The following is a 288,358-nucleotide window of genomic DNA, read 5'->3' as shown; positions in this document are numbered from 1 at the left end:
TGGTTTGGGTGGAAATTTAATTTGTAATATTTTTTGTGTTATTTGATGTATGTTGTTCCAGTACTTTTTGACATTCTTGCATTTCCACCATTGGTGGTAAAAGGTTCCTATCTCTTTGCCACATTTCCAGCATTTGTTAGATGACCATTTACTAAATTTGGCTATTTTAGCTGGGGTGTAGTGCCACCTGAATTGCATCTTATACCAATTCTCTCGTATCTCCGTAGCTGTAAATTTCAATTTTTTGTTCCAGATTTCTTCCCATTGATTTAGATTTATACTATATCCAAAGTCTTTAGCCCACTTCACTTGGCAGTCTTTAACCTGTTCTTCTTCTGTCGTCCATTGTAATAGTATTTGATATATTATCTTAATGATTTTTTTCCCTCTTTTGCATAATTATCTCCCAAGATCCCCTTTTTTGGCTGAAGCCTATTTCAGCATCTTCTTTATAACATTGGAGTATTTGAAAGTATTGGAACCAAGTTATCTTTTGGTGTTCCTGCTTAATTTAAATCTCTTTGAAGACATTTTAAAATACATTTGGAAAGTTATTGTAACCAAAACACCATTCCAGCACAAATATCAGTGTTAAATCACACCAAAAAAATGATTTCAAATGACCTCAAGTGAATGAAGCTAATGTCTCTCTTCCCACCATTGGCCTTTACAGATGCTCCCTTTGTTTACTTCTGTGGGTCTTTTCCTTATGTTATCTTCAAACCTAGAAAATATCAGAACACTTGTAGCCAGAGGGTACAAACAAAATGAATTAATTAACTCATTGGAATGAATTTGTGAGTGAGCTCTGAAATGTTCAGCGCTTGCCACAAGGGACTGCAACCCATTTCTGATGCAAGCGAGAGGATGAAGGTTTGCAACAGCTGCTTCCTCGTAGTTCAAAGATATTTGCTCTGTAAGCTAATACTTCGGTGCGATTGGCTGGTTTTGTTTAGCTAGCTAAACCACCATTCCTTCTGAGGCAAGTAGCAGTCCAGTACCGTGGGTTAAATTTAGGCACATCATGTATCTTTCTAAAACCGTTTTGTTCAGTCAAGGTAAAAATAAAATAAAATTGCAATTTAAAAAAACTGGCCAACTTCTGAGAATTTTTTTTTTAAGGACAGGATCTACTTCAGCAAAGGGAGGACAGTTATTACCTACTCTCTATTTTACCTTTCATCTCTTCATGCTTTGAAATTTCAATGTCATCAATGATTTCTGCCACTGAGTAGGACAATTGAGCATTACATGGGGGAAAGTGCAAAATACACGGACTCTAGTGAAAGTCCAAAAGCCAGCAAGTCCTTCAAGAAACAAACTACCAGTCTGGCAAATATCTGTTGTACAGAAAAACAAAATCCAAACAAATTTGAAAAGCAAAAACAACTATGGGCTTACCAGCAATCTTTAAATAAATTTCCTTAGCAGCAAAGCCTCTCCAACTGTCCTTCCTCCTGAGAAACGCTGGGCAAAAGCAGCTTTAGTCTGATGCACCAGCTCCTAAATTATCATGTGGTTGGAGGAGCCAATCAGGCTGGGCTTCGATCAAGTTTCAGATACTAAATATACATGGTGACCCTCTGGAAGACCACCTGTTCACAAAGAAATGTAAAGCCGCATATACAGCTTATTCGTCTACTTTCTGCCCCAAATCAAAACATAGCAAGGGCATCAACTTAATGAAATTATCATCTTTCTGTGAAATACTTAGTTTTTATAGCCTGCCATGACGTGTAGGATGAAATTCAATATGGTATCCTGGGGTTGGAAGAGTGGGATATGCACATTCTTTCTCTACAGAGCACAGCAGCTTCTCTGCTCTGGATGGTTTATATATGTTGCATGGTATGTAGAAGATTAATAGGATTAGCCAGTCAGGAGTGAGATACTTGGTGCATTGTTCTCCTTTTGGTCATTCAAGTTGGAGGGAACTAAAATAGGAAGGTGGGGTGTGGATACAGAATACAGAAGAGTGTTTGCTCTCATATGGCATCCCAGAAGGAATGCCAGATGTAGGCTGTTAACATGGAGAACCTAGACAGAGATGTTCTGTAACTGTGGCCACCGGTTGTTTACTTCCCTGTGCATGATGTTGACTTGGACAATTTAACAATCATCTTCTTAGAAATTCATAATGGATGTAATTATGGCTAAAAGCACCACAAAGACATTTTACAGACATACCTGACTGATCAGTTTTTCAATATTATTCTCAAGGAAGTGACCCAAGACAGTGGTTCCTAAGTGGATAAACAGATGTTGTTAGACTACAGTTCATAGAATCCCTTTCTATAGGCCAGTGGTTCTCAACCTGGGGTCCCTAGATGTTTTTGGCCTACAGCTCTCAGAAATTGCAGCCAGTTTACCAGCTGTTAGGATTTCTGGGAGTTGAAGGCCAAAAACATCTGGAGACCCCATGTTGAGAACCACTGCTATAGTGTCATGATCCCCTATCTCATGCCATCTCCAAACAGAGAGCTTCTTCTTATAAATTCATAATGGATGTAATTATGGCTAAAAGCACCACAAGGAAATTTTACAGACATACCTGACTGATCATTTTTTCAATATCATTCTCAGGGAAGTGACCTAAGACAGTGGTTCCTAAGTGGATAAACTCATGTTGTTAGACTACAGTTCCTAGAATCCCTTTCTATAGGCCAGTGGTTCTCAACCTGGGGTCCCCAGATGTTTTTGACCTACAACTCTCAGAAATTGCAGCCAGTTTACCAGCTGTTAGGATTTCTGGGAGTTGAAGGCCAAAAACATCTGGGGGACCCCATGTTGAGAACCACTGCTATAGTGTCATGATCCCCTATCTCATGCCATCTCCGAACACAGAGCGCTGACACAGAACATATGGCCAGCCATAAAACCTCAATTACCCTCAGATGGGGACACAAAGGGATGTGGTATGTGGGAGGGGCAACCTTCAGGCACCACATCCCTGAGAGTGATTTATAACATTGTAGCGAGCCCCTATACAGATGGGCTATAGAGTAGGCTTGGTATTCCGAACAAATTGTAAGGTTCTCGTCTCCAGTTGTGCTGTGGGTTAATCTTCTCCAGAAGAATACACCAAGACACACAATGAGGTAGATACCATACAGCTTTTATTGTTCGGAATACCAAGTTATAAAATATACAGTAGAGTCTTGCTTGTCCAACTTTCGCTTATCCAATGTTCTGTATTATCCAATGCAATGTGCCTCCCACCCAGATCCACAGCTGTTTCTCTAGGCAACAACGCACAGCAGGCCAACATGCCCAACAACACAAGTGCAGCCACACTCCCAAACAAGTAGCAGACTTGTTGTAAAACATGATGTTTTGGTGCTTAATTTGTAAAATCATAACTTAATTTGGCATTTAATAGACTTCTCCTTAATCCCTCCTTATTATCCAACATTTTAGCTTATCCAACGTTCTGCCAATCCATTTATGTTGGATAAGCGAGAGTGTATTGTAGTAGGTAGCAGGAAAAAGAAGAAGTCTGTATTACAATTGGATAGACTCAGTCATAACCCAGAGTATGCAAGACCTGACCGGGTAACTAGGGAGAACTTGTTCACATGTTCACCATGCATCAAAGTTGACTTGACAGCAGTTAAACAACAGCTGCAACAATTTTCCTTATAGTTATACTCAATATAACTATATTGGCTTTTCTTTTCTTTTTTCTCCCTGAGAACTGTTGCAGTGTGAACAGCAAGTTAGTAACTCTTCAGCTGAACTCACATTAGAGCCATGGCTGACCACCATCCCTCGAGCTACAGTGAAGCAACAGGAAACTTTGGTGCATGCCAATTTAACCTGAACATAATTGTCAAGGGGGATAACATTGCACAAGCTGCTTAAAATTATGTTCAGGGTTTTTGTTTGTTTGTTTGTTTTGAATAATGTCCTCCCCTGGTTGACCTCAGCTTTAAAAACAGTGCCTTACATACTGGCTAGTCTCTCAAGGCTTGGAATTAATTGGGGACATGAGACACACATTTGAGTGACACCACAGTCCTTGAAGATGCCTTAAGACAGATGCAGAATGATCTATCCCCATTTTAAAATTGAGCGTAAGCATGTGACTTTATACATGTCTTTTGAATGATGAATTTGTTTTCCAAAGATAAGACATAGATATAACATTTCTCAGTTACCCATTACCTTCAGTGCCACAGGTTTTCTTCAGGACACCTATAGACAAAGTGAAATTTCAGGAATCTAAGTAGTGGTGAAAAACTTTATCAAAGTATCTGTAAATTACCTCTTCTTCTAAGGAATTTACTTCTGCCACTTGTTGAGTGGTGACTCAACACATTACTAGTGATGAGTGACATATGAAAATGATGTGGCTGAGTGTCCCATATCATTGCACATTTCAGAGAATATGTCATCTCCTTGCTAGTACCCAATGTCATAAAAGTCTCATCCTTTGCTTTCTTGCTCTTTCTATCCAAAGAGACAAACCAATGAGACTTCTGTAGATCCATATCAATAGTTTGTCTAAATAGAGGATTAAACAGGTGGCATGATCTGCAGAGGTCTTTGTAACTACTGTTGTCTGAACATAGTTATGGAGTTCTCATGGTTTGCAAGATGACAAGGCAAGGTTGATAACACAGTAGCAGAGCTTTCATTTACAAGCACGGTATGCTAAGACTTCTAAGGTGAACAAAGTAGAACACATGGCTGTAAGGTAAAGGTAAAGGTTTCCCCTGACGTTAAGTCTAGTCGTGTCTGACTCTGGGGGTTGGTACTCATCTCCATATCTAAGCTGAAGAGCCAGAGTTGTCAGTAGACACCTCAAAAGTCATGTGGCTGGCATGGAGCGCCGTTACCTTCCCGCCAGAGCGGTACCTATTGATCTACTCACATTTGCATGTTTTCGAACTGCTAGGTTGGCAGAAGCTGGAGCTAACAACGGGTGCTCACTCCACTCCCCGGATTTGAACCTGCAACCTTTCAGTCTGCAAGTTCAGCAGCTCAGTGCTTTAACACACTGTGCCTAAATTTTGTTTCATGCAGTTTGAAATTATTTCTGGACTGACAAAACAAATTCTGCAAAAAGTGCATTGTTCCAGTCCTTAGAAGAAAGCTTTGGGGAATCCAAAATCCTAAAGGGGTATTTTGAAAAGTATTTTAGTTTACTTCTAATATAAGTATAATACACAAACACAAAATCATAAACATAAATATATCAACCATATAACAAAAAGATTATATTTAAAATAAATACTCTTAAAGCCAAATTTAGTTTTCCAGTATAGTATACCGTAGTATAGTACATATAGTACATAAACACGTTCTTACCCCCACTCTTTTCCAGTGAATAATCCTAAACCTTCATTTTACAAAAAACAAATTATCAAGAAACCCATAATAAATCTTTCCAATATTTATGCTATAACCAGGGTGGTCTTGGGATACCAAATGTTTTGTTTACAAAAGCAATGGATGAGTATCATATCTGAATAAACAATCTCTCTCTTCTTTTCCCTTCTAAGAATTTAACACCAGAAGTTGATTTCTGGCCAGTTCTTGGTTTGGTTTTAAAAATAACATTGTTGAAACATTTCCAGGCTTGGTAGAGCCTACAGTGTTCTCAGGGTAAAAAATGTGGTGTCCTCAAAATCCAAAATTGCTACTCTGGTTTTGAATATTTTTGTGTGTCAGGACTCAATCCTGTGCTTCTAACATCAAGGTCTTTTCTTATTTATTTATTTACCACTCTTATACCTCACACTTCTCACCCCGAAAGGCAACAATTTGATGCCACACATATATATATCTGTAAATAAACAATACATTAAAAACCTAACAGTTAAAAAGATATCAACATTAAAACATCAATTAAAATCACGCAATCCAAGTCATACATTTGTACCATTCCATTCATCGCCGTGTTATTTCATAATTTCTTATTGGTCTGTTCAAATTTACAGAACAAAGGCTTGGTCCCAAAGCCATGTTTTTAGCTTTTTCCTGAAGGCCAGGAGGGAGGCTGATCTAATCTCAAGATGGGCAACCATAGCCAAGTCAGACTTTTCAAGGTATGGGCGCAACTGGCGCACAAGGTTTAATTGTGCGAAAGTTCCCCTAACCACTGCCAAGACCTGGGTTTCCAGGCTCAATGATGAATCTAGGAGAATTCTCAAGCTGCGAACCTGTATCTCCAGAGGGAGTGTAACCCCGTATAACACAAAATCTTTATTCAATGGTTAATGTTTATGAATCTGGATGTATCGTAATATGCATATTTCAAGGTTGAGTATCATTGATTCTCCAAACAATTTGCATCTCAACTCTTGGTCTCATGGCAGTATGATCAATGCTAAAGATTTTAGGAGTTAAATATCCTACATAAAGTTTATTTATTTATTTATAGTATTTATATTCTGCCCTTCTCACCCCAAAGGGGACTTAGGGCGGATCACATTATATACAGTACATATAGGGCAACCATTCATTGCCCATATACACACAGAACTGAGACAGATGCAGAGGCAATTTAACCTTCTCCTGAGGGGATGTTTGATTCTGGCCACAGGGGGGAGCAGCTGCTTCATCATCCACTGTGATGGCACTTCCTCATTCCAACATTGTAAATTAGTTAAATTTGCCTCCCCACTTTATAAGTGGTACCTTATTTCCTACTTGATAGATGCAACTATCTTTCGGGTTGCTAGGTCAGCAACGAGCAGGGGCTATTTTTTATTTTTTAATTGATGGGTCCTCACCCTGCCATGAGCTGGCCTCGAACTCATGACCTTATGGTAGGTAAAGGTAAAGGTAAAGGTTTTCCCCTGATGTTAAGTCCAGTCGTGACCAACTCTGGGGGTTGGTGCTCATCTCCATTTCCAAGCCGAAGAGCCGGCGTTGTCCATAGACATCTCCAGGTCCTGTGGCCAGCATGACTGCATGGAGCGCCGTTACCTTCCCGCCGGAGCGGTACCTATTCATCTACTCACATTCGCATGTTTTCGAACTGCTAGGTTGGCAGGAGCTGGGGCTAACAGCAGGCGCTCATTCCACTCCCGGGATTTGAACCCGGCACCTTTTAGTCCGCAAGTTCAGCAGCTCAGCACTTTAACGCACTGTGCCACCAGGGGCCCCATGACCTCATGGTCAGAGTGATTTATTGCAGCAGGCTGCTCACCAGCTTGCGCCACAGCCCGGCCGTCTTTTAAAGTTAGTAAAAGGGGCCAAAAGTTTCCCCAAATAAATATTGTAGTGAGTATTGCGCTTCAAGCGGAATTCAATCTAGTCCAACAAAGACACAACAGCTTTGCACAGTTGCAAAAGGAAAAAAAACAGTTAAACTTTACTCTTTACAGCAGAGTCCAAACATAAATTTTCAGTGTTGAATCAAAACATAAGTCTTACAGTATAGCAAACTTACATAGTCCTTGTAAGCATTTCAAGATGCAAAAAGCATTGCAAGATACAAAGAGCATGGCTTCTTCAGCCTCTTCTTCCAAAGAAAGAGAGACGCAAAAACAAAATCAGGAGCAGAAGCTAATACACACACACAGCCACACCTGTGTGTGGTCCAAACCTAATTGTTTAACAGCTGACGTAGATTAGCTCCCGCATGTTATGATCAGCAGTATAGGTTTTTTTAACACATACATTCTTGGTATTGAGCTTCATTATACCCTAACAGTGAGCATATTTAATGGCCACAACATGTGGGCGGGGGGAGAAGTTTGGGGGTGTCATAGAATGGGGATGGAAACAAAGATGAATGAGTTTTTGCAGCTCCCATTTGTTGCCCTAATTCCCTTTTAGAATCCTCCTTTTTGCCTTGTTTATATTTGTGTTGTATTTTGAAATGGTCATATGACTGGTCAAATAAATAAAATTGTTGTTGTTGTTGTTATATGAACTGTAAGACATTAATAGTTCCCTATGTTTCTCCTGAAAATTATGGAAGTCATTTTTTATTGGATGACCTCAATTCCAAACACAAGGATAGGAAATGGGTGATATGGGACTGCAGCTCCAGTCATCCTTTGCCACTGGGTATGTTGGCTAGGATTGATGGGAGATGCAGTTCAATACTCTCTAGAAGAATGGTTCTCAATCTGTGGGTCCCCGGGTGTTTTGGCCTATAAATCCCAGAAATCCCAGCCAGTTTACCAGCTGTTAGGATTTCTCGGAGTTGAAGGTCAAAACATCTGGGGACCCACAGGTTGAGAACCACTGGTCTAGAAGGATATGCATTCTGCATCACTTTTCCATGATTACTAGATGAAAAGGAAACCTCTTTTTTCATGTTCTCTTTGAAAGCATATATACTGTTGAGTTAATGCTGTTTGACACCACTTTAACTACCATGGCTCAATGCTATGGAATCCTAGGAGTTTTGTTTTACAAGGTATTTAGTTCCCTCCGCCAAAGAGTGCTAGTGTGTCACAAAACTATAAACCCAAGGATTCCGTAACATTGAGCCATGGCTGTTAAAGTGGTGTTAAGGTAAGGTAAAGGTAAAGGTAAAGGTTTCCCCTGACGTTAAGTCCACTCATGATCGACTCTGTGGGTTGATGCTCATCTCTATTTCTAAGCCGAAGAGCCGGCGTTGTCCCTAGACACCTCCAAGGTGATGTGGCCAGCATGACTGCATGGAGCGCCCTTACCTTCCCGCCGGAGTAGTACCTATTCATCTACTCACATTTGCATGTTTTCGAACTGCTAGGTTGGCAGGAGCTGGGGCTAACAACAGGCGCTCATTCAGCTCTCAGGATTTGAACCTGGGACCTTTTGGTCCGCAAGTTCAGCAGCTCAGCGCTTTAACACACTGTGCCACCAGACAAACCTCTTTTTTCATGTTCTCTTTGAAAGCGTATATACTGTTGAATTAATGCTGTTTGACACCACTTTAACTACCATGGCTCAATGCTATGGAATCCTAGGAGTTTTGTTTTACAAGGTATTTAGTTTCCTCCGCCGAAGAGTGCTAGTGTGTCACCAAACTATAAACCCAAGGATTCCATAACATTGAGCCATGGTTGTTAAAGTGGTGTTAAACTGCATTAATTCCATAGTGCAAATGCACCCAATATAAATTAAAATCCTATCTTAGCCATCTCTTTTCCAAGCCATGAAAGATGATAAATACTTTTGTCCTTATTCCTTTGCATCCAGTGAAATTGATTTGCAGTGAGTTCAGGACATAGCAAAGAATGAACATCTTCATCATGACAACCTTCATGCTTCCTTAATTTTTATCTGGGTTTTTAGAGTGCCTGGATTGTAAATTCAGATGAAAAGGCAAGAGAATAAAAGTAAAAGTTTGTGCAAATCATGTTTACAGCTAACTTTTAAAAAGTAAGTTGCCTTGGATCCCACATTGGAAGAATGGTGAAACATAAATGGAATCAATTTTCTGGGCAAGGTTCTAAAGTGAATAGTGGCTTCAAACTCCAGAGTTTCTTGGATGAAACTGATTATCTTGATAGCTCATAGTCTGGTTTTAGGCCTGGTTACGGAACGGAGACCTTGGTGAATGACCTCCGCAGAGAGCTAGACCGGGGAATGTGTCCCTGCTGGTTCTCTTGGATTTCTTGGTGGCTTTCGATACCATCAACCATGGTATCTTTCTGGGTCGGCTCTCCGGAATGGGTCTTGGGTGTACTGCTCTTCAGTGGCTCCACTCCTTCCTGGAGGATTGTACCCAGTTGGTGATGCTAAGGGACACTTGCTCAGACCCCTGGCCCTTGAGCTTGACCAACTTATTTATTCTGTTCTTATGAGATTAAAGTGATTTTTTTTAAAAAAGTTCTTCATTGGCCAAGACATTAATTTGTTACCATTCATTGTGTTAGAAAGAGATATGGTATGACTGAGAAGCACATGGTATAAAACTTGAAAATTTCCATTAGAAATGCTTCTCGACATGCCCTTTAAAGGTCACTGTAAACATAATAAATAAATGTTATTTATATATAAGAATGGGAAGAATATTTGAAAAAACAACCAGATCAGAAGAGTGCTGGATCGACAAGAATTGTCAGCCCAAAATTCACATATGACTGATTTTTCACATAGGAAACAGTATTATGTCAGTATTGTTTGTTTACGGAGGCATTGAATGTTTGCCACTGTATGAGTCTCTTTGGGGAAATAGGGCGGAATACATATAAAGTTATTATTATTATTGTTGTTGTTATTATTATTATTATTAATAATAATAATAATAATAATAATAATTGCTTTTGTATTTGGAATCCGCCCTTAGTCCCCTTGGGGAGATAGGGTGGAATACAAATAAAGATTATTATTATTATTATTATTATTATTATTATTATTATTATTATTAATAATAATAATAATAATAATAATAATAATAATAATAATAATTGCTTTTGTATTTGGAACCCACCCTGAGTCCCTTCAGGGAAAAGTGCTGGTGAGAAATAATATTGTATTATTTATTTATTTCTACACAAAGTGCTGCTTTTTACACAAATTAGTGTAATTGGGGATTCATTTAATGAAAGTACAGTAGAGTCTCACTTATCCAACATAAACGGGCTGGATAAGCAAATAAGTTGGATAATAAGGAGGGATTAAGGAAAAGCCTATTAAATATCAAATTAGGTTATGATTTTACAAATTAAGCACCAAAACATCATGTTATACAACAAATTTGACAGAAAAAGTAGTTCAATAAGAAATAATGCTATGTAGTAATTAATTACTGTATTTACGAATTTAGCTCCAAAACATCACGATTTATTAAAACATCGACTACAAAAATACGTTGGATAATCCAGAACGTTGGATAAGTGAGACTCTACTGTATTACAAATGGTTGGTTTGCATAGGAAACAATATTTACTGGAAAGGAAATAGCATTGTGTGCATAGAGAATAATATGCATACTCCTACTGAAGTTTGGTGTAGTTTTAAATCTGTATTGTTTTAAAATGTTGCAAATTACCCTGAGTCCCATTATTGGGAAAAGGTGGGACATAAATGAATTTTTAAAAAATCACTATCAGCAGCCTGGTAAATTAAATACTGTAGTAATATACAGCAAAATTTAATTAACAAATTTCTGTCCACTACAGATAGTAGACATTAATCTCCTGGTATCCAAATGCAGCGTATTCAAGCTTCCATATTATGGTTTCACCATTATTTCACTGTACCTCTTAATGAAGCAATGAAGTTAAATGAAGCATACTATAAACCTCTTCCAAACCTCTGATCCTATGGGATATATATTCTATAACCCTTGCTCAGCCATAATTCCTGTTCCTCATATAATATTTATGCAACCAAGAGTAAACAGCTGAATAAGACTGTGTGGTTTATTGCTAAAGAATCTGACAAAGTAACATGATAGATCAAAGACTAATCTCCTCCTTGTAAATAATACGCTTGCTTTGTTCTTTTGCAGTTTGGAAAAGTGCAACTTAACTTTTCTTCCTGCACTGCCATGCTGTATTTTCCTATCATATTTCAAGAGAATCTCAGCTGAAACCATCAGCCCTCTCTCTCTCATAAAGGCAAATATGATATATTGATTTTGAGTGTTGGACTAGGACTCTGATAAACTACAGAAATCCACTGGGTGACCTTGGGAAAGTCACACTCTTTTAGCCTCAGAGGAAGGTTATACCAAACCCCTTTTGAATAAATCTTGGAGACAAAACCCCATGATAGGCCCATTTTCGGGTTAGAAATGACTTGAAGGCACACAACAACAACAACAACAACAACAACAACAACAACAACAACAACAACAACAACAACATATACATCAGGTCCTCCCCATTTGTGGGTTCAACTTTTGCAGATTGATGATTCACAGATTTAATTAGTAGAGTCTCACTTATCCAACGTTCTGGATTATCCAACGCATTTTTGTAGTCAGTGTTTTCAATACATCGTGATATTTTGGTGCTAAATTCGTAAATACAGCAATACAGCAATTTATATGAACTGTTGTTTTGTAGATTGTTTTATATGAATTGTTGTTTTTACATTGTTTTTAGGCATTGAATTTTTGCCTATTTACTGTAAGCCGCTTTGAGTCTCCTCGGAGAGAAAGGTGGGGTAAAAGTGATGTAAATAAAATAAATTACTACATAGCATTACTGGGTATTGAACTATTTTGTCTGTCAAATTTGTTATATAACATGATGTTTTGGTGCTTAATTTCTTAAATCATAACCTAATTTGATGTGTAATAGGCTTTTCCTTAATGCCTCCTTATTATCCAGCATATTCGCTTATCCAACATTCTGCTGGCCCGTTTATGTTGGATAAGTGAGACTCCACTGTATGTTTTCTCTAGGACTATTAAGGTCCTCCAAGGCAATTCTATGGTCAGTTTCCGCTTGGAGTTGTCCTGGTGGACCTAGAAATTCCTAGAGAAGTGTTCGCTATAGGTTTTTTTAAAAAAATCTTTATTTGCATTTCCTTCATTGTTGCAGGGATCTTGGGTCACTATATATCGCCTGTATGTCTATCTTTTGGGCACATTTGCGCCCTGCTTCTATTTGGAAATAATGTGAGAATGTTTAATTCCCACTTGCCCAATGTCACTCAAAAGGCCACATTCCTTGAGCAATTCCTTGGGCTCTCTTCTTTCCCACTTTTCAAGATGACTTAGCAACTTTTAACAGCACTCCATGGCATTGATAGACATCAGGACTGCCTTCCCTTTCATCTATACACATAATAAAAGTGAAAAATTTGTATATGTGTAAGTGGACACAGACAGCATCCTGCCTCCACAAACAGCTCCAGTTCCCACTGAGCAGGAGACACCCATGGCCCTCCCTCCACTGACATGCAGGTTAGAGTAAGCACCATGAACATGTATCCCAAACATGCCAGTGTCCTCCACAAACACCATCGTGCCCCCCACCCAAGTGAAGGCTTTCATGCAAGGACAATTTCATCCTAGATATTCTGTCTTTACTCCATGAAAGCCTTCGACAACAGAGATCTGGACCAAACTTGCCACGGATAATGGGACATGCAGTACCTTCACTGATACTGTGATTCCCACAGACCATGGACTGAGACCAAACTTAACACAGAGAAGCCCCATGACCAACTGAGCATACTGCAGGGGTTTGTGGGAACAGACCTAGAATTTGAGAGTTATAGTTCACCTGCATCCAGAAAACTCTGAACCAAGCTGACATCAGATCTGGACCAGACTTGGCATACAGACCCAACATGGCCAACTGTGCATGGTTTGGAGGTGATTGACCTTGGATCTGAGAGTTGTAGTTCACCCTTATCCAGAGAGCCCCGAACCCAGCTGACAACTTATCTGGACTAAACTTGGCACACAGACCCAACATGGCCAACTGCAAATACAGTAGATCCTCACTTATCCAACATTCACTTATCCAATGTTCTGGATTATCCAACACATTTTTGTAGTCAATGTTTTCAATACATCGTGATATTTTGGTGCTAAATGTGTAAATACAGTAATTACTACGTAGCATTACTGCATATTGAACTACTTTTTCTGCCAAATTTGTTGTATAACATGATATTTTGGTGCTTAATTTGTAAAATCATAACCTAATTTGATGTTTAATAGGCTTTTTCTTAATCTCTCCTTATTATCCAACATCTTCGCTTATCCAACGTTCTGCCGGCCCGTTTATGTTGGATAAGTGAGACTCTACTGTACTGGCAGTGTTTGGGGGTGATTACCCCAGGAATCTGGAGTTGTCGTTCACCCTTATCCAGAGAGCCCTGAACCCACGCAACGACGATCTGGACCAAACTTCAGTGATATTAGCTAACATCCCAAAACAAACAATGCCTTGTTCTAATAACCCGGGCACAGCCAGGTCCCTAAGCTAGTTTGGAATATATCCAACTATTTTATATGTACACATGCATTCTTGTAGTCTGTGCCATGTAGAGCATTCTGTGGGAATTCAGCAACCATCCCAGTTCACTCAACTCGAACCAGGGACATGCTTTATTCTGCTTCTTCATAATTATTGCACAGGCAGCGGGGGAGCCTTTGGATGACTCTTTCGTCTTTTTTTATAGCAGCAAACGGATAGGGCCAGGTGCAGAACTTCCCTGTCCATGGAAAAGACAGCATCATCAGCACTTGGCTAGCGACTGGGCTATCTGCCATCTCATGCATAGCAGCAGAAGGCTCCATGCTCGCTTTGTGCTGTGGCATGCAGAAAGTGACCTCCGAGCGACACGTAGGAAGCACTTGCATTTAATTACAAAGCAAGCTAAGCTTCAAAGCCAATAACACAATTTTGGAGGCTTTTTTTGAACTTACAGAATTTGGAAAAATCACTTTTTTGAACTCCAATTCCCAGCCTGCACTCCATTAAGACAAGCTGGATAAGGGATTCTGGAAGTTGTGGACTAAAAAGGTAATCTTATCAAATTTCGATTTTGAACATCTCCACGTCTGAGAAAGTTTTTATTTATTTATTTATTTATTTATTCGTCGTGTCAGAAGCGAACCGAGGGTCCAAGTTGCAATGTATTTGAAAACACACAAATTTAAAAAAACAACTTGGCATTATGCTAAATGTTCTTTGACTAGTAGCTGGCCACTTGGAGTGCCTCTGGTGTTGCTGTAAGAAGGTCCTTCATTGTGCATGTGGCAGGGCTCAGACTGCACTGTAGTACGTGGTCTGTGGTTTGCTCTTCTCCACATTCGCATGTCATGGACTCCACTTTGTAGCGCCATTTCTTAAGGTTGGCTCTGCATCTCATGGTGCCAGAGGGCAGTCTCTTCAGCTCTTTCTAAGTCACCCAGTCTTCTGTGTGCCCAGGAAGAAGTCTCTCATCAAGCATCAGCCACTGATCAAGATTTCGCATTTTAGCCTGCCACTTTTGGACTCTCGCTTGCTGGAGTGTTCCTGCGAGTATCTCTATAGCTCTTAGAAAACTATGTCTTGATTTTAGGTGTTGGTATGCTGGCTGATACCTGAATAGGGGATGGGCTGGAGTTGTCAATGTCTTGGTCCTTTCATTCCTGGCTTCTACTTCCCGGCGGATGTCAGGTGGTGCAATGCCAGCTAAATGGAGGGCATGAGAGAAGCCCCCCCCACAGGATCATGACACATCCAGGTGTCCCCTGGGCAACATCTTTGTAGACAGCTGATTCTCTCACAGCTAGAAGCGACTTGCAACATGAGAAACAGTTAAATGCATTTAATATTATTAATTATAAAGAGCACTGATATTAGGAGGAAAGTTGTGACAAAATGAAAAATCATGTGTAGTCCACGTTTGATCAGCCCTCACACTGCCTTGCCAGAGAAAGAAGATATGCCATGCAGAAAAATAAAGAAAAAGTACTTTACGTAGTTCAGAACAACATATTTACAGTCATGTGATCTGTGGCATCAACTCACATAATGTCCTAGCTAACCTGAAAAGACAATCGGGGGAAACAGCGTGGAGACAGGGCCGGCCCCACTATTGAGGCACCTGACGCCGCCGCCTCGGGCGCAGGCCCGGGGGGGCGCCGTCAGGCTGAGCGGGAGGCGGGGCACCGCCCTGACGGTGCCCCGCCTCCCGCCCAGTGCGCCCTGGCCCGTCTGGCCTGCTAGAAAAGGCCAGACAGGCGAGCGGGAGTAGCGTGGGAGGCGGGGCCAGCTCTGACGCCGCTCCCCCCCCCGCCCAGCGTGCCTTGGCCCTGCTTCCCACGCAGCGTGGGAGGCGGGGCCAAGGCACGCTGGGCGGGGGGGGGGGGGAGCGGCGTCAGAGCTGGCCCCGCCTCCCACGCTACCCCCGCTCGCCCGTCTGGCCTTTTCTAGCAGGCCAGAGTTCAGCGGAGGTCCCTCCAGGCCGCAATCGCGGCCTGGAGGAACCTCCGCTGAACTCTGGCCTGCTAGAAATGGCCAGACGGGCGAGCGGGGGTAGCGTGGGAGGCGGGGCCAGCTCTGGCCCCGCCCCCCCGCCCAGCGTGCCCTGGCCCCACCTCCCACGCTGCGTGGGAGGCGGGGCCAGGGCACGCTGGGCGGGGGGGGGGCGGGGCCAACTCTGGCCCCGCCCCCCTCACTATTCGCCCTGGCCCCGCCTCCCACGCAGCGTGGGAGCTGGGGCCAGGGCACGCTGGGCGGGGCCAGGGCGCCGGTGGCGGGGGCGCTTTTCAGCACCCCCGCTTCACATCAAAAAATATCTCTGGCCGGCCCTGCGTGGAGATACTCCTTGTTTCATGCACAGAAGAACGTCTTGCAAGCAGTTTCATTTATTCTTGTTTCTCTTGACATCTGATAAGATAACAAAAGGTCTGTAGAGCGTTTTTTTCATTGCTGTTGCCTATTAGACATCATAAATGTTTAGAACAACTGTTTAGAGAGAAAACGATGATTATGTTTTTACAAAGCATAACTGATCTTCCTCCATCCATAGTAAGATTTTCCAGTGTAACACATTCATATGGCATTAGTAGACTTGGATTAAATAATACAAGGGTTAGAACCTATTGGATGACAAATAATATGACTCTATCCCTATATTTTATAGAATCTTTCTGTTTCTTAAAATAGTATTTCTTCCTGTTGGAAAAGACAACATTCTTCAAGCCTTCTCTAGTAATGTTTATCTATGATCCTGTTGCTGTTTCCTGTATGTATGTTCAGGTATGCAGCTTCCTTTACTCTATGGTTCCTGAGAAGTTGTAGGAGGAGCTGCAGACCACATAACTTTTTCAGACTACTTCCAACCTCAGATAAAACGCTTGCTTGCTGTTTTGTTGTAAGAGATGTCCTGGCCAGAAGGAGAGAGAATTCTCTCAAACATATCTAAAACTGGACTGATAAGTTGTACCTGTGTATGCTGAACACATGAAGGTTGTGAGTAAACCAAATATGTTATTTTTATCAAAGTCTACTTCATTTTGTTTCTTGACTGCATGATATAAAACAAGTTTTTTTATGGGTGAGTATATATTTTTGGGCACTGAAGAACAGTTCTGAAGCATTGCTGTTTTTTTATGCGCTGACAAATCTGTTTTCCTAACAGATCAGAGATGGCAGGTTATTTGGTCTAACAACTGAAACATTGCCTTGCATAATTATATCTGGTTGTATACCACAAGAGAAGATTCTACTCTAAAAGGTTTTTGACTCGTCTCTAAAAGATCATGCTTTTCTAAAAGTTATGATTTCCAAAAGGTGTTTTGGAGTCCCTTTGGGGAAAGAAGGTGGGTTAGAAATAAAGTGTTGTTGTTGTTGTTATTCCAAAAGGTTATAAATGCCATTTCCCAAAACTTCCCGATATCAAAAATCCAACCATAGTATATAGAATCAAACACTGTTGTAACTACTCCCTTGTCACGCTGCAACACCATTTTATCTACCTTGGTGTATGTTAGTGGTTTTGTTTTTGTGAATTTCTTGAAGGTTGCATTGACTTCCATCGGCTCTACCTTTTTTTTTGAGTGTGTAATCATTTCGTTTTTAGCTCAGGGACTGTGAGCAAACCCAAGGGATTGTAAACAAAATATTTTCATTATATGGAATACAACAGCTGATGAATGTAGTAGACTGCAGTCAGACTCAAGTCTGCTGTGGCCTCCCCTCCCTCTTCTGTTGATATACCTTGAGCCTCTTTTTGCTTTATCAGTGAAGGGACAATACCAATTTGGGTTGCCAAAATTAAAATCAGCAAATGTTTCTCTACTTTTAATGGCTATGTAGAAGAGAGAATTTCAACACCTGTTGCTTGTTCTTGTCACAAGCAAAAGCTGCTATAAATTCCTTCTTCTACACATTAAAATATACAATTTTTCTCCAGTTTTCAATCTAGCATCCCTAAAAAGAAAAATGTCACAGGAATCCCTGTGTAACATTGCTGTTATTACAGCATTACTTCCACCCATCCCTATCTGTTATGTTCACACTGAACAAATTTCCAGCCTTCACCCAACTAATATGTAGTATGTTTGGGCTATCTCTAGAAACATGTTTGAATGAGTTTCATCCAGTATGAAACCATCCCTGCAGTTTTATCAAGGGACAAACTAAAATTCCCAGCTATGCAACAGATCACCTGAGTAGGTTCAACATTGAAGGAAGAAGCAAGTATTTTGCTATTGTGTATAAAAGCCCAAACGCTACTGTTTACAGCGAATAAAAAAATCCATAGGCTGTTTTCAGAGTACTAAGTATATTTACTTTCCTTTTGAACAGTCTGAAGATTTTGTAAAACATTACAGTGAATCAAATACCATTCTCCATTCTCCCTTATCGTTATACAACCAAATGATTATTATTTATAGCAAAAGTGTCACTCACAGTGCAAGCCAAGACAGCTGCTGTGACTGTTAACACAAAAGGTTTCCATACTCAAGCGCTTAACTGCATCAACAAGGCACCTGCTGTAATGCCCATTACGCAGCATATTCGTTTTATCTCGTGAGCTCATCCCACATTTACTAGGAAGTGTATGACCTCTGCTTTAATCTCTAGCAAAAAGATCCTAAATATCACAACTTCTGAAAACTTATTCTAACTGGCATAGTATGTGCTCCCCTGTAACTTTTGTTAAAGCCTCACAAAATGAGAACACTCATCTTCAAACAACTAAAACTGGTAGCAAAGCTTTCACAGCTTTACGGATGCAGTTACTTTTAACCTTTGGCTTCTATGATGTTTTGTCAACTTTTAATCACATGAAAATTGAAGAATTAATGAGGACATTCCCTTTAGAAACACCAACGTGCAAAACTGGCAACGGAGCATGTCTGCTTAAAATTTGGATGTGTGTAATGTGTGGTCGAAGGCTTTCATGGCCGGAATCACTGGTGTCCTGTTTTGTCTTTCAAGAACAGCCTTAAAACACTGTGGTAAGTAAATGAAAACTGCTTTACTTCAGCAAAACATAAAATACAGCACACTCAGTGGAATAATGCAAAAAGAAGCAAGGAAGTCTTAGGGTAAACACAGTTCTTAATCTGTGTTAAATTCCCAAATCAAATAGCAGTCTTACTTCAGACAAAGAAACAGCAATAAATCCTTAGGAGCAGTTTCCCAGTTGCAGACTTGAAGCAGGCACAAGTGGAGCGAAGAGTCAGTTTGTTACCAGCAAGAGCTGGCTGCACCTGCTTCTGCTTTATAGCCCCGAGTCCCCTCACAGCTGCTAGGGCAATTCCTAATTACTCAGCTGCATTTCTGACAGCTATTCTAGCTGAACATCTCTGCCCTGTTTCCTTTCACCTCTCCTGAAATGTGGGTACTTGCAAAATCTCCTCCTCAGATTCCAACTCACCCTCAGATTCGTGAACACTTTCCTGCTCCCCTTCCTCTTCTGAAGAAGAGGAATCCCTAACAACAGGGTTGTTGTGCATTTTCTGGGCTGTATGGCCATGTTCCAAAAGTGATTAATCAAAGTGATCAATTACAACATTCACACCGGCCTCCAACAGACAAGAGTTCTTTCTCCCACCCTGGACCTTCCACAGATATATAAATCTCCCTTGCTTAGTTTTCCAATATACCTCACAACCTCTGAGGATGCCTGCTATAGATGTGGGTGAAACGTCAGGAGAGAATGCTTCTGGAACATGGCCATACAACCCAGAAAATACACAACAACCCAAGATATATTTGGCCTGGCATCAGCGCAAATGGTTTGGTTGATTTAATGTATTTTTCACAGAACTAAGGAATAAGCAGGTTAGAGAACATGGACATCTAGAGCAGCAGTTCTGAAATTTTTTCAGTCACAGACCCCTTTCAAGAGGCTTTTTTAGCCTGTGGAATCCTAAATCTATCCTTGGTTTTTACTAAGTGTGAATCCACAAAGTTTTTCCTTCTTTCATCTACTCCTATTGCCTGAGTGTCTTGTATAATATAGAAGTTCTGGAAATAGCATGAAAATATTTTAAATATAACTGCAAACATTAGATTGCCCTGAACTGAACAAATGGAATAGTGGCACACTAGTATTTGTACAACAAAGGATCTTTTGGATGTTATTAGAAAAGCCAAGAGTGTGCTAGCGTGTGCACAAGAAACTTTATCTGAACTTCCATGTGCTTTCCCTGAAGAAGTCACTTGAGATGCCAGTTTGTGATAAAACAACTTCCATTGGTGAGAAGGTGTTTGGAGATAACTCAAAGTCTCCCTTCCTTTGCATTAGGGACAATCAAATAGTTGGATTCGTGTTAGTGTTTTTTAAATTATGATTTTAAAGATTTTTCATAGAACCTCTACGCTGCTTTTGTGGAATGCTAGCGTTCTTCGAAAGTTTGGGAAGCTGTTATTTAGAATAAATTATCTGAGTTCTGAGCTGAAATTAGGAGCTGCATCATATAGATTCAAATCATTTGACCATCTAATTCACCACTGACTACCCTAGCTAGTAAAAAATAGGACCTCCAACACCTCTTTTTTCGCCCATTTCACATTACTCGTAGGATATGCCAGAAATAAGACACTTATGATTGAAAAGTGTTTGTTTTATGACAGGGCTATTTTCCCCTTTCTAATTACAGTCTCCAAAACACAGGATTGATACAATCTCAGAACTAAATATAGCCAATCGTTTTTTTTAAAGTGATGCAAAGACACATGGGAATTCCCATTGAGACATGCTAGTTCTAATATTTATTTCCATTGGAGTTACCTTTACAAAGCCAGCAAACTAGTTCATACAATTTTAATTAGACTTGGACCACATATTGTAAACAATAGTTTTATAGAATGAAGATAATAGAGCACTATTCTTAAATCTCTTTGTAATAATCTGTTTATTTACAAATATACAGACTGAGTAAGCATTACATAGGCACAGAAGCAAGAGAACAGACAGGGCAAGTAAAAAAAACTTAACACTGAAGTCATTTCCCCTACCAGCCAACATTTAAAAATTGCTCACTTTCAGTTTCCCCTATATTCTCCAAACTAGTTTTAGGGCCCTATCATTCTGGAGATTGACATGAACCAAGATACGTTCCAAAGATGTCTTAGAACTATACATTAATACCAATGGTTCTCCTCGATGACATGACCAACAGAAAAGTGGAGCACACTACCCTTTCACTCAACAGAACAAAGCACAAAGAAGTATTTATCGCTTACACTTCATCGTATTACACACAACCAACAGAGATAGCAGCACATTTTGTCTTGCATCTGAGTGTGCAGATCAGCTGTTCTTCATCCATTCATATTTGTTCTATAGATACTATCTTTATCAAGAAAGCTTTGCCCACAGAGCTAGAGCGACACCTAAAGCCCTCCAGCTAGAGTTCAGAGGAAGGGCAGTAACAAGGCCATTTAAAATGAATGCACGTAACATAGTTTTTCTGCACAAAGGCTGCTTTGGACAAAAAGATACACATAACAACTCCAAATAGTTGATCAGTAACCTTACCACAAATTAGGTGTAAAGAACGGATCTTGTTAAGTTTCCCTCTAAATCCAACAAGGGACCCTGATATGCAAGAACTACAATCTTGCCTCATTATAATTGGAAGTACATAAATGTGTATAAAATATCTTTCCTGTTGTCAGTGTTGAGTCAGTCAAGGAATCTATAGCCATTGCCTTTGTATTTTTAATTTTTTTTGTTTTGTTTCTCGGAAGCTCCTGAAATAGATAATGAACCTTCTCTTCGATGGCTTATATTGCTCTCATTCCTTTCATCATCACATTGACTCTAACATGTTTGTCCACAAACTGGAAAGAGGTGCAAGAATGACACGGTTGGCAACAATAGCCCTCAATGTTCATCTAGCTATGTGTGATGGGAGTTGTAATAAAAAAATTTTCAGGAGGATCATATGCTTATCTTAGTAATATGAAAATCGGTTGATTTTTTAAAAGAGGTATTAATACAGAGCAAATCATGCTCAGGATTCCTGCCATTGCATTCATATAGACATTGAATTTGTGAAAGCATTGAGTAAGGTTGGAATACTGATACATTGCAAAAGTAGATGCACATTCGTTACATCTTACATATTTTTATTTTGTTCTGTCAAAAACCACAGATTTTTCAATATATGTTCAAGAAAGCATTTATTTGATTACACTCACAGATGTAAAAGAAAGATCTTAACCAGGATCCACACAACCACATAGTCAGGTCTAAGGAATTTTAGGTTTGGTTTTTCCCCTCCCACCAGCAATCATCTTCAAACCAAGGCAGACTGATGAGATTAAGGGGAGTTTCAAAAACAGTTGAGATATTACATTGGGAAAGAGGTAAATTGTTCACAGATACGTAAATACAAATTTTGTTTGGGCTAGTTATGCCCTTCACATTGAACTATTTCTTTGTATTCCTGCCTATAAATTTATTTTATCAGACACTGATCCACCAGTTTATTGGTACCACTGACACTGTGCACATATTTAATAAGTTACTTCTTAAAAATAGGGAATGAAGTAGACACTAGTCACTCTATGGTGATACCACTCCATCAGATTCCAAGAGTTAACAACTGTCGAATACATTCTAATTTCAAGCATTTTGATTCAATTACCACCATGTGTTTTTTAATTTAAGTGCAAGCTTTAATTAATGATCTTAGTTAAACCAAGTTAGTTTTTCCAGTTTATTGGGTGCAAATTATAGTCTTGCTTCTAAATATCAAAAAAGATGAACGATAGGCAGTGTTCAGAGATGCTAATACTATTGTTTTCCAAATAATCATACCCTTATAACTTAAGCAACTTTTCAAATTATTGCCCACTTCTGCTAGACAAAGATAATTAAAATGATTCATATATTTGGGCATTTTGAGACTTTCACTCGCAGTTGATGTGGATAGAAGCATCCTTGGAACAACTCAGAGAACAAATGCATAAACAGTATCAAGTGAGTTCAGACTTTACTGTTTTTGGGACACAACAAAGAAAGTTTTAAAAGCAGTTTGCTACAATGATCTGTTACTAATGGAGTTGTTTAAATCTTGTGGTCTGAAAAGAAATGGATTTGTTTCACAATTCAAAACCACATTGATTTAAGTGGGAGCTGAATCAAACTAGTTTGGTCTAGATCCCAAAATACGGATAGTTTTAATTGATCATGAATATGAATCCTTAGTTTCTAATTTGTCTGCTTCTGTAGGATATGAGTGGAGGATTTCTGAACTTTATAAAGTAACCTTTTAGCATACTGTTAAAATGGAAAGGTCTAGATATAAACACAGGGAAAGGGATTTTTGTTTTTTTGTTTGCTTGCCATGTTTTATATGTTTCTGTCTCAACTGACACAATTAAAATGTTAACTTTTAATATGTCCCCTCATAACTCATATACTCTTGATGTTTTATTTTCTGGTTCGGTACAGCTATATTTCAACTTTATGCCATGTAAAACCTATCATAACACCATCCTCTCTTATGTCTTTTTTGTAGTTACTTTTTAGTTGCAGACAAAAAACAGAAATAATCTTCAACAATTTTTCCATCACTGTTGGCATGAGAATAGTCTAGAAAACTAGAGAAAAATAGGCACAATATATCTCAGCCAGATTCTGTAGAATTACTGTTTCTTAACATTTCCGAACAGTTTGCTGCCAAGTTGCACAAAACATAAACAAATTGGGGACAAATGTTGGGCCACAAGGGAAATGATGTTCTATTAGTGGACAGACAATACGAAGCACATTCACCAGGAGTAAAGCAAAAGGAGCAAAACAGGAGAGGAACCCACATTCTGTAGTATCCCTGTTTGTGGATCTCTAGAGTACTGGCAAAGTCAGTGATATTTACTCTCTCTGTGTACAGATGTTAATTAATGTTAGCATGAGGTATAAATATACAAAATGTACAGTACACATACAGGAACATTTTTGCATTTCTGAATCACGTCAAAGTTTCAATACTGGAAAGTCAATACCTGTGCCACTGATTTTTCTTTTCTAATTTTCTGAAATAATAAAGTCAACATTTCCAACTGGAGTTAGATTGGAATAATAAAATGCAAAAGTTAAAATCCCTCCCCTTTCTTTCTCATCTCTCATTATTTATGAAATAGTCTCAAATAATTCCACTTTAAAATTAAGGTCAGCCGAAGTATGTAAACTCCACCTCAGAGGAAGTGCTGGGAAGTCAAGTCCAAACTTCTAACCATTTTCTTTCCAAAGGAGGCTTTAGTGTGTTAAAAGTAGTAAAAGAAGTAAACTTCAGTTTGGGTTTTATAAATACACATAGGCCATTGATTCACAGCTGTCAAGATGAGGAAACATCCAACACTTTTGTGCAATGTCTGTGCAGAGTGAGAATCATCTGATCTTAAGTCTTGACATCATCCATTCTAGTCCTTGGCACAATCTGTAAAATAAATGTTTAAATTAGCAAAGTATACTTTTATTTACCAACATTACATGTGAGAGATCTTAACCTTTGCTCATTCAAATATCATCTCAACAGGTGCTTAATTTAAGTCACCATCTTCCTCAGATTCTTAAGTAAAATATGAAGAAAACACTCAAATATTTTCGGGACATTTGGAAATTATATGATTATAATTATGCAAATTAAAAATATGGAATTACAAAATGACCAAAGAAGGAACAGAATTTTGGCTACAACTGCTAGAATCCCACAGTCAACTAAACAACTTTGGAACCTTTATATATTTTTTCTATACAGGGAAATAACTGTTTCTTAGCCAGTTATTTGGTTGCAACTCAGGCAGAAATCCAAGGAGGAACTTTAAGCACACCCAAAGGCTAGTGTCTCTTCCAGCAGGATTTGAGTTTTCTGATAGGTTTCTATGAGGCTTCTGAAGATCCCTTCAGTCTTTGGAGAATAATTACTAGACCCAACACCAGCATAGTAAATCAGATAAACACCATTCCTGGGCGATCTCTTCTCCAAATGCATTTTAGGTACAAGGCTTTGCTTATTTCATAATCATTTTGATTCCAAAATTTATTATCTGAGTTTCAGTTAACAGGAATTACCAGAGCAAATCATCAAAAATATAGGATGGTATCCTGCTAGTTAATTATGATGGTGTGAGGCAGACATACACAATTGCAACTTTTATTAGGAGGAGAGGTTCATTGTGGAGACTGTAATTTTAAACCAATTTCTACCAATTCTGATTTCAAAAGAAAAACTTACATTAAATCCATAGTTCGTTACAATTTACTTCCATGGGAATTTAGGAAAGTTGTTCTGAAATGTTAATCAATTTCTCTATTTTCTGGTTATTTACATGGTGGTGATGAAATGCCTCAGTGCATATTACTTTTCAGACTATTGGTTGCTGATGATGCTGTTTTTATGTTTTTATGTTATTGTCCGGTTTAAATGTTGTTGACTTTATTGAGATATGTTTTAATCTATGTTTGTTTTTAATCTCTGTTGGATTGGTCTTGTCCCCATATAAGCTACCCCGAGACCCTTCGGAGAGATGGAGGCGGGATATAAAAATAAAGTTGTTGTTGGTGTTGTTGTTGTTATTATTATGCTATCATTTTAATACAGTACATTTGCAATTAGTAATGAATGTCCATATGGCAGCACCAAGTTTAAGATGTAGGCACAAACTTTTGAATAATCAAAACAAATTTTAAGTGTGTGAAACCCACAAGAATGTAGAGACAATTGGACAAACAGTGAAGCCCTGAAAAGTTTCCAGTAGGTATAGAAGTGAGATTTAAAATGGTGTAAGAAGTACCTAGTTGGTTAACCAAAAGTACTAGCTGCTTTCCAAAAAAGAGCTACAATTTAATTTTCATGTATGATTAAATAAATGGAAAATGCAACTCAAAAGTTACTTACCCTTCTCCAGTAAGAGCACAGCATGCTTGGATGTGCCACTGGTGATCTTTAACTGAAGTTAGCTTCAGAAATTGAGAAATTTCAGCTACAGTCATGCAGTCTTTAACATCCTGCTTGTTAGCAAAAATGAGCAAACCTGCTTTCTTCAAGTCCTATAGGGTTAAAAGAAAGATATGTTTATCATGGTCTGACTTGTCTTCCTATTACGAGACAAATGTATCTTTTTCTCTGCATTCTTTTGTAATTCCAAAGACACAGGGAACATACAAAATTTAAAACAATTCAAAATTCTGTTAAACACCCATACTGTGTAAGGTGGAAATTGTGAAGCAGTGATGGGGAACATATGATCCCTTGAAGCTAAACTGCAAACACATACACTGTTATGATTGAGCCTCATGGCTCTGCTTCTGGCAGACGTGGACGTAAGACTCCTCGAGAGTCAGATACTCTCGAGGAGCGAGAAAGAAAGAGGCTGCGAGATATCTTTGCAGAACCATCTGACGAAGAATCTTTTAAGGGGTTCACGGAGAGAATGGAGGAAGAGCTGGTTAGCTCGGAAGAGGATGAGATGGATTGGACTCGGGTAAGGGAGGAGTTGGGTGCCACTGGCAATGATGGGATGGAGGATGATTGGGGATCTTCAGGATTAGACCCATGGACAAGCTGGAGGGATGGGACGGGATCCACAGCTGGGGATGCTGTGGGGCGTAGTCAGAGGTGTTCCAGCTCTGATGAGGAAAGTGATGAGGAAACGCCCGGGTTAAGGAGGGCAGCTGATAGTGATGAGGATTTGTAACTGGCATAAAATGAGGCTTGGGAGCAATTGCAAATTGCGTTGGGCAAGGTAATCTGGACGAACGCTTGGGATCTGTGTGGGACGCTTTCCTGAAGACTGGTGTGTTTTCGTGTGCTGATACCTTTGACCTTCCGTCGTCTTCTTGACGGACGCCATCTGCTACTCTGGATTTACGGACTGAAAACTGACTACGGGCTCGCTTTCTCCTATTGGACTTGGAAAACTGCAAACGTCTGATTCTGCCTCTCGACCTTCGGAACGAACTGGGACTACGCTACTGCTTCAATCCTTGGCTGCTGAGTTTGTATTGGAAATTTGCCTTGCTGTGTGAAGGAGTGACTCCTAGTTACTCAAAACATAGTGCTGGCAGCAGAGAGGCATCTGCTGCCAATTAGTTGCATTCTTTTGAACTCTTTGTTTCCCAGCTTCTGTTTGTTTATCCCCAGGCTGAAGCAAGCTGTTTTGATTTTACCCGGATTAAACTCCGGTTTAATCCGGTTTATCTTTTGAACGTTTTTCTTGCCCCTTTTTGTTTTTAAAGGCTAAAGTTGCCTTGCCCTTGTCTTTTACGGGCATTTTGAGTTCTGTAAATCCAATAAACTCTGTTATCTTTGATCTTGTGGCATTCTGTCCTTGACATACACAGAGGCTGTAGACACAGAGCTGTAATTCTGGCTCCTTGAAAGTGCCATGTCCTTTTAAATAAAACTTAAGCCTAACAGCTAAAATTCTTCAAGCTATACAAAACATTTCTACAATTACAATAATGCACATGAACAACTCAATTATAGAGCAACTTCTGAGAATCTTTATAAGTATTTCAGTCATGCTAAAAACATTCAAAAACCTAAGAGCATTTATCAAATTTATAGGCTGTCAGAGGAAATTCAATCTCCAGAAAGGCTTACTGCACAGTAGCAGAAACTGCAAGTAGACAGAGAATTGTATAATCAAAGAAAGGATAACATTTAAAAAAAAACTTGGCTAAGAACTCCCAACCAACTCACCTCATGTGCTAACATTTTATAAAGTTCTTCTTTAGTTACAGAAATTCTCTCTCTGTCTGTGCTATCCACAACAACTATCACAAACTAGAGGGAAAAGAATAATTATTAAAGGAAATGCTCACATATCAAGGACAAAGCACAAATATATTATTATTATTACTATTACTATTATTATGATTATGATGTTTGTTTATTGAAATTTTCCCCTATGAAAATTCAGTTTTAAACATTGATAGGTTGGCAATATTTCACAGTATTAAAGCTACTGTAGTAAAGTGAAAGCTTTTGTATACTGAGTCTACTTCTTCAAGATCTTCAGGTTAAGATGCATCTACACTGTAGCATTAATGCAGTTTCACATTGCTTTAACTGCCATGACTCAATGATAAAGAATCATGAGACTCCTAGTTTGACAAGGTCTTCAGCCTTCTCTGGCAGAGTGCTGGTGCCTTACCAAACAAAAACTCCCATAATTCTATCGCATTTAACAAAGGCAGTTAAAGTAATATCAAAATTATATCTACAGTATAGATCAGGCATGGGCAAACTTCGGCGCTCCAGGTATTTTGGACTTCAGCTCCCACAATTCCTAACAGCTGGTAAGCTGACTGGGATTTCCAGGAATTGACATCCAAAACATCTGGAGGGACAAAGTTTGCCCATGCCTGGTATAGATGCACTCTACATTTACGAAAACTTATCCTAACAACTTCCTTTCTAAGCCACTAAGGTGCTCCCTTTGAAGACTGATATTCCAGAGAAACATTGAATTCGACGAGCAAAATAAAAACCTTTCTAGTTTCAGGTAAATCAATCAGTAATGGCAATGCCAAGGTTTTAAGTGGCATCAGTACTATGGACTGTAATATTGTGTTATGGCTCAATATCGCCTTAATGCTTTTTAACATTTATAAGAAGCTACTGATGGCACTCCGCTCTCTCTGTTATAAATGAATTGTCTGTAGTCATGCAAAACCTGGATTCATGCCTAGAAGCAGCAGAGATCCAGGTGATAACTAATCAACTGATAACATTCAGAAAGATGGGAGCTACATAGATAGATGGGTTTCAATCTGGGCAATCTTCTTGAACGGGATAGCACTGGTACGGGAAGAGGTATGTAGCTTGAAGAGACTAAATGATTCACTAGATGCTTGAGTGGTCATCATCTACCTGCTCTGATCTGATGACTCAGTAAACAAGTCACATTTCTCTAAAGTAGTAATTATTTATTTAAAACAAAATGCACCAGTAATTGTAAAGCAAAACAGCAATGGTATGCAACATGGAGTGGCAATTGTCTAATATGGGTTCTGAAGCTCTAGTAAAAACCTGATACATCAATAACTAAGGACAATATATCACAAAAAAAACTTTCAGTCCTCCTTATTTAAGTCAGAGGGTTAAGGATATGCTTCTTTTAAGACAAAATGAAGTGGCTCAATAATACCAATGTCATATGAGATCACCGCAACAGTACCAAATAACTCAATTCTTACTTCTGTGTTTGTATAATATGTATTCCATGAAGATCGAAGCGATTCCTGGCCTCCAATATCCCACATAAGGAAACGTGTGTTATTTACTACAATTTCCTCTACGTTGCTTCCTATAGTTGGGGAGGTATGAACTACTTCATTCATAGAACTGCAAAAGAAGAGGAAGGAGTCATAAGAATTTCATTTTTGTCTCTCTGATAATTCATTCAAAGTATTCACTATAATTAACAATTTGGAAATTAACAAAATAATCTGGTAACAGTGTACCTCAAGTATTACTTCTAAAATTCACAGTATGGCAGCTGCATAATAAGGGCCTAAATACCAAATACACACTGAATTCCAGTTAAACAGAATCAGGACTTGGATGAAAAACCACCAATGAATACCAAATACTCTATTTCAAAGGAAGGAACTAGCAAAATCACCTCTGAGTCTTGCTTACCCCATGAATTTCATGGAATTGTGATACGTTAACAGGCAGATTGAAATCACAACTACACATAGAGAATCTGCATAATATAACTAGGTCTGAATTCTGCAGTGTGAAGTGAACTGCCCTGCATTTTGCCGTAGTTGTATTCTCAATTGTTCTGAAGTCCAAATATCACTTGATGTATTCCAAAATACAAACACAGCACTTTTAACTTCATTTTATCATGTTGCTGCTATGCAGAAATGCTGGTAGACTGCTTATAGCCACTAGTAAAAATCACACAACTAAGTGCTAACAGTTCATAGTAGAGACACATTATTTCCCCTCAATACAGCATCCAATTTTTCAGGCTGTTCCAAGAACAACAGGTAGCAAATGAATCTGTGTAGGGAGGGATGATGTTCCACAGTGAAGCAATATCTAAGGTGCACTTTATCATGTACATCAAAGTATTTTAAGTAGCTATATTAATATTGCTTATGCACAGAACGTAATTCATTCAGTAACAGTATCTTACTAAGTTACAGGTACTTCAAAGAAAGCAACAGCCAAAACATTTTTTAAAAACATGAAAAACTGTGTACAATATAGCCCTCACCAACTAATCATCAGGTAGCAGGATTTTTAAAAATAGTGCAGCAACCTTTCAAAACATATGAGTATTTAAACAATGTGTTTTAATAGCAAGGGAAGAAAACAGAGTACGTGTACAGAACTGCCCCTTACTCCATCACAACTGGGCATGTAATAGAGAGGACCCAAAATAGCAGCAAGACATGAAAAGAACATTCTTAACAACAAAATGTGGCAATTTCATAATTTCATGATTTTTTTAAAAAATCAAAAACATCCTTACTGAAAAATTTCATCAACAGTTATAATTGATCACAGCTAATAGAAAATCCAGAGATTAGAGGATAAGACTTTTGAGGAAGAAGTCTCAAACTTGTAGTCCAAAAAACAACTTTTGCAAGCTCGAGCAAGCCCCATGTATAAAGGTTCATCCTACTGAGTAATATTTACTCATAGGATTATCATAATCTTCATGGTTCCTTGGTAACATGCCCACTGGTTAGATATACAACAAGATTTACGTAGTTAACTCTGATCCAGAAAGATAATTCTACTCCCCTGTTCATAACATAGTATACTTACAATTGATAAAGAATGGTTGTTTTTCCTGCATTATCAAGGCCAACAATGATCACTTTGTGCTCTGGAGAGAGAAAAAAGGGATAAAAAAGAGTTAAATAAGCACTTATCCTATGCATCATGATAAATAAAGAGGCCTATGCATAACAGTTTCAATCATTTTTGTTTATATGCTTTTAAATATATATTTGTGGATGAAAAAGGCGGACTATCAATACTTTTAAGTAACACAATAACTATATTCTGTGTATTTTTCCTTTACAGCAGGTTACAATTCACTAAGGGTTACATGTGCTCTCTACTCCGTCCAACTACTATTGGGGGAGGGACTCTTTAAAACAAACTGTTCAGAGCATGTACAATTTTGAATGCTTTCCATGTGTTCACAGATTACCTATGCACCTAATTTTAAAGATAAAAGTATGTGTATCATGTGGAAGTTGCCACTGTAGAAGCACAACTGAGTGTGTAATGCCCTGAGTGAGGCCCTTCACAGGTTTAGGGAAGAACCAATCCCTCAACTCCTGGAAATTGTTCATCCCTCTTTTATCATTATATTACAGTTCTTGCCCACCCATTTTATTAATCACACAATGTCTCTGAGAGGAAATTTGTAAAATATGTTTATCATGCTCTCAAAGGTTAAAATCAAAGTGTTTCCTTTTATACACACCAGAGGCACTGTCACCAGATACCGTATTACTGAGCTTCTCAAGAAAGGGGGGGGGGGGGGAGAGAGAGACAAGTAAGCATCACATGGGATCAGTTCTGATTATCACCTCCCTCCATAGCTGATATTTCTTTCATCGTATACTTTGGCAAAAGATAATGGCATTTTATCACATGATGTTATTATTTGGTCTGATGCTACTTTGGATAAGCTATAAAACTAAAGATTTAATAAGATCAAAAAACACTCAACTAAGTATGTGATGGATCCACAATGATAAAATTGCCATATAAAAAGTGAGCACAAATGGGATTTAAGCATTTCTGCAAGTTAAGCAACAGATAGCAAAGAACTAGGACCATGACTTCTTGGGCCTTCTGCTCGTAATCAATTTACCACATATATGTATATGTCAACGGAAGGTTTTGGAGTCAAAATTACTGAGTTTGATATGACTCTTGGATAATCTGAGAATCGTTCTGTGGAGAAGGGCAATCCCAATGCCACTTCAGGGGAGCAGCCACCCCTGACTGGCCCTGCCATTTCCCCATCCATGCAGTAAAAAAGGCCAGAGATGGCATCATGGCTGAAAGAGTCACTGCTTCTTTTTAGGTTCTCCCAATGGGTTAAGCTCTTGCCTTTTGTCAGTTTACTCAGAGATTGCATTAAGCATGAAGCATGAAGGTACTGGCCCAGGTTTTGGGGGAATTAATGTTTTAAATAAAATTTCTAGACGTATGCATGAGTATACAGGGTAGTTCTTCAGATAAACAAAGACACCGATACATTTTAAAAAACTATTCATTTAAATAGTCAGCCTGTTTCCCTGAATTTCACATGGATGCTACCTGTCTGCTAAACCAAAGTTATATGTGTATATTCAGTGCAATGGCTTCTCCCTTGAAGACAAAGTGGCTAAAAGGTCAGGAAGATTTGAAGATAATACAGTTAAATCCCTGTCTTAGAGGTATAGCTCTCCTACAATAATAGAAAATGAAGATTCCAAAGGAAAACAATAGTAATCTGAGATACAAAAAATATAACGCTAGTTGCAACGGTGGAACTTACAGAACAATCATGAGAGACACAGACAGTAGGTTTGCACTGATGCGACCAGTAGCCTAATTGATATAAAGGCTGCAGTTATCACACTTCATCTAGATAGCCTTGTGTTGGAGAAGAATCAGAATTCATAGTGCATAAATAACATTAAATGTAGGTAAAATTAGCTGACTAGGTCAGTGGTTAAAAACAGAACCTTTCTTAAACTTACTCACCAATGCTATCACACAAATGTAGAAAGAGAAAGATATGCAAAGCTTATACAAGAAGGTCTGCTCCCTCTAAAACATTTGGAAGTTATAGAAAGATAATAACAGAAGCTCGGCATCAAGTTCACAAGGCCACCGGCTGAGTTCAAAAGCAGCATCAAGAAAGTTATTAAAGAAAATCCTTCAGAAAAAACAAGTCTTGCCTAAATGTCCACAAGAAATATGAAGCAGACAGCAAGATACAGAGCCATTATTTTGAAGAGCATATTTCTAATACGGTAGAATAGTAGAAAGGTGAATATATTTTTTTAAAAAAACTACATTAGAAAAAGGAAAGTAGGGTAAGGGTATATGGCTGGTGAAAAAATTGCCGACAAGCTGAATGAATTCTCTCTCTCTGTCTTACCTTTTGAGAAAGAATTTTGAGGAACTTGGGCAAATAGAGATAACAAGAAATACGTTCTATAGTTTACTGAAAATAAATAGATAGTACCAGATGGATCTTGGAGTTTTTAGAGGATGTGAATGTGTAATTGCTGATCTTCCTAAGAAAAATATGTATTATGTCCCTTAAATCAGTACATATGTCAGGAGACTAAAGAGTGCAATATTCTTTAAAAAAAAAAGAAGAAGAAAAAAGATGAGGATCCAGGAAATCGCATGCTGATTAGCCTATTATCTGTTGCAGATAAATTAAATTAGTGGAAAGGATTAAAGGTAAAACTTCTCGAGCATATAAAATACCAGGTCTTAATGAAGAAAAATCAAAATAACTTCTGCAATGATACGTTCTGTCTCACTAGCCTTTGGGAATGATGATAAATACAAAAATATAGATTTTGTATATCTGTACTTCCAAAAAGCTTTTCATTAAGTACGACAACAAAGTTTTCTATGTTTAAACATAGAAGTTATGGAATAAGAGGAATGGTTGTCTTAGACAGGACTGATTGAAGAACAAAAAAGCAATGAGAAAAATAATTAAAGTATTTTTGTCAATGCAAGGATAGAAACAGAGCAGTCTCCAAATATAAGCCCTATGATTGTTGTTCCATTTGTGTATACATGATCTAGAGTTAGGGATGAAGTGATCAGATTTGCTAAAGATATCAAATATTCATGGGTGATCAAAACAGAAAAGAAGCATGAAGAGAACCAAAAGGATTTTTCCCAAGTAAGGAAATGGGAATTCAATGGCAAATGTTGCCCTGTGCAAGAAGGTATGAAAAAATTAGTGCTGTGGTAAACAAAACAAAATAATTATTGTACATATTGTAGACATATACAATCTTCCCAAAGGCCTTGTATCAGTTGCTGAAGAACATGACAACAAAGTTACTTTGCCTCAAGTTTGCCTTGTAGGCTTCCCTCAGGCATTTGTTTAGTAACTGTGAGAAGTGAATGGATTAGCAAGACATTCTATTTCTTTTTTATATTCTTAGTATTGACATAGATGTTCTGACCAGCAGCAAAACACTGTTTCTTTAAAACCACATTTGTTGGCTATGTATTTTGCTCATATAATAGGAATTCATTATTGGTTTCCATGCAATAAGCTGCCACAGGTCTCCAGCTCACAAGTTACCTCTTCTTGAAGGCAATCAAAATAGAAAGTGGAAGTTTTTAGTTGATTTATGTTTCCTCAAGAGATCTGAGTTTAAAAATGGTGATTTGATGGATTAGTCAGAATAAGCCTGGATCAAACAATGATTTCAAATCCTGGCCTATGCTCTCTAACCATAGCCTGAACAATGAAGTCACAAGGAAGTATGGATTGCTTTCCATTTTCTACTTCAATTGCCTTCAAGAAAAGTGAAGAGAGTTTTGATTCAATTTGAGAGTCATGTCCCCCTTTTAACTTCCAGTTTATTAAGAATTTAAAAATTAACTACATTGTTATGTTCGTGATCCTGTCAATTGCATAATAAAAGTATACGAGAATGACACAAGCAAATACCAACAACTATGTTATACTCAAAAGTAACTGTTGGTATCACCCGATCTACAGAAAATGTGAAACAACCTCATAGTATCTACATTTCTTTCAAATGATCAGTTATTTCCATAGTAAATGAAATAATAGCTCCGTTTCTGATTTAGGATACTTTACCAACAAGCTTTAAATATATGTCTGATAATATTTTTGAGAAGGGGAATGAAAAGAGCAATCTGGAATCTTTGAAATGTCCAGTTGTTGAATGTCTGTATCCAGCTATGTTACTGGCAAACTGCCTGATGTACCTTGGTGCACAATGCTTATCAATGCCTGCTGCACATTGGTGCACACCCTATACGGGGTAACATGCGAGTTGGAGACCTGTGGCATCTTATCGCATGGAAACCAATAATAAATTCCTACATGTGCATAACTTCTAATTTTTAAAAACGGATGCTCACAATGTGGTTTCCTCTTTAAAATGTACATCAGTGCCCAATGCATCAGGCACTCATACCAATAACCTGTTATGCAGCTTTTCAATTTAGTAAAGGGGCTTCTTAATGCTGCTGTCATGGGTTTTTCTGGCAAGGATGGAACAAAAAGAGGGAAAGAAGGTGACATCCAGATCCTTCTGTCCACTCTCGAGAGCCAATCACCACCTGCCCAACCTTCTCGTACTCCCCCACCCCATCTCCTTCCCCTTCTCACACTCGGGTAGGTGAGTGAAGATGAGCATGTGGCCTGGCCCTAAAGATATTGGTAATCTATTCACCTTTGTGGGGCACTGAACTCCTAACTCAGCAAAAGTTGAGGGCTGACTGTATTATAAAAGTGGTTCTTTTGGACACACTTGACTGCCAAAATTTGTTCACCTTGGCCCCATCTACAACAACCATTTAATGCAATTCGAAACTAGCTTCAAACTGCAGCAGCCAAACAACAAAACAACAAACTCCCACAAAAGCACACGAAGGAAAGTTCTTAATGCACATCAGTGCTCTGTGGTTTGTGTAATCACCATCTGGGCCTCAAAATGATTCCAGGATTTCCCATGTAATTGTCTGCATAGCTAAACCAACTTCTTCGATACCAATGAAACAATGATCAGTGTAGATGGGGCCTTTGTATCTGAGTCTCAATGGATTCAACTAACTTTCTACATCTGCAGTACAAAATGTTAAGCTGTCTATTCACTAGTATACAGATATAAATTGAACTTGTACCTGCTCACACAGCCAATGTCAGCCCAGATCCTGTTACATATTTTCTATAATTGATGAGGCAGAAACAAGAGAGTTTGCTCTTTAACTCTCAAAATGGGTTTCAGGTGACACTCACATAGCAAAGCTCAAACTCTGCAATAAATGGGTATGACAAGTCTCTTTCTGAGAATATTAAGGATGAAACATGGAGCTGAGAAATGCCAGTATAAACTTCAACTCTTGCCAATAAATGATTCCACTATCTGAGAGCTATCATGCCCAGTCCTGCAGATTATCGATCTGGTCAGAAAAATGCTGTTCAAGTAACTTTAATTAGGTTCTCAAAGAAAGTTCTGCACTTGGCAATCTTTAAAGCTACTGTAGATTACTACAACAGCATAGAAACAATTTAAAAATATACTATTAAAATCATAAAATGCTGATATCATTTCTAAGCAATACTTATTTTTCTCAACATGAAGGGCTATAAGCTTATTCTCAGGTTGAGTGCCAAACTGTACAACTATATTCAATATAATCACCCAATTTATTAATCACTAGAGTCAGACCATCTGCTGATCATTTGGGCAGCCCTTTTTGAAATGTCTTTCAACTTTACAAATATCCTCATAGTACAGTGATCAGAACTATAGAGGATTTTCCTATTGTATGAACTGAGGTACTAAAAAATCAAATTTTGTTATTAACTGCTTTTTTATTATACCAAACATAATTTTTTTCTTAACAGGTGCACACTGAGTTGGTGTTTTCATCATAACCACAACAACTCCTTACTCTCTGTACTTTAGCTAGTTTCATAAGACATCTCCTTTTATTCGATTGCGTAAAGTTTATCCAGGAATTTTGAGTGAGTGACTTTGTTTACTTAAACTTTTAAATCACCTTTGACATTATAAACTTGAGTACACATACACTTATTAATCCTTTTCTATATTCTTGGACACTTCTTGTACATCACTATTTCAGTGTTAATAATAATGCATAACACTGAGACAATGTATTTTAAACATTCAAAAATCTTCTTTACAACCATCCTATATGATTAGGTCAGTGCCATTCAGCAAGTAAGTTCAGAGCACAGCAAGCATATGCTCGAAAAAATAGTAATACAGTACTTTGGATGAAACTATCTTCTTCGCTTTACACATATGCCCAACTTGTCTTTTCATTTACAGTCAGAACCGAAAGAAGCTAACTGAAAATATCTCCATCACTGTGGAAGCAACCTACTGGTTCATTTCATGCCCAATTGTTTTCTGCCACAAGGGTCAAGATCCTGAAAACAACAAGGTACCACCCCCACATTCGGGCCTGCTAAGTGTGATCTCAAGACTGCTGCATTATGTTCCTTCAGAATGCCCCCTTATTCCCACAGAGCCCAATATTTATTTTCTTGGAAACAGAACATGAATTTATACTTGGTCAGGTAAAACAGGATGATAGGCCACTGATCACAAGTCAATAGTGGCAACCTTGACTGGCAGACATTTTTTAGAGCAGACTCTAACTATTTTTCCTCCCCTAATTGAAGATGCCACCCTCTGGACCCTGGACTCTTAGTGTACTTCCTCCCCAAAGCTTCATGACTGTATGCCATCTTCCCCTGAATATGGGGACCAACATCAAAACCTGAATGCAGCAACACAGATGTATCCACACACATACATAGATATGCATACATAAAAACCACACACACAAACATATATATTAAGTATATAAACATATATATATATATATATATATATATATATATATATATATATATATATATATACATACACACACACACACACACATTTATATATACAACAGACTCTCCATTAACCTGCACCCATGGGTATTGGTAGATATCAGATAAACATAGCTTTAGGTTGCTTGAGAGTAGCTATTAAAAATAAACCGAACTAATATTATACCCCATACTATAGCATAAACTCTGTATTGATTTGATATTAATATTGACATACTGTAATTAAAAGCAAATAAAGACAAAATAGAAGCTTATTGTTTTACTGTATTATAAAAAAAATTGGGTTTTAAAAAATTATTTGGAAGGGGGATTCCAGTTGCCCGAACTCCAATTAACAGAGAGTTTACTGTATACATACACATATATACATATTTATATGTACATACATACATACATCTATAGGTATAAAAGTTAGAATATACTATATGATTGCTTGTTTGTACTCCAAAGGCTCCTGCATAGATTGATGAAACTGGACCAAACTTGGCACAGATACCCTTCATTACCCAATTTAAAATAATTGAGGGGTTTGGAGTGAAAAAACACCTCTTTGTGGCCCAGAGCTGAGGGAAAGAAGAGGAAAGAAGCTGATGCTTAGGGCCCTTCCACACAGACATATAAACCAGAATCTCAAGGCCGAAATTCCCACAATATCTGCTTTGAACTGAATTATTTGAGTCCACACTGCCATATATTCCAATTCAAAGCAGAAAATGTGGGATTTTATTCAGTCAGGCCCTATATTGAGTGGGAGGGAGCCAGTCTATCAACCAGGCACTCTCCAACAGCTGCTGAGAGGCCCTCCTGCCATCTTTAACTGCCATTCCATCCCAGTTTATCAACTCTACAACAGCTGCTGAGAGGCCCTCCTGCCATCTTTAAGGGGCCACAGCAAGCACAGGGGGTTAAACTGCCAGCTACTAAAAATCTTGTTAACTGGAAGGTCGGCAGTTTGAGCTACGAATTGCGGTGAGCTCCCACCATCAGCCCTAGCTTCTGCTTACCTAGCAGTTAGAAAACAGCATGTGAGTAAATAAATAAGTACTGCTTTGGCGGGGAGGTAAAGGCACCCCTGAAAAACATGATGGCAATTCAATCAGCAAGACATCCATTGACAATAGTGTGAAAAATGGAACACCATCTCCCCATGGCCAAATCGAGCACAGCCTTCAAATGCTGGAGATGAAAGAAAGTGGGAAGCCTTGCCTCTGTTTATACACTATCTGTCTTTGTTAATTGTGTAACAGCAATGAATGTTTGCCATGTATGTTTCTGTAATCCACTCTGATTACAGACTATCTCCCCCAGGGAGATAGAGCGGAATATAAATAAAGAATATTATTATTATTATATCCCAGGATCTGATCCCAGGTTTTCTGGTTTAAACTGTATTATATGAGTCCGCACATCCAGATAATCTGGGATAAACAGAAAACCTGGGATCAGATCCTGGGATATAGGACCTGTCTGGAAGGGGCCTTAGTGAAGTGGCCTTCTGTCACCTGACTAGGGAAGAAAGGGAGCAGAGCAGATTGGCTGCTGCAGTGCCAGGTGACATGTGTATGAGGGGAAGGGAGGGAGAGTGGGAGAAAAGAAAAAGAAGGGGAAGGAAGGAAGAGGGGGAGGGGAGAAAGAAAGGAGAGGGAGAGAAATTATAGAAAGGAAGGAAAAGGAAAAGAGGGAGTAAAGTGTAGGGGGAAAAGCAAGAGAAGAAGGAAAGGAAGGAAGAAACGAGAGAGGGACAAGGTGTATGAGAGAGGAAGATGAGAAAGAGCCACAAAGAAAGTGCAATCAGGGCCAGCTAACACTTCCCAAAAAAAGGATTCCCTCTGGCAGGAAGCTGCCAGGCTTTGAAGCTGTAAGGCTTTTCAATGCTAATCAAGTGGGCCAATTGCAAAATTCACACTTGCCTCAAACAGACCAGAATTTTTTTCTCCCACCCTAGAAATTATTCCACAATTACATAAACCTTACTTGCCTAGATTCCAACAGACCTCACAACCTCAGAGGATGCCTGCCATAGATGTGGGCGAAACATCAGGAAAGAATGCTTCTGGTATGTAGCCATACAGCCCGGAAAACTCACAGCAACCCAATGCATACATACATTTACACAGAAAGACATTTAGATATATATACACACAGTATGTATGTATTTATATGTGTGTGTGTATGTGCATATGCATGTGTGTGTGTGTATATACATACACACACAGACGAGCGACCCTCATCCTCCCTCCCTGCCTGCTCACCCTGGTGGTTAAACAGCCTCCATATGCGGGTGAAGAGGATTCCCATGCTCAGGCAGCGGGGGTGGGGGCTCCAGGGGGGCCCAGCCGAGGGCGGCTCAGTCTCGGGCCCAGCCCCGCAGCAGCCAAGCCCAGCGGCGAAGTGGGAGGAGAGGCGCCGCCGGCGAAGGCACTCGGCGTAGGCCCCGCGCCTCCGAGGCAGCGCTCGTCGTCGTCGTGGTCGCCCTCAGCAACGCCACCGCGCGCCCCTGCCCGTCCCTTACGGACATTGCCGCCGGCCTTGCCTCAATTTCTCTGTCTTTTCCTCCTTCCTTCCTTTCTTTTAAGGCCCTCTTTTCCCAAGCTTCACTGCCTTAGGCCTCAGGAAAGAGGGAGTGAAGGAAGGAGCCGAGTGAGCCTTCGCGGACACCGTCCGGGCCTGTCAAGAACGGTCGGCCCGGCCGGCGCGTGCGCACCTGCTCAGGCTACGGCGCGCGCTTCCTCATCTCCGCCTCTCCCTCCCTCCCTCCTTCCGGAAAATACAGGAGTTTGTCCAACTCGACGCCTTTCCCAGGGGGCAGGTGGAGTGGGCGGGGCCTACAGGCGGAGGAGGCGTGCCTGATTAGCATAGCCCCGCCCACGTGGACTCAGAGGCTAAGCCCACCGAGTGGCGTCACGTCACCCTGCATCCAGGCCTCTTTTTGATTGGAGGAACCGTGTTGCTGGGTAGAACTACATGAGGCGCCAGCCAGGCAAAGGCTGGGGAAGTTGCCCACTTTAACTTCTACAGCTTCAAGGCTGTTGGATTGGGTGATGCGACCGCTTTTGGTAAGGGAAAGCTGGAGACCTTTTAAAACTACAACTCCCACGATTCCATTGAGCCATGGCAGAGAAAGTGGTGTCAAACTGCATCAGTTCTACAGTGTAGCTGATGCACCCTTGGATTTGTTTTTCTTTTTCTTTTGCTGTTGTAGTGGAAGTCTCTCCATGCAGTCTGTCCTAAGAAGGAAATCTGTAGAAGGGAGGCAGCCAGGCTTTGAAGCTGCTGTGAGTTTTCCGGGTTGTATGGCCATGTTCCAGAAGTATTCTCTCCTGACATTCTCTCTGCATCTATGGCAGGCATCCTCAGAGATTGTGAGGTCTGTTGGAAGCTAGTCAAGGGAGGTTTACATATCTGTGGAAGGTCCAGGTTGGGAGAAAGAACTCTTGTCTGTTTGAGGCAAGTGGTCATCTTGATTAGCATTAAATGGCCTTTCAACTGCCACAGATATATAAATCACACTTAACTTGTTTCCAACATACCTCACAACCTCTGAGGATGCATGCCATAGATGCAGGCGAAACGTCAGGAGAGAATGCTTTTGGAACATGGCCATACAGCCCGGAAAGCTCACAGCAACCCAATCCTGGAACCCGTTTGAAGCCCGGATGGTGGCTATACAAACCAAAGAGCAACGATGCGCATTGAGGACTTACTTTTCTGCTTTTTTTGTGGGAAGCTGGCATTAAATGGCCAGTGTAGATGGAACCTTAGTGTTCAATCATTTACACTTCACAAGACATAACTAATTTAAAACACAATATAGATGAAGTGATATTTTGGATGAATGATAAGGGGACGATAGAGAGATAGATAGTCAAAGTTTGCCTGCCTGACTGTTTGTCTGCCTGTAGCACAAAAGCTGTTGCTAGCTGAGGGATTGGTTGTTGCTAGGTGAAGTGGCCATCTGTGATGTCACTGTTGGGTTATCTAAGCAATCATGCATGCATTTTCAATCCTTGGCCGTCTGCAAGGACGTTGCCCAGGGGACGCCCGGATGTTTTACCATCCTTGTGGGAGGCTTCTCTCATGTCCCCGCATGGAGCTGGAGCTGATAGAGGGAGCTCATCCGTACTCTCCCCGGGCGGGATTCGAACCTGGCAGCTTTCAAGTCAGCAACCTAACCTTCAAGTCACGAGGCTTTTATCCCCTTGGCCACTGGAGGTTCCTGTTCCAAAGTTGATGGCACCATTTTGGAGTTTTCCATGTGATGTGCGAAATGGGAGTATACTTCCTGGAGTATATGCCTTTAGAATTTGGGGCATAAAAAGGAGAGACTTTCTTTGTTCTCTCTCTTTGGCTCTTTTGTTTTCTTGATCCAGCCATGCCATGCTGATGTTACTATTTGTTAAGAGATATGTAGTATCCTGAACTATATTCTTTTGGAACTAAGATGTTTTACCTGTATGACCATCATCATACAAGATTGTGAGTAAACATATCTATATATATAAAAGAGTGATGGCATCAGGGCAGTGGACAAAACAACAAAACTACAGGCCCCCCAACCTCGAAATTTGACAACACAACCCATCATCCACGCCTCAAGGTTGATACAACAAAAAGAAAAGAAAAATAAAGTCCTAATTAGAGCGAGAGCAATAATTGTTTTTATCCAATTGCTGCCAGTTTAGAGGGCTAATCTCTGCCCACTTCGTTGCCTAGCAACCAAGGGACAGCCAGGTTTCAGTTAGGGGACAGGCCGATGTAGGCCTCACTTAGACTTCTTCCACAGATTATCTGATTTGAACTGGATTATATGGCAGTGTAGACTCAAGGTCCTTCCACACAGCTATATAACCCATTTATAATCTTATATTATCTGCTTTGAACTGGATTATCTTGACTCCACACTACCATATAATCCACTTCAGTGTGCATTTTATACAGCTGTGAAGAAGGGGCCTCATATAATCCAGTTCTAAGCAGATAATATAAGATTAGAAATATACAGTAGAGTCTCACTTATCCAACATAAACAGGCCGGCAGGATAAGTGAATATGTTGGATAATAAGAAGGGATTAAGGAAAAGCCTATTAAACATCAAATTAGGTAATCGTTATACAAATTAAGCACCAAAACATCATATTATACAACAAATTTGACAGAAAAAGTAGTTCCATGCGCAGTAATGCTATGTAGTAATTACAATAGAGTCTCACTTATCCAACACTCGCTTATCCAATGTTCTGGATTATCCAATGCATTTTTGTAGTCAATGTTTTCAATATATCGTGATATTTTGGTGCTAAATTCATAAATACAGTAATTTCTACATAGCATTACTGTGTATTGAACTACTTTTTCTGCCAAATTTGTTGTTTAACATGATATTTTTGTGCTTCATTTGTAAAATCATAACCTAATTTGATGTTTAATAGGCTTTTCCTTAATGCCTCCTTATTATCCAACATATTCGCTTATCCAATATTCTGCCGGCCCATTTATGTTGGATAAGTGAGACTCTACTGTACTGTATTTACAAATTTACCACTAAAATATCACAATGAATTTAAAACACTGACTACAAAAACATTGATTATGAAAAGGCAGACTGCGTTGGATAATCCAGAACATTGTATAAGCGAATGTTGGATAAGTGAGATTCTTCTTTAATATGAAATAATTACTGGGATAGAATAATGCAGAACAATATAATCTCTAAAACCAGGACAGTAAATAAACAGGGGAATTCCACACAGGAAACAATCAGGGCCAGCTAACACCTCCCAACAAAAAATTAACTCAGGGAGGAAACAGCCAGGCTTTAAAGCTGCAAGGCCATTACATCCTAATCATTTTTCCTAATTGCAGCATTCATACTTGCCTCCAACAGACAAAAAAAAACCCAATCAGAAATATTGTATATTCACAACCTTTAGGAAATAATATCCCCTGATGGCGCAGCGTGTTAAAGTGCTGAGCTGCTGAACTTCTGGACCAAAAGGCCACAGGTTTGAATTGGGGGAGCGGAGAGAGCCCCCACTGTTAGCCCCAGCTTCTGCCAACCCAGAAGTTCAAAAATATGCAAATGTGAGTGCATCAATAGGTACTGCTCCGGCGGGAAGGTAACACCTCTCCATGCAGTCATCCCACATGACCTTGGAGGAGTCTACGGACAACGCCGGCTCTTCGGCTTAGAAATGGAGATGAGCACCAACCCCCTGAGTCAGACATGACTGGACTTAACGTCAGGGGAAAACCTTGACCCTTGACCTTCACTACCACCAATTCCTCAATACTTTATTTCCCATACCACCATACTTCGCCACAGCAACGCGTGGCCGGGCACAGCTAGTTTTTACTATTTTACTTTTGATATCTCTGATGCTTATTTTATGTGCATGACTCTTTAAAGGGAAAGAGGCTGGCTATTTTGCTTTTTTCTCACCTCTGCTCACATAAACCCCTAGTCTTCTGCGTTTTTGCTACTCTGCACCAATATCTAATCATATTGGTATCATAATCCTAACAGGTTATGAATATATTCCTAATAGTCACTAGGAAGAAAGGTGGACCTAATCACATTGGGATATAATCTGTTTATATCGGTATGCATCCCATATCTTTTTAGGACTGGATGTATACTGTATTGAGACGGGGTGCATACTCTCCTCATCACACCTGTTTATTATAATTCTTATGATTTGCAAATACTGCGCTTTGACTCATCACACCAGGGCAGGCTGGCTCCTCCCAATCCATTCAAAACATCCCCTTCATTCCTCTATGCCCTTTTAAAAAGAATCATTGCTGATGGGATGCATACACATTTTCCTATCACACACAAAAACAGCCCTTCAGCAAAGGAAGAATCCGTAGTATTTTGAAAAACACATTTAGAATTCCATCTGCAAATAATCCATAGCCAACAAAATATTGTATGTTTTCTATAGGCATTTTTTAGATCCTCTAGCACAACTCTAACAATTGGAATGGCTTTGAATAATGATTATGGATTCTGTGATTTTAACATTTATACTAATATGTTTTAATTCCATGTTTGAATGTCTAAATGTTGCCTATGTTTTATGATTTAATATGGTTTTAATAGTTTTAATTTATAGTTATATGTTGTTGTTTGATTTTTATGTCCTGGCTTTTCACATGTATGTTCAGCATTGAATTTTGCCGGCTACATGACCTTGGAGGTGTCTATGGACAACACTGGCTCTTCGGCTTAGAAATGGAGATGAGCACCAACTCCCAGAGTTGGACACAACTTGACTTAATGTCAGGGGAAAACCTTTACCTTTTCCCTTGCTGTGTTTATGTATTTTAAGGAGGAAAGGCATGCTGCTTTAGAGAGTGGGTTTAGGCAGCCACAAAGACTAACCTGCTATAAAAAAAGGAACCAGCCAGCTGCCATGGAACAGGAGGATATAAAATTATGCTGTGCTTTATTTGTGTGTGCCTTTCTTTGTAAGCACCCTTTCTTGCAGGAATTGAGATAAAATATTTACTGCTTCACCATGGTTTCCAGACATGTTCTTTTGAGTGGCATTTTTTTCATGTCCAAGCACTCTAAGTGGAAAACAGTTGTTGAAAATGCACTTGACTGAATAAAAAGAAATACAATATGACCCTTGTATCCATGGAAACAGTATTCATGGTTTCATTTATCCACATCTGACAAAATATATCCAGTCTAGGTATTTTCTAGGTCCCCCCATGCTAATGTATAATATTCTTGGGTCAGAAGCCTTTCCTTTTAGTGATCACTGTGAGCCACAGTGTCACGTATCCACCTAAAGCAATGGTTCACAAGCTTCCTAATGCCACGGCGCCTTAACACAGTTCCTCGTGTCGTGGTGACCCCCAACCAGGACCGGCCCGAGGAAATTTAAAGGGGTACGCAAAAAAAATTTTTGCGCCCCCCCCCCCCGCGCCCCAGGAGGTGTGGCCGCGGCTTAAGCCGCAGCCTGGAAGGACTCCCGCCGGAGCCTGGCTGGGACAGGACGTGCGCAGAAGGAGGCGGGGCCGAGTCTAGCCCCGCCTCCCGTGCCCTGACCCCACCTCCCGCACCGGGCGGCCACGCCTCCTGTGGCACGGGCGGCGGGGCCAGGGCGCCCGGCGTGGGAGGCGGGACCAGACTTGGCCCCGCCTCCTGCTGTGCACGTCCTGTCCCAGCCAGGCTCCGGCGGGAGTCCTTCCAGGCTGCGGCTTAAGCCCAGCCTGGCTGGGTCTTCGCCGTCTCCTGCAAGGACTCCCGTCGCAGCGGGCACGCCCCGTGGGAGGCATGGCCGGTCCCGCCTCCCGTGGCGTGCGTCCTGGCCCAGCTAGGCTGTGTGCGGCGGGAGTCCTTCCAGGCCGTGGTGAAGACCCAGCCTGGAAGGACTGCTGCCACACGCAGCCTGGTTGTACCAGGGCGCGCCCCACGGGAAGCGGAGCCAGACCTGGCCACGCCTCCAGCGGCACGCGACCACGCCTCCCAGGGGCTCAATAGCTCAATAGATTTTAACCAAACTTGGCACACAGAACTCCCATGACCAACAGAAAATACTGGAAGGGTTTCCTGGGCATTGACCTTGAGTTTTGGAGTTGTAGTTCACCTACATCCAGAGAGTACTGTGGACTCAAACAATGATGGATCTGGACCAAACTTGGCACAAATACCCAATATGCTCAAATTTAAACACTGGTGGAGTTTCAGGAAAATAGACCTTGACATTTGGGAGTTGTAGTTGCTGGGATTTATAGTTCACTTAAGAGTCATAGAGCCCCTTGAATCTCAACCATGATAGAACTGGGCCAAACTTCCCACAGAGAACTCCCATGACCAACAGAAAATAATGGTCTTTGGCGACCCCTCTAAATCTTCCTCCCGATCCCTGGGATGAGAAACGCTGACTTAAAGTCTGGGAGCATATACCCTAGACTTTAGGTCAGACTTTAGCAGATACAGAAATCTTACTGTATTTTACTTCAGAAGTTATGACGTCAATTCAAAGTTTGTGTTTACTCCTTTTCCTTCACAGTAGTTTGTCTTAGATACTGGAAGCCCAACAAATCCTGCACATCCCTGATCATTCCTTCACAATACTAGGGTGGGACCCTGGGTCAACAGTAACTGTATATGCACATTGTATTGCAAAAAAAAAAAAAAAAAAAAGCTTTTGGCACTTTCTTACCTGCATCCTATTGTTTCTTCTAAATGGACTGGGCCATTGGGTCAATGAAATTTATCTAAATGTTGACTCACATTCAACAATTGAGTCAGTAGATCTATTCTAGATGGGACTAACCAATAGAGTTCAGGTCAATGTGTGATGATAGATTTTCTTCATATTTTTCAGGCATCGTTACCCTTACATAACAGTCATAGAAACTCAAGAGTCATGGACACAGAGAGCATAATTTTTGTTTCATTTATTGTATAAAAATTGTTGGTAATGCAGTTTTAATACATCTAAATTCCATAAAACAAATCCATAGAAATCAGGATACTGTAAGCATGCAGTCTGCATTTTCTTCTGTTAGATGTTTTGGGCTCACAAAAATAACAACACTTTTGTTTTCCTTGAAAGCCACTAAAAGCAGAGAGATAGCAAAACATGCAACACTGTACACATTTGCATAGTATATTTTTTTTACCCAGCATGCCTGTAGAATGCTACACATACGGTATCTATAGAAGTAAAAAGAGGAAGGGGGCAAATCAGCAAAAATGAAAAAAAGACTAAATAGAAAACATCCATTGTTTTGGTTTTGCAAAGGCAATCATGCCCAAAATGGGTCTTGCTGACGGGAGAGTCCCATGTCCATGGAAGTATGTTGGAAATAAACTTGGGGCTATCTGGTAACAGACTAATTTGTGGAGCTTATGATTTGTATACTGGATTATTCATATCACATTATTCTGCAACAACAGATTCCCATTTCAGATGCTTCAGGTATGTGACCAGCAGTCCAGGCACAGTTTCAGATCCAATTCCAATAGTGGCAGGCAAACTGGTAGTCTACTGTGTTGTCGATAGTCTACTATTTTAATCGGCCATGAGCATTGGCTGAAGTATCTTAAGGTTTTCATAGTTTGCATCTACACTATAGAATAAATACAGTTTGATGTCAATTTAACTGCTGTGGATGAATGCTATGGAATCCTGCAAGTGGTAGTTTGGTGAGGCACGAGCACTTTTTTGGCAGAGATGACTAAAGACCTTGTAAAACAACAACTTCCATGATTCCATAGCCATGGCAGCTAAAGTGGTGTCAAACTGCATTAATTCTTCAGTGTAAATGCACCCAGAGTGCTATTGAAACCACTGGAGGGCGCTGGGTTGTCTACCCTGCGTGAACACTCATAGTCCACATCTGTCTGTACTATGGACCACAACAATGTTCTCATCCCAAAGTTGGCCCTATATTTGAGGACTGAGCTGTTTGCAGCCAGTGTTTTTACGTGGAATTTTCTCCAAGTCCGAAACATTCAGCAATCGTTACACTTTCAAAAGTGAAACTGTTTTTATAGCAGTGTGATAATCCCTTTAGTTGTTTTACTGAAAATGCCCAACTTTGAGACATAGATGGACTCCGAGCATATTCTTTGTACCAAGGTAACAAGTACAACTGGAGAGTTCCCTTTGTACTTGGAAATTCTGTACAAACTGGGGAGAAGTAAGTAAGAAAGAGAACGTATATCAAGCTCATTCATGTTCAACAAATTAACTTGCACAGAGTTCATGAAAAACACTTTCATGGCAAATCAAGTTTCAGGTACAAATTACACAGTTCTGAAATGAGTTGCTGAAGAAGTCTTATGCAGCAAGTTAATGTAATGGAAAATGCAGCATTCCTGATATGATTATAGTAACGTTTTTCAAATAATGCCAAATCAAACAATCAGATTGCAATGTTGTGCTATTGCAAATGTGCTTTTCTCTTGCTCTGTTTCATATTATTGGCAAAATATATATTTTTCTATTTTGTACTATACAATCTTGCATTTTGCTGCGATTTGATTTTTTCAAGTGCTGATGCAGAATACAATAAATAACAAAGGGCTATTTTGGCAATAGATTGCTGTTTGTAAAAATAGCTTTCAGCAAGTGTTGAATAAGGCATGTAATACATACTTTGGAAATCTCTTAGGGACAGCGCCTAAAACTATTTCCAATTGGGTGTAACATTAACTCAAAACATAGTTTCAATGGAACCATTTTCAGCAGCAAAACTTCAGCAGGGGGCAGAATATTCCTCGATCCAGCCCCCAAACATTGCTACCAGGAAACCCATTGTTAGGAATTTCTAGTTGAACATGTGCTTTAATAAAAAGGCACATCTATTACAACTAATTTAATGCAAATCATTTTCATGGTAATAATCCCCTTCACTACAGTTTCCAAAACAGTAGGTAATAAATGCATTGCATAAATAATTACAAATTCATCTGAATAAGCTTTCTCTTCCCTCCTTCACATCATCTAAAATAATTCCTTTGGATCAAAGGAACAGATGTAGAGAGGACTTTTTTTTTTCAATACCAGTTATCTGAAAATATTTCACAAATTGGAAAAAATAGTGCCTTAGTTATTCCTAACTACATATATTTCATTCTAAACAGAGATTACAGCCCTTTGCTCAAATTCATTCATTCAGGTATTTTCTATAACCATTTTTTCACATGCTATATTGGACCAAGAACATCACCCCGAGTTAATTTTTCTTCATTTTTTGCTCTTAAAATAGAAGCTTTTCTTGTGATAATAAATTATATTATTTTAGGAAAATCTGATACTGTGTAGGTTACTATTGAATAGTTGCTTGGATAAGGGCTGCTGAAATTAAATCCTCTTAAGATGGAAGTGGACATCAGGTGGAGGTGGCACAGCAGGTTAAATTGCTGAGCTGCTGAACTTGCTGACCAAAAGGTCAGCGGTTCGAATCCAGGGAGTGGGGTGAGCTCCCGCTGTTAGCCCCACCTTCTGGCAACCTAGCAGTTCGAAAACATACAAATCTGAGTAGATGAATAGGTACCACTCTGGTGGGAAGGTAACAGCGCTCCATATAGTCATGCCGGCCACATGACCTAGGAGGGGTTTACAGACAACACCGTCTCTTCGGCTTAGAAATGGAGATGAACACCAATCCCCAGGGTCAGACATGACTAGAACTTAATGTCAGAGGGAAACTAAAAAAGATGGAAGTGCTGACAAGGGAATTGGGATTCATCTTGTTCAGAAAGTGTTTGTACTCTCTCAAAAGAGCAAGTGTTGAGATCGCTATTTGACCCTGTATGATCCCGAGACTGGTGTTGGTGGTGGATATTTGTACAATGATGTTTAGTGGGCCAGCTATGCTACCATGACTTATCTATTGGCATGCCCTCTATGTTGACCTATATTTGAGAGCACCCAAAAGCTTCCTTTGTTGCAAAATTCAGTAGCTAGGCTTATTACTGGCAACATAGTACTGGCAACATGTTTCTCCACTACATAAAGACCTACCCTAATTTCAGTCCAAGGCCACAAATGGTTTAGGGTATTGTTGTCGAAGACATTCAGATTATGAATATGCCTGATCACCCCGATTTACTGGAACAAAATATTACCTGCAGAAGGCTGACAGGGAGATTTCTCTTATTAGATCAGTGGTTCTCAACCTATGGGTCCTCAGGTGTTTTGGCCTACAACTCTCAGAAATCCCAGCCAGTTTACAAGCTGTTTCTGGGAGTTGAAAGCCAAAACATCTGGGGACTCACAGGTTGAGAACCACTGTATTAGAATCATGGGCATGTACTCCCTTCAATGTTACCTCAGCCCACATTCATTTATGCTGCTTTTAATAAATCTGTTAAAACACGTTTTAATTTTAGAAGCTTTGTTGTCATATTATAACCTCTGGAATATTGTAAGTTATTTGGGTCGGTTTTAATGTTTTAAAATATGGCCTTGAATGGCAAGTTAGGGGGATTTTGGTGTGTATTCAAACTACCTTGCTCTTGTTAAGATAGACTTCCAACTTTTAATTAAGTTCTCAGTATATAGAATACAATATGGAAATATTTGATGAGTGCTGTCACGGCAAATGCCCTTTTACAAAAAAATAGATGTATTTCATCAAGTAAAAAAAATCCACAAACAAAGGATTACGTTAGTAGTTGACATATGACTCATAATTAAACTACAGTTTAACAAATAATATAAACCATTTGCTTTTAATAGCCCAATCTATAACGTTGTTAAGAAGTAATGGCATTTGAATTACTTTGAGCTGTTCTGTTAGCAATACACTTACGTAAGGAATGCATCCCATTGAACTGAGTGGGACATACATTTGAAGATTTGTACTGTAAACATCTCTACTCTTAACCAGTGGGATTGATCCATGGAAACTCTGACCAAGGACTCTGGACAAGCAAAAGTCCAGAGGTGGCAGAATATTTGTACTCAGTGATCAGAAAACCCAATTTCATTGCTTGGGGCTGTCTTTTTGGAGTGTGATCAACAGACTGAGGATTGAAGAATGGCCTGGCTTTATTTCAAGTAATCTGGTGTTAAATAGATTGTGGATGAGGCAGCATGATCAAAGTGAAATTACTAAAAACACCAAAATTTAAAGTTTACTAGAAACATTTTGACCCAGCTGAGTTTAAGGACTGCTGCAAATCTTACACTCTTCCAACAAGAAATTATGGTGGGAAAATACCCCAAAATCTTTGTAGCAAAAAACAGAGAAAGTGTTTCCCAAGAGAATCATCCTGTATTTCTAAGTATGGAGAAGTAAGATGATGGAAGATTGTCTGATCAGATATGTCTTATTGATATAGTGAGGTAAGAGGCAAGTAGCATGCAACAAAAGTAGGCAACATGCAACATAGTTAATAGGTCTTATGCTAATAATTCTCACCATGGTTTATTGGGAAAGGTCCTATCTTATGACACTAAACTTATGTAAGACTCTCCCTTGTACAAAAACCACTGATTAAAGGTTAATTGGTATAAATAAGAAACCACGATTCAGAAACAGGCCAAATATATTTAGTGAGGAAGTAGGTAGCAAAGTGGAGCCCACGAAGTGCGACTGTGGAGAAGAACAAACCACAGACCATCTACTACAATGCAGTCTGAGCCCTGCCACATGCACAATAGAAGACCTTCTTATAGCAACACCAGAGATATTCCAAGTGGCTAGCAACTGGTCAAGGGACATTTAGCATAATGCCAAGTTTTTAAAACTTTGTGTTTTTAAATACGTTACAACAGTACCCTTGGTTTCACTTCGGATACAATAAATAAATAAGCTCAGTTCAAGAGGGGAACTTTACTGATAGAGGTTCAGTTATTTCTATAAAGGGTTTTTTGGTGCATTTTTCTAATTTTAATAACCTGCATGGATCTCATTTTTAAGTGGTCATGCTTGAAGAAGAACTATTTAAACTGAACATGTTGGAAAAGAAACTAACAATTTGCAATGAAATAATTGTAGAGGAAAACAATCTATGTAAAAATAGGTATTGTTTATCCATTTGGATGTTAGTGCATTATCGCCATTGGAGATCAAGAAGGAACCAAGGACCTCATCACACTAGAGCAGTGGTTCTCAACCTGTGGGTCCCCACGTGTTTTGACCTACAACACCCAGAAATCCCAGCCAGTTTACCAGCTTGAAGGCCACAGCATCTGGGGACCTACAGATCGAGAACCACTACACTAGAGCATGGTTCCACTTTAAATCCAGTCTCTTCCTCCTGCAGAATTCTGGGGCTTGTAGTTTAGGGAGGGGCCTTTAAACTGGTCAGCCAGACAGGTCCTGGGCCTCACTAAACTGCAAATCCCAGAATACTCCAGAATACTGGATTTAAAGTGAAACCATGCTCTGGTGTGATGAGGCTGAAATAAGCTTATGACCACTTTGCTAAACTGAGTACCCTACTAAGGCAATCATGCAGGATATTTTTTTAAGCCACCTATCAATGCCTTTAAATGGAAACACTTTATTAAACATTATGAAACAGTGCCTCATACCTGATGGACAAAAGAGACAGCAGAAGGATTTGTATTAAATCCTTACTGAATGCAAATGAATTATGAAATCCTTATTTCAGCCTAAGCCTATGCAATTTATGTGGGAGTAAGTTTTAAGGTCAATATGGTTTACTCCCGAGGACTCAGAGCAATGGATTCAAACTATAGGAGAGGAGATTCCACCTGAACATTAGGAAAAACTTCCTGACTGTAAGAGCTGTTCAGCAGTGGACTCTGCCTCGGAATCAGATGCAGGCTCCTTCTTTGGAGGCTTTTAAACAGAGGCTGGATGGCCATCTGTCAGGGGTACTTTGAATGTGCTTTTCCTGCATCACAGGGGGTTGGACTAGATGGCCCATGTGGTCTCTTCCAACTCTAAGATTCTATGATTTTATGTTCTATCACAGGCAACTAGTTGGCCTCTGTATCGATAGACTATTTGACTAAATATGTAAACCTTTTGCTGTGGTCTGATATTTTTATGAATTCAGTCCCCCATGGAGAGAAAATGTAGAGAGATCACTTTGACAAGACATGTTGCCCGTGCCACACTCAAACTAGTTTATTCAAAGAGATAGAATGATGTGCTACATCAAGTCACTATATGGAAAATGAATTCCATATAGGCATCTCCTTATTTTTACCCTCTACCTAGTGCTACACATTCACAACTCTAATTTCATTTAAAATGAAAATGCTGGGTGAAGGCATGAAAGGTGAGATTTCTCTGCCCATAATATAACAGCATGAAACTTTTGATTGTGTTCTTTCCTATTATGAATGGAAATATTGAAAGCTATTACAGAGTTTACATTGGCTAATTTGTGTGCATGTGTGTAGGCCTCTGAAAGGTCAGAACCATCAAGTAACACTGAAGACGGTGCCAACATTTTACCATAACTTCTTATGACAAATCTTCAATAAGAGTATGTTCACAAATCTTCAATAAGAGTATGTTCACAGCGCCAGTAAGTAAAGGTAATTTTTGCACTGCATTTTCTCAATATGGAGTGTTTCCTTTCCATTAGATTATCAAGGAGGGTGTAGAAAAAAAAAGGGGGGGGGGCTATAAAATACATTATATTCATTCTGAAATGCTAAACATTCCATTTTGTTTACTAGGGCAAACACATGTCATTGCACCATAAAATGCACATATCTTCAAGCAGTTAAATGGTCTGGTCAATAAAGCCCCAAAGAATAAAGAGCAAGAGCATTCTAGTCTAGATTTATAGAATTTTTGCATTCTTGGAAATTTATACTTTAACGAAGACATAATATGAACTTGTAAAACTTGTAAGAAATGATTTTCCTAATGCCTTCCCTTTCATGCAGGTAAATATGCAGTACCTAATTATCAAGGCGTAAAAAGTATTGTAAAATGCTTCACTGGGCTGCAGCATAAAATAGAAGTTGAAATGGGAGATTATGCCCAATGGTGCAGCAGTCATTCTGGCCAAACACACATAAGATGCAAGACGTCCACACTTGGTGTGTCCCAATTACAAAATGTAACTAACATACAGGGTTAACTACCCTGGGATCTGCACATAGCAGTAGCAAAAGCAAACACTAGCTCAGATGGCAGTTTAAAGAGAATTAGACACATTTAGTGGAGTACAGTTGGTGAAAGGGCTTTGGGCCTCACTAGGGGAAAGGACAATTCATATTCAGAGTAAATAATGCAAAGGAAATCCAATAAATACATATAGATTAACTTCATTTCCTATTAAAATGATGGATGAAAAATACAAAGGCGGATGCTTATGGCTATATTATCTTGGCCTAACCTAACAGCATTTTTTATGCTTTTATGGGAACTTGGACCAGTTATTTTTTGGGATCACACAAATTTGCTATTCCACGCATTCCTGCTATAATTGACAGCAGACATTCTTTTCCTTCGTACAATTGCACCAAATTAGCAATGTGTGATCCCACTATTATAATTTCTGCATAATCTCCTACCACTCCTCACCTTCTTGTATTTCTGCTGTTATCTATTTTTTTTACAGCAATTTTGCATTTTTAGTTTCATAAAACCCCAAATATAACCATAAACTGTAAAATAATCAGAAAACAGCTTGGGAACAGTGAGAAGGAGAGGATGAGCATTTCATCCCTTGACAGCACTTTTCTCTCCTTTTGGCTTCTCCTTCCTCCCTTCCTTAGGCTGTAAATTGTAATTTTTTTATGATTTAAAATAGTTTTTTAGAGTTTATTGAAAAACAGCAAAACAGCGAATCCGCGAAAAGTGAACCGCGAAGTAGTGAGGGAACACTGTAGTTACAATCCTTCAAAAGCAGTATTTCCAAGCTCTTGATCTCATAATATAAACTAAAAATTTTATTTTCAGCCTCAGAATTACCTTCTGCACTAACCTTTTCCCCTGAACAGCAGCCATCAGAGATATATTCAATGTCTTGTAAAACCTGCAAGCCTGGAAATCTAGTTTTGGCATTTCAAATTGTCCATACCATTTTAAAGATTGGTCTTGCTAGTTTTTTTTCCCTTCACAAACTATATAACTAGTGGATTCAGTGATGTTGTAGGAAATTCTGAAGTGTAGGCACTCTTCATGGCAACTATACCCATATGGTCATGTTCCTTCTAAGACTATACAACCAAAAAGGAACCTTCACCTGTTATTGACCTTTAAGCTTTGACTCCTCAGGAAAAAGGAGCCGTATCTCCAAGTGCTCAATAAACATTATTTTATTTTGGAAAAAGGCCAATGCATTCCAGCTTATATATATTTTATTGGCTTTTTTTCAGGAGCAATACGAAAAGCAATATGCAATCTATATGCATTACAGCAGAGTCTCACTTATCCAAGCCTTGCTTATCCAAGTTTCTGGATTATCCAAGCCATTTTTGTAGTCAATGTTTCCAATATATTGTGATATTTTGGTGCTAAATTCATAAATACAGTAATTACAACATAACATTACTGTGTATTGAACTGCTTTTTCTGTCAAATTTGTCGTAAAACATAATGTTTTGGTGCTTAATTTGTAAAATCATAACCTAATTTGATGTTTATTAGGCTTTTCCTTAATCCTTCCATATTATCCAAGATATTTCCTTATCCAAGCTTCTGCCGGCCCATTTAGCTTGGATAAGTGAGACTCTACTGTATCTCCTTTTCCTGTGGATTCCAGTGAATGCTCTCCAGCCTGCAATTTTTATTACTTTGAGGTTAAAAAAATGAGGATAAAGTACAGCTCATGTCTGAGCATATTCATCAAAAGTTGTTTCCTAATACAGGACCCCCCCGTCCACACACACACATTTTTTCAACAACCTGCTTTTCAACAAATCATTCATTCAAGAATTTTGAATTATACCCAGAATATGAATATTTGATGTGTGGTCTGCATTTTCATCATTTATTAAAATAAAACCAAACTAAAATTCAATTGATTTAAAATACAGGTTGAACATCCCTTATCTGGAATGTATAATGCAAATACAGGAGTTTCATAATAATCATAATAACAATAACAATAATCCAAAACACTTCTGGTCTCAAGCATTTCAGATCAGGGAAACTCAACCTGTACAGAGTGTGCTAGCAAGTAACATATTGGAAGAAAGGTAAGGTATTAAATGAAATTAAATAAACAAACAAGAAGAAAAAACACCATTTATTATACAGTATGACCACTGTATCTGTGGGGATATGTTCCAAGACTCACACATACCATGTATACCTGAAACCAAAGACAATAATTATATTTTGACTATACCTGGGCTGGAATCAAATTATTGAATCATACTGGAGAACCTGAAGAAGTCAATGAAACTTTCAAGGGGGAATGTATCGAGTCAGGTGGATAAGCAGATCATGCTGTAATCCTTAGCTGTGCGATTATTTCCCTTTGTGTAATATGGAACAGATAATGGGATAGCCCTGAAGTGGGAGGATCTCAGAAACAAGGTAATCTCACAAATCAAACTCACAATACTGCCATTATACAAATATCATACAAGAATATCACAAACCTGTTTCAATGCAAGTTGAGTGTTTCCCTGGTTTAAAAGCCAATGAACAGAAGTTGATCTGTTCAGTTTGACACTGTGACCAGAATACGACAAAATGAAAACATTTAACACCCAGCTCAGATCATTGTATTTGGCTTAATAACCTGAGATATGCACAAACCTATCTGCGTATGAAGCCGGTTTAAGACTTGGTGACAATAGATTCCCATCTTGAATTAAATGGAAAACTGCAATTAATCAGAAGCTTTTGGGTTTAATTGCTGAACGTCGCAAACAGGAGAGAAGGTGCTGTGTATACAGGCAAAAGGGTAATACATATCTTTGTTTATTAAGCTAGTATACAATTGTCTGCAGACGACCATTCTTGAAAACACTGTTTTTCTAGTTGTCAGGATTGGGATAGTTTGAAAGTGCTGATGACAGATTGACATTGAAATATGCCAGAATATAGTCTAGAGTGATAAATTCTTAAAACAACCATTTTAATTTATGCATACTGGATAGAAGGCATGCTAATGTAAGACATACGTAAGATTGCAATAAAAGTGCCATTTGAAAATTAATAAATAAAAAGATGTAAGGAGAGGGGAAGCATTCATTAGATATAAGGCAGCAAAATATGCAAAGTATTGAAATCACCAGTTCCATAATTTTACACTAAACAGTATAGGCACAAGTCCTAGGATTAGCAGCAGACTTGTTGAAGGGAGTTGTTTGATGGGGAAAATGTTATGTTTTCCTACAGGTGATATCCATACAAATCTGTCCAACAGACAATAGAGATACCTTCAGTAAACATATATTTTCCAAACATTTCTCCAGACAATATTTTCTTTTAATGTCTTATACACATAGTTACTCATAACCTGGAGGGAATCCAGACATCCTTTCCCAACAAAAACATTTAAATTGTATATATATATAGCCCATTTCCCAGGAACTTACCACTTTTGTTGGTGTTGATGTAAAGGAAAATGAGGTTCTCTGACCAGTTAACATGAGTTACAGAAGAGAATGCAATATAGAATGTGATGACACAAGCAATCATATGAAAACTTCCCTCTTTTATATGTAGATCATGTTAATATATATATCTATATAGCTTATTTTAGATCAGGGGAGTGAATCCTGCACCTGTCCAGATTGTTGTTGGAACTGCCAACATAGCCAGTGGCAAGGGATGTTGGGAATTATGAACCCACAACATCTCAAGGACAGTATGATTCCCAACCCTGAGCTCGAAATAATTTATGCATGCTTACTCAGAAGTATCGACCACTGTGTTCAGTGGGGTTTACTGCCTAAGTAGTATTTAAGATTGCAATTTTCCTTCAAAAAGTAGATAATGCGAGCAAACCTTTCAAAGAAGGAAAAAACAGTGAAAAGTTAACATGCTCAGAATCAGGTTTCCTGGACTAAACTGAAATTGCTCAAAACATATTCCAAACTTTCTTACGTCCAGTCCCACCTTTCCTGGCTGCTGGTGAAAACCCACTCCTAGCCCCATTCCCAAGACTGCTACAAAATATATTGAGGGCAATTAAACTTGGGATCCACCTTTGTCCCCCAAATGTGGGTTTGTGCAGGGATACTGCCCTCCATTATGAGGTAAGATTCATGCCCTGAGTTTAATAGTCAGACATTACAATGTACTGTTTTCAGATTTTGCTTTTAGACAGCATGGTTTGGATAATGTGTGCTTCAAATCTCAAGAGGAATGTTGGTGAACAACAAAATAAATTTACAGATGGGCTTAAAGGTAACCTTAAAAAAATGTGGTACGAACACCAAGAACTGGGAAGCCCAGGCACTTGAATGTTGTAACTGGAGGTCAGCTGTTACCAATGGTGCCGTGGATTCTGAGGAGGCACAAACAGAGGGCAAAAGGGGGAAATGTGTCAAGAGAAGGTGCATCAAGCAAACCCTTGTCAGGACCGCCTTCCCTCTGGAAATGTATGTCCTCACTGTGAAAGACCATGCGGATCCAGAATAGGTCTCTACAATCATTCACGGACCCAATTCCAAGACTTTGCCCTTGGAAGGCAATCATACTTGGCCACGAGTGATCACCTATAGTAATAGTAGTCTAAATCATATGGAACAACACTAACAATTTTAAAAGCCTAGTGTCTATATGTCAGGCTCAAGCAGCTTTAAACATTATACATGTGCGTAAATGAAACTTGCATTCTAGCGAATATTTAGTTTGTATACATATTTTTTGCTGGGTCTTAAAAATGTTTCCTTAGTCAAATCTTTAACTACACACTTTAACTTACATTGATATTTCAATTTCTACACAATCATGTCATTTGGTGAAGTACCTCGAATTCTCTTTACTAGGGAGCTTCTGCAATAGTTCAGGGGAATGGAGCAGAGCCACTCTAGCAACAAACTACAAATCCCTGTAAGAGGGACAGGTAGTAGTTAATATCAAGCTGTTGTAACAATGCAGTACGGATACACCACAGGTCTCAAGGACTAAAAGAGCTTCCATACAAAATGCTACATCATGATTAGTTTGGCTTACTCTGAGATAAACTGGAGTCCTCTGCTGAGGTGGACTTCATGGCCCAGGTTTTTATGATTTATAATATAAATACCCTCGTGAGTCATCGAAGCACTTTGGGCTACATCACTTTTGAGACCTGAAAGTATATTTAAGATTTGGAAGTGCACACTTGCCCTATATATTCATGTACAAATCTAGAAATTTTAGTCAAAAAATCAACCACAAATACCTAGATAAACTTATCCATAGATCAATATAAATATTGTATCTTAACTCTAATCAAAAAGGAACCACCCCCTTCTCTGAGTGCCAAAAAGCAAGAGCTTGGCCCACCCTCCAAAAAGCTAAAAGAAGTACTGTCTCCACCACCACCACCACCACCACGCTACTGTCTCCATCGTGGTGCCACTTCTGGTTCTTTTCTATACCTGGGCAGGGAAATGGCAACAGCAACTGCTCCCCACTGAGATGGCCTTAGTGCTTTCTCCTCTTTGCAGAATGAACTTTAGCTTATTCAGTTGTACCAAAATCCATAATTTCTATCTCCAAACCTGCCCTCGACTTACACGTGGTCAATCTTTACATGAGCATATATGGTAGTTTCCCTTATTGATCAAGAGAGATGTGTAAATGTATCCCTTTGATACTTTTCTACTAATCAATGTGTCCAGTTGTGTGTGTATATGCCAATTTTCAGATTTTTCAGTGACCTTGGAATATTTCAATATTTTTTAATATACCTCAAGTCTCCAATTTTTAGAATGAAAATTTGAAAAACATTCCACTCAAAAACCTACAAATATAACATCTAGCAAGTATATGATTTCATTTTCACTTATCCCCGAAGAGTTATCCCTAGTAGGAAAGAAAGTTCTTAAAATGGTTTCAGCTTAGTCCAACAAAAATAACTTCGTACCAAAATAAAATTGCCCAGCATTGACCGGTTTGTTCATACAGCCCTTCTTGCTATAGATATCTTGTATATATCTCCTGTAGTAATGCCTGTTACTTCATAAACCTTTTACTAATCTTGTGCCTCTATGCTTTCCAGCACTGCACTAACCGTTTCCTTTTCTCTAAACAAAGGGTTGAACAACTTTCAAAAAGCCCTCACTTGTATGAAAATAGGATCATACTGAGGTTTGCCACCGTTCCAGTACTCAAAATCAAAGCCTTTCTTAAAAGTGAATAAGCTGCTATTATTTAATCATTTTAAAAGTATCTTAGAAATCAAACATTATCCTTGCCATATTAAAAAATATGACAGCATGCAATGTGATTCTAAGATGTTCAGATACACATTGATTGGCAGTCCTTTGCCAGCCAAGTAGCTCTGAAGTATGCATAGGGGTGCAGCTATGGAGCACCTGACCTAGGTAGGTTTCCCCATTCATTCATGTGGAGAAGGCATTCCTATTCACACAAAGAAGTAAGAGAGGTTCCCCACACAAGCAGGCCATCCATATATATGCATCTAGATCAGAGCAGCAGACCATAATGCATATCCCGTAGGCTTAATATTTTGGATGGAATGCATCAAATATTTCAGCTGTGTGAGAGTAGCAATGCAGTCAGACTAGGAAAGAAAACATCTTATTGTATAGCATAATAGAGAATGGTTGATCATGCTGTAGAAACTGCATGGAAGAAAAAGCACTCAGACTTGGGTGGGCAAACGTGCTAAAAGACCTTTTCTGTTGTACCTAAGTTGGCTATAATATCCTCTTGCCAAGTCTACCAAGCAGTGCATTTTTTTTCTTAGACACAATCATGCTGCCACTGTCTTTGAGAAATTACAGAGTGATCATTTCTTAACTCTTTGGTTGGAATGATGATTATACAATACGTTTTCTGGAGATATTAATGCACAGGTTGAAGCCCTAATAGGAACACGTCTCTCTTCCTAAACCACTCTTTCATGAGTGCAACGCCAATTGCTCTTTTGACAACTTAGAAATTTAAGATGAGCATGAAAGTTGTGCCTGATGTAGAGGATTCATAAAGTGCAGCATTGTTAGCCAAAGAAAGAACAATCTGATTCTCAATCTTTTGTCAATCTAACTGAAGTGAAATGGTCCTGCTAAGGCAAAACCCATAAACAAGCATCTTCAAAAACTATTCACAAATGCATGGCGCGTAAAAGAGTTTATGCTGCCTGCCACTATTCTCTAGTGCCTGCATATCCAAGAGAAAGTATAAAAAGGGCTCGATACATGTACAACTGTACATGCAAATCAGGGACTTGGAGACCAGAGAAGAACCTTCATGCACAAAGTTGTATGCACATGCAGCAGAGCTAGGCAACTCTGACTCTCCAGGAATTTGGGAGTCTGTGCATCCAATGTTGGGAGAGGTAAGACAGTTGCGCTGTGACAACCTCAGGAGTGGTGGGTACCTATTTGCCCATCCATCTTCTTTTGGAAAAATTAAAGTTGGGGAGCAGAGCCAGCGGGTACGATCCCATTTGCACTTTTCACATGTTCAGAGGTGAACAGGACTCAACAGGGGTGTATTCAGGGCAAAGAAGGTAAGTTCACTTCCACCACATGTTAAGATATCAGGTCTGTCTCTGCTCCTAGTTTATTTAAAGTTGCTGAAGTAGCTTTATGTTTTCATTAGCAAATGCAAAAACTATTAACACAATACAATTTTGCTGCAACATATATGCTGGGAGAAAAACAACAATCCCTCATTATATCTAAACCAGAAAGTCTTCTAACTGTTCCATTCATTCATTTTTGGCACGATTGACTGCTTACATTTGGTTAGTCTGAAATAAATACATTAAAATTATTTATTCTAACCATCTCTGTATCTATATATAAATTCACCTCCTGGTAAACAAATACTCTAGCTTTTATTTTATTTTTATTTACTTTTTTGCTTATAGTGGTTTTGTAATTTTCTTATTCTTCATTTTAATTTTTTTAACTGACTGCAACATGCTCAGGTTGACTTTCCAGTCAATTTCTCCCAAATTCCAACAGGAATTGGTTTATAAATCGGTTCCAACTGGAACTGGTCATTTGGAATTTCCAGTGCAGGAAATCATGTTATATACGTCTCAACAGGTATCCTAAGTTACAAATTGATGTGTCTAATAATACCTAATGAAGAGAAAAGAGACTGCTTGAAAATTAAACTCTACTCTGGAAAGAAAACACACCTACATGACCAGGGAAACTCATTTCTTCCTAAACATAAAGGGCAGGCTTTATATGTTTTTGCCCCGTTTGTAGCTTTAAATGGCAGCAGCCTGTAAGCACAGTAAAACCATGCTACACCTGCCAAAACAAGATGATTTGTTTGGCCTAGCTATGTTATGGCAAGTTGGCAACTAATGAGTACCATCCCACCCACCCCAGGTTCTTGTATTCAAAGCCTATGTCGGGCATCATGGCTATATCCTCCGGGGGACCCTCGGTTTCTATGGGGCTTGTAGGAGTCCTGGTATGAGTCAGAGTACTCTTCTTCCACAAGTGGGTAGTGATCTCGGCTGTGTTGGGAACTGGAAGACAAGCGGTTCCTGCTCTTCCGAGCCCTTTCATTGTGGTAGTTTTCGTCAGAGGTCATGAGACTTCGTCGTTCAATTGGAGAGTTCTCGGTAGAATGGTTGCTATGCCTCGTACGTTGGCTCTAAAAACAGTAAATAATTCAAGCATTAAAAGGAGGGGGAGGAAAACAATTGCATTTCACTCCTTTTGAATTGGTTGTGATCTGGTTCTGAGGGCCATCAGCACCCATAAGTTTCTGTGATTTGTTAAAAAAACAAAACCATTTGACTGCTATTTGCTGGCTAGAATACTCCTGTAGAATTGTATTTTCCTAAGTGGTTTGAGAATTGTGAGAATTAGAATTGGACAGTTCTGAAACATCTGTATCCTGTAAGGAGCTGCTGTTATGTTACTATATAGGGAAGTCAGCAAGGTGACCGGTGTCTTATGAGCAATACACAATGAGAGTGATGTGCATTATATCAGATATGTATCAGTTCTATTATGCATTCGAATACCAGTTAGGGTATGCTAATACTCAGAGATACTTTTGCCAGTGTCACATTACACATCCTCCCAATTTACTATCTCTGCTACATAGCTAAGTAGGCATAAAGTTTTGTAACATAAATTCTGATTGAAAATTCTGACCATCATGTTTGGGAACACAGTCTGTTTTCAAACTTTTGAAAAGGCAATGAAAGAGGATGATTTTTGTGTGTGTTATATTAAAAAAAAATATGTGGCTGCAGAAGATTTAGGACACACTGCCCAGTTTAAGTAATGCATTTTTTATCATTACTGACAATTCTAAGTTCGATGGCTCTTCTCCCATCAAATTCAGGATAATCTAGTTATACAAAGAAATGCTGCTACTTCAAACAATAGGGTACAATCAGTGTACTACCCTGCCTTATTTGACAAGTAGGATAATTTGATTTTTATACTGAAGGGGTCAGATTTATAGTTGGTACTGTATATTAGATTAAATAACCCTCAAATTGTGTGAGTAAGTTACAAATGGGTCTTTGAATGAAATCTGATGCATAGGAAGAAAATGTATTAAGATGTTGAATCTTCTTCTGCTAAAGAGATAATTAACCAGGGCATTATATTCTATTAATGACTCCTCGGTTCTTTGGATGAGGCCCAGAGTGAATCAGCCCAGCTATAGCTGAAATAGTATTCAAAATGGAATGGGATCTTATTTTGAAAGTGTAGCTCTTAACTATATGTCTTACAAGGAATGCAATCGGCCTTCCACATTCACTAGGATTAAGAGCACAGGACTCCACAAAAGCAGGAACACCACAAATTTTTAAAAATACTATTTTTAATCTGAAAGAACACCTCTCTAGGCATCTCTAGGTCCTTCAGTGTGATCCTATGGTCAGTTTCTACCAGACATGACAATGTAGTTGTGCTGGATGAACTCGACATTCCCAGAGATTCCCAGGAAGATCTGATTAATCAAATCTACGAATAATCAAATCTGGAGGGTGATTGTGTATTCCAGGCTGTATGGCCATGTTCCAGAAGTATTCTCTCCTTAGGTTTTGCCCACATCTATGGCAGGCATCCTCAGCCTGCTATAGATGTGGGCAAAACCTAAGGAGAGAATACTTCTGGAACATGGCCATAAAGCCCGGAAAACATACAACCACCCTGTGATTCTGGCTATGAAAGCCTTCGACAACACAATCAAACCTGCAAAAGTGAAACCTGCAAATGTGGGGGGCTGACCGTAATGTCTATGAGTGCTCACTATGCAAAGTTCAGTCTGAAACATCTTGATTTGAGTTCTCATAATGTCGTACAAAAGCAAACTTTGTGAACCAGGCTAAGGTTGACTTTCAGCAGTTGTGACAACAGATTAGCAGTGAATGGAAATATCGGGAGGGAAAATCCATTTCTATATACAAACTTGTCTAAATGAATTTGTTCTGCCCATATCCTTTTGGCTTTGCCTTGGGTCAAAGATCAAGAGAAGGAGTTTGCCAACAAAAGCAAGCTGCGACATGAACATTTTCACATAAAAACAAGAATGTGTCCACAGAACGCAAAATTGTTGCTTGCACAGTCAACCAGTCACTAAGCAGAAACAATACCACGTGATAAAGCTGGCCTAACAAAATCAAACATACATTTGAAATGTAAATACTCACTTCTGCATACATGCAGTGAAGAAAAAGCAAGAGAGCACTTTAATCATGAAAGAGATTATAACGGGAAAAGATGATTTCCTACAATGTTTTTTTTCCCCAATAGCAGACAAGGATTCTGGTTATGTTTCCAATTTGCTTGGCTCTCCAGCTGACATACAGTGGAAAGTGTATGCATACCAAATACCACACAAATGGGCCAAGCTCTTTAGTAAAATTGGCCTCGGTGCACTCTTGATCTTGTGCTTACAGACATACAGAACTTGTACTGAAAAGACATTTTCCCCCAAACTTAATAAAACACGTACTTCTTATTAAGGACTATTTACATGCCACGTTTGAAGTTTCAAAGGCCAGCCGTTTTTGAGCTATCCCTGTGGAAAAAAATGGTCAGAATCTTTTTATAATGGGAAGAATAATTTATGTATCATTTTAAAAAATCAAAACAGGTTAAGGAATGTTGTCAAAACTTTACATCTAGGGACAAATGAGGCACACTGGAGGTAAATAGGAATTAGCACAATATTATAACCTTTGTGAACTGGTTGTTGTGTGAAAGTTCAATGAAAACAAACAATTTTGCAAGTCTACCTGTATTGATAATCAATGCCATATATTTGTTTATGGACTCATCTTCTAGGATCATAGTGAGCAGCAGTTTTTCCATAGCAGAGAAGCAAGACGTACGCACAATAGTCTTAATATGACAGATATTTTAGGAGTATTATAATAAAGCTATTCAAAAAACAAAGGTCTGCTGAAAGTTTCATTTTCCTGGTGGCTAAGGCAGATTCTTTGTTAGCTGTAGCATCATGAGGAACAAGCCATCCTAGATAAATCAACAAGAGGATCTTCCATATTTCTTGATCACTCCCTTTCAATGAAATCTAGACATGGAAGCAGAAAATTACTTGAGTGTTGAGACATGCAACACTGCTGTTACTTGGCAGTGAATGTCATAAAACTCAATGAGACTAACTTCTGATGAACGTGTGTTTGATCAAACTACAAATGTTGTACATATAGTTTTGACTGTTACTTATTTTTTCTAACATTTGCTACATTCAGTTATTAATATTTTCTAGCAGATGTACTGCAAAGAGCATTAAAACTGTATCAGATTTTAATATATACATAGAGGGATGTGTATAATGAGAATTCCCATGCTGTTCCATATTGAGGAATGTTTTACATGAACTGCAGGAATGCCCTCACGTGTAAAAGGAAATGGAACAGTTGTTAGGTATACAGATTCATGTGCGTGCGCTGGATCTGGTGTGTACATAGGAAATAGAAAGAGACAGTGAGAGAACAACAGAGACAGACATTTCCTTGTATGCTATAGCTTAAATATAAGCTGTATAAATGTCAAAAGTGTGGAATCATACCTGTAATCCAGAGATTGCTGTAGGGTAAGGGGATAGTGCAGTGGAGCCTAGGTTTCGTCCAAGCAAAGGTGTCATGGGTGTGCTACTGGTAGTGTGCGTGGCACGCCAGTAAGCCTCAAGGTATTCCGCCAAGTGTTCACAAGCATCTTCAAGCTGATTTTCATCCAGAATAACATCAAACATTTCCTGTCCAGGATAAAGCATTATGTTAAAAACTGGAAACAACTAGGAAAAAGAAAGTAATAGCCCTTCTTCCTCTTCCCAAATATTCTATGTACTATATTCATAACAGAATAATACAACAAAAATGGGTTGGGATGGTTTGTTTAGCAACGGATCTGAGTTTATTTTAAACCCCAACAAAGGCAAAAATTTAAAAAAAACCACTAAAGCAAAGCTGAAACATGTTACAGTATAAACCTCTTAATCACAGATTCAGTCTCCATAGTTTTGCTAGTTTATCATTCAACAACCAATTCAATGGGTCTGCTCTGTCTGAGACTAGCAATCAAATTTAAGTATCACTGGATGATTATGATGACTGAAGATGATGATTGCAGACTAGTGATATAAATATCTTTATAACTAGTACAGTTACAGGATTCTGGAATAATCTACCTAGAATAGAGAGTCATCATTTCCTATTCCACAGGGGAAATATGTAATGGTGTTGGTGGAACTGGGGAATAAGATGCTCAGTAAGTTGGCAAGAAGATGGCAGCATCCCTGCACCTTCAATAATTATGTAGACAAATTCAACTAATTAATGGCTCAATAGGAGTTAGTGGTTTGACAAAATCCATTTTTGTAATGGAGCCAACTCTACCTACTACCCAACAGGGGAGCATATATAGCAGCCACAATTTTCAAATCAGAAATATATTTATAATCTTACATTCTTCTTTTTCTAAATATACATTTAGCATTTTTTCCCAAATAAATAGTAACATCAAATAAGACCTTACAATAAAACACCTCTGTTCAAATTAATGCAGGGGGGAATTCCCATATAGTCCCGGCTGTTTGTGTTATGGAACAAAGACTGCTGTTCAAACAACTGAGGATTGTCAACAACCACTATTTATATGCAGCCTACCTATTCAGATGACAACATGATTCTTTTCAGAGCTAGCATGCCTCACTTTAAAAAGCTGCATACCATTTTAGCCCATCTGAAATACAGTGTAAATACCATTCTTCAAATATGCTAAACACAGACTAACTGTACTGTAGACCAGTAATGGAATGCTAAGCATTCCACTTCTGTAATTCCATAGTTTCTCAAAAGTGACATGTGTACAGCAGACAGGATTTCACACTATATCCAGATAGTGTGGGGTCTGAGGACCCTTCTACACTGCCATATAAAATCACTACTGCGAACATCAAGAGGAGGTGGAAAGATGAGCACTTCACTTTGTGAGATTTGTGAACTATCTTCTGACCCATTCAGGGTTTGATGACTGCCATTTATAGATCAGACAGAAAGGGTGTGTCCTGGCATGAAAGTAGTGTTACGTCAATATGACAGCTTCTGCTAGTCTATGAATGTGTGTCACACACACAAACAGTGCACAGAATGAACATACTTCCCAGATTTGTACTCACTGGTGGACATTGCGCAAGTTTATCTGCTGCAACCAACTGGACATTTAAGTGTTTGCTTTGTGACTTTCCTCTTGACTTGATCAGTCGCTGCAAGACCTAAAAGAAGAGAATGCAAACACGTTGATGAGATTACTTCCATGCTTGAGGAAGATCATGCTTTGAATAGTAAACTCCAGGAGACTCCAAGATGTGAGTAGGTTGCTACCAACCATAGTATGGACAGCTCACATTTGTGTATCTCTTAGCTGCTACCTATCTGGTATGGGCTGGAATCCAGGATCTGGATTCCCATCTGCAACCCATCTTATTCAGAAGGTTCTCTCAACATGAAGTACAGTGTTCCCTCACTACTTCGCAGTTCACTTTTCGCGGATTTGCTATTTCGCAGTTTTTCAATAAACTCTAAAAGACTATTATAAATCATAAAAATTACAATTTACAGCCTAAGGAAGGGAGGAAGGAGAAGCCAAAGGGAGAAAAAAGGAGCCCAAGCAGCAACGGGAGGAGAAGGAGATGATTTATCAACACACGATTGGTTGATAAAGATTTAAAACAGTGTATAACTACTAAAAAATGTATAAATATTAAAATAAATATAGTGTCCCTACTTCGTAGATTTTCACTTATTGCAAGTGGTCCTGGAACCTAACCCCAGCAATAAGTGAGGGAACACTGTATAGCATTTTTAGGAGGTTAGAACTGTTACGGGGAGAAAGTGCCAGTAAATTCCTTTCCTGTAAGCTTTCTTGCATGAACCAGACTCTGTATACCACTCTTTGATGACTTCTTGAAATCTAGTTTTTTGATGTTATTGCTGAATTCTGCTCATTAGATGTCAAAGTAAATATTTCAAGAGCAGTTACTTTTTGAGCCTTATACTAATGACACGGGCCCCCCTTAAAACTTAATTCTAGCATCGCTGCAGTAGTCTTTGTGAAATGCATGACTAGAGCTGTGCTCATATTTGCTGAAAGAAAATGTTACTTTTACCAAGAAATAAACCTCAAGTGCTGTTGCAGTGGAACAGAGAAAGTCTGATGAAGGGCAAAGAGCAGATTTATCATTTATTTACCTTATTTATATCCCGCCTTTCTCTACCCGTAGGGGGACTCAAGACAGCTTACAAATGACACTTATACAGTGCCTTAAATATAAAGCATGACCGTAAAATAAAATTGAGTTAAAATTAATACATACAAAAAGCATAATTATATATATTTCAATATTAAACCACATCATCCAAAAGCAAAAGTCTAAGGCCATTCCACAGCCAATTGCACAGTTTCCGTTAAGATTGTTGCACTGCACTATTTTTCAAAGGCCTGGTAAAAGATATAGTGACAATAGGATCGTGTTAAAAAAAACTTTATCCTAACTGGAAAGGAGAGAGCTTGATGGAGAGCAATGAATGCTTTGAACAGGGTTGTGGAAAAGTCAAAGATGTGAGTGAAAAATCTGAGATGGGATTGTATATTAATAAAAGTAATTCTGCAATCCCATTGCCTTTGGGATTTCTTTGCGGTGGGGGGTTGTGTGTGTCTGTATTATAAAGCATGAGCAGATAACGAGAAAAGAAAAAAAGATCAAAAGTTGGAAGGACAACTTCTGCTCTTCCCACTGTAAGTACAAAAGATGTTGTTACAGCTCATTCAACAGGGCTTTGTAAGAGTTTTCAATGTGATGGTTAGAAGCTTAAAGTTGGTGTGGGAAGCGTCAGGGCTCCATTCTGGTGAATTCAAAGCCTTTATTCCCAAATCTGTAGAAAGTTTTATTCTGCAGAGTGTGTTTATATACAATTTCAAGTATTTTTCTAGTGTCATATTCCACACATAACGTTTAATTATGTACTAGACACTATAGGAGTTTTAGGAATTTTGTTTGGGTGTATTTTAGATCCCTGGGAAACCTGGTCAACACTGAAACAACTGCGGAAATGCTGTTGAAGATTTCTGAAGTTCAGAGGTTTGGCAATCTTCTATACAACACAGCTAACTACTCTTCACTAAAACATATAAGTTTCAAATTAAAATGTAATTTCGCAAGAATAAAATTCATATGAATTTTCCAGATCTACGTATATCATGCTTATTGTCAACAATGGTTTCACTTGATACTTTTTTATTACAAGCGTTTGATCTTTTCAGAGTTGTACCTGACTTAAACCATCATCCCACTTTTGTCTCTGATGTCTTCTGACTTTTAAGATTTTAGCTACCTCCCTGCCACTATGTTTAATTCTGAGAAATTGTTTTAATCAATCACATTCTTATGGGAGACAAGATTCATCCTCGTCTCTTTCTCTTTCTCTCCTCCCCTCTCCTTCTTTCTCAATATTGGTTAGCACTACATTTTAAACACTTATAGATCTTGATTAGTTTCTTATAGTTTTTTTTTAGCTGTGTTCAAAATTAGCATTCAAAAGATAGGCAGAATTTGAAATTCTGCAGTACTATTCAACATGCTATAATTTTTCCTCATTGTTAAGGTAAATCCCCATCCCACCCTGGACCTTCAGACTTGATAGAAAAGAAGAGGGAAAATGAGTTTTCTCAGCTATCAAAATGTCCCTGTAAACGTACTAGGCTACTGTCTTTGAAGTACTGTTCTTTTTGTCACAACAGAACAGGAACTTGGCAGAATGATTAACACCATAGAAATGTGTGATAAATGTGTGATCAAGGCAGGTTAAGCATCAATAAATATGCAAACAATGTGTTGAAATTAGACCAAACATTTTCTAGATGACAGATTCAGTCCAGACTAAAACGGTTGTCTGATTCAATAACTAACTACACATCATGTTGAGTTTCACAACGGAAAAGCCTGACACACACACACACACACACACACACACACACACACACACACACACACATATATATCTGTGTGAATGAGAGAGAGGAATTGGGATCAGGTTTTAGAGAGATCACGGGAACTTAGTTTTTCATGTTAGAAGTGAATTGAGAATGTACTGCAAATTGCTTCTGGTGTGAGAGAATCAGCCATCTACAGAGAGGTTGCCCAAGGGATGCCTGGATGTGTTACCATACTGTGGGAGGCTTCTCTCATGTCCATGCATGGGAAGCTGGAGCTGACAGACAGGAGCTCACCCCATCTCATGGATTTGAACCACCAACCTTCAGATCAGCAGTTTAGCCGGCACAAGAGTTTAACCCACTGTGCCATCGCGACTCTATCAAGTAACTGAGTCAAAGCAGGGACCCTGTATAAACAACTTCTTTCCCCAAAGTTTATATTACCTGTAGTAGAGGTAGGAAAAGTAAGGGCTGACAATGCAATCCCATGTATATCAAGTCAGAATCCTATCTGAGTTCAATGGGGCTTACTTTCAAGTCATTGTATATAATTGCAGTAATAAAATTAGGTAAACCCTTTTGTGGGATATCATGATTTCAGAGAGGCAATATGAACAAAAAAATTTGATCTATGCTACCCCGTGCCAGCTACCCACAGTTTCATTTTTAAGGATTTTTTAAAAGCAAAAGCAAATCACAGAACAATCTTGTCCTTCCATCTCCTTCTCACCTGAGCTACCTTCTCTTTAGCCATAGATAAATTTTAAACTCTTAACTATGAGGATTTCATAGCAATTTGCCAAAAGGAAGAGTTGCATGTTTATTCATTCATGTAGGAACAGATAATTTCATAGGCTTTTGCCCATCTGCTATGAAATACTGAGAGATTCAATTATTTTTAGCATTTAGATAAATGAGAGTAAAAAAATATTTCTACAAAAATATTTTTGCATGGAAAAACTTGGCTTTTACACACACACACACACTGCTGGTTTTTGTGCAAAACCAGTATGTTCTTGCTTAAATGCGATTTTAGCAAAATGTGAAAAATCCTTAACAATGTTGAAACACCACCCCCATCAAGGATAAAAAAAACAGTGAATATTATTTGCAACCTACTATGAAGTATTTTTCTAAATCAGGGTTTAACCAATAAAATTATTGTTGTAGAATAAGCATATTGCAATAGTAGTCAGGAAATTATATGAGTCTGCCGTATAATCCAGTTCAAAGCAGATAATCTGGATTTTATATGGCAGTATATATGGGTCTTACAATAAAGAGTCGGAGCTAGCAACCACCGTGTCCCAGTTTCCTGAGAAAGATCTGGAATAAGAACGTATCTATTTTCTAAAATATTATTCAGCCTCATCTCAGGCCAGAACTAGAAAACTAGATCTATTGTAAATGATGAGGACTATGCTACTCAAATAAAATCCCTGACTACTTATACTAATACGCAGAGAGAATCAGAAAGATAGAGACAGACTACCTTTTCTATTAAAATAGCCAGAAGCAATATTACCTTTGGAGATGACACTTTAACATGGACGATAATAGGAGCTAAGGATGTCTTAATAAGTTGTGCTGGGTGGTTGATAGTATCCGCATCTAGAACAACCAGTTGTAAAGATCGTGCCAATTCAAAAATTCGTTCTATTTCACTCTGCACTTCCGCTGCAAAAGGAAAAAGCAGAAATCATGATTGCAATATTATTTCAGGACAAACCAAAGTAATTGTACTGTCAGTTCAAAAAAAATACAGTGCCTTACCATTACATAGAAAGATCCTGTGAAGTTTATTTGTCAGTTTCTCATTCTGGTTCCCATTATATAACTACCTAGTAAGTACTGTATATTATTTACTGACATAAGACAGTAAATATGGTCTTATCCCGATATATATGACTTTGGATATTTTAAAAATGGTAGACAGTCTGCAATAGAGGCAGACAAAGTTTGGGGCCACCACAGAAGTAGTCAGCCTCATTTTTTTGCTTTGAACAATCATCAACTTCTACTGAGGGGAAAAGCCATATTTCTTATACCTGACAATGCAAAACTGCATAGAGGAGGAGGAAGAGGAGGGGAAGGAGGAGGAGAAGCAAAGAAGACTGGCATCTTGTACACCAAGAGATTTTGTGGAGAGTCTTGCAATAGACACGTGAAAAAGGTGTTTTATTCAGCAAGAGGTGAAGAAAAAGCAAAATAATATAAAAACTTGGGAAATATTGGGCCAGAGATCTCTAAAGGAGAACTTCAAGGTAGAGAGAAATATGGGATCTTAAGGCAAATCCATGACTTATTGTCTTAAGCTGACATTCACCAAGCACCAAGTGATCTTTTCATCCCTCCTCCCCGTTGTAGGACATGGCTCTACAAGGGCCGGAAAAATAGTACAGGTCAATAACTGGCTCAGAAAATGGTGTCAAGAGGAGCATTTTGGCTTCCTTGACCATGGTCTACTCTTCCAAGAGGATGGACTACTGGCAAGCGATGGGGTGCATCTCACACAAGTAGGAAAACATCTTTTTGCACACAGACTCACAAACCTCATCAGGCGCACTTTAAACTAAATCCACTGGGGGAGGGGAACAACAGCCTGGCGAACACTATATTACCCACGACCACAGGGAACCGCCGTAAGGCTAAACGGAGGGCTGCACAAACACAGCAAGGACCAAGTACAGAGAGCACAATAATCCCAAATAAACAGTTCGAGGGGAGGTCACAGGGGCTTACATGTCTTTACACTAATGCTCAGAGCATGGGAAATAAGCAAGACGAACTCCAACTCCTAGCACAGCACCACACATACGATGTCATAGGCATCACTGAAACCTGGTGGGATGACTCCCATCACTGGAATTTAACCATTGAGGGCTATAACCTCTTTCACAGAAATAGAACAAAGGGGAGAGGAGGGGGAGTAGCTTTATATGTCAAAAACAGTTACGTTGCAGAAGAAATGCAAGACTGTAATCCGGGAAACCAGCTTGAAAGCATCTGGATAAGAATCAAGGGAACCGGGACTCAAAAAGATCTTGTCGTGGGTGTCTACTACAGACCTCCGAGTCAGGATGAAGGACTTGATGAAGCCTTCTGTCAACAGCTGACCAAACAGGCACAAAGAAGAGATATAGTAGTCATGGGCGATTTCAATTATCCCGATATCTGCTGGAAAACAAACTCAGCCAAGAGTACAAAGTCCAACAAATTCCTCACTTGCTTTGCAGATAATTTTATGGTCCAGAAGGTAGAAGAGGCAACAAGGGGATCAGCAACTCTTGATCTAATCTTAACAAATGTGGAAGACCTGATCAATACAGTTGAAGTGGTTGGATCCTTAGGGGCAAGTGACCATGTGCTCCTGCAGTTTGCAATACAAAGGAATGCTGAAACTAAGACAAGTCAAACACGCATTCTGGACTTTAAGAGAGCTGACTTCCAAAAAATGAAGGAATTACTGAGCGGCATTCCATGGACGCCGATATTAAAAAACAAGGGAGTTAAGGATGGATGGGAGTTTTTCAAAAGTGAAATACTCAAGGCGCAAATGCAAACAGTGCCAACAAAGAAGAAAAATAAGACAAGTGCAAAGAAGCCAGAATGGATGTCCAAAGAACTTCTAACTGAGCTAAAGCTCAAAAGTGACATGCACAAGAAGTGGAAAAGGGGAGAAATCACCAAAGAAGAATTCAAACGTATAGCCAACTCCTGTAGGGAAAAGGTTCGCAAGGCTAAAGCGCAAAATGAGCTCAGGCTTGCCAGGGACATAAAAAACAACAAAAAAGGTTTTTTTGCTTATGTTGGTAGAAAAAGGAAGAAAAAGGAGGCGATAGGGCCACTGCAAGGAGTAGATGGGGTGATGGTGACAGGGGATAGGGAAAAGGCAGAACTGCTTAATGCCTTCTTTGCCTCGGTCTTCTCACAAAAAGAAAGCCATCTTCAACCTCAGCAACATGGAATGGACGAAGGATTGGGGGAAATCCAACCCCAAATAGGGAAACAAGTTGTCCAGGAACACCTGGCCACTCTAAACGAATTCAAGTCCCCAGGGCCAGATCAGCTACATCCAAGAGTATTGAAGGAACTAGCGGAAGTTATTTCAGAACCACTGGCAATCATCTTCGAGAGTTCTTGGAGAACAGGAGAAGTCCCAGCAGATTGGAGGAGGGCGAATGTGGTCCCTATCTTCAAGAAGGGAAAAAAGAACGACCCAAACAATTACCGTCCGGTCAGCCTCACATCAATACCAGGCAAGATTCTGGAAAAGATTATTAAGGAAGTGGTCTGCAAACACTTAGAAACAAATGCGGTCATTGCTAATAGTCAACACGGATTTACCAAAAACAAGTCATGCCAGACTAATCTGATCTCTTTTTTCGATAGAGTTACGAGTTGGGTCGATACAGGGAATGCCGTGGATGTAGCATATCTAGATTTCAGTAAGGCCTTCGACAAAGTCCCCCACGACCTTCTGGCAAACAAACTAGTAAAATGTGGGCTAGACAAAACTACGGTTAGGTGGATCTGTAATTGGCTAAGTGAACGAACCCAAAGGGTGCTCACCAATGCGTCGTCTTCATCATGGAAAGAAGTGACAAGTGGAGTGCCGCAGGGCTCCGTCCTGGGCCCGGTTCTGTTCAACATCTTTATTAACGACTTAGACGAAGGGTTAGAAGGCACGATCATCAAGTTTGCAGATGACACCAAACTCGGAGGGATAGCTAACACTCCAGAAGACAGGAGCAGAATTCAAAACGATCTTGACAGACTAGAGAGATGGGCCGAAACTAACAAAATGAAGTTCAACAGGGACAAATGCAAGATACTTCACTTCGGCAGAAAAAATGGAAATCAAAGATACAGAATGGGGGATGCCTGGCTTGACAGCAGTGTGTGCGAAAAAGATCTTGGAGTCCTCGTGGACAACAAGTTAAACATGAGCCTACAATGTGATGCGGCAGCTAAAAAAGCCAATGGGATTTTGGCCTGCATCAATAGGGGAATAACGTCTAGATCCAGGGAAGTCATGCTCCCCCTCTATTCTGCCTTGGTCAGACCACACCTGGAATACTGTGTCCAGTTTTGGGCACCGCAGATGAAGGGAGATGCTGACAAGCTGGAAAGCGTCCAGAGGAGGGCAACTAAAATGATTAAGGGTCTGGAGAACAAGCCCTATGAGGAGAGGCTTAAAGAGCTGGGCATGTTTAGCCTGCAGAAGAGAAGGCTGAGAGGAGACATGATAGCCATGTACAAATATGTGAGGGGAAGTCATAGGGAGGAGGGAGCAAGCTTATTTTCTGCTGCCCTGCAGACTAGGACACGGAACAATGGCTTCAAACTACAGGAAAGGAGATTCCACCTGAACATCAGGAAGAACTTCCTCACTGTGAGGGCTGTTCGGCAGTGGAACTCTCTCCCCCGGGCCGTGGTGGAGGCTCCTTCTTTGGAGGCTTTTAAGCAGAGGCTGGATGGCCATCTGTCGGGGGTGCTTTGAATGCGATTTCCTGCTTCTTAGCGGGGGGTTGGACTAGATGGCCCTTGAGGTCTCTTCCAACTCTACTATTCTATGATTCTATGATTCTATGATCAGCTTGCAAGAATGTACTGAGGACACTGGGAAATTTTACATACCACATAGATCTTAAAAGGATTTAACCTCTTACCTAAACTGGACCGGGTATTCGACCGCTCAATTATTGCCCTCTTGCTTGGATTATTTAGAACAGACCTCTTAGCAAGGGAAATGTCAGCTGTCACTCTAGTTATTGATATCCTACAAGGAAAGCATAGGAATAGAACATAAGAGTTCATGTCAAAATATTTGGGTGAAACATTTGTGCTGGATTGCCATTTAGCATTTACATCATTATTAACAAATGAAACCTTGATGGTTTATCAATGAGTGCATCATTGTGGTGAACAAATCTAACAAATATTCATATGGAAGAACAAGAAAAAAAACAATAGCCTTCTGTTAAATAATCAAAACTTACAGCCAGTCTGTGACACTAGCAGACAAGATAGACAATGCACCAAAAATATTGTTTCTTAATCCCCCATAGTGTATCTATTCTATTTAATCCTAGACATCATGTCTGCCTTTTCTATTACAATAGCCAGAAGCAATATCCATCTACAATGTCCAAGCCTGAGATCCCAGTCCAGAGATTTCACAAACTAAGGACTCAATCAAATTAGTAGTTTCATACTATCTGTTACTGCTATCCGCTCAGAGCAGTGGTTCTCAACCTGTGTGTCCCCAGATGTTTTGGCCTTCAACTCCCAGAAATCCTAACAGCTGGTAAATTGGCTGGGATTTCTGGGGGTTGTAGGCCAAAACACCTGGGGACCCACAGGCTGAGAACCACTGGCTCACAGGGTCCAGGACTTTGTTATAACCTTTATGGTGTCAGCTTCAAAAATCCCATGATTTTGTTCTCCTCCCATTCAAAAGCATGTTTGTTCTTACAGAGCTTCTACAAATGTAGAAGAGGGGAAGTGCTCAAATCCAAAGCTTGCTGTGACTTGTCTCCATAATGCTGTTAGCATCCCACTGCATGCCACAAATGTTGTTTCATTAGTCCATCCCCAGGTTTTATTTCTTGTGCTTACTTGGCCATGGAACCTCAAAAGCTTCTCACTCCTGTCTTGTGAGAAGTGAGTTGTCATCTTTTTCCAAGTTTCAGAGTTGCTTATTTTTTTAGAGCAATCCAGTACTGTTCATGTGAGGAAATACTTGGATATATACAGAGCATGAGAGCACTCTGTCAGAAACACTATTCTGAAGAGGAGAAAGACGAATTCAAATCCACTTAGGGTGGCGTCTTGCTTCTTGTGTGTGTGTACAAAAGATAGAACTGATACTTGTTGGGTTTTTGATGCTCCTCAGTATCTTCCACATATGATACAAAAATATACTCTACAAAGGGTTTATTCATAGCAACTCTTGACTTGCCATTGACAGTTGCCATGGTTTCCTATAAGAAAACAATGACGTCCAGCTACCATAGTCATATGCTGTACTGAAAGACATCTGACAGCAGCAGTGACAGAACACCTGCTCTATGTTCCACATTTAACATAAATGCTTGTTTTGAAAGCCATGCAACAAGCTGCGGGGAAAGAAGATTATTCAGAACTTTAGGGGAAGGGAGAGTGAGGATGCAGATGAGAAACACCACCAATAAGATAGACAGCTCAAAGATGTGATGCATTTAACTGCAACAAAAGTTCCATCCAACAAGTTCCTATATACAGTCGAGTCTCACTTATCCAACATAAATGGGCCAGCAGAATGTTGGATAAGTGAATATCTTGGATAATAAGGAGAGATTAAGGAGAAGTCTATTAAATGTCAAATTACATTATGATTTTACAAATCAAGCACCAAAACATCACGTTTTACAACAAATCGGCAGAAAAAGCAGTTCAATACATGGTAATGCTACGTAGTAATTACTGTATTTATGAATTTAGCACCAAAATATCACGATATATTGAAAACATTGACTACAAAAATGCGTTGGATAATCCAGAACATTGGATAAGTGAATGTAGGAGTGGGTTGGTAGGCTAGTAGGCCGGGATGCTTTGTTTTACATGGTTTTACTGTATGTATGGGTAAGTGTGTACGTTTTGTATGTTTCACATGTTTTGATATGGTCAAAACTGACTAATCAATAAAGAGTTGTTGTTGATATGTGAGATTCTACTGTAGTAACTTTCACCTTTGAAGGGCTTTTTATGACACTTTTTATTATGCACACTGAAAAACTGAGTAACCGTTATTATATGGGGAGGTATTCAGCTACATATTTAATTTCTCTATTCTGCTACTGTACAAAAAGGTAAAGAAGTCACTCGGGAAACAAGACTTTCTGGATGGACTTTCTGCAAATAATCCTAACCACCTGCACAAAATCCTCTGAAAGGGCCTCATCAGGTGGGCAAAATTGCCCGTTGCGCAACACCTTCACTTCACTTGCGGCACAGAGCCCATCGGCTCCTATCCCACGGCATCTATCTATTTGCCACAAGTGAATTGACAGCATGATAAGCTGCCACGGCGGCAACACAGGAAGCATCCCGTGTTACATAGGCAACAATGGGGGGGGAGGGGGGGAAGCTGGGTGGAGGATTCTTCCTCCCATGGGATGGGGTAAGGAGCAAGGCGGGTAATGCGGGGCATGGCACAATGGGTTCCCCACAATGGATTTGCCACGGTGCGTGGCGAATCCCATCCTTAATGTGATGAGGTCCTGCTCAGTTAAATATGATATCTGGGTTGGAATAATGCAGCACTAAGGGCCAGACTACCAACAATGCTAAACCAAAAGGTTGTACTATATACCTAAACTGGAGAAAACCTGAGCAAGCCCTCAGGTTCATCTGCTCCCTCTTCCTCCTTCAACAGAGCCATGTGAACTTGGACTCTTGTTGAATTTAGTTTTGATTTCAACAAAATATGCATATCCCTAGATTTGAACTGGAAATTATGGTTGAAAACAAATTCTGATCCATTTCAAAACAAGAGGACTATAAATTTTGGATTACTTTGCTCTATTGTTTTTATTAGCCAGTGAGAACATTAAATCACAACATTTGCCTTTAAGTTAAGAACAAGCTAGCTTTGTGCGACTCAGCAGGAGACTTGTTCTCAGCAGCATATTAAGAGAGAGGAATTGGAAAGCATAAAAGCACAAAGCTTATCTCGAAGTCATCCAACTCATGCATGCAGCACTAAAAATTTATTCAGCACTATGTGCAAACTTCCTCACTGAGCCTATTGCACCAACAAAAAGATCTATGTAACTAGAAGGAATGAAATTAATAGGGTAGGGTTTAGTTAAACTTCTGGATCTATCTACTAGTACAATCATCCCCAGGGAGGAGCCCCCAGATGGCGTAGTGGACTAAGTGACTTGAAGGTTGGGTTGCTGACCTGAAAGCTGCCAGGTTCGAATCTCACCTGGGGAGAGTGTGGATGAGCTCCCTCTATCAGCTCCAGCTCCATGCGGGGACATGAGAGAAGCCTCCCACAAGGATGGTAAAAACATAAAAAAACATCCGGGCGTCCCCTGGGCAACGTCCTTGCAGATGGCCAATTCTCTCACTCCAGAAGCAACTCCGGTTGCTCCTGACACGAAAAAAAATAAAAAAAAATCCCCAGGGAGCTTGTCATACCACATACTGATAGCAATTTAATTTGATTGGGACCATTTACAAGTATTTCCCACATAACAAGTTGCCTTGCAGTTTAAAAGAGATACAAAAGCAAATGGCATGTACTTAGGAGCTTCTTGCTATAAACCATTCCACTGTCAAAGTCTTAAAGATGGCTTACAATTTCAGATTCAAAGTCACAAGGAAATGATAAGGAGTTAATAATAAAAATCCTATGAAGAAAATTAGCAATATGTATAAAAGCAGCATATACCCAGAAAACTTGTTACTTCTTATTAAAAGGCCTGGCAAACAGCTTAATGTCCAAAAGGCAGCCTTAATGCCAAGTGAATATCCCAAGGAAGGAAATCCAAGTGACATATTGACATCAGAGAGGAAGCAAGAAGCTCCTGACTATACTCTCAAAGACTCTACCAATTAGCTTACGTTGGCAGATTCAAGTTGGCATTTTCTTGGTCAGACCCAACTAGAGTATTGATTTAACCTAGTGGTTCTCAAACTGTGGGCTCCATGAAGCACATGCAGTCATGCCGGCCACATGACCTTGGAGGTGTCTACGGACAATGTCGGCTCTTTGGCTTGTAAATGGAGATGAGCACCAACCCCCCAGTCAGACATGAATAGACTTAATGCCAGGAGAAAACCTTTACGTTTCTTTATGAGGTATTGATTCTTCTGACACTGCTGCCTTCCTTGTTGAATTGCTGCAAATTATAGGGGTTTCTCCTCGGTGTCTCTCAATTCAAATAGGAGACGGCTATCTTGCTGAAGGTACTCATCTGATCTATCTGCCACTAGTTGCCCTGCTTCTAGAAATGGGCAATCACAGAGACTTTTCTACTTCTGTGCCAAATTCCACGGGATGAGTTACAACAACCTTTTTAGTTCTGAATCAAATTTCCTGTTCAATCTATTTTGTGAAGCTTCAGACAAATGGAACATTTTCAACTGTCTTTCTCTGTAGGTGTCCGACTGTGTTTTGGGTGTCTTCCCTAAAGAACTCAGCCTTACCAGTAGCATAATTTTGCCAAAACAAACAAACAAAAAAACAAACAAACAAACCCCAAAACCTTGTATGCATAATGTTCTATTATTTAAATAGTGATTTGCAACAATTATCTGCAAATAGCAGCACTGTTCACAAAGTTTTAAAAAACAGTCTAAACTTCCTAAAGGGCATCAATTCACAGTACGAAGCTACTGCTAACTGTTATGGAGAGCTTTGATTCTTGCACAGCAGGGCACAAGATGTCATTAACAGCTAATGTGGTGTTAACATTTTGCACCAGGAAGACATCTCGCAGTTAGAACTGTTGGATTCCAGCGTATTCCTTCAATTGTTCTGTAGAGAAAAAAATACAGCTTGCCAGAGTATAAATCCTTCTTCTCTCATATGTTTGGAAATGTAAAGATGAATCATAACCAGAACTCATACTGAAAAGACATTTTCTTTAACTCTAGTTCTTCTAGAATTAGAGAGAGGACATATTCTGAAGTTCTCCATCTGGCCTTGGATAAACTGAAAGGATACCAGACTGCATTTAATCCCTTAACTATCAGTGGATTCCTTTATTTTGAGACTTGTGTTTTTCCTCTGGCAAGCTGCAAATGATAGGGCTATCTCCTCAGCATCTGCTTTATATGAAATTTTCCTTTTGGTCAGTTGAGGACAGTTACATTTGTTATAGTTGTCACTTATGACATGTCCATTTCTTGAAAAACTGTTACATCTGTATCACTTTGGAGAGAAGCATTCCTAGAGAATCATTTCCAGATTCATTGTCTCCTGCCTTTAGTGATCTCAGCCAGTGACTGGATAGTTCCTAAGTTCTGGTTTTGTCTTCATGGACCAACAGGCTACTCTCAGCTGGGCTCTCTGAGCAATGATCTAAAGTTCCTACATACCTGTTGGCCCATTCAGACGTAAGTATAAACAAACAAGAACCAACAAAATGTTCATAAATGACATGCCAGAGCTGATTTTTGAATCCTCATCTATATATATAAAGGAGTAATGGTGTCCGTCCCGCCCACTAAACAACAAACGTACAAGCCCCAGAACCTAGAAATTTGGCCACACAACCCACCATCCTTGCCCCTAGGTTCCGACAACAATAAGAAAAGAAAAATAAAGTCCTAATTAGAGGGAGAGCAATAATTGTTTTTATCCAATTGCTGCCAGTTAGAAGGCTAAGCTCCGCCCACTTGGTCTCCTAGCAACCCACTCAGCCCACTGATAATAAAATAAAAAATAACATAAATACAAATAATACAATAAAAAATAATAAAAAACACTAAAATAATAAAAAAACACTAAAAAATTAATACAATAAAATACTATAACAAAATCACTAAAAATAATACAACACAATAATAAAATATAATAAATAAAAAAGATAAATTACAATAAAATTAATTAAAAAATACAAATAACCCTAATGGCAGAGAAGGTAGACCTAGTGGCAGAGAAAGTAGACCTAGTGGCAGAGAAGGTAGACCTAGTGGCAGAGAAGGTAGACCTAGTGGCAGAGAAGGTAGACCTAGTGGCAGGGAAGGTAGACCTAGCGGCAGGGAAGGTAGACCTTGTGGCAGAGAAGGTAGACCTAGCGGGAGAGAAGGTAGACCTAGCGGCAGAGAAGGTAGACCTAGCGGCAGGGAAGGTAGACCTTGTGGCAGAGAAGGTAGACCTAGCGGGAGAGAAGGTAGACCTAGCGGCAGAGAAGGTAGACCTAGCGGCAGGGAAGGTAGACCTAGCGGCAGGGAAGGTAGACCTAGTGGCAGAGAAGGTACACCTAGTGGCAGAGTGATCCCACCGGCCTCACAAGCACGGCTGGTGGGGACGGGAGAGAGGGCCTTCTCGGCGGTGGCTCCTCGGCTGTGGAACTCCCTCCCCAGTGACATCCGGCAGGCTCCATCCCTTCTGGGGTTCAGGAAGAAGCTGAAGACCTGGCTATGCGCGCAAGCGTTTAATGAATGAACTCAGTTAGCATTGACATGGATTGGATTAAGGCTTTTGCACAAGGTCTGATGGATGATTGGTATATATATTTGGTGTTGCATTGTGTTAAATTTTTATATATTGTATTTTACTATGTTATTTAATTATTTTAACTGTTTTATTCTTATTTTATTGTATTATGATGTACTGGTAGTGATCCTACCAGTTGTGTAAGCCGCCCTGAGTCCCCTCGGGGAGAAATATTGGAAATAAAATAAATAAATAAATAAATAAAATAAAATAAAAATTCCACAACAATTTTTAACCTATTCCACCGCCACTTTGCCACAGCAACGCGTGGCCGGGCACAGCTAGTGATTTAATATAGTAACTGAGAGGTTGAAGAGTAAACTAATTAAGTCTGTAATGGATTGCTGTGAGTTTTCCGGGCTGTATAGCCATGATCCTGAAAAATTCTCTCCTGACATTTCACCCACATCTATGGAAGGCATACTCAGAGGTTGTGAGGTCTCTTGGAAACTAGGCAAGTGGGAAACTAGGCAAGTAATAGTTTATTTGCTTACAGCAGATCAGATTTATTGATAACTATCCAACTATCTACACCAGACTTCTGTCACAAGTGACTAGCCTCAGATAGAAGAAACCTTTTCACCTTTCTCAGATACTTTAACTAAAACTATATTTTAAAAAGCAATGGTTTCTAAATTTAACCAACTCTGCATTTTATGATGTCCATACTCTCATGAAGCTACTACTTTACCATTGGAGCCACCGATGGCATAGTGGGTTAAAGCCTTGTGACTTGAAGGTTGAGTTGCTGACCTAAAGGCTGCTAGGTTGGACTCCAACCTGGGGAGAGTACGGATGAGCTCCCTCTATCAGCTCCAGCTCCATGCGGGGACATGAGAGAAGCCTCCCACAAGGATGGTAAAAACATCAAAACATCCAGGTGTCCCCTGGGCAAAGTCACACCAGAAGCAACTTGCAGTTTCTCAAGTCGCTCCTGATATGAAAAAAAACTACTGTTACCAACTTTACTAATAGCCTGCATGCCTTTCAACGCTCTTCTCTATTCTACATATTGATAAATGAACCATCCAGAGTGCTCAATTGACCTTGTCTATACTGTATTGTCAAGTGATCCTTATTACTGAATGATGTTAACAATTAGATGTTAACAATCTGACTTGGCCACAGTGGTCCATGCCTTAATCACCTCTAGACTGGACTACTGCAACACACTCTACATGGAGTTACCTTTGAAGATGGCCCGGAAAATACAATTACTCCAATGTTCGGCATCCAGTTTGTTAACGGGAGCAAATTACCGGGAGCGGTCAACCCCGTTTACGGAGCTCCACTGCTACCGATTATTTTCCAATCCCAATTCAAGGTGCAGATTCATACCTATAAAGCCCTAAACGGTTCGGGACCCGCCTACCTTCATGAATATGTTTCCCCCTATGAACCTGCACTATCTCTTTGTTCATCAGGGGAGGCTCTTCTCTTGCTCCCGCCTTCATCGCAAGCTCGGCTGGTGGGGACGAGGGAGCGGGCCTTCTCAGTAGTGGCCCTCCAGATCTGGAACTCCCTCCCTAGGGAGATCAGGCAGGCACCTATCCTCACATCTTTCAAAAAGGAGCTAAAACTTGGTTCTTTCATTGCGCATTTGAATAATTTAGTCCCCATGACCTAAACTTAAAAAATTATACACTAATTTTTGCACTGTTCCCTTTCCCTATATTTAATTGGACGTCCGTCCTCACTTCAACTGTCGAGAAATACTTGCACTTTGCCCTTTTTTCCTGAAGCACTTTATAACTACATTATTGCACTTTAGTCTTAATGGCCCCTCCACGCTATCCCCCTCTATCAACCAGGTGGTCCATTTTATTTTATTTTATGTTTACTCATTTTATGCTCCAAATGAGTTTTTGTGGTTAATGTATTGTTCTTGCACAATGTTGATTTTACTGTGTTTTTACTCATTGTAATATGTTTTTATTTGTTGTACTTTGTTTATTGCTTCGGGCCTTTGCCCCGTGTTAGCCGCTCCGAGTCCCTGCGGGGAGATGGTCTCTCTCTCTCAGTCGCATCGTCATTTCCGACTCTTCATGACTTCATGGACCAGTCCACGCCAGAGCTCTCTGTCAGCCGTCGCCGCCCCCAGTTCCTTCAAGGTCAGGCCAGTCACTTCAAGGATACCATCCATCCATCTTGCCCTTGGTCAGCCTCTCTTCCTTTTTCCTTCCATTCTCCCCAGCATCATGATCTTTTCCAAGCTTTCCTGTCTCCTCATGATGTGGCCAAAATACTTCAACTTTAATTTACTTCCCTCCAGTGAGCAGCCGGGCATTATTTCCTGGAGTATGGACTGGTTGGATCTTCTTGAGGTCCAAGGCACTCTCAGGATTTTCCTCCAGCACCAAAGTTCAAAAGTGTCTATCTTCCTTTGCTCAATCTTCCTTATGGTCCAGCTCTCGCAACCATAGGTTACTATGGGGAATACCATTGCTTTGACTATGCGGACCTTTGTTGCCAGTGTGATGTCTCTGCTCTTCACTATTTTATCAAGGTTGGCCATTGTTCTCCTCCCAAGAAGTAAACGTCTTCTGATTTCCTGGCTGCATCTGCATCTTCGTGCCTAGAAATATAAAGTCTGTCACTGCCTCCACGCTTTCTCCCTCTATTTGCCAGTTATCAATAGATGTAGTTGCCATGATCTTGGTTTTCTTGATGTTTAACTGCAGCCCGGCTTTTGCACTTTCTTCTTTCACCTTGGTGATAAGGCTCCTCAGCTCTTCTTCACTTTCGGCCATCAGAGTGGTATCATCTGCATACCTAAGGTTGTTAATGTTTCTTCCAGAAATTTTAACTCCGGCCTTGGAATTGTCAAGCCCTGTACGTTGCGTGATGTGTTCTGTATACAAGTTGAATAGGTAGGGTCAAAGTATGCAGTCCTGCCGTACTCCTTTCCCAATCGTGAACCAGTCTGTTGTTTCCATGATCTGTTCTTACTGTGGCTGCTTGGTCTTTATACAGATTTCTCAGAAGACAGACAAGGTGACTTGGTATCCCCATACCACCAAGAACATGTCAAAGTTTATTATGATCCACACAGTCAAAGGCTTTAGAATATTCAATAAAGCAGAAGTAGATGTTTTTCTGAAACTCCCTGGCTTCCTCAATTATCCAGCGCATATTGGCAATTTGGTCTCTGGTTCTTCTGCCTTTTCTGAACCCAGCTTGGACATCTGGCAACTCTCGCTCCATGTATTGCTGGAGTCTGCCTTGCAAGATCTTGAGCATTACCTTATTGGCATGGGAAATAAGTGCCACTGTACGGAAGTTTGAGCATTCTTTAGCATTTCCCTTTTTTGGTATGGGGATATGCATTGTTTTTTTCCAATCTGATGGCCAATCTTGTGTTTTCCATATTTGCTGGCATATGGCATGCATCACCATGACAGCATCACCTTCCAAGATTTTAAACAACTCAGTTGGGATAGAAAAATAAATTTAATTACTTACTTACTAGATATAGTCCTCCATCCCCACCCATACCAATTTTGTATTTTTCAGGCTATATGGCCATATTCCAGAAGTACTCTCTCCTGACGTTTCGCCCACATCTATGGTAGGCATCCTCAGAGGTTGTGAGGTATATGGATGACTGCCATAGATGTGGGCGAAACATCAAGAGAGAATATTTCTGGAACACAGCCATACAACCCGGAAAATACACAACAACCCTGTGATTCCGGTCATGAAAGCCTTTGACAACACTTTGTTAAGATACTTTTAAGTTTCTGAAATTTCTCTCCATAAACTCAGCCACTTTGGTGTCATTTTCTCAGAAAAGGGGATGAGAGAGCATATTAGTATTTGGATATAGAAATGGGGCAATAAAAAAGAATGCTTTCTGTTCAGGATAGCAGTCAAGTAACCATTCATGTCCTCTTCCTAAACACCCCATTCTCCCTTAGTTGACATTTTTTGCTCACTGAGTAGGTTCAGTTCATATCAGGATACTTTTGAATTCCCTTTACAGTATTTATTTTTAATGTCTGCTTCTTCAAATGCCAGAGTTTCACCAATGTACCTCTTGTGTGTGATAGTACAGCTGTGGTGACACAAAGAAGTATACATTTACTGTGATTATATATAGGATAAAACCCATCTAAAATGGTTTCCGCTGAGCACACATCAACTTTACAGCTTCTGTCTTCAGGGCAAAATATGTGTTTTCTGCATGCTTGGCTGGCTGTATATTCAGTGCTTGGATATACAGTATTTTGAAGGAAATCAAGGTCACTTGTTATTTTCTGGGCACCGTCTTCTCCAAACTACAGTTTAATTCCTCACTACTGAACACATATTGGCTGCACTCAGCATTATATTCTGCACACCGATTGAATTTTCTCTATTCCCGATAGATTCTCAAGTGCCAGATTGCAATTAGATTCATTTTGAGTTTCACATCCAGTTTTATAACCACATTAAATACAACAAGAATGTCTTGGCTGAAATTAATCCAACAATAAACAGTGTTATATTAATGTCTGAAGTCTTATGTTTTCCTGTGTCTTTTCAAGTAAATGTAGGGATTAATACTTTTCCCCCCTAGAACTACAAACCAGAGAAAGTGATACCCCAATTTTAGGTGTGATTACCACCATTTCTGTGTCTGAAATATGAGTAAGAACCATAAACATTAACAGAAGTAGTGGGGATGCGCATCTGGCAGCCTGGTTACCACAATTGAGTGATAGCTGCAGGTGTGTTAGTAGTCATGAACTCAGGTTCCTTTCTTACTACAGCTGCTGGAGCAGTATGTTTTCCCTCACTACACCATGGCTATACATAAGGCTTCCTCATCCTGACTGCCAAAACTGGAATCCTGGACTCACAATGAACAAAGAGAAAACAAAAACATGAATGTGAACCTTAGGGTGCCTTGTTTTGGACACTGTACAAGAAACTTTTCATGGTTTTCATGTAACGGGTACTGGCTACCAATAAGGCCCCAAGAATTCCTACTGTGACCATTTACTAACTAGAGGTGGAAACAAAAGTGGGAAGTGACCAAGCAGTATCCAATGCAGCTGTAGTTACAGCCAGGGGAGAATAAATGGTCTCAAAGATTCCACAAAGTGCAAACAACATTAACAGCATGTGCAACCACATAAGCAGCAAGCTAATACAATATGACCCCCATGTCTGCAGGAGATACATTCCAAGACCACTTGCCTGAAACCATGGAGAATAATGGAACCTATACTTGGGTCATAAAATACGAGGGTTATCCAGAAAGTAGATTATGTTTTGGAATTAAAAATGAAAAAAGTATAGGAGAAAACATTTACCATATGCAGTTGAAAGCCACACCCAAATACCACTTCTCAACAGAGTTGCCATTCAAATCTAGGCAATTATCATAACGATGAATGAGCTTGGCAACTCCTTCCACACAAAACTCTGCCACTTGCGTCCTCAACAAGCCGGTCAACCCTTTCCGCAGCTGCGCATCATCGCCAAAACGCTGAGTTGAGGATGCAAGCGGCAGAGTTTGGGAAGGAGTTGCCAAGCTCATTCATCGCTATGACAAGTGCCTAGATTTGAATGGTGACTATGTTGAGAAGTGGTATTTGGGTGTGGCTTTCAACTGCATATGGTAAATGTTTTCTCCTATACTTTGTTCATTTTTAATTCCAAAACATAATCTACTTTCTGGATAACCCTCGTACAATACAACCCACACTGGAGGATATCATGGTCAAATCAAAGTATGATCATTAGTTAAGAAAGGAACAGGTATCAAGCCATTTCAGGCTTATTGTTATATGTGATACCACTTCTTTTTTATATTACCGTTCCATACTGTCATATTTTCTTGGGCTGGACAACTCTCTTCTACCCATCTATAACCACAATACAACTGGGATAAAAGTTAAAGGTTTTCCCCTGACATTAAGTCTAGTCCTGTCTGACTCTGGGGTTTGGTGCTCATCTTCATATCTAAGCCAAATTTATTTATTTATTTAATTTATATACCGCTCTTCTCCCCCAGGGGGACCCAGAGCAGTCTTACATAATGGCAAGATTAATGCCACATATAATACAAAATATAGTAAAACAAACGATCGTAAAAACACACTTAAAAACCAATATCATACCCCATTTAAAACAGTAAAGCACTGTGTGGCCATTACAACAGGGCCAGTAGCATTGGGCCGAAAGTCAGAGCCAGTCTGTATTCAATTACACATTAATCCAGCGAATACATCAGATTATATCGACCGTATCTTAGGATGGGCCAAAAGCTTGGTCCCACATCCAGGTCTTCACCTGCTTCCTAAAAGACATGAGTGAGGGGGCTTCCCTAATCTCCCTTGGCAAGGAGTTCCACAGTCGTGGAGCCACCACCAAAAAAGCCCTGTCTCTCGTCCCTGCCAAACGCACCTGTGACGGTGGCGGGACCGAGAGCAGGGCCTCACTGGAAGATCTTAATCTGCGGGGTGGCTCATAGGGGGAGATACGTTCGGAGAGGTAAGTTGGACCAGAGCCGTTTAAGGTTTTGTAGGCCAAAGCCAGCACTTTAAATTGTGCCCGGAAGCTAACAGGCAGCCAGTGGAGCTGCTTCAACAGAGGAGTTGTATGCTCCCTGTACGACGCTCCAGTTAATAACCTGATTGCGGAACGTTGGACTAGTTCCAGCTTCCGAACAGTCTTTGAAGGCAACCCCACGTAGAGCGCATTGCAATAGTCCAAACGAGATGTAACCAGAGCGTGGACCACCATGGCCATGTCAGGCTTCCCAAGGTATGGGCGCAGTTGGCGCACAAGTTTGAGTTGTGCGAAGGCCCCCCTGGCCACCGCCGAAACCTGGGGTTCCAGGCTCAGCTATGAGTCCAGGAGGACACCCAAACTGCGAACCTGCGCCTTCAGGGGGAGTGCGACCCCATCCAGCACAGGCTGTAACCCTATACCCTGTTCGGCCTTACGACTGACCAGGAGGACCTCTGTCTTGTCTGGATTCAACTTCAATTTGTTCACCCTCATCCAGTCCGACACAGCAGCCAGGCACCAGTTCAGGATCTGGACGGCCTCCTTGGAAGCTGGAGAAAAGGAGTGATAGAGTTGGACATCATCTGCGTACAGATGACACCGAACTCCAAAACTCCGGATGATCTCACCCAGCGGCTTCATGTAGATGTTAAACAACAAAGGGGACAGTACTGAACCCTGTGGGACTCCACAAGACAACGGTTGTGGAGCCGAACAGCTGTCCCCTGCAATGCAGTACCCCCAAGGCCCATTCCCACGAGGCGACCCAGAAGGATACCGTGGTCTATGGTATCGAAGGCCGCTGAGAGATCCAGGAGAACCAGCAGGGACACACTCCCCCTGTCGAGCTCTCTGCGGAGATCATCCACCAAGGAGACCAAGGCCGTCTCAGTTCCATGCCCCGGTCTGAAGCCAGACTGTGCCGGATCCAGATAATCAGTTGCTTCCAAGAATCCCTGGAGTTGCAAGGCAACCACGCGTTCCACGACCTTGCCCAAAAAGGGGAGATTGGAAACAGGCCGAAAGTTATTCCAATTAGTGGGGTCAAGTGATGGCTTCTTCAACAGCGATTTTATTACGGCTTGTTTGAGGCCGGCTGGAAGTCTGCCTTCCCGGAGGGAGGCGTTCACCACCACTCTTACCCACTCGACCAACCCCCCTCTGGCTTCTTTAACCAGCCAGGATGGGCAGGGGTCTAGGATGCATGTGGTCGCTCTTGCTTCTCCAAGGACCTTGTCCACGTCCTCGGGTTGCACAGATTGAAATGAATCCATCAAAATAGGACAAGCAGGTGCTCTTGCTACATCTTCGGAGATTGCATCAACCGTGGCGTCAAGCTCGGAACGAATCAAAGCGATTTTCTTTGAAAAGAACTGGGGAAAAAATTCACATTTCTCTGCCACATCATTTGTGGGCGCAGTTTGAGGGGTGTTGTTAAGCAGCCCTCTGACAGTTCTAAAAAGCTCGGCAGGACGGTTTTTGGCTGCCTCAATTCTAGAACTATAATAGGTTTTTTTTTACAGCAGCCATTGCTTTGCAATATGTTTTCCTTTGGGCTTTAACCCGTTCTAAATTTGATTCGCTCCGTCGCTTTCTCCACACATGCGCTAGACGCCTCGTCTCGCGCTTCATCGCTGCCAACTCCCCGGAGAACCAGGGCGCTAGTTTAGCCCTGCGCATTGCGAGGGGCCGCTCCGGAGCGATCGTGTCTATTGCCCTGGCCATCTCCCCATTGTAGAGAGTGACCAGAGCATCAACAGAATCATGTACCGAGGAGGCGGGAACATCCCCAAGAGCCATCAGGAATCCATTTGGATCCATAAGCCTCCTGGGGCGGACCATCTTAATGGGTCCACCACCCCCGCGGAGGTTAGGGGTTGCAGTAATTCTAAACTTGACCAAGTGGTGGTCAGTCCATGACAGTGGGACTAACGAGAGCTCTTCCACACCACCACCATTCTCCCATCCCTGGCAAAATACCAAGTCCAATGTTTGTCCAGCACAGTGGGTAGGGCCAGAAATCACTTGGGACAGTCCCATTGTTGCCATGGTATCCATGAAAACCTGAGCCACTCCCGACAGGGTGGTCTCTGCGTGTATGTTGAAGTCTCCCAGCACAAGAAGCCACTGAGACTCCAACACCAAGCTCGAGATCACCCTGGCTAGCTCAGTCAGGGAGTTTGTAGTGTTGCGGGGTGGACGGTACACTACAAATATCCCTATACTGTCCCGGTCTCCTACCCGCAGGTGGACGCTTTCAAATGAGGTAGATTGCGTGATGAGGCATCTGGTCACGGGGATAGAATCCCTATAGATTATTGAAACCCCACCTCCCCTCCCTCCAGATCTTGGCTGGTGCTGAACAGAGTAACCTGGAGGACAGAGCTGAGTGAGGTTAGGCCCACCCGACTCGTCCAACCAGGTTTCTGTTATACAAGCCAGGTCTGCTCGCTCTTCTAATATCAGATCACTTATAGTGGTTGTTTTCCCATTAACTGATCTGGCATTCAACAGCACCAGCTTTAATCCATCAGGTCCGCCATCCCGGAATACATTTTGGAACTAATAATGATCTCTGAAAGTTCCTAGGCCCAATTAACACATTTGGTCTCCTTTTCCCATACCTCCCTTTTCCTATAACCGTCCCAATGGCGACTCCATGGCTGGCAGAACTCCCCCCATCCTCTGCACATCCCCCACTCTCCTCCCCTGACCATTGTTTAGCTGGGTCAGCCTGACTGGGCCAATTGAACAAGCCAGATGGTGGCACTTCCCACCCCCCTTACATAGTCTCCAAAACCCTCCAACACTCCCCCCTCCCCTTTTACATTCACATCCATGTTCCAATTACTGATAGTGACCTGTGCAGATGAATGGGAGATATTGTAAAAGCAGAATCCTAGTAACAGTTGGAGGCTATAAAGTGCACAGTACATAAGTAACAATAAAACTAAGGGGCTGGAGGAGCCAATCCTATATCTAAAGTGCCTATCTGTTAAATACATTGAATAAATTTCTATTGCCGAAAAACCAATCTGGTTCCGGGGGGCAGTCCCGATCAGTGATTACAACACCACCAAATTTTAACATTAGGTTAGCAGCCACACAGGATTTTTAGCAGCTATACAGTACTGCTCTCAACTTCCCAGTCACAAGAGGATTGACGGCTCAGTTTAACAAAGACAAATTAACCCCCCGTCTTCCCAGGTCCAACCAAATTTAGATTAAATTCTGGCAATGGGTCCAACCCCGGAAGTCAGCCAGTGGTGGTAATAGCTATGGTATGGGCCCAGCCCAGAAATTCCCAAAGTCTCAACCCCTTGACAGGCTGCCAGATGCAAAAAGATGTGATAAGATGTGAACAGCTGAAGATGAGCCCAAAGACAAACCAGTAGGCCACGCTTCGTAGCAGGCCGTGGGGCAGAGGGAACGGTAGGACTGAGAACGCGAATGTTTTAAAGCCAACTGCTCTGCCTTCTTCTCCAGAATGTTTATGGAGTTTTTAAAGTTTTCCCCTCTCTCTTTCCTCCTTACACCAGCAGAAGCAGGGCTGGGGGTGTGCTGGCAAGCAGCGATGGTAACAGCAAGAAGTAAGCAGCAGGCAGGTGCTTTAAGGCCTCCTCCTCCACCACCCTCTTCTTTTCCTCCTTTCCTCCTCACACGAGCAGAAGCAGGGCTGGGGGTGTGGCAGCAGGACTCACTTCTTGTATGCTGGTAGCAGCGATGGTAACAACAAGAAGTGAGCAGCAGGCAGGTGTTTTAAGGCCTCCTCCACCACCACCCTCTTCTTTTCCTCCTTTCCTCCTCACACGAGCAGAAGCAGGGCTGGGGGTGTGTGTGGCAGCAGGACTCACTTCTTGTGTGCTGGTAGCAGCTGGAGTTGTCTGTAGACACCTCCAAGGTCATGTGGCCGGCATGACTGCATGGAGCACCGTTACCGTCCCGCCTGAGCATTAGGTTACCAATTGATCTACTCACATTTGCATGTTTTCTAACTGCAAACTAACAGAGGGAGCTCACCCTGCTCCCCAGATTCGAACCATTGACCTTTCGGTCAGTAACTTCAGGAGCTCAGCAGTTCAACCTGCTGCGCCACTGGGGATAGTACATAGAAATAATTGGCTAGTAGGAGAATGCTGTGTATAACTGAGATAGTACACAGCATTCTCCTACTAGTCCATTTTTCCTATGACCTCTTTATTCAAGGAGCCAATAACAGTATCTGTCTTAAACACCATTTTGCACCATTTCAAACACTATGAACTAATGCTGTGAAAGGAACTGATTGGTAGTCCAAAGCAACATGAAACCTGAGGATCGTCAGAGATGTGGCAAGACAGAAACACCAGCCTCTCACACAGGATACTATAGTTATCAAGTCTAATCATCCACAATGTCCAGGTGTGTGAACTATGTCTTCAGGTATCGCTGAATTCTGGTTCCCAGCAATCCTAATCTTGGCAATCCTGATGGATTGTGCTGAAATGCACAATCCAAGAATACAACCCACACCATGATCTAGTCCAATATTTAACCTGATTGGCAGATGCTCTCCAAAATCCCAGGCAGAGATCTATACCATTATCATTTGCACACTGGACTGGAACACCCTTAAGATATCTGAACTGGAACAATTAGCTTTATGACAATTATTTTTCGCAGATATTTTACTCCACACTTTTTAATAGCAACCTGCACATCAGATCGAGGGCAAGCACAAAATGTGAACATACATAAAAGTCTCTTTTCAGACCTTTGTGTGTTGTAGGAAAATAATTCCTCTGAGTCAGGCTTTGAATTTTTCTCAGGGGAAAAATAACTACATTCCATCTATGTCCACTTTCCGCTTTGATTCATCACAGCTAAAAATTCAATTGTCTTGTTAGATCCTTGCAGCTATACAAAGTAATGCAATAATTCAGAAGGGTTCAAAATAACTTCATTTTCAAGTTAACTGATAAAATATATTGGCAGCTACATACCAGTATTAAAACCAGCAGGGTATGGGAGGAGTAATGCAAGGGCGTATGCCTCTTTTCTAAGAATATTCTTGTAATGTAGGAACAATGAAATAATTGGAAAAAGGACATATATATACTTATTTCAATTTCTTTGACAGGTTATCTCTATTGATTTAAATGGCAGTATCTCTTTGTCAAAGTTCAGGGTCATAAGTCCGTGAAACTTACCACATGTAATTATGAAGAGGACAGCAGACAAGCCCTGTTAGATCACATATTCTATAACATGTATGAAATATTACTGGAGTCTTTCATTTACTTCCCTTTGGTGCTATTATAATATACAAGATGAGCCAAGAGTCATAAAGGCTTCTGATGTTTTAATAACTCCTTGAAAATATTTTTGAAAAGAGTTGCAGTGGCCTAGTCTGGTTCAATGTGAAAGAAAGGATAGAAAATCATGTTATTTTTATCCTGGGAGAGGCCATAGGCCCCTCCCAGGGAGTGACCCCAGTGCTTCCTCCTCCCTATTATTGAAAATCTGGCTACCAGTATTAAAAAAACTCTAAAATCAGGACAGTAAATGAAAAACATCACTCAGAAAACAAAGGAATTTCAGATGAAACAATCAGGGCCAGCTAATGCCTCCCAACAAAGGATTCCCTTAGGCAGGAAGCACTCAGGTTTTGAAGGTGCAAGGCTATTCAATGCTAATCAAGCTGGCTAATTGCAACATTCATACTTGCCTCAAGCAGAAAAGAGTTCTTTCTCCCACCCTGAACCTTCTACAGATATATTTATATAATTATTTTATTTAATTATACTATATACAGTTATAATATGATATAATAATATAATAATATAGTAAGTATAATAACAAAATATAGTAATAATATAATACAATTAAAATTATATAATTAGTAGTGGAATCTCTACCTCACCTCGCTGGGGCCCACAATAAGGATTTTTACTCTCAGTATCCCTCCTTTCTATGGCTAGGCCACAGAGCCTTGGTTTCACATAACATGCCAAGCCAAACTGAGCGGTGAGGAGGTGGGCCTAGCCATCTCTTGCGGCCCCATCCACACCGGTTGCTAGAGGGAGGAGACTAGCCGTTGCTAGCGCCATTGCTAAGGGGAGGAGCTGTCTGCTACGGCGGTTGCTAAGGGAGGAGGGGACTGCTTGGCCGTTGTTAAGGGCGGAGGACACTGATTGGCCGTTGCTAAGGGGCATGGTTTTACCTGTCTCAGGTGTGACAGGTTTGTGATAGTAGGTATGTGAATACCTTAAAACACTCGTCAGTTTGAATGCTACGTCGTGTCCAAATTTTGTAGCAATTGGGGAAGTAGTTTGGGAGATATGAGGTCCTCACAAACGGACATTACATTTTTATTTATATAGATATATATTATCGTATATAATATTATGGTCTTGTAAATTAAAAACAATAAAGGAGTCATTATATATTGAAACCCCTTTGGTCCACCCTGTATTTAGATCACAGCAAGCGCTTAGATCACAGCAAGTACTGGGCTTATATTGGCTTTAATCTACACCAAGTGGAGTTGTTGCAAAACAGAAATTTAGTCAAATGGAAACACACCAAGAATAGAAGCATAAGTGACACTGAACAAGTGCTGATCCCAGGAATTTATGACCATTACATGAATCAAATTCATAAGTCTTTCTAAATAAACATTTTCTGTTGGTTTTCCTACAAAATCCCATTCTCTTTCAGTAACCTAAGTCTTTTATGTTCTTGACATTATTGGACAACAGGGAGCTGGAAGCCCTTGGCAATCTACTGCAAATGATGCCATGATTTACCAGTAGATCCTGATTTATCTGCTATCTCACTGTACAACACCATTGACTAAACACGACAATTCATTCAGACATACGTTCCAGAGAGGAATCATTTAATGCAGGAAGAAAAGTAGGGCAGGGTATGTGTGTGTGGCATGAAAAAGAAGCTTATTCCTCACCTCCCATCAAACCTGTGCTTCAGGAAGTCAAACAGGGCTTTCTGCATCATGTCTGTCACCTTGCAGGGATGCGGAAGATGGAGGAAAGAAGATTGACAACAGAAAGAAAGAAGCCCAAGGTAAGAAAAGAAGTAGAAAGTGGGGGCATTGTGAACACTCAATGCCCGTTACATTTCAACCAAGGTGCATTTATCAATTAAGACATTCTCTCTAGCTACTGAGTGGAATACAATACATTGCAACCCACGTTTCTATGTTTTCTGACTCAGTCCAACACGTTGGGACGGAAGGCCACTAAATGCCATATGCTCCACTGACCTCCTGTTTTGGCAATACTCAGTTCCATTTCTGTCCCACTCCAGAGCCTGTTAAAAAAACTTAACAGATGCAGGAAGGATTGCACCCCCTACCCGTTTCATTCACATTTAAATTGCAGGCTGGAGATGGAGGAAATTTATTTATTTTATACCTCACATCACTAGGCTGTATAAATCATCATTTGAAGGCGCTTGCTCTCACTCTTTTTAAAGGATGTACTTACACTTTTCTGGGATTCTGACAAGCACAGAGCATCAGCTCTCAATGGAATGTTTTAGATTTATTAATTTAGCTTTCTCAAAGCTCAATTTCTTGAATATTTTTGCACTTCCCATGAAGTTCTATACTGAGGTGCAGTGTAGAATTGAATTAAATCAGAAAAGGTTTATTACTTCTGTGTACAATTTTTCTAGAAATGAAGCCCGTTATGGTGTCTTTGTATCATTACAGTCTACATCGGGCATAACTTTTTATTCTCACATTAGCCCTATAAGGCAGGCTAAGGTACAAATCAAATCGGGACAAACTGGTTGTTTTATCTTTTTTTAAGAAAATAAAATTACTGCATTTTGTTTTGAGGCTATACTCCCAATATGACAATAAAGACGCAAGGTGTAACGTCCAAAGTTGACATATAGTAGAGTCTCACTTATCCAACATAAACGGGCTGGCAGAATGTTGGATAAGTGAAAAAGGAGGGATTAAGGAAAAGCCGGGTGCTTGCTGGGAGGGAAAAGTCTGTGCTGGCCGCATCTCGTCCCTCCCGGCAAGCACCTGGCGCTTGGAGAGGCCCACTCTGCCTTGCTGCCTAGAAAAACAGCTGTTTCTCAGCAATGCGCAGGGAGCTGGGTGCCTGCCGGGAGGGGCGAGACGCCACAGTGTCAGATAACCGGAAGTCAGATAACCGAGATTCTACTGTATTACAATGCATAAATTCAAGGCTTTTTTTAAAGTAAAGGCAAAGTTTCTTGTCACAGATTTCTTCTACATGTGTACTGACAAAATTCCAGAAACAAACCCTAGCAAATGACAGGCCCCTTCCACACAGTTGTATAAAATCCCACATTATCTGCTTTGAACTGGGTTATATGGCAGTGTGGACTCAGATAATCCAGTTCAAAGCAGATATTGTGGATTATCTGCCTTGATATTTTGGGTTATATGGCTGTGTGGAAGGGCCTTGAGCAAGTCAATTCTCCACCTTTTGTTCAACCTGCCATTTGCACCCTGAGGAACTGTCTGCTTGTGCATTCGTAACAACACACATTCATTCTTTTCTCTCATTATTCTGGACTTGCCTCCTTCCCCAAACTGACTTTTTAATTTTTTTAAAAACCAAGTGAGAAGTTTTAAAAGGTGCATATTCTTAAAATAAACCCACAGAAACGAAGACAGGTGTTAATCTCTTAGCGAAAATAATTTTGCAAAGAGGATGATGAGAACTTTGCCAGTGTTCATTTGTCAACATTACAAATCTAATACTTCTCAGCAAGATGTTTAATTCCTTTCTCTGAGTCCTCTGGTTTATTTGGAAATATCAGCTTTGTGGATAAGAAAGGTCTCTATATAATATTGCTAATAATATGGATCAAGGCAGAGATATTGGAAAAGCAGAGTGGGGATTAACAGATATGATCAGCCCTGATCCAACACCACAATATGTCATCCTGGGATAAAGGATGTGAGTTCAAGAATAAATACTGGGGGGGGGGGGGGGGGAGAGAGATAGCTACACTGCAATTCAGCAAACACTTGGTATGGCAAGAATTGTCACAGACTGGGGAAATGTGTAACCTGTAAGAAAAACTCATTTTTCCCTCTGCTTAAAACTTCCATAACTGTTTTTTTAAAAAAAAATCAGAAAGACAATAGTTAATTTTGGAGATATGCATGTGTTTTCATTCTTGACGTACGTATTTCCCTTTAGGCAGAACTACAGGCTATGGGCAAAACATAAGATTGCTATTCCGCATTTCCTTTGCTGAATTAATGCAGAAAGGAGGATAAGTGGAGATAGGCAGATGAGTGAATTCCTTGCCTGATAATTGTGCCTTGTATACACTCTCCTGGAAGCTTCAGTAGATTTTAATAATAATAATAATAATAATAATAATAATAATAATAATAATAATAATAATAATAATTTATTTCTATTCTGCCCTATCTCCCTGAAGGGACTCTTCTGCCAGCGGCCTCTGAAACCAAATACAAGTCTGGCTTTGCAGGAAGGGTGGCATCAATTAACACATCTCTTTCATATCTTGTAAATCGCCTAGAGCATCGTGGATGGAGGGCGATTAATAAGTAATTAAATGATGATGATGATATCTGCCAGTGCCCCAAGACAAATGTCTTCCTTTCCTCTTCCTCATTGTACCTATTACTGGTGCGTTCCAGTTTTGGGGGCTTTTTGGCCCCATGAAGGTTGGGGATGTGTAGTTTGTTTGTAAGAACATAGAGACGTGGATGAGGGGTTGTGCTGTCAATTTCCTAGGTTGGGGGGCCTTTAGTTTTGTTGTTCTGCCCAGTGGAGGGACGCCATTATCCTTTTATATACAGTAGAGTCTCACTTATCCAACACTTGCTTATCCAACATTCTGGATTATCCAATGCATTTTTGTAGTCAATGTTTTCAATATATCGTGATATTTTGGTGCTAAATGTGTAAATACAGTAATTACTACTTAGCATTACTGCATATTGAACTACTTTTTTGTCAAATTTGTTGTATAACATGATGTTTTGGTGCTTAATTTGTAAAATCATAACCTATTTTGATGTTTAATAGGCATTTCCTTAATCCCTCCTTATTATCCAACATATTCGCTTATCCAACATTCTGCTGGCCCGTTTATGTTGGATAAGTGAGACTCTACTGTATATAGATGTGAATTTGGGACCACAATAGCTCCATCAGTACCACTGTAGTTACAAACGTCTTCACCACTTTCTAGTGTAACAGAGGCCCATAAGACATTCGTCTTCGATCCCAACCTTCCTTCTGTCTTTCTTTCTTTCACAGTAATTTCCCTGCTTTCTTGTTGATATTGAAAACTGCGTGTATTTATATTTATTTGTGTGGAAAGAAAGGCACAGTTACATTTAGTTTTCAAAGGAGCTATGCTTTGACCCACTGATGACAGTCAACTCGTATTTCAATAGTTCCTGTTTTCAGCAAACACTGCCAACATGCTTTTGGCCTTTACATGTGGATCAAAAGTGAGTCATTATCATTTAGCTAAATCAGTTTGCATTATAGCATGTTCTGTTTAATTTAGGGTTTTCCAGGAAACTGAGTTTATAGCACTACAAATCTGTTATGATTACTGATTCATTTGTAGGGAATCCAAAGCTTTCCCTGCTGCTCAGTTGCACATCTCTTTCATGGCTTATGACGCTCAACGATACTGCTCATGCCTTTGCCGTAAGGATAATAAATACTCTCCCTGTTTCTCATGTTGATTTCTGCACCCAACTAATCACCTCTGGATAATAATTAAAGGACAAATAAGGGAGAGGCTATTCCCTTTTCTCTAGTACATTGTCATATTATATATTTCTTCCTTTGGAAAGGAAGGGAAAATCTTTTGAAGGGAAAGTGTTTCTTCTTTCAGTGTGAATGTGCTCATCTTCTCAAAGAGATGTCTTATTTTTCAAAAAAGGAAAGGGAGAAAAGCTAAATCCAATTCAGTTCTGAGCACAATAGACTCACTGAACCAATGGGAACTTGTTAAGTCAACACTTGCATAAGCTCCATTGATTCAAGTTGATCTAATCTGTGTAGCACCAATTGTCAGATTTCAGTTTAAGATTTCAATCACAATAAAGCAGATCAATCCATAACATCCATTATGCAATGGATGGATGTTGGATTCTTGGCCTGTAAGTAGAAGTATTCCCCAAAAATGAACACATTGTCTGGTAAGTGTTAAGGCAAATGCAGGCTGCCATAATCAAATCACAGAAGACTTAGAATCTACTTCAAATTTTTTGGAACAATAGAAGTCCTTTTTCTATACTAAGGATTGCTTACCTCATAACCTTTTAATGAGGGGCCAACCAGCACAACAGGCCGCATGGATGGTACTACGTCATAGGGAGGCACATGCTCTGTCTGAAAGAGAGGATGACATGCGGTAAGTGCCTACTCTTGAACAGTCACACTATATAATTTCTACAAAAGTAGAGCATGGAGTTTGGTCCACTTACCACTTTCTGTTTCTGCTTGGCTGAAAAAAAATCAAAATAATTAAATATTATTTCATTTAATCATATAGCAGTCACAAAAGCACAAACTAAATATGCATTGTTTAACCTAACCATGAGGAGCCCCCAGTGGCGTAGTGGGTTAAAGCCTTGTGACTTGAAGGTTGGGTTGCTGACCTAAAGGCTGCCAGGTTCAAATCCCACCCGGGGAGAGCGTGGATGAGCTCCCTCTGTCAGCTCCAGCTCCATGCGAGGACATGAGAGAAGCCTCCCGATGGTAAAAACATCAAAAAAAATCTGGCCGTCCCCTGGGCAACGACTTTGCAGACGGCCAATTCTCTCACACCAGAAGCGACTTGCAGTTCCTCAAGTCGCTCCTGACACAAAAAAAACCTAACCACAGTCAAAATAATTTGAAAATGAAAGTTGTGTCTACACTGTAGAATTAATGTAGTTTGATGCCACTTTAACTGCCTTGGGGCAATACTATGGGATCAGCTGAGTTCTAATTTGGTTAGGTACCAGAAATCCTTGGCCAAAAAAAGGTCAACTACGACTGCTATGATTTCCATAGCATTGGCAGTTAAAGTGGAGCCAAACTGCATTCATTCCGCAGTGTAGATGCAGCCAATAAGAAACAAAAATTGAATCTGAACATCTCTGAGTTGCTCCTGAAGGAGAGGTGTGGTTCTAATGCTCTCAATTGCTAACATAATCAAGATCTCAGCTTTTACACACACACACCACAACAAATCTCAACAAATATTGTGAATAGGCATCCTCAAACAGCTTATTCAATGGTTATGACTTCTGCGAGTTGGAGGTCCAAACAGCCGGAGGGCTGCAGTTTGAGGGTGCCCAATATAGATTAGAACTTCAACTATGCTGCTCTCTGAATTTTCTCACAGTCAAATGGGAGCTGCTTCTCTGTGAACACATTCCATGAGACTGGGATCAAAATGTTCCAGTCAGGTTGAGTGGAGTGTACCAATCCACAGAACCAGATTTCACTAGAGAAGATCAACATAGAATCATAGCGTTGGAAGAGACCTCGTGGGCCATACAGTCCAACCCCTTGCCAAGAAACATAATTTGCTGCCCTTCCACAAGGGCACCTTAGATACAGCCATGATAAAATCCCATGTATTTAAAGGGAAATCTTACTCCCCTATAGCACTGAAAAAACGAGTAGGGTTTCTTCCATCTGTTTTCAAATATTTTAAATTTTATGTGCCTTTTATTCTGAATATAAGGGAATTAACGTGTTTTTTAAAAATCAAAACCAAATTGAAAGGAAATTCTCCCCATTGACATTGGCTACATTCAACTGATTTGGCTATTTCCAAAGTGACAATGAATGTATTTTATCAGAATGCTATTCAGCTGTTAAAACCTCTCTGAAAAAAATAGGTTGCAATGCAGAAGAATCAGAATTGAACCTGAACAGAATTGAACCGGGTTTCAGCACTGGAATACAGCTTAGGAGACCAGAATTTAAATCCCCACTAACCATGGATGTGATCTTAGACAAGCCAAACCCTTTTATCCCAAGAGTGAGGTAAAGGGAAATTTCATCTGAACATCTTGCCAAGAAACTCCTGTGATCAGGTCACCTTAAGTCACGATAAGTCAGAAGGCGCACAACAACAGCAACTATAATTTAGCACTGTTTGAATATACAAAGGTTCAAGTCTAAAATTTGAAGAGTTTAGCATTTCAAGCCTTATGTCTAGATTACAGCTTTTTTAACTTTTCTTCTCGTGAACTTTTTCAGCCCAAGAATTGTTTATGTGATCCTATATATATAGCTGTATACACTAGGTATAAAAAAACAACATTTACTGATAACAAATCAGCATTTGCAGGGCTTGCTAAACACCGTGATTTTCCATTTTATTAAGTACAGCTTGTCTGCGGAGTCACTGTAAGAGCAGCACAACAGATTTGGGCCATTGTCTAAATAGTCACATTGTCAAATACAGCAATGTCGAAAATAGCCATGTGACATTCAGAATGCTTTTACTGTTGACAAATTTTAGGGACCCCAATGATGAGCTACGAGGGTCCTGTTTGGGGTTAGAACTCACAGTTTTAAAAAGCAGTGGTCTAGATGACTATTCGGTTTTTGTTTCTCTCATGCTCATATATTTAACATGCCCAGTTTGAAAATGAAGATACTAGGAAAGCTGGGTTAAATTGTTATGAAATACACACAAAACATTCTCAGCCATTTTGAACTTCTGTCTTTTTACGCAAATTGAAGAGAAGCCCCACTACCCTAAATTGAACTTTATAACCAAAGAGTACAGCAGAGTTGTGTCCTTCCTCAAAATTAAAATTTCTTTAAGAATGGAAATCATTTATTTGAAGGGAAAAGACAACTCACCAGTGGAAGTGGGAGTAGCTCGAAATGTACCAGACACCATTTCTCCGAGGCTTGAAGAGGAATTCCCACTTGATTTCCTATGTTGTAAAGAATCCCCATTTAGATACTTGGAGAAATTAGGATGGAACTCAACATACCTTCAGCAATGTTTCAATTTGACTGAACAATCACAAACACCTAAACACTCCTTAAGGGTAAAATATCAAACTTGATAAAATACATAATGGATGTTAACTTGGACAGATTATGGAGGAATTCCCAAAACCATTCAGTACACTAACTATAACAGGCATGGGCAAACTTCGGCCCTCCTGGTGTTTGGAATTCAACTCCCAGAAATCCCAGCCAGTTTGCTCATGCCTGAACTATAATATAACTGCTAGGAATGAAAAGGCAGATTTTCCTCTCGTATTCTTCAAAGTGGTTCACTACATATAGCTCTATAGTTGAACCAATGACAGGTAAGGTGTGACTGGTAAGATAGGTTACAATTCTGTTTGCTTTCAGTTATTCAGACACACACACTTCTCTGTACAACCAGCACACAACTCTATTTTGTTATAACTCAAATGACTGGCTTTCTGGCTCTAGACTCTTCCAGATGTTTATTTCCATGTTTTCACCCTCAAATATGACTCTGTGTGAGAGGATTGTTCAATGGAACCTGAAGTTCAAAAAGATCCATTTACTTTTCAAAATAAGAAGCGGACTTCTTATGTTTTTCTACATTCTGGCTTGTTTGTGCTGCACCATCCCAAGGGAATGTGGTCATATTTCCCCCAGCTCCAATGCTGTTGCCCACCCGACTAAACAACTTATATTCATTTTAGTTTTGCAGAAAAGAATGGAGATCACTCATAGCTCATGATCAGTGGACACGATTACTTCCACCTAAGGTATCCCAAACTACTAAATATTCAATTCCTATACTCTAGAACAGGGGTCCCCAAACTAAGGCCCGGGGGCCAGATGCGGCCCTCCAAGGTCATTTACCTGGCCCCCGCCCTCAGTTTTATAATATAATATTTTTATATCAGTTTTAATAATATAATATATTGTATATACATATAATATTGATAATAATCTTATGTTATACAATATAATACCAATAGTAATACCATATAATAATATTAATTATATATTACATATTATATAATAGTATAGTGGTATAGTTCAATATAGTAATATATAAGGCTAATATTGTGTTATGCTAATAATATAATATATTGTATGTACATACAGCTGCTCTGAGGCCCCTTCAGGGTGAGAAGGGTGGGATATAAATGTAGTAAATAAATGCAGTAAATAAATAAATAATTTTAGACTTAGGCTCGGCCAAAGTCTGACATGACTTGAAGGCACACAACAACAACAACAATCCTAATTAACTTGACTATCTCATTGGCCAGCAGCAGGCCCACATTTTCCATTGAAATCCTAATAGGTTTATGTTGGTTAAAATTGTTTTCATTTTTAAATATTGTATTTTGTTGTTGTTGTTGCACTACAAATAAGACATGTGCAGTGTGCATAAGAATTTGTTTGTATTTTTTTTCAAATGATAATTCGGCCCCTCAACAGTCTGAAGGATTGTGGACCGGCCCTCTGCTTCAAAAGTTTGGGGACCCCTGCTCTAGAATAATAGAATCATAGAGTTGGAAAAGACCTTGTGAGCCATCCAGTCCACCCCCTGCCAAGAAGCAGGAAAGTCACATTCAAAGCAGCCCCGACAGACAGCCATCAGCCTCTGTTTAATGGTTGTACAGCCAACACTCAGTAAGAAAAAAAGTGGAGAATTTGCATTGACTGTGAAGTCTATTCAACACCTTCAAAATGCTGGAAAACCAAGATTTCTGATCACATGGAAGGTATCTGAAGATAAAGGAGGTTCTCTTTGCAAAATCACTCTCTGCATGGATACAGTGTCATAAACAGTGACTGTGTGGAATAAGGTTAGAACACGTATTATTTTCCATATATCTACAGGGTTTGGACGGGCTCCGGTGGCGAAGTGTGTTTAAGCACCGAGCTGCTGAACTTGCAGACCGAAAGGTCCCAGGTTCAAATCCTGGGAGTGGAGTGAGCGCCCGCTGTTAGCTTCTGCCAACCTAGCAGTTCGAAAACATGCCAATATGAGTAGATTAATAGGTACCGCTCCGGTGGGAAAGTAACAGCGCTCCATGCAGTCATGCTGGTCACATGACCTTGGAGGTGTCTACAGACAACGCCGGCTCTTCGGCTTAGAAATGGAGATGAGCACCAACCCCCAGAGTCAGACATGACTGGACTTAACGTCAGGGGAAACCACATGTAGCAAGCATAGAATAATAGAATCACTGAATCATAGAGTTGGAAGAGACCTTATGGGCCATCCAGTTCAACCCCTTCCAGGAAAATCACATTCAAAGTACATCTGACAGATGGCCATCCAGTCTCTGCTTAAAAGCCTCCAAAGAAGGAGCCTCCACCACACTCTGGGGCAGAGAGTTCCACTGCTGAACAGCTCTCACAGTGAGGAAGTTCTTCTTAATGTTCAGGTGGAATCTCCTTTTCTGTAGTTTGAAGCCATTGTTCCACATCCTAGTTTCCAGGGCAGCAGAAAACAAGCTTGATCCCTCCTCCCTATGACTTCCCTTCATACATTTATACATGGCCATCATGTCTCCTCTCAGCCTTCTCTTCTGCAGGCTAAACATGCCCAGCTCTTTAAGCCTCTGCTCATAGGGCTTGTTCTCCAGACCCTTGATCATTTTAGTCGCCCTCCTCTGAACACTTTCCATCTTGTCAACATCTCCCTTCAATTGTGGTGCCCAGTGGGACACAGTATTCCAGTTGTGGTCTAATTTTCAAAGGTGAAAGCCACTAATAATTTAGAAGCCATTTCAAAAACTGTTACAAACATCCAATCTTACCCGCCATGGAAACGCCCTCTCTTCTGCTCCTGTTGAATACGAATATTCTCCAACCTCAGTGGGCTTGGGATGAAGCCAATCTCACAGCCTTCTTTAACTAATCTTCCTATCCACCAGTCATTGTTATATTTCTGTAACAAATAAGTCATTAATTTGAATCTTTCAATCTCACTTCCTTCCACTCAGTATGCATGTGCCTTCTACTGATGGTTCTTTCCACAAATACTATGAATCCACAAAAGCAATTAATCTGTTCTTTAGATAAATCCTACAACACTTTAAATCTGGGGCTAGGAATTTCTAGTGCTTTGATGATCAGGAATGGTGGAAGCTCTGACATCTGAAGAACCACAGGCACCTCACTTCTGCTTCAAATGCACCATTCACTAATGATAGTAGTAAAGGGCCAGGAGTGAATATGGGGTAGTTTTTGAGATGCTATATAGAAGAAATTGCTTGAAATGTGATTGTATATCTCTAAATTTAACAGTAATCCTAAAATCCAAGAGCAAAGATTCATTGATATGTTAGATTACAAAATACAGTGAGAATTTTGCATGATGCCAACTCTCAGTCACAATGTTCTCATCCATGACAACGTAGTACTCTTCAGCTATGAAGGTACTATTTCCTCTTCTTAATTCCATGATCTTGGATGAGTTCCTTATATACATTCATTGAAGGCAAGTAAGAAACTACATACATATTTTTAACAATTAGTCTACTGTGGCAGAGCAACATCACATTCTGGGTATCTAAGCTTTCTTCCCCCCAAGAACAAAGTCAGAATAAATCTGGTTTTCTGGCTTGCAGCAAAGAACAGATCTGCACAATAACCTTTTTTCAGTCACTTAACCTAACCCACTTCCTTTTCTGATCTTTTTAAAATTTCAGATAAATACTTGGTGCTTGATAATACACATAAACAAATTGCACCAAAAGCAATCCCACAGTAGAGAGCCCATGGGAAGTGCTGGCACAAAGGAGAATATATTATCTCCAGAACTCGTCTGCATATTATTACAGACCCAAGTTATTATGAATGAGTGTGGGAAGCAGAATCCTCCTGTACTTGCTCCAAGTTGCACAAATGCAAGTACATGGCTTATGAAAACATTACTGTTCTTTATTTCTCAAGTGTTGTACATAAGCTCTACTTTGCATCTGTAATAACCCCTTTTCTATATTTGCATGAGAGGGGAAGTTTTTCTTCTTCTGATACTTTATCTGGCAAAGGAAATCGGAACCGTCACACTACAAAAGGCAGAAAGCTACAAACATCAAAGATTTTTAAAAAAGAAGCCCAAGAATTATTTGAAATGTCCAGTAGCAATGCTTGGAAAATAGCCCATGTTGCCAAGGAGCTACTAGCAGTGATCGTCCCAAGAAAGGAATTGTTCCAAGCTCCGTGCAACACCTAGGGCTTCACTGGAGCTGCCATAAGGAATAAAATCCATTAATAGATAGAGTGGGTGTTTATGACAGTATTTAATTACATCTGTCAATTTGACTACTATATAGCTTTAAAAAAAACCAGGTAAAATACCTATCTCTTTTTAAAGTTAATTTGCAAAGATCCTGAAAGGCTACTCCTATTACAAAGCATATTCCATACGTTCTTCCAGGCCTGTCCGAATATTCAACTTAGCTGGACAAAGAACATGTGGCTTCCACTGGTTGCTGAGCCTGAAATGTTTCTGCACTGTCAATAAATGTTGGCACTTAATCTGCTAAAAATGAATAATACACTTTGTGCAATGGGTGACAAATGAGACAACTGGAATCTAGAATCATCCATTCTTGCTGATGTTTCAGCTCCTTTCCAAAATGACCTTGCCTGAGGCTCAAACTAGATGTGAAATACAGCTGAATGTCTCTTCCACGAAGGTTTCTTATCTGTATCTTTTAAGATCTGTATGTGGAGCCTCCGATGGTCTAGGGGATAAAAGCCTTGTGACTTGAAGGTTGGGTTGCTGACCTGAAGGCTGCCAGGTTCGAATCCCACCCGGGGAAAGCGCGGATGAGCTCCCTCTATCAGCTCCAGCTCCATGCGGGGACATGAGAAAAGCCTCCCACAAGGATGGTAAAACATCTGGGCGTCCCCTGGGCAACGTCCTTGCAGACGGCCAATTCTCTCACTCCAGAAGCAAAGGCACACAGAGGTTGCTTGACCATTTTCCCATCTATACCCAGCTGCTATTACACCCAAGGGGAATCCCACATAGAATCATAGAGTTGGAAGAGACCTCATGGGCCATCCAGTCCAACCCCCTGCCAAGAAGCAGGAAAATTACATTCAAAGCACCCCCAACAGATGGCCATCCAGCCTCTGCTTAAAAGCATTCTAAAGAAGGAGTCTCTCCCACACTCCTGGGCAGAGAGTTCCACTGTTGAACAGCTCTCACAGTGAGGAAGTTCTTCCTAATGTTCAGGTGGAATCTGCTTTCCTGTAGCCATTGTTCCGTGTCCTAGTCTCCAGAGCAGCCTCCGAAGGACATATACTTCACATGTCCAATTCGGCTTTTCCAAGATTTGAGTAATCATTTCTTCCCAAGTTTTTCACATTTCATTTCATCTTAAATATTATACTTATTTGGTTAGGAACAAATCTATGGGCATCAAGCTGCAATAGTACAGCTGATATTCCATTAAAAACAACCATGAGTGGGTAACTTGTGGCCCTCTGAACAGCAGCTCCCGACAACCCTATCTAGCACAGTTAATGGTAGAAAATGATGGGAGCCGTAGTCTAATATCATACAGGCCATAATCCACTCACCCCAATATAATATCTGTAATGCAGACAATTGAGAGAATACATAAAAGCGGTTTCGGTGCCATTGGAAGCTCTAGGGAGGAGCAAGTACCACCTCTCTGTAACTAGAAGTGAGAATTTCTACTAAGAATTAGAAAAAGTTGCATTTTCTGGATCGCAAGTGCCTGTTGTCCCTTCTACAGGTCAGCAGAACTTCTGGGAGTTTAGTCAAAAACAAAATTCCACCTTAGAGGCTTGACACGGTTTGCCTGTATGATCTCTAAGTATTCCTTTACCATATTCAGACATGCTACTAGCATGGAGTTGCCATTCAACTAAGTCATTTTAATCATGTTTCAATGTTTCCTGCCATTCAACCTATTCCAGCCATGCTAGTCAATGGCATACACCCCAAGAGTGCATTACTGTACCACAGTTTAAGGCAGGGATGGGCAATCAGAAGCCTTTCCAATGTAATTTAATGACAATCCCTTCAGCCTTAGCTGGCATAACTAAAGTGGAGGGATGAGAAGAGCTACAATCCAACTACATTCCTGGTTTAAGGTTTAGACTTTTAAGACACTCTTTTAACAAATATGAACAGGTTTCTAATCCAGTACTATGCTCCATACAACACTGGCCCCTTTGAAGTTTCCATTTGGTAATGTGTACAGCTCAAAGCTAGCTGTTCAGGATCAAGCTATCAAAAGATAAAAAGAAGAATTACATTATGTAGTTACCTCTTTAATGTGTAGAAAATCCTTAGCATCAAAAGAGATAGCAGTGCTAGGCACAGGAACATCTTCATCCAGCGCTCCACAGTAGCTGACATTAGTCTTCACAGCAAATGCTACAGGTTTTGACTGGGAACAGAAATATGCTGTTGTTACTAGGTAGGTTCTGCAACAGGCAGAAACCAATCATGTCAAGTAGATGGGACAAGGGGAAAGGAGTCACATTAATCACAAGGCACAGGTAACAGTGTCAGATGATGTAGGATAGCAAAGTTTTAGTCTAAACTTTAAAGGAGTTCTTCAAGGTGCTGAATGTATTTTGCTCCTTGAATATTAGGACTCAAACGGGAGATGAATTCACCAGTCAACAGATATTGGTGCAACCAACTGCAATGGCAGACAATAATTTGGAGAGCCAGGCACTGGTTCTTCTTTAAGCCTCCATAGCCTGGAAACATAATGCCAAGGTTGAATTTTATAGTATGGTGTTTTGAACAAAAATGGCACAATTTTGGTTCCGTCAAGACAGTCAAACTTTTGCTATCTCGGAAGAAGGAGTGGTTCAATCCTACCCTGCCCTGTACATGGGGATATTAGAGTTAGGGCGGGAAGATTTGAAACATTGTATCTTCTGAGGTCCACCAAGACTGCTATTTCAAGATCTCTGGGGGAATACAGCATCCCTTTCAGCACTTGGCAATTCCAAGCAATGCTTCTGCCATCTGCTCCAAGTTCATTTGCTCAGTGTCTCCAGGGAAGCTCTTTGTCTTCCCAGCAAGCAAATTTACTATTTTGGTTATATCTCTCAAGAACTTTTGCACCACTTCCATTAGGAGTGCTCTGTGGAATGAAACACTAGAGGATTCTGAAGACAGAGAAAGAATGGGTGTACATATGTGTATACTTAATGTCACCACCCACATCACAATCAAGATGACCATAAATGAACAGAAATTAGCTACCTTTTTGAGGTTTTAAGAAGTCATAAGAAGGTTTGGACTGCGAAGTGACAAGAAGTGCCAAGAAGCAACATTAAATGGTCTGGCACAAATTGCTAATCCAAACACAATTGTGCCCAGTCACATTGATCAAGCAGAAGGCAGCCATCTCAACTGCAAAGTTACTTATGTTTAGCTCAACATGCACTAACAATTTCTCAATCTGCTCATGTTCACGTGTCCACCAGCTTTCATCTCTATACAAATTAATTAACAGATCATTCAGAGAATAGGGTTTTTTTCTAGGACCAACAAAGCAAAGGAACACTACTTCCAACCAATGTTTTTAAAAACCTTAAGTTAAATTTGTAAATGTTAGCAAAATCTACCAAAATCATTTTTTCCCTTCTCTCCAAATTTTGTAACATATTTGGGTATTTGTTATCTTCCTTAAGGGAACATTACCGGTGTTGCAAATTCAAATTCGTAAAATACTTTGTCAAAGGAGGCGGGGGGATGTGCATCTTTGCCATTTTCATTTTTTTCTATTGCATGGCATGGAATGTCTGTTTGCAGGCCAATTTGAAACAGTCCTTAACAAAGGTAAAATGCTGATAATCCAAGGAAAAGCATCTTTCCATAATTTTTTAGGTCTGTGTTAATAACATAGCTTTCCATTATATTTCTCATTAAATACTCTGTGAAAAAGGAAAATTGGCTTGTGCCACAAGCTCAAATATTCCCTTTCCAAAATGGTCATGTGGTGCCACATCACTTCTTGTGTCCATTTTGAGAGTAAGTGCAGACGAAAACAGTTATTTCGGATTGTATGGGGTTCTGCGGTTAATGAGCTGCCATGTTTTGTGGGGTCTACATGGTTTAGGGGCAAAAGGTGCCATAAAATTGTAACTTTTTAAAATTTGGGAGTATGACTGGGGACCTTTGGGAAGGCTTCAGGGGGTTCAAAAGTGGGGAACCATGATCCATAAATTATAGACCATAATGCAGTCATCCATGATTTACAGTATGAATAAATGCAGAATGAAAACCTCATCCAGATGAACCCAACGAGGGGGAAAAGATACCTTTGCTCTTTCAAGCTGGATAGCCGCTTGCTGTTCTCTTTCCTGGCGGATTGCTTCCCTGTCCTCCTCCAGAGAGACATCAGAATCTGATGGTCTGCTTGTGTACGAATCTGCTGATCCCTAGAAAGAAAGGACTTCATTAACAGAAATGATGGATGGAGTACAGAAAGAAGCTAAATATGCAGGTTGGTGGGAAAACAAACCCCAAGGTCATGAATTTATTTTTAACCAAGTTTTATCTTTATGTTTTATTTATTTTTCTGACCAACAAGTCCCTGTGCAGAACTTGTTTTAGGGCTATCTTTCTTCTCTGATTAAGGAAACAAACCCAAACACAGAAAATTGTCTTACAGACAGATCTTTTTATTGTATTACCCTTTTGTATATATGCTTCGCAAAGCTAGCAGCATCAAACACTGAGCAGCAACCTATTACAGGAGTGAAATCTTGTTAGATACGAGGGTTATCCAGAAAGTAGATTACGTTTTGGAATTAAAAATGAACAAAGTATAGGAGAAAACATTTACCATATGCAGTTGAAAGCCACACCCAAATACCATTTCTCAACATAGTCGCCATTCAAATCTAGGCACTTATCATAGCGATGAATGAGCTTGGCAACTCCTTCCCCACAAAACTCTGCCGCTTGCGTCCTCAACGCAGCGTTTTGGCGACGATGCGCAGATGCGGGAAGGGGTGACTAGCTGGTTGAGGACGCAAGCGGCAGAATTTTGTGGGGAAGGAGTTGCTAAGCTCATTCATCACGTTGATAAATGCCTAGATTTGAGTGGCGACTATGTTGAGAAGTGGTATTTGGGTGTGGCTTTCAACTGCATATGGTAAATGTTTTCTCCTATACTTTGTTCATTTTTAATTCCAAAACGTAATCTACTTTCTGGATAACCCTCGTACTAAAGAGTATGGACCAGCTATCTGTTGAAAGGCAACAAAGCAGGAAATTCAATAGGAGCAAAGACTCTTCAATAAAATTATTCTCTGAGTAAATTGTATTATTACTATATTTTCAGATAACGCATTCAGGGATGTAATTACATGCAGATTACTGTATTTACTGCCACCTCCACTCCTTCCCTACCTTCAACCAAAAATGTTCTCTCTGTAGGCATTTGTAGATCATTCAGTAAAAATCTATAGTCAGCTTCTGGCAGAAGTTAACAATGGAAATTTCATTGAGGACCTATAAAAAAAGTGTTCTCTCAGGCTAAAAAGTGTGTTTGAGATTTTATTTTTATCTACAGTTTTTCCACTTTCACAGGGACACTGCGCCTCTAAGCCATGGGTCCCCAAACTTTTTAAACAGGGGGCCAGTTCATGATCCTTTGGACCGTTGGAGGGCCGGACTATAGTTGGCCACTGAGCAATAACAACAACAACAGCAACAACAACAACAACAACAACAACAACAAAAAAGAGTGTTGGAAGAGACCCTTTGGGCCATAGAGTCCAATCTCCTTCTGCCTTTGTGCACCGAAAGCACAAGCAAAGCACCCCTGACAGATGGCCACCCAGCCTCAATATTATTAATAATAATAATAATAATAATAATAATAATAATAATAATAATAATGAGGGTTGGAAGAGACCGCTTGGGTCATTTAGTCCAATCCCCTTCTGCCTTTGTGCACCGAAAGCACAAGCAAAGCACCCCTGACAGATGGCCACCCGGCCTCAATGATAATAATAATAATAATAATAATAATAATAATAATAATAATAATAATGGTTGGAAGAGAAGAAGAGACCCCTTGGGTCATTTAGCCCAGCCCCCTTCTGCCCTTGTGCCGTGGGGGCCGGATAAATGGCTTCGATGGGCCGCATCCGGCCCCCGGGCCTTAGTTTGGGGACCCCTGCTCTAAGCCTTACAAATGTGGATAGACTACTTTAGTAAATGTGATTTGAATTCTCTGAAAATTAAGTACTAGGTACACCTTTGGAACAACCTCTTCCCATATCATCGGCCAACACTTGAAGATATGACCATGAGGTCTTTCTTCCGTTCCCATCATCAGTTGCATCATAGGAAAGGCTTCTCAAAACCCTCTCAATGTAAATGTTTCTGCCCCAGTAGGATAAGCTATTGCAAGGGATTTAGTCTTCTCTTCCAAATAGTCCTGGGGGCCTTAATAACCTAGATTTCTCCTAATTCCCTAGCACTGACCCATGGCAGCTAAAGTAGTGCATTAATTCTATAGTGTAGATGCACTCCTTTAGGAATTTCTGCACATATGTTTGGCTTCTCAATATTGTGAGATCTTTGGGGAAAGGTTTTCTCCCAATCTCGCTTCCTTCACAGTGATGACAGAGGGTTGTTCTTATTTTTTAACTTATTGTTCATTGTATTACACTCAGATCTACATTGTAAGCTGTCTTAACTTTTCTACAGGGAGAAAGATGGAATATATACTCAATCAATAGTAGGCAGTAGGGGTGTACGAAACGCACAGAATCCGTTCTGTTTTCAGGAAGATTCTTCCCGAAATGCAAATGGGACTCAGGATTCTGAATTCATAATCCAAACAGCCTAATCTCCCAGAATCCTGAACATGGGGGCACCCAAAATTCAAAATACAAACAGAATAGATTTGCACACCTCTAAATATGTGTTTTATTTAATATCCTTTTATTAATCGACACGAGGATGAAGATCAGACGCCAACTATGGGACTCTTAGTAGTTTTGGCCCCAACCCCTTTTACCACCCCCATTCTTCTTGGTCCTCCCCCCCACACACACACACACACACACGACACATTATGCTCCATTTTCCCTTTTATCTATCATCCATTAGGAATTATTTTCTCTCTTTCTCTTTTCAGTTTTATTTTTTTAATTTATGTATAAGGAAAACTCAATAAAAAATTATTTAAAAATATTCTTTTATTTAGCTACATTTGTCTCTCATTATGTTTTTGAACTTGTTATCTGGGGACTTTATTGCATTTTATTATTGGTTTTAATGATAGTTAGCCTTAAATATCTAAAAAGGCATCAGATCCCATATTATCATGATAGCTATGCAGATACAGCCCTGATTAGTATTTGGATATGAGATGACCAACAAATACCAGATGCTGTAAGCTATATTTCAGAGGAAAGAAATGGCAACCCACCTTTGAGGTTTCTTTGGCCAATAAAAGCCTAGGAAATACATGGGGTCACCATAAGTTGGCAAGTGACACACACACTCCATTAGTAGAATGAGAGCACTAAAAGAAAGGATATAGACCAGTGGTTCCCAACCTGTGGGCCACGGCCCAGCAGTGGGCTGAGAGAATGAAAATTTGGTCCACGAATCTCTTTCCTCTTTATTTATTTATTTATTTTATTTTATCAATTTTATTTCCATTCCTTTCTACAAAGCTGACCATTGCATTGGATAGACCACCTCAGCTCTAGATTATTAAATATGGTTTTCTGTGGGTTAGCAGATGGCAAATACTGGATGGCATATGTTCTGTATCAGAAACTAGAGCTGATGTGATCTATCCAATGCAATTTTCTGGATCGGCACCCCAAATAACCAAGTCAAATCTAAAGTTGACCAAAAGCTGATTCATAACCATTTTGTTACTAATGTTGGAGAGTGGTCTCCGGTCAAAGTGGTCCCCAGTCAAAGTGGTCCCTGGTTAAGTGGGCCCCGGCCAAAAAAGGTTGGGAGTCACTGTTATAGACCAATAGACATGCAAATAAAGTTTGTAAACTCTCTGGGTCTGGTACCTCTCTTTACATAGGCAGCTACCAAGTCAACATTACATCAGCTTCTGTGCCCTGCCTTCCAGTAACTCAACATTTACTCTTAGCTCTATTTAGAGATACCAGAGACAGAACCTAAGAACTTCTGCATGAAATGTGTCTACTCAAACACTGAAAACTACCACTCAGTTGCTTAGGTAGTATACATCAGGGTTGGGTACCATAAGAGGACTGAGATGGTAGGATACCTCCTTGCATCATCAAGCATGGCCACAGTGTAGGACAGAATATGTCTTTTCTTTCCAGAAGGGAAGATGGTTTGGGAAGAGTTTCATGGTGAGGTGTGATGGTGAAATATTAGAACTGCAGTCTATCTATTGGTTACCCTTATATAAAAATATAATCATTCCTATCTGTCAGAATGATGCCATCACTCCAGAATTGATGCACTGGCAATTTTTTGAGGGAAGTAGAATGGCATCCACTTTGTTTTTGCTACAACAAGATCGAAGAGAAAGAGTATCTTGGTGTCATAAAATCAAGCTCCTGACAAGGGTTTCCCTTGGGCAGAAAAGATTTGCACAGCAGCATCAGAGCTCTTCAATAGTGAATATTGGTCCAAATGGGTTCCTGAGATAACAGCTGATTAATTAATGTCTGCAAAACACTTTGAAGATATAAAGGCCTATAAAAATGCCAGATATTATTGCTACTATTTTTCTGGCTACGTACACTCAATGACAGCCAAAAGAAAAATTACAACCTGGAGACAACAAATCAAAAGGCATAATAAACATGAATAATATATAGTGCAAGGGCACTGGCTTTGTTCCTAGCTGTTGCTACACTATGTACACAGGAATGCATCAGATACGGAGAAGGGGCAATGACGATTCCTCATATCCCTCTAGGCCCCCCTGCCTTATCTTGGCTCACGATTCACAACACAGTGATTTTAAGAAGAGAGTGCATAGATGCACATCTAACCATGGGTCAAGTGATTTTGTCTTTTATATTTCAGCCTTTTCCTGGGGGAAAGGGGGCCTTTTACACAATAAAAAGGCAACATCTCAATCCGTGTTCTTAATCTCACAGACATTACCAAATTGCTGCAGGCACTTCGGCTGCTCTTTCTCTTTCCAGGAACAAGCAGGCCTCTCCAATCATTGTGCATTAAAAAAGCCTGCTGTCTGCTAGAAGGTAAATCCAAGACATATTTAAGGCACAAACAGTTCGGGGAGTTAAAGCTGCTTTCTGAAAGTACATCTTACTCCTCAGCATGATCCTTAGGAGAGCCAGAGTGGTTTGAACATTGGACTATGATTCTGGAGTAAAGGTAAAGGTTTCCCCTGACGTTAAGTCCAGTTGTGACCGACTCTGGGGGTTGATGCTCCTCTCCATTTCTAAGCTGAAGAGCCGGCATTGTGCGTAGACACCTCCAAGGTCATGTGACCGGCATGACTGCATGGAGCGCCATTACCTTCCCTCCGGAGAGGTACCTATTGATCTACTCACATTTGCATGTTTTCGAACTGCTAGGTTGGCAGAAGCTGGAGCTTAACAGCGGGTGCTCACTACGCTCCCTGGATTTGAACCTGGGACCTTTCGGTCTACAAGTTCAGCAGCTCAGCGCTTTAACACACTGAGCCACCAGGGGCTCCATGATTCTGGAGACCAGTTGTCAAATTCTCTAAAACAGTGGTTCCCAACCTGGGGTCCCCAAATGTTTTTGGCCTCCAACTCCCAGAAATCCTAATAGCTAGTAAACTGGCTGGAATTTCTGGGGGTTGTAGGCCAAAAACATCTGGGGATCCCAGGTTGAGAACCACTGTTCTAAAGCCATGGAAATTCCCAGGCTGAGTCCCACTCTTTCAGCCTCAGAGGAAGGCAAAGGCAACTCCCTTCTGAATAAATCTTGCCAAGAAAATCCCATGATACGTTCAACTATAATTTAGAAACAATTTGAAGGCACACAGCAACAGTGACAACAATGTAGATATAGCTACTCTCAGTGAGGTTGCCAACCTAAAATGGCTGAGCCAATATAAATGTACCTTCCAAATTGCCAACTATTTAAAAATCCAAATGCCAAAACACTTTAGGGAGGTATTTACTCGAGCTAGATTTGATCAGCTTGATACAATGGTTAGATAAGGGAGATTCAACAACATCCCTTATAACGAACTATTCTGTATATGCAGAGCACCTGAAATTGAGGATTTAGCACATATATTATTTGACTGTAAATTGTATCAGAAGGTGAGAGATTTGTTTCTTGGTCCATATATCAAACGGACAATGTACTGGGAATCGCACATCAGAACAACGTACTTTATCTGCGGTCAAGATCCAAAAATAACATGTAAAACGGCTCTGTACTTGAGCAAAACAATACGATTGAGATCCACATATGTGGGGCTGATTGAGGCAAACTGTAGGGGTGACAATGACATATGATGTACACACTGATTTTATTATATTTATTTATTGTATGGTTACAAATGTTTTATTTAATATTTGTATAGAATGTAACCAGGTCTTTTCAAGCCTGGTTGTTTGGCTTGGTACTTTGATATGGCCTAAGGACTAATCAATAAAATGTTCTTCTTCTTCTTGATAACAATGATCCTTAGGATTCCAAAAACAAAGAGGGAGCTCCTTCTTGAAAAGCCAGTGCCAAAGTCCGTGCCATCTTACAAAGGTTGCATTAATTAAGGCAGCATAGGGGTCCATATTCTTCAAGACATACTCAGCATTGCTGTGTGGCATATTGTTGTATGGCATACTCTACTTTTCGGGCTGTGGCACAGACTGGTTAGCAGCCAGCTGCAAGAAATCACTCTAACCAAGAGGTCATGAGTTCAAGGCCAGCCCGGTGCCTGCGTCTGCCTCTGTCTCTGTTCTATGTTATGGCATTGAATGTTTGCCTTATATGTGTAATGTGATCCGCCTTGAGTCCCCTTCGGGGTGACAAGAGCGGAATATAAATACTGTAAATAAATAAATAAATTTTCTGCCCCCTGCTTTTGCGCAGCCAATGACTACATGCCACTATTTGGAGCCACAGCCTGATCAGGTTCTTGCTGTAAGGGGAGAGGGACCTGGGCCATTTTTAAAGACAGCCATTTCTGTGTGCATTCATTCTTCCAGTCCACTGCCATCACAAGCATTCATTTTGTCAAACAGACATTTCACACCTCAGCCTATAATATTGCCAACTTTCAAAATACACAATCTGGTTTTTCTCTTTCTGTGTTTCATCTCACCATCTGGGGAGAACACGTTTGAAAGTGTGCAGAATGCTGTACCCAAGCCATGTAGGGATAAGGCAATAACACTAAACACTCATTACTGCAATGCACGAATTGGAAGTCGCTCTCTCTCGCTCTGGCACGCACACATCATTTTTCATTGTGCCCTAGATTGCAACAGGTCTGCCACTAAAACTCTTTGCATTAGTAAATATGGATGTAATACAACAAAGGTACTTATTCTTATGAATGGTATTTTATAAATGATACCATTCACAAGAATACCACATGCACTAATATGTTTGCTTGTAGACATAATAATGTAGGTACTTCCTCCCCCCTCCAGATTTTAATTTTTAGCATCAGCTCTTCATGAAGAGCATTATCACTGTCTAAGGCTTTCATGACCAGAATCACTGGGTTGTTGTGCATTTTCCAGGCTGTATGGCCATGTTCCAGAACCATTCTCTCCTGACATTTCACCCACATCTATGGCAGGCATCCTCAGAGGTTATGAGGTATATTGGAAAACTAAGCAAGGGAGGTTTATGTATTTGTGGAAGGTCCAGGGCAGGAGAAAGATCTCTTGTCTGTTGGAGACCAGTGTGAATGTTGTAATTAATCACCTTGATTAGCATTAATGACCTTGCAAGCTTCATTCCTGCCTGGAGGAATCCTTTGTTCGGAGGTGTTAGCTGCCCCTGATTGATTCATGCCTGTGCCATACATCATACCATATATCAAGGGAACCACTGACCGCATAGGAAAGCTGATGAAGAAACACAACCTACAAACTATCTACAGACCCACTAAGAAAATCCAATGAACACTACGAATGACAAGAGGGATCCCTCTCACCTTGGTAGGAGTCTACTGTATACCATGCAGCTGTCGACAAGTCTATATTCGGACCACCAAATGCAGCATTGCCCAGACATGAATCAAGAAACATGAAAGGCATTGCAGACTAACTCAACAAGAGAAGTCAGCCAAGTCCCCTCCATGTGTTGCACTGTATCCTACTCCTAAGTAAATGTGCATAGGCTATCCCTGGTAGGACTCAATGACAACTGGTGTCCTAATATTTAGTGATTGATTATTTAGCAGACTTCTCAGCTTGCCATCTTACTATGGGAGCTGAAGTCCAAAACATCTGGAGGCCCAAAGGTTGGGAATCACTGCTGTAGCTGTTGAACCCCTTATCTCCAGAGTCTTTCCTATTTTGAAAGGCAGAAATGAAAACCGCCAGCAATCAATTATTTTTCTACAGTTGCTATTTTCTTGAAAGTCAAATAAGAGTTGCATATTTGTTCTTTTATAACTTGGCATCACTTCTGTTCAGAAAGAGCCATAAGCCAAGATCAATCTCCAAATAAATATCTTTTCTGAGCTCTGACCTAACTTCTTTAGGTCGACTCACAGGACTCACACACAACGGAGTCTTTCTCCACACAACTAGAAATAATTGGATTGGGCAGGGGTCCCTGTTGATATTTTAAATTAATGTGTTTACACAGGGATCCTACTGCCATGGCCTCCTCCTTCTAACATGAACCTTTTGTTGTATAATGAATATCTGGAAAAGAACTGGTGCTATAATCTGCATGTTGATGATCAGTTAAAATAAAAACTGAAGAGTATTGGAGCAAGAAAGATATTAAAGATTCAAAAGGGAAATTTTCTCCTAAGCGCAACTGTAGAATTCAAAACAAAACTCACTGAATTTAAGGTAGAGCTGAATAATTAGCATCCTGTTATGATGTTGTAAACTAGGTTTACCACAGCACAGCTGTTTTCTCTTCAGATTTGTGATCACAGTACCTTTGCTACAGTCATAAATGCCCACAAAACCCACCTTGAAAGCTCACCAGCCATTCCAAGTGATAGAGTTCTGTTGCGCTGGTGAGCATGGCACTTCCCACCAGTGAGTGGCAGTTTAATAAGGAGAAGCAGGAACCTGTGTTGGACCTTGTCGCAAGCCTCCATCAAACCCTCGGCCACTGCTGGGAGAGTGCTGGCCATGTTATCCTTCAGCATCACAGAACATCCTTGAACATGATTGACATGCTTTTAAAACTGATTAGGAGATGGAGCATAGCTATGATATTGTAGCTATACCTGTAATGCAGTATCAGCAATCATGTCTTATTTTGATGCTCAAAACAACTAATTAGGCATACAGGTCACGTCGGCATTTGGCTGGCCACATAGCACTGTCATATCGAAGGGCTGATTATGTCGGGCAACATCCCCGGTTGGACTGAAATGCTCTGAGGTCACACACACAAACACACAGGATGTCAATTGGAGTCAACAGTGAGGACAATTCTTCCTTGCAGCATTGTGCTTCCATGAAAAAATAAAAATAAAACAAGACAGTAAGATTGTGCCCCAATAAAAAAAATATTTTGGGATGACACCAGAAATAGTTCTTTTTCAAACTCAGGTTATGAGTTAAATGTGTTTGATATGTTATATCACGTTTATTTATGTTTTAACTTTTGATATTATTTGGTTAGTCTTATATAGTTTTAGGTTGTTATAATATATTTGATTTACATAATATGTTTGTTTTGGCACTGAATGTTTGCCAATTTGTTACATTGATGGAAACCACCCTGAGTCCCATCAGGGAGATAGGATGGGTTATAAATAAATTATTATTATTATTATTATTATTATTATTATTATTATTATTATTACTACTACTACAGTAGAGTCTCACTTATCCAACATAAAAAGGCTGGCAGAATGTTGGATAAGCAAATATGTTGGATAATAAGGAGGGATTAAGGAAAAGCCTATTAAACATCAAAATAGGTTATGATTTTAAAAATTAAGCACCAAAACATCATGTTATACAACAAATTTGACAGAAAAAGTAGTTCAATACGCAGTAATGCTATGTAGTAATTATTGTATTTACGAATTTAGCACCAAAATATCACGATGTATTGAAAACATTGACTACAAAAATGCGTTGGATAATCCAGAACGTTGGATAAGTGAAACTCTACTGTATTATTATTATATTCTGTCTCTTCTGGCTCTCATGATGTCTCTATAAATTAAAATATATTCTCACTAGATTTCTTTGTATGGCACAGAACTTGAAGAAGTTAGGTATAAAAGGTAATGGTAAAGGTTTCCCCTGACATTAAGTTGTGTCCGACTCGGAGAGTTGGTGCTCATCTTCATTTCTAAGCCGAAGAGTCGGTGTTGTCCGTAGACACCTCCAAGGTCATGTGGCCAGCATGACTGCATGGAGCGCCGTTACCTTCCCGCCAGAGTGATACCTATTGATCTACTCACATTTGCATGTTTTTTAATTGCTAGGTTGGCAGAAGCTGGGGTTAACAGCGAGAGCTCACCCCGCTTCCCAAATTTGAACTGATGACCTTTCGGTCAGCAAGTTCAGCATCTCAGTGGTTTAACCCACTGCACCACCAGGGGCTCCTAAAATATTATTATTATTATTATTATTATTATTATTATTATTATTATTATTACCGTATATTCTGTCTCTTCTGGCTCTCATGATGTCTCCAACAATTAGAATATATTCTCACTGGATTTCCTTGTATGGTACAGAACTTGTAAAAGTTAGGTGAGTTTGGTCTACAATGCCCAGATGCCCCAGCAAACATCTCTAAACGGAATTTTAATACAGAATCCTTAAAAACACCTCCTAAATGACTAGAAGAACAAGAGCACATTCTGGTCTCTAGCTACAACCCAAAAGAGCTTTCTCAGTTCATTAAAATCTTGTTTATCCTAACAGTATTTATCAATATTGCCCTATAGACAACACTTAATTACTCAATCTCCTCCACAATCAATTTTTTCTTACACCGGAGTTGCTTAGTAGTCATTGTGAAATCGCTGTACCCAGCAGTTCCATGAACGCTGCAGTTTATCTAAGTTCTGCATAAACCTAACTTCCAATGACAAGGAGTGGGTCTTTGGTGGGTCTAAAATACTATGAAAACTCATTCTAAATGAAAAATGAAAATAGATTTTGATTCTATTGCCAAAAAATCCTACCACAAACTTTTACGTTATCCCAGAAGTTATAAATTTCATTTCTGGGATAGCACACAACTATTGAAAGATGTCTATTATTAGCATCCAGTGCTATCTACTGAAGTAGGCTTATTTCATGAGAACATCCGGGGGCAGGGGCGGGGGAGAGAAAAAGATCAGGAAAAAAATTTATTCCCATTGAAATGTTTTCATTCATGATTAAATCGGGCACTTAAGTGGTTTTCATTGCGTGTACAGCTGGTTAATTCTTCCAGCTGTCACTTGACAAGACATGAATATTGAAAATGCTATCAAAGAAGTGGCTGAGGAATGAAACACTGTACTTTTAAACATCCACAGAGACTTCAGATTAGCATCATGAACACCTTTCATGCAACTGTATGCTAGAAAGGAAAACTGAAAGTGCAGCTTGAACAATGGAACACGATCACAAAGTACTGATTTTGCTAAAGCAGGAACCCCCCCTTTGGGTTTTGTTTGGGATGCCACCATTTCATGGGCCAGAAGTTAATATCCCCAAGTACACTTTGATTCAAGGATGTATATCATCTGGCACATGCACCCCACAGAGACATCTATAAAAGACACCATGATGTAATGGGTTGACTGGAAAGACATGTGGCAGCAGCTGATTGGCTAAGCATGCCAGTAGCCAACATACTAATTGGCTACTGCCTCTGGCTTGTTGCTGAGAGAAACAGTTTGAGCAGGTACTTTTCCCTCAGACAGCGAAGAAGTAACAGCTATGGAATTAATGGCTGCCGACTCTCTGAAGCCTGATCCTTTTTAAGGCAATGAGGCATACTTAAAGGCTGTTTTAAAAGGACTGTTTATTCCCTCTGTTCTCTGTAAGAAGTCAGAGAGACTACTGTATATATTGTTGCTCTGTTTGACCTATTGAACTGAAGTAAAGTTACTGTTACTTATTTCACAAACCTGAGTGGGACGTTATTACACTGCAGGGTAAACTTTGGTTCAGAAGTTGTGGTAAAGCTTCTATTTATTTACATTTACAACATCCAATCATCTCACCTAGTCTGGAACAAGCTTCTAAGTTTGTATCTACACTGTAGAAATGCAGTTTAACTGCCATAGCTTAATGATAGGGAATCCTGGGAGTTGTAACTATTCAAGGTCTTTAGCTTTCTCTGCAAAACACTGCTAGTGTCTCATCAAACTACAAATCCTAGGGTTTCATTGCATTGAGCCAGTACAGTTAACGTGGTATCAAACTGCATTGCAGTAATTCCACTGTGTAGATACAACCCTTCTTTGGGAATTTCTGCACATAGCCCTGGCATCTTAATATTGATGATGGATCCACAGTGAAGATGGATCCTATCAGGACCATAGCCAGAAAAAAGCTTCAGGTGAGGGGGGGACAATTTTGTTTTAGCGAATCATGAAGATCCATAACGCAAAATAATTTAGAAATCGAGCTCCATTAATAAACTTCAATGGACACTCAAGGAGATTTGGTTAATCAGTTAAAATTCATTAGTAAACCAGGTTTTTTTTAAACCTGAAAAATTTCAAGGGAGTTTAATCCCTAACCTCCCCCCCCCTTGGCTACAGCCCTGGATACTATGTCTTCCAGCCCCTCATCTTTTCCATTTCCCAATTTTAGGAAAGGGCAGAGTGGGACGCAGTGCTGTGATGAGGATGGACTCAGAAGTAGAGAGCATCTCTTGTCAAATCTGAATGCTGGCCAGCCCAGATATGGACCATCATCCAATGCTTCAGGGAAGAAAGAATCTGCATCTTGCCTCGCACCAAATTTGGAAACATTCAGATCTCTCTTGTCACTTCCAGGTCCATCGGCATTATATCATTCTGAGATGCCATTTTATCAAAGAAGAAAATAACATAATTGGTGTAACTTCTTGTTCCAGTTAGACCAAAGGAGGTTTCACAGCTCCTTCAGCTCACACTAGAAAATATCAGCAGACACTGTGCAGCTGGCTCCAATGCACCCACACAGAGAGACATCAGCATGCTTTTATGGTTCAAAGTTTTGGCTTTCACAGGGTTGAGATTACACAGACCATGTCACAGCCATTTCAGATAAAGGTATTCATTTCTGGGCCAAGGCGGCCTCAAAGCACTTATTCTTCCACCCTCGTTGTTAAATCTGACATAACACCTACGATGGCTGTGCTAATGTTTTCAGTGTCAATTTCCTCTCTCACACACATCACACTTGGGGAAAAAGGCAAGAGGTGCATAGGTGTATATATATATCACAGCATTACCATTAGCAGAGTATTGGTAATGTAGCCATATGTGTGTGAGAGAGTGTGCAGTCCTCCTGTATCACTTGTGATGTATAAGGCAAGCACAAGCAGGAAAGTATTATTTATTTATTCATTTATTTACATCATTTTTACCCCGCCTTTCTCCCCGGAGGGACTCAAGGCGGCTTACAATAAATAGGCAAAATATTCAGTATTCCAGTTGCCCAAACAGATTCTGAAGGACTCTGGGATGCATCTATGCTATAGAATTAGTGCATTCTGACACTGCTTTAAGGTTTTTTAAAAATCATGTCAGAAGTGAACATATTGCAAGTCACTTTTGGTGTGAGAGAATCGACCATCTACAGAGACATTGCCCAGGGGACACCCGGATGTGTTACCATCCTACTGGGAGGCGTCTCTCATGTCCCCGCATGGGAAGCTATTTGTTTATTTATTTATTTGCAGTATTTATATTCCATCCTTCTCACCCCGAAGGGGACGTAGGGCGGATCACAGAACATGCATATGCGGCAAACATTCAATGCCATTTTATACACAACTAGATAGACGATTATACATAGTAAAGGTAAAGGTTTCCCCTGATGTTAAATCCAGTCGTGACCAACTCTGGGAGTTTTGTGCTCATCCCCATTTCTAAGCCGAAGAGCCGGCGTTGTCCATAGACACCTCCAAGGTCATGTGGCCAGCATGACTGCATGGAGCGCCGTTACCTTCCCGCCAGAGTGGTACCTATTGATCTACTCACATTTGCATGTTTTCGAATTGCTAGGTTGGCAGGAGCTGGAGCTAATAGTGTGCGCTAATTCCGCTCTCGGGATTTGAACCTGGGATCTTTTGGGCCGCAAGTTCAGCAGCTCAGCACCTTAACACACTGGGCCACCAGAGGCCCCAGCTTTTCCCATCTTTTTGGCATCTTGGGAGATGTTGTGCTGTCGCTCCATCTCCCTGCCGAAGAGCTGGTTTGTAACTTCCTCCTTTCGATTTAATCACCGGCATTCCTTCTGGGTGCCTCAGAATACCTCCCCTGCTTTTTTTATGAGCGGTACCTATTTATCTAATCACATTTTTGTTTTCGAACTGCTAGGTGGGTGGAAGCTGTGCTAAAGGCCAGGAGCTCACCCTGACCCGGCTTTGAACTGGCAGCCTTTTGACAGACAAGATTGACTGCAGCTGGTGTTTAACCTGCTCTGCTAAAGCCAGCCCTGTCAGCTAGAGCTGGCAGACGGGAGTTCACTCCTTCTCACAGATTCGAACCACCAGCCTTTAGGTCAGTACAAGGGTTTAACCCACTGCACCACCGCAGCTCCCATGGCTCCATGCTATGGAATCTTAGAACTTGCAGATCAACAAGGTCTTTAACCTTCTCTGCCAAAGTGCTAGTGCCGCAGCAAATTACAAATTGCATGACTCCACAGCACTGAGCCATGGTAGTTAAATGGTCTCAAACTACATTAATTCTACAATGTAGATGCACACCATGCCAGTTCAACATCACAGTGGATTTGGAGGCTACATGGGGGGGAAGAGAATATGCACAATTTTCCATTATGGAAACCCACTCATGTCACTTTGAATGGTACCTTAAAAATATTCTCACTATACTGGCTCAGAATGTAATACTGAAAGGTGCCAACTGCATGTTAGTTAGGAAATTGAAAAATACAAAATATATCAACATGTTATTGTTTTATATGAACTGTGGTATTAAGGTATTGTGTCAGGCACTGAATATTGCCTATTATTGTAAGCTGTCTTGAGTCCCCTCGGGTGAGAAAGGCGGGATAGAAATGTTGTAAATAAATAAACAAAAATCAAAGGATGCAAAGAAACTATATTAAACTCATGACAAAGCAACAAATGACAGCAAAGCTTCTCTTCTTGGATTGTAAAGAGAAAAGACATAAAGTGACCGTAAGGACTACAAAGGATGGCACTTTATTGAAGAAAACAGTTTGTCTGGCAATGAAAATGTTATAAGCTCCTAGCAATTTAAGTTGTGAGACGTGTACAAAATATTCTGAGCTGTGTTCCAAAATGTCTTGAAATATCCAGCTGATATGATAACAGCCAGGGCCCCTGTGTGGTGGCACAGCTGAGCTGCTGAACTTGCAGGCCCAAAGGTCTCAGGTTCAAATCCCAGGAGAAGAATGAGCGCCCGCTGTCAGCCCCAGCTCCTGCCAACCTAGCAGTTCGAAAACATGCAAATGTGAGTAGATCAATAGGTACCACTCCAGCGGGAAGGTAATGACGCTCCATGCAGCCATGCTGGCCACATGACCTGGAGATGTCTATGGACAATGCCAGCTCTTCAGCTTAGAAATGGAGATGAGCACCAACCCCCAGAGTTGGTCATGACTGGACTTAAAGTCAGGGGAAACCTTTACCTTTTTATGATAACAGCCAGAGCACTCGAATAAGATACAAAGAACAAGTGTGATGTATATACTTTGGGAATAGTGCTTTTGTTGTTCAGTTTATGCCATTTTATGTATGAATTTGCATGAAATTCATACATAAAATGAAAATGAAACAAAATCTGAAAATGAGCAAAATCTGGCTACCAATATTTTAAAAAACCCTCTAAAATCAGAACAGTAAATAAGGAACAACACTGAAAACAGAAGAATTCCAGACATAAATCAATCAGGGACAGCTAACGACTCTGAACAAAACATTCCCCCAGGCAGGAAGAAGGCAGGACATGAAGCTAGCAAATCCATCAATGCTAATCAAGGTAGTTAATTATAACATTCACACTGGCCTCCAACAGACAAGAGTTCTTTCTCCCACCCTGGACTTTCCACAGATGTATAAACCTTCCTTGCTTCGTTTTTCCAATATACCTCACAATCTCTGAGGATGCCTGTCATAGATGTGGGTGAAACATCAGAAGAGAATGCTTCTGGAACATGGCCATACAGCCCAGAAAACACACAACAACCCTGTGATTCCTGCCATGAAACCCTTCGTCAACACATGTTCATGTTGGTTTAATTTTTTATTTTTTAGTGTCGAACTCTGGACTACCAAACCTGAGTCTATGAAGCACTATGTTGTGGAGTCCGAGTTGCTGGGATTTATAGTTCACCTACAAAGAGCTCCTTGAACCCCACCAACCACAGAATTGGGCAAATAGGGCTTTTGGTGGGAGGATTTGCCGTTTGTTTCCAAAAAGGAAGAGAAGGACTGGTGAAGAGATCTTCAGCCTTCTCTGCCAAAGTGGTTCCTAAGACCATCAGAAATATGTATTTTCTGATGGTCTTTGGCGACCCCTCTGACACCCCCTCACAACCCCCCCAGGGGTCTTGATCCCCAGGTTGAGAAACGCTGGCGTAGATGCACCTGTAGTCCAGTATTCTCTTCCCACAGTAGCAAACCAGATGACTATAGAAAGGAAATGCCCCCAACATTACCGTCCCGCTATCATGTTACCCGAGAAATTCAATCTTCATACAACCAACAAGTTCTGTATACTGAAGCTAATACAAAGTCGGTTCTTTCATGTATTTATTGCATGCCCTCTTGAAGATTCCCCAGTTGGTGCCAATTGCTACTTCGTTTTGTACAATTTGACAATGCTGCATATATTTGGAGGTTATTGGAGCAAGGTACTACATTTGGGATTTTACTGTGGCTCAAATACAGTAAGCTGCTTAGTAAAGTCCTGTTACCCATCACCTTGCAATGCAGAGTACATAAGAAAACATAAACTTGACTTTGATTTCAGATAAAGTTTCTCTCAAATGTCTTTAAAATTGACTGCATTTAATAGGGATAATCACTGGGAAGCAATAAACATAGGACCACATGATGCCATCTTTATAGAGCAACTCTTCAGACAGAATGGCACTTTAATGAGTTGCTAAATTTCCAGAAGAGACAAATGCATAATTAAACAGATATATTTAGAAAGAACTTTGTGTTTTCCCCATTAACTGGAAACTAAAACAAAAGCTTAAAAAACGGGAACTAAATGCTGCAAGAAGCAAAACAGTCCTTGATTCTTACTGCCATTTGGGTTTTTTAAAAGAAAAATTGAAGAGGCTCTAGATTGTTCTCTTGACATGGCCTTTTGGAAGATATGTTTACTCTCAAACAGTGTGAAGGGCACAAGTAAACTATGAATCTCCCAGTATCTATGGATTCTTCTTAAAAGCCATGGCTAGTCATTAAGCTATGTATCTATGTAGCTGCAGAATTTGCTGATTGAAAGGTCGGCGGTTCGAATCCAGGGAGCATTGTGAGCTCCCACTGTCAGCCACGGCTTCTGCCAACCTAGCAGTTCAAAAACATGCAAATGTGAGTAGATCAATAGGTACCGCTCCAACAGGAGGTAACGGCGCTCCATGCAGTCATGCTGGCCACTTGATCTTAGAGACATCTATGGATAATGCCAGCTCATTGGCTTAGAAATGGAGATGAGCACCAACCACCAGAGTCGACACAACTAGACTTAATGTCAGGTGAAAACCTTTACCTTTACCTAGCTCCTCAATAACTAAACTATGTAACAAAATTTGAAAAAAATTATGTTCCTGGTTTAATGTGTTATTTTCTGTTTAATTATACAGTACTTACTTTAAAAGTAGTTTTTACACTCCAGAAACTTCATTTTTGTGGCTGCCACAAACTATGTTGAATTGGTTGTGATTCAATGAGATATTCATTGAAAAACTATAGTAAAATGTGCTGCAGGACGTCCCGCAAAAAAGTTTTTGCAGTTTAATGAAATTTTTCCATGTTTTTATGATAGAACTAATTAGGAAATGATATTTATAACCCAGGCACAAAAATCATGTTACATAGTGTTATACACTAAGATCTGATTTCAGAATGAAATGCTTACTAATAAGTTATTTCTATATGGTTGTTGTATGTTTTTCGGGCTGTATGGCCATGTTCCAGAAGTAATCTCTCCTGACGTTTCGCCCACATCTATGGCAGGCATCCTCAGAGGTTGTGAGGTATGGAGAAAACTAAACAAAGAAGTTAATATATATCTGTGAAAAGTCCAGTTCTATATGGTTGGTATTCTTATTAAGGAAGTTCATCAAGTATCCCAGGAATCTGAAGAATACCATGGTTTATTATCCTTTTCAGAAGGATAATGAAACAATTATTCAAACACATATTCAAAGATTCCTTTTTCATCACCCCGATACTTCCTACCCCTGACTTTATTCATTTTCTAAACTGCATCTTATTTCAAGAGCCTTCATTTGGGCAGGATATTTTAGGATTTCTGAGGTGAAGTTGTCAAAAATATTCATGAACAAATCACAACTGTGATCTATAATACTCGGGACATTACAATATTCCTTCTACTTTGGCTATATTGAAATGGATACGCTCACAGCTCAGATATTTAGAAGTTGGTGAAGGAGAAAAGAAGTAGGAAGAAGCACTTGTAAGTGAAGTAACCAGATCATTCTCAACAAGCTGCATTTTTTTATAACTGTCGTTTTGATTTAAATAATCTCTAACTCTGTTTAGCAGTCACTAGACAGATCTGGAGGGGATTCAAAAGCATTGGTTTTCTGTCCCATGTAGTTGCGGTGAAATAAAAATGATCTCATGTACCAACACCTTAACAATGTCAATACTGCTGAATTTGCTTGACCGCAACAGATAACAGATGGATAGATGCAGAGGGACCCTTGAGACTTTAGGGTGTTTTGTACTATGTGACATTGCATGCATTATGTCATAGTTGTGCCTTTGGATTCCAGATGATAATAGGTGCTTGCGTAGACTGACGATGCATCTACACTGTAGAATAAATGCAGTTTGACACCACTTTAACTAACATGGCTCAATGCTATGGTATGATACGGGTTGGTAGTTTGGTGAACTGCCATTCCTCTTTGACAGAGAAGGCTAAAGACCTTATAAAAGTACAATTCCCATGATTCTATAGCACTAAGGTGTAACAGTTGAAGTGGTATCAAACTGCATTAATTCTAAAGTTTAGATGCACCCTGGGTGATAGATGTAGAACATGGCAGGGGGTTAGACTTGATGGCCTGTGTGGTCTCTTCCAACTCTATGATTTTGTGATCTGGTAGAGAAACATGAATACGTGTTGAGGGAGTGAGTGGATGGAGGAAGGAGATAACTGTTGGAATGATAGGAGGTTATTAAGGGTGAAAGCAAAAACTAGGATTTGAGGAAAACAGGTGTAGGAACAAGGACTGTGTTCTGTGGAACATAGATGACATTTGAGGAAAGAGACCAAAGATGAGTGAGAGAAGATTGTCTTTACATAGTTAACACTTGGATTGGTAGTGTTGTAGCAATGATAAAGGATGACAGACTCACTGAGTTGGAAGGGACCACAACGGCCGATTAATCCTTGCTGGAATTTACAAGTACAGCAGATCCAAAAGATGGCAAACAAAACTCTTAGAAAGAACTCCAGAGAAGGATAATCTATCACTCTGCTGGAAGGTGATAAGGAGTAAATGATATAAACCATATTCATTAAAATTTTATTTGTTACTAACCATATCCACACTTACTAAAAGTGCAGTCTTGGTACAACAGCATGAACAGAAGTGGATCTTGTAAAGTTTGTTAGGGTATAATGAAGACCAACACCAAGGATGTATGTGTCAAATTAAAATAGGTCAGCAGTTAAGCACTTGTTTGGACCACACTCGGTGGGGTGTGTGTGTGTATATATTTGGATACACTTTAGCTCCTGCTCCTGGTTCTCTCTTCTTTGGAAGAAGAGCCAGAAGAAGCCATGCTCTTTGTGTCTTGCAATGCTCTTTGCGTCTTGCAATGCTTACAAGGATTATGTAAGTGTGTTACACTGTAAGATTTATGTTTTGATACAACATAGCAAGTTTATGTTTGGACTCTGCTGAAAAGAGTAAAGTTATTCTGTTTTTCATTTTGCAACTGTGCAAGGTTATTGTGTCTTTGTTGGACTAGACTGTATTTCATTTGAAGCGCAACAAAGTTCCTAGTAGGAGTAATGACCATAAAAGAGTGTGAGAAGGTATTATATTTGCCACTCTGTGGGACAAGGAGACACCCAAGTGGGATCATCCTATTCAAGGTGGGATCACCACAACTTCAACAAGCCTTGGCCAATTTATGAGCGATATTCCAAAATATTGGTAGGGTCGAAGGTTCCTCATTTTGAAAAACCTTGAAACATCTAGACATTTCCACAGACATACACAAACAAGTAGAAAATATGGACACAACAATACATGAGATAAATGTTTTCTGCTTGTCTCTATCACTCACCACTATATGGGTTGAAAAAGAATTCAGTTTCTGCTCATGACCCCAATATCCATAGGATTGACATTTCCAGTTTCATTTATATATATCCGACAAAATATATCCTTTCTGGACATTTTCTAGATCTTCCAGAGTGATTCTATAGCATTCATGGACTGGAAGTTCATTTCTGTAGGGTTCAAAATTACACAACCCAACAAAATAATTTATTGATATTTTGTGTTTTAGGCCTGTTTTTGTTTTGTTTTTGTTTTGTTTTTTTGTGATGCTGATTCAGAAAATTGTATTGGATAGACCACATCAGCTCTAGCTTATTAGATATGGTTATTATGATTTTCTATAAGCGAGCTGATGACAACTGGCATATGGCATTTGTTTTGTATCTCAAAAACTTGAGCTGGTAGGGAAAAACTGGTGTCATTTTTGGAATCAGCAGGTCAAATGTACCCGAAACAGGGCTATCATTTGAGACACCAAAATGTGTGTTAGCCAGTGTTAAGAAAGTATCCCTCAGAGATACGGGTTCATACCATACAATTAAGACGGCCAAACAATAACAAGGAACAATGGCAAGGGTGTGCTTCACTTCATGTGACAGAAGGAAAAGAAAAGAAACAGGTACCAGTAGCTATCATCCAAAGGTATAAGAATCAGTAATTATTATGGAAGGAAGAGCAAGGAAGACTAGACTGGCTTGAACAGTATCTAAATAAGTGGTTCTCCACCTGGGGTCCCCAGATGTTTTTGGCCTTAAACTCCCAGAAAACTTAACAGCTAGTAAACTGGCTGGGATTTGTAGGAGTTGTAGGCCAAAAACATCTGGGGACCCCAGGTGGAAAACCACTGATCTAAATGCTCACTTTATTTGGGTCTTCGGGAAATGATCCACCTTCTTTCTTTCATAGGTCTTGTCTTTTAAATCTGTAAACCTGATTAGAAGGCAGGGGTCTCTTTATTTTTACTGTTAAACCAATACTTTTAAAAAAATACTGCATCTGATGAAATGAACTGTAGTCCAGAAAAGCTACATAAAAATAAAACATGTCAGTCTTTAAAATGGCAAATGGTTTTGCTGCAACAGACCTGTGATGTCTCCCACACCCCTTTGGAAATCTTGCATCAATGTGAGCAGCTGTAGAAGCCCGGAATAATCAACCATATAAAAATACAATGGCTAAGGAAATCAATACGAGAGTCAGTATTTCATTCCGTGATGTTGTACACAAACAGCTCATATGAAGCAGAACTGTCTAGCCAGAACTGTTAGTATCAAATATGCACTGTGACCAAGGGGTAAAGGACAGCAATGAAGAAGCCTCACTAAAACATGTTGCAAGTGACATGTAGTATCTTGCTAAAATGTATTACTATGAGTAATTGATAAATAAGTGGCAAATGATTTTGCAGCTTGAAAGGACAAATTCACATTGCAGACTTTAAATCAGTGGTTCCCAACCTGTGGTTCATGGACCACCAGTGATCTGCAAGAATTAAAATATGGTCTACAGCCTCACAATTACTACTATGGATAATAACACAGCCCAACCAAAAATAATTTTTTCTGGGTGTCTTCATTTTTAGGCCTGTTCTTGGGGTTATTTGGGGTGCACTGGATAGACCACATCTCTAGATTATTAAATATGGTTTTCTGTGGGCAAGCAGATAGCAACTACTGGATGGCATATGTTCTGTATCTGAAACTAGAGCTGATGTGGTCTATCAAATGCAATTTTCTGAATCAGCACCCCAAATAACGAAACCAATTCTAAAGTTGATGAAAAACTGATTTGTAATCCTTTTGGCACTAATGTTAGAGAGTGGTCCCTGGTCAAAGTGATCCCTGGTTAAAAATAGATTGGGAACCACTACTTTGAATGGTTTCCATCCCTACAAAGAACACTGGAACTGCAGTTCTGTGAATCAGGTAAGAGATCTTTTTCTAAATGCAAAGTAAACTTCAACAAAAGCGCTTTGAGTCCCCTTTGAAGGATATAAAGCTGTTATTATATTGTTGTGTCGGGCAAGGCCCCATGTAAGCCACTCCGAGTCTCTCCGGGGAGATGGGGCGGGGTATAAAAATAAAGTTGTTGTTGAATCAGGTTCAGAACCCAAAGGTGGCTGGGGTGTAACACCGGGATTTTTTGGGAATTGTAGGCCAAAACACCTCACGACCCACAGGTTGACAACCACTGACTTACATGGTTCTCAATGGTCAGTGGGTCTTTTCGAGTTGAGACTTAAAACTGTATATAAAGCAATGTTAATATAATAATTTTTTTAAATCTTCTACAGATCTGATTCTTCACACTGGAGATACTAGCGACCAACTCCTGCATCATCAGCCTTGAAAGTACATGAAAGAAAGAATTAAGAAATGTGTGAGAGGAGAAGTAGAAATGTGCATAGTAAGTAAGAGCATTTAATTTTTTCTTAATTGATAGACTCACCACCTATTTTTTATCGCAATTTATTTTATTGCAAATTTTGTGTCACATCATCAGGGGACACTTCTGTGGGAACTCCACAACAGACCAAATGTTGTTAATTATTATTATTATTAATATTATAAAGCGGGGTATAAATATAATAATAATAATAATAATAATAATAATAATAATAATAATAATAAAAATTTACAATTCCTAGAATTCCAAGGAGTACAGATACAACGGTTTTAATCGCTTTAATATACAGTAGAGTCTCACTTATCCAACACTCGCTTATCCAACGTTCTGGATTATCCAACACATTTTTGTAGTCAATGTTTTCAATATATCATGATATTTTGGTACTAAATTCATAAATACAGTAATTCCTACATAGCATTACTGTGTATTGAACTACTTTTTCTGTCAAATTTGTTGTATAACATGATGTTTTGGTGCTTAATTTGTAAAATCATAAACTAATTTGATGTTTAATAGGCTTTTCCTTAATGCCTCCTTATTATCCAACATATTCGCTTATCCAACGTTCTGCCGGCCCATTTATGTTGGATAAGTGAGACTCTACTGTACCATTAACACATTTAGCTGTGCAAGTTTAATCTAACTAATTCGGTCCTTCAGGGTTTTTCCCTTACATTGCTCCTCCTTATCAATACATTTTGGCCAATTGCTGAGGTAGTATTAGTGTTCAAAGGAGGCTTGAAAGTGTATCTAACACAACTTATTTCATAAAGCCTTATACTGACATGCAGATGTTTTGATGTTTTACCATCGTGTGGGAGGCTTCTCTCATGTCCCCGCAAGGGGAAGCTAGAGCTGACAGACGGGAGCTCACCCCACTCTCCAGATTCGAATTGCTGATCTTTCAGTCAGCAGTTCAACTGGCACATTAACCCACTGTGCCACAAAACAAAATAATATGTTTTCAACAACCGAGATTAAATTGAGGGGTTTTTTTACTACTTTCTTTACAATGGCTACTTCACTGCTCTCTCAAAAAGAAGATGATCCACCAGTCCTAAACATTATGAAGCACATTAGTTGGAAGGGGAAAAATGCTATTCAAATCCTAGCTAAAAAATGTGGAAGCACTTAGCAATGTATATCAATATATATCTCATATTTGTCAGGTTTACATACACTCATAAGACTGCTCTATCCATTCTCTCTATTTTATACATCTCTCTCCTGACTATTTTTTAAAATAAAATAAAAAAACTTTTCCTCATATGCATTTTATATACTTTTCCCCATAATATATGCATTTTATATACACATTTGCATGCCAATATAACTTTTCCTGTATACATATTTTAATGCAATTTTTCTTTGAGGTTGGAACTATATCACAACATTTAGGGAATGCAGAACCCAAAGGATAATGGTATCCAGATTAGTATGAGAGAGGTCTGTTCGCTTTAAAATGCAACCCAAATGAAAGTCTTCTCCATTCCTGGAAGCTGGGTTTTATCCTCAAATAACACAAAATTACCAGAAGAAAGCTAGAAAGCTGGGAAGATTTTAGGTTAACAGGTGTTGCTTTATTGGCCAATGAATTACTTTCTATCATAATAAAATCTGATGCCATTTCTCACAAGAGCTGGAAAAAAATTACACCAAGCTGTTAAAAAGCAAAGCAACAACTCCTTCCACCTTTAACTGGATGGCATTTGAATCCTAACTACTTCACTTGGAAGCAGATGCCAGCAGATTTCAATGGAGCTGAACTTCATGCAAGGGTGTTACATTAGCCCTGCTTTGATCCCTACATTTTCTCAGTATAGATTATTCAGGACAGGCAGGTGTGCTTTAGTATAGAAATCAGAAAGGCTGCTCATGCATAATGTGGTGATGTATTTTAAAGTACAGTCTCTCACACAAAGCAAATAGGTTCTAGAATTTTGTCAGCATTCTGCCAAACATGAACAGCTTTTTAGTGGCATTGACAGGATTAATTTGCATTTATATATAGTTTCATTTTAAACTTCACAGATGAAAACTGAAAATGGAAAGCTTGGAACAGTGGAGTAAACCTTCCTGCTCCCAACCTGTACATACAGTTCTCGCAGCTATTAGGACAAGAGATGGGTCACACTTAGATCTCCTTTGTTCCTTTCTGAACTACAGGTGTACCACATCTTTGGATGGTTCACTTTTCAATAATTCACTCTTTCAAAGTGAGCAGAACTACTATTCTCTTTCTCTTCATCTAGCCCGCTCCTCTCAAAATTTCACCCACTCCGAAAAGTCCAACTTTTTATAGCAAATAAGACATTTTTCAAAAGTCGTTGCGCAAAAGAGGATAGAGAGGAAAGGAGGGACAAAGTAAGAAGTGGGGTTGTTGTGTGTTTTCCAGGCTGTATGGCCATGTTCCAGAAGTATTGTCTTCTGACGTTTCGCCCACATCAACAGCTGGTCCACACCGTTTACAGAAAACCTACACACATGGATAGATGCCTTCATAAAAACTCCAACCATCACCCAAGTAAAAAAAGAAGCACAACAGAAGTCCTGACAGACTGTGTACAAAGAATCAGCAAACCTCACCTCCTTCAAGGTGAACTAAGCCACCTAAACAGGGCTCTACAGGCCAACGGATACTCCACCACAGACATCAGAAGAGCTGTAAAGCCAAAAACAAACCATAAGAGTAAAAGCAAAGATCCACCCAGAGGAAAAGTGTTCTTACCATACATCAAGGGAACCACTGACCGCATAGGCAATCTGATGAAGAAACATAACCTACAAACTATCTACAGATCCACTAAAAAAATTCAACAAATGCTACATTCAGCAAAGGACAAGAGAGACCCTCTCACCTGTGGAGCAGTCTACCGTATACCATGCAGCTGTGGACAAGTCTACATAGGGAATACCAAACGCAGAGCCCAAACATGAAAGGCACTGCAGACTGACTCAACCAGAGAAGTCAGCCATAGCAGAGCACTTGAGGAACCAACCTGGACACAGTATATTATTTGAGGACACAGAAATGCATGTCAGACTAGACAGAGAAGCCATTGAAATCCACAAGCATGTGGACAATTTCAACAGAAAGGAGGAAACAATGAAAATGAACAAAATCTGGCTACCGGTATTAAAAAACTCTAATATCAGGACAGTAAATCAGGAACAACACTCTGAAAATAGAGGAATTCCATATATGAATCAATCAGGGGCAGCTAGCACCTCCGAATAAAGGATTCCCCAAGACAGGAAGAAGCCAGGACATGAAGCTGGCAAGGCTATTAATGCTAATCAAGGTGATTAATTACAACATTCACACTGGTCTTCAACAGACAAAAGTTCTTTCTCCCACCCTGGACCTTCCACAGATATATAAACCTTCCTTACTTAGGAAGCCTCTGAGGATTTTTTTTTCGTGTCAGGAGCAACGAGTCACTTCTGGAGTGAGAGAATTGGTCGTCTGCAAGGACGTTGCCCAGGGGACACCCGGATGTTTTGATGTTTTTACCATCCTTGTGGGAGGCTTCTCTCATGTCCCTGCATGGAGCTGGAGCTGATAGAGGGAGCTCATCCGCACTCTCCCCAGGTGGGATTCGAACCTGGCAGCTTTCAGGTCAGCAACCCAACCTTCAAGTCATGAGGCTTTAGTCCACTAGGCTACGGAGGCTCCTACCTCTGAGGATGCCTGCCATAAATGTGGGTGAAACGTCAAGAGAGAATGCTTCTGGAACATGGCCATACACCCCGAAAAACACACAACAACCTCATGTTTTCGGCCATGAAAGCTTTCAACAACACAAAGTAGGAAGTCTTTCAGGAGGGCTGAGGGACTATCCCTGCTTCTCTGTGTCACTTCTCTTAGATATTCTGCTGAAATGGCTACCAATGGTGACAAGTTGGGGGAGAGTCTAATGAAGACTTGTGACTCATTGCTCTTTTTAAAAATAGTGTTTACAGCTTCCAGGCCATTGAAAGTGACTTTCAAACAGAGTAGAAGTCTGACAGCTCCCAGGCTGGCAATGAAACCAACAAAGTCTGTGATATACTAAGGGCTCTATCACACTACATTCAACTATCATTCCATTTATGGTAACATCATATAAAATTCTGGATTTGCAATTTAGGAAAAAACATTATAAAGTTTCCTGACAAAGACTTTTTAAGTGCTGGCAAAACATTACATTACATTGCTACATTTCTACTTTGCATTTTTCCCCAAGAAGTTCCAAAATAGTATATATGGTCCTTCTCACTGTATCCTAACAATAACCACGCAAGATGGGAACAACAAAAAAGATGAATGACCGAGGCAGTAGAGCTCAGGACACATGATATGGATGGAGAAAACCACAGATAAGTGGAAGAGTTTGTAGATGAAGCCTGTTCCATAACCAATCTCTAGCTCTGAAAAGATCATTTAGCAGGTGAAGGGGCCTTTCTTTGAATATTTTCTGTATGTAGGCTGAGAGTGTTTAATAGCAATTTTGCGCATAAGACCAGAGATAATAATGCAGCATTTTTGGCTTGATGGGTTTGTTTATTTAAAATAGTAGAATAAAATGTTTAAATGTCTAGGACAAATACATGAATAGGTTTTTGCCACCGTTTGCTACCCACCACCACCTGTGCCCCCTGCTTTTCTTAAAGATTAATTCATGTCAACTGCCTCTACTCAAGCTCTTATGACAAATTCAAGGCTTTTATTATAAGGAGAGGCTTTGGGTTGGAGAGGAGGATTTACTGTAGAAATGGAAGTTGACTGTGTGAATAGACTTCTGCTCAAAATGTGAACGCTGTTCATTCTGGTCTGTGATTTTAAAATAAATAAAATAGTACACTTATATTGTCCGGGATCCATGCCAAAACATGGTCTAACACATTGTGCATGAGCAGGAAGCCAAGCCATGATTTGTTCTAGCTCTGGTTCTGAGTAACCTCTGAGTTGATAATTGTTATTACAGCAACTGCTCTAGTTTCAAAGCTATCGCAGAGCAGAACAAATGTACACATTTCCAAAAGTTAATGCCAAGAAGAAAGCAAATACGGGCCAACAAGCAGCTATAAACTGTGGCTCATAAACTCAAGCCTTAGTATGAGTTCTAAATTACGGTTAGCTCATATCAAGATTTACTATGATGTCTTAACCAAGTCCTTACAACTATTTCTCTGTCCCAGCACATAAGAAACATACTGATACTCCAGCAGAGCTTAAAGATGAATTAAGAATGCATCTTGGTGCTTTCATTCTTAATACAAACAAAAAATACCTAAAACTAGCTTAGAACATGGTGAGAGCTTCTTAACAGCTTGAAATAAATCTAATTCAACAGCAGCAGCTAAATGTGTTCAAATAAATGGGGTGGCTTGCAAAACTATCCAATCATTAGCAAAATATTATCCCAGTTTTCTGCATGCTATTTTCAAACAGAAATACAAACAGTACCCAGAATCCTGGAGCATGAATACATATTGTGACTCCGAAACAGTCCGCCTACTTTCACAGTGGGAATGGTTTGAATAGCACACACTTTGTAATCCTTTACTAAAGGAACCTGGTAGGCAGCCAAGTTCTGTTTGTTACACAGAGGACTACTGCTTTCATTAACAAAGAGTTATATTTACGCAGGAATGAATGGAGAAAGGGCTTGGGTCTGGGGATGAGGGTTTGGTTTTGTAGTTTTTGGTCTGATCAGGGTCTTGGATGAAGGCCTCGCTGAAGTAACATAGCCACAGATCAAATACAAACTTAATTATTTATTCAGATTATATTTTCACAGAAAATCCAAGTAACCTTCTTGTAGGGAAGTGGGGCTCAGTCAGAGTTATGGAAGCTTTCTATCTTTCTTTAAATCTCTGTAGAGATCACAAGAGTCAAAGTAGGAATCTCACTTGTGCCAAGATTTAAGGTAAAGGTAAAGGTTTCCCCTGACGTTAAGTCCAGTCATGTCTGACTCTGGGGGTTGGAGCTCATCTCCATTTCTAAGCTGAAGAGCCGGCATTGTCCGTAGACACCTCCAAGGTCATGTGGCCGGCATGACTGCATGGAGCACCATTACCTTCCTGCTGGAGCGGTACCTATTGATCTACTCACATTGGCATGTTTTCGAACTGCTAGGTTGGCAGAAGCTGGAGCTAACAGCGGGTGCTCATGCCGCTCCTGGGGTTTGAACCTTGTCTTTAGGTTTCAGAGTTGATCAATCAAGGGGACTACGCTGTCGTTGTACATGCAATGGGTAACAATTCTCTGGGCTTCGTCCCCATGTAAGCCACCCCGAGTCCTCCGGCGAGAAGGAGCCGGGTTATAAGAAGTTGTTGTTGTTGTTGTTATTGACACAACAACGTTGTATGACACAGCAAACAAGATAGATACGCTGGATTTCGTATCACAAAATCACAAGTTGAACACTTCCCAAGTGTTTAGGACTGTGTGATGTATTTTCGGATGATGTGTGCAGATCCCAGTAGGGTGGCCTTTTGTAGTTGGCAGATCGTAATTTTGTCAATGTCTATTTGCAAATGCCGGCTGAGATCTTTTGGGATGGCATCCAATGTGCCGATCACCACCGGGACCACCTGTGCTGGTTTCTGCCAGAGTCTTTGAAGTTCAATCTTGAGGTCCTGATAGCGACTGAGTTTTTCCTATTGTTTTTCGTCAATGCAACTGTCACCTGGTATGGCGACATCAATGATCCAAACCTTTTTCTTTTCCACAACTCTGATGTCTGGTGTGTTGTGTTCAAGAACTTTGTCAGCCTGGATTCGGAAGTCCCACAGTATCTTTGCATGTTCATTTTCCAATACTTTTGCTGCTGGGAGGTGGTACTTGAGGCATAAGTTCCAATTAATCATTTGGGCCACATAGTTGTGCCTCTGTTTGTAGTCTGTCTGTGCTATTTTCTTACAGCAGCTGAGGATATGATCAATGGTTTCGTCAGCTTCCTCGCACAGTCTGCATTTTGGGTCATCAGCTGATTTTTCGATCTTGGCCTTAATTGCATTTGTTCTGACGGTTTGCTCCTGGGCTGCAAGGATCAGGCCTTCTGTCTCCTTCTTCAGTGTCCCATTTGTGAGCCATAGCCAGGTATTATTATTATTTTATTATGACATAGTAAACAAGATAGATATGCTGGATTTTGTATCACAAAATCACAAGTTGAACACTTCCCAAATGTCTAGGACTGTGTGATGTATTTTCGAATGATGCACAAGATGAGTCCACAACAGACACTGCTGGCTGTTGTATTGGATCACACATCGGACACATCCCAAGTGTCTAGGGCTGTGCTATGTATCGGCGAATAATGCATTCAGATCCCAGTAACGTGGCCTTCTGCAGCTGGCAGATAGTAATTTTGTCAGCGCCGATTGTGTTTAAGTATAGGCCAAGGTCTTTAGGCACTGCACCCAGTGTGCCAATCACCACTGGGACCACCTTGACTGGCATTATTATTATTATTATTATTATTATTATTATTATTATTATTATTTGAAACACAACAAGATGAGTCCACAGCAGACATTCTGCTGGCTGTTGAATTTGACCACACGTTGGACACTTCCTATTATTATTATTATTATTATTATTATTATTATTATATTATTTTATTATGACACAGCAAACAAGATAGATATGCTGGATTTCGTATCACAAAATCACAAGTCGAACACTTCCCAAGTGTCTAGGACTGTGTGATGTATTTTCGGATGATGTGCGCCGATCCCAGTAGGGTAGCCTTTTGCAGTTGGCAAATCGTAATTTTGTCAATGTCTATTGTTTCCAAATGTCAGCTGAGATCTTTTGGCACGGCACCCAGTGTGCCCATCACCACCGGGACCACCTGCACTGGTATTATTATTATTATTATTATTATTATTATTATTATTATTATTATTATATATTTTATATTTTATTTTATTATTTATATTATTATTATTATTACTATTATATATCAATCTGTATAATTCTGAATAAATTAACACCACCAGAATAAAAGAGAAGAGAGAATAAAACCACACAGCTGAGAGGTGTTGGGGGACAAAGAATGAGCTCCTAAATAGTAGCCAGATTACAATACCAAGAAAAAATATCACTTTCATGTTTCTCTCCCAGTTTTTCTTTTTGGGAAGAAAGTGTCTACACACTTCACACCTCATTGAGACTAGTGATGGTTTGTTGTAAGAGGGAGGGAAATGGAGCACAGAAGCTGGTTCAGCAGTGCCAGTCAGCAGGAATTGAAAAAAGACTTGATAACTGCGAAACGAAAAAGGCAGCCAATTGAAACCACTGTAGGAAGCAAACACACAACAACTCCTATATAAACTGCAGTTAAGCTTCCTCCAAGCCTTGCCAGTTCCCTGTCTTGGAAACAAATAGCAAGAAACATGCTGAGGATGTAACAAGGACAAAGAGTCTTAGCAAGAAAAGCTAATTTTAAAAGATTGCTTTGTGATGATTGAGTTTGGCACTGCAGAACTATAAACCTTATTCTTTCAAAGATTCCTTTCCCCTGGCTCTACAGAAATGTATGTCATAATACAATTTATGTCTATCTGTGAGGAGAAGAGGTAGGAAGGTTCATCTTGAGTCTCTATCAAGATATTGAGGAATAACTGATCCTTGAATTCTGAAGAGTGTTACATTCAGATTTCACCTTGATTGGCAATTTTTTTTAAAAAAAATGCATGTAAAGAAAATGTAATATCATTGCTAGACCACTTTGACATTTCACAGTTTGCTGAACTTCAGGCACAGTGAAATGTAACAGAAAATCAAGTGCCTGCTGTATTCATGATAGAAAATATTAGCAACTAATTAACATAAAGTAATGGAAAAAGAGTCTAAATTCAACCACAAATGCTCTTTAAGCAGATTGAAAAGGGTTGCTGACTCCTGCAGAGATGAAATAGATGCACCAGTTTGCATACCTAAATGTAAATTGCATTCACATGATTCAAAGAACCATTAGCAGTGTTTAATTGCCTTTTTACAAGGCAAGACATCAGTCCTTTTTATTACAACCTATTACTTCTAGTTCCTATATTAAGCCATTCCTGAAGACCAGGTAGAGCAATGGTTCTCAATCTGTGGGTCCCCAGATGTTTTTGGCCTACAACTCCCAGATAACCCAGTCAGTTTACCAGCTGTTAGGATTTCTGGGAGTTGAAGGCCAAAATATCTGGGGACCTACAGGTTGAGAACTACTGAGGTAGAAGCCTTAAGATTAGTGTATGAACAAAGGAATTCACACACACAAGAAATTAGTTGAAAAACAATATAAACTGAAACAAACACTGGCCAAGATATGGAAAGACAACTTGAATATCATTTTTTCAGACACTGAATACTGGATCAATTCAATAAAAAAAATCAAACACTTAAGAATTAGAGAAACACAAAGAATAATGCTGACTGAATGGTATAGAACCCCAATTCAATTACCTCATATAACTAAATCAATCACAAAACTGTGTTGGCACGGATGTGGAAAAATGGGCTCATATATGCATATGTGGAGGGAATGTGACAAAGTACAAACATTTTATAACAAGGTAAAGAAGGAGATGGAAGATTTAATAGGACACAAATTGGTATGGAATAATAAAGAATAAAGAAGGAAATTAGACAAGAACGAAAACATTAAGGATTGGGGGGAAATTATAAAATAAATGATAGTTGCCACTCAAGCAACTGTTGCCTTGGGTTGGAAACGATAGTTGCCGCTCAAGCAACTGTTGCCTTGAGTTGGAAAGAGCAACCACAGAAAAAGCCCTCTCTCGTTCTCACCAGCCATACTTGGGATGGAGATGGGACCAAGAGCAGGTCCTCCACTGACCACAGTGCCCAGGCTGGCTTGTAAGAAGAGATGTGATCAGTCAAGGAGCCTGGGCCTGTGCTGTTTAGGGCTTTAAAGGTGATGACCAGCGCTTTGTATTAGCCCGGAAGCAGACCGGCAGCCAGTGGAGCTGCCATAAAATAGGAGTGGATCTCTCCCTGTACTGGGCTCCAGTTAATAATCTGGCTGCTGATCTCTGAACCAGTTGAAGCTTCTGAACTATCTTCAAAGGAAGTCCCACTTAGAGAGTATTGCAGTAGTCTAAACGGGATGTGGCTAAGGCATAAACTGCTATGGCCGGATCTGGTGTCTCAAGGTAGGGGTGCAGCTGGCGCACAAGTTCCAGGGTCAGTGATGGATCCAGGATCACCCCCAGACTGCGGACCAGCGATGAGTCCAGGATCACACTGGATGGAGTGTAACCCCATCCAACACAGGCCATAATCCCACACCCTGATCCACCTTCCAACTGACCAGGAGTACCTCTGTCTTGTCTGGATTTAATTTCAATTGGTACAATCAAAATTATTGTTAGTATGTTGAGACTCTCTGGTTAAAGCCTCAAATTAGGACTATTGGTTAATACCAATCACTACTTTGTGAATGGGAACTGTTCGCATCATGAACTTGCATGAACTGGCTGTTTTGTTTTTCATGGGCATTTTGCCCCAATTTTTATAATCCTCGCCATCCATATTATTGCATGAGAGCTCACACAGACAAATCAAGGGGATAAAACTTAAGATTTTATTTGAATTACACCTTTCTACTGATATGGGATCCAATATAGTTTACAATATGGTTAAAGCAAGATAAAGCTGAAAACCTGATTATATAAAATTAAAACACATTAAAACAAGTAACCATATTAGAACTCTAATTAGAAAGTATAATATCATTTAGAAACATAGCAACAAAGATTTAAAAAATACTGCACTCCATACTTCTTATGTATCAGGCAGACCCTAGGCTACAAAAGTTTGTGCAGTAATAAATCTGTGAGTCTTTAAGGAAGCCAAAAGGCATTGTACTTTAGGCTCTACACATAGCTCTTCTCCTTTAATGCATCCTTCCTGGGAACAATTTTCCAACAACTTCATGTTGTTATTTATTGCAAATTGGACATGGAAGGCTGGAGGAACAAAAGGGGGTCACAGAGATATCTCATGTTCGTGCTTTGTTGTGCCTTCAAGCCGACTCTGACTCATGGCAACCCCTTCATAGGGTTTGCTTAGTGAGATTTATGAAGTAGAATTTGCCAGTGCCTTCGTTGTATGCTAGGAGAGTCTGACTCATCCAAAGGTCACCTACTGGGTTTCCATGGCTGAGTAGAGATTTGAACTCTGGTCTCCCACTTCCTAGTCCAACACTCCACCATTTTACCACACTGTCTCTTTCACAGTCATGCTACATATGGCTTTATGGTTTTATTCCATAATTGTGCCCAATAAGTTATAAATGGGGCTGCATCACACTAGAACCTGGATGTAACATGGTCCTGGTAATCCTCTCTAGAAAAATTTTATAAGATCCATCAAATTAAACCTGTTGTAGAGGTGCAGAAAGCTTTGGCAAGGGGTGGACACCTTTTATCCTCCAAAAATCTGATAGACCATGATTTCAGTGTTCCTAGTCAATGGCTAGGAATACTGGGAGCACGTGGTTAGTACTGGGGTCATGTGGTTATGGCTGATGAGACCCACAACCCAAGAACATCTAAGTTGCTCATCTTTGTTGTAGGTTATGAAACTGACAAAACAGAGGAAGCACTCCAAACATATGGTTAAGTAGAAATGTTTTCTAACTCTGACCTTTGAACAATGACAATTGAAGGATGTGTAATTCCTGTAAAATATGCTGGGGCTAAAACCACTATGAGAGTCATGTAATGTGCTTTAGCCGAAAAGTTTGTTCCTTAAATATGCATACAGCAACAGATAGCTTTCCCCCTAATTCTACACACAATGGCCTAAACACAACTATTGATTCCAATAATTCCACAATTCAAGAAGTATATTGAGTGGTTGGAATGTGGCCAGATAAGAGTGACCAAAATGATCAAAGGTCTGTAAATTATGCCCTATGAGGATGGCTCAGGGAGCTTGATACATTTAGACTGGAGAAGAGATGGTTGAGAGGGGACATGACAGCCATGTGTAACTATTTGAAAGGCTGTCATGCTGAAAATGAAGCAGGCTTGTTCTCTCCTGTGCCAGAGGCTAAGACATAGGGCAATGGTTTCAAACTACAGGAAAAGAGATTCTACCTAACAGTAGGAAGGACTTCTTGATGTAAATTAATATATATCATTAAGTAACATGGGAAAATTGGCTCCTAGAGATTACATTATAAGACAATTATTTCTTGCACAGAAAACACTGAGAATTTTGAAACTTTAACAAATAAAAAGAGAAGTCATTTAAATTAAAATCTGTGAAGTGAAACTAGGAAATATTTGCAACCACACATCTTTCAAGTATTGAAAACTTGGTTTAGAGTGTATTGAGTAGATAAGCAGAGTCAAGATCATATGCAATGTTGATGATTGTTTTACACAGGACTACAAATCTGTACATAAACGTTTCTACACAGCAAGCATGAGAGTCTTCCAACATTGAAAGCAATATGCAACTCAGCGGAACTTCCTTGTGAGTAGCATCATGCTGCACATACTCCTATTACTTTAAGGAGCACTACTGTCCAAACACCCTAAATGCACCAGATCCTATCTGATCTTGGAAAGTAAGCCAGGACAAGTCTAGTTAGCACTTAAATGGGAGTCTGTTAAAGAATACCAGATACTATATACTTAATTTCAGGAGAAGAAAATGTCAAAACCATCTCTGAGTATTCCTTGCCTAAGAAAACCCTATGAAGGTCATGGGGTTGCCACAAGTTGATACCGTAGACTAGGGGACCCAAATATTGGCAGCATGTATAGAATATGCCTCAACACAAATTGTGATTTTTATTTAAAAGGGGATGAAATACAAAACGCAAAAATAAATCACTTTCCTGAAAGCTCCCCCAGACATTTTCACAACAGTCTTTTCATTGTCAAGTAAGGATTTCGGCTACATTTTCTGTTTCCTGATGCTAGCTTTAATTTGGTTTTATATCCTGAAATGTTTTATTTGTTGCTACCAGATTTAGTATTAAAATTCACTTTCTTTAGACATTGCCTTCTTGCATTATTGTTACATTTTGAAATATTTTACATTTTACTTGTTTTTATTTTGGCCAGAGAACATACACACATGGTTTAAAAGTAAATTAAAGGAGTGGACAAATTAAAAAAAACTGCTCACATACATGCTTATTAATGAGCATTAATGAGAAACAAATTCCAGATAAGAACTTACTTACTCTTTTTAAGTCAAGACATTATTTAAAGAGGTCAGAGCAAGGCAAGATGTGGAAACTTTAACTACAGTCAGCCTTCCACATTTGCTGGGATTAGGGGCACAGCATCCTTGCGAAAGTTAAAAGCTGCAAATAAATTAATTTCTACTTGTTTACCTGAAATAATACCTCTCTAAAAATATCCAGGTCTTTCAGCAGAACTCTTTGGTCAACTTCTACTGGAAGTTGAAGACAGAATCACACTGGAGGACCTACAGATTTTTAAAGAGATGTTCTCTCTAGAAATCTCTAGGTCCTTCAGCATGACTGGAGGAAGTTGACCATATAATCACACTAAAGGTCATTGAAATTCCTACAGAGAGTATTTAAAATAAAATCCATGAGTAATCAAAACTGCATATGTGAAGAGATAATTATACTTGACTATGCAGTACAGACACTATAAGTTAAGTCATACATGGAACAACATGATCCATCCTGATAATGTATCATGTGACTAAACCATAATCACTGCATGGAAGAATGAGAAATAATCAGAAAATAGAATGCATAGAAAATAATCAGAAATTGACTAATATTCAAGAAACTACCACAGATATTCCTCTGGAAAATACACAACAATACATTATCAATTTGTTAAGATTATTCAAAACACCACCATCACTACCACCTGGGGTTTTCCCCTCTTTATACAGGAATCAGAAATCTCCCAGCAGCCTTTATAAAGGCCAGGCTTCTATTAATCACTCATCAATCAATAAAATGGTACCATGCAACTGTAACTCTTTTATATGGCAGTGGACTGCAGAATACTGATGTGGTCCCGCTGAAACTGATTTTATGAAAACACACAACGCAGTAGCTGATCCATTCACGATAAGAGATTTTAAATCTTCATTTAATGTGAATGCATGAGTTACAAGGTCATTCTATTTGACAGTCCATATGGATTCAAATTCCATGCCATTCAAATGCCATTATTGGTATGGGTTGAAGATTAATTAAGAAAGCATGCCCAAACAAACTTTGTTCATGTACAGATTAAAAAAGGAAGACCACCATACCTCAAAAATCAAATTGTGGTGCTCTATACATCATATTTTCTAATGCAGAACTTAAGTTGGTTATGCCAACTAGTAGGCTCACCACATTTGTGAGTCTGGCTTTTGTGGATTTGATTTTTCATGGATTTGATTAAGATGGCTTCTCTGGGAATTCTTTATAGATTTATAGCAGGGGTCCCCAAACTAAGGCCCATGGGCCAGATGTGACTCTCCAAGGTCATTTACCTGGTCCCCGCCCTCAATTTTAGACTTAGGCTCGCTCAAAGTCTGAAATGACTTGAAGGCACACAAAAACAACAACAATCCTAATTAACTTGACTATCTCATTGGCCAGAAGCAGGCCCACACTTCCCATTGAAATCTTGATAGGTTTATGTTGGTTAAAATTGTTTTTATTTTTAAATATTGTATTGTTCTTTCATTGTTGTTTTGTTTTGCTTTGGGTTTTTGTTTTTTTGTTTTTTGCACTACAAATAAGACATGTGCAATGTGCATAGGAATTTGTTCATTTTTTTTTCAAATTATCATTCGGCCCCTCAACAGTCTGAAGGATTGTGGACCGGCTCTCTGTTTAAAAAGTTTGAAGACCCCTGATTTAAAAAATACACTGCTCAGTCTTTAGAGCTATCACAAAGAAGATAGCAAGGATTCTAAATGACAAAGATGTCACAGAATAGAAAGTGTTCTCAATGCAGTGGACAACCTTTGGTTATCCAGTTGTTGGACTCCAGCCTCTTCAACTTTGGTTGGGCTAACTAGCTATTGAAATGACTGTTCACCATCAACATTTAAACAGTCAGAGATTCCCTATCTTGGCCCTGGAATACTTTGTCATAGAATCATAGAATCATAGAATAGTAAAGTTGGAAGAGACCACATGGGCCATCCAGTCCAACCCCCTGCTAAGAAGCAGGAAATCGCATTCAAAGCACCCCCGATAATGTATTGTTGTGTATTTGTCAGACAAGATCTAGTTAGTCATGGAAAACATAAAAACCTGATGACTAAGGAACTTGGCTAAGGGAAGACGGTCAATCAGAAGAACAAAATAAGTACACCAATTGCACCAAAAGTGACTCAGCTGTGGACCGATAGTAAGTAGTATGAGAAGGGCACTCTCTTCTCAAACAAATATAGTTTTAACTGTAGTACTAGGTGGGAAGAGCAGTTTGGGGAAAATGTGAGTGCTGCAATCCATAACATAAAGTAAATATCACACAACTCACAGAAGTCGGTTAGCTAAATATAAAGCAGTCTGAAAATTGATGGAACTCAAGATGTTGCAGTATTTCTATATCTTTGTGCTAGGAACCTTTTCCTCATCTGATAAATGAGTTTATATCTGAAATCATCTTCAGAGGAACAGAATTCACTCGCTGTGTATAAAATCCATACTTATTAGTGGAAGCAAAACTATAAAATGGATGCAGTCGTTGGTGAGTTATGACAGCCCCATTGCTACAGAAATATTCAATCACAACATCAGTGTAGTCAATGATCTGAATTAGGAAAAAGGCCTAAAGACCCTGCAAAAAATAACCAAGTGAATGCGAAGTGGGGCGGAAGAAAACATCCCTCCCCAGGCAGCAGCTTCAACTCAGAATTTCACATTATTTATTCATTATTCAAATAGCCTTCTCTTAAACAGCAGCCTTTGATTGTTGAATAAAGTCAATGCTGATCATGAACTCCTGAGTCTGTTTGACCTGAAGTGCAAAATGTCTGGGTCTATGCAGGACACGTTAATGTTCTCTGGAAATGTAGTATCAGTGAGAAAACATCTAGCAGCTTAGTATCTTACAACCAAAATGTGTTTTCTGGTGATAGGGGAGGAAAACATCAACAAAATCATAGATTACTTTACGCCTTCTGTGTTACATTTATCACCACATTGCTTCTTACGAAGTCACATTCACCGCTAAGTGCCCTTGCTTTCAGCAAGAGCTGTTCTTCCATCCACATGGTTTCTGGGCCTATCTTTATTTACGGATTATGACAGGGCAACAGAAGATAATTGTGTTTATGCAGAACTTACAAAATGGCAAACATTATGAAGTGAGGGAGAAGGAATGATAAAAAGAGGACTTGTATGCAGCAAGGACCATGGCAAAGGGAAGGGTAAAGTATGTCCTTCCAGATGCTGTTGGATTATAATCCACATCATCCTAGTCCATTGCATCTGTTTTAGAGTGTGAAAATTTTAGGTGGAATTTGAACTGGTTTTCATGGTATAGCAACAAACTCAATTGTCTATCATTTCCTCTGTCCTATCATTATATATTCCTGAATTAAATTAATTATTAAAAGAGGTAATTTGTCCTGGAATTGGTAGATCTGGCATGATGTTTCATAAAATGAGTGTATTGAACCCAGAACTCTATCCACTGCATCACAACAGGAATCAGTAAGATCCATGGGTAGCTTTTCCCTTATTTTCCTAAATGCTATAGGATGATTTTCTAGTGTTCTTTCAGATTTCAGTGCTGTCTTTTGTTTAGCTTAACTATGAGTGATCCGAACAGTGTAACCATATTTTTTAAAACATTCATAAACCAGGGTGCAAGGTTTAAAAAAAAATTTTTTTGACAGAAATCCAAAAAACTTGTTACATCCCTGAGAAACTCAGTTTTGAAACCATGGTTTGAAGCATTTTCATTAACCATAGTTTACACTAACTATGTTTTCCCTTTATGTACAAACTATGCATCATGGTTCATTCCATCATTCCAAGCTTGCTGTCTGTCTGGCTACAAATACCGTAGAGTCTCACTTATCCAACACTCACTTACAGGGCCGGCCGGAGATATTTTTAAATGTTAAGCGGGGGTGCTAAAAAGCGCCCCCGCCACCGGCCCCGCCTCCCACGCCCTGGCCCCGCCCAGCGTGCCCTGGCCCCGCCTCCCACGCTGTGTGGGAGGCGGGGCCAGGGCGAATAGTGCGGGGGGCGGGGCCAGAGTTGGCCCCGCCCCCCGCCCAGCGTGCCCTGGCCGCGACCAGGAAGTAAGGCCCGAATGGCCTAGCTGTGCTGTGCGCATGCGCACAGCACAGCTAGGCCATTTTGCCCTTAGTCAACAAACTAAGGGCAAAAATGGCCTATCTGGCAGTGCGCATGCGCACAGCCAGATAAGCCATTTTTGCCCTTAGTTTGTTGACTAAGGGCAAAATGGCCTAGCTGTGCTGTGCGCACGCGCACAGCACAGCTAGGCCATTCGGGCCTTACTTCCTGGTCGCGGCCGGCGATCGCCCGGGCGATCGCCGGCCGCGACCAGGAAGTAAGGCCCAAATGGCCTAGCTGTGCTGTGCGCGTGCGCACAGCACAGCTAGGCCATTTTGCCCTTAGTCAACAAACTAAGGGCAAAAATGGCGCATGCGCACAGCCAGATAAGCCATTTTTGCCCTTAGTTTGTTGACTAAGGGCAAAATGGCCTAGGTGTGCTGTGCGCACGCGCACAGCACAGCTAGGCCATTCGGGCCTTACTTCCTGGTCGCGGCCGGCGATCGCCCGGGCGATCGCCGGCCGCGACCAGGAAGTAAGGCCCGAATGGGCTATCTGCGCTGTGCCCGTGCGCACAGCGCAGATAGCCCATTCGGGCCTTACTTCCTGGTCGCGGCCGGCGATCGCCCGGGCGATCGCCGGCCGCGACCAGGAAGTAAGGCCCGAATGGCCTAGCTGTGCTGTGCGCGTGCGCACAGCACACCTAGGCCATTTTGCCCTTAGTTTGTTGACTAAGGGCAAAATGGCCTAGCTGCTTGTCGCGGTTTGGCGTGGGCGCGGGGATTGAAGCCCCGCGGGCCCGCGCCAACACCGGAGGCGTCGGTGGCGCTACGGGTCGCTGTCGACGCCTCGACAGCGCCCCTAGCGGCCAGCGCCCGAGGCGGCCGCGTCAGCGGCCGCCTAGTAACAACCGGCCCTGCTCACTTATCCAACGTTCTGGATTATCCAACACATTTTTGTAGTCAATGTTTTCAATACATCGTGATATTTTAGTGCTAAATTCGTAAATACAGTAATTACTACATAGCATTACTGTGTATTGAACTACTTTTTCTGTCAAATTTGTTGTATAACATAATGTTTTGTTGCTTAATTTGTAAAATCATAACCTAATTTGATGTTTAATAGGCTTTTCCTTAATCTCTCCTTATTATCCAACATATTCGCTTAACCAACTTTCTGCCAGCCCATTTACGTTGGATAAGCGAGACTCTACTGTAGGAAGAAAAATCAGCTGAGAATCTGAACATCCCCAGTGTTGAAGAGCCTCTCGCTATCATTTCCACAGATTTCCATTTTCAACACCAGGCTGCTTGGCAACACGCTCATTTCACCACCCACTTCCTCACTTTTAAATTCTTTGGTACCCAAGTTGCCTAGTTCTTCAGCTGGACTGTAAGGAAAAGAAAAGGAACTTAAAAGTGGAGAAATCACTCCTTTTGTGTCATTACTGTGAGAAAATAGGAGTCAGGACCAACACGGTGGGATGTGGAATGGTGAAACAAAAAGCATCCCAGTGGTTGGTGATCAGTCTTATTGGGGCGATGTGGAGACTAAGACAACCCAATATTGACTTGTCAAGGAGCCACCGATGGCGCAGTGGGTTAAACCCTTGTGCCGGCAGGACTGATGACTTGAAGGTTGTGTTGCTGACCTGAAAGCTGCCATTTCGAATCCAACCAGGGGAGAGCATGGATGAGTTCCCTCTGTCAGCTCCAGCTCCTCATGCGGGGACATGAGAGAAGCCTCCCTCAAGGACAATAAAAACATCAAAACATCTAGGCATCCCCTGGGCAACGTCCTTGCAGACGACAAATTTTCTCACACCAGAAGCGGCTTGTCAGCAATATAAAATTCCCTTTTGGACAGGATAGAAGTAGATCACCAGCAGAAAATGTGATTCTTCAAAGGAAAGGATTAATTTATTTTAAAAAAAAACATCCAGCAGCAAATCTTAGTTTTATGGTAAAGCAAAGTTATTTATGGCATCGTTTGTTCCATGCCAACGATGACAGATCTGGAAGTGCTTGATCAATAGTCAGGAGCGGCTGAGTATTTGAGGACTATCTGATGAGACATTGCGTTGGTCTCTTTTTAAACATAATTTTATTAATTTCTGCCCAGTTTTCTAGAGTATCAAGTTCCTGGTAAATTTTGTTCTAATCAATGTGTTAACCACCCTTCCCAGTTGAGTACATCTAGAAATTTGACAGTGATTCCCTTGACTTCATCAACAAAGTCATTGAGAAAATAAGAATAATGGCCCTGGGACAGACCCCTGCAGCACTCCAAGGTATGAGGGATGGACTTGGGATAACACAGAACAACCTCCCCATCAGTACATGTCTAGATGTCTTGAATTATTACTCCCATTATCTCTGATGACTGGCCATGTGCTCTGAAACCGATGGAGCCGTAGCCCAAATACCTGGAGAGAACCTCATTTGGAGAGACTGGCACACACAGAGGCTGATATACAAATAATTCCTCATCAACAATAACCACATTACTAGCTTATTACCATAGCCAGGCGCCAGCCTTACTGCAGGAGAGTTAAATGGCATCATAACCCTTAATTAACACAAGAAACTGAGCTGCAATATCAGATAAGGTAATACAATATTACTTTATAACAGTGCTCCATGCAGTCATGCAGGCCACATGACCTTGGAGATATCTATAGACAATGCTGGCTTTACCTTTACCTAATGCACTATATCCAAGACTCTTGTACCTGTGGGGAGAACCATTTTCTTCTTCTTGTAGTTAACACATTTTGAAGCCAAATACTATTCTAAAGGTAAAGGTTTTCCCCTGACATTAAGTCTAGTCGTGTCCGATTCTGGGGGTTTGTGCTCATCTCCATTTCCAAGACGAAGAGCTGGCGTTGTCCGTAGACACCTCCAAGGTCATAAGGCCGGCATGACTGCATGAAGCGCCGTTACCTTCCCGCCAGAGCGGTACCTATTGATCTACTCACATTTAGATGTTTTCAAACTGCTAGATTGGCAGAAGCTGGAGCTGACAGCGGGAGCTCACTCCGCTCTCCGGATTCAAACCGCCAACCTTTTGGTCAGCAAGTTCAGCAGCTCAGCAGTTTAACCCATTGTGCCACCGGGGGCTCTTCTATTCAATATAGAATATATACTCTATATACAGTAGAGTCTCACTTATCCAAGCTAAACGGGCCGGCAGAAGCTTGGATAAGCGAATATCTTGGATAATAAGGAGGGATTAATGAAAAGCCTATTAAACATCAAATTAGGTTATGATTTTACAAATTAAGCACCAAAACTTCATGTTATACAACAAATTTGACAGAAAAAGTAGTTCAGTACGCAGTAATGTTATGTTGTAATTACTGTATTTACGAATTTAGCACCAAAATATCATGATATATTGAAAACATTGACTACAAAAATGGCTTGGATTATCCAGAGGCTTGGATAAGCGAGGCTTGGATTAGTGAGACTCTACTGTACTATTCTAGGCAGTGCTTTAAAGCAATTCTGCATTATTCTTTCATTCAAATCTCTTTTTGAAAAAGGTCTGGGGGTTTGTGAGTGACTTGAAAGGCCACAAAAATGTTTGAGCTGTATGAGATACAAGTTACACTTTCTCCATCTTTGGTTTTTAAAAACGGGGGACGGGGGGGGGGGGGACGGGGACAATGTATCAATGCATAAACTGTGAGCTTGGAAAAGTTATCATTTTCAGACTATTGCTTCCAGAAATACTGGAACCACACTCTTTAAAAAAATGATACTTTTTAAGCTATTTAAAGTTTAAACTTTCCATAGGCCCAGTGTGATTGATTTTGTTGGATAACAATGCCCACCATAACTATGGTTAGTGGAAACAAGCAAACAGAAAATCATAATTTTGGAATTGGGCTTCTTCTATTGAAAGCAGCTGAAATTAGCTAGAGTTTAGGGTCTGAAATACATGCTAAAAAGAAATTGAAGCAAAGGCTTTTGATCTCTTGATAGTTATACTGGAGGGTGTTGGGAATATCTGTGCTCAAAGAAGGCTGAGATCTTTCCTGTAAAACTAAATTGTGCTTTAGTATTCATAACTATGTTCAAATCTATCAGTATACAGAATTGCGGAGTATTCTAGCTTACCATTCAATAAAAAGTGTGCTGGTGCATATGGCATAGTTTGGCTTTTCCTGTCAACAGAGCAGCTAAATCAACCAGCAACTGGTGAACAAGCAAATTCAGATCGAGATTATTTGTTTATTACTTCCCTAACAAGCCAGAGTCTAAAACCAAGGATCTGATGTTAGTTTACCATTCCCGGTCTGCTAGGAAAGGGCAAATCGGAACCCAGGTTCCAACATTCTTACTGTAAAGTAAGAATTACAAATTCAGCCAGTCTGTTGTAATTAGCTTGATTAACTCCATTTTGACAACCACTGACATCCCACCTCTTGCCTGTATGAACTCAGTCATTTGTGTTATGCTAAAAATGCTGTAACTGAAACATCATGTGCCCAGGGCCACCCCATCTGATGTTACAATGACATCCTCATAAACAATATCTGTCTCCATTCTGTGCAGGTCATATAGACCTTAGATAAGAATTACCATGTATGCATTAGATATTGCTTATGCACACTTTGGCTTTTGCTTAGTAGCTCTGAAGTCCTATAAAATACGGATGCTGCCTAAAATAAACTTTCTTTGTCTTGGCCAGTATTGTTAGTACCTGTTTCCCCTAAAATAAGACTTCCCCAGAAAATAAGACCTAGTAGAGGTTTTGTTGAATTGCTAAATATAAGGCCTCCCCCGAAAGTAAGACCTAGCAAAGTTTTTGTTTGGAAACGAACAGAACACCAGAGCATGCAGGATCGGTAAATGTACGTACCATAGAGTGTTGTACATGGAAATATTGGTAGTAACAAGAAATTCTTGATAGGATTCACAGTTTGTCTGGTTATGCTGGATTGTGATGACAACTACTGTACAGTATACAATAAATGTTTATTTTTTGTTCAATGAATGTGAATTCTTCTTCATGGAAAAATAAGACATCCCCTGAAAATAAGACCCAGAGCATCTTTGGGAGCAAAATTAATATAAGACACTGTCTTATTTTCGGGAAAACACGGTATGTCAGGCACTAAAAATTACATTGAATCTTTTTTTCAAGGCTTATTCTACTTTTTGCCAGAAACTTTAGGAGACTCAGCTCCATCTTGAGCCTCTGCTTGGTCCGTCTTCCACCCGGCATCATGTTTCTGGGCCAAATATTGCCCCGGACACAAGGCTACATAGCATGGCTGTAAAGTGCTGCCCTTTGAGGAAAACATCTTCATGGACAGGTGGTCAGTGCTTACGAAAAATAAGGCACTTGTTCGCAGGCATGTCAACCATCCTCTCCAACTGCATCCCATCTCAGACAGTTTCTGCAACACGGATGTGTCCCGGAGGCCCCAGGCTGGATTTTTTGTCTCAAGAAGTTGCTTTGCAGGGTGATGCACCCATTGACATAATAAGGGCTGTACATCAGCATCACTCCATTGGGTTTCAGCAGTTTTCCTGCTCCTTTGAATAATCCCTCAGTATAGCACATCTCGGAGATGTGGATCATGTTGATGTTGAGAACAAGGTCCACAAGTCCAGCCTTAGGCCGCCCCAGGATTCCCGGCCTTGAGAAGCATCCAGGTAAATGGGGGTTGGACATTGGGCAGGCAGAGCTCCCTGGTCAAGGCGGAGATGCTGCTTTGAAAGTTGCATTGAATTTTCATGAGTCCTTTGGCCAAAGTTATTGTTTGCTGCCTGTTGTCCTTTCTGCTCAGTTTCAGGTCTCATGCTAGCTTCATGTCTAGGCTGGGAGGATGATGTGGGGCTGAAATGCCAGTCTTACTCTACAATTGAGGGTTCATCTGGGATCTACCAAGGTATCAACTCGAATTATGACTGTCATCACATCTGAACACAGCAAGCATGCAGGGCTTAGCCAAGGGATGGGTGGTGGTTAGGCGTTCAACCCCACCCCCAAATTTTCCCCACCTCCAACCTTTCCCTCAGAACCAACCATTCTTGGAGAGACAGGAGTTGAGGAGTACAAAATGGTCCCAATCCCTTGAAAGAAAGAGTAACCACCCTTGACATTTCTCTGGACACAATAAGCTTTTGCCTTTTTGTCAATTTCTAGTCACTATAGTCATTTCAATGGCAAAAAGAGCCAAGTATAGCATGCAGCATGCTCCATCATCCTATTTGTGAATGATAAGCCAAATTCTTTAAGAGTTCATCATTATGCCATTATGCCAAAATGTGGCCATTTTCTTAATGGTCTTGTGTTGCCAAGTGGCAGTAGTTCCAGCTCTGAAAACTGGAATAGTTGAGTAGGAAACTTATAGACAGTATCTCATTCCTATACAAATTTGCACAAAAATACACTATTACTGAGTTTTGTGGGAATTATTCTCAAGTAAATGTGTGAGAGGGACATCCAAATTGTAGTGTGATCTTAATACAGCTTTAAAAAATTAAGAAAATGTGGGCAACTAAAGCTGCCCATGTCAGAATGAAAGGCTGAAATGACAATGATGAGAGTTGCAGAAGTAAATTCTCCAACCTCTGGATCAAACGCATATTTATTCAAGTATTCTCACTAGATTCCTGATGGCAGAATGTGTTCAGGATTGCAACCATCATTTGTTTTGAATGCACTCTACAAAAACTCACCCAAAAGATTTTAATGACTTTGAATGGCATTAGTTTTATTTGGCTTTTATACCACTTTTGTACACCTGTTATCTTTCTTCAGAGGCCTGTCAGACAGTAGCCACATTTTCATATGGAGTGGCCTATCCAAAAAGTATTTCTACCCCAATCTAGCACTCTTGTCCAAGGAAATATACACACTTCTAGACTTATATATAATATCAGAAATCAGAAGGTAGCACTGGTAGCATATCTACGAGGGTTGAATGAAAAGTAATGTCTCCACATTCATTACTTGGGTTTGGATAGGAATATTTTAATAAATCAAACACAGAAATAATCTTTAGAATGTGCTCTTTAACTACCAGTATTCACTTTTCCACGTAATCAACAGACAATTGGATACATTTCTGCCAACAATGAACAAGTTTTCTGAAGCCGTCACGAAGAAGAAGACACTCTGTTTCTGCAACCAGCGTCTCACAGTACCCATCGTGCACAGATCTTCCGATAGCCAAGCAAAGCAATAATGTGACCCACACGTTTTTGTGAAATGCCGATTATACTTGAAATTTCTCTCTGAGTGATACGATGATCGTCCTAAATCAATCTGTCAACCTTTGGCTTGTGAAACTCGGTGATTGCTATCACAGGACATCCAACTCTTTATTTGTGACGCAAGTCAGATGATCCCACCTCAACATCTTTAAACTTACTCACCCAACAATGCACAGTACTCACATCAACACAATCATCATAAACAGCTTGCATTCTCTGATGAATCTCCTTTGAGGTGACACCTTCTGCTGTCAAGAATTCAATGACTGCACATTGCTTAAGTCGCATTGACCGACATTCTGTGCAGGTTCCATACTTAACACTTTAACACCACAACCGTTCAATGCTTAGGCTTCCCGCCAAATGGAACTGTAGAGGAGAGTCTACTGAACAAGCCAGTACCTGCCGCATACCAGTACTGCCATCTGTTGAGGAGTTATGAAGGTGGAGGCATTACTTTTCATTCAACCCTCGTAACTTAGGAGAGTTTAGTAGAAACAAATCCAGAAACTCATTCTGGATCATGTCACATATAAAAGAGGGGAAAGAAAAAGTATTTGTAGTAAGGTGATAGCAGGCCTTTAGCTAGTGTGGCCTGAAGGCAAACATCTTTCTCATTATGTAGAGGGGATTATGGCTTTTAAGTGTCAGGGTTTACATACACAGCTGCTCCTGGTGTAGTGTTCTGCATTTAGAAAGAAACTTTTACAGATGAGTTTCTCCATACACATGAAGACATTACATTTACAATAATTCCTGATTAAGATATTGATCTGTTGTGTTCTGCAATATAGTCCAGGTTTACTCAGGTGTTAATAAGACTATTGGTTTCATTTAAGATAGAAGATGCTCATATATCGAGAGACAGACAATGCCATTCATATGTTTGTGTTAACTATAGTTTCTTGCTAAACATTCTACTATCCCAAAAGCAATTGCTTTCCAAATGATCAAATAAATCATAGACTGCTTACCTACTGTATAATTTTCCCCTCATTCTTTTTGTCTAATATTGTTTTGGGTTGGCATCTGGGGAACAAGCCATAGTTGCAAGTGTAGGCATCACACCAAGCCATGGTTTAAACAAGCCACAGTTTGTAAGCTACCAACAATCAACTGGTTCAGATTCTTGTACAGTATATGGCAAAATAACAAACCATGCTTTCTGAGAAGAAACAGGCACACAACCCATCACATTCGGTTTGTGATATGTGAACGAATACTATTCTCTTTAGGAGAAAGACGTTATTCATTTCAATACATTTGCCAATTTAATCATAGTTGTCTCTTGAATTGGCAAAAAAATCATACCAACAGCAGGAGAATGGGACAATTCTAAAGTAAATATTTAGAAACACAGCAACCACATTAAGTTCTATGTTACTTGCTAAAAAGAATAGAAGGAATAATATTTCTGTTCTAACTGGGTATAGCCTAATCCTAAAATTGAAACTCATATTCAGAAAACTAGAGACAGCTAAGAATTCATACCATCATATTGCTAGTGTAGGATCCACACTGTTCTGTGACCCTAAACTAAATTCAAGCTAAATGTTAGAGATGGCAGACCATAATGGTCACAAGAGTTTTTTCTGCTTTCTCCTTCTCACGCATCCAGGCATACTGCACTGGTAAGCAAGAAGTACAGGCACAGTTTGAGGCCAGGAGGAATTGAGATTTATCAAGAGAGTCATATACATCTGTGGCCAGGAAGTCCCTTTCTACACAAGTCAGTTGTCTCTTACAGGTACATAACATCCAGAAACCCTGCCACACTAAGAGAAGGATGCCAGCATTTGCACCATACACTCATACCCATGCTGAGAGAAATGAGAAAGTAATGGTGCTCTAAAAGGCAGTGTCTTCCTGTCAGCCTAAAAGCCTGGGTTTGAGAGCATGAGATAAAACACTTACATGAGCCGACAAGAACTCATCTGGCACCTCATGAGAAGAAGTGAAGAAAGTCATTTCACAAATGTAAATGCAGTTTTAAAATTAACATTTCTGGGAGGAGAGAGGGAGGGAAGGAGGGAGGGAGGGAGAAAGAAAGAAAGAGTGGCAATCTAGGAGACAAATGTGCTTGCTAGTGCTTGAAGATGAACGGTGTGCCACACTTCAGAATATTGTTATTGTGTGCCTTCAAGTAGTTCCTGATTTGTGGCAACCCTATCATAGGGTTTTCTTGCCAAGATTTGTTTAGGAGAGGGTTGTGTTTGCCTTCCTTGGAGCTGAGAGAGTGTGACTAGCCAAAGGTCAGTCACCCATTAGGTTTCCATGACACAGATTTGGATCACGGTTCAACACACAAACCACTCCATCATCTCTGGAATGTACGAACTTGAAAAATAAACATTTTACAGAACAAATGCAAAAATATTTGTGCCTGCAAAGGCAAAGGAACCTCTTTCATTCATGATCTTCACAGAGAAAGAGCAGGGCTGATCCTCCTAATGTTACTGGACTGCAATTCTCATAACCCCACATCACTGGCTCTGCTGGCTAGGCCATACATAGTCCAATAACATCCCTGAACTATGGGGATTCTGTGTATCTGTTCCATGGGGTTGTCTGCAACACCCTACAAGATGCTCATGGAAATCCACTAGCGATTGTTTCTATCTAACTTTAGCAGCAAAGATTTCCAGGAAAGATATATCTGATAAATATCCAATTTGAAGGTCTTTTGCAATTATTTTCACTTCATTTCACTGCCAGAAAAAAAGGATCACAAAGGCTTCACAAAGGATCACAAAAGAGGTTATTCTTTCTGGGTCTGCTCAAGAATGCAGGTTGGGAGACAAAATTATAAAAATGATATATGAGAGTAGGATATGTCCCTTCTTCATCGTAACCATACAATCTTGGAAATAGTTTATCATTGAGCAATTTTATTTTATGAATAGAGGCATTAAAATATTTGCATACAACAAAATGCCAACATGATTGGAGCAGCATACAGGGAAGGAAATTAAAGAAGAGCTTTGTGCGTCAAGGTGGAAAGCCGTAGACCAATGGCAAGCAACTGTTAGATCAGGACTTTTTTCTTTTCTTTTCTTTTCTTTCTTTCTTTTGGTTTGTGATTTTTATTTTATTTTATTTGATACATCCCAACAAATAACAAATTTTTGCAATACATGTCTTATTTCAGTATACATAATACCAAAAGTAACTAATGCTTAAATGACATTTTAAACGATCCTTTAAAATGTATAATTTTAACCGTGTGGAACGCCTGGTTCAAGGTGGTGTATCTTTCGTCTCCATCTATTTTGTCAATTAGCACTGACCAGTTCCTGAACCAGTCTTGTTCTTTTAGGCTATTTGTATATTTTCTTTTCCTTTGATTAATGAAGTCATTAATTATATATTCTGATATATAAGACCACCAAGTTTCTACATCCCATTTTGTCTGCACAACCTGTGGCCTTTCTGGTGTTTTGGACTTCATCTCCCCAAATTCCTGACTACTGGACAAGATGGCTAGGTCTACTGGAAGTTGGAGTCCCAAATACCTGAAGGACCACAGATTGTGCAAGTCTATGTTAGATGTTAATGGATAACAATAAACCACCACAAAGCCCATTGGGAAAACAATTGAGATTTTGTGCTTCGAAAAGCCTGCCTATAACCCCTAATAGATATCTGGGGCAATTTTGCCATATGTACAATCGTATTTGGACCATTTTAAGACAAGTTAATTCCTGGGTCATCTTCTAAAAAGCCACTCCTGGATCTAAAAGGAATCATGGGACCTTCCCCCAAAAACATGTCAAAATGTCCAGTCATATATCCTGTAGGGCATTGGAGTGAGTTTTGAGGGGACGGAGAGGGATACATGTGGCCCACTGACTAACCCTTTTCTACCCCTTCTGTAGCCAAAGAAAGAATTAAGAGTTACAAACACCCTCCTCTGCTTCCCACAATAAATCGCACCAAGAACATGTTGTGTATTGTAGTCCACTACATCTTCCCAAACTGGGAAAGGCTTACCCAACAGACACCAGCTCACCAATACAACAAACAATCAAATAATACTTGCGGCAAACAGATAAGAGTTCTTTCTCCCACCCTGGACATTCCACAGATATATAAACCCCACTTAACTAGTTTCCAACAGACCTCACAACCTCTGAGGATGCCTGCTGTAGATGTGGGTGAAACGTCAAGAGAGAATGCTTCGGAACATGGCCATACAGCCCAGAAAACTCACAGCAACCCAATTAAATAACAACAAGGACACAAACAAGCATCCCTGCTCACACAAACACCATTATCCAACAGACAGACCAACTTTAATCCAACAAACTCTCCCAAAAGACTCTCCAGAACCAAGGATTTTTCAGCCAACAGAACACAAGTTCATTTTATACTGTCTCTTCCATTACATCCATGTAAAACACTGCTGCTGATCTAGCCTGTTAGCTGAACAGGTTTCACTGGCTGGAGGTAGAGTAGACCCACAGAGTCAAATGCTGAATGGTGACTCAACACATAAGTAAATACCACGGATGCAATGGGTCTACTACAGTCAGCAGTAACAACACGATTGAGGCCACTATGTTCACTCTAAACTTCAGCTGAACAAGCAGGAGTGAACAAAAATGTGCATCACTCTTTGAATGACACTAGTTTATTTGCTGACACTGTTCAAACAGCTGTGCCAAGTGAAGAACTTTAGAAAGCAAAATTTAAACAGGTATGGGCTATTCCACAAGTGCAGTTGAGTAAATGATCTGTAGCTGCGGAATTGCCTTCACAATCACCATATGAGCTTTCATATAATCTAACATCACATTATATATTCCTGCTTCTCACTGAAGGCAGTTCATACATTTAGCAGGGAATCATCATGTATTGCAGTAGCATGTGAAAATCAACTCTAGCCAACTTTTAAATCAACATGGCATTTTTGAAAGATTCCTCATTAAGGAATACAAACCGATGGGTTAAAGCAAATATGAAAAACTGTAAATAGGAAAAAATGGGATATATCAGCCCTCCAGATCACTCTGGGGTGCACAAGAGAGATGTAGATTACTAGAGGCTATTGCTATGGATCCAAACTAGAAAACCAGCCACAAACTATGAATCATAGAACAAAACATATAGCGTGGATACATGGAGTATTTTATGGAGGTACTAAGAATTTTTAATATGTTATATCTTTCCTCATGTCTTGTCAAATTTATCCATTTCATGGATGAAGTACTGTAGCTACATGTAACTTAAGCAATTATAAGTTAAAGATTAAATAGCAAGACTCACAAGACAATAACTAAAAATTTTGTGTGTGTCAGGAGCGACTTGAAAAACTGCAAGTCGCTTCTGATGTGAGAGAATTGGCCATTTACAGAGATGTTGCCCAGGGGACGCCCGGATGTTTTACCATCCTGTGGGAGGCTTCTCTTATGGTCCGACATGGGAAGCTGGAGCTGACGGGAGCTCACCCTGCTCCCTAGATTCAAAGTGCCGACCTTTCGGTCAGCAGTCCTGATGGCACAAGGGTTTGACCATTTATGCCACCAGGGACTCCTAGTAACTAAGATGGGCCCACCCTTAAAGAAATACAATATAGTAATCAAAAAGAAAAAAATGAGCTCTGACAAAAATTCATTTCTCTTACAATATCATGAGCTGCATCATATGGCTCATTACAACTAAAACAGACTCACTGAACTAAACAATATGCCAACACTTGTGCGAATCCACTGATTCAAAGTGGGCCATCAATTGTATTTAGTCCAGGTACTTTTGGGCTCCTACAAAAAAAAATGGAATATATCCTCCCCAAGAAGTCAACAACCCACCAGAGGTCTCTGTATTAAATGGCTTATTAAAAGCCCATGAAGTTTCTCAACACTTAAGATAACTATAATCTATTTCAATTACTTCAGGAATGCTTCCATGTAAGAGTTAAACTGGGGTTCAGCTGCAAAACATGTGCAAGATGAGGCCTGGGAATACTCGCAGGTAATTATTTCAGTTACAAAGCCAGCATGATGTAGTGCACTGGTTCTCAACCTGTGGGTTCCCAGATGTTTTGGCCTTCAACTTTCAGAAATCCTAACAGCTGGTAAACTGGCTGAGATTTCTGGGAGTTGCTGGCCAAAAACCTGGGGACTCACAGGTTGAGAATCACTGATGTAGTGGATTGAGCACTGGACTAACACTAAAGACCAGATTTGAATCACCAGTCAGCCATGGAAACCAACTGGGTGATCTTGGGCAGGTCACACTCTCTCAGTCTCAGAAGAAGTTAACAGCAAGCCCTTTCTGAATAAATCTTGCCAAGAAAGCCCTGTGACAGAGTTGTGTTAGGGTTGCCATAAGTCAGAAACAACTTGAAAGTATACAACACTATCAACAATAAATATTCCTGTTTCTTAAAAATCCTCATAAATCAGTAGCATGAGTCTTGAACTGCGCTGGATAGACCTGGGATTTATAAGTCCTAGTGCAGTAAAACACCCCAGGAACAAGCCTTGATTCATTCTGATGCAGTCATTTTACAATGTGCTTGTCGCATCAACAGCACAGGATCTTTTTCTTCAGAAGTGCCTGTTACAGACAAGAGAGCAAGTGCAGTACTCCCCCTCAAGCTTTTCATATGTTCACCTCCAACAGAGCGTTTGGGTTGAGCCGCTGGGATTCCTATCAACCAGAATTGTTCACAACCTTTTTATTAATGCAGGCATAGCCAGAGTGAGACGTTATGAATAGTTTGTACTTTTGGAAGTGCCGGCTTCCCCAGAACTGCTTTCATGCCCAAGTCCCCCTCCACCATACCCTGCAGAGCACCCCCTCACCAACAAAAAGTCTCAGTTTTCACTGAACTAAAAAATGGATGGCATTCATTCACACAGCTCTACTTATAAAAGCTTCTTCCTAGGCGCTTCACTCCATGCGTCTGAGGAAATAGATTTAGTCTACAGAAGCTTATGCTACCAACTTTGTTCTCTCGGTTGGTCTCCAAGATCCCTTTGCATACTGAAAGCTGTGTGTTCACTTAATCCAACCTTACACATTCTTCTGCAGTATGATTAATCATTTCAGTCATGAGTTTTCTCCCACCTCCGCCCTGAAGTGAATGGGGGACACTTAATTTCGGATGTGAGCATTCAATGTTTGCCCTTCCTTGGGTGCTTTAAAAAAGAACAGATTTCACTAGCTTTAACAGGCTTGCACCAATACATTTTGATGCCTGGGGTGATGGGAAAAAACTCCCATCTTTCCCATAATAGAGACAACTAGTCTGCCACTTCAATCTTATTTAAGGACATTAGCCCCATTGCATCTGAAGGCAGCCAGATAGTGGTGGGGGTACAAAGCAGGCCACATCGCAAACACTGGCTTCTCTGTTGTTTGCCTGGACCTGATGGAAGTTGACCATATAGTCTAATGCAGTGGTTCACAACCTGGGGTCCCCAGATGTTTTTGGCCTTCAACTCCCAGAAATCCTAACAGCTGATAAACTGGCTGGGATTTCTGGGAGTTGTAGGCCAAAAACATCTGGGGACCCTAGGATGAAAACCACTGGTCTAATGTTAGAGCCAACCCTGAAGGTCAGTCCCGTTACTCTAATTAAACATTCCACTGAAAAGCATTTGGTCTTTCTGAAATACACTATAACCTTATCTTGCTACCACCAGGATATGGATGGGTAAGGTATGCTAGATGAGCAAAGAATGACTACGATACTACTCTAAACACATCTAATATAATACAATGTTAGAGGCTAAACAGAACCAGGTCTGGTTAATCTCTGGATTAGTTATTGGGATCTTCAGGCTGTAGTGGGAAATAATCATACCTGAAACCTTGAAATGCCACCACTATCAGTTAGATTTGGCAAAGGTGGCTACAGAAACCAATAGTCCGACTCAATGCAGACATACCTCACTTAACAAAGCCTCTCACAAATAAGCTTTTCTTCCTTGTGATCTATCTAGGATGGTAGTTCCCAACCTTTGGGCCTCCAGGTGTTTTGGACTTAAGCTCCCACAGTTCCTAACAGCTGGCAAGCTGGCTGGGATTTCTGGGAGTTGAAGTCCAAAAAAAAGCAGCAGTTTCCCAAATTGAGCATACACAGAAAAAGTGGAAGAGAAGATAAATCTGGCTCACTTACTCCTTTAAGTATGCTATGAAAGCATACACCTATAATTTTGGCCACCGAAACAGAAATTGTAGGAAAGCTGCAGGCAGGTGAAAATAGACATCATTCCAAGATGCATTTGGAAAGAAGTCTTCAGATGGTCTCTTGAAGTTTTAAAAGATTTTGCTTACTTGTGCAAGGCCTACGTAATTGATGCTGATTGATTCATTTTACATGCACATATTATTATTTTTTAATAAAATATTTGCCAAAACATATTGAAATGTCACTCCTTTTTGTGATACAGTAATTTATCCCCATTTTTCCCATGGTTTTTTGCCTCCAAGATCGATTTTCTGCTAAGATCACATCCATTTCATGAACTGAGCTATACCTGTGTATGGCAACTTCCGTTACCAATATTGAACGTTCTGTTTAGATACTTCCTTTAAAAAAAATCATACTGTTTATCTGTAAGAGTGCTTACTACACACATATTTTTAGAAAGATGTGTACTCTAGATATGAAGCAACACATAGAATCTTTTCTCTTTCCCATCTTTTTTTAACACCTGCGTTTTTAAACACCTGTCTCCTCAGCGTTCCTATCAAAAAGTGTGTGGACTTGCATAGTCCTTATGTAGATGAAGACCATGCAAACTGTAAGAAAATAGGGGTTTTGAATGTTTTTCAGGCTGTATGGACATGTTCCAGAGGTAGAGGTATGCCTGCCATAGATGTGGGCGAAACGTCAGGAGAGAATACTTCTGGAACATGGCCATACAGTCTGAAAAACATACAACAATCCTGTGATCCCGGCCATGAAAGCCTTCAACAACACATTGTAAGAAAATAAATACAATACAATTCCATATCCACAGGACTGATACCTATGTTTTCATTTGACAAAATATGCCTTTTGCAGACATTTTCTACGTTCTCCAAGTGATTCTATGGTTTACTTCTGACTAATATTGAACATAATATCATGTTGGTGACTTAGCAATATACTCCAACACAACTCTATGGTTTGCTTCCAAAGGAAGCTGCTCATTCAATAGGCATCATTATTATCCACAATTTTGAATATCCACATGAAGTCCTGGAATGTATCTCCTGAGATATAGAGGTCTTACTATAATCTGCTTTTTGCACAAGCCCGTGTCTAGCGCTCTCTCTTTCTGATTATCCCCACCATATTCTTGGTTACTGGTTCTTGAGGTTCGTTTTGATACATTTTAATGCTGTTTTATACCCTGCTGATTTAATTGTTTAATTAGAGTATGTTACTATATTTTAACTGCATTTTAGTTGGTAATCTTGTTGTACGCTTTGTGCTTGGTCCTGTATGTAAGCCGCCCCAAGTCCCTTCAGGGAGATGGTGGTGGGGTATAAAAATGAAGTTGTTGTTGTTGTTGTTATTAACAGCTTCATTCAGTAGTGCTGTATTGAGGAAGGAATAGGGATTGTGCTACATCATAACATCCAATAGTTGTCTATGACACTGGTATGACCCACATTTCACTTAATAGTTACAGAAGACATACAAATGCTATCTTCTTGAGGCTATTCCCAGGAGAAAGATGGTATATTCCATTAGTAGAGACAGAGCTATGAGAGAATGAATCTAGTTTACAGATAACCAACAGGAAGTTCTTCTGTACTACACTTAAACTCAAAACTACACACTGTGCCATTGCTTAATGCATTTTGTTTTTCAAGTGTTTTACAATTGTTCTGGATTGATACACCCAGCAGACATGATTGATGGGCCCTTTTCCCTTCTGTACTTGATATGTGGAAATGAGTTTGAAAGAGGAGAAATAGATTTTATAGTATCCAGAGAGGCAGTATATTGAGCAGAACATGGATCCCATGTTTCTAGGAACTTTGTCTACTGAGCTGCACTATGATGCAGGCTGGACCATTTTCACTTAACAGATTCAGCATATTCAACACTTAATAAACAGGTGGATATATATCTCAACCTTTGTAGCCACCTGCCATAGCAGTATAATGCCAACCAAGCCAACCCTGAATAAAAATTACTCAGGGGAATTTTGACCATGGTTGTAAAGCTCAGGTTGTATGAAGACGAATACTTGGCATGACATCACAGTTATATACACTGTAAAGAAATACCTGCAAAATATCTCGCGGGAGAGGGAGGGAGGAACAAGACTACAAAACTAATCTGAAGAGTCATTAAAAGCTACTTGACATCTATCTTCCATCATCTTGCAAATTTATAAACCGCCTGAGTCCCTCCAGGGAGAGGGGCGGGATATAAATAAAGATGATAATTATAATGGTTATTATTATTGTTATTATTATCATCATCCCATCTCTCCCCCCCCCCTCAGAACAGGAATGATATTAGGTCAATTTCTTTTCCGTGCAAATTACATCAACTGTGAAGCTATGTTATTAGCAACTGAGTCAACCTACAGATATGCTACTCCTTACAGCTAGGACCCAAGGAAAGTCTCTGTGGCAGGCAGGAACAAAGACTAATCTGGAGGGGTGTTTATATACACAACACACTCACATATACAATCCTATGCATTCTCATGTAGATGTCACATCTCTGGCTATATACGTCTGCATTGACGCATACACTATTTTATGTTACAATCTGTGTATTTTATGCTTTGGCTACAAAAGCTTATGTAACACATTCCAGTTTAATATAGAACAGTGTGTACATTGTTCTGTCAATCTAAGCAGTTCCCAGTTCCCTTGACATTCCTTCAATAAATATTTTTTCTAAAAGCCCACAGAAGGAAATAGAATGAAATATGAATGTGCCTATGCTATAGCAAGAGGCGAGCAGTTTTTAAATTTCTGAAGATGATCCTCACCACCACCCAGTCCATATTCAAATGGCTTTCGACCAGCAGAGGCAGAGAGCTCCTAAGGATCAATTCTGGCAAAATATAAATGGCTTCTGTTAGCAGTGTGGCTGTCCTGACTTGCAGGAGAGTACGGGTCTACTAAGGATAACATCTCCTACATATTTATAAATAGAAAGGCAGCATTAGCTACCATTATATAGTCTCCTCCTTAAGCAGCATGTTAAAAGCATATACAGTGGCAGCACTGTGATGCTGTAGGGTAGCATTACAACAACCACTTGTGCTGTTTCTCTGTTTAAGGAAATCAAATGCATCTGCACTGATCATTTACCCAGCAACAACTCATGTGTGTATGTATGTATGTATGTGTGTATATATAAACACCCACACACACATATATACACACACACACATATATATACACACACACCATGAAAACTTCCACCATTATCAACAGAACAAAACACCTCACTAAGTCCAATAATATGATAATCTCCCCCTTCCCTTGCCTCCCTTCCCTTCAGTTGATGAACACAATACTGTTCAACAGCCCTCTTCTCCGAAGCATCTATGTACCCTGCCATGCAGTTGGAAAATGACAACACATCAAAAGAATCCTCCCAGCTTTTCTTGGAAACCCCAGGACTCTCCTTTGGCTTTTCTCTTTCTGAAATAACAGCCGGAGAAGGAATGATATAATGCAGGTGCCCCCCAGTCCTCCTCCACTTTTCATCCATCACAGCCCACAAAACAAAACACATACAGAGACACTGTTCCTTTGGAATCTCTCTCCTCCGCAGACTTCACTGTTCCGAGAAAAAAGAAACAAAAACCAGCAAAAAAAAAAATCGACTGTTAAATGACCCCCCATTCCCAGCACACACAGCCGGCACTTACCGCCTCAGAGTCTTCAAATCCATGCAGGTACAAATTGTCATACATGGAGGTCTGATAATCCAAGGCACCCCTTCCTCAAGGCAAAAAGTGAAATTCCTACAAAAGCCACAGCTGGTTTTTGCTTTTTTTAAAAAAAGAAAATGCAGGCAAAGGCCTAGGTGGAAGCCACTCGGCTTCCTTGGACTAGGTAAGTATCTAATTTCTCCCTCTGTGGACTTTTCCCCTGGCAAGATGCTACTCATTCACATCATAGGAGGGGAAGGTTATCCCGAGAGGCAACCCAGCCCTGGCATTTTATCTGCCTTGCAAATGCTGAGCCGGAAAGCAAAACCCGTTCCCCCCTTAACCAAGGGCTGATGACAGAGTCAGGAAAGAGCCCGGCGATTGGCTGGACGGCTGTGCCTCAGTCAGCTCGCAGAGCAGCCTCTTTGATAGTGGATGACGAACGGGAGGGCTTCTGGGCTTCTAACAAGCGTGTCCCCGAAGAATGCTCCCCTTCCACCAATAACAATAACAACAACAGCAACAGCTGCAGTACCACAGTGCCATCAGCAGCCCTAGCAGCAGCAACAGCCGAAAGAAGGATAGAAAAGAAAGAAATGCTGAGTTGGGGGTGGACAGATTTAACTCCCAAGTGCAGAGAGGGGGAGGAGAGTGCCAGAGCATTTTTAACAACAAACATCTGCACCTTAAGGTAAACTGCAACTGAAGAAGAGGTCAACCAATGCATTTTAGACAAGGTAACATGAGCAAGAGGACTGAGTGGAAACAAGAGGGGGAAAGAATTGTTGATTAATGATACCCTTCTTAGAATCAGGCCCAGTGTGGAATACATCTCACCACGTGAAAACAGTGGATGTGGCTCTTAATGAGACATGCCGCATTATCACAGGATGCCTATGCCCCACACCACTGGAGAAATTATATTGTTTAGCCAGCAGTGCACACCTGACATCCGACGGGACGTAGCTGCCATCAATGAAAGGACCAAGGTACAGTAGAGTCTCACTTATCCAAGCTAAATGGGCCGGCAGAAGCTTGGATAAGCGAATATCTTGGATAATACGGAGAGATTAAGGAAAAGCCTATTGAACATCAAATTAGGTTATGATTTTACAAATTAAGCACCAAACATCATGTTATACAACAAATTTGACAGAAAAAGTAGTTCAATAAGCAGTAAATAAGCTTGGATAAGTGAGACTCTACTGTATTGACATCTTCGGCCCATCCCCTGTTCAGGTATCAGCCAGCATGCCAACACCTTAAATCAAGAAACAGTTTTCTAAGATCTACAGAGATACACACAGGAACACCTCAGCAAGCAAGAGTCCAAAAGTGGCAGGCTAAAACCCGGAACCTCAATCAGTGGCTGACGCCAGATGAGATACTCCCTCCTGGGAACACAGCAAACTGGGTGACTTGGAAGGCGCTGAACAGACTGTGCTCTTGCACCACGAGATGCAGAGCCAATCTTAAGAAATGGGGCCACAAAGTAGAGGCTCGAGCTGTGGCGCAGGCTGGAGAGCAGCTGCAATTAATCACTGCAATGAATCACTCTGACCGGGAGGTCATGAGTTCGAGGCCCACTTGGAGCCATGTTTGTCTTGTCTTTGTTCTATGTTAAAAGGCATTGAATGTTTACCTATATGTGTAATGTGATCCGCCCTGAGTCCCCTTCGGGGTGAGAAGGGCGGAATATAAATGCTGTAAATAAATAAATAAATAAATAAATAAATAAATAAAACATGCGAGTGTGGAGAAGAGCAAACCACAAACCCACTATTACAATGCAGCCTGAGCCCTGCCACATGCACAATGGAGGACCTTCTTACAGCAACACCAAAGACACTCCAAGTGGCCAGCAATTGGTCAAAGAATATTTACCGTGTTTCCCCGAAAATAAGACAGTGTCTTATATTAATTTTTGCTCCCAAAGATGTGCTAGGTCTTATTTTCAGGGGATGTCTTATTTTTCCATGAAGAAGAATTCACATTTATTGTTGAACAAAAAAATTGAACATTTATTATATACTAGCTTTGCCCAGCCACGCGTTGCTGTGGCTTATGGGAATCCTTTGTTGGCAAGGTGGAATAGCAGTGAATAGCCTTGCAGTCTTAAAGCCTGGCCGTTTTCTGGAGTAGCTGGAGCTGTTTATCGTATGAACGTAGAGGCATAGATGAGGGGTTGTGCTGCCAAGTTTAGTGTTTCTGGGATGTGTAGTTTTGTTGTTTTGTCCTAGGCTGAAATTTCATTACCCTTTTATATATATAGACAGTAGTTGTCATCACAAACCAACATAACCAAACAAACTGTGAATCCTATCAAGAATTTCTTGTTACTACCAATATTTCCATGTACAACACTCTATGGTACGTACATTTGCCAATCCTGCATGCTCTGGTGTTCTGTTTGTTGGGCATGCTTCCAAACACAAACTTGGCTAGGTCTTACTTTCAGGGGAGGCCTTATATTTAGCAATTCAGCAAAACCTCTACTAGGTCTTATTTTCTGGGGATGTCTTATTTTTGGGGAAACAGGGTAAAATAATGCCAAGTTTTTTTAACTTTGTGTTTTAAAATAAATTACAGCTTGTACCTTCGGTCCGCTTCTGACACGATAAATAAATAAATCAGACCCTTTCCTCTGAATTATGCTGCTTAAGAAATAAATGTAGCCAGAGTGGGGGGTGTCAATAAAGAGAGAGAGACAAGTGTGAAGAGAAAGATGGCTGTGTTTACAAGTGGCCCAGATTCTCCTCCCCTTGCATTAGGAATCTGATCAGGCTGCGACTCCAAATAGTTGCAGGCAAATCACTTGCTGCCCAGGAGCAGAGGACAGAGAAGCAGGCTTTGCTGCACAGCCACAAAGGGCTGCTGAATATGTCTTGAAAAATATGGACTGATATGCTGCCCAGATGCAGCAACGCTGTGTATTAAGTATTGATTGGTATTGGCTTTTCAAGAACAAGATTCCCTATTCTTTTTTTTTTCATCCTAAAGATAGGAGCCCCCAGTGGTGCAATGGATTAAACCCCTTGTGCCAGCAGGACTAATGACTTGAAGGTTGGGTTGCTGACCTGAAGGTTGCCAGTTCGAATCTAACCCGGGGAGACCGCGGATGAGCTCCCTCTATCAGCTCTAGCTCCCCATGCAGGGGCATGAGAGAAGCCTCCCATAAGGATGGTAAAACATCAAACATTTGGGTGTCCCCTGGGCTATGTCCTTGCAGATGGCCAATTCTCTCACACCAGAAGTGACTTTCAGTTTCTCAAGTCACTCCCGACACAAAAAAATCCTAAAGATTATTGTTTTGCTTCCTTTATCTTGTCTCCCTGGAGGCTTTGATTTCTCTAAATAGTATTTTCATTCACAAGACCCTTCCAGAGGAAGCAATTCTATTTTAACCTGTGTGACCTCAGAGAGAAATGTTGGAGAACTGTACATTAATCTGCCAAGGAATAAAAGTTTATTAATTTTTCAGGAAATATACAAAGTAATAGTAGATGAATAGGTCAGGATATGGCCAGATAGCATGTTTCTGCCTGCAGCCCCAACCGTCCTGCACCCTGGCTCATCCCTTCTTGGAATAAGCCAAGATTCAAGAGTTAGATTCCCAATAGATCACATTGCCTATATCCATAAGGAACATGTTTGTGTGGATATGCAAAACCATTGAAAGTAGCGAACCGAACTGAAATGAAGGAGTCCCTGCCCAGGAACATCACAGAGTTATGCTGAAAGACAAGAAAATGCCTAGAAGATACATTATGTTGGACATGGTTAAATGAAACTACAGATACTGATCCCATGGATATGTGGTTTATATACTATACACACACATTGGAAACTCCAAACAAGCCAACTTTCCAATCCGCCCTTAAATCATTGATTATGGACTTCACCATAATTTTTCTCATTTTCTCTTCATGCAATGGAAAAACTAAAGCAGGAGCAAACAGACTGCATGTATCCACACACAGTTCACGAAGTGATTGCAATGAATGTGGATTCCTTCACACAGGCATACACACAGACACATCTTTAGTCTATGATAACATGCACACACAGCTAAATCCTTTGCATTATGCCAACATTTAAAATAATTACTTCATGACAGCAATACGTGTGAGAAAGATCTTGGAGTCCTTGTGGACAACAAGTTAAACATGAGCCAACAATGTGATGTGGCAGCTAAAAAAAGCCAATGAGATTTTGGCCTGCAACAATAGGAGTATATTGTCTAGATCCAGGGAAGTCATGCTACCCCTCTATTCTGCCTTGGTCAGCCACATCTGGAATACTTTGTCCAATTCTGGGCATCGCAATTGAAGGGAGATGTTGACAAGCTAGAATGTGTCCCGAGAAGGATGACTAAAATGGTCAACGGACTGGAGAACAAGCCCTATGAGGAGCAGCTTAAAGAGCTGGGCATGTTTAGCTTGCAGAAGAGAAGGCTGAGAGGAGACATGATGAGGGCCATAAATAAATATGTGAGGGGAAGTCATAGCGAGGAGGGAGTATGCTTGTTTTCTGCTGCCCTGGAGATTAGGACGCGGAACAATGGCTTCAAACTACAGGAAAGAAGATTCCACCTGAACATGAGGAAGAACTTCCTCACTGTGAGAGCTGTTCGACAGTGGAACTCTCTCCCCCGGACTGTGGTGGAGGCTCCTTCTTTGGAGGCTTTTAAGCAGAGGCTGGATGGACATCTGTCGGGGGTGCTTTGAATTCGAGTTCCTGCTTCTTGGCAGGGGGTTGGACTGGATGGGTTGTGAGGTCTCTTCCAACTCTATGATTCTATGAACAAAAGAGTCATCATCAATTGCCCAATGTCCCAGAACCAAAGCAAGTCACCATAATTAGATGTATATTTTGCCAGTAGTAGAATAATGAAAGAACCAAGTCTCTCAGTAAAGGGTGAAAATTTCACCAAGTTAACTATGTGAACCATTTTTATGTTACACATTCAAAGTCTGGACTAAAGGTACAGGTATTCAAGATTTCGAACAGGCAAGGACCACAGTGGATCATGACTTCTTTTTGCTCACTACGCAGAGAGACATTGCAGACCTTCCAAGAGACTGTTTCCATTTTCACTGATCTTAAGTCAGTGTCTGATCCCATCTTTAAAGACAAAATTTGAAACCTCAACTTCAACAGAGAAAAAAATCTATTTCTTATAGGAGCTCTTTACCCTATTTAGATATTACAGATAGGCAGAAGACATGTTTCCTATCTCCTTATTTCAATAACTGAAAAGGTTTGGGAGAAAGGTCTCCTTGCACTGATGAGTTGGATTCGTATTTTAACTCCTTGTTGCATATCTAAGGAACTGCATTCTCCTATATTGACAAGCGTTAATAAAGCAATGCTGACAATATAGTGCCGTTTGGTATCTTCTAGGATTTGGTTCCAGGAGCCCTGACGGATACCAAAATCCAGAGTTGCTTGAATCCCACCAGTTGAATTTGTGGATACAGAAACTATGGATACAGAAGGCTGACTATTATTACTAAGATATAGCTTATTAGAATTCTTAAAATATTTTCACCCCACTGTCAAAACAAACTACCAGGTTGTTACCTACGATAAAACAGTTTGTTTCTTCCTCAAAGTCTTGTGAAAGGCATATCAGGATTAGATGGACAGTCCAAAGAAATGAGATGTAAGTACTTCAGTATCATCCAGTAGAGTCTCACTTATCCAACATTCAATTATCCAACGTTCTGGATTATGCAACATATTTTTGTAGTCAATGTTTTCAATATATCGTGATTTTTTGGTCATAAATTCATAAATACAGTAATTACTACATAGCATTACTGCATTTTGAACTACTTTTTCTGTCAAATTTGTTGTATAACATGATGTTTTGGTGCTTAATTTGTAAAATCATAACCTAATTTGATGTTTAATAGGCTTCTCCTTAATCTCTCCTTATTATCCAACATATTCGCTTATCCAACGTTCTGACGGCCCGTTTATGTTGGATAAGTGAGACTCTACTGTATTTCAGTTTTTTTTAACCTTGATTTATTCTGAAACCTTTAGCTCTGCATAATACAAACAGTAAGCAAGAGTAAAGCTACAGCTTTACTTTATTTTATAAAAGACTAGCTGTGCCCGGCCACGCGTTGCTGTGGCGTTGTCTGGTGGTGTTGGTGAGAAATTGTTGAGGTAGTGGTGGTATTGAATGTCTGTTGTATGGTTGTCTTTATGTTTAGTATGCACACTGAAGTGGATTATATGGCAGTGTGGAGTCAAGATAATCCAGTTCAAAGCAGATAATATAAGATTCTAAATGGGTTATATAGCTGTGTGGAAGGGCCTTGTGTCTACACTGCCATATAATCCAGTAAAAATCTGATAATCTGTGAAAGAGGCCTAAGTGAGGCCTAACTGTGCCTGTCCCCTGGTCTGAGGCGGTTGCTAGGAGACCAAGTGGGCGGAGCTTAGCCTTCAAACTGGCAGCAATTGGATAAAAACTATTATTCCTCTCCCTGTAATTAGGACTTTATTTTTCTTTTCTTTTTGTTGTATCAACCTAGAGGCGTGGATGATGGGTTGTGTTGTTAAATTTCGAGGTTGGCGGGCCTGCAGTTTTGTTGTTTTGTCCGCTGCCCTGATGGCATCACACTTTTATATATATAGACTAGCTGTGCCCAGCCACGCGTTGCTGTGGCGAAGTATGGTGGTATGGGAAATAAAGTATTGAGGAATTGGTGGTAGTTAAGGTCAAGGGTAAAGGTTTTCCCCTGACGTTAAGTCCAGTCGTGTCTTGCTCTGGAGGTTGGTGCTCATCTCCATTTCTAAGCCGAAGAGCCGACGTTGTCCGTAGACTCCTCCAAGGTCATGTGGGATGACTACATGGAGCGGCGTTACCTTCCCGCCGGAGCAGTACCTATTGATGCACTCACATTTGCATGTTTTCGAACTTCTGGGTTGGCAGAAGCTGGGGCTAACAGTGGGGGCTCTCTCCGCTCCCCCAATTCAAACCTGTGGCCTTTCGGTCCAGAAGTTCAGCAGCTCAGCACTTTAACACGCTGCGCCATCAGGGGACATTATTTCCTAAAGGTTGTGAATATACAATATTTCTGATTGGTTTTTTTTGTTTGTTGGAGGCAAGTATGAATGCTGCAATTAGGAAAAATGATTAGGATGTAATGGCCTTGCAGCTTTAAAGCCTGGCTGTTTCCTCTGAGTGATTTTTTTTGTTGGGAGGTGTTAGCTGGCCCTGATTGTTTCCTGTCTGGAATTCCCTTGTTTTCAGAGTGGTGTTGTTTGCGATATTTTATGTGCTTCTACTGTCTGTGGCCCTGAGAAAACAGGATTTGCCAGACTTTGATGATGGGAATACTTTGTTGGGAGGTGTTAGCTGGCCCCGATTGTTTCCTGTGTGGAATTCCCCTGTTTATTTACTGTCCTGGTTTTAGGGATTATATTGTTCTGCATTATTCTATCCCAGTAATTATTTCATATTAAAGAAGAATCTCACTTATCCAACATTTGCTTATACAATGTTCTGGATTATCCAACGCAGTCTGCCTTTTCATAATCAATGTTTTTGTAGTCAGTGTTTTAAATTCATTGTGATATTTTAGTGGTAAATTTGTAAATACAGTACAGTAGAGTCTCGGCAGAACGTTGGATAAGCGAATATGTTGGATAATGAGGAATTAAGGATAACCCTATTAAACATCAAATTAAGTTATGATTTTACAAATTAAGCACCAAAACATCATGTTAGACAACAAATTTGTCAGAAAAAGTAGTTCAGTACACAGTAATGCTATATAGTAATTACTGTATTTATGAATTTAGCACCAAAATATCACGATATATTGAAAGCATTGACTACAAAAATGTGTTGGATAATCCAGAACGTTGGATAAGCGAGTGTTGGATAAGTGAGACTCTACTGTAAATACTACATAGCATTACTGCGCATGGAACTACTTTTTCTGTCAAATTTGTTGTATAATATGATGTTTTGGTGCTTAATTTGTATAACATTACCTAATTTGATGTTTAATTGGCTTTTCCTGAATCCCTTCTTATTATCCAACATATTCACTTATCCTGCCGGCCTGTTTATGTTGGATAAGTGAGAGTCTACTGTATATTTCTAATCTTATATTATCTGCTCAGAACTGGATTATATGAGGCCCCTTCTTCACAGCTGTATAAAATCCACACTGAAGTGGATTATATGGCAGTGTGAAGTCAAGATAATCCCGTGCCAAGCAGATAATATAAGATTCTAAATGGGTTATATAGCTGTGTGGAAGGGCCTTGAGTCTACACTGCCATATAATCCAGTGCAAATTAGATAATCTGTGGAAGAAGTCTAAGTGAGGCCTAAATCTGCCTGTCCCCTAACTGAAACCTGGCTGTCCCTTGGTTGCTAGGCAACCAAGTGGGCAGAGATTAGCCCTCTAAACTGGTAGCAATTGGATAAAAAAATTATTGCTCTCCCTCTAATTAGGACTTTATTTTTCTTTTCTTTTTGTTGTATCAACCTTGAGGCGTGGATGATGGGTTGTGTTGTCAAATTTTGAGGTTGGGGGGCCTGTACTTTTGCTGTTTTATGAATTGCCGTGATGCCATCACTCTTTTATATATATAAGATAGGGGACAGTTTTTTTCTTCAGCCATTCATGAAAAATGCTAGGGATGCTATTCATTTTTTTTCAGACATGTAGACATGAATGACAAAGGTACATTCCAAACCTGAGTTATTTGTGAGGTAGTACCCATGATTTATTTTTGTCTGCTCATTTTTATGTATTCATTGCTAGACTATATTATTTGTTGTTCCCAAATGTATGCTGTAGTGAATCTTACCTGTTAGGCCGGAAAGGGAGCCTAGAAAACAGTAGAGCAGGCCTCCATTTTGGGAGAGAATGCCAGGGAGGCAGCCATATTAAGCTAGGCTGGTTGAAAAGGGGAGGAGTTTGGAGACTTCTAGGATTGGTTAGTGGAAGTTGGGAGGAGCCAAGTCTTAGAAAGGAGGGAGAAGAAGGAAGCTTCAGTCAGTTGGAGTTAAGAGTTGGAGATTTGTGGGGAGAAAGAGGGAGTTTGGAAGTGTAGGTTAGAGAGTTGCTTGCTGGGAGCTGACAGGAAAAAGGTCATACAGCAGTTTGATTCCTTGTGGAAATTGGCACAAGGGATTGACTCTCTAGGCTGGGCTATTTAACAGGTAGAACTCTAGTTAATAACCCTGGGGACTACCTATTTAAGTTATTCAAACTCGTTACTATTCACAGAGATAGAGCGAGGTTTCTGTTAACCAATAGTTGGATTGGTCTGGTTAAGCTGTCTAACTAAGTGAAGTAAACTGAACAAACACCCAAGTCAAGCTGAAAAAAACTTTTGTTAGAAGTCACACTTTTTGTACCTCTCAGAAGTAGTTAGTTGTCTGTTCTAAAAAAAAAAAATTGTTCTCAGGGAGACGTGGGTTTAAAAAGAATTTTCAAAGATACTTGTAATGGCTATAAGTCCCATATGTTTTGATTGACCTAAGTTGCAAAAGGCCTATGTTTGAGGAAGGCCTGCGCCTGAGAGAAAATGCTGATGTTTGGGAAAAGAGTTGTTCCAGAGAAAAGAATTTACTTTCAAATACAGTAGAGTTTCACTTATCCAACATAAACGGGCCGGCAGAATGTTGGATAAATGAATATGTTGGATAATGAGGGATTAAGGAAATGCCTATTACACATCAGATTAGGTTATGATTTTACAAATTAAGCACCAAAACATCATGTTTTACAACCAATTTGACAGAAAAAGTAGTTCAATATGCAGTAATGCTATGTAGTAATTACTGTATTTACAGTTTAGCACCAAAATATCACGATGTATTGAAAACATTGACTACAAAAATGCGTTGGATAATCCAGAACGTTGGATAAGTGAGTGTTGGATAAGTGAGACTCTACTGTAATAACAATACATCAAGTCAGAACCGGTTCCCATACGATTTCGAGCATATACTTGTAACAAGTCAGGGTCAATAATATGAAAGCACCATTGTCTAAAGAATTACAGGTTGTTACAGCATAGAAAACCAATGGGATTGCATGATGGTTAAGATGCTTGTGATGTAGACAACATTAGACAAATGGGGTAAATGATCTTTGTAAGCCAATAAGGATATGCTTGCTAATTTCTGTGAGGTGATAAAACCCTTGCAACCATTTTGGAAATTCAGATAAATCCTTTGATTGCATGTATGCATTATTTGTCACATTGCTATGGCCACGCAGTTCTTTTGCAGTTTGAAGATCCAACTTTTGTGGTGTTTTTCCTCGTCCTCTTCACAGAAAAGGGGCGTCCTGCTTTTGACTTTGGATTGAGAGGAGTATTTTTACATCTTTTACATCCTTGCCCCTTCAGTTCTATTTAACTTTCAAAACGTCTCTACAGTGCCTCAAATTAAGCACCAAAACATCATGTTAGACAACAAATCTGACAGAAAAAGTAGTTCAATACACAGTAATGCTATGTAGTAATTACTGTATTTACGAATTTAGCACGTTGGATAAGCGAGTGTTGGATAAGTGAGACTCTACTGTAGTTCCAACCTTTTAACATCCTGGTAATACTGAAAAGCCTCTCAATAAACAGTTGTTTGTGAGCCAGGGGTAACATCCCTCCCCAGCGATATCCGGCAAACCCCTTCCCTCCTGGGATTTAGAAGAAAACTAAAAACTTGGCTCTGCGCCCAGGCATTCAGCTAATAACCTCACTGGCTGATGTAATCGGGTCGCAAATCTGTAATTGTAGCAGTAGTGAATGACTGAGGATGGTGCAATATTGCTGCCTTGCAGCATTTTAATTTTTATATACTTTTTATCACGTTTTTATCATGTTTTTATCATGTTTTAATTGTTTTGTTTTATAGTATATTTGTTGCTGGCCCTCGTGGCAGAATGTAAGCCACTCTGAGTCCCCTCGGGGAGAAGGGCGGGGTATAAATGCATGTAATAAATAAATAAATAAACAAACAAACAACAGTGTTGGCAGAAGCGGGAGAAGTTTTCCTCAAATAATTCTAAAACAAAAATCCTAAACATCTTAGGTTGGTGGCAGCTTTAAATCTAAAAGAAAGTTTTAAAGACCAGCAGGGTCACGTCTTTCTAACACGTATCTCACCTGTGCCTCCATGTCCGTGTTGTGTATGTGGTGTGTTATATTTGGTGTCAGCAGCGCCGTGATATCTTTGGTGTCAGCGGCAGGTTGCTATATATGCCATCAGAGCCGGGCTCAAAACAGAGGCCGATCCTGTTTCAGAAAAATGCTTTGTTTTTGACTGGAGTTTGTTGGTTGACGTTTTTATTTTTGAAGACTATTTCTGACCTGTTATGACTAATGAGTGAAAAACAATTTTCTGAAAAAACATCTCTGCAATAATAGTACTTCGCATATTTTCCCAAGGCTTGTTGCTAGCATGTGTCTTCGAGTCATTTCATACTTACGGAATACTTTTCATGAGGTTTCCTGAGGCTAAGGATATGTGACTTGCTCAAGGCCATCCAGTGGGTTTTCCCAGCCCTTTTCTCCACAGTCAACACCATCCAACACTTAAACCACTATGCTATGTCACAAGATGGTATCAGTTTTATTTCAATGACTAAACATGTGGATTGCCAAAGCTCTATAGTGCCTGTCATGAAGATTTGTTTTTCATGATATTTCAAAGTGGTGCTGGTTCCATTACAAGGTTACTCTACATACTTGAGGGCATGATTTGTCACCAAATATAGGGAAAGAATGTACATTAATCCACTTCAGTATGCTTTTCTCAGCAATTCTGAGAAAATTTCAATTGGATTTCATTTGCCTATTTGAAATAAAAAAGATTAAAATGGTGCTACATGTGTGCTAAGGTAAAGGTTTCCCCTGACGTTAAGTCCAGTCATGTCCGACTCTGGGGGGTTGGTGCTCATCTCCATTTCTAAGCCAAAGAGCCGGTGTTGTCCATAGACACCCCCAAGGTCATGTGGCCGGCATGACTGCATGGAGCGCCATTACCTTCCCACCAGAGCAGTACCTATTGATCTACTCACATTTGCATGTTTTCGAACTGCTAGGTTGGCAGAAACTGGAGCAACAGCGGGCGCTCATTCCGCTCCCGGGATTTGAAATTATTGTGAAATTATTGAACCGGATTTGAAATTATTGTGAGCTAGAGGATCATAGGCATATTCACATAAAATATTTGGAAGACTCTTCAAAACATTTTTACAGAAGAAATGCTACAGTGATGTGAGCACAAGATTATTATCCCTCGGATACAATTCTGTTACTCAAACCAATAAAACCTTCATGCCATTTCTGAAAATAATTATTACTACAGATAATCTTAACTGATTAATCACTGTTGTTCAGACAGATGAAGAAATAGCATATGAAATATATATAGGATAAAATCTAACGTTTCTTTTTGCCACTGTTGTTGTTATTGAGTCCCTTCAGGTGAGAAGGGCAGGATAGAAATGATGGAAATAAATAATAAATAAATAATTATTTCATTTATATGCCTGCTTTTTCCCAGAGTGGGATCCAAGGCGGCTTAAAATAATGGGGAAAAAAACCCAGTTTGCAATCAAATTAAATAACAATTTAATGCAAATCTCTCGGGGGAAAATAAAAACAATGAATCCCTTTTTATGGGTGCTGCCTTTTAGAAACATTTAAATCCATGTCTTACTCATAACTTTGCTCTGTGCAACTAATTCCCATAAAATGAATTGGCTGAATTTCATATTTTACGAGACAAACTTTTTTTCTTAAGGTAACTGATAGCATTTTGATTGGCGTTTTAAAAATTACAGTGAAAGATTAAAAGTAATGTGGTGTATTTAGTCTTAATGGCAAATGCTAAGTATGACTAAGAAGCATTAATGACTAATATCATAAAATCGGGTAAGGAGGCAATGGAAGTTTACAAGCATGGAAGAAACAGCCATGCAGTTCTGGCATACGATTCCTGTTTTTTTCTTCTGCTGGAGAAACCTTTAAAGGAAAAGTTCAGCCCCCAACTTACAATATTGACTAGATCTACACTGCCATGTAACCCAGTATCTGATCCCCGATTATCTGCTTTGAACTGGATTTTATGAGTCTACACTGCCATACTGGCTTATTTTTCAGGTAATAATCATGCCTAAACATTGTGGATTTATGGATTTGTATAGGTAGACAAGGAGAGGGGAGAGGTCATAGCTCAGGGGGAATACATGATTGCTTGTAGAGGATTTCAGATCCAACTCATAGCATCTATAGGCAGGGCTGGAAAGGACCCCTATATTAAACCCTGGAGAATATCTTGAACCAGTCAATGTCAACCATAATGGGCTATATGGTCCAATAAAAGGTAAAGGTTTCCCCCTGACATTAAGACTAGTCGTGTCCGACTCTGGAGGTTGGTACTCATCTCCATTTCTAAGCCAAAGAGACAGTGTTGTCCGTAGACACCTCCAAGGCCATGTGGCCAGCTTGAGTACATGGAGCACCGTCACCTTCTCGCCAGAGTTGTACCTATTGATCTATTCACATTTGCATGTTTTCGAACTGCTAGGCTGACAGAAGCTGGGGCTAACAGCGGGAGCTTGCCCTGCTCCCCGGATTTGAACCGCCGACCTTTTGGTCAGCAAGTTCAGCAGCTCGGCGGGTTAATTCACTGCGACACCAGGGGCTCCATATGGTTCATAGTATGAATCAAAACAAAACAATTTTCAGTCTTCCTTGGGCACTATCTACACTGCCTTATAATGCAGTGCAATGCAGTTAAAGGAGTACACTCACAATATAGATGAGGTCTAAGATAGCAGCACATCCATCTTCCATCTCCTTTGGTCTAGTTCTTTTTATCATAAAAAACCCAATGAGTCAAATCTAGGGCCTATTCAGCCTCTCATGATAGTCAATCTGATCATTCCAGAAATGCCACACATAGGAAGGACAGCAGTAGCCAATTCCCATCTTTCATTCCTTTCCCAGTTGTGAATACTCCGGAGTTACACTACTCTTGAACTTTTAGTTATATGCTTTAGTTAAAGGCTTGCAGACTTACCTCCTGTGAGTATTAAGCTACCCAATTGAACACAAAAGACTTTGCAGGAAAACAACTTCACAGCACGCTGCAATCCATGGTAACTGATTTCAATATCCAATACTCTGGAGATGTTACCTGAAACAGTATTTTTTAGCAGTTCGCATGCAAAACGCTCTTTTGGCAGGGCTGTGATTACTTACTTGTATATATTATAGACTTACAGGCTGCCAAAATGTTTCCCAGTCCGTTTATGAACAAGATAATCAAGATAAAAGTATTCACAGCATACACACAGATGAGAAATCAAAAGTTAAAACTGAGAATCCAGATAAAGAATTACCAAAAAAAATTATTGTCTTAAGATGGCAAAAGTAAAAAGGTAGGGCAAGTTTTCAGCACAGGAAGACCCCTTAACAAACTAAACAATATTGGTTAAACACCTCAAGCTTGTAGGAAAGGATGGGCCCAGAGAAGAATTTTTGTCAGTATTTTCCCCACAAAAACTCATTATAGTGGCAATAAGCTCTTCCAAGTCCTTGCATATAGAACAGTGGTTCTCAACTTGTGGTCCCCAGGTGTTTTGGCCTACAACTCCCAGAAATCCTAGCCAGTTTACCAGCTGTTATCATTTCTGGGAGTTGAAGGCCAAAATATCTGGGGACCCACAGGTTGAGAACCACTGACATAGGATATACCCACAGCTTGAAATACAAAGATCTCTAGAAATGTCTATTCCATGCCTGCTTCAACTGCTCCTGCTGGCAGGAGGAAACAACCAAGGGGTTTGAACAGACATGTGCCAGCGTACAGTTTGTGTTGCTTATGAATGACAATCTAGGATTCTCCTGGGTTTCAGTTTACTGTTATGTGCAAACATGTCAGGGTCAATATCATTAGTTCCCACCTACCAAACATTGTAAACATCAAGAGCATTGAAATCCACAAGCATGTGGCCAATTTCAACAGAAAGTAAGAAACCATGAAAATGAACAAAATCTGGCTACCAGTATTTTAAAAAAACTCTAAAATCAGGACAGTAAATAATAAAACAACACTTGGAAGACAGAGGAATTCCAGACAAGAAACTATCAGGGCCAGGTAACACCTTCCAACAAAGGATCCCCCCAGGCAGGGAACAGCCAAGCCTTGAAGCTGCCAGGCTATTCAATGCTAATCAAGCTGACCAACTGCAACATTCACACTTGCCTCAAGCAGACAAGAGTTCTTTCTCCCACCCTAAACATTCCACAGATATATAAACCCCACTTCCCTAGTTTCTAACACCTCACAACCTCTAAAGATGTCTGTCATAGACGTGGGAGAAACATCAGGAGAGAATGCTTCTGGAACATGGCCATACAGCCCAGAAAACTCACAGCAACTCAGGAACATGAATTGTTTGAAATGAGAAGATGCTGCCTGACCTTGAGTTGAGAACTTTGCCCTATGGAACCAAGATCTACATTACTTTATTAAACCGGTGAATGGCTGAGCCAATTTATATTTGAAAAAATAGCCAAGGCTTTACTGGAGCTCAAGGCAACACCTGACATTGCATTCCACCAGCAGAAAAAAATCAGACATCTGTCTCCTGGTAATGGCTACCCAAGCACAAGCAGAACAATCACTTGTGGAACAGATCATGCAACGCCTTGTGAAAACACAATGGGGTTGTTAAATGGAATTTTTGGCAAATGATAAAACTCTCATGCCCACAGAGTATCAACCCTATACCAAAGTGATTGCACTTCAAGTTGGAGAGAAGTCACAAGTGAGGTACCATGGAACTCTGTCTAGGGTTTGACGCTGGTCAATATATTTATTGGATGGCAGAATAAAAAGCATGTTTATCATTTTTGGAGATGATACCAAAACAGAAGGGATGGTTAATACCCTGGATGACACAAGCAGCCATTTCAAATGGCCTTAACAGATTGGACAGCTGGTCCAAAACTAACAAAATGAATTTCAAAATTTGCAGGAGAAAAAATGAAACGCACAAATACAGAATGGCTTGATAAAAAGTCTCTTAAGGATTTCAGTAGCTTACATGATAAATATCAGGCAATAGTGTGAGTGTGAAAAGTACAGTGTGCAGATTTAGGGAAATAGTAGTACTGCTCCTTTCTGCTTTTGTTGGATCTCACCAAGAATAATGTGTCCGGTTGTTGGCACAGAGTTCAAGAAGGATAATGACAAGCTGGAACACGACCAGAAGAGGTTGAGCAAGCTGCTCGAGTATTTGGAATCAAAGTTGCACTATGAATGCCATGGGGGATTGGGTATGTTTAGGTTTGAGAAGAAAAGATTGAGATGAAACGTGATAGCCATCTTCGAACATCTGAAGAAATCTCATGTGGAAGGTGAAGCAGGATTGTTTTCTGCTGTTCCAGAAACCAGGACACGAATCAAGGGATTTAAATTGCAATAAAAGAGAACCCTCCTAAACATGAGGAGGAACTTCCTGATGATAAGAGGTGATGAACTGTGGAATCGAACAGGATATTTTCAGCACATGAGAATGGCTGAGCTGAGCTGACTCTTGTCAAATGCAAGCCAGCTCCTCCCTAGCTAGTACTGAAAGTAATTTCACTCCATTTCTTGATTACTAGACCCTGCTGTTGAATGTGTTGGATATACGACACTCAAATTGTTTACTGACTTCTCTACTTGGGGTTTGTTCTGATTTATAGTTTCTTGACCTCTAACTTTTATGATTGCATATTTTGCACTCAGCTTCTGAATTCCTGGAAGAGAAGGATAGGTTGGAAAAGTGAGAGCCGCAGGCTTTTGGTGCTTTTTGGAGGGCTCTTCAAGACACAACTTTCTGCTAACACCACCAGTGGAAATGACAACGCTTGTATATAGGAACTGTTCCTAAGGGATCAATAATGTCAACTTATGGGGGATGCCTGGCTCGACAGCAGTACACGTGAAAAAGACCTTGGAGTCCTTGTGGACAACAAGTTAAACATGAGCCAACAATGTGACGCGGCAGCTAAAAAAGCCAACGGGATTTTGGCCTCAATCAATAGGAGTATAGTGTCTAGATCCAGGGAAGTCATGCTACCCCTCTATTCCGCCTTGGTCAGACCACACCTGGAATACTTTGTCCGATTCTGGGCACCACAATTGAAGGGAGATGTTGACAAGCTGGAATGTGTCCAGAGAAAGGTGACCAAAATGGTCAAGGGTCTGGAGAACAAGCCCTATGAGGAGCGGCTGAAAGGGCTGGGCATACAGAAGAGAAGGCTGAGAGGAGACATGTTAGCCATGTATAAATATGTGAGGGGAAGTCATAGGGAGGAGGGAGCAAGCTTGTTTTCAGCTGCCCTGGAGACTAGGACACGGAACAATGGCTTCAAACTACAGGAAAGGAGATTCCACCTGAACATTAGGAAGAACTTCCTCACTGTAAGAGCTGTTCGGCAGTGGAACTCTCTGCCCTGGACTGTGGTGGAGGCTCCTTCCTTGGAGGCTTTTAAGCAGAGGCTGGATGGCCATCTGTCGGGGGTGCTTTCAATGTGATTTTCTGCTTCTTGGCAGGGGGTTGGAATGGATGGCCCATGAGGTCTCTTCCAACTCTATGATTCTATGATGTGATTATGAAGAATGTCTGAGGCACAACATCTCCAACGTGGATTGGGGGAAGCTATAGACAAAATAGGATCGGAACTAGTTACTTTTTATAGTAATAATACTATTCTAACATGATGTTAATCAATCTGAAAATACTGTACTTACACTATAAGGATAAATCTATCTGATTTGATCGCTTGTTCATTCAGAACAGAAACTGCTCAGAAAAAAGTAGAATGACAAATTGGAAATATTTTTCTTGTTTTTCTTGTTGCATTAAGAGCATTTTTATTATAGAGAAAAGACTTCCAATAGCATAAGGAGCAATTAACCTGAGGAACTGTCATATCAGCCAAGTAATGGTCACAGTGTGTATCCGGATCTACTGGGGATCTCTGACTGCCATACAATACATCCACAAGGATTTCTTGTTCTCAGTTGTTCAGCAGCCAATTGGCAATATATTTTTCTGAAAAAAGAATAACATGAGATAATCAAGAGTAATCCTACCCCCAGTGGAATTACCGTTAGCATCACTGAATTTCAATGCCCATATAAATAACAAAAAAATAATAAAATCTTCCAATGCAGAATTATTTAAATACACATCTTTTGAACTTTACTCCTGTAAAAGCAAACAAACGTAGATCTTCAGGTCTGATGTCTGTCCAACCTACTCTAAAAAGCACAATAAATTTACATTCAAGCTTTTTTTAAAAAGCATGTGCACACAGGTGTATTAACATTTGACTCCTGTTTTACAAGGTTGTATTGTTTTATTTTTGGATTCTGTCAATAAATGTTTTCCTAGTTAGTCCGGCTTGGCATGTTCTACCACTTCTTTCATATGCCTGTAGGGACTACATGCTTCGTGCCCTTAACTTTCAGATATAATGTCAGATAGACCATGCATCTCCCAGTGAGCTGGATCTATAATGGATTTGCTACAACAGAGCAGCAGGGGGAGATCACACCCTAATGATTGAAATAATATCATTAGAGTGGGCTGTAAAGACGGATTTCAGAGAAAACTCAGAGAAGGCATTATGAATTAATATTTTGCACCCAGATTTTATCACTTTAAGATTCTTTCCCAAAGAAAAATATCTCTTTTATCTTTGAGTTAATGTGTCCCTGAATCTTACATCGCAGTCTATGCAGCTCATGTGGAAGCCTGCTAATGAGGAGATATAAATTTGGAATTGCTTTTGAAATACAGCTAGTCCTCCATATTTGCTGGGTTTAGGAGCACAGGACATTGCAAAAGTGAGAAAAACAATAGGCATGTGCTGAGGAACCAAGAAATTCCTAGAGAGAATGTATTAATTAAATTCACAAATAAAAAAACATCCGTAAAAGTGAAATCTGCTTATGTAGAGGGCCAGCTGAAAGTCTGTTCTCCATATCAACAGAGTCTGCATCCATGGTTTCTACCATTTGTGGCTTGAAAATTAAATCAAAAGCAATTCTAATAATGCAACCTTGATATTTCAATTTGAAATCAGAGATAGCATTTTACTTTGTCATTGTCAAAATGGGACGAGCATCCGCAGATTTTGGTATCCAATAACCAAATTCCAGAAGATACCATGGGCTCACTATTTATTTTCTGCCAGTTGCTTAGAAAACATGGCTATGTGCTCAGGCTTTTAACGAATAAACGACAAAGACGACCCAGACTGATGTATGGATAAAGTACGAGGATATTGGATGAACGGATTTTAAGCATATGTTTTATATTTTATACTGTATTTAACTATTTGTAATGCTGTTTGTTTTTAATGATGTGTCGGCATCGAATTTTTGCCAATTGTACGCCACCCTGAGTCCCTTCAGGTGAGAAGGGCAGGATAGAAATATTGGAAATAATAAATAAATAAATAAATAAATAAATAAATAAATAAATAAGATAAACAATTTTCTGCCTTCATTTGCCTCTCAAAACATTGCACAAAAGTTACTATAAAGGTAATAAGACCAAAGTTGGGAATGCTTGCTTTTTAGTGCAGAACTCTCAGAATCCTCCAACCCATATGGCTGTATTTAGGTGATCCCAGGTACATAGGTATTTAAAAGAGGTATAAAATCAAACATTTACTGCTAATAAATCAGTATTTGTGAGGCTTGCTAAACAAGCTGATTTTCTTTTTTTATGAAGAACAGCTGAAGCATTTTTTGCAGAGCCCACTATAAACATTGTATGTTGTTGCCAACAAATTCATGCAATGTCAAAAACAACCACTCAGTGGTGTTCAGAAACTTTTCACTGCTGTCAATTTTTTTCCTGATCCCAACATTAAGTGACAGGGAACTCATTTGGGGTTGGGACCCACAGTTAAATAAGCAGTGGTCTAGAGGATTATGCCAATGTATAGCCCTCATGTGTAACTTTTCCAAGATCTTAATAAAATAAAACTGACTTCATTAGGTTTGGGACATTGTGTTTAGTCAAATGTGACTAAATAGCAAACATAGTGGCAAATAATTATGTAACAGAAAAGTAATGCATCCAGCTTTGGTATATATCAGATTAACTGAGTGGTTTTGTTATATCGCAGATTAAATGAAGTAATGTGCAAACCATATTGTATTGCTTTTGTCCAACACACACATATTTGCTGTATCCATTGACTTTCGTTGATTTTGTCAGTCAAAAAGTACTAGCACCGCTAGCCTTTTCCAGACCCTAATCTTCAATATATCAACCACAAGAAGAAAAGTGCAAATGTATTCAGAACCAAGGAAATTTCCTTCTATAGAAGCCAGCATATTCAATGGTAATTGGATTGGATTTTCAAACTTGGAGACTGCCTGTGTCATACAAAACACGTGGCTCTCTAGTTGCAGCTATTGGGAATGTCCTGTCTTTTTAAATGTTTTGTACATCAGCTTCAGTGGTCCTCCCCCAGATACAAAAGGCTTAAGATCCCAAGTCTTCAATTAGTGGATCATCCAGATTTGGACTTCATCCCAAATGATCGCACTCATACCGTCATGTCCTATGTATGTATGCAAATCTATTTTAATGGGAAGGATAGCATCAATGCGCAGAATTCACAAAAAGTCATTGTGAACCTCATCTGTGAACAGGGATTTTTACGCTCCACAAATACCCTGTATTCGTGTAGTATCACCCCCTATTAAAACAGCTCCACTGGCTGCCAATAAGTTTCTAATCCCAATTCAAGGTGTTGGTTATCACCTATAAAGCCCTAAACGGTTCGGGTCCAGCATTTTCTACTACAAACCTGCGCGAACTTTAAGATCTGCTGGGAAGGCCCTTCTCTCGCTCCCGCCGCCTTCCCAAACACGGTTGGAGGGGACAAGGTAGAAGGCCTTCTTGGTGGTGGCCCGCCAGCTTTGGAATTCCCTCTCGAGAAAAAATAGATTAGCCCCTACCTTGGCTACATTCCAGAAATACCTGAAAACCTGGTTATTTCAATGTGCAATTTGACAGAGTCCTTTTACCTCCACCTATACCCAAGCACTGCACTGGCCCATCTTATTAGTGACCTTGCAATATATTGCACAGGTATAATGTATTGCCTTGTCACCAATTTTTGAACACACCCATTGCACCCAGCTATTGGTTATTGGTTGTTGTTGAATGTATATCCCACGATCTCCCTGGTCTTGCCCCACTAACCATGAAGGATGATTTCCAGTCCACATGGAAACAGACAGTAGCAACACAGAACTCATCACTGGGCTTCTCTCCAGGGTTGCTACTCAGTATGGAGCCCGATCAAACCAAAGCACTCATCAAATAATGTATCTCCGACACAGAGCGCCAACTGAATCTAGCCCATGCCCCAACTTTTACTGTCAATGAAGCCAGCAGATATCTCACCTCCCCTATGGCAAACTTAGCAAATCTAGAGGTTCTCAATCATTGAAGGGCCTTCACCCTGGCTCGATGTCACACCCTTCCATCAGCTGTACTTGAAAGCCGATACTGGAAGACCCCCTACCCAGAGAGACTCTGCCCCTATGACTCAGTTCAAATAGAAACAACTGAGCGTGTGCTCCTCCAGTGCCTGCTCTACAGGGACATTTGGACCAGACTCATCCTGCCTTTGCTATATCATTACCCAGGCCACTGAGGACAATTTTACACTACCTTGCTGCTCTCAGATACCAACTCAGTTATAACCTACAATGCTGCCAAGTTTTGTATAGCAGCACTTAAAATCCGCCGAGTGATGACTGGATCCAAATGTTAACAATCTATCAGCTATTTGAAATGTAAATCAGTTCTTCCCACCCCAGTCCCCTAGTCTTGTGCCCTGAATGCTCCTACCACTCCATCAATCTCCCTCCCTCTCCATCCCCTTTTAGTCCCCTCCCTTCTCTAAATAGTTTTGTGTTTTAGCCTTCAACATACCTTTGTTTTTTAGCCTTTTAGATTTTAATGTACAATGCTTCTATGAGACTGTACCCCACTTATGCTGGTAAAAAGGTAAAGGTTTCCCCTGACGTTAAGTCCAGTCATGTCTGACTCTGAGGGTTGGTGCTCATCTCCATTTCTAAGCTGAAGAGCCGGCATTGTCCATAGACACCTCCAAGGTCATGTGGCCAGCATGACTGCATGGAGCGCCGTTACCTTTCCACCGGAGCGGTACCTATTGATCTAATTACATTGGCATGTTTTCGAACTGCTAGGTCGGCAGCAGCTGGGGCTAACAGCGGGCACTCACTCCGCTCCCAGGATTTGAACCTGTGACCTTTTTGTCTGCAGGTTCAGCAGCTCAGTGCTTTAACACACTTCGCCACCGGGGCTCTACTTATGCTGGTATACGACCATAATAAAAAAAATTGATTCGAATTTATGCTTTTATGATTTTATATATTTTTATGTATTAATTCATTGTAATTGAATGTCTCTTATGTTGTTGTATTTTTTTTTTGTTGCATTACTGGGCTTGATCCCCATGTAAGCCGGCATGAGTCCTTTTGGGGAGATGGGGCAGGATATAAGAATAAAGTTATTTATTACTATTATTTAATTTCAACCCAAAATTTTATTTTGTTTATTCATTTCTACATTTACACCCAACTATTCTATGCTGGAGCCTCCAGTGGCTCAGTGTGTTAAAGCACTGAGCTGCTGAACTTGCAGACTGAAAGGTCCCAGGTACAAACCCGGGGAGCGGAGTGAGCGCCCGCTGTCAGCTCCAGCTTCTGCCAACCTAGCAGTTTGAAAACATGCAAATGTGAGTAGATCAATAGGTACCACTCTGGTGGGAAGGTAACAGCATTCCATGCAGTCATGCCGGCCACATGACTTTGGAGGTGTCTACGGACAATGCCGGCTCTTCGGCTTAGAAATGGAGATGAGCACCAACCCCCAGAGTCAGACATGACTGGACGTAATGTTAGGGGAAACCTTTACCTTTACTATTCTATGCTAAAGTGTTCTGCGTTTGTATCATGCCACAAGCTGCAATGGCACCAGAAAAAATAATAGTTTTGAGGATGGGACAGAAAGGTAAACACTCTTGAAGTGGGCCAAATATGTGCAAAAATCATAGAATCATAATGCTGGAATGGGACTCATAAGCCACCAAATCTAACCCTTTCTCAATACATTAAATACAGCTAGAACATCCCTAGAATATAGCTGGCCACCCCCTTTTTTAAAACATGTTTTAAAACGAGCCCACCATTACTCCAGATAGTTGGTTTCATTGTCAACTACTCTTACAGTCAAGAAGTTTCTTCTATCTAAATCTTACCTGTTATAACTTAAAACCATTAGACTGGTCCTAGACCTCTGGAGCACCAGAGATGCTTAACGCCAGCCTTTTAGACAGGAAGAGTGCTAAACATCAGGCTAAACATGCCCAACTTTTCCTCATGTTTTCTTTTCCTTATCTCTTATCATCCCTGTTGCCGTTCTTTGAATGAGCTCCAATGTATCTATATCCTTCTTACAATGATAGGCACAAACCTGAATGAAATACTCCATATTATATTTCTCCTGCATTGGAAATCATGGTTCTGTTAATGCAGGGTAAAATATTATTTGCCATTTTTGCTGCAGCTTAACACTGTTGGGTCATGTTCGCTTTGCGATCAACAATAATCCCAAGGTCCTTTCCATACGTATTGCTGCTAATGCTTTCTTTAATGAAAAAGGCAGTGGCAAAAATAGAAAGGATGAGCTATTTGTGCGAGGAAATGCTCTCCCCCTTGTCCCAACTTTTAAACAAGTCCTGTGAATGAAGCTTAAAGCCACTGAGTGGTTTGACAGAAGAGCTCCTCATCCAATCTGGTCTAAATTGTGTTTCTATCACAGGTTTGTTAAATACTCACTCAACACTGATTCCCAAAGCAAAATAAAATATGAATTTTGCAAGTTGGGGTGGGTGAGAAGAAGAAAGGAAGCTGCATGGTAATATTCAGCCATACCTAGCTACATATTTCAGCAGATCTCAGTTCCACAAGCCTATACTTATATTTATTAAAAGCTTTATTATATTTTATGGAAGCTAGAATGGTACACTCAAAAGAGTTGATGTCTTTTATTATTACAGGAGGTTGTTCCACCCCCATCCTCTCTACATACACCTCCTGCTACAGTCTGTGCTCCATGATGATTCAGATTTTGTCAGCCTTGTGAGAGTTTACCTGAAACATCCAGTGGGCTGGGGGTGGCAAATGTGTGGGTGGGGAAAGAGTGGGAGAAGGCTGGAGACAAGGTTCAGAGCCTTGAAAAATGAACTCAACTGAACCTATTTCCATTCTTATTATCATCAACCTTGTTTCAGTCAGCTCACAACGTGCAGTAGAACTATGGTTCATTTTCTGCATAAATCATGAAAAATGAGTTGTTGTAAGTATTGTCAATTCACAGTTTACTTGAATTAATCCCCCCTTTTTTGATGGTGATGGTAATGGTTTTTCATCATACTTTCTAGCTGGCATAACATTCAACTCAATGGCTTGAATCCTACTAGTATCCTCAAGTATAGTTAAATCAATGGGAATGTTGATTCACCAAGCACTGGCTCAAGTAAAGACTAAGCTAGCTTTGTGCTGCAGAGCCCCAATGGTGCAGCAGGTTAAACCACTGAGCTGCTGAACTTGCTGACCAAAAGGTCAGTGGTTCGAATCCGGGGAGGGCTGTTAGCCCCAGTTTCTGCCAATCTAGTAATACGAAAACATGCAAATGTGAGTAGATCAATAAGTACTGCTCCGGCAGGAAGGTAACAGCGCTCCATGCAGTCATGCCAGCCACATGACCATGGAGGTGTCTACGGACAACGCTGGCTCTTCAGCTTAGAAATGGAGATGAGCACCAACCCCCAGAGTCAGACACGATTAGACTTAACGCCAGGGGGAAACCTTTACCTTTACCTTAGCTTTGTGCTGCTCAGACTATGCACTTGGCTGCATAGTCCACTGGCAAGGAAATCTTAAAGCACTACTTTATGTGGCATCCATGATAACCACAACTATGTTAACGTGTTCTCAAAATGCATGAAATGTGGACAAAATATCTTATCACACATGATCACTTAAAAACACACGTTGAGGCACCTTAATAAGCAAGGATTCCACCGTGCTTAATCCAATTAGCTATTTTGTACCTGCAGATGCCAGATGAGTGAAGGGGAATAAGGAGATTGTGAAAGCTACCTCTATCTCCTGGCATGCCAGCTCCTCTTTCTGAATGTAGATTTGTCTTATAATGGACAAACACATACTATGTTGTTGTGGGTACTTCTGGAACATGGCCATACAGCCCAGAAAATACCCAACAACCCTGTGATTCTGGCCATGAAAGCATTCGACAACACATACCGTGTTTCCCCGAAAATAAGACAGTGTGTTATAGTAATTTTTGCTCCCAAAGATGCGCTAGGTCTTATTTTCAGGTGATTATTTTTCCATGAAGAAGAATTCACATTTATTGTTGAACAAAAAAATGAACAAATGAAAAAAATGAAGAGCTGCAAGGCCAAGAACAAGCCATGAGAGTCAAGACAAAGATCCACCCAGAGGAAAGGTGTTCTTACCATACATCAAGGGAACTACTGACCGCATAGGGAAGCTGATGAAGAAGCACAACCTACAAACTATCTACAGACCCACAAAGAAAATCCAACAAATGCTACGGTCAGCGAAGGACAAGAGGGATCCTCTCTCTTCTGCAGGAGTCTACTGGATACCATGCAGGTGTGGACAAGTATACATAGGGACCACCAAACGCAGCGCCCAAACAAGAGTCAAAGAACATGAAAGGCACTGCAGACTAATTCAACCAGAGAAATCAGCCATAGCAGAGCATTTGATGAACCAGCCTGGTCACAGAATACTATTTGAGAACACAAAAATGCTGGACCATTCTAACAACTATCATGTCAGACTACACAGAGAAGCCATTGAAATCCACAAGCATGTGGACAACTTCAACAGAAAGGAAGAAACCATGAAAATGAACAAAATCTGGCTACCAGTATTGCAGAACTCCAAAATCAAAACAGTAGATGGGAACCAACACAATGAGGACTTGACTGAACAAAGGATGCCCCCAGGCAAGGGACAAAACATTTTCAATGTCAATTAGGGTGATTAACTGAAACATTAATGCTGGCTCCCAGTGACAAAGAACTCTTGCCACACCTTGGACTATACACAGATATATATTCTTTCCTTTCCTTACTTAGTTTATCCATACCTCACAACCTCTGAGGATGCCTGCCATAGATGTGGGCGAAACGTCAGGAGAGAATACTTCTGGAACATGGCCACACAGCCCGAAAGACATACAACAACCCAAATGAACATTTATTATATACTGTACAGTAGTTATCATCACAAACCAGCATAACCAGACAAATTGTGAATCCTATCAATAATTTCTTGTTACTACCTTTATTTCCATGTACAACACTCTATGGTACATACATTTACCAATCCTGCATGCTCTGGAGTTCTGTTCGGCGGGCATGCTTCCAAACCAAAACTTTGCTAGGTCTTACTTTCAGGGGAGGCCTTATATTTAGCAATTCAGCAAAACCTCTACTAGGTCTTATTTTCTAGGAATGTCTTATTTTAGGGGAAACAGGGTACTATGACGACGATGACAACAACGATTATGATGATGTCTATGTTTATTTATTCCCCGCTTTCTATCTCTACAAAAGAGGCTCAAAGTGGCTTACAGTAAAACCAATGAGATACAATTTAACACCTGAAAATATACAAACATTTAAATCGAATGAAATATTAATGATATTAAAAAGTAAACATCTCAAACCCTTAAAGACTGATTCAAACGTATTCAAGGTTAAAACCAAAGCACCCCCTGACTTAATCTTTAAAAACATACCGTAGTTCTCTTCCTGCTCAACTACCATGCCCATCCCTATGAAAGGAGTCCTACATAACAACACCCTCTTCAGACCACTTCTGAGCACAAGGTAGCAGGGAGACATGTCTAATAAATGACCTGTTAGTGGGAGTAGTTTAGGAAATGCAGTTAGCAGGTGCCTTCTCACTAAACCTTTAACACATTCGGTATCCACTAGTACAGAAATCCTGGAAATGATATACAGTAGTCTCACTTATCCAACATTTGCTTATCCAACATTCTGGATTATCCAACGCAGTCTGCCTCCCACCCGGATCCACAGCTGTTTCTCTAGGCAGCAAGGACTGAACTTATTATGGATTTAATTTCCAACAATGTTGTTACTGTAAGTTCATTTTATGTAATTTTATCTTTATTTGTAGTCAATTTGTTAGTAGTCCATGTTTTTGTAGTCAATGTTTTCAATACATTGCGATGTTTTGGTGCTAAATTCGCAAATACAGTAATTACTACATAACGTTACAGTGTATTGAACTGCTTTTTCTGTCAATTTGTTGTAAAACATGATGTTTTGGTGCTTACTTTGTAAATTATAATGTAATTTGACGTTTAATAGGCTTTTCCTTAATACCTCCTTATTATCCAACATTTTCGCTTATCGAACATCCTGCTGGCCCGTTTATGTTGGACAAGTGAGACTCTACTGTATATTGTAAACAGTGGATGCTTTTGTATGCAGACCAACATCATGACACAGAAATATGGAGCTACCCTCCAAAAGCTACAAAGGCTAAACTAGGGTGAAACAATTTATAATCAAATCAAACAAAATGAATTTGAATTTCTCATTTTGTAATGATCTTCATTGTTGCTATAACAATTGTCATGCTTAATCTCAAATTTTGATTGTGTCATTTTTGTCTTGTGGTGTTACAATATTATGTATCTCCACCAAACATGCAAACCGTGAACAACATATATGTATCTTTAAGATGTGCACACAATATAGGGTTAACATATTCATTTAAGTCAGTGATTCTCAACCTGTGGGTCCCCAGGTGTTTTGGCCCACAACTCCCAGAAATCCCAGCCACTTTACCAGCTGTTAGCATTTCTGGGAGTGGAAGGCCAAAACATCTGGGGACCCACGGATTGAGATCTACTGATTTTAATGAAGTGGAGCCCTAGCCTAAAATGATACATTTTAATATATTGGGTTTATGGTTCCCGTCCCCTTGATCTGGTCATGTAAGTGTGATTTATTGTTATAATTGTATTATTTTACTTTGTTTAATAATGTGTATTATGTTGTTATGTAATGTTTGTGTTGCTGTTATGACTGTAAACCGCCCTGAGTCCCATCCGGGAGATAGGGTGGTATATAAATAAAGTTTTATTATTTATTATTATTATATATTGACTGTGCTCAATTGTACAAAGTCAGTGGGTTTCTGGTCTGGTCAGGATGCTAAGGTTATCAAGAAAGACATTTGTACACACCCATGACTTCCTTTGGGTTCTCCTATTTTGTGGCTCATGTTAGCATTGTCTTTCATTTAGAGTTTTTTAAAAAAAACAAATACCCCTCATGTGTTCAGGGGAAGGGGAAAGGCTATTGGAAGTAGATCATGATCTCTGTTACGTACTCACTAGTGACTGATTCAATGAATGTGAGAAGGGGCTACATATTTGCACTGGTACGTAAATGGGGCTCATGAAGTGTGTGATAAGTAAGCAAAATGGAAAAGACAGGGCCTTTTGGTTACTCTAAGCATATTGGTTCTACAGCTAGCCAAATATTTCTCTTTCACCAGCAATCCAACCAGAAACCAGGAAATGAAAGTTTCTAAGCTCCCTTACATGTGGTTAAGAATTGCACATAGACCAGGGCTGTGAGGTTTCACTTTTGCTCATGTGTTAGGCATATGGACAAATGCAAGAGAGTCTCCTTTTTGGGGAGAAAAGGCAGAGTATAAATAACAACAACAACAACAACAACAACAACAACAACAACGATCTACAATAATAACTTCCCCTCCATCTGAAGACACTACATGGTTCCAGAAAATAAAGAAAATACAGGTGCCTTAAGCGTGGGGAGGGTTCAAAAATAAGAGTCTCTGGATGCATCCAGAGTATAACTGGGTATTTCGACTGAAAAAACTGTGGGACAGGAATAAGTGCAATAATATGGAACAGATCGGAGGGGGCAGGAAAGAGACTGAAAAGAAACAAGCATTTTTTACAAACTCTTGTCCACTCCACATGGTTTACATTTACAGTAGAGTCTCACTTAACCAACACAAACTGGCCGGCAGAATGTTGGATAAGTGAATATGTTGGATAATAAGGAGGGATTAAGGAAAAGCCTATTAAACATCAAATTAGGTTATGATTTTACAAGTTAAGCACCAAAACATCATGTTATACAACAAATTTGACAGAAAAAGTAGTTCAATACGCAGTAATGCTATGCAGTAATTCCTGTTTTTACAAATTTAGCACTAAAATATCACAATGTATTGAAAACATCAACTACAAAAATACGTTGGATAATCCAGAACTTTGGATACGCGAATGTTGGATAACTGAGACTCTACTGTATCTCCAAATGATTTAAATAAACCATATGCACTTTTGGAGGGAATATGAAAGCATGAGCTTGAATCTTAATTTTTGAAGGGCAAGACTTCCAATTTTTCATTCTGAGGTTTGTATGAATCAATATCCTTTAAACCATTACAATGTTCTAATTACATTAATACGTGTGTTTCAAAGATTTCTTGCTTCGACCTCATTTAACATACTGTGCCAGACACACATTTTGTCATTCTGTCTGGTTTTCAATGAATATTTTAATAAAAAGAAAGAAACTCTTATAAACCACTTTGAAAGTGTGAAAGGCTCACATCAAAATGTATATTTCCTACACTTTAAATGGAAGATTGCGTATATAAACTATAAGGTTGTCTTATAAATAGACAAACATTTGTAGTATTATAAAATAATATATGGTACACAAAGAAAAACAGACATTTAGAAAAAGTGGCTGCTTACCAAACACTTGGGAAAGACACAATAAATGTTTGTGGAAAAAAAATGTTTGTTAATGGCCATCAAGTCAACTTTAATTTCTGGTGACACTATGAATGAGAGACTTCCAACTCATTATTGTCAACAGTCCTGCTCAGATCTTGCAAGCACAGGGCTGTGGCTTACTCAATTGAGGTTGGATCTACAGCAGTAGGTTCTCAACCAATGGGTCCCCAGATATTTCGGTCTTCAACTCCCAGAAATCCTAACAGCTGGTAAACTGACTGGGATTTCTGGGAGTTGTAGGCCAAAAACTTCTGGGAACCCCAGGTTGAGACCCACTGTTGTAGACTAATATAATCCAGTTCAAAGCAAATAATTTGGATTTTATATGGCTGTGTAGATGGGGCCTAAATCAAAACAAAGCATCTTGAACTGAGATTAGAAACAAACAGGAAGCCAGTGTATTTCTTCCAGGGTTTGTGATAAATGCACACTTAACATCAGTCTGGCTGGTATATTTTAGACTAGGTAAGGCTTCCAAACACTTTTTTAGAGCAGCCCCACATAGAGTGCATAATAGTAGTCTAAAGCAAGGGGTAACTAAGGCATGAACCATTGTGTCTAGATCTGCCTTACAGAAGAAAGGGTGCACCAGCCAAAAATGGCAAAGGCACTCCAAAAAATTAAGTAATGATTGGAAGTTGGGCCATTCCATTTCCCACTGAATACTACAAATATACAGGAAGGATTTAAGAAGCAGTTGTGAATACATGAGGATCCGTTGATGGAATTAAATTTGCCACCAATTTGTCTGTACCCACAGGCATTTTCTTTGTACCAGTGCTGTGCCACCACAACCTGTGCCAACATAATCCAACAGGATTTCAGACATAGTTACAATGCAATTAGAAGTGGCTCAGAACTTCATATCTGCTATGACCATGAGTTTGTGTCAAAGAGTATCTGATCCGCTCATGCTGCTAAAAAAAATACACTCTAGAGCAGTGGTTCTCTCAACTTGGGGTCCCCAGATGTTTTGGCCTTCAACTCCCAGAAATATTAACAGCTGGTAAACTAGCTGGGATTTCTGGGAATTGTAGGCCAAAAACATCTGGAGTCTCCAGGTTGAGAACCACTGCTTTAGACTTTGTTTTGTGTGCTGGATGGGCTCCTGGTGATCTGGCTGTAGAACAGGTTCCACAGATACACTGTCAGACAGATTGCTATCTGTATGGAGATTCAAAGTCTTTAAAGGGTGTTCCACCCTAAAGATGGTGCACCCCAGAAGTCTAATAGATCTAACTGGTTTCATAATGGCTGCTAAAGATTTTCCTGTCATTTTGCAAGGCAACTCTGCTCAAATCCTGGCATATATCTGGAATGAGCAAATGGTCATAAGAATGGAAACCATCACTCCTGGGTGTCCCCTGTCATGCAGTAAAAATAAACCATGTGTTTTATTTTTTACAGAGTTGGCACAAATGTTGATGGAAATATCAGTCTGAATCCGAGTTTCTCAGGGCTCTTTTTGTCCTCCAGACAAGACAGAGGTACTCCTGTTCATTCAAATGGCAGATCATAGAATAAGGGTCTCCCAGGACAGGCAATTATATTATTCTTTTTAACTTCTTGCTAGAAAAAGAATAGCCTGGTGAGTTTGAAGGAATCAAGGACCACAGAAACAGCCTTGGGGGTTGCATGCATTTCTCTGGAGCTGCCTTTACAGTACATTTGATGAAGTCTGCCTGAGGTCTTTTTGGATCCTCCAAGTATAGAGAATCTTGAGTTGAAAAACGCTCAGCTTCCACTTGAGAAGCAGTGCATGACATCTGGAGTCAACACAAGTACCAAGGATAAAACCATGAACCTCTTACATTATAACACATTTCTGTTCTGAATGTGGGTTACCATGGTGATCAGTAGAATCCTGCAATGATTTTTGTTTCATTATAATTACTGCATAAATTTGGGCTAACAGACGAAGGCACATTGTTTCTACCACAAACACTCAGGAGTCAACAATAAAGTCCGAAGCATCTTATGAAACTAACTGTTTATTACAAGGCAAAACCACAAGAGAGAGAGAGAGACACTTCAAACTGCTACTTTTATGCTTGGCTTTTATCTCTCTTAAAAGTGTTTAAGAGTTAGCATATTGATGAGTCCCAAATGAAAATGAGTATTTGCTTAGGACACCTACAGACGCTGATGGTTATAGTTGTCAGGTCAGAACTGTCCCAGGTCCTGAAATTTCAGGCCAAAGCCAGATATCATAAAAGTGCGGTTTCACTGATAAGCTGGTGGCTTACATCTCCGCAGCGTAGTAACTGTGATCTGGTTTTCAGTCTGAACATTAAAAAAAATCATCCAACCTGTTAGGAGCTAGGGTTTAGGCCTTTGGGTACTGCTTTTCAAGTTCAGACTAAAAACACACCGGATTAACCATTCTGTGATACCATGTCTGAGCTTTTGGGAGAACTATAGTTTCTGGCTTTACTTGGGGGCTATAGGTATACTTTTTGTTAAGATCAAGACCCTTAACATACAGAGGCACTTTAGGCAAGATGAAAGTTAACCAAAACGAGTTTACTGAAAACAAAATGAATAAAGGGTTAACTCCACCCGGGGCTATTGAAAGATAGCTTAAAACAATACATTACTAAAGGAGATTTTGCTGGTCGCAGTCATCTCACTGGGATCCTTGAAAGTCTTTTGCCTCTGATGTAAAGCAATGGACTTGATCTTCTACTTTGTGCAACTTGGGCTGACCACAAGCTTCTGTTGTCACTGGGACTGATGGTATATGAAGAGTTTAGTGCTAAGGATGCCTGTTTGGATTGCTAGAGCCTAGAATTTCCAGACAATATCCAGGCCTCTGAATTCTGTAGCTCTATTGCAGAAAGAAAAGAGGGCCTAGCAAGAAAGCTCGTGCAGGCAAATGGACTAAACCAACTAAGGCTGGCCTCTAGGGAGTTTTTTAAGCTCCACCCAAAAACTAATACAAATGGAGGCACTTACACTATTGGGAAACCTAAACAGGAGGAACTGAAGGAAAGGAGAGGAAAGGCAGAGCCAAGACTTCACATCATTCCAAATGACATGGAAGCCATCTGCTGGTGGTGGAGAAGTGCAAAAGATCTTATGAATTTAAGCAAAAAATGTCTTACAGCGTATACTGCCACATGAAAGATTAAACGCTATAAAGTAGAGAAATTTGTCAACCATTTGGAAGGGTGGGAAGAAAACTGATACCCTAAAAGCACCAGGTCCCATCTAATTTTAGAGTTTGGGAGCACTGGCCCAGAGCTAGTAACCCAAATGTACAGTCTTATACAACCTCTAGACCAGAGGTGCCCAACCTTTTGAATTACCTAGGACATACTGGAAGAAGAATTGCCTTAGGTTGCACATAAAATATGCTAACACTAACTATAATGACCAAAAAAAGGTCCATGCATAATTTTCATAATAACTACCAACACAGATAAGCCAAAAAAGTCCTTGCCACCCTTTTCAGAGGGTCTTTTAAAACTGAGCCATTCTTCTGGCTCAACTGTTTGAAATTGTACTGCTAATTACAGACAACACTCCAATATTTGTAGATACAGTAGAGTCTCACTTATCCAACACTCACTTATCCAATGTTCTGGATTATCTAACACATTTTAGTAGTCAATGTTTTCAATATATCGTGATATTTTGGTGCAAAATTTGTAAATATAGTAATTACTACATAGCATTACTGTGTATTGAATTACTTTTTCCGTCATATTTGTTGTATAACATGAAGTTTTGGTGCTTAATTTGTAAAATCATAACCTAATTTAATGTTTGATAGGCTTTTCCTTAATCTGTCCTTATTATCCAACATATTCACTTATCCAATATTCTGTCGGCCCGTTTACATTGAATAAGCGAGACTCTACTGTACTCTGATTTTTCTGATTATTCCAGTCCATTCCGTTACCATCTACAAAGTTTGTGCACAAGAACCGCAAAATAGAGTTACAAAAAAATTATCTCATCATGTTTTAAGTTTGTTTATGATTCTGTGTTGGGTTGCATTCATGGGCCACAGGTTGGACAAGCCTACACTAGACGCAGTTCTGAATCTAGTTGTGTCATTGCACTAACGTTTAATAGTTGTATTGATTTTTAACATATGCCAAGAGTATTTGATCTTGGAATCTAAGCAGGGTCAGCTCTAGCGAGTACTTGCATGAGAGACTGCCAAGGAATATCAGGTGCTGTAATTTAGAGAAAGGGATTAGCAAAAAACACCTCTAAGGATTGTAACATTTGTGAGGTCGCCATAATGTGATAGGTGATTTGAAGGCACACATACACACAGAGGACCAGGATAATGAGGTTGTTGGAAGCATTTCCCTGACACAGAAGTCATAGTTGAAATGAATGTGAATTACCTGTCCATAGCCATATGATCAGTTGGAGGAAAGAGTAAGGCTACAAAATGCTATTCTGCTTTTTGCCCAATTATATATTTAGCATTGCAGACGAATAGGCACAGTAGACCTTAATGTGACCCAAGTTAAAAATCATTATGTATTAATGCACATAATTTGGTTTTGACACACAAAAAATCTTGAAGTGAGACACACAAACTCTCTATCTCTGTATATAGATAGAAAGATATATTCATCTCCTTTATAAGAACAGTTATGAAAATAAAAATTTTGCACTATGAACAAGAAGAGAAACAGCTTGTGAACAAGACCATCAAAACTAGAGAAATATAAAAAGTAACTAGGAATGTTTAGTCGAAGACCTTGAAAATGACAACACATTTTCCAGATGCCTGAAACATCTGAGCAATTGGTCTAATAACACTCAATTGGCATTCCACATGGCAAGTACCACTGCAGACAAAGTCCTAAACCTGGTAGCTACCCACTACACTTTACAGGGTCGAAAGATCCAAAACCGGAGGCATTTTTAATTAATGATTCTCTGTGAGTGGCAGTGGCATGGCAGTGGCATGTACCCTGTTTCCCCTAAAATAAGACATCCCCAGAAAATAAGACCTAGTAGAGGTTTTGCTGAATTGCTAAATATAAGGCCTCCCCCGAAAGTAAGACCTAGCAAAGTTTTTGTTTGGAAGCTTGACCGCCAAACAGAACACCAGAGCATGCAGGATTGGTAAATGTACGTACCATAGAGTGTTGTACATGGAAATAATGGTAGTAATAATGGTAGTAACATGAAATTCTTGATAGGATTTGCAGTTTGGCTGGTTATGTTGGTTTGTGATGACAACTACTGTACAGTATATAATAAATGTTCATTTTTTTGTTGAACAATAAATGTGAATTCTTTTTCATGGAAAAATAAGACATCCCCTGAAAATAAGACCTAGAGCATCTTTGGGAGCAAAAATTAATATAAGACACTGTCTTATTTTCGGGGAAACACGGTATATTTATCCAGCTTACCACATGAAGGATGCTGGTGATCATGGTGCTCTCTAGCATAGTCTCTCTGTCCACCATATGTAAAGGGAATATATGGTGATCAAGTGTCATTAGACCACTGCAATACAGTCTACATGATCATGCTCTAGGGGTAAATGCCAAAAGTGGATGGTACTCCTCTCTGCAGAGCTGGCCGGAACCACATCCCTGAATGTGCCTGGTCTTTTTCTTGAGACACGCACTTGGAGATGGCTTATATTACTGTGGCTATGTCACTATCACAACAAGGTACTGAAGGACTGGATGGCTTTTACAAGTCATATCCACTCCTTGGAAAGTAAAATCGATCCTCCATATTAGTTTATTTTATTTATTTACTTCATTTATATCCCGCCCTTCTCACCCCCAAGGGGACTCAGAGCGGCTTTACAAACTGCGGCAAAAATTCAATGCCGCATCGTACAAATAACATAAACATACTACATTAAATTGTAAACAATTAAAGCATATAAAAGTTAAAACATATAAACAACAAAACAGATTAAAACATAACAAAGTGCCGGATCATAATTTCCAAGTTTCAAGTTTTCCCATTGATATCTTTCAAATTGCAAGGCTAAAATTGAATTCTGTTACCCTATTCTCTGAATGCTTGTGTACAAAGCCAAGTCTTTAGCTTCTTCCTGAAGACCAGGTGGGATGGGGCTAATCTAATGTCACTGTGGAGGGAGTTCCACAGCTCTGGGGCCACCACTGAGAAGGTCCTGTCTCCCGTGCCCTCGTATTTGTGGGTTTAGCTTTTGCAGATTAGATTAATCCCTGCATAGATTAATATAGTATCTCCAGTGCAACTCTGTGGTCCATTGCCATTGGAAGTTGACCACTAGGTTGTGCTAAAGGACCAAGAGATTCCCAGAGAGGTGTTTTCTCGGGTTAAAAAGTGTTTTCTTTTTAATTCATGCCATTTCCACTTTTATGGGGACCCTGTACCCCTAACCCCTATGAAAGTGGAGGCCCTATTGTAACTGGCCCAGCTTTCCAGAATGTGTCAGTGTTCCCACTCCTGAAAACTAGGTCAACTACTTCCCAACTTTTTTTTTTCGTGTCAGGAGCAACCTGAGTTGCTTCTGGAGTGAGATAATTGGCCGTCTGCAAGGACATTGCCCAGGGGATGCCCGGATGTTTTGATGTTTTACCATCCATGTGGGAGGCTTTTCTCATGTCCCTGCATGAAGGTGGAGCTGATAGAGGGAGCTCATCCGCGCTGTGGGATTCAAACCTGGCAGCCTTCAGGTCAGCAACCCAACCTTCAAGTCACAAGGCTTTTATACCCTAGGCCACCGAAGGCTCCTTACTTCCCAACTGTGGGATTTGCTACATTTGGAGAAAGACAAGGAAGCCTCTCTAGAGTGATGTTGGGGAGACTCCTAGTGGGTTGATGGTTGTGGGATGCAATACCACTTCTTATCTCTGATTCTGGCCAAGGGAGCCCCCATCCCTCCCTCCCCACTGCTGACCCCACTGCTGACCCCCTGTGGAGGCAGGCATCATATTCTGCCAAATGGGACAATCATCACTAGAGAAGACAACAGACCTCTACAAATTAGATGTCCTAAATGATAGATCATTCTTGAGTAATAAAACAGCAGCTTTATTTGGACTGAGGAAACAACCCAAGATGTAAGTTACATTCTATAAAATCCCGCTCTTCTTTGAAGGTAGCATGCAAGATTCGACCTCATTTACTTATACAACCCTGAGAGGTAGCTTAAGCTAAGGGGTTGTGACTGCCCCCAGTCCTTTAACACAGCTGAGATGTACGTGGGATATTTTTAAACTGCTGCAGAGCATGCAAGAGCTCCAGGCAAAGCAGTCCATTCTTGTTTATAGCATTGACTTTGAACTTGTCACTCTCTGATGTTAGGAGGGGAAAGGAGGGCAAAAGATGCAGACTTTTCTGACAATAAACCTGGTTTAGACATTTCAAGCCTGACAGCATATTATTTCCTCTTCTCAAAGTATACTGTTATGTCTTTCCTGCTATTGTTATTCTCCAGACAAATGCTGTCATGCAACAGACATATCACAAGCCAGGTTTCTGGATAAAAATGCTAAAGAAGTTGTTTTTTAAAGGAACTTAACCACCTTGCTCAAGGAACTTAGAAACATTCTATTTTGTCAGTATAAAGACATTTCATTACTAATTGTATAAGCTGGTTGATGTCTGCAAAGACACTGAGGAGTTCCAAAGGAAACACGTGGTTGTATCCGCTGAGGCTTGGTTCCATAGATACCCAAATCCATGTATTCTCATGTCCTATTACCAGTATATACAATAGTATAGTAAAACAGTGTCCTGCAAAGGGTAAAAAACATTTTAAAGCTATGGATGACTGAATGCATATATACAAAATCTGTGGATAACTGTACTCTGCTTCTAGCCTTGGGGAGAGGTGGATAAAAATAAAATTGATGATGATAATGATGCATCATTGAGGTAAAATAACATTTCCATGTGTGATTAAAGTTTTCAACATATAAACTCTGCAAAATGTGACAAGATATTTTTTTAAATGTTCAGAGGAACACAAAGAGAGAGATTGTTGCAGAATAGCGTTTGTTGCAAAGTTAGAAAACCATTCCTGTTGAAGGTGGTTGTATGTTTTCCGGGCTGTATGGCCATATTCTAGAAGTATTCTCTCCTGACGTTTCACCCACATCTATGGCAGGCATCCCCAGAGGTTGTGAGAATGCCTGCCATAGATGTGGGCAAAACGTCAGGAGAGAATACTTCTAGAACATGGCCATACAGCCCGGAAAACATACAACAACCCTGTGATCCCGGCCATGAAAACCTTCGACAACACATTCCTGTTGATATCAGCAGTTGCATTTCCACAGGGATAATCTGGTAATTGTTATGTCAGTGTACCTATTCAAATCATTAATTACATATGAGGGGGTTCATTAAAAATTTCCCCTGACCCACTTTTATTTATCACAGGATGCTGAAACTGCACATGTATAATGATATAAGTCTCTATAGGTGACATGCCTATTTACAACTCAAAACTGATAACAGACTTGACTTTACAGGTGCTGAAGTGGTGTGAGGTTTGGTAATGGACCCAGTGGAATACAGAGCAGTCGTCAAGTTCCTTTACTTGAAAGGCCGCACACCAAAGGAGACATTCAATGAGATGAAAAAAGTTTATGGTGATGATTCCGCATCATATGACCTAGTCAAGAACTGGTGTCGTCAATTCAAATGTGGTAGGACTTTGGTGCAAACAGTTCCAATTCCAAATGACCCCACTCTGCTAATGATGAACACACCATCCAGCAAGTGAAGATCACCATTTTTGGAAAATTCCACGTAACCATTCGCCACCTAGCCCAAAATGTCAAGATTAGTGTGAAGTCTATGGAAAGATCATCCAAGACCATCTTCACATGCTTAAGGTATCCGCTCGGTGGGTTCCCCGGCTGCTCACATCTTTCCAGAAGCAGGAACGAGTCAAATGCTCTCAGGATCTATTGACAATGCACTATGGAAACCCAGAAGGACTTTTTCAACAGACTGATGACACATGATGAAAGCTGGGTCCATCACTATGATCCTGAGACTAGGAGCCTCCGGTGGCCTAGGGGATAAAAGCCTTGTGACTTGAAGGTTGGGTTGCTGACCTGAAGGCTGCCAAGTTCGAATCCCACCCGGGGAGAGCGCGGATAAGCTCCCTCTTTCAGCTCCAGCTCCATGCGGGGACATGAGAGAAGCCTCCCACAAGGATAGTAAAACATCAAAACATCCGGGCGTCCCCTGGGCAACGTCCTTGCAGACGGCCAATTCTCTCACTCCAGAAGCAACTCCAGTTGCTCCTGACATGAAAAAAATAAATCCTGAGACTACAGTCCAGTTGATGCAATGGAAGCATTGTGATTCATCGCCTCCAAAGAAGGCACGTGCTCAACTCTCAGCAGGTAAGATCATGTTCACAGTATTTTGGGACCAGCACGGAGTAGTATTGACAGATTTACTATCAAAAAGTACCATGATCACTGGGGCATGCTATGCTTCACTGCTGTGGAAATTGCAGGAGGTCATCAAAACCAAGAAACATGGCATGATCACCAAAGATGTCTGCTTTCTGCAAGACAATACACCAGTTCACAACTCACATGTTGCCCAAATGGAATCATGCTCCTGTGGCTTTGAAATTCTATTGCATCCCCCTTATTCACCCGACTTCACACCATCAGACTTCCACCTCTTTCCAACAATGAAGTTGTTGGCACCTATGGAAAGGACTAATACTGTGCCAAATTTCAATGCTCTCAGTCTACAGGAAGTCTTGTCAAATGAACGCCCCTCATACAAGGTGTCTCTCTTACTTGGGAAAAATATTCAGAAGAGGCTTGCTATTACCTACCTCTCAGCCTCAGAGAGTGTGGTTTGCCCAAGGTAACCCAGTGGATTTCTACAGCTGAATGGAGATTTGCATTCTGGTGCAATAGTCAAATCAATGCCAGCTCTCTGACTAGACACACACTTTTTCAGTTTCTACCACTCTAGTGTAGTATCCTTCCTGCCAGATGTCTAAACAGAGTATTTACAAAGGGGTTTAGAGACCAAAGACTGAACGACTATAGGCTACAGGCTCTAAATTGCTATGAGACCCTAAGGGTACAGGTTGCCCATTTAGGTTATATATCCTCTTGTGAGGATTTCTACACTGAGTCAATCTGAGTCCATTATGGGGAAATGTTCCATATCCTCTGTTTGTCTGACAGAATGTCCCTTGGGTGATTATTAGTCTGCCACAGGAAAATAACTTCTACTTGGTAGTTGGTAGCCAGGTGAAATATGTTGGCACTAGGAGACTAAATATAACTCTTCCAAAACTTGGAGGAGGTTAAGCCAATTACTATCATCTAGACCCTGGAGTTCATATTAGTAGTTCCTTGGCATGCCAGAGAATGACCACTGAGCTCAGTTGTTTGAGGCCATCAGGGATGTCAGGAGACTAAGAAGATTCTGTTACAACTCTAGCATGAGAATCAGTAACACACAATTTAAACGTGCTTGCTTGAAAAGCCAGGGCTGTGTATTTTATTGTTTTTAGGTTTTAAATTGGATTGGATTTACTGTAAGCAGCTTTGAGACTGTTTTTAGAGAGCAAAAGTGAGATACTATTAATACTAATAATAATTTTTTCATGCTTAAAAATTGGGCAACACTGCCAAAATTATATCAAAATTGGTCTTATTCTGCACAACGGAGGGTCTTTTAGTATCCCTACATGTTGCAGGAATTTTTAAAACTTTGCATTCAAGAGAAGAATCAAGGTACTTGCAGCATATTCTGCTCATCAAAACAAAAATATCCAATTTTACATGTTGCTTGACTTTCACACCCAAAGGGAACATAAAGCCAGGGATGAAGAGATAATTTGCAAGAATGTGGAGATTTCCAGACTCTTCTACTGCCAAGCCCTGTTTCCCGTAACCTATGAGAAGTTGTTGTGTGCCTTCAAGTCAATTCCTAGCTCAAACAACCCTAAAGGGAATCACAGGATTTTCTTGGTGAGATTTGTTCATAAAAGGGTTGCAATTGCCATCCTCTAAGGCAGTGATTCCCAAAGTGGGTGCTACCGTCCCCTGGTGGGTGCTGCAGCAATCCAGGGGAGTGCTGATGGCCACAGGTATATATATCGTTCTGTTTAATTGCTATTAAAAATTTAAAAAAATTAATTTCCAGGGCGCCAGTAATTTCCAGTAATATTTTTTCTGGAAAGGGGGTGGTAGCAGGCCAAATAAGTCTGGGAACCACTGCTCTAGGGATTTTTTTTCTTGTCAGGAGCGAGTTGAGAAAGTGCAAGTCACTTCTGGTGTGAGACAATTGGCCATCTGCAAGGATGTTGCCCAGGGGATGCCCGGATGTTTTGATGTTTTTACCATCCTTGTGGGAGGCTTCTCTCATGTCCCCACATGGAGCTGGAGCTGATAGAGGGAGCTCATCCGCACTCTCCCCGGGTTGGATTCGAACTGGCAACCTTAAGGTCAGCAACCCAACCTTCAAGTCATCAGTCCTGCTGGCACACGGGTTTAATCCACTGCATTTCTGGGGGCTCCTATCCTCTAGGGATGAAAAAGTATGACTTGCCCAAGGTGAAGGAGTAGTTGAGTACTCCTTATAGAGAACTCCACTACAGTAAGTAGTAGTGGAGATGGATTAAGCATAATAACAAGGATGGCCCAGTGCACTGCTCTTCCTTCCAGTTGAGAGGGTCAGTGGTGTGCAAAGCCAACCATGATCAGTCAGGTACTGACTAAAAATATCTGAAAATGCTTACCCTTTTTCCCACAAAATAAAAAGGACAAAAAAGTGAAGCTGGATTCCCAGCTAAAATACTGGATGGCTTAGCATCGCCTGGTTTTTCCACCAGAGAACCAATGAGATCAAAACAAAGTCATGCCCCCACCAATACTGTCCATCCTACAGAAGGCTATGAATCCACCCCACCATTCCAATATCTCCCCTCAATCTATGATCAAATTCTTTTCATGCTGTGCATTCAGAATAGGTTCTACACTGCTTATGATCTTTCAGCTCCAGTCATCTTTCAGGTTGGAGAAAGTACTGCTGTTCTCAGTGTAAATCTACATATCAATAAAAAAGAGAAATGTAAAATACGTATGTGATATGATATTACACACAAGTGCTCTACACATGACGCAGAGGAGCCCACACCTCAAAACAACAATTGAATCTGCTATAGGTTGAACATCCCTGATCAAAGATCCAAAATACTCCAAAAATTTTAAACTGTCACTGTGGGTGGCTGAGATAGTGACATCTTCTAGTGAATATGCACAAAATTATTAAAAACATTGTATAAAATGACCTTCAGACTATGTAAATAAAGTATATATGAAACATAAATGACTTCCATGTTTCAGCTTGGGTCCCAGCTCTAAGATATTTCCAAAATCTGGGGAAAAATCCAAACTACAAAACACTTCTGAGCCCAACCATTTCTGATAAGGGATATCCAAACTGTAAGGTAAAGGTAAAGGTTTCCCCTGACGTTAAGTCCAGTCATGTCTAATTCTGGGGGTTGGTGCTCATCTCCATTTCTAAGCCGAAGAGCCGGCATTGTCCATAGACACCTCCAAGGTCATGTGGCTGGCATGACTGCATGGAGCGCCATTACCTTCCTGCCGGAGCAGTACCTATTGATTTACTCACATTGGCATGTTTTCAAACTGCTAGGTTGGCAGAAGCTGGAGCTAACAGCGGCCACTCACACCGCTCCCGGGGTTTGAACCTGGGACCTTTCGGTCTCCAGCTCAGTGCTTTAACACACTTCGCCACCGTATAACACTGTAAAAAAAAATTCAGATTTTTCTGGAATTTGATGATATTATTCCCTTTTCTACATTGAGCATATATGTAGGGCAAATCTGGTCAGTCACAGAAGACATGCTTTCCGTACTGAGGGATCCAGGTTCAAGCTCATGGGTGTCTATATTATTCTAATAGGACTGAGAAAGATTCTTGTTGGAGAGAAAAGCTGCTGCATATCAGTTTAGTGGTTCTCAACCTGGGGTCCCCAGATGTTTTTGGTCTACAACTCCCAGAAATCCCAGCCAGTTAGTCAGCTGTTAGGATTTATGGGAGTTGAAGGCCAAAATTATCTGGGGATCCCAGGTTGAGAACCACTGGTATAGACAGTACTGGTTAAGTAGACCAGTAGATAAACCGAGTATGAAGCAGGTCCCTATGAGTTTGCGTGGAACACAATTTTGAGGTACAGAAACCTTAATGGGACAGTGACTCTCACAGCTGTACAATTATTCATTTGCTTAGGTCGTAGATGTATCTGTGATGTGAAAATGAATCGTGACTAATGTTCTTGAGTCTTTTTTTGGAAAGCCATTGCTAATCGCATAGGTCCAGCTTTTCTGACATGTGTAGGCTAACAATGACACACATTCCTCATCTTATGCCTGTTTTGTTGGGACTAAATGGCAATAACATCGTCATCTGTCAGTATTCATAAGTCATTTTTGCTGAGTGCTCAAGATCATGAGCCAAGAGAGATGTCACTTTATTTTGTGATCAGATAATGTTTTAACACTCTTACCAAGAGGGGAAATTGAACTTCCAAATGGTGGGAGTAGACTCAGTTGCTGCAATCTGCTTCTGCTGCAGATGCTTACTTCACATGTTTAATTATATTTGGAAAAAAATAAGTAGAGGTTGAGCATCCCTTATTCAAAATGTCTGGCACCAGAGTGTACTGTACTTCAGATATTATTGGATTTTGGAATACAGTACCTTTCTGACATAGTCTTATGTCTTGTTTATTTGCTATCTGTGTTATGTAAGTAAAGGTAAAGGTTTCCCCTTGACATTAAGTTTAGTCGTGTCCGACTCTGGGGGTTGGTGTTTCTCTAGGCAGCAATGATTGAACTTTTTACAGATTTAACTTCTAACAATGTTGTTAAAGGTAAAGGTTTACCCTGATGTTAAGTGCAGTCGTTTCTGACTCTGGGTGTTGGTGCTCATCTCCATTTCTAAGCCGGAGAGCCGGCGTTGTCCGTAGATGCCTCCTAGGACATGTGGCCGGCATGACTGCATGGAACACCGTTACCTTCCTGCCAGAGCAGTACCTATTGATCTACTCATCTTTGCATGTTTTCAAACTGGTCGATTGGCAGAAGCTAACAACAGGAGCTCACCCCGCTCCCAAATTCAAACCACTGACATTTCAGTCAGCAAGTTCAGGAGCTCAGCAGTTTAAAAATTAGAAAAATATCAGATTTTGGATTTCGAGATAAGGGTGGCTTAGACTTTAATAATCAGCCTTACTGGATTCCCAACCCCTTTTCACTTTAGAAGTTTGAATTCTAACTTCTGTAATTTTTTTATTATTTTCTCCACTATGCAGACTTTGGTCACTTTTGTGGCTGGGAGTGAACAAACAGGAAAGAGTTACAGTAGAGTCTCACTTATCCAACAAAAACAGGCCTGCAGAATGTTGGATAATAAGGAGAGATTGAGGAAAAGCCTAATAAACATCAAATTACACTATGATTTTACAAATCAAGCACCAAAATATCATGTCTTACAACAAATCGACAGAAAAAGCAGTTCAATATATGGTAATGCTATGTAGTTATTACTGTATTTATGAATTTAGCAGCAAAACATCACAAAGATAGAATTGCATAAAATAAACTTACAGTAACAACATTGTTATGGGGCCTCCAGTGGCGAAGTGTGTTAAAGCACTGAGCTGCTGAACTTGCAGACCAAAAGGTCACAGGTTCGAATCCGGGGAGCAGAATGAGAGCCTGCTGTTAGCCCCAGCTTCTGCCAACCTAGCCGTTCGAAAACATGCCAATGTGAGTAGATCAATAGGTACCACTTCGGCAGGAAGGTAACAGCGCTCCATGCAGTCATGCCGGCCACATGACCTTGGAGGTGTCTATGGACAACGCCAGCTCTTCGGCTTAGAAATGGAGATGAGCACCAACCCCCAGAGTTGGAAACGACTGGACTTTACATCAGGGGAAACCTTTACTTTTACCTCTAACAACATTGTTGGAAGTTAAATCCGTAAAAAGTTCAATCCTTGCTGCCTAGAGAAACAGCTGTACATCCGGGAGTGAAGCAGACTGCGTTGGATAATCCAGAACGTTGGATGAGCGAAGGCTGGATAAGCAAGGTGACTGGGTGCACAGAAATTAAAACGTAATGGGGAGGTGCACACAAGGGATTTGTTTTCTGTTAGAGGTCAGTTTTAGTCATGCCAATTTTCTATTAATATGGAGGCCTTCTTTTCTAGGCCAATACCAGAACTGTTATTTGTTACCACCAAGTTGCATGGATCTGTGCAACAAAAAAAAACATGGAAAAGTAACTTTTCCAAGGTGGTGAACAAATTGTATAATAATTACTTGTACACCATCTTGGAAAGTTTATACGTAAGTTATACATATTGTAATGAAATTGTCCTTTAGAATGTACTCTGTCTTATAAAGTATCGTCACCTGCGGGTGCCCACTCAATTTCTGAAACAATGTTGGGAAGTCAGGATGTTCATTGTTAAGCTGGTAAAAAGATTTGATGATCAAATTGGGATAGTTCGTTGTTTCATTCACTGAGCTAATAGTGCACAAAAATGAGGAGGTGTCAATTGGCATTGTTCACAAATCAGATCTCAATGAAATAAGATTTTTTAAATAAAAAAATCAATTCAAACTGCTGAGTGCATGAATATAATTTACGTAGTCAGAATTCTGCTAAAACTCCTACCAGGGATAATTTAGTGCATGGAAAATAACAGAATGTAATGAGAGGAGTACAGGATGAGAAGTCAGTTTTCCCACAAAGGCTCATACAAGAATATCTAGAGCAGGCATTCTCAAACTTTTTGAGCCGCAGAGCCCTTTTTGAAGCAAAAGTTTCTCATGGAGTCCCAAGAAATGTGTGTGTGTATGTATATATATATATCTCAGGTATGAAGAATGATTTTAACCAACAAAAACTTAACAGTATTTCAGTGAAAGACCCCAAGGGCCATCCAGTCCAACCCTTTCTGCCGTGTAGAAAAAACACCCCCAGCAGATGGCCACCCAGTCTTCATAATAATACTAATAGCAGAAATCCTAGGAACCATCCAGTTCAATTCCCTTCTGCCATACAGGAAAAGCACAATTTAAAAACCCCTGAGTGGTGAGAGGAAAATACAGTTTTGGAAACAAGCAAGGCAAGGAGGAAAGGATCTGGGTAGTGTTGGAACAAGGCTTTTAACAGGGAGGGAGCAGGAAAGAAAAGGTAAAGCTTGGAGAGGGAAGGAAGCACAGAGACCTTCATGGACTTTGACAACCACTGATCTAGAGAGTAGCAAGAGAAAATGCTAATAGTTTTACCGGTTTTTACTCAATGCCGGATAACATTTTCCTCTCTTTGAACATTAAGACAAAAGTGGGCAAGTCACAGGAGTCAGGGGTCAGCTTTACATACTGTAGGGCTGCAGTATACCTTTAAATGATCTATTTATCCCTATCCCCCTTAATTAATAATAATAATAATAATAATAATAATAATAATAATAATAATAATAATAATTTATTTATATCCTAATACTTTCTCCCAAAGGGACTCGGGGAGGCTCACAGAACACTCAAGGTGTGACATACAAAATACAACCAGTACAAAACAAAACATAAACCATACAACATCAAAAATTCACAGTCCCCCGATAGAAACAATAAAATACAGCAATTGCTGTAGATAAAACAGCCGTTATTTCTCTCTCTGTATCTTGTTCTCCTGGTGGCACAGTATGTTAAAGCGCTGAGCTGTTGAACTTGCGGACCAAAAGGTCCCAGATTCAAATCCCGGGAGTAGAATGAGCACTCGCTGTTAGCCCCAGCTCCTGCCAACCTAGCAGTTCAAAAACATGCAAATGTGAGTAGATCAATAGGTACCGCTCCGGCAGGAAGGTAATGGCACTCCATGCAGTCATGCTGGCCACATGACTTTGGAGGTGTCTATGGACAACGCCAGCTCTTCGGCTTAGAAATGGAAATGAGCACCAACCCCCAGAATTGGTCACGACTGGACTTAACGTCAGGGGAAACCTTTACCTTTTCTTTACCTACCTTGTACCCAGATGTTCCATTAATGCTGCATGGTGGGAGGCATTTTTTGTCACATTTTAAGTAACCCTGGACGATTTTACACTCGGGAGAAACCTTGTTTACAACAAATAACCCTGCACTTTTGAGGAAAGGGGGACATAATTTTCCCTCACATCTCCAATGGGAATTTGAGATTATTTTGGGCCAAAATATTTTTTGTAAAAACTTTGAATTTGGAGACACACACACACACAATGGCCTAGGGCTTCATTCCACATCCAAGTTGCACTTTATCTAACTAGAAATCTACAAATTCAACCACAACACTATTACAAACATATTTATTTAGAGAGAAAAGCTGCACTTTTTAGGAGGAAGATGACAATTTCATGCTATTGTACAATCCCCAAGAAAATCTTGGATTTGTATTTTGGCAAGTTTTCTAATAATCCTATTCAGTTTGGTGCTACCCTCACTCACAGAATTGCCAAGGACTGTGAAGCCAATTTAAGTCTGTTGGTAGATATGCTCCAAATAATACAGATTGGACAAGGACTGATCAAAGCAACAAGGGGTTGAGAGCTTCTCTCATTCCTTGCATTATCTTTCATTAAAAACCCAATTAAAATATCTACATCTTTCATTAAAAACCCCAATTAAAATATCTAGATGAACAATCAAGCTAGGAGTTGAAAAAGGATATACTGCTGAATAAGCAGTAATTATTCTTCACTGCAAAAGAAAAAGAAAGAAGTACAACAATCAAAGGGAAAAGGTTATGCAAAGTAGAGAGATATTTCACAGTTAGTCCCAGGGTGGGCATTGTCCAAGGCAGACAAAGACTAAGATTTATTATATCTCGGCAAAGAACAGGCTTTGCAAGCAATGTAAATATCTAGGGATTTCTCTCCTCTCAGACGCAGTCCTACCCTGATCAGATAAATTGCCTTTATTGAAAGATAAAACAGGACTTTGGGAGAGATTGAAGAACTGCTACGAGAACAACCAAGTTGACATTCTGAGTCTGCAGTCTGGAAGTTTCAGTTGTGTCCTACAAATCATTTGTGTTGGCATTAACTGAACTGGGGGCGAAAGGGTTGTATTGTTCCCTTAAGAGCTATGCCACAGAAACCTTCCAAGCTCAGCCAAAACTGCTGCACTTCATTGCTGACTTTGGAGATGTCAGCTTTACACAACTTTAGAAGGTGGCACCGGATTCTCATCTCTTTAGCCAAGGGAAACATTTCGAGGCAACACCAAATGTCAGAAAGACCACTCATAAGAAGTCTCTCAAGATTTTTACTTGGGGCTGGTCCAAGAAATTGGCAAAACATAAGCCAAGCAGAGAAGTTATTTCGGCACACGACACAGGAAAATCCGACTGCGACATCTCCCTATTTTTGGCTGTAAATATATATGGACAAATGGAATAACAAGCGATCTTCTGCCTTTTCAAAACACCGCAGATCCAATACCTAGTCACTTGGCTCTATTTAATAGTTCAAATTGCACTACTGCTTTCTAAGGGTATGTAGGTTTACATGTACAGTAGTCTCACTTTTTTTTTTTCGTGTCAGGAGCAACCAGAGTTGCTTCTGGAGTGAGAGAATTGGCCGTCTACAAGGATGTTGCCCAGGGGACGCCCGGATGCTTTGATGTTTTACCATCCTTGTGGGAGGCTTCTCTCATGTCCCCGCATGGAGATGGAGCTGATAGAGGGAGCTCATCCACACTCTCCCCGGGTGGGATTCGAACGTGGCAGCTTTCAGGTCAGCAACCCAACCTTCAAGTCATGAGGCTTTTATCCCCTAGGCCACCGGAAGCCCCAATAGTAGTCTCACTTATCCAACCTTTGCTTATCCAAGGTTTATCCAATGCAGTCTACCTCCCACCCGGATCCACAGCTGTTTCTCTAGGCAGCAAGGACTGAACTTTTTTACAGATATAACTTCCAGCAATGTTGTTACTGTAAGTTCATTTTATGCAATTGTATCTTTATTTGTAGTCAATTTGTTAGTAGCCAATGTTTTCAATACATGGTGATGCTTTGGTGCTAAATTCGTAAATACAGCAATTACTACGTAACATTGCCGTGTATTGAACTGCTTTTTCAGTCGATTTGTTGTAAAAATGATGATTTGGTGCTTAATTTGCACAATTTTAATGTAATTTGAACTTTAATAGGCTTTTCCTTCATCCCTCCTTATTATCCAACATTTTCCCAGCCCATTTATGTTGGATAAGTGAGAGTCTACTGTAGATTGGGCCATGACTCCATGCAGTCATGCCGGCCACATGACCTTGGAGGTGTCTATGGACAACGCCGGCTCTTTGGCTTAGAAATGGAGATGAGCACCAACCCCCAGAGTCGGACACGACTGGACTTAACGTCAGGGGAAACCTTTATCTTTACCTTACTATTTGTACTTATACACTATTTTAAGTCTTTATCAACCAATCATGTGTTGATAAATCGCCTCCTTCTCCTCTCATTGCCACTTGGGCTCCTTTTCTCTCTTTTTGGCTTCTCCTTCCTCCCTTCCTTAGGCTGTAAATTGTAATTTTTTATGATTTATAATAATCTTTTAGAGTTTATTGAAAAACCGTGAAACAGCGAATCCGTGAAAAGTGAACCGCGAAATAGTGAGGAAACACTGTACTCTCAAGTCACTTCTGACACGATAAAAAAGGGGGTTTCATGGATACATTTTTCTCTCCCATCCACCATCTCATCCTGACCAAGGGAAACCCTTTTGGGATCCAAACGTTTCTTGTCTTCCTTCACTTTCTGCCTCCGATAGAGAAGGGGATGGGGAGGAAAGGGCAAGGAGGGGACTGAAACCACTTTAACTGCCATGGAATTATTGGAGTTAAAGTTTCACAAGGTCTTTGGCCTTCCCTGCCAAAGAGTGCTGGTGCCTCCCCAAACTACAGCTCCCATGATTCTACTGCATGGAGCCGTGGCAGTTAAAGTGTGTCAAACTGCATTAATTCTACGGGGTAGATGAACCCAATGATTATACTTCAATTCAGACTTTGGAGCCCCGGGTGGCGCAATGGGTTAACCCCTTGTGCCAGCAGAACCGATGACTTGAAGGTTGGGTTGCTGACCTGAAGGTTGCCGGTTCAAATCCAACCCGGGGAAAGTGTGGATGAGCTCCCTCTATCAGCTCCAGCTCCATGCGGGGACATGAGAGAAGCCTCCCACAAGGATAGTAAAAACATCAAAATATCAGGGCATCCCCTAGGCAACGTCCTTGCATACGGCCAATTCTCTCACACCAAAAGCGGCTTGCACTTTCTCAACTCACTCCTGGCACATAAAAAAAACCCATGAGACTTTGATTGGTGTGGTTGGTGGAACACTGAACACAAAACACATTTATTGCTGTATTTCAGGACTAAAGAGTCAACCTATTGGGGAAGGAGGAATTTGAAACCAAAAATTCACAGAATTGCTTAATGTTTTGAAATAACAGCCCCACCTTGTGGCTTTGAAGCAGAACTGCAATATCTTCGGAGAATGAATTCAGTTTGCCATGCCTGCTTCAATCCAAACAAAAACAAAACAAGCCAGTTTCTCTGTTGGTGCTACACAATGGCAATCTTCACCTGGCTAAGGATACAGGAAATACCCTATTTTTCAAACAGAAGTAAAGTGTTCTTTGAGAAAGCATTACTTATGAGATGAGAGAGTGAGACATCTTTTGAAGACACAGTAAAGGTAAAGGTTTTTCCCTGACATTAGTCGTGTCCAACTTTGGGGTTGGTGGTCATCTCTGTTTCTAAGCTGAAGAGCCGGCATTGTCCGTAGACACTTCCAAGATCATGTGGCCGGCATGACTGCATGGACCTCCGTTACCTTCCCGCCGGAGCGATACCTATTGATCTACTTATATTTGCATGTATTTGAACTGCTAGGTGGCAGAAGCTGAGGCTAACAGCAAAAGCTCACTCTGCTCCCCAGATTCAAACCACCAACCTTTCGGTCAGTAAGCTCAGAAGATACATTCCTGCACTTACAAGAAAATAGGAAAGCATGGATAATAGCAAACCCTATTGAAATGAACAACTTCCAATAGATTGTGGTGTTGAAAGCTTTCATGGCCAGAATCACTGGGTTATTGTGAGTTTTCCAAGATGTATGGCCATGTTCCAGAAGCATTTTCTCCTGATGTTTCACCCAAATCTACGGTAGGCAGCCTCACCGGTTGTGAGGCCTGTTGGAAACTTGGCAAGTAGGGTTTATATATCTATGGAAGGTACAGGTTGGGAGAAAGAACTCTTGTCTGTTGGAGGCAAGTGTGTAATTAATCACCTTGATTAGCATTAATGGCCTTGCCAGCTTCAAGGCCTGGCTTCTTCCTGCCTGGGGGAATCCTTTGTTGGGAGATATTAGCTGGCCCTGATTGATTCATGTCTGGAATTCCTCTGTTTTCAGAGTGTTGTTCTTTATTTACTGTTTTGATTTTAGAGCTTATTAATACTGTTGAAACTGTCCACATGCTTGTGGATTTCCACTAGATTAACACAAAGTGTCATCCTGGATTCACATGTAGAATGAATGCAGTTTGACATCACTTTATCTGCCATGGCTCAATGTTATAGAATCCTGGGAATTGTGGTTTGGTAAGGCACCAGCATTCTTAGCAGAGAAGAATGAAAACCTTGAGAAACTACAATTCCTATGATGCCACAGTACTGAGTGATTAGAGTTGAAGTGGTCCCAAATGGCACTCATTCTACTGTGTGGATGAACACCTGGAGAGCAATCTTAATCCAGACAGAGAAGGAAAATGAGAGTGGTCTATGCCCGTATTTCCCTTTCTTCTCATGTATGATTTTTAACATCCTTTGCCTGATGAAGAAGCCAGATGAGCTTGAAAAATTTGCATGAAGGGATTATTACAATTTAGTTGTATTGCTCTTTTGTGAATTTTGTTTTTATTTATGGTCAACACAGCATCCCCTGGATATGTTTTTAAGTGCTCCAGGTAACCCACATAGTCTGAAAAGTGAAGAAGTTATCCATAAACCATCGTGAGTTCCTCTATCAGGAGATTTTAAAAAGTCAATAAAGTAATAGATAAAATCCATATAGGAGGTTATCTACTTAAAATTCTTTAGAAAGCTGTTCCAGAATTGGCAGCTGCCCAGATGGCAAAGCTAAAATAAATGTTAGAAGTATGTTGTCAAAGGCTTTCATGGCCGGAATCCCTGGGTTGTTGTGAGTTTTCCAGGCTGTATGACCATGTTCCAGAAGCATACTCTCCTGACATTTAACCCACATCTATGGCAGGTATCCTCAGAGTTTGAGGGGTCTCAACCTCTGAGGATTCCTGCCATAGATGTGGGTGTAACGTCAGGAGAGAATGCTTCTGGAACATGGCCTTACAGCCCGGAAAGCTCACAACAACCCAATGTTAAAAGTGTTCCCTTCCGATCTTTACTTTTGAAACCACTGCTCTCATTCCGTCCCTGAAATATCATTTTAGCCCTTTCTCTTTCTCCAGTAACTGAATTGAGCTATTCCAAAAAAAGAAAAACCTATGTGATAGCATTAAGCTATTTCACAATTGCTCCTGTAAAAGCCAAAAATATGTGCCTCTCCTACTCAAATGCAAAATGAGGAGCAAGATATGAAAGGTTACAATACGCATCGTTCTTTCCTTTGTCGTGCAGCATTTCACATTCTATAATTGTAGTCACACATCAAAAGGTTGCCTTGCGTTCAGCAATTGTTTTAAAACTTCCTCACAAGCACTTTTCAGAAGGATGTTTATACCACACAAGAGGCGAGATAAGAGGATTTTATTCTCCAAGCTTCACAAACAGTTATTGCATTTGAAGTCAGTGGAGATGCCCACTCATTCAGCTCTGCGTATATGGAGGCCATGATTCCTCCTGTTTGAAGATGGTCAGATTTCAGGCTGTGAGTGCTACCGAGTTTTGCATTGGGTTGTTGTATGTCTTTCGGGCTGAGTTTTGCATTGTTTTTTTCTAGAACTCTTGAGAAATACAAATCAGAACTTGCAGTGTTAATATAGTTGCACTACACAGTTATATCAGTTTGATACTGCTTTAACTGCCATGGCTTCTCCCTGTGGATACCTCACAACCTCTGAGGATGCCTGCCATAGATGTGGGCGAAACGTCAGGAGAGAATACTTCTGGAACATGGCCACACAGCCCGAAAGACATACAACAACCCTGAGAACCTATCTTGGTTGTAACTTGGGGACTGCCTGTATATGGTTCAATGCACATCAGAGCAAACAGGCTTAGGATCTAGATGCCAGTGTTTCTCTGCAGATCCTATTTGGGAGGATTTTTTTTAAAAAAAATCGAGAACACAGTGTTCAGAGATGACCAAGCAGCATATGGGAGAACTAAAAATATAGGTGGAGCAAAAAAAGGAAAGAGCCATCTTAGCAAATGTATGTGCCACTGAAATCTAGGGCATGATTCATTAAGGGAGGAAGGAAGGGAGGAAGGGAGAGCAAAAGAAAGAGAGAAAGGAGGAGAGGGGGATGGAAAGAAAGAAAGAAAGAAAGAAAGAAAGAAAGAAAGAAAGAAAGAAAGAAAGAAAGAAAGAAAGAAAGGGTATTTGTTAGCATCTTCTTAGGGAGCCATGCATAATTTATATAGAACAAATTTCTCCACACTGGCTCTGCATAAACTGCTGTAGTCTGCAATTCATCATGCTCCTGTTTCCTCCACATGTGGCACCTTTCATTTCAGGAGCTGGCAAGATCAGATAAGATGGGAATCTGATCAAGAGAAAGAGCTGGAGCATTTGTATTGGAAACAGAGTACTGGCTTCAGAGGCAACTGCATATATTGCACCCCAACAGTTGGGGGGCAAGTAGCATCTCTATGGTCAAGCAACATTGCAATAGACTATTGCAACGAATGAGGAACCCCGGTGGCGAAGTGTGTTAAAGCACTGAGCTGCTGAACTTGCAGACCGAAAGATCCCAGGTTCAAACCCTGGAGGCAGCGTGAGCAGCCGCTGTTAGCTCCAGCTTCTGCCAACCTAGCAGTTCAAAAACATGCAAATGTGAGCAGATCAATATGTACCACTCCGACGGGAAGGTAACGGCACTCCATGCAGTCATGCCGGCCACATGACCTTGGAGGTGTCTATGGACAACGCCGGCTCTTCAGCTTAGAAATGGAGATGAGCACCAACCCCCAGAGTCAGAGTCTGAGCTATATAATAGTTAGAATATACATAGAAGCCTGCAGAATAAAGAAATGGGGGAACGACTTCTCTTTTATTCCTATCCCAAAATGGCAAAAAATAAAGATTAAACTAGGGGTCCCTATTTTAAATATAGCTCAGAACTCACATTTCAATCTGAGTTGATCCTGCGTTTGAAGACTAAGATAGCAGCCATATACAAGGGAAAAGGCAAGGAAGTATAAGGGGGTCATGTGTTTGTCTAGGTAAAGGTAAAGGTTTTCCCCTGACATGAAGTCTAGTCATGTCCAACTCTGGGGGTCGGTGCTCATCTCCATTTCTAAACCAAAGAGCTGGCATTGTCTACAGACACCTCCAAGGTCATGTGGTTGTGTGCACTTATCTTCCTGGCAGAGTGGTACTTATTAATCTACTCACATTTGCATCTTTTCGAATTGCTAGGTTGGCAGAAGCTGGGGCTAACAACAGGAATTCACTCCGCTCCCCAAATTCAAACTGCCGACCTTTCGGTCAGCAAGTTCAGCAGCCTCTGGTGGCACAGTGTGTTAAAGCACTGAGCTGCTGAACTTGCAGACCAAAAGGTCCCAGGTTCAAATCCCGGGAGCGGCTTGAGCGCCCGCTGTTAGTTCCAGCTCCTGCCAACCTAGCAGTTTGAAAACATGCAAATGTGAGTAGATCGATAGGTACCACTCCGATGGGAAGGTAACGACGCTCCATGCAGTCATGCCAGCCACATGACCTTGGAGGTGTCTACGGACAACACCGGCTCTTCAGCTTAGAAATGGAGATGAGCACCAACCCCCAGTTTCAGACATGACTGGACTTAACGTCAGGGGAAACCTTTACCTTTACCTTTACCTTTACCACCTACAAAAGGCAAAAGTCTCAACTATATCATAGTTAGAATATGCGGAATATGTATGTGGAATAAAGAAAGCGGGGAGCTTCCCTTTTTTATTCCTATCCTCAAATGGCCTTAGATAAAAATTTAACTATAGATCCCTATTTCAAATGTTGCTCAGAATTCGCATTTCAAGCTGTGTTGACCGTGTGTTGACAAACCGAGATAACAGCCATATATAAGTGAAAAGTGAAAAGGCACGGCAGTATAGGGGGGTCTTCTGTTTGTCTACAGCTCTCTAATTTATGTATGGTTCAAAGGCTGGGATGCTTACATCCAGGCCTTATACACGCAGTCTTTCTCCGTGCCAAAGATGATATGCTCATGGACCTTTCTTTCATAAAACGACCCAACCAGTTATCACATCAAAGACCTATCTAATCTACTGGCCAGCTTCTATGTGATGTCTATGAACTTATGGGAACATGAACTTAACAAACATATTAATTCTAGGTGTAAGCTATTTTTGATGTATCTCCTTCTGCAATGTGAAAAGTTTGGAGAGCTGGACCATAAGGAAGGCTGAGTGAAGGAAGATACTTTTGAACTTTGGTGTTGGAGGAAAATTCAGAGAGTGCCTTGGACCGCATGAAGATCCAACCAGTCCATCCTCCAGGAAATAATGCCCAACTGCTCACTGGAAGGAAGGATATTAGAGGCAAAGATGAAGTACTTTGACCACATCATGAGAAGACAGGAAAGCTTGGAGAAGCGAATGATGCTGGGGAAAATGGAAGGACAAAGGAAGCGGGGCCGACCAAGGGCAAGATGGATGGATAGTATCCTTGAAAATTTGGAGAATGAAGGAGAATTTCATGGGGGGAGGTACAATTCTTATTTGAAAAGGGGTGTATTTATTCCCTCTCTCCGAAACTATATCTCTACTACTGCTATTCACATGCCCTTAAAGAAAAAAACTGTAATTTGTACATGTGCTTTTCTGTCCTTGAGTCTATCACTACTTAGCTTCATTGAATGACCCTAGCTAGTTTCTGTTCGTATAAAAGAGAAAGAAACAGGAAAATTTACACTGATGATTTTATACATGCCTGCCTGTTATATCTTCCCTTAGTTGCTTTTCTCCCTAAGCTCTACATCACTAAATGTTATTTTTCCAGTCTCCGATAACCTAGTCATCATATTTCAAGCAACAGAATATCCATGTTGAGGTAGAGGAAATTCTACTGGTTTTTATATAGGGTAGAATCCCACCTTCGCTACTCAATCTTTTTTTTTTTTTTTTTTAACAAAAGGTCAAGAAAGATCAGAAGTGTTTCTCTTTTTTCAGAGCCCAGAAAAGCTAATGCTACGACGGAATCTCCCGTTGGCAGTAAAGATAAAATCAGAAATAAAAATTGAACACATAAGCAGACCATTCTCCACCTCAAAGGATTAATGATTATATGGAAGGGAAGGTTAATGCCCCTCAGACCATTAACCACAGCAAGTAATAAATCTCCAAGTAATGCCTCATGCCAAGGTTGTTCTTATCATTCCAAGATGAAAGGGGAAATTATATATACATTTATCATGAGCGATCAGCTGCAATTGGTATGTACATGCCATTTGTGAAGAATTAATGCCCTACGCATTAGCCAGTCAAATGGCTTGAACGATTTCTTAACAGTCCATTTGACCGATAATAGGAGCCAAAGAATAAGGAAAAATAAGCAGTTTAAAAATATGTACATTGCTACATCAGATTCCATTCTTTCCACTGAGTCATTATATATAATTATATTCCTACATGATATGCCATCAATGTCGACACCTTGGTGTTCTTTGAAAGGGAAAAAAAAAAATCTTGTGCCTTATTTTGTCCTCAGTCTGCAGTCTTTCACAAATAAGTGCACTGAATTGTCATCCAATATCAAATAATTTGCTTCAGGAATTTAGAGACCTTGTTAACATATGATGACAACAATATATTGAATTATATTTATTCCAATGAGGGGTGAGCTCCCAGTGCCCCGTCTGTAGTCGTACATAAAATTTGCTGAGACAACATTAAATTTCAGTGGGTTGCTGGCCAGAAACATAAGGTAGGTTCACTTTAAAACAAGAGGCATGGGGATTACACAGTTTTTCACCTCTGTTGAATTGTACTTCCAGAAGCACAATTCAGTTTGAAAGGAAAATTGAGCAGGTTGCACACCACACATCCAAAATGTATCAAAATACAGCAATTCATCAATTCAGTAAAGATAGAATACAATACAGTTAGCCTCCGGTGGCACAGTGTGTTAAAGCGCTGAGCTGAACTTGCAGACTGAAAGGTCACAGGTTCGAATCCAGGAAGCGGGGTGAGCACCCGCTGTTAGCTCCAGTTTCTGCCAACCTAGCAGTTCAAAAACATGCAAATGTGAGTAGATCAATAGGTACCACTCTGGTGGGAAGGTAACAGTGCTCCATTCAGTCATGCCGGCCACATGACCTTGGAGGTGTCTACAGACAACGCTGGCTCTTCGGCTTAGAAATGGAGATGAGCACCAACCTCCAGAGTCCGACATGACTGGACTTAACGTCAGGGGAAAGCTTTACCTTTACCTTAGAATGCAATATATACACCCTTTGGGTTGGGGACAATATGGCCAACCACCACTAAAACTTGACAGTCCTTCTTTTGAACTATTGGGCTTCAACTGACAGGTGCAAATTCAGCTGAAGTGGAAGAAAATAAAAGATGGAAAAATAGGAAGAGGAACGAGAGAAGCAGAAAAATATTGCCTTTACGATTTCACATTCTACTATTCCTCCAAAAGGAAGACATGGCAGCAAACATAATACTCCATAATATCTCTCTCCCAGCAACTCTGTGAAGTTGGTTAGTCTGAGAAAACATGGTTGATATAAATTCCCAAATCTGGATAGTAAGATAGGAATGCCAATTAATCACATTAGTTAGTGCACCGCTTTCTGCCACTTTGTTTTGTCTTTGATGTCATTCATACAATAAGCATTATCTGACAGTGACAGTATAGTTTGGCTCTCGGCTGTTTTAGGGCAAAGCAAAACCTCAGTCAAACTGACTAACAGCAAATTCAATTCCAGCTGTGTGTGGGCCAATACACTTCAAAGATTTATGCCCACACCCTGTAGAGTGGAACCATTGTGAATTTTCAAAAATGCAACAACCTTGAAGGCAACTGCTGAGACCTCAAAAATAGCCTTGCGGGGCTGTATGTGGCCCCCCTTGCCAACATTTCCATGACCAGATGCTATCCTCTCAGCCGAATCTTGTAAGCAATATGTGTTGTCAATGTACACATAATGACAACAATGAAAAATACAATTAAAACAAAAAGTATCTTACAAGCACGTTTCTGCCGTTTCATATACTTTATTGTTGGTACAGTAGAGTCTCACTTATCCAGCATAAACAGACCAGCAGAATGTTGGATAAGCTAATATGTTGGATAGTAAGGAGGGATTAAGGAAAAGCCTATTGAACATCAAATTAGGTTATGATTTTACAAATTAAGCACCAAAACTTCATATTTAACAACAAATTTAACAGAAAAAGTAGTTCAATACGCAGTTATGCTACTGTATTTACGAATTTAGTACCAAAACATCACAATGTATTGAAAACATTGACTACAGAAGCATTGACTACTAAAAGGCAGACTGTGTTGAATAATCCAGAATGTTGGATAAGCGAATGTTGGATAAGTGAGACTCTACTGTAGATGTTTTTGGTTGATTGGTTTGGTTTTGTCCTCATGGCAAAGAGCACACACTACAAGGTGTCATGGGAGACAGCAATTAGGTAAAAGAATGAGGGAAAATAGCAGGACTCTTGGATTCACAGAATGAGAAAATCAGAGGGCTGAAAGATACCACAAAGGCCATCTAGACCAATGGTTCTCAACCTTCCTAATGCCGAGACCCCTTAATACAGTTCTTCATGTTGTGGTGACCCCCAACCATAAAATTATTTTTGTTGCTATTTCATAACTATCATTTTGCAACTGATAGGAATCGTAATGTAAATATCTGATATGCAGGATGTATTTTCATTCACTGGACCAAATTTGGCACAAATACCCGATACGTCCAAATTTGAATACTGGTGAGGTTGGGGGGGGGGATTGATTTTGTTATTTGGGAGTTGTAGTTGCTGGGATTTATGGTTAACCTACAATCAAAGAGCATTCTGAACTCCTCCAGCAATGATGGAACTGAACCAAACTTGGCACACAGAACTCCCATGACCAACAGAAAATACTGGAAGGGTTTGCTGGGCATTGGCCTTGAATTTTGGAGTTATAGTTCACCTACATCCAGAGAGCACGGTGGAATCCAAACAATGATGAATCTAAACCAAACTTGACATGACTTGAATACTCAATATGATCAAATGTGAACATTGGTGGAATTTGGGGAAAATAGACCTTGACATTTGGGAGTTGTAGTTGCTGGGATTTGTAGTTCACCTATAATCAAAGAACCCCTTGAACCTCACCAACAATAAAATTGGGCCAAACTTCCCACATGGAACTCCCACGACCAGCAGAAAATACTGGAGGAATTTGGGTTCCTGAAACAATCAGAAATATGTGTGTTTCCGGTGGTCTTTGGGCTGGGCTGTGGTGCAGGCTGGTTAGCAGCCAGCTGCAATAAATCACTCTGACCAAGAGGTCATGAGTTCGAGGCCAGCCTGTGTCAGGGTGAGCACTTGACAATTAAAAATAAAATATAGCCCCTGTACGCTGCTGACCTAAGCAACCCGAAAAATAGCTGCATCTATCAAGTAGGAAATTTAGGTACCACTTATATGTGGGGAGGCTAATTTACAACACCATAAAAAAAATCATCCAGCTGCCATTGGAATGAGGAAGTTGCCGTTGCAGTGGATGATGAAGCAGCTGCTCCCCCTGTGGCCGGAATCAAGCATACCCTCGGGAAGCTCCAAGCTGGAGAAGGTTTAAATTGCCTCTGGGTCCATCTCTGTCTCTGTTCTATGTTATATGGCATTGAATGTTTGCCTTATATGTGTACAATGTGATCCGCCCTGAGTCCCCTTCGGGGTGAGAAGGGTGGAATATAAATACTGTAAATAAATAAATAAGCCCTCTGAAATCCCCCTCGCGACCCCGCTAGGAGTCCCGACCCCCAGTTTAAGAAACCCTGTGGCCAACTACCTGCCCTGCAGGAGACACACCTACAAACACTCCTGACTCAACTAACTTTTGATTGAAGACTTCCAAAGAAGCAATCAACTTCAGCACTGAACAGTTCTTATGGTAAAACGTTTTTTCCTAATATTTCAGTGGACTCTCTATTATTGTGATTTGAATTCAATTTGTTGTGTATCAATCTCCAGAGCAACAGAAAACAAGATTGCCCCATCTTCTACATGACAGCCCTTTCCAATACTTAAAGATGGTTATCATGTCACATCTCGGTCTTCTCTTCCCTGAACATGCCCAATTCCCCAAGTCACTCCATATAAGGCTTGATTTCCAGACCTTTGATCTTTTTGACCACCCTCCTCTGGACAGATTCCAGCTTGTTGATCAGGGAGAGAGAGAAGTATGATGTGGGGTTTTTTTGGAGATGCAGAAATAAAATTCTGCCTAACATTAGCACTGGCATTTTGTACTTTATTAAGAGACTTAATATGTACATCAAACAATGTCCTCTGCTGATATGGAGGAGATTTCAGTAAAAAGAAAAGTATATGTTCAAATGTACATGTGCATCTTCATAGCTATGCAATTTTTTCCATCTCTTTCAGATACGTGCAAAGCCTGAAATTGGGTTCAACATACAATACAATTATTATTTTATTATTATTATTATTAAACTTATATACCGCTACTCCCGGTTTGGCTCGGAGCGGTATACAAAAATAGATTAAAACAATACATTTGGCTTTAAAATAACAATAAAAACAATAAAAGCAACAATAAAAGCAACAATAAAAACAGACATAGCCCCGAGTCTTTCACCCATTGAACGCTTGTCGGAAGAGCAAGGTTTTGCAGGCTTTCCGAAAGGCAAGTAAGTCTCGGGTGGTTCGAGTTTCCACTGGCAAGGCATTCCATAATTGAGGGGCTACAACCGAGAAGGCTCTCTGCCTAGTGGCAGACAAATGATAAGTCCGTATGTTAGGGACTTCAAGCAAATTTTGGTCTTCAGACTGAAGTAATCTCTGGGGTTGGTAGGGTGATAAGCGGGCCCTCAGGTACGCTGGCCCCAGACCGTGTAAGGCCTTGAAAGTTAGTACTAGTATCTTGAAAGTAATCCGGTACTCAATCAGTAGCCAGTGCAGCTGTTGAAGAATTGGGGTGATACGCCACCTCGCTGGCACCCCAGCGAGAAGACGAGCCGCCGCGTTTTGCACCAGCTTCAGTTTCCGGATCACTGACAGAGGAAGGCCAATGTAGAGGGCGTTACAGTAGTCGAGCCTCGAGATGACCATCGCCTGGATCACCGTCGCCAGGTCATTCCTAGATAGGTAGGGAGCCAGTCGCCTAGCCTGGCATAGATGGAAAAACGCAGATCTGCTCACAGCAGAGACCTGGGCCTCCATTGTGAGCAGAGGGTCCAATAAGACACCAAGACTTTTTACCGAAGATGACGGACGTAGTGTCTCACCATCCAGGGTAGGCAGCTGGATCTCCCTCCCACCCAGACGGCCCAGCCAAAGGATCTCCGTCTTCGCTGGATTCACCCTCAACCTGCTGGCACGCAACCATCCAGTAACGGCTTCAAGGCACTGATGGAAACTATCGGGTACGGAGTCTGGCTGGCCCTCCATCCTCAGAATGAGCTGAGTGTCATCAGCGTACTGGTGGCACTCGAGCCCAAAGCTCCGCACCAGTCGGGCAAGCGGTCGCATATAGATGTTAAATAATAGAGGAGAGAGAATAGCTCCCTGTGGGAACCCACAAGTTAGTGGAGACCACGCGGAAACCAACCCTCCCCTCACCACCCGCTGTCCCCGATTTTGGAGGAAGGAGGACACCCATTTAAGGGGTATCCCCCTAACCCCCGTCATGGCTAGGCGGTGGGTCAATAGATTGTGGTCGACCGTATCAAATGCTGCTGTGAGATCCAATAACACGAGCAGCGCTGATCCGCCTTGATCCCTCTGGCAGCGAAGTTGGTCTGTGATGGCGACCAGCACAGTCTCCGTCCCGTGCCCCCTACGGAAGCCGGACTGGAAGGGATCAAGTCCGGCTGTGTCATTGAGGAACTGCTGCAACTGTTCCACTGCTGCTCTCTCAACCAGCTTGCCCAGAAACTGAAGGTTCGACACTGGGCGGTAGCTAGCGGGAAGCGAACGATCTAAGTCTGGTGTGTATGCACGTATTATAATTTGGGCACTTACTGATAAATCTATCAACTCCTATTTGTATTAACACTGAGCATGCAACAAGGTACTGTCCAACTGCTTACCATAGAAGTTCATCACATTAGCTGATTTCTAAATTTATTTCAAAGTTTGACTTTCCATTTATAAGCACAACCACAACATTGGCAAGTGTGCCTCAAATATATTCCAGCAGCACATTAAGAAAACACTTTTAATGAATATCTCATGGAAAGAGGGTTTTTTTTTTAAAGTACCACTACTTTTCACCTTTGGAAAACACTTTGCGCAATGGCTCTGTACCACCATATAAAATGTTTCAATGACTTAACACTTTAAAACCCTGGGCGCTCACACTAGAAAAGACTGTAATGCTTGGTAAAGTAGAAAGCAACAGGAAAATAGGAAGATTGCATTTCTAATGGATGGAAGTCACAATCCTGAATCTGCAAGACCTGAGCAAAGCTATTGGTGATATAGTACATGGGAGGTCTCTGGTCCATGAGGTCACCATAAGATGAAGTCAACTTGACAAGTTAGCAACAAATGATTTATCATGAAAAGGTGTGGAATAAAGTGGAGTAAGATTGTCTTAGAGCATGTAAAATCAGTTGGCGAGTGTGTTAGCTGAAAATGCAAAGCACGAAGCTAATTGGTTGGGTTACACCCAGGAGCTAACTGAGCCTGGGAGTTTTGGCAATAGTTACATATAGTTTCTGTGCAGGAGCTTACCAAGAGGGGTTCTGCTTCTGGGCTGCTAGAAGAAGACCATTTACATGGATACCTAAGAACTATTTCAATCTCTCTCAAAGGACATTGTATGAGTCAAGGAAGTGGTCTGCAAACACTTAGAAACAAATGTGGTCATCGCTAATAGTCAACATGGATTTATCAAAAACAAATCATGCCAGACGAATCTGATCTCTTTTTTCAATAGAGTTACAAGCTGGGTAGATGCAGGGAACGCCATGGATGTATCTGGATTTCAGTAAGGCCTTCGATAAAGTTTCCCACGACCTTCTGGCAAACAACCTAGTCAAATGTGAGTGAGGTAAAGCTAAGGTTAGGTGGATCTGTAATTGGCTAAGTGAACGAACCCAAAGGATGCTCACCAATGCTTCCTCTTCATCCTGGAAAGAAGTCACGAGTGGAGTGCCATAAGCAGGGTTCCGTCCTGGGTCCGGTTCTGTTCAACATCTTTATTAATGACTTAGATGAAGGATTAGAAGGCACGATCATCAAGTTTGCAGATGACACCAAATTGGGAGGGATAGCTAACACTCCAGAAGACAGGAGCAGAATTCAAAACGATCTTAACAGACTAGGGAGATGGGCTGTAACTAACAAAATGAAGTTCAGCAGGGACAAAAGCAAGATACTCCACTTAGGCAGAAAAAAAATGAAATGCAAAGATACAGAATGGAGGATGCCTGGCTTGACAGCAGTACGTGTGAAAAAGATCTTGGAGTCCTCGTGGACAACAAGTTAAACATGAGCCTATAATGTGATGCGGTGGCAAAAAAAACCAATAGGATTTTGGCTTGCATAAATAGGAGTATGGTGTATGGATCCAGGAAGTCATGCTATCCCTCTATTTTGCCTTGATCAAACCACACCTGGAATACTGTGTCCGATTCTGGGCACTGCAATTGAAGGGAAATGACGACAGGCTGAAATGTGTCCAAAAGAGGGGGACAAAAATGATCAAGAGTGTGGAGAACAAGCCCTATGAGGAGTGGCTTGAAGAGCTGGGCAAGTTTAGCCTGCAGAAGAGAAGGCTGAGAGGAGACATGATGGCCATATATAAATATGTGAAGGGAAGTCATAGGGAGGAGAGAGCAAGCTTGTTTTCTGCTGCCCTGGAGACTAGGATGTGGAACAATGGCTTCAAACTACAAGAAAGGAGATTCCACCTGAACCTCTGGAAGAACTTCCTCACCGTGAGAGCTGTTTAGCAGTGGAACTCTCTGCCCCGGACTGTGGTGGAGGCTCCTTTTTTGGAGGCTTTTAAGCAGAGAATTTTAAAAAATGTTTTAATTTCTGCCTTTTTTCTTTACCAGCCTCTTGTCCCCTTTGTTTGTGTGCCTTCAACTCGACTGCCAACTTATGATGACCCCATGAATTTCATAAGGCTTTCCTAAGGTAAAGATAAAGGTTTTCCCTTGACATTAAGTCTAATTGTGTCCGACTCTGGGGATTGGTGCTCACCTCCATTTCTAAGCCAAAGAGCCGGCGTTGTCCTAGGTCATGTGGCTGGCATAACTGCATTGAGCGCCGTTATGTGATTGTTGAGGTTTTCCTAAACAATGAATATTCAGGAGTGGTTTTGCCAGTTTCTTCCTCTGAAATATAGCCTGCAGCACCTGATATTCCATCCAGGTACTGACCAGAGCTGATCCTGTATAGTTTCCAAAATCTGGTGCATCCTTTGAATGGAGTGATTAACAAGAACTGAGTTTATTATAGGGAGAGGAAGAAAAAGAACATTACACACCATTTTTGTTTAAAAAATGTTGAATCATGGAAATCAAAATAACTATATCTCACACATGATTGTTCATATATACGTTGGCTATGCTATTAATAACCAAACTTCCCCCCTGTGGTTTAGGCTATTTTTAAAAAAATCAAAATCCTTGTCTCCATGGAAACAGTAAGCCCGGCAACACATTTGCAAGGGAAATATACATTTTGTGTGAATTGCCGACTCCTGTGGATCTTCAAAAGAGTCCTTCAAAGGTGACTATTAAAACCCTGTGGGAGGAAATGAAGCTTGCCAACAAACAAACAAAAATTCAACTGGGTTTTATACTCATTGTACATTGCACTCTATGTATACAATAAAAGAGAAGGACTCATATAAGAAACTGGTATAGTTTCTCATATATAATAAATATTTTGTGTGTGTTTTTCTGGTGTGTATATGTTAAAACGTGTGTGTGTGTGTGTGTGTGTGTGTGTGTGTAGCCTAAACACCATAAAAATACCAGATCCTATCTAATCTTGGAAACAAAACAGGGTCAGTCCTGGTTAGAACCTGGATGGGAACTACCAATGAATATCAGGCTATATTTCAGAGGACGCAACTGGGAAAACCACCTCTTACCTAAAAAGCCCTATTAAATTCATAGGATCATCATTAGTCAACAGACGAGTTGAAGACACACATACACACACACAATAAATATAATGGGTTGCTGTGAGTTTTCTGGGTTGCAGGGCCATATTCCAGAAGCATTCTCTCCTGACGTTTCACCCACATCTATGGCAGGCATTCTCAGAGGTTGTGAGGCATATTGGAAACTAGGCAAGGGGGGTTTATATATCTGTGGAAGGTCCAGGGTGGGAGAAAGAACTCTTGTCTGTTGGAGGCAAGTGTGAATCTTGTAATTAATTACCTTGATTAGCATTGAATGGCCTTGCAGCTTCAAGGTTGCTTACTGTCTGGGGGAATCTTTTGTTGGGAGATGTTAGCTGGCCCTGATTGTTTCCTGTCTGGAATTCCCCTGTTTTCAGAATGTTGTTCTTTATTTATTGTCCTGATTTTAAAGCTTTTTAAATACTTTAAAACCATTTTCATGGTTTTCTCCGTTCTATTGAAATTGTTCACATGTTTGTGGATTTCAATGGCTTCTCTGTGTAGTCCAACATAGTGGCTGTTAGAGTGGTCCAGCCTGGCTGAATCCGCAGACAGGAATCAACCAGGCTTTTAAGGTACAAGGCCATTAAATGCTATATATATATATATAATGGTATATAAATTAAATAAATAAATAAAATAATCAAAGTGATTAATTGCAACATTCACATCTGCCTCAAACAGACAAGAGTTCTTTCTCCCACCCTGGACCTTTCACAGACAAATAATAATAATAATAATAATAATAATAATAATAATAATAATAATAATAATAATACTTTATTTATATACCGCCCTATCTCCCGGATGGGACTCAGGGCGGTTTACAGTCATAAAAGCAACACAAACATTACATAACAACATAATACACATTATTAAACAAAGTAAAATAATACAATTATAACAATAAATCACACTTACATGACCAGATCAAGGGGACGGGAACCATAAAACCAATATATTAAAATGTATCATTTTAGGCTAGGGAAATCTTGTGCAATATATTCAGGCTCAGAAATCGGCGGTAGTCCAATATAATTACTCAAAAACCTGCCGACACCACCAGGTCTTCAGTTCCTTACGGAAATTGGATAATGTAGGGGATTGCCTGATCTCTTTTGGCAATGCATTCCAGAGCCGGGGGGCCACTGCCGAGAAGGCTCGTTCCCTCGTCCCCACCAGCCGCACTTGAGACGGTGGTGGAAGCGCGAGAAGAGCCTCCCCGGAAGATCTCAAGGTCCGCACTGGCTCATAGGAGGAGATGCGATCACGGAGATAGGTAGGGCCCAAGCCGTGTAGGGCTTTATAGGTCAAAACCTGCACCTTGAATTGGGCCCGGCAGTTTATCGGCAGCCAGTGGAGCTGCTTTAATAGGGGCATTGTGTGCTCCCTATAGTCAGCTCCTGTTAGAAATCTGGCTGCCTTTGAACCAGTTTGAGTTTCCGGGCCGTCTTCAGGGACAGCCCCACGTAGAGAGCACTGCAGTAATCCAGTCTGGATGTAACTAAGGCATGGACCACCGTGGCCAAATCAGACTTCTCGAGGTATGGTCGCAGCTGGCGCACAAGTTTTAAATGTGCAAAGGCCCTCCCGGCCACCGCCGACACCTGGGCAACAAGCGTCAGAGATGAATCCAGGAGGACCCCCAGACTGCGGACCTGCGCCTTCAGGGGGAGTGCAACCCCGTCGAGCACAGGTTGCCACCCAATACCCCGATTGGTCCCACAACTGACCAGGAGGGCCTCTGTCTTGTCTGGATTAAGCTTCAACTTGTTAGCCCTCATCCAGTTCGACACAGCTGCCAGGCACCGGTTTAGGGTCTGAGCGGCTACCTTGGAGTTTGGTGGAAAAGAGTAGTAGAGTTGGGTGTCATCTGCGTAGAGATGGCACCGAACTCCAAAACCCCGGATGACCTCTCCCAGCGGTTTCATGTAGATGTTGAAAAGCATGGGGGAGAGAATGGAACCTTGCGGGACCCCACAGGTCAAAGGCCAGGGGTCTGAGCAGGTGTCCCCCAGCTTCACCATAAACCTCACTTGCCTAGTTTCCAATATGCCTCACAGCCTCTGGGGGAGAAACATCAGGAGAGAATGCTTCTGGAACATGGCCATACAGCCCGGAAAACTCACAGCAACCCTGTGATTCCAGCCATAGAAACCTTCGACAACACAATAAACGTAATATCTGAGCACAGACTTTCAGTAGATATATGGCCCATGGTGTAAATCTGAGCATAATAATCATGATACACAGTCCACATTTGCTGGGGTTTAGGGGCACAGGACACCTGTGAAAGTGAAAAACCATAAATAATAAATTATAATAAATAATAAATTAAGGAGCCCTTGATGGCGTAGTGGACTAAAGCCTTGTGACTTGAAGGTTGGGTTGCTGACCTGAAAGCTGCCAGGTTCGAATCCCACCCGGGGAGAGTGCGGATGAGCTCCCTCTATCAGCTCCAGCTCTATGCGGGGACAAAGAAGCCTCCCACAAGGATGGTAAAAACATCAAAACATCTGGGCGTCCCCTGGGCAATGTCCTTGCAGACGGCCAATTCTCTCACTCCAGGAGCAACTCAAGTTACTCCTGACACACACAAAAAAATTGCTATTTATGCATGAATGTCTAATCAACTTTCAGAGGAGAACGTATAGATTACTAGAGAGAATCTCTTTATATAAAAATGTAATGTTCATTTTTAGGACGCACATAACTGAAAAACCACTGAATGACACCAAATTTGGCCACAATACACCTATCAATCCAATGTATGACCATCACTAAAAAAAAAAAACCTGGCAAGGACTTAAGCCAACACAAGGTAAGAAGACGTGACAGCGCTTGCATGAAAAATACTGTCCAGGCTCTTCCCCCTCTTGCACGAGGGAAAAAATGCCAATTATCAGTTGCGAGGAAGCTGGCCAACCCTGCTATGGGAGCCCGGCGCCAAGTGAGGCCTAGCCATGGAGTCACGAGCGACTTGAGGAACTGCAAACCACTTCTGATGTGACAGATATCTTTTCTGTTTGAGGCAATTTTGAATGTTGCGACTGGCCAGCTTAAATAGCCTTGCAGCTTCAAAGCCTGGCTGCTTCCTACCAAGGGGAATACTTTTTTTTTCTACCAGACTACACCACAGCAACGCGTGGCCGGGCACCACTAGTATTTTAATAAAAATCCATGAATAAACAAATCTGCAAAAGTCAAACCCACAAATATGGAAAGCCGGTCGAATGTAACTATTCATGTATTCCTGGCCCATGACTTTAAACTGACCACTCGTGCTAAAACAGACACAACCATAGTGTGTCACATAAAAGGGTCACCTTCTCATCTTTCACCTTGATTTGCTGAATGTATCAAAACAGCTAACAAAGAGCCTACAAATATTTATTGTGGGTTTTCTTTTTCCTTCTACGTTCCTTGGTTTTATGAGCAGTTTTAATCATATTTTATTGCATATTGCTTGAGGCAGCCGGTAGGCAGAGGGTACAATATATACGTTCAATAAAATAAATGAATACATCATCTTGGGCAGGACTGCTTGGTGTTCTTTTCACATATTCACATTCATTTACACGCTTTGACTTTCTGGTCATGATTACAAACACAAACTTCTCTTTCTTTTCCCTCTGCTACTACTGTCTCTTTCCCCCCCTTTGAGTTGCAGGCTTTTAGATTGTAGGCCTCTAGGGAAACTGTCTTTTTGATTTTGTACGGTGAGATAAATTTATTTAGATTTGTTTATTAAATGGAGCAGAAAATCTTGCAGAGAAATTAAAAAGTAGCAAATGCAGATGAGGTGATATAGATTAGGCATTCTATTATCACACAATCTGAGGCATGCAATCATGTAAAAACAAGATTTATTGATTGATTGCATTTGTATGCTACCTTTCTCCCAGAGTAGCTAAAAGAGCACTTAAAATAATAATTATTATTATTATTATTTAAAGCCTGGGATTTTTTGATACTATGACATTTTTGTTCAGGCTTGAGCTATGTAGGTGCAGCGGGAGAGTTTGAAGATAGAAGCAGAAAGACAGATTTTGAAGTGTGCTCTTGCTTCATGAGCTGCTAGAAAGAATTTATCCACACAAACAAAGGAAAGAGTATTTTAGATCTCTCATGAAAGGACATTATGTGAGTTGGTGCAAGTGAGCACATTGTACGTATGTTGTTCTGGATTTAAGAAGCATAAATGACTTGTTCTTTATTGTTCACCTGCATGGCACATATTTTATTTCTCTGGCAAGGCAGTGTGTGGTCTGAACAAACACAGACTACTCATTTTGATTTTTCATTCCGTCACACACATGCTATCCACATGCTGGTTATGGAAATCTGCATGAGTACAGACCTTTACAAGCATGGCGTCTTGCAACCAGAAAGCCTGCATGATCATGGTTCTATGTGACATTGAAATCTATATTTTAAGTTGATCTATGCAAATATTTACATGATATTCCTCCCATTAACATTAATAGAAATTAGAACACTTCTACAGCCTCTTTGAAATCACAGAGCCCTTTAATTGCAAGTAATACTACAATCCTTGAAGAGACAGAGGACTCATCTACACTGCCATATAAAATCCAGATTATCTACTTTGAACTGGATTATATATAATCCAGTTCAAAATAGATAATGTCAATATTCCAGTACTCCCCAAACACCGAGACTTCCTTGTGGTATGCTGGTGTAGACTGCTCCAGGGCTTATCCTCAATTTAAAATCACAAAACAGCTGATGAGGAATGTAAACAGATGGAGCCAGGGACACACAGGTGGCTAAATGGAAGCACAAGAGGAAAGCAATTCCCATGAGAGCTCTCTCCAACCATTCCTTTGTTCTCATATTTCTGAAAGGAAACAGAGTTTCAATTTACACAGTGAGAACTAGCATTGCAGGCAAGTGACCCCAAAGGGAAACAGGGTTCAAGAGGGCAAACCTAAAGGCACCAGGAGGGTGAGGAGAGATGATGACAGGAAAAACTGCTTATGTGCACTTTGTTATATTTGCATCAGCGCATTAACACTCATAAGCATTGACCAAATGCTTATGAAGTACAGTGCATTCTCAGAAAGTCATTAAGAATAACATTAAAAGAAATTTTCCGGTGGATATCTTATACCTTTTGCTGTTCCTTTCAATCCATATTAACCAAACCTTTCTGGATACCATGAGACCATTTCCCAAGATGAATAGCTCTGTGTGAGTACTCTCCTTAAAGTAATGGGATTTTATTCCCACTTCCTTACTCCTGATTAAGCGGCTGTCTGGAAGGGCCTTCCAACTCAGCAAACAAATCCTTTCATCACATGCTTGTTCTGTCTCAAGATGTCCATGGACATGATTACAACCTCTATTCTATGAAAATTCAGAGTTTGGAACAGGCCTCTTCTCTGTAATCTATGCATCTTTCTCCCCAAAATGTCACTTCTGAGATTTGAGGGACCATGTGATACTAAGAGTGCTAGCAAGAAATGCCAACACTCAACAGCCTTTTTCTTTGCACAAATAGAAGTGCCGGTTGCTTCAAAACATGTTTGGATCTGGAGCCATGAGTCTTCCCATATATAAAAATAAGTGTCTGCTTCTCTGGGTCTTCCTTTACATCTAATAAAAAAGATGCAGAAAGACTGCATCTCACCAGTGTTGTAACCCATGTTCCTGCTGACAGGAAGTCTGGAAGTAGGGCTCTCTAAAGGTTGCCCAGCGGGTTTCCAAGGCAGCGCATGGAATTAAACCCAGGTCTACAGAGTTGTAGGCCAACGCTCAAACCACTACGCCATGATGGCAATCCCTCCCACTTTCCTAGCTCACTACCATTAAAAACTATTCACCAACCATAACTACCCTCATCCTACCTGAAGTAGATAACAACAACATCCTGTGGATACTTACTGGCAGCACATGGGGTGCAGACCCAAAATTAATAAGAACATCAGCCCTGGCCTTGTCTTACTGAACTGCCAAGTATACTTGCTCTGTTTGGTTTTATTGTTCTTTTGGTTTTGCTCAATGTACGGTATATTTTTTATTGTATTGTTTAATGTGTCATGATTTGTTGTTCTATTTATATTCTGTTATATTGTATTATTCTGGGCATCGCCCCATGTAAGCCGCCCCGAGTCCCCATTGGGGAGATGGTGGCGGGGTATAAATAAAGATGATGATGATGATGATTATTATTATTATTATTATTATTATTATTATTATTATTATTTGGCACAGTCTGCCCATGCAAAGCAGGTGAACACAGCATTGAATGAAACATACAGAATAATCACAGGATGTCTCAAACCTACAACTGTTGATAAACTCGACAAGCTAGCTGGCATTGCCCCCCCTCCCCCCCCCCCCTGATGTGCAATGGGAAGTTGCTGCTAACCTTGAGAGAAATAAGGTTGAACACTGTGAAAGCCATCCACTGCATGGCTATAAGCCTCCTCCAGGTAGATTCATATCAAAGAAAAGTTTCAAGAGGACCACCACTCCTCCTGACGTTCCCCCAAGCAACAGCAAGGACGTCCCTCTGGGCAGCTGAACCAGTAATCCCAATTGGATGCCCCCCTCCCACGAGGGTCGGCCCCCAGGGGCAAACCAAGAATGAGCAACTTGGAAGTCCCTGAACAGACTCAGATGTGGCAGATCAAAAGACAATCTGACAAAATGGCACTACCTAAAAGAATCCTCCACTTTGTGCGACTGTGGAGCAGAACAGACAACTCCACATCTGCGTGCTTGTCCACAATGTCCTCCCTCGTGTACAGAGGAAGAATTTTTTGAGGCTACAGGCAATGCGGTCACTGTTGCCCGTTTCTGTTGGGTTATCTAGCAATCATGCATGCATTTTTAATGTGGGATGGTTTATGTAGTTAGTTTACTTGTTGCTTAGTAACCTGAAGCCAAAGCTGCATTCCAGAGTTGATGGCTCCATTTTACGGATTTTGCATGTGATGTGGGAAATGGGAGTATACTTCCTGGAGACATAAAGGAAGTGACATATGCCTTTAGACTTTGGGGCATAAAAGGGGAGACTTTCTTTTGTTTTGCCTCTTTCTGCTCTTCGCCTCTTCCTGTTTCTTGATCCTGCCATGCCATGCTGATGTTACTTCTTTGTTAAGAGATATGTAGTATCCTGAACTGTATTCTTTTGGAACTAAGATGTTTTTACCTGTATGACCATCATCATACAAGATTGTGAGTAAACATCACTCACTCACAATGAGTAAACATAGAAGCCTCCAGTGGCCTAGGGGATAAAAGCCTTGTGACTTGAAGGTTGGGTTGCTGACCTGAAGGCTTCCAGGTTCAAATCCCACCCGGGGAGAGTGCAGATGAGCTCCCTCTATCAGCTCCAGCTCCATGCGGGGACATGAAGCCTCCCACAAGGATGGTAAAAACATCAAAAACATCCAGACGTCCCCTGGGCAACGTCCTTGCAGACGGCCAATTCTCTCACTCCAGAAGCAACTTCGGTTGCTCCTCACACAAAAAAAAGTGAGTAAACATATTTTTACTATTTTACTTTTGATGTCTCTGATGCTTATTTTATGCGCATGACTCTTTTAAGGGAAAAGGAGGCTGCCTATTTTTTGCTTTTTCTCACCTCTGCTCACATAAACCCCTAGACTTCTGTATTTTTGTTACTCTGCTCCAATATCTAACCATATTGGTAACATAATCCTAACAGGTTATGAATATATTCCTAATAGTTTCTGATCAAAAGACATTTAGCCGCGTATGCTCCTTCTATTTATATCAGTTTTATACTAATTTATGCAACGTTTTGATACGAAGTAAATAAATAACCTAAAGTAGAAAACAAAATGAAACCTGAAGAATGTACTGATATCCAGCAATTTAACACAAAGCAGGCCAACTGGTTTCAAACATTATTCATTACATGGAATAGAACAGGCATGGGCAAACTAAGGCCCACGGGCCAGATGAAATCCCCTGGGCACTTACTTCAGACCCTCCTCATTTTCCCTGACCTCTTGGATTAAGGACATAGTGGACCCCTGCGTTCTGCAGGTGGGAGAAGCTTTAGAAAGAAAGGGAGCTACATATTTTCCATCTTTGTCCTGCAAATCACAGTCACGGGGAGAGGCTGACTATAACTTTGGATGCAATTTCTGTTTGGTTGGGCTATAACCAGATCCAACTCGTACCTTCTTGGCCTCTAGTTTATATTTAAACTCTTAAAAGCTTTACATTCAATCAGCTCTACGCTTTCTCCATTGTTCCTGCTCTCATCATATAAGAGAAACATCTAACTGTGTACTCCGTGGTTGGTTTTGCTTGACAACATTTTTATTCGTTTCAGCTGGTAGAGACATTCTTTTGACCCTTTCCACAAAAAGCTTTTCATGCCATCCTCCTCATTCTTTTTTCAGTCTAAATTATGTAACAGCGTGCAAAGAGCAAAGATTTAATAGCCTTGTCTCCGGTGCGTGTGTTTGCGTGACTCCGTGAAGCAATCTCTGCAGCACCTCACGAGTTAGTGCAGTTAAGTTAAACAGCATTTCCTGCAATAATGCTGGTGTTAGGTAATGTATAGCTTTACTGAACAATGATTCTGTAGCATTAATGTTGCAAAGCTAATTTGATTTGGCAATTAGCTGTATTTTTAGTCACAGATATTCCACTAATGAATAACAGCAAATCTATGAAACACATCCAGTCTTCTAGCAATTTGTGCCCAGTGTCTAAAAATTCACGAAGTTATACTCAGGCTTTCAGGTGACCTACATAACTCCACTTGTGCTAGAATGCTGATAATTGACTTTTGTCCCTAGTGAAGAATGATGACTCTAATTGAACTTGCACCTGGCAGATAAAATGCATAGACAGCCCATACAAATCCTCCCATGAGCCTTTTGGAATTAGAAATTCTAGGATTAGATCTAGGTTCATATACATATAAGTCATACATCATAGTACTAAACTATCGTAATTCCATTTCAGATACATGCCATGTATCAAATGGTCACTGATTGTGAAATAAAAAGACTATGTTTTTCAATTAAATCATTATTATGAATTCTTTTTAAAATGAACAACAAATTACAGCAAGACAACTTAAATCTACCAAAAATGTGGGATTTTTTTTCCAACTCCCACTAGCTATGCTGTCTTGGGGGATCCTGGGAAATGGAACTGTAGTCCAAAAGAAACTTTAACAGGCTTTACACTTACTTCTTCAGTCCGACATGAATTCTGATTTTTTTTTACATAAATTGAGAAGCAAAAATAATTTGTTGTTTTGGAGATCAAACTCATGGGGTTATTACGCAATGACTACTCACTTACCTAGGTTTGCTTCCAAAAGGACTTACTCCTAAGTAAACATGGATACAGTGTTCCCTCATGGGGGTTACGTTCCAGGAGCACCCACAACAAGTGAAAATCCACGAAGTAGGGATGCTATATATTTATACATTATTTTAGTAGTTATACACTATTTTAAGTCTTTATCAACCAATCCTATGTTGATAAATCACCTCCTTCTCCAACCATTGCCGCTTGGGCTCCTTTTCTCTCCCTTTGGCTTCTCCTTCCTCCCTTCTTTAGGCTGTAAATTGTAATTTTTTATTATTTATAATATTCTTTTAGAGTTTATTGAAAAAACGCAAAAGAGCGAATCCGCAAAAAGCGAACCACGAAGTAGTGAGGGAACACTGTATTGCTAGTTGAATATTTTTGGGATCCAGATTAATATCTCCCACTTTAAATTATGTGGCCCATTGAAATGTAGAAAGTAGGGTGAGAGAGAAGCTAAGATAGGAGGAAATAAGGTGGAGAATGAGGGGAAAATGTGTAGACAATGAGTATGATGATGATGATAATGATGATGATAATAATAATAATAATAATAATAATAATAATAATAATAATTCTGTAAAGGTAAAGGTAAAGGTTTCCCCTGACATTAAGTCCAGTCATGTTTGACTCTGGGGGTTGGTGCTCATCTCCATTTCTAAGCCGAAGAGCCGGTGTTGTCCGTAGACATCTCCAAGGTCATGTGGCCAGCATGACTGCATGGAGTGCCGTTACCTTCCCGCCGAAGTGGTACCTATTGATCTACTCACATTGGCATGTTTTCGAACTGCTAGGTTGGCAGAAGCTGGAGCTAACAGCAGGCGCTCACTCCACTCCCGGGATTTGAACCTGGGACCTTTCGGTCTGCAAGTTCAGCAGCTCAGTGCTTTAACACACTTCACCACCGGGGCTCCAATAATTCTGTAATAACAATAATAATATTATTTATTACCTGCCTCTTCCTATGGATATGCAGTAGGGAACAGCAGATTAAAATTCAACAACCAATAGATCCAAACTAAAATACCGAACTCCACCTAAAATACATAACCAATATCACACACAACATCCAAAAGGACTCCACCAACTTCCCTATAGAACAATAGTTCAATAGAACAATCATTGGGGTAGAGCACATTAGCCTTCAGCCTTACGGGACCTGACATTTGATTGGGTCCTTACTTCTTAAGGACTTCCAGCGGTGGTAAGCAACGAAAAAGGCCTCCCTTAATAATACAAGAAGCCTTTCCATTCTTCATTGCAGGCAAGGCCTCACTATTTTCTTGATTTTAACATCTACCAAGGAGCAGAATAAAGCCATCAACCCAGAGATTAAAATAGCAGCACATATCCATGTGATGAATCTTAGCCAATCTTACCCCCATCTTCTCCAGTTTTACTACATTAATTCCTAAAATCATTAATCTGTTAAAGTGTAGGATTAATTGCAAGGTTAATCAGGAAATCTATGGAGTGCAACCATGTTATTAAATTAATAATTTAACAAATCAATTAATGAATTGTTCCAGGTTCTGATTCCATTTCACTTTATTTATGCTTCCTAATGCCCCAGAGCGGCAAATTACTAAAACTTATAATTACCAATGCATGGAATTTAGTTTTCTGTCCCTTGGAGAAGCAATTTTCATTTCTGTATCTATCAGCCTTTGTTTCTAATATACTGGAGGAACTTACTGTAGTTCTCTAGCAAGTCCGCTTTCTTAGACAGTTCCCACATGTGTAAAGAAGTTCAAACAGAAATGCATTAATTTCACAGTTGACTCTAGGCAGAAATAGTTCTGCATTGCTGAAGTCATGCAGGTTGTATGACAAAAGCTTTGGGATTATATGCTTTGATATATAAGAGCTCTATTTATTTTCTAAATCTATGTTGGAACTCTTGCAGCAACCAAGTGCACTTCAGGAAAATACTGGGTTACACAATGGGAAACTTAAGTCAATTTGCATAACGAAACCATTCCTTCCCCAGTGTCACTTCAAAATCATAAATGCTATACGTACATGTATTCAAAAAGAAAACTACTGCCATTATCTGGATAACATATCCATTTGCAATGATTTATAATGATGGTATGGGAGCAAGTGAAGGAGCAAGAAAGAAACTCAAGGTGCTGGTCAGCTTCCTTTCCATGGACAATGTGTTTGCAAAGCAAAATATCTGTGGCATGACAACCAACGTATCACGGGAGCATACAAGAGAAACTGGTATTTTCTTAAAAATCATCAGAGCCATCATTCTTCAGGATTGGTCTATCAGGGGACACATTCCAACTGTGGGTGGGTTTGGAGTATAGTTTGGTATCGGAACCAGTTGATCCAGGACAGGTGAGCCCATTCTTTCTTTTTTCTCTCTCTCTCTTTGCTACCGCTTCTTTCTTTGTGTCTTCTTTCCATCTACGTACCATGGAAAGGGCAGATCATTCTTCCCATGGTCTGAACAAACACTCTTGACAAAGTTTGGGCAGTATGGTTGAATCCAGCTTAAATTCAGGTCCAAAGGCTACAAACTGCTGCAGATCAGTGGGTTGCCTGCCCTGCCCTTTACACAAAGGCCTGAATTCAATTGTTATTAAATCAATGGAACTCGCCGAATATTACCTTGATGAGTTTCCACTGATTCTGCAGAAGCCGATTGGCTGAGCCTGCAAAAGACCTGGGATTGATTTGATACTGTTTCTGTTCTGTTGCTGCAGAACCAGTTTGAACAAGTTTTCATTTGCTGACTGAGTACTGCTGGTGTAGAGAGTAGTGTGTACTCAGAGAGAGGCCTTGCTATTTTTGAGGCCTGTTTGCTGCTGGGAAAAGAGGGAGAATAACCAGGGCTGTATTCTTCTCTGAAGCAGATTTGTGGAATGAGAAAGGGTATTTATGATTTTGGACTTCTGTAAGTGATCAGAGGGTCCATTGTAAATACAGTAGAGTCTCACTTATCCAAGACTCACTTATCCTAGGTTCTGGATTATCCAAGGCATTTTTGAAGTCAATGTTTTCAATGTATCATAATATTTTGGTGCTAAATTTGTAAATACAGTAATTACAACATAACATTACTGCATACTGAACTACTTTTTCTGTCAAATTTGTTGTATAACATGATGTTTTGGTGCTTAATTTGTAAAATCGTAACCTAATTTAATGTTTAATAGGCTTTTCTGGGGGGGGGGGGGGTCTGGTGGCACAGCTGAGCTGCTGAACTTGTGGACCAAAAGTTTCCAGGTTCAAATCCCGGGAGTGGAATGAGCGGCCGTTGTTAGCCCCAGCTCCTGCCAACCTAGCATTTCGAAAACATGCAAATGTGAGTAGATCAATAGTTACCGCTCCAGCGGGACGGTAACGGCGCTCCATGCAGTCATGCCGGCCACACGACCTGGAGATGTCAATGGACAACGCCGGCTCTTCGGCTTAAAAATTGAGATGAGCACCCACCCCCAGAGTCGGTCATGACTGGACTTAACATCAGGGGAAACCTTTACCTTTACTTAGGCTTTTCCTTAATCCTTCCTTATTATCCAAGATATTTGCTTACCCAAGGTTCTGCCGGCCTGTTTAGCTTGGATAAGTGAGACTCTACTGTACTACTGTTTTTTGATCGCTTGGAATCAGTGAAGTTCCTGTATTTTAATTCTGCAAACCTGGGTGGCACATTATTGTTCTGCGCATGATTCTGGATCGCGGACACACTTCCATTTATCATCATCAATCTGCCACACCCTGGCCATTTGGAACTAGCAATTGGATTTAGGACACAGAAACCATCCCTAAGTTTAGGTGTCAACCAGTCATCTGAGACATCAGCTCTTAATAGTCTGGCATAAACAATAGCAACAAAAAGGTGAATAACAATTAAGACTATAATTCTCTCTGATCAGGAGCAGTGTAGCTATAAGACCGCTTCACGTCAACTGCCGGTATTATTTCTGATCCCGTGCCAGATACTGACACTACAATTACATTCAACTGCAGTGCAGAGCATATGAGTCAACTGTGCATCACAGCATGTCCAACGCAAAAAAAACCCTTGGGATTTGTGCTAATGCAGAACTGGCTTGAAAGATATTATCCAAGGAAATTGGAAGTGTGTACCAAATCACTGCAGTAGTACATAGGGCTCCGGAACACTTGCAACAATAACACATACAACCAGCTACGATTGTTGTTGAAATATCTATGCTGCAGGAGTTTAGTCATGACTCTACTGAAAGATGCATAATTCTCATGGATGCACTCCCAAATACAGTAGAGCCTCGCTTATCCAAGCTTCGCTCATCCAACGTTCTGTATTATCCAACGCAGTCTGCCTCCCACCCGGATCCACAACTATTTCTCTAAGCAGCAATTCTATTTTTATTTGTAGTCAATTTTTAGTAGCCAATGTTTTCGTACTCAATGTTTTCAATACATTGCGATGTTTTGGTGCTAAATTCATAAATACACTAATTACTATATAACATTACAGTGTACTGAACTACGTTTTCTGTCGACTTATTGTAAAACGTAATGTTTTGGTGCTTAATTTGTAAAATTATAACTTTTCCTTAATCCCTCCTTATTATCCAACATTTTCGCTTATCCAACGTTCTGCCGGCCCGTTTATATTGGATAAGCGAGACTCTACTGTACCTGCTTTCATTTGTGAAGTTAGGTGATTTTAGATCCTGGATGTCTCATGCCCCTACCACTTTAGATATTCATGTGTACAGTAGAGTCTTGCTTATCCAACCTTCGCTCATCCAACATTCTGTATTATCCAACACAGTCTGCCTTTTAGTAGTCAATGTTTTTGTAGTCAATGTTTTTACTACATTGCGATGTTTTGGTGTTAAATTTGTAAATATAATAATTACTACATAACATTACCATGTATTGAACTGCTTTTTCTGTCAATTTGTTGTAAAATATGATGTTTTGGTTCTTAATTTGTAAAATCATAACGTAATTTGACGTTTAATAGGCTTTTCCTTAATATCCAACATTTTTGCTTATCCAACGTTCTGCTGTCCTGTTTATGTTGGATAAGCGAGACTGTATTGTATTTCTTTAGTTATGAAGCATGCAAGCAATATATTTTTCAGCACACACACACTACTTCTTACAACTACTTGTATATCACTAATATGTGGGAGCGAAAACAAGAACACAGCAAGGAGGAGGAGGTGGAATAAGAGAAGTGATAGTAGTACAAGATGACCCATTGAAGGCATGATGATTTTAATTTCAAATTTCCATAAATCACAGCCCCTCCTTTTACCAAGATGAATAAGCTGTACTTCGGAGATAATCATAAGAAGACATGACTCAACAATGCTGGCTGAGGTAGAACGCAGTAGGGGAAGAGGAAGACCACATTAGATGTCAATAAACTCAAATCAAAAAAGCCATGGTCTGAAGATCGGAGCAGAGCTGTTGATAATAAGATGACACGAAAGTCTCTCATTCATAGGATTGCGAGAAGTTTTAAGTCAAATTCACAACAAAATAAGCCACAATTCCTACTTGAAAAAGGCAGTATATATTTTTAAGTAGGAACCATAAAATAAGCATGACTGGACGGTCATTTGCTGACTATAATATACTGTATGTTTTAAATGGTGATGGGGTAGGTAGCAATAGACATGGTGGGCTCCAGCATACTGATGCCAGTCCAGATATGGATGCGAGATTTGCTCGCTAATGTCCCACTCACAAACATTACTTGCCATGGAGTTGTTGTGAGTTTTCCAGGCTGCATGGCCATATTCCAGAAACATTCTCTCCTGACATTTTGCCCACATCTATGGCAGACATCCTCAGTGGTTGTAAGGTATATTGGAAAAACTAAGCAATATATCTGTGGAAGGTCCAGGGTGGGAGAAAGAACTCTTGTCTGTTGGAGGTTGTAAATGTTGTAATTAATCTGTGTCTTGTCTGTGAATTTCGTAATTAATCACCTTGATTAGCATTAATTAGCATTAATGGCCTTGCCAGCTTCAGTTCCTAGCTTCTTCCTGCCTGGGGGAATCTTTTGTTTAGAGGTGTTAGCTGCCCCTGAAAAGAGAGGAATTCCAGACATGAGTCAATCAGGGGCAGCTAACACCTCCGAACAAAGGATTCCCCCAGGCAGGAAGAACAGGACATGAAGCTGGCCATTAATGCTAATTAATGCTAATAAAGATGATTAATTACAACATTCACATTGACCTCCAACATACAAGAGTTATTTTTCCCACTCTGGACCTTCTACAGATATATAAATCTCCCTTGCTTAGTTTTTCCAATATACCTCACAACCTCTGAGGATGCCTGCCATAAATATGGGCGAAACGTCAGGAGAGAATGCTTCTGGAACATGGCCTACAGACCGGAAAACTCATAACAACCCTGTGATTCTGACCATGAAAGCCTTCGACAACACATGACTTGCCATCTTTAGACAGCAATTTTGGGAAGGTAGCTGGGAAGCAAGGCTTTGAGGACCATTCCCAGCTGCATCACTGCATGAGTTGAAAGTTGAATGGACAAGTGTGGAATCAACCCTTGGGATATTGCCTTTATTTGTTCCATATGTTTCAGTTGACCTTCTCTTATTCACTTTGGAAAATATAGGAACATTTCCTCCAAATACCTCAGTTCGTTGCTGTTATTGTTGTTTTACAGAACTCCACCTTTCACTAGAAGGTTAAAAGTTCAGGTTTTAATAGGATTTTGCCCTCATTACAATTCTGACTAGTATGCATGCAGGGCTGAAAATGTATTTATTTAGCAACGTTTAAACACTGAGCATTGATTGTGCCAAATCTGATACCAGTACCAGAGCATCGACTGTGTCAGCACAGTTCCGAGATTAGTTTTGGTTACTGAATCTGCTTGCCTCGGCTATTGGCAAGCCATTGTCTTAAGTCACAAAAATAGCATTATCTTAAGAGGAAATGTAAATGCAGGCCATGGAGCTGAGGTTAATGCAGACAAGAGAGCAATTGTGCTCTGCCACATAGCCATGTATGTTGTGTGTTGAGTGCGCCGTTGCAGCATCTGCCAAGATGTAGAAATGTATAATAGCTCTAGGTATATCAACATGGCCTTTTATGTCGCTTACTAATGTTCATGGTTTATGTGTCATTCCTGAAAAGGCTTTGTAACCATATATGGGGCAGTTCAGGGTGTAAAAACAATTTGCTTGCTTCCATCATTAAGAATCCAGGTGTACTTAACACAACAACTAAAGAAAAGCTAAGGGGTACCAAAGAAAACAACAGATTGGACACTGGTGAAAGAATATATGAAACAAGAAAGCTGGAAAATACAAATTCAATTATAAGGTAAATATGAAGGACTTAGAAACATGAAAACAAAAAGTGTCATGGCACATCTCATGCCTCAGCAAAGCTATATTATGACACTTTTTTTGGGGTGGGGAAGCTGCCACTTGAACTAACTGCTTGTCTTGAGCTGAAACTGCATCTGTCTCAAAGAAATATTGTGCATATAATGCAGCTGCTTTGCCTGAAGCTACACGGGTCTTCACTGAGTTTCATTGGGGTAGTTCCATTTGAACGGGCGGTTCAAAATAAAGAAGAATAAACTACAAATACTGACTGATAAACCTCAATGAAAGGGATCGGAGGTCAACAAATTCCCCCGTCTACTATCCAACTGTTTTTTTCTTATTTTCTCTTTTTCTCTCCTTTTTCTCTCTTCCTTCTCTTTCTCCCCTTAGACTTTTTTATTTTTTATTTTATCTTATTGGAAATTTTTAATAAAATGCTTTTTTAAAAAAAGAATCCAGGTGTACTAGCAAACATGCATTTTGCAAGGATATTTCTGCTAGCTGATATGCAATGGGAAAAGTGACGCTTAACCCTTTCCATACATGAAGAGTTTCCCCTTCAACAAGTTCTAACATTTACCTTAGGACCTCCATAGGTTAAAAATGACTTGAAGAACAATTTCCAATGAATTTCTAGTAGTATGTTTCATAGGAAGGAGCTGGAAAAACCACCTCTGAATTATCCTTGCTTAAGAAAACCCTATGAAATTAATGATACCATAAATTGGCTACTTGAAAGCACATACACACACACACACTTCATAGTTGTGCCTTCTTGAAGTCTAGTAAGAGGAAACATTTTTAAAAAGAAGACAAGGGTCTTCAATATAAAATATAAAGTTAAACATTTACTGTTTCTGTTACTACCCCAATGGAACTCAATGAAGACCTGTGTAGCTTCAGGCAAAGCAGCAGCATTATATGCTCAATATTTCTTTGAGACAGATGCAGTTTCGGCTCAAGACAAGCAGTTCAAGTGGCAGCCTTTCCCACAAAGTGTCATAATATAGCTTTGCTGAGGCACGAGATGTGCCATGACAAAATACAGTGTAAGCTAAGCAAGGAAGTAACAAGATATATGTAATTAATGAATTGTGATTAGTTGACTTTTCCCAGTAAGCTAGATATAATAACACTACAACACAGTTGTTAACACAGGATAATATAGGTTGAGCATGCTGTGGGACTTTTGAATCAAGACTGACAATGTTTTGGAACACAATACACAAGATCTCACGGTTGTGGAAAAGAAAAATATTTGGATTATTGATGTCGCCATACCAGGTGACAGTCGAATTGACAAAAACAACAGGAAAAACTCAGCCGTAATCAGGACCTCAAAATCGAACTACAAAGGCTCTGGCATAAACCAGTACATATGGTCTGGGTGGTAATCGGCACACTGGGTGCCGTGCCCAAAGATCTCAGCCAGCGTTTGAAAACAATAACCACTGACAAAAATCACAATTCTCAATGTGTATCACTTCTTATGTGCTGTAATTATAATAATATTATATGAATCGTATTTTGTCTTGTGGTCTGCTCTAGAAGTTTAAGAGACAAGGTGGGCATGCGCAGAGTGTAGTTTTATAATGCACGCCAGCAGCTTTGTAGCATTTGGGTGTCTTTTTTTTAAAGTAACACAAATCCAGATGTTTTAGCAACTTCTCTTTTTCTTAAAAGTAAAATGTTACTTAACAGGAAAGTAAGGGAGAAACTGCACTTTTAATGGTAACTATTTCTTCATGGCCCTTGAAGGTGTAACTAATTAGTTTTTAAAAACTAATGTTCCATGCTCTGAGTGACCAGCAATCTCAGCACCATGGTATTATTTTTTTCTAGTGTAGGATCCTTAATTCTAACTACATCAAGATCATGAGAGGAGCAATAAAAAATTCTTAGCCAATCAAAGATATCTTATATCTGCTAATGAAATATGTTTAATGGATCTTACAGGAATGGGACTGGAAGCATGCAGGAAAACCTCATACGAAATGCTGCGGACCGATCTTAAAAATTGCGAAAGATTTTGCCATCAAAACATTATGCCTTTTCAGCCACAGGTTATTTCCCCAAGGTTTAAACATTAGTTGAATCCAGATAATTTTCTCAATTAGTGTACAGTAGAGCATCCCTTATCCAGAACTCTGAAAAATCAGTAACGGCTGAGACAATGACACCGTTGCTTTTTGATGGATCAATATAAACAAACATTGTTTCATGCACATTTTAAAATATTGTATTAAATTACATTTAGGCTATGTATAAGGTGTATATGAAACACAATTGAATGTCATGTTCAGGCTTGTGCTCTATCTCCAAGGTATCTCATTATGTGCACATATATATTCCAATTTTTTTAAAGTACTTCTGTATATGTTAAACGTGTTTGACAAGTGTTTTGATACCGTCGATGTGCTAATCAATAAAACGTACTACTTCTGGTTCCAGGCATTTCAGATAAGAGCATTTCCTAGATGCTCTTTTAGTCAGGCAGTTCTTTAATCTTTCTATTATTAAACTAAAACACACAAAAATGCAGAATTGTTTTCCCACAGCAAGACTGGGGAAACATCAGCAGGATTTCTGACACTGAATCGTTTGCCAATAGCAGCCACAAAACATTTCCTTACCACACACACCCTTTCCAGCAATCATATTACTGAAATTTACTGAAAACATGAGAATAGCTAGGAGTGTGTTTGCACATGGAATTACCATGAACCCTGTTGAATATAGAATGCAAAAAAAAACCACTCTTGGAGTTGGAATCCTTTTAATTTTATGTGGGACTTTTGCATTAGGTTGGACTTGTGTCAATGGATCCAAATACAGTAGAGTCTCACTTATCCAACGTTCTGGATTATCCAATGCATTTTTGTAGTCAATGTTTTCAATGCATTGTGATATTTTGATGCTAAATTCGTAAATACAGTAATTACTACATAGCATTAATGTGTAATGAATTACCTTTTCTGTCAAATTTGTTGTATAACATGATGCTTTGGTGCTTAATTTGTAAAATCATAACCTATTTTGATAGGCTTTTTCTTAATCTCTCCTTATTATTCAACATATCCGCTTATCCAACGTTCTGCTGTCCCATTTATGTTGGATAAGTGAGTTTCTACTGTAGATCCAAGCCAAGTTGTGATCTGCCCACTTTATAAGTAACAACAGCATTTCCACACTCCCTGTTTTAGAGAATAGAAATGCAATGTTTCCTTATAAAGTCATTAGTTTGAGTCAGACCATGCCCTATGCAATTGAACCTTAAAACATATTTTGAATGCTATTCATAAAATGGATATAGCCTTCACCCATGTTCTGTTTATTCAGTCATGCTTTTCTGCAACTTGACTGGCTGTTGAAATAGGCAGCAGTACACTGTTTCCTTTTCCCTACTGCCTTTTAAAACCATCCTTAAATTGTGTTTAAAGAAGTTTTTTATGTATTTAATAGTGTTTTAATATTATAATTGGTTTTAACTTCAATTGTTTTTGAGGGACTGCATCTCCTCCTATCAGCCCACATGAGCCCTGAGATCATCAGGAGAGGTCCTCCTCTCAGTCCCTCCACCATCACAAGTACAATTGTGGGGAAAGAGAAAGAAGGCCTTTTCCGTGGTGGCCCCATGGCTCTGGAACTTCCTCCCCAAAGAGCTACATTCAGCCTCCTTGTTACTAGCCTTTTGCTCCAAGTTAAGACCTTCTTATGGAAGCAGGCTGTAGTGAACCTTACCTATTAGGCCTGGGATGAAGCCTGGGTAACAGTGAGTGAGGCAAGCATCCATTTTGTTGAGGAATGCCAGGTAGCCATCTTGAGTGTGGTTAGAAAGAGGGAGGAGCTTAGAGAGAGACTCCTAGGCTTGGCCAACCAGAGCAGATGGGAGGAGCCAAGTCTTAGAGTGCAGAGAAAAAAAAGAGCTCCAGGGCAGTTCTGTTTTGGGGTTTGAAGAGAGCAATTCGGTTTTGGAGTTTGGAGGGTATGTGTGTGAGAGAGAACTAAAAGCTGTGGAAACTGACAGGCTAGGTCAGGCAGTTTGGATCTCTTGGGGGAGATAACTCAAGGGATTGACTCTCACTACTGGGCTGGTTAATAGAAGGACTCTAGGTTACAGTTAATTAACAACCCAGGGGAACTTGTGACTATTCTCAGCAAATAGAGCGAGGGTTTTTGTGACCAATAAATAGATTGGTTGGTTGGAACTGTTTGAAACTAAGTGAAGTAACCTGAAACATACAACTAAGTTAAACTGAAGAACGTCTGTAACCGATTACGCTTATGAACCTCTCTGCAGTAATAATTTACCTGTTTTTAAGAAAATAAATTTTTATTCTATTTTCAATTTTAAAAAGCCTCCATAGTGTATATTTCCATCGAGAAGCCTTTATAAAAGTTCCAGCAATACAACAATAAAATACCACAGAAAAGCCTCATAGTGAACATCAGTTTGGGAGCCAGGGGTAGAAACAGTGTGAGCAGGGAATGGGAGAAGTTTGCCTCAGACACATTTAATAACAAAAATCCTAAAGACATTTTAGGTTGGTGGCAGCTACCATTTTAAAAGAAAATCTAAAATCAAAGGGTATACCCTCGCCTCTCACATACGTGTGCTTGTGCATGTGCATGAGAAGAGTGGAGAGGTGAGAAGAGCTCTCTGCTCCGCGCTCCATTCCTTTATATTGGTGGCAGCGGTGGGATTAAAAAGATTCCCCCTGCCTGATGAAGGAGTCTCTCCGCTCCGCTCCGCTCAGTCATTCTATTATACAGACCTTTCCCGATAACACACATAACTAGTCACTTTGGTCAGATAAGGCCTCAAGGCTCATATAGCCAGAGTTATGAAGCTCTGAACTGTGCTGCTTATGTTTAATGTGTTAGGATAACCTCAGTGGCCAGAGGTGTAGAGTTTTTAAGTCAATGATATATGTGTTTTTATGCTTATTTATATAATTTGGGTCTACATAATGTGTTGATTTATTGTCCATATGTTTTGCATTATGTACTTGTTTGTGGTCTTATATACACTGCTTTAAGTCCCACTTGTGGGAGAAAGGCAGGATAAAAGTAAACAAATAATAATAATAATTGTTTCAAATTCTAGCTATGTGGTGAATCACACTGGATGTAATATAAGGAGAAACGTTAGATATAAAATAAATAAACAAAACCGAATAAACCAAAACAAAACAAAACAAAGCTTGCCCAGTAAGTATGTTTTAACTGAAGCAAGAAATTTACTACATGAGATCAGGGAGATTACAAGTCACCTGTAGCTATTTATTTTTATCCTACTTTATTTTATCGCACCCTTTTCCCAAAATAGGGTCTCAAGGTGGCTAGCGATAAATATGACACAATAAAAATTAAAACAATGTAAATATATTAACATAAAACATTTATTTTATTTTAAAGGTAAAGGTTTTTCCCTGACATTAAGTCCAGTCGTGTCCGACTCTGAGGGTTGGTGCTCATCTCCATTTCTAAGCCGAAGAGCCAGCGTTGTCTGTAGACACCTCCATAGTCATGTGGCCAGCATGACTGCATAGAGCACCGTTACCTTCCTGCCAGAGCAGTACCTATTGATCTACTTACATTTGAATGCTTTCAAACTGCTAGGTTGAAAGAAGCTGGGGCTAACAGTGGAGCTCACCCCGCTCCCCTGATTATTTTACTATATACAGTGTTCCCTCACTACTTCGCAGTTCACTTTTCGCAGATTTGCTGTTTGGTAGTTTTTCAATAAACTCTAAAAGACTATTATAAATCATAAAAAATTACAATTTACAGCCTAATGAAGGGAGGAAGGAGAAGCCAAAGGGAGAGAAAAGGAGCCCAAGCTGCAACGGGAGGAGGAGGCGCTTTATCAACACACGATTGGTTGATAAAGACTTAAAATAGTGTATAACAACTAAAATAATGTATAAATATTAAAATAAATATAGCGTCCCTAGGTAAAGGTAAACGTTTCCCCTGACATTAAGTCTAGTCATGTCTGACTCTGGGGGTTGGTGCTCATCTCCATTTCTAAGCCAAAGAGCCGGCATTGTCCGTAGACACCTCCAAGGTCATGTGGCCGACATGACTGCATGGAGCGTCATTACCTTCCCGCTGGAGCGGTACCTATTGATCTACTCACATTTGCATGTTTTCGAACTGCTAGGTTGGCAGGAGCTAGGGCTAACAGCAGGCGCTCAAGCCACTCCCGGGATTTGAACCTGCGACCTTTCGGTCTGCAAGTTCAGCAGCTCAGTGCTTTAAAGCACTTCATTGCGGGTGGTCCTGGAATGTAACCCCACCAATAAATGAGGAAACTGGAAATAGAAACGGCACCAAAATTATATTGCAAAAGCACTGTAACAAACAAGAGTGATGTTACTTTACTGATATAACAACACTTTATTTTTACTTTCAAACATTATTTTTTTCTCATGGTTTCTATCTCTAAACAAAAATCCTAATGGAAAGTAATTAAAAATGGTTAATACAATGAGTTAAGTTTTCAGCACCACAGTGAATAAAAGTTGCCATTTATTTTTTCAAACACTGTAATGATGAACAGGAATGACCAACTTTCCAAGTGCTGGCCCCAACTTTGTTTCACATACTCTCTTTTTCTCTCTTTCACAAATATAAACATATACATTAGAGAAACAAATGATTTTATATTACGCATGATAACAACAAGCCCCTCAGCTGGTGGGATGAAGATGATAAATGTATGAGTCATCTTCTATGCTTCCAAAACAAGAGATTGCCAGCAAGAAATTCCATGGGCACTAGACTGTCTCCCCCAACGTCTCAGGCCTTATCAGGCTCTGCGGAGATTTCATGGAGAGGAGCTCACCAGGGAAGGAACACCCAAAAGGATGAGCAAACCATCTTGTCAGGTGTAAAAAATTCAGATGATGTGAAAGACATACACTGCAAATATCAAATACAAAGGATCCTGGAATTGCAAAAGGATAATCTCATCTCATCTATCCAATTGGCAAGTGTCCTTAGATCCGGACAAGATGGAAGTGACAGATGGTTTGCTGGCTACACAACACCCACAGCTCACAATCTGAAGCTCTTTAGCACTAGGCTCAAATGGAAGCTGAACTCGCCTTCTGCAAAGTCCTGTCTAAAATATCTTTTACAGGGTTCAAGTGTTCTGCCAAGGTCAATTCATTTTCAGCACAAACGTGCAACCAACTACATGGGGAACTAAACACCAGTGTTGGGAAAGAAATTAGGAATAACAGCTCTGTGAATGCAAAGAAAATACATACATTTAATATTGGAGGGGACCCTGGTAGCACAATGTGTTAAAGCACTGAGCTGCTGAATTTGCGGACCAAAAGGTGCCAGGTTCAAATCCTGGGAGCGGAATGAGCCCGCTGTTAGCCCCAGCTCCTGCCAACCTAGCAGTTCGAAAACATGTGTGAGTAGATCAATAGGTACCGCTCTGGCGGGAAGGTAACGGCGCTCCATGCAGTCATGCCAGCCACATGACCTTGGAGGTGTCTATGGACAACGCTGGCTCTTCGGCTTAGAAATAGAGATGAGTACCAACCCCCAGAGTCGGTCATGACTGGACTTAACGTCAGGGGAAAATCTTTACCTTTAATATTGCAGGAACTGACATATCTCAGAGAGTATGAATGGTATATGGGCATTCAAAAAGCCCAACAGTTATGTTCAATTACAGATACATTTTTTACAGAACTTCTACCTGACATTTAATTCATTATAAACAATAACTGTAGCAATTGCTACTACTGAAAAGGTCAAAATGTATTCAAAAGACCAACCTATATTAAACTCATTATATTTTTCAGTCCTAGACATTACAAAGCCATGGCTGATCCAGTCCTTCGGGACAACTAAATGTATCAAATAACAATAACAACAAAACTTTATTTGTATACCACACTATCTCCAGCATAAACAAAAACATTCAATATCAATACAAAAACATATAATAAAAACAAGGCATAGTTACTATTAACCAAATATGCTCATTAAAATTAAAAATAACTGTTTGGAAAAGATTATTGTTACTTTCTATCAAATTGATAGATTTAGATACACTGGCAAATTTCAAAACTCCATTCAGCTCCATTCACCATTGGTAAGCAACTGTGGGAATTGTAGTTCAAAGTTTATCCACTGTTGTTGTGTGCCCTCAAGTCATTTTCAACCTTTGGTGACCCTAAAGAAACGTATCATGGAGATTTCTGGCATGAAGGTGTGCAATTCACGCAAGATCACTCAGTATTATTATTACAGTAGAGTCTCACTTATCCAACACTCGCTTATCCAACGTTCTGGATTATCCAACGCATTTTTGTAGTCAATGTTTTCAATATATCATGACATTTTGGTGCTAAATTCATAAATACAGTAATTACTACATAGCATTACTGCATATTGAACTACTTTTTCTGCCAAATTTGTTGTCTAACATGATGTTTTGGTGCTTCATTTGTAAAATCATAACCTAATTTGAAGTTTAATAGGCTTTTCCTTAATGCCTCGTTATTATCCAACATATTCGCTTATCCAACATTCTGCCGGCCCATTTATGTTGGATAAGTGAGACTCTACTGTATTTAGTTTAGTCAATTTTTACCCCGCTTTTCTCTCGCACCAACGCGAAACTCAAAACGGCTAACAATACAATAAGAACATACAAAGTAAAAATTAAAACAGATTAAAGGCCAATAAATTCCTTATCACAACTTGATTATCTAAAACTGTTAGTGATAAAAACCCTATTTACAAATATGACATACATATTCAAAACCATTAATTGATCCCATTGGGAGCCATGTTCCCGTACACTTGGATCTAGAGAGACCCATGGTCCATTTACAATTTTAATTTACCCCGAAGGCCTGTTCAAACATAAAAGTTTTCACTCCTTTCCTAAATGATAAAAGAGAAGTAGCTTTCCACAAAGCTGGGGCCTTCCTAGAAAAGGTCCCTTCTCGAGGAGATTTAAGCCGCATTTGGGGCGGATATAGAGGTGTTGGGGCCCCTGGTGGTACAGTGTGTTAAAGCGCTGAGCTGCTGAACTTGCGGACCAAAAGGTCCCAGGTTCAAATCCCGGGAGCTGAATGAGCCCCTGCTGTTAGCCCCAGCTCTTGCCAACCTAGCAGTTCAAAAACATACAAATGTGAGTAGATCAATAGGTACCGCTCCAGCGGGAAGGTAATGGCACTCCATGCAGTCATGCCGGCCACATGACCTGGAGATGTCTATGGACAACACCGGCTCTTTGGCTTAGAAATGGAGATGAGCACCAGAGTCGGTCACGACTAGACTTAACATCAGGGGAAAACCTTTACCTTTACCTATAGAGGTGTCAGCAGTCACTCCCCACTTGATCAAAGTTGCGTTCCGATTTCCAGTACGTCTCCATGGCTGAGTGTGGAGTAGAACCTGGCACCCACAGTTGGGAGCCAACACTCAAACTAGGTTCAAGCTAGATTCACCTTAGGGTCACCTAAGTTTGAAATGTCATCTATGGCTTCCCCATACCTTAGAAGTTTACAACAGTTTACAGTTCACAACCCATGTGCCGTGAGAACAAAAATCCAGTCTGCAAACCTCCTTGCTCTTTATTTATTTTATTTTATTGATTTTATTTCCGCTCCTTTCCGCAGAGCTGACCATTGCATTGGATAGACCACATCAGCTTTAGATGATTAAATATGGTTTTCTGTGGGTGAGGAGATGGCGACTACTGGATGGCATATGTTCTGTATCAGAAGCTAGAGCTGATGTGGTCTATCCAATGCAATTTTCTGAATCAGCACCCCAAATAACCAAACCGAATCTAAAGTTGACCAAAAACTGATTCGTAACCCTTTTGGTACAAATGTTGGAGAGTGGTCCCTGGTCAAAAAAGGTTGGGAACCACTGGCTCACAGTCATTCTATCAATAGCAGGCAAAGCAACATCTTGGTTTACATCATTAGAAATAATCATAAACAGGAGAGGGAAGTCTTCTATTCTTTGCCATTCATATTTCATTGTTTTCTGGTTCTCTCTTGAACAGATCAGCCTACCCGCACAAAATAGAGCCAAATAAGTGCATGCTCCAACAACTGTGGCTTGGCTTCATTAAGACATTCGACATGCCATGGAACTGTCCTGTACAAATTAGTCATGGCTTGCCGACTCGTATTTCTATTGCATCGCAGGTGGTGGACCAAATGTCCATCTATGGGCCCAACAAATATTCAGCCCAGCTTGAATCCATCTGAAATGCTCCAGAAAAGCTTTCCCCCAGGATCTGCCACTACAATTTGTTCCAGTGACATTTTTTTCTTGAAAGTAAAAATATTCCGCTCAACCTTCATTCCCAACAATAATGAACATCAACTCTGCTCTGCAGCAGGTGTGAGCACAAAGCCTCCCAGGCTGCCATAAGGAACCAAGTATGTTTTTACACGCTTGAAAACCCCGTTTTTTTTTCTTCTCCAGCTTTTCTAATTGCAATGGGATACTTGGCTCATATTTAAAAGCAGTTTATGAGCTTCTGTTTGCTGTCTGATCCAATAAGATCTTGGCAGGTCCTGGAACCTGATTAAGTACATATAGCCATGATAGTTCATCTGAATCAAATTTCTTCATTTTATAAGGATTGGGGACCACTATTTTTAGACACAAAACTGAACTCTGCTCAGCTTCTACCCCCAAATAAACTTGTAAATCAAAAACCCCTTATGATCTTGGCCCCTCCACTCAATTTACCTTCCACTCAACAAATCCCTTGATCCTGTGAGAAAACCAGGAATTGGTCTCTGCCAAAATTGCCAGTTCATTGAGCAAGACCTTAAATGGCTCTTATCCGATGGCTTACATTGTAGCAGGAAAGAAGAACCTTCCATATGGTGCTGCAAAACCCATCAGTCACAAAAAAAAAAAAACCCACAGCTTTTACTCAGTGGTTAGTGGGAATTAAGTCCAGTATTGGAAGATTATCACTGCACTAGTGATAAAACCAGAGGAAAAACAAATAATCTCACTTATCCAAGCCTCGCTTATCCAAGCTTCTGGATTATCCAAGCCATTTTTGTAGTCAATGTTTTCAATATATCATGATATTTTGGTGCTAAATTCATAAATACAGTAATTACAACATAACATTACTGCATATTGAACTACTTTTCTGTCAAATTTGTTGTATAACATGATGTTTTGGTGCTTAATTTGTAAAATCATAACCTAATTTGATGTTTAATAGGGTTTTCCTTAATCCCTCCTTATTATCCAAGATATTCGCTTATCCAAGCTTCTGCCGGCCCGTTTAGCTTGGATAAGTGAGACTCTACTGTACGTTGTTAATTCTATAATTTTTACATCTTTCAAAGCTATTTTGTAGATTCACAGTACTGCATTTTATTGCACCAGAGAGCATTTCATACAAATGGCAATTAAACATTGTTGGTAGAAATGAAACTTTTCTGTTTTTTTATGTAGACTATCCAAAGACAGGCTGTCCTTTGAAACAACTGCTTTTTAAAAGGAATTCCCAGTGTAAGTAAATATAGTAACCTGGAATGTAACTTATTGCCATTCTGTCCTTGTGCTATCATTTTGGCGAAAATAAAATGTAAGTCTGTTAAAAAAGGCCTAAAATTAAGTAAATTTCCACGACTGCTCTGCAAATGCTACAAGAATACATTTTTACTTCCCGTGAAAAATATATTGTTACACTGAGGGGAAAGGACACAATGATATTGTGTTATTTGTAAAAGGGATATTGTTATGTCTGGATTACATGAAACCTCCTCAATAATGCATTTCAGGTAACACCATTATTTGTACTGTATCACTTCTAAACTCAAATTGTCTGCAAACCAGCAGAAGTGCTTTTATGTGGGCTGAAATGTGATCCATTTTATGAATTTTTGATGCAATCATTCCCATACCTTTGACAGAAAGTTATGCTTCATAATCTTTTTTCCTTTGTCTCTTTCGCCCAACAATTTTCTCCCATGCACACACACAAACACTATTAAATAACAATAAAAATTCTATCTGACACTTGATTACTCTGTTTTGTGGAAAAAAAACTGCCTACAAAATGCCTCGAAGCTAAGGGTAAATTGATCTGACTGTGTATCCTTTGTAATCTGTTGGTCCCAAGCAGTCCCTCAATGCAACCAATATTCTGAGTTCGGTACAGTAAAATCCAGCCACTCACAACTATGAATCTAAAATTTTATTCAAATGGAATCCCATTTTATTTCAGAACACTCCAAATAAATAATAAATAATAATAATAAAACTTTATTTATACCCCGCCACCATCTCCCCAACGGGGACTCGGGGCGGCTTACATGGGGCCATGCCCAGACACCATACAATATAACAAAATAAAACAACATATCATAACACAATATAACAGTGCAAAAATAATCATATACATTACAGCACAAATCAGAGAAAACAGTAAAAAACAGGGCGGGCCACATGAACACTTAATTAAAAACTCGGGAGAGAGAGACATAGGAATAGGGGGAAACAGGGAAATAAAATGGTGGAGCAGTCTAAAGGATAAAAACCAAGGGGAATGTCCAGAGCAATATATTACATTTACTCCCCAAAGGCACATCGGAAAAGCCATGTTTTTAGATCTTTCTTAAAGGCTAACAAGGTGGGGGCTTGCCTAATCTCAGTGGGCAATGAATTCCACAGTCGGGGGGCCACAGCAGAAAAAGCCCTCTCCCTCGTTCCCACAAGACGGGCCTGGGACAGAGGCAGTGGCGAAAGGAAGGCCTCCCCGGATGAACGAAGGGAACGAGCAGGTTTATGGTAGGAGATACGGTCCCTAAGGCAGGTGGGTCCCAAACCGTTTAGGGCTTTATAGATGATGGTCTGCACCTTGAATTGGGACCGGAAAGTGAACGGCAGCCAGTGGAGCTCTTTAAACAGGGGAGTAGATCGTTCCCTGTAGCTCGCCCCTGTTATTAATCTGGCTGCCGAGCGCTGGACCAATTGTAATTTCCGGGCCGTCTTCAAGGGAAGCCCCACGTAGAGCGCATTACAGTAGTCCAGTCTAGAGGTAACTAAGGCATGCACCACCGTGGTCAAGTCAGACTTCACGAGGTATGGTCGCAGTTGGCGCACAAGTTTGAGTTGTGCGAAAGCCCTCCCGGCCACCGCCGACACCTGAGCCTCAAGCGTCAACGCTGAATCCAGGAGGACCCCCAAACTGCGGACCTGTGATTTCAGGGGGAGTGCAACCCCGTCCAGCACAGGTTGCCACCCAATACCCCGATCAGATGGGCGACTGACCAGGAGGGCCTCTGTCTTGTCAGGATTGATCCTCAGCTTGTTCCTCCTCATCCAGTCCGCCACAGCGGCCAGGCACTGGTTCAGAATCCGAGGGGCTTCCTTGGAGTTAGATGGAAATGAGTAGTGGATTTGCGTGTCATCTGCGTAGAGATGGCAACACCCTCCAAAACTCCGGATGACCTCTCCCAACGGTTTCATGTAGATGTTAAATAGCATGGGGGATAAAATAGACCCTTGCGGGACCCCACAGGTCAATGGCCAGGGGTCCGAGCAGGTGTCCCCCAGCTTCACCATCTGGGAACGACCCTCCAGGAAGGACCGGAGCCACTGCAGAACCGTGCCACCGAGCCCCATCCCGGCGAGCCTCCCCATAAATGCCAATAAAGCATACAAAACCTATAATCCGGTAAAGGAGGGCACTTAAAAACGTCTGTTTTAAAAAGAAAGGTGAAATAACTCATAAATGTTCTTTTTTGAAACGGTTGAATCATATTTCACTGCAGAGCAGTTGTGGAAATTACAAGGAGAACACCATAAATATAAACTTTACATTGAGTAAGAAAAAAAGGCTAGAAAAGTAAGTGTGCAAAAATGTAGGGTTCTGCTTTCTAACTAATAGCCACTTCTAAACACAGAGGTCATCTACATATGCAGATCTGACTTTTGCAGATTTTATTCTTCACGGATATGACTAAAATGTTCCCGTTATGCTGAAGGACCTCAAGAATCTCTAAAAATCTCGAGCTCAGTGGTTCTCAACCTGTGGGTCCCCAGGTGTTTTGGCCTACAACTCCCAGCGGTGTACATGCTGTTAAGATTTCTGGGAATTGAAGGCCAAAACATCTGGAGACCCACAGGTTGAGAACCACTGCTCTAGGTTCTCCAATGCGTCCAATGGAACTTGACCATAGAGTCTGCTGGAGGGACTTGAAATTCTTAGAGAAATGTAGTCTGAGATTTTTTTTAAGAACTGCAATATTTTTATTCAATGGTTTTTCATTTTTACAGGCTTCCTGTGCCCCTAACCAGGCCTGTAGATGGGGGGGGGGGGGGGGGGCGTTAGGGGTTCAACCCCACCCCCCCTGAATTTTTTCAGGTTAAAAAAAAAACCTGGTTTACTCATGAATTTTAACTGGTTAACCAAATCCCCATGTTAAGTCTATGAGATGCAAAAAGTTAAGAGTCCCTCCAGGCACTATCTCAAGCAGATATTGACAGGTCTGTAGCCGGGGGCGGTGGTGGTAGGGATTCAACCACCCCCACAAATTTTCAAAACCCTCCCCGAAATTTTTTTCTGGCTACAGCCCTGCAAATCCCCATGCTAAGTCTATGAGACGCAAAACATTAAGAGTTCCTCCAGGCACTATCTCAAGCAGATATTGATAGGTCTGTAGCACCCTAGGGGGTGCTAGGGGGTCAACCCCCCCCCCCAATTTTCAACCCCCCTTCCCAAAAAACATTTCTGGCTACGGCCCTGCCCCTAACCTCAGTGAACAAGTCAGAACTGACCCGATGCACATTTTTCTATAAAAAAAGATACCTGACCAGCAGCAATGGAAGTTGGAACAGAGTCCAGACCTTTGTCAACATAGTTGACCTGCATGTGAGCAAGACTACCTCTTTTTTGTGTGGTAGATACAGTAGAGTCTCACTTATCCAACATAAATGGACCGGCAGAACATTGGATAAGCGAATATGTTGGATAATAAAGAGGGATTAAGGAAATGCCTATTAAACATCAAATTAGATTATGATTTTACAAATTAAGCACCAAAACATCATGTTATACAACAAATTGACAGAAAAAGGAGTTCAATACACAGTAATGTTATGTAGTAATTACTGTATTTACAAATTGCAACATTTACTACAAAAACATTGACTATTAAAAGGCAGACTGCATTGGATAATACAGAACACTGGATAAGTGAAGCTTGGATAAGTGAGACTATACTGTACTCATTGCTCCCTGTTGCAATATGTGTCAAGGGTGTTGGAGTCATGCATGTCAGAAAATGGCATGTTGCAGCTAAACCATCACAAAAGGGTTGTCCTCTTCTTTGGTTGACCTGTGTGAGGTCCTCTGGCGGAATACAGTAGGATTGGGTGGCTGTGCCTGGATCCCCTAGGGCAGTGTTTCTCAACCTGTGGATCCCCAGATGTTTTGGTCTTCAGCTCCCAGAAATCCTAACAGCTGGTAAACTGGCTGGGATTTCTGGGAGTTGTAGGCCAAAATACCTGGGGACCCACAGGTTAAGAACCACTACCCTTGGGACAGATAATTCTTAGGAAAAATGTGGAAATGTTACTTTTTTTGGATTACAGCTCCCAAGCTCTTCCAGTCTTCCATAGCCAAGGGAACAGTTGTCTTAAATAGTAACTTTCCCAAGCTCTTGTCTTAATGTTTCTAGGAAAAGAAATGCCTTTAAGTTCCTAGGAGTCTCCCAGAGGTAGGGTATTATAGGCAAAATGCTCTTTCTCTATACCCTGTTTCCCCAAAAATAAGACACCCCCTGAAAATAAGACCTAGTAGAGGTTTTGCTGAATTACTAAATATAAGGCCACCCCCAAAAGTAAGACCTAACAAAGTTTTTGTTTAGAAGCATGCCCGCTCAACAGAACACCAGAGCATGCAGGATTGCTAAATGTATGTACCAGATTGTTGTACATAGAAATAGTGGTAATAACAAGAAATTCTTGATAAGATTCACAGTTTGTCTGGTTATGCTGGTTTGTGATGACAACTACTGTACAATATATGATAAATGTTCATTTTTTGGTTCAACAATAAATGTGAATTCTTCTTCATGGAAAAACAAGACATCCCCTGAAAATAAGACCTAGCGCATCTTTGGGAGCAAAAAATAATATAAGACACTGTCTTATTTTCGGGGAAACACGGTAGTTCTTCTCATCATCATTCCCTCTTGTGGATTCTATGTGTGCATGGCATGAAGTGACAGAGAAGTACCTCTTTATGTAAGATGTAGATTTAACTGATGTCAACGTGCTATATGTTTGGGTAGTGAGGTATGCCAAATCCTATTATTCATTCTGGCAATATAAGTGAGGTAGTGGTCAATGTGAGGACAGATAATTATCATCATCATCCCTGCCCATTGCAATTAATGACAGGTCAATTTCTTGGAACCTTGTTGTTGTTTATTCGTTCAGTCACTTCCAACTCTTTGTGACCTCCAACCAATGCCAGAGCTCCCTGTCGGCTGTGGCCACCCCCAGCTCCTTCAAGGTCAAGCCAGTCACTTCAAGGATACCATCCATCCCCCTTGCCCTTGGTCGGCCCCTCTTTTTTCCTTCCATTTCCCCCAGCATCATTCTCTTCTCCAAACTTCCCTGTCTTCTCATTATGTGGCCTAGGCCCATGTAAATCTCTTACAACTGAGCCAGAGAGGGAATGGCTGATATCTGAATATAGGATAAGTTACGTGCTGCTTCTATCTCATTCAAAATGCATTTTGGCTCTTCTGCTGGTAAAGATATCCTGGTGGAACAGCAATGCTGGTACAGGTGTGTTACACACTTTCTGGACTGTCACATGGGCAGTTCTCAAATTTTGTCAAAACCTATAGCCCCTATAAATAAATAAGTAATAGGTGTCCACAAGTCATAAATTTGGCACTGAGATTAGAAGATTACTTAAAGGAAATGGAACGAGGCATTTTAAGATTCCCTAATCAACTACATTGGGATGGGGAATTATAAATCATTTTCAGATCAAATTCCCAACAAGTTAATTACAATTCAACTATTACACCTCACTAAATGAGCAGGGGTCTAACAAATTGATGTAGATTACAATCCTATATAGTCAGCTGGCAATAACCTCAATTTTACTCAATAGGCTGGAGCCCCCAGTGGTGCAATGAGTTAAGCCCTTGTGCTGGCAGCACTGCCAACCAAAAGTTTGTCAGTTCGAATACGAGGAGCAGGGTGAGCTCCCATCTGTCAGCTCTAGCTCCCCATGCAGGAACATGAGAGAAGCCTCCCAGAGGATGGTAAAGCATCAAACATCCGGGAGTCCCCTGGGCAACATCCTTGCAGATGGCCAATTCTCTCATGCCAGAAGCGACTTACTGTTTCTCAAGTCACTCCTGACATGAAAAAAAACCCTATTCTACATCGACATGTTTTTCAAAAAAAATCTTCACTGTTAAACTTTTTAATTTTTACCGAGTCAAATGTATTACAACAGATCCATAACATAGATGTTACATCTGAAGAAACATTTGAAATAAAACATATGAAAATACACACACTCTACATGTGAACTCCTAACATTTCTTAAGAATAGTGTACAATTAGCTATGGTATGGAAGAGCCATAAAGTCAGTCCTCCACATACACTGGGGTAACGGGCACAGGACCCCCATGAAAGTGAAAAAGTACAAATAAAGAAATTGCTATTTTTGTTAGCCCAAGAGAACACCTCTCTAGAAATTTCTAGGTCTTCCAGGACAACTCTATTGTTGTTTTCTGCTGGATGTTGACCAAAAAATCACACTTGAGGACTTAGAGATTCCTAGAGAGGTGTTCTCTTCAGAAATCTGACCACAAGTATATGCTAGATATTGGAAAACCTCAGAGGTACCTCCCTTAGCAGAACTGGAACAATATATTATAAAGATGATGATGATGGACAAAATAACTATACACTTAAGAGGAGAACCTTTAGAGGACTTTGTTAATGAATGGCAACCAATGATCCAACATTTCAATGTAAAAGTAATCTAAAAATGTACATAGAGGAAGCTAATAGACTGAAGGCAGGGAGGAAACGGATATAAATTTGGAACTTATAATATTTTATATGTACTATTCAAATAGAAGACTGTGACCCTTTATTGAAAATATATTGTCTGGGAAATGATTATGAAAGACTAATAGATGAAAGTATTGCACTGTATGCAACAAACACTTGCAATGTATGTATATTTGAATGAATAAAAATAAATAAACAGTATATATATACAGAAATCTGACCACAAGAGTCACATTGCAGGAGCTAAAGATTGCTAGCAAGAACATCCGTGAATAATCAAATCCACAAAAGCCAAAGCCACAAATGTGGAAGGAGTGTTGTGTAGTTTCTGGCCTGTATGACCGTGTTATAGCAACATTTTCTCCTGACGTTTCATTTGCATCTGTGGCTGGCAAGGATCCTCTAAATATGCCAGCCACTAATTCAAGAAAAACATCAACAGGAAATGCTGCTAGAACATGGCCATACAACCTGGAAACAACATTAACACCCTAGTGATTCCAGCCATAAAGGCTTCGACAATAGACTATACATATGTTTCCATATGGTGGTTTTCATCGAAAAAGCAACTTTTTCAGACACTAGAATAGATTAGGGATGTCCACTGGCATTGCTTCTGGTCTTCAGATGTACCAAACACTTTGTCAGAAAGATCCCCCCATTTCCAAAGAGTTTTGCCGCACAAGATTGGGGAGCAGCTGTTTGAAAGACGCAGGTCTAACGCATTACTCAGAGCTCTTTTAATCCAGGCATGGAAACGGAGAGTTCCAAGGCAGGCACCCACTCATTTTTGCAACGCAGGAAGGTCCTCCAAGACATTTGTGGAACACAAGGCAGAACCAAAGAACTTTCCTGCGTATGTGAGTCTAAATATAATGAGCAGAGCATCACAGAAGCAAGCTGACGGGATATGACCTAGTTCAGCTCAGGACATCTAACCCATTCTATTACTCTCCGCAAGAGAAGAACACAATGAGACAGCCACTAAAAAGCAGCTGAGAAAACTGCTGGCTGGCAGCAAGTGGAATCTTTTACATAGATTGCAAAGCATTAAGAGACAAAATCTCAATATTTCCAGTTTAAGAGAAAAGATGCGGCAACAATTCCTATATACGGTCTGATTGCCAGTTAGTACCTGGCTTTGTTGTTCATTCCGATTTCTATAATTTCTGTAATAGTAATAAAACCCAATTGCATTTATTTAATGCTCTTGGAGTATCTCAAGCACATAGAGCCAAATATTTATCTTCTTCCATTTCTCTAGAATCATAGAATAATAGAATAGTAGTGTTGGAAGAGACCTCATCGGCCACCCAGTCCAACCCCCTGCCAAGAAGCAGGAAATCGCATTCAAAGCACCCCCGACAGATGGCCATCCAGCCTCTGTTTAAAAGCCTCCAAAGAAGGAGCCTCCACCACAAGTTTTCCTAAGCCTAGGAAAAATTCCATTTTAGTCCAAAATTTCCAGGCTGAGATTTATTACGTCAAGGTAGCATCTAGTGCAGGTGTCTTGAACAGTCCTCATATTAAACTCCCATCCCTTGTTGCCTTCATCATTTATTGTGTAGCTTATCTCTCAATGCCAACATTTAACCAACATTTTGAAATACAAGCTGGTCATGAATAATACATTTTTTAAAAGAGCTCTCTCCATTCACACTTGAACTTCTAGGCTTCCACCTTGTGTGTCCTGGATTGCTTCCAGTTGGATGGAATTATTGATGAACTGGAAGATGTTTTTTGTATTTACTCAGGATCACTCTTTCCTCTGACTTTATCACAAAGAGTTTTTAAGGGTGCATCTACACTGTAGAATCAATGCTGTTTGACACCACTATAGCTGCCATGGCTTGATGCTATGTAATCCTGGAATTTGGAGTTTGATGAAAAACCAGTACCATTTGGCAAAACAGGCTGAATAACAAAGGATTCCCCCCAGGCTGTAAGCAGCCAGTCCTTGAATCTGCAAGGCCATTCAATACTAATCAAAGTGGCCAATTGCTACATTAACACTTGCCTCCAACAGACAAGAGTTTTCTCCCACCCTGGACTTTCCATAGATATATATAAACACCCCTTGCCTAGTTTCCATGAGACCTCACAACCTCTGAAATTGCAGGTGAAACGTCAGGAGAAAGTGCTTCTGGAACATGGCCATACAGTTCGAAAAACTCGCAGCAACCCAGTGATTCCAGCCGTGAAAGCCTTCAACAACACAAGGCTGAATATCTTGTTAAACTACAAGTTCCCTGATTCCATAGCATTGAACCATTGTAGTGAAAGTGGTGTTAAACTGCTTTAATGCTACATGAACCTTTGGAGAGAACACTGACCAATTTAGGACTAATACACAAACCTTTAGGGGGGGAGGCATTATTTTTACTTTTTTACAGAGTTGTCCACTCACCCCTGCCTTGCCACAAGTCAAATACGTCATGCAAGGGTCACCAGCAAGGGCCTATCCATCTAATATTCATTATCCATTGTCCAATAATACCTATTGTCTCTTATCCAAGGCCCTATTTGACCTGCATGTGAATTGCAAGGGTATTTTAAGATATGAGCCCCAGAGCTCAAAGGAGGAATTTACACCCAATGAATTGCTTTACACAAATTATCTGCTAGAAAAGCTTCAGTTGCCTCAGCAGCAAAATATGGGGATTCTGCCCGAAGTCCCCAGAAGTTACCGTCGGAAAATGCCTTGGGTCTGACCCACTTCTCTAGGACAGGTGTGCCAATTTTAAACCGCGCGGCTGCAATCCCTCGCCCATCCGATCTTTGTGCGCAGGAGGACATAAGCACCTTTTCCCTTTGCCACTCAATGCAGCCACATTTTTTAATGCCTTCCGCGACTCCTGTCAAAAACACACCCCAAAATGGTCCAGTCTTTTCTCAGGTTTTCGCACGAGAAGCTGGAGCTGACAGATGGGAGCTCACCCCGCTCCTCAGACTCGAACCACCAACCTTTCAGTCACGAGTCCTCCCAGCATAAGAGTTTTAACACATTGTGCCACCACGGGAGTGGTCTCCAATTAAACACTGAGCATCTGTATCTTCGACACCAAGGTGGGCATTCCAGTGTCCCCACTTTTAGACTGAACTCTAAACTCTTCACTCCCTTTCAAGGGGCCCTTCTGGAAACTGAAATGTGGCAGGACCAGGTGAGTAAAAGACCCCTAAGCAGCCCTTCTCCTGGGTTGGCAGTGTTAGGAGCCGCGGTGGTGCAATGGGTTAAATCATAATAATAATAATAACACTTATTATTAAAACCTGGCTCTGGCTCACAAATGGGACCCTGAAGAAGGAGACAGAAGGCCTGATCCTTGCAGCCCAGGAGCAAGCCATCAGAACAAATGCAATTAAGGCCAAGATCGAAAAATCAGCTGATGACCCAAAATGCAGATTGTGCAAGGAAACCGACGAAACTATTGATCATCTCCACAGCTGCTGTAAGAAAATCGCACAGACAGACTACAAACAGAGGCACAACTATGTGGCCCAAATGATTCATTGGACCTTATGCCTCAAGTACCACCTCCCAGCAGTAAAGAACTGGTGGGATCACAAACCTGCAAAAGTATTGGAAAATGAGCACGCAAAGATACTCTGGGACTTCCGAATCCAGATTGACAAAGTTCTGGAACACAACACACCAGACATCACAGTTGTGGAAAAGAAAAAGGTTTGGATCATTGATGTTGCCATCTCAGGTGACAGTCGCATTGACGAAAAACAACAGGACCTCAAGATTGAACTTCAAAGACTCTGGCAGAAACCAGTGCAGGTGGTCCCGGTGGTGATCAGCACATTGGGTGCCGTGCCAAAAGATCTCAGCCGGCATTTGGAAACAATAGACATTGACAAAATTATGATCTGCCAACTGCAAAAGGCCACCCTGCTGGGATCTGCACGCATCATCCGAAAATACATCACAAAGTCCTAGACACTTGGGAAGTGTTCGACTTGTGATTTTGTGAAACGAAATCCAGCATATCTATCTTGTTTGCTGTGACATAATAAAATAATAATAATAATAATAATAATAACAACACTTTATTTATATTCCGCCCTATCTCCCCAAGGGGACTCAGGGCGGATCACACTACATATACACGGCAAACATTCAGTGCCGTTTGGAGACAGGACAGAACAGAATAAGACAAACAGAAGGAGGTATGTAGTCTTGAAGTCCAGTTTTTGGTGCCTTGTGCCAGCTACACTGCTGATCTAAAGGTTGGGTGGCTGACCTGAAGGTTGCCGGTTGAAATCCGGGAGACAGGGTGAGCTCCCGCCTGTCAGCTCTACCTTGCGGGGACATGAGAGAAGCCTCCCAGCAGGATGGCAACACATCTGGGTGTCCCCTGCAGGGCTGTAGCCGGGGGAGGGGGAAGTGTTTAGGGGTTCAACACCCACCCAAATTTTTTCAGGTTTAAAAAATTTCTGGTTTACTCATGAATTTTAACTGATTAAACAAATCCCCATGTGTGTCCACTGAGTTTTATCTGTCTTGAGTGTCCACTGAAGTTTAGCGACGGAGCCTGATTTCTAAAAATTTTTGCGTTATTTATTTATTATTTATTTATTTTATTTGCTGCATTTATATACCGCTTTTCTCACCCCTGGGGGGGCTCAAAGCGGTTTACAACATTATGGCAAAATACCAACCATACATTTGAAAACATAACAGACTGATCACATCATAAACAATAAAATGAACAACATCAAGTGTGCTTATCAAACAACTCAAAAATAACAAAAATAGAAATTTAAATATATAAATCAAACATTTAGGACATGTTTACTAATAGATCTAATGCAGTAGAGTCTCACTTATCCAACACTCGCTTATCCAACGTTCTGGATTATCCAACACATTTTTGTACTCAATGTTTTCAATATATTTTGGTGCTAAATTTGTAAATACAGTAATTACAACATAACAATACTGCGTATTGAACTACTTTTTCTGTCAAATTTGTTGTATAACGTGATGTTTTGGTGCTTAATTTGTAAAATCATAACCTATTTTGATGTTTAATAGGCTTTTTCTTAATTTCTCCTTATTATCCAACATATTCGCTTATCCAACGTTCTGCCGGCCTGTTTATGTTGGATAAGTGAGACTCTACTGTATTAGTAAAAAGTTAAAACATTAAACGTAAAAACGTAAAAATGGGACTACTCTTCAAAAAAAATTCATGCACACACACACACACACACCAATTTTTTTCTCTCGCTATGGTCCTGGATCCTTGGGCAACCTCTCTGTATTTACTATTTACTATTTATACAATTTGATTATATTATTTTATCCTTTATTTCATAAAACAAACGTCATTTTGCCCCGTGGGCACAATGGGTTAAAGCCTTGTGCCGGCAGGGTCGCTGACCTGGAGATTGCTGGTGTGAATCCAACCCAGAGGAGCTCCCTCTGTCAGCCCCAGCTCCATGCAGGGTTATGAGAGAAGCCTCCCGCAAAGATGTTAAAACAGCAAAAACATCCAGGTGTCTCCAGGGAAACGTCCTTGCAGACAGGCAATTCTCTCACACCAGAAGCGACTTGAAGTATTTTCTCAAGTCGCTTCTGACACAATAAAAAAGGAATTATTTGAGATTATAGGCAGCTTTATTGTTGATCCCAAAGCAGGCATTCCAGCATCCCAATTTTGAGACTGAACTTTGAACACTTCACTTCTGGAACCTGAAAGATGGCAGGACCAGATGAACCAAACACCTTCTCCTTTGGAGCAGAGGACGGCTTAGACTAGGCATGGGCAAACTTTGGCCCTCCGGGTGTTTTGGACTCCAACTCCCACAATTCCTAACAGCCGGTAGGCTGTTAGGAATTGTGGGAGTTGCAGTCCAAAACACCCCGAGGGCTGAAGTTTGCCCATGCCTGGCTTACACACTCCTAGATAGCCTTTCTCCCAAGTTGGCAGTGTTTGGGTGCTCTTACCTGCCGGAGGATGAAGCTGGTGGAGGTGGTGCTGCCATCGGATCGCTTCAAACGGCTGCGGCGGGTGGCTGTGCCTCGGCTGCCCTGGAAGAGCAGGAGAAATAATAACAACTTTATTCTTATACATTCTTATGACATATGGGATCAAACACCCATAGAGACACATACAATCCATCCAAGCAAAAAATAATAATAATTAAAATAACAGCATAGTTAAATATAACCATGCAGATAAAAGCACAATTTAGTAAGAATAGAAAAGGGAGAGGGGATGAAAGGGGGGAGTGAATGGGTGGCTGGGGGATATAGGGGAGAAGGGGGCGTGGAGGGGGTTGAGGAAGGGGTGAAATGGGGGAGAAGGGGAAGGGGTTGGAGGGGGGCAGGGAGGGGTGCTTAAGGGGAGGTGGAAAGGAGTCAAGAGGGTAAAAAAAAGGGGGATAAAATGGGCAAAAGGGGGTGATAGGGTTGATCGGGGAGGAGGAACTGTGAATTAGAACCCCAAACTCCTTCCCTCCCTGAAACCCAAAGGAAGAAGCCCCCCTCCCCTCTCTTTTCCCACTGGTCTAGGAACCAGCATCGCCCCCAACAGAGAAGCAATGCTGGTAGCGTTGCCCCCCTTTTCCTCCCAAAGGAGAGAAGAGCCTTTACCTGGAACATGGGGTCTGCCATCCCGTTCTTGCCGTAGGCGGAGGGGTGCTTGGACATGGCTGGGCGCGGCCAGGGAAGGTGGGCTGGGAGGCAGGTGGATGGAGAAGGGGCTCTGCTCGGCTCTGCTCCTCCTCGCAGCAGCAGCAGCCGCTCGCTCTGCTCGGCTCTGCTCTTGCTCTGCTGCTGAGCGTGGGGACGGAGTCGGCCAAGGGCGCCGCCGACGGAGCCTTAAAGGGGACGCGTCCCTTTTCTTCCCCTCCCTCTTTCCCTCCCCTACGCTCTCTTCTCACCTCCCCAGGCGCTCTCTCCCTTCTTCGGGACACCCGGCCCTTTTTGCTCTCTCCCTCCTTCCCTCCCTTAGAGAATTGAAGACCCCCCTCTTTGTTTCACTCCTTACCTATTATTATTATTATTATTACTATTATTTTATTATGACACAGCAAACAAAATAGGTATGCTGGATTTCGTATCACAAAATCACAAGTCGAACACTTCCCAAGCGTCTAGGACTGTGTGATGTATTTTCGGATGATGCGTGCAGATCCCAGTAGGGTGGCCTTTTGCAGTTGGCAGATTGTGATTTTTTTCAATGTCTATTGTTTCCAAATGTCGGCTGAGATCTTTTGGCACGGCACCCAATGTGCCCATCACCACCGGGACCACCTGTACTGGTTTCTGCCAGTCTTTGCAGTTCAATCTTGAGGTCCTGATAGCGGCTGAGTTTTTCCTGTTGTTTTTCGTCAATGCGACTTTCACCTGGGATGGCGACATCAAGGATCCAAACCTTTTTCTTTTCCACAACTGTGATGTCTGGTGTGTTGTGTTCTAGAACTTTGTCAGTCTGGATTCAGAAGTCCCACAGTATCTTTGCGTGCTCGTTCTCCAATACTTTTGCAGGTTTGTGATCCCACCAGTTCTTTGCTGCTGGGAGGTGAACAGGTTATTATTATTATTATTATTATTACTAGCTTGGAGACCCGGCAGTGCCCGGCTCATTTGAGAAAGGCATTGTTTGCCTGTGTTCCAAGTGTAGCCTATATCCAATGTCAGCTGGGTTCAGTGGGTGCGGGTGAGTTCCAACTCCCATATGCAAGTCCCATCGTCCAGTGTCCATCCCTCTCCAAACAGAGCCAGTATGTAGATCAGTCATTTGTGTGGGTTGCGGTGCTCTCAGGAAGTGAGTGAAGGTATTGGAAATCCCATCGTCCATAGTCCATCGTCCTCCAAACTGCACCTGGGTGTAGAGTGAGTCCTGGGTGTTGTCTGTGTCAAGTTTGGTCTTGATGAGACATTGATGGGGTGACAGTGGTCTCGGGAAGTGAGTGAACATACTGCAAGTCCCATCATCCAAGGTCCAAGCTCTTTCAAACCTCACCAAGATGTAGAGTGGGCCATGGTGGCTCTATGTGCCAAGTTTGGTCTTGATCAGTCATTGGTGGGGGTCACAGTAGTCCCAGGAAGTGAGTGAAGATAGTGCAAGTCTCATGATCCACGGTCCCTCCTCCCCCAAACTGCACCAGGATGTAAAGTGGGCTACCCTGCACCTGCATGTCAAGTTTGATACAGTTTTGTCATTCATGGGCACCACAGTGGTTTGTGGGAGGTGCATTGGATGAAGGTACTGCAAATCCCATAATCCTTGGTCCATCCTCCGTCAAACTGCTGCAGCATGTGAAGTGTGTCATTTGGGATATGTGCCTGGTTTGGTTCCGTTCTGTGATTTGTGGCAGTTGCTGTGGTCTCAAGAAGTGAGGGAAGGTATTGCAAATTCCATCATCCTTGGTCCATCCTGCCCCATTTCCATCCATTTCCATCATTGGTGGGCATTGCAGTAGTCTGTGGGAGTTAAAGTGTTTGAAAGTACTGCAAATCCCATTATCTGTGGTCCATCCTCCCCCAAACGGCACCAGGCCATAAAGTGCCTCATGGGGGTTAAATGTGTCAAGTTTGGGCCAGATCCGTCATTTCTGGTGGTCTCAGTGGCCTGTGGAAGGGTCGGCCAATCAGAAAGCTGCCACATACCCAGATACAAACATTCACTTATAGAGATAGAGATTATTATTATTAGGAGGAGGAGTATGTGGTGGAATGAAAAATCACACATAGTTCATGTTTGACCAGTTTTGCCAGAGAAAAGATATGCCACACAGATGATCAGTAAAGAACAAGAAGTTTACTCTTCAAAATGCAGAGCAACATATATACAGTCATATGAACAGTTGCATTGACTCACACAGTGTCCTTTAAGAGATATTCAAATAGTCCTTAGGTGTCCATGTAAATGGTCTTCTTCCAGCAGCCCAGAAACAAAATCCCTCTTGGTAAGCTCCTGCACAGAAAATTATATGTAACTGTTGCCAAAATACCCAGGCTCAGTTAGCTCCCTGGTTGTACCCAACCAGGGGCAAACCAAGAATGGGCAACTTGGAAGTCCCTAAACAGACTCAGAAGCGGAGTGGATAGATTAAAAGACAACCTGGCAAGATGGCTCTACCTGGAGGAATCCTCCACCTTGTGTGACTGTGGAGCAAAACAAACAACTCCGCATACATATGCTTGTCCACAATGTCCTGCCTCACGTATGGAGGAGGAGTTGTTTAAAGCTACAGACAATGCAGTCACTGTTGCCCGCTTTTGGTCTAAAACTATTTAGCTGCATGTGATTCCTTTATTTTATCACTTTTATACCTATTTATTATGCAATGCTTTTGACACTAAATAAATAAACCCAGCCAATCAGCTTCATACTTTGCATTTTCAGTTAACACACTCACTAACTGATTTTACATGCTTTAACAGAGGAGAGATAATGTATTGTGATAGCAAAGGTCATGCATTTTATTCTGCACAGCACGGCATCCTTTGTGGCATTTGACTCTGACACTATTTGTTGCTGTGTGCCTTCAAGCCGTTCCTGACTTATGGCTCTATTCCAGGATTTTCTTGGAGAGATTTGTTCAGAAGAGGGTTGCCACTGCCTAACAACAACTTTATTTTTGTACTCGACCTCCATCTCCCCGAAGGGACTCAGGACAGCTAACATGGGGCCAAGCCCAGGTAATTACAGTAGGATGCAGTAAAATACATACATTGAAATGGCAGACAAAGGTTTGAGGTAATGAGACAAAGAGAGTTCCGGTGGCTGTAGAAAAAAGACGTTTATTCTCAGTGGCCAGAGAAAATAAGCAATAAGAAAAGGACCTTCCCCTGTAATCAGGAAAGCTAAGGTACAGAACAAAGAAACACAGGTCCTTATATACTATTTTTGCCTTCCTCTATCTACATCACATAGGCATTATCCATCACCAATTAGTGTCAAAAAAGTCTTACTTTGCACTTTACTAAAAGCTACTTTTGCATTTTCCTAAAATATAGGCTACTTTCAAGACCTCTGACCCTCCATTAGGCCTTATCTAAGGAATTCCTGTCTAGGCTCTCAGGGATCCATTAATTAAGGAATTCCCCCTATCTTAGCATGTCAGAGAGTCATTAGCACTCCTACATGGCACCAGGTCTTATCTTGACATCTCAAAAGCCTTAATTTGTCTTTTGTCCATTAGCTTATCTATTCTTGTTGACACTTGACATATGTCTCTGGCACTTAGGGTGAACTTTGCTTCTCTGCTTATGGGAAGATGGTTATTTGCCAGGCAGAGTGTATTTTGGGGCTATAGGCACACAATCTGCTGGTGATTACATATTTTCCTATTCCTATTTCTTAATATGTTTACATTCAATATATAGTTTCCAATACAAGTATTATATTTTCCCAATACACCTTCATGAACATAACATGACATCATCAGCAGATAAAAATAAACACGGCAAAAACACAATTATGCACAATGACGTAGTAAAATAATAAAATAGTAACAATAGAATCATAGAATAATAGAATCATAGAGTTGGAAGAGACCTCATGGGCCATCCAGTCCAACCCCCTGCTAAGAAGCATGAAAATCCCATTCAAAGCGCCCCTGACAGATGGCCATCCAACCTCTGCTTAAAAGCCTCCAAAGAAGGAGCCTCCACCACACTCCGCGGCAGAGTATTCCAGTGCCAAACAGCTCTCACAGTGAGGAAGTTCTTCCTAATGTTCAGGTGGGATCTCCTTTCCTGAATATAGTTTGAATAGTAAAAACATTGTTTAAAAACAAAGCAGGAATTAAGTAAGAGCGAACTAGGCCAAAGTGCGAGGGCATATGTTGTAAACCCAACAGGTGAGGTAGATAGATAAAGTGCAGCATTTAATGGAAGACTTGGAGTGGGATAAACGATGATGTTATTTCCAACTGATGGAACAGAATAAAATGCATCAGATATAATGATTGTCACTGAGACGGGGCCTGTCATGGGGATTAATTATTCATTTTTCTAAAGCATGCTGGAAAAGCCAAGTTTTTAAGCTTTTCCTAAAGGCTGAGAGGGTGGGTGCTTACCTAATGTCCCTGGGGAGCGAGTTCCAGAACCGAGGGGACACCACAGAGAAGTCCCTCTCCCTTGTTCCCACAACCCATACTTATGATTGAGGCGGGAGCGAGAGAAGGGCCTCCCCGAAGAGCGAAGAGATTGCACAAGTTCATAAGGGGAAAATGTGATCACGAAGGTAACCTTCCTCTGAGGCTGAGAGATTGCGATTTGCTCAAGGTGATCCAGAGAGTTTCCATGGCTGAGCAGGGATTCAAATCCTGGCTTCTGGAGTTAGTCCAACATTCAATCCACCATAGCCTCCTTCTAGGATATAAAGGCATATGCCTCTTAAGGCCTTTTTGTGAAAAACGGAAAGGAGGAGTAAGTAGTTCTGATGCAACAAAACTGTTTTTATGGAAGCAACAAACGTACGCCACGATTTCCTCTGACAAGTGACACTCTTCACAAAGTGGGGTTGTGAATCTGCTTTCGGTTCATGTATGAGCAAAGCTCTCCAAGGTCTTGAAGCTTATCACCCATATTTAAAAGCAGAATATTCACCTTGCCAGGGTGAGTAGTGACTGCAAAACAACTAGATTATTTTATTTTATTTTATTTTTATTAGCGACATTTATATCCCACCCTTCTCGCCCCAAGGGGGACTCAGGGCGAGAAGGCAGAAAAGGTAGACCTAGTGGCAGAGAAGGTAGACCTAAAGGCAGAGAAGGTAGACCTAGTGGCAGAGAAGGTAGACCTAGTGGCAGAGATGGTAGACCTAATGGCAGAGAAGGTAGATCTAGTGGCAGAGAAGGTAGACCTAAAGGCAGAGAAGGTAGACCTAGTGGCAGAGATGGTAGACCTAATGGCAGAGAAGGTAGACCTAGTGGCAGAGAAGGTAGACCTAGTGGCAGAGAAGGTAAACCTAGTGACAGAGATGGTAAACCTAGTGGCAGAGAAGGTAGACCTAGTGGCAGAGAAGGTAGACCTAGTGGCAGAGAAGATAGACCTAGTAGCAGAGAAGGTAGACCTAAAGGAAGAGAAGGTAGACCCAGTGGCAGAGAAGGTAGACCCAGTGGCAGAGAAGGTAGACCTAGTGGCAGAGATAGTAAACCTAGTGGCAGAGAAGGTAGACCCAGTGGCAGAGAAGGTAGATCCAGTGGCAGAGAAGGTAGACCTAGTGGCAGAGAAGGTAGACCCAGTGGCAGGCAACGTAGACCCAGTGGCAGAGAAGGTAGACCTAGTGGCAGAGAAGGTAGACCTAAAGGCAGAGAAGGTAGACCTAAAGGCAGAGAAGGTAGACCCAGTGGCAGAGAAGGTAGACCCAGTGGCAGAGAAGGTAGACCTAGTGGCAGAGATGGTAGACCTAATGGCAGAGAAGGTAGACCTAGTGGCAGAGAAGATAGACCTAAAGGCAGAGAAGGTAGACCTAAAGGCAGAGAAGGTAGAGCTAGTGGCAGAGAAGGTAGACCTAGTAGCAGAGAAGGTAGACCTAAAGGAAGAGAAGGTAGACCCAGTGGCAGAGAAGGTAGACCCAGTGGCAGAGAAGGTAGACCTAGTGGCAGAGAAGGTAGACCCAGTGGCAGAGAAGGTAGACCTAGTGGCAGAGAAGGTACACCTAGTGGTAGAGAAGGTAGACCTAGTGGCAGAGAAGGTAGTCCTAAAGGCAGAGAAGGTAGACCCAGTGGCAGAGAAGGTAAACCTAGTGGCAGAGATGGTAAACCTAGTGGCAGAGAAGGTAGACCTAACGGCAGAGAAGGTAGACCTAGTGGCAGAGAAGGTAGACCTAACGGCAGAGAAGGTAGACCTAGTGGCAGAGAAGGTAGACCTAGTGACAGAGAAGGTAGACCTAGTGGCAGAGAAGGTAGACCTAGTGGCAGAGAAGATAGACCCAGTGGCAGAGAAGGTAGACCTAGTGGCAGAGAAGGTAGACCCAGTGGCAGAGAAGGTAGACCTAGTGGCAGAGAAGGTACACCTAGTGGTAGAGAAGGTAGACCTAGTGGCAGAGAAGGTAGTCCTAAAGGCAGAGAAGGTAGACCTAGTGGCAGAGAAGGTAAACCTAGTGGCAGAGATGGTAAACCTAGTGGCAGAGAAGGTAGACCTAACGGCAGAGAAGGTAGACCTAGTGGCAGAGAAGGTAGACCTAACGGCAGAGAAGGTAGACCTAGTGGCAGAGAAGGTAGACCTAATGGCAGAGATGGTAGACCTAAAGGCAGAGAAGGTAGACCTAGTGGCAGAGATGGTAGACCTAATGGCAGAGAAGGTAGACCTAGTGGCAGAGATGGTAGACCTAAAGGCAGAGAAGGTAGACCTAGTGGCAGAGATGGTAGACCTAATGGCAGAGAAGGTAGACCTAGTGGCAAAGAAGGCAGACCTAATGGCAGAGACTACAAAAATGCATTGGATAATCCAGAACGTTCGATAAGTGAATGTTGGATAAGTGGGACTCTACTGTATTGATAATACATTTTATTTGTTCTCCACCCCCCTCACAACTTGAGGCAGGATACAATATATATAACTACATCAAACAAAAATCAAAGCACCAATACTAGTACAATGTGAATATTAAATATATGCTTTAAAATTGATTAGGTGGGAAGAAATAGGTCTTTCATTGTGTTGAAATTCTCATAGTTTGTTTAGCTGTCAAATCTCTTCCAACAGATCATTCCACAGTCTCCGGTGGAGAACTAAAAGGTCCTCTGGGTGATTGTTGCCAATCAGGTTCTGGCTGGTTGGAATAGCCTTTCCCAGAGGACCTAAGTTTATGGGGCAGATTGTACAGGAGAAGGCATTCCTGTGAATAGCATGGATCCAAACCACATAAAGCTTTAAAGGTAAGAATCATTGCTTTGTACTTTGCCTGGAAGGTAACTGGTAACCACTGGAGCATTGCTTCCACTTCTTCCCTCCAGACTGGATCTGGGGCCTTTCCACACTATGCAGTTGTAGCGCTATGGTTCTACTTTAGCTATCACGGCAACATCTTATGGAATTTTGAGATCTGTAGTTTAGGGAGGGACATTGAGAATCCTCACCAGGAAAGCTCTAGTGCCTTGCCAAACTATATATCCCAAGATTCCATAGGCAGTTAAGTGGATCATAGTGCTATCATTCTGTGATGTGAAAGCGTCCAATTGGCAAAATGTGAGCCTGAAAGGGCTTAAGAAGGGGTAGCTCTCCAATTAGATTTTCTCTCCCTACCCCACTCCCAACCTAAAGGATGGGATGTTATTATATTGTTAAGCAGTTTGGGAATATGCCATATTCACAGGTTATGTCAGACAACATTGAAATTCCTGATAACTTACATTACAAATGCACAGTCCCTGTCCCTTTCCAGTTCTGAGAAAAGTACATGACTACAGGTGCTAATGTAGGTCAGTTGACTTAAGGGCTGAAAACTAATAAATGGAAAGCCAGCTCATTAAGCCCTTTGATTGGTCAGCATTCCAGGCTGTCAGTGTTCAGGGGCCTCTGCAGAATCAGAAGTCACTGAATGTTTTGCTGGCTCAGGCACAGATGGCAATTTCCCTGCAGAACTACCCAACCATTCGATGAACATATCCAGAGTGAACCAGCATCCTACAAACACACTTCTGTCTTGCAGATGACAAATGGGCAGTTGGCAAATGAAATACACAACAAATGGAACAATTTGAATTTCCTCCTAGTAACGGGTGGCATAGCAACAGTAGAATACAAAGGGCTACTTATTCGGCAGCACTGGGAATATAGTCAGGAAATAAGAAGTTTCTACCTCCTCACTATTTCTTCCAATCTAATGGCCAGTGTGTAAATAACTATATATTAAATGTCGACATAGGCTATGGAGCAACACCCAGATGAATAGACGTATTTCACACATTCCAGTCCAGTTGTCAATATCAAAAAGTGGATTTCTCATGGTTTTCCAGGAAATTCAAACAGAAGAAAGCTGCACTTAATGTGTACTTGCAGTGCTATCTTGTATACCAGTGGTTCCCAACCTGTGGGCTGCGAGACCTAAAATAAGGTCTGTGAGAAGGAGAGAAGGAAGGAAGGAAGAAGACGGCAGTAGGTTGCCCTTGCCAGCGCTTTCTCGGCCTTGGGTGGCTTCCTAGGTGAGGGCGGAGAAGACTCACCCAGTGGCACATGCGAGGGGGCGAGAGAGAGAGAGAGAAGGAGAATCCCCCAAAGTTGTTGTTGTTGTTGTTGTTGTTATCTCCCATTGCCACACATCAGTTGTAATGGGAAAGCAGCCCTTTGTAAGACCCTGTTTAGTCCCCCAATGTTGTAGTAGTAGTAGTAGTAGTAGTAGTAGTAGTACTAATAATAATAATAATAATAATAATAATAATAATAATAATAATAATAATAATAATGGGACCCTGAAGAAGGAGACAGAAGGTCTGATCCTTGCAGCCCAGGAGCAAGCCATCAGAACAAATGCAATTAAGGCCAAGATCAAAAAATCAGCTGATGACCCAAAATGCAGACTGTGCAAGGAAACCGACAAAACCATTGATCATATCCTTAGCTGCTGTAAGAAAATTGCACAGACAGACTACAAACAGAGGCACAACAATGTGGCCCAAATGATCCATTGGAACTTATGCCTCAAGTACCACCTCCCAGCAGTAAAGAACTGGTGGGATACAAACCTGCAAAAGTATTGGAAAATGAGCACGCAAAGATACTCTGGGACTTCTGAATCCAGACGGACAAAGTTCTGGAACACAACACACCAGACATCACAGTTGTGGAAAAGAAAAAGGTTTGGATCATTGATGTCGCCATCCCAGGTGACAGTCACATTGACAAAAAACAACAGGAAAAACACAGCCGGTATCAGGACCTCAAGATTGAATTTCAAAGACTCTGGCAGAAACCAGTGCAGGTGGTCCCGGTGGTGATGGGCACATTGGGTGCCGTGCCAAAAGATCTCAGCCGGCATTTGGAAACAATAGACATTGACAAAATTACAATCTGTCAACTGCAAAAAGCCACCCTACTGGGATTTGCGTACATCATCCGAAAATACATCACACAGTCCTAAACGCTTGGGAAGTGTTCGACTTGTGATTTTGTGATATGAAATCCAGCATATCTATCTTGTTTGCTGTGTCATACAATAAAATAATAATAATAATAATAATAATAATAATAATAATAATAATAATAATAATAATAATAAAAAACTCCCATTGCCACACATCAGTTGTAATGGGAAAGCAGCCCTTTGTAAGACCCTATTTAGTCCCCCAAAGTAGTAGTAGTAGTGGTAGTGGTAGTGGTAGTTGTTGTTGTTGTTGTTGTTGTTGTTACTATTATTATTAAAGCCGTTAGGGACAGCTTCTTGGGTCTCACACTCTGCTTTTTGTATTTCTTTCTACCTCAGCCCACATCCCTTCTTTTTTTTTACATGAGCGTTAACGAAATCCATGGATAATAACACAGTGCAACCAAAAAGGTTTTTCTCTGTGTCTTTGTTTTTAGGCCTGTTCCTGGGGTTATTTGGGGTGCTGATTCAGAAAATTGCATTGGATAGACCACATGAGCTTTAGATTATTAAATATGGTGTTTTGTGAGTGAGCAGATGGTGTCTACTGGATTGCATGTTCTGTATTAGAAACTAGAACTGATGTGGTCCATTTAATGCAATCTTCTGAATCAGCACCCCAAATAACCAAGCCGAATCTAAAGTTGGCCAAAAACTGATTCGTAACCCTTTTGGTACTAATGTTGGAGAGTGGTTCCTGGTCAAGTGGTCCCTGGTTTAAAAAAGGTTGGGAACCACTGCTGTATACAAAGAGCACGTTTGTTTTGAGGGCCAATCGTTATGAAGGAAAAGTAGCACCATTTGGTGGAACACCAGAGTTTACAGGATTATCACAGAGGGAATAGATAAAGTATTCTGGAAAGGGGCTTAGGTGGCAGCAATGCTAAGAGGGAGCTTAGAACTACATTGCAGCACTTTGCTGAAGATCATGCTTGCATTAATGGGTAAGTTAAAGTTGCTGTAACAGTTAGTTTTGTACTCTTGGTTCTACAGTACTTGGATAAAGTACACAACTCATGACTTAAGTTTTTTTTGTCATATCAGGAGCGACTTGAGAGAATTGACAGTCTACAAGGATATTGCCCAGGGAATGCCCAGTTGTTTTGATGTTTTACCATCCTTATGGGAGGCTTCTCTCATGTCCCCACATGGGGAGCTCATCCACATTCTCCCCGGATTCGAACTGGCAACCTTTAGGC

The 288,358-nt window shown here is 40.5% G+C and overlaps 3 protein-coding genes across 47 annotated transcripts in view; all 3 read right to left on the bottom strand.

Annotated features, from left to right (window-relative positions):
• neb (nebulin) overlaps positions 1-1,507 on the bottom strand; it is a 229,122-nt gene extending 227,615 nt beyond the window's left edge. For 41 of the 43 annotated variants that reach the window (XM_062965858.1, XM_062965887.1, XM_062965945.1 and 38 more), the window contains exons 1-2: positions 1,402-1,507; positions 625-724 (exon numbers count right to left, since the gene is read on the bottom strand). The gene's annotated coding sequence lies outside the window, so the exon portion shown is untranslated. The remainder of the gene's footprint in view (positions 1-624; positions 725-1,401) is intronic. The other 2 variants (XM_062965868.1, XM_062965875.1) reach the window with 1 other exon arrangement.
• A 19,193-nt stretch (positions 1,508-20,700) lies between these two features.
• On the bottom strand, positions 20,701-40,227 carry arl5a (ADP ribosylation factor like GTPase 5A). The gene is made up of 6 exons (XM_003225378.4): positions 39,713-40,227; positions 30,611-30,671; positions 29,020-29,167; positions 27,521-27,604; positions 25,715-25,866; positions 20,701-24,253 (listed from the first exon to the last, which is right to left on the bottom strand). The coding sequence occupies exons 1-6, from the start codon at positions 39,756-39,758 to the stop codon at positions 24,205-24,207; spliced, it is 540 nt and encodes a 179-aa protein (XP_003225426.1). The 5' UTR covers positions 39,759-40,227; the 3' UTR covers positions 20,701-24,204.
• Positions 40,228-46,863: 6,636 nt separating this feature from the next.
• Positions 46,864-277,924, bottom strand: cacnb4 (calcium voltage-gated channel auxiliary subunit beta 4). Of its 3 annotated transcripts, XR_507115.2 has the most exons (15): positions 277,709-277,924; positions 277,061-277,144; positions 111,459-111,578; positions 109,442-109,564; positions 105,947-106,077; positions 103,035-103,111; positions 100,652-100,671; positions 100,476-100,556; positions 96,125-96,183; positions 76,133-76,242; positions 71,986-72,137; positions 67,645-67,740; positions 66,037-66,222; positions 64,957-65,022; positions 62,489-62,628 (listed from the first exon to the last, which is right to left on the bottom strand). XR_507115.2 is itself a non-coding variant. In XM_008117705.2 (14 exons), exons 1-14 carry the CDS (start codon positions 277,763-277,765, stop codon positions 62,368-62,370), a joined length of 1,557 nt encoding a protein of 518 aa, XP_008115912.1. In that variant the 5' UTR covers positions 277,766-277,924; the 3' UTR covers positions 46,864-62,367.
• Positions 277,925-288,358: the final 10,434 nt, after the last annotated feature.

Source organism: Anolis carolinensis, chromosome 1 (genome assembly GCF_035594765.1).
Source record: "Anolis carolinensis isolate JA03-04 chromosome 1, rAnoCar3.1.pri, whole genome shotgun sequence".
Lineage (NCBI taxonomy): Eukaryota > Metazoa > Chordata > Lepidosauria > Squamata > Dactyloidae > Anolis > Anolis carolinensis.
This window is presented reverse-complemented; position numbering and strand designations above follow the sequence as displayed.

Bases quoted from the DNA above. Each gene is read 5' to 3' on its own strand.
- arl5a (XM_003225378.4), bottom strand. From the start codon at position 39,758: ATGGGAATCCTCTTCACCCGCATATGGAGGCTGTTTAACCACCAGG. The intron at 25,867-27,520 runs GTGAGTTGGTTG...TTAACCCTATAG, and splicing joins ATAAAATGTTAGCACATGAG to GACTTGAAGAAAGCAGGTTT. The intron at 24,254-25,714 runs GTAAGTAACTTT...TTTATTTTACAG, and splicing joins TGTGCTCTTACTGGAGAAGG to ATTGTGCCAAGGACTAGAAT.
- cacnb4 (XM_008117705.2), bottom strand. From the start codon at position 277,765: ATGTCCAAGCACCCCTCCGCCTACGGCAAGAACGGGATGGCAGACCCC. The intron at 106,078-109,441 runs GTAACTACATAA...TATTTGTTACAG, and splicing joins ATTTTCTACACATTAAAGAG to AAATATAACAATGACTGGTG. The intron at 103,112-105,946 runs GTAAGATTGGAT...TTTACAACATAG, and splicing joins AGAGGGCGTTTCCATGGCGG to GAAATCAAGTGGGAATTCCT.